Here is a 288358-nt window from a genome sequence, read left to right as displayed (position 1 = left end):
ACTGAGCTATCCTCCCAGAATAAAATTATCACTTCTCGTTCTTTAGCTACCTGTCCACATGACCAACTTATCACGAGGTTCTGACCAATGGCAAGGGCAAATGGCAGCATATATATTGATAGCAGATAAGGGTACTCGTGAGTATCTAGTTTGTCCTCTTCAGTCTACTTTCAGATGGCAGCACAACTGCAGATCCACCAATTAACGAATTAAAATGGGTCTATCGTTCTCCTCCATATCATGCAAACCCTACCTTTGATCCTACGTGTACCCTCTTTCCATGTTCTTCCAAGTGTACGTTTAAAACTCTGGCCGTCCATTGTGCCTATATTATTACGCCCTATTACTGAATCTCGGTGCAGTGCAGTGCTTTGTTGCTTACACCTATGTTTGCCCCACATAAAAACCATCACATATTATTATTTTATTATTTATTTATCATTCACTCTACTTAGGGCACCATTGCTCTTGGAGTCATTGCACAGTGATTTATGACAACCGAAAAGAGACATACATTTCTGGAGGCTCCTAGTACTCGGGAAGCAGCAGTAGTGATGGAAGTGCCCTGTGTAAGGAACTCATGGTGGCAACAGTAAAAAGAGACACAAGTGATCACAGTTCAAGGGTGTTTATTGAACAATGAATGCAGGGTGGAGAAACGCCTAACCTGGAGCTAAATCTAAGATGGGAGCAAGCGTCGACCATGAGATGAAAAATAAAGCAGTCCTAGCAGCTTTGAGTCAAATAAAATTGCCTATACTAAAAAAAAAAGAAAACTGTTTACAAATCCTCACAACTAATCACAAAAATAGTGTGGGATAGGGTTTCAATAGAGAAAGAAGAGTTTTCAAATAATGAGTCAGGATGGGATTGCCCGGGGGTCTCCCTTCCACACATTTTCAGAATGGGACAAGGTGGGACCTGGGAGAACAGCACATGCTAGAGCTTTCCCTGCATGAGCTGACAGTTCTGTATCAGCTGTGGGGTTCTTCGAGGGCCTAGTCTCTTTTAAATAGAGAGTCTCTTTCCTTTGAGGCCTGATATATCCAACAAACAAACAAATACAAAGTTCTGCTTGACGTATACCTTGGGTGATGTTTTCACCCCTGGGTCCCCCTATTCCGGTCATAGACCCTTCACAAATCATATTCAACAGTTCCGTTAAAATGCACCTTGGGTGAAACCTTTCCACCCCGGATCTCCCTTGCTGGGCTCAGACCCAAATGATAAGGGGGACACTTCACTTTCCCTGGTCTTCCAATACTTCCTGTATTCATGAATCTTAATGTCTTTTTAAACAATCCTCAGGCTTCGTGCCTGGGGTCTCTCTCTTCTGGGAGTAGACCTATCACAAATAGTGTTTAACAACTTAACTGAACAGTTTCATTTTTAATCAACTTTTGGGTGGTGACTTTCCACCCCTGGATCTCCCTCCTTCGGGCTTGGACCCCTTTCAGATGTCAGCCTCCCTCTTCTGGGATCACTATGGCTTTTCTTATTTTCACAAAACAGTTTATTCTGGAGAAACCACTGCCATATTCACGCCTGTCAACGCTCTGTTCATAGGGACTTCAGGCTTTGCTCCTTTTTATCAGCATCCCTCCGCTGGGTTCACTCTTCCCAACTTTTACAGCACACCGATCATATACTAATTTCACCATGCAAGATTCATCTCCCTCAGTTTTGCAATCATCTGTCTGTCAAAGACTTTCAACCGTACAGAGGATTTTACAAGACCCCTGTATGACCAGGGCTTCTGGTTACAGTAGTCCTTCTACCATTGGGTAATCACCCAGAGTAATCCCGCCTGAGCACCCACGTGGTGCCGGCGTTGTCAGTTGCTGGTTTTCCCCCACTTTAGCTTTTAAAAGTTCAAATTAGCCATTGGCTATTTATCGTTCAACACTGTTTGGTTTCTTATTGGTTTTTCCCTTGACTCACCGGCTGTGATGAACTGCTTAGCTTTCTTCTCCTTGGAGTAAAGGTTGGTACCAAAGAGACACATGTCTCTCCACAGCTTGGTTATCAGCAGGGGATAGTCTCATGTGCCGTAGACATCTGCTGCAACACATGCTGGCTATTGTTCGCAGGCTTAGGTTTCCATCTTTGGAGGTTTCAAGGGCCTTGAACACAAAGGACAAGGTCACATCTCTCCTTGTCACCCTCTCGGTATTCGCCATCTTTCGCCTCCTCTTGAACTGTCATGCTGAGTTAGCTCTCACGTTGTGCTGTCTGCCGTGCTTGTTCTGTGCTCTAGTGCTCCACCTTTTATCCTTGTGAGGAAGGGATAGGGCTGTCAGGTGTGTGTAATTCTGCTCAATTGCCTGACTTTGACTAGCCCTTATATTGGGGAATGTCAGGAAAACTGCTCAGGTGTTAGGCAATTGTTTTTCATGTTGTGCGAAAGTGTTTGTGTCAGAAAAGGGGCGGCAGTGTTTTGAAATATCCTATGTGGTAGGATGGGGAAAAGGTGTTAAAAGAAGGGAGATAGCGCTTCTCACCCATCAGTGTCCCACTCCCACTCCTCAAGGACCCCCATGCAGGTGATTCTCCCTCACTGGTCCACACCCAGGAACTGGATCCAATAGCGATGGCCGTGTCATGGCCACCTGGATGACAGATCCCTGGGGACTAGCTGGGGAGACACCTTCAGGTTTCTCACATATCCTTCCCCTATGCCAGGTGGATATACCTGTTTTTTGGTTAGATTTCTGGTTGTTAAAACTGGCCAAAGAACAGGGGTGAGAAATGTCCAGGCACTCTCTCATATTCCACTGATACGTTTTAATAGGTATAGGTGAAGTGATCTTATCCGACCCTCTATAATAACCTACAAATTGGGTTTCAAAGTATGTCTTGGGCTTCATGGGTTTTGAGTTTTCCCAATCCCATACTGGAGAGTTATGAGTGTTGTCATTTTCCTGCCAGGATCTCTGGGGTAGAAAGTCTCCAAAGGGAGGTGGAGATTTTTGTTGGAGAGTAGAATAGATGGGGAAGTCTTGCCCTAGAACACCTTCTTCAGGGAGCCCTGGGATTATGGCTGAGGGTATTTTACACGTCTTGCCCCGAATGTCTATGTGTACCGGTGTCTTAGCATAGATTCATTGTCCCCATGTACACAAGTTACTCGAACAAGGGTTGCATGGTTTAGGTCTTGTAGTGTAACTAAATCAGCATGTATAGCGGTCTGTTTACTACCTGAGTCGATTAAGGCCTTTACCTGTTCTCCATTTACCCAAGCCTTTTCATAGGTAAACTTGGTAGGGGTTTGACATAACAGATGCTAAAGGCCTCTAGCTCTTCCTCGGCTTCTTCCCCCTCTTCACCCTTCAAGCAGCCTATTTCCCAAGGTTCTTTCTCTACAGGAAAAACAAACCAGATGAGGTGGTTTGCTTCCTTTTGCTTCCTCCCTTCTGCTCTCATCTTTAGTTCTTGGACCCAGTTTCTTTATCTCAACTCTTTCTCAAGGCACCACTTCCTTGAGTCTATATGACCCCCCCCCTCCTTGTTTATCTATTCCCTGTGATGTGGGACAATGGATGAGTTTATGATCTTTTTGATCTTCCCTTTGATGGGCTGGCTGGAAGTATTTAACCGCATCCGCATTGTTTTGCACAGTCTCAATGGCCATAGCTAGGATAGGTTGATTTCATTGAAGAACAGATTTTTGCAAAAAAGGGGGTAAGGAAATTGTAAATTGTTCTAAGGTAATCACCTCAGTCAATTATCTAGAGTTTTATTATTAGTCCATAGTATTACTGTGTTTTTGATCCGTTCGCCCATCTCTAAAGTAGTTTCTCCCAGGTTCAACCCAATGGCTCATAATTTCTGCCGATATAGATTGCAGCTTTGCCCTACTCATTTCAACAAGCCTTCCTTGATGGATAAGGAGGAGGATCCTTGTGCAAGGTTGAGTAGTTGATAAGAAGTTTGGAGTTCCTCTTTTAGCATCTCTCCACCCAAGTTGTTCGGCCAGACGTTATACGTTTAGGAAAACATTTCCCAAATCCTCGCCTTCGCGACAGGTTGAAGTATGCCTTGTGGTAATAACAGCCTTGCTTGCAATTCAGTTAGTCTAGCTAGATTTTTCTGGAGTCTCTTTTTGGCTTGTATCTAATGGGCTGCCAACTGGGTGATGATATTGGTTAGATCGGCCATTTCGTCCAGCAGTATAAGTATTCCCCCTGTGGTGTCTGAATCAGAAAAATAACAACTCTCAACCCCTTCAGATAAGGTTTCAAAATCTTCAGAGTTGTCTTAATCTCTCAAGGAAGTGCACTGGGATAAATTAGGTTTTAACCCTGATGGTCCCGCCACCTATGGAGACTGAATACCATGAAGAAAAAGGCTCTGAGGGAGGATGATTTAGAGCATTAGGCCTGATGAAAGAAATGTCTGGTTGGATGTTTAGAATTATTCAGTCCCACGGTTGTATGTTATAATGAGAGAGTGGCAGGGTAGTATCTAGTCTTACAGAACAGATCCTGTTGACACGATGGAATATGTAACTGAGAGGATAATACCTCTTTTAAGGTGGATACACAATCAGAGTCTAGGAGATCAACTATTTTATTTTCCCCTTCCAGTGTTACCACAATTAATAGCATGGGTTTCAATTGTTATCTGTTGAATTAAATCCCACCCTGACACCATATGTTGGGAACGCATGGTGGCATAAGTAAAGGCAGACAAAAGTGATCACAGTTCAAGGTGGTTTAATGAACAATGATTGCAGGGTGGAAAAACGCCTAGCCTAAACCTAAATCGAAGATGGGAGCAAGCATCGACCATCGTATGAAAAATAAGGCAGTTCCAGTGGCGTCAGGTCAAATAAAATGGCATATACTAAAAAATTACTATTGCTAAATACTTACAACTAATCACAAAAAGAGTGTGGAATCGGATTTCAATAAAGAAAGATGTGTTTGCAAATAATAAGTCAGGATGTCATTTCCAGGGGGTCTCACTACCCCATGTTTTCAGTACGGGACAAGGTGGTACCTTGGTGCGCAGCAACACGCTCAAGCTTTCCCAGCCCGAGCCGACAGTTCCGCATCAGCTGTCGGGTTCTTTGAGGGCCAAGTCTATTTTAAATAAAAACTATCTTGCCTTTGAGGACTGATGTATCCAACAAACAAACACAAAAACACAAAGTTCTGCTTCTCATATGCCTCGGGTTATGGTTTCACCCCGTGGTCCCCATCTTCCAGGCATAGACCCTTCACAAAATCATATTCAACAGTTCCTTTTCAACAATGCACTTTGGGTGACAACTTTCCACCCCGGATCTCCCTCTGCTGGGCTCAGACCAAAATGACAAGGGGGACAGTTCACTTCCCCTGCTCTTCCAATACTTCTTGTATTCACAAATCTTAAGGTTTTTTAAATAATTCTTCAGGCTTCATTCCTGGGCTCTCCCTCTTCCAGGCCTAGACCTTTCACAAATCGTGTTCAACAACTTAACTGAACAGTTTCCTTTTTAATCAACTTTTGGGTGGTAACTTTCCACCGCTGGATCTGCCTCCTTCGGCTCGGACCCCTTTCACTGTCAGCCTCTCTCTTCCGGGTTCACTATGGTTTTTCTTACTTTCACAAAACAGTTTATTCTGGACAACCCACTGCCGGGTTTACTCCTTCAAACACTCTGTTCATAGGGACTAAAGGCTTTTCTCCTTTTTGTCAGTATCCCTCTGCTGGGTTCACTCTTGACAACTTTTACAACTCATTGTTCATATACCCGTTTCACCATGTGAGATTAATTTCCCACAGTTTTGCAATCATCTGTCGGTCAAAGACTTTCAACGGTACAGACAATTTTACAAGACCCCTGTATGACCACTTTGACTTCTTCTCGCCTCTTTCCAATGGCTTCTGGTTACAGTAGTCTTGAAAAGGGATTGTCGGAAGCGGCAACGTGAAACTCACAGAGAGCGGAGAGCAGAGCGGCTCACTGGTGCGGCTTGACAATCCTCTAAGGTTCTTTCCTCTATCAGGAAGTCAGCGCCGTACTGAGCAGAGCGGAGGTGAGGCGAGCTGCAGGAGCCGGTAGAGCTGAAGCGGCTGGGCATTGTGGCATGTGGTGTCGAGCCGGGTGTCGATCTGTGGGCTGGGCACTGTGAGCTGTGAGACCAGAGTTGTTGGGGAAAAACCTCAGTGCCCCAGTGCCCCAGTGCCCCAGTGCCCCAGTGCCCCAGTGCCCCAGTGCTCCAGTGCTCCATTGCCAGCAGCCCCTAAACAACGCCTGCCGGAGCCTCACACTGTTTTATGCTACGCCTGTGAGAGGAGAGGTGAGAGGTGAGAGACGAGAGGCGAGGCGAGGTGTGGCGAGGTGCGGGGGAGGGGTCCCGTGGTAAATTCGCACATAGAATTGTGGCGAATTGGGGCACAGGCGGGAAATCGTATTGCTGATTGCACTACAGAGTGTGCTGCTCAATTAAACCTCTAATTTTCATTTGAGCGTTCGGCATACGGCGCCTTCCTGCGACCTGTGCAGTGCCTGCGCGCACCCGTGGAAGCGCCTGAAAGTCCCGCTTTGCCGCGGTACGCTCTCCGGATCCTGTTGAACTTTTGGCTAATTTCGTCTATTTCAACTACATCCTCTATAAGGTGAACAAAAGACTTTAAGAAGGATAGAGACTGCTGATATCGTTACAAATAGATACTTACATCTTTGTTTTCTCTTGTTTAGGCATTGCAACCAACTTTAGTGGGCGTGCCTATTTAACCCTGTTCGCGCGCGCACCGCCCGTGCGCACCCGTGGAAGCCCCTGAAAGTCCCGCTTTGCCGCTTCGCCGCGGCATCGGGGCATACGGGGTGGGCTATTATAAATTAAATTAATTTTTTTCTCCCCTTTTCCTTAAAATTTTAGATTCACTTATGCTATGTTGTTCTATCCACGTTTTTTTTTTTTTAACCTGAGTGATTTAAGTGTTTTAATGTGTTAAATATCTCTGGTTTCCTTCTATGTACTAAAATTGTACTTGAACTAGGGGACAGCACACAAACAAGTTTATACTTTAATTCATTACTCATATAGCTCCTAACATAGTTCTGATTATGACTGATAAAAGGGGAAAAATTTACAACTTACGCACGGACATGCCATGTCCCTCACGACTACGTGCATTATGTGATTTATCGCATAAAGTTAGCCCTCTCTCAACTCCGAAATCAGTTCGCCCCACTAACAAAGGTCCTCAGTCGGATAAACGAGTTGGGAAGAAACGTACCCGCTCCAACACTCCGGCTGGTGACATTCGAGATTTCGGCTTTAGAGCATTGCATGTTAGTCGTTTGATGGCGAAAATGCCTGAAATAGCCAATTTAAGCGTCTCAAATGTTGAGGCTCAACCTCTACTTGCTAATCAAGAATGCTTAGCTAATAAACAACCTCTAATGAGCTCTCCTACAGCTTCAGACGCTAATGTCAGTAACAAAGGCTGTGAGCAACCATGCAATATTTCCTTATCAGATACTATGATATTGCAAAATCCCCGCACAGGCAATGCCCCAAACATATTGGATAAATCAAAAAGCATCATCAATGAAGTGGATGATGCTGTAATTGATCTTTACTCGTCGCACTCATGCTTCTCGGCCAAGGAAGACAGCCATGATCTTTCCAAATCTCCTGCCTTATTTCGGAATCAAAGTACTTCTGAAACTGAAACTTCCATCTCATTTATACCTCCGACCCCAAGAAGGCCGGATCGAGCTAACTCTGCTATGAACAGAGAGTCGCTCTCGAAAAAATCTCCAATAATAACTTTAGAAATGATGAATATTGCTATAACATCTCTTGCAAAACTATTCGAAGCTCTTGATACGAAAGTAAACTTGATTCTGGAAAACTTTAAAAACAATGCTATTTGGCAAAGATCGAGTGCTGACTCCTTGGCCCTGAGGCAAATGCTTGAGGAAAAAGCTGCTTTGCTAGCACTTAATCAAATACCTGAGCTTATATCATCACTCAAAAGAGTTACAGATCAATATGGTCCTCAAAACAGTCAATGTCTAACTGATAAATTTGCACCAACTCCAAAAACTGCTGTACCTTTTGTAGAGGGCATCATTCGAGAGATCCCACCGAGAGTACCGGCTGTAGTGCCCTCGCGGCTTACGAAATCCTACGAAGAATTACTTTTGACGCCCTCTCCTAAAGTACTTTCTATAGTTACATCTATTGATGAATCATGTATACCATCTTCTGCAAAGATAATTCCCACTGTTGGAAATGTACAAGTACAAAAAGAAACCTATATGATTTTCGACAGAAATGTAAAGAAACAAAAATCTGAACTTATTGTAAATGTGAAGAAAACAAAAAATCAGAAGTCTAAAAATATATCATCAAATGGTCAGACTAAACAGTTAATTAAGTCTCTCTCTAAATCAGCGAGTGGTCTAAGATTGGCCTCTAATGCTATATCTAAAAAATACACTAATTTAGCACAGGAGAAAAAAAGATCTATTAACGACAAAAGGAGGGACTCCCAGATAGATCTAAATCACTCACCATTAGACAAATTGGTTAAGGTGGTGGAAGGTTGTGATAATGAGTGTGCAGACTTACTTGCTGAGGGGCATTTAATAAAACCAAATAAGCCTGACATAGAAAATAATTCTGATCGCCAAGAATCTTTATTCACCGGTGCAGAAATCAGGAAAGCTGTGGATGATTACATGAGTCAACACCGACCAAGTACGGTTCTGTTACACCCGTTGTTGAAATCTAACCCTGTCCTGAATAATAGTCCAATTCTGTGCTCTGAAAATGCTGGTTGTTCACTTGCCTTGCCACTCTGTGATGATATAGTTGGTTTAGGTACAAAGACTCCCTCTGACATGCCAGCAGTTCCTGCACCACAGGCAAATGTGCAAACTGAGATTTTATCTTCGATTAGGGATTGCTTAGTGGCCCTAACTATCGAACAAAAGACTCTTAAATCTGCCATGAAAGTGTCAACCTGTGATTATAATTCTGATCTTTCATTAACTGCAGATCAGAAAGTCAATGTCAGAAATGTTTCATTTCAGCTACCAGCAGCAATTGAGAAAACAAACTCTATGCAAGAAACCCCTCGCACAAAGAAAATGGTCACAATGACTTTGGGTAATGGAAATAAAAAATCTCCTCATTTATACTCGATTTTTCTTAGTTGTCGGGGTGGTTCCTTTCCGAAATACACTATGAACAGAGGTAGCATCATGAAAATATTCTCTGATATCCCAATGCTGGAGAGTCTTGCCTCTGGAGACATTGATAGGATTGAATTCCCTGATGAAAATGATTTGACTGTCTCGTGTCTGTGGATTAGATCCCGAGCCATTTTTACCATCATATGGTCTGCGAGGCTGGCGCTCTTTGAATTAGGATTCAAATTAATCCCTACTGGTGAAAATCGCCCAACTGAAGACATGCAACCTACAGAAAGAATAAGAGCTGCGGGACCAAATCCTGCAACTCTGCCAAATGAAAGTACATCCTCTGCAATTCAAACGAATAGTTGCTGTTGTTGTAAAAATGCATAACTAGATTTTGATGAGTCATGCCCTCTCACACACAAAATTAGAATTTTGAGCTGGAACACCAGAGGGCATAAGCACTTATTTAACAACCCAAAATCCATATTACCAAACTTTGATTTAGTGCTTCTGCAAGAGACTTGGCTTACGATTTCCCCATCATGGGATAATCATCATATACATCTGACTCCTGCAATTAAAGGACTGAAAGGTAGACCAATGTCTGGTCTAACAATAATTTCTGATATCTCAACTGTAACTAATGTAACTGATTGTCCCTCTCCGAATTCCTATATGCAATGGTCTGTAATTCTAATTCAAGGTATAAAATGTGCAATCATTAACTTATATTGGAATCCTGTAGCTATTCTAACATCTAATTTTCTAAAGGATCTCAATGCCATCATGGAAAGCATTGCTGCTATTCCCAACATTATGCATATACTTTTGGCTGGAGATCTGAATATTCACCTTTTTATGACATCTAAAAAAGGAAATTCGGAACGGGTCTCTCAGTGGCTTTCTTTTGTAGAAACTTGGGATTTGTTATTGCTGAATGGTGCATCTAATACTGACATTCCACCTTCTTACACTTGGTCTAGCGGACAACACAAAGCAACTATCGATTATGTCTATGTAGACAGAGTATTATTTAATCAGATATCCAAATTTCTTGTTCTACCCTCCTTGGATAGTGATCATATGATGCTGACGATTGAATCCTCTGTCCATACTCAGAGTAATTTGCAGGTCCATCAACGACAACTAAAAAATTTGAAGATCAACACACAGCTAAATAGGCTAGACTGGACGAATCCTGACTTAGAAGCGTTGGGCGAAGATCTGATTAATGATTATCATCTCCTTTCAGAGAAAACATCTATTCCATTAGAATATTATGACAAAATGCACCTTTTTGCTTCCTTTAGCACAATTGCGCATAAAATGAACAATAACACTCGTTCCACCCATGTATATGATCAATCAATTAGAAATAGAAAATCTTTATTTCGTAAACAAAAAAGACAATCCTTGCTTCTACCGCAGAAATATCGCGGCTCAGCTCTACGTAAAATAAAAACTGACTATAAAAATTGGATAAGAGCACATAAAGCAAGCATGTTTCAAAAAGATGGTGAACAATGGCTTCGAGCAGCTGAGAAAAAAAATACATCTCAGATCTGGAGATTAATTAACTCTGGCACGACATGCTCACAACTTTCATCTCAAACTAATGGTGTATCGGAGGAATGCTGGGTTGAATATTTCACGAACATGTATGATATACCATCGAACAACAGCAAACAAGAGCTACCGAGATTTGAAGGTTCCCCTTTCTCTTTACAGTTTGATATAGATGACATTTTATTCTATATTAATAAGGCAAGTTCATCTAGAGCCCCGGGCCCTGACAGTCTGTCGAATTACACTCTAAAACAGAATCCGATTCTATGGGCTAAAGCTTTACATGCTGTTTTTCTTTCTATTCTGGTGAAACAAAGTATTCCTCCATCTTGGTGCAAAGCTGTGATAGTCCCCATTTATAAAAAGGGTGATCGCACAAGCCCAGCAAGCTATCGCCCAATAGCATTGCTAGACGCACCTGGGAACATTTTTTCCAGAATTATTCTGCGGGATCTTAACTTCCGGTTACATAATGAAAATAGACGCGACCCTTTTCAGACGGGCTTTGTTGCGGGGCTAGGTACTGCTATCAATATAACTATACTCAATGCCATTAAAGCAGCCCATGTAATGAAAAAACAAGCTCTGTACTTGGCATTTGTCGACTTTTGAGTCGCTTTCGATTCAGTTGATCGACAATTATTATTTGATAAAATGTCGAATTTTGGTTGCCCGTCAACACTTATTTCATTAATAAAACTGTTACATTCCGATACAACTATGCAAGTCAAATTGAACCTTGACGGGTTGTTATCTAAAACCATTCATACTAAACGCGGCCTAAAGCAAGGCTGTATTCTTGCCTCTACATTGTTTAATATGTTCATTTTTGACCTAGGCATAGATCTTTTGAAGGTAATTAATGATGCACCTAAACTTGGCAAGCAAACCATCGCATGGCTTCTTTATGCGGATGATTTGGTCCTTATCTCACAAACACCAAGTGGACTTCAGTCACTTCTTAATCAGCTAGAATGCTTTGTTGTTAAGAATAATCTTACAATTAATTTGGAAAAAACCCAAGTTATGGAATTAGGAAATAATCATCTGAAACCTCGGAAACATAATAATTGGGTCTTGTTTAAACAAAAACTAATGATAGTTGATGAATACAAATATCTTGGTGTAATGTTTAGTAACTCCATTGCAAATAAACCAGAACAAAGTAGTTTGAGTAGAAAATTATCATCTTTAATCTCGCAGGCCAAAATACGTTTAGCCATATTTGGCAAATTCTCTTGTTCTCATGTTCTCACATTTTACCTACAAAAGGTAATTCCCATTTTGACTTATGGGGCTGAAACTTGGACACCCCAAAAACGAGAATATTGGGACAGAATTGAAGGTCAATTTTGGAAAAAAACCCTTAATCTGCCGAGCTCGACACCAAATGCTCTTCTGCGATTTGAATTGGGCACTCTCTCGATGCACATTCAAGCAGTCTGGAAAAGATGTAATCTTTTACGGAAATGTATCTTGGGAATAACTACGAACAATGTGTTAGCAGCACTGGCAGACTATTTGTTATGCTCTCAACATCCATTTCCAAGGAATTGGAGAACCTCAGTGTTTCATGATTTGAGTGAAGCGAATATATCATTTGAAATGTTACTGCAGATTCCGAACAGGGCAAAATTGAAATTGTACACATTTGACTGGCAATACACTGAACAAAAATGTTTAGCATTGAAGGACTTTGATAGAGCACTATTCGGTCATAAGAAATTTCGAAAGGCGGCCGATTATCTATTGAAATGCCCCTCAGCAACACTGAGAAATCAGATTTTAAGGTTTCGATTAAATCTGTGGCCTACAAATCAAATACTGTTGAGAAGAGGTCTAATCAAAGCAGAAGTTGCACATTGCCGATTTTGTAAACTTGTTGAGATGGAAGAGACTCTTAAACACCTACTGATTGTATGTGCTGGTTTAAAAACACAAAGAGAAACGATTATCCATAAACTCACCCAATTACATTATTTATCTCGTTCTAATGATGAGTTATGGTATGAATTGTTTGCCACATCTAAAATCTCAATAAGAATAGCTACTATGCAGTTTCTAAAAGCAATACTGCACCCAGCTGAATCTATAATTATGTTCTAATGCTAAAACATCATGTTATAGTAATGCAAATTCAGCTAAAATTGAATTCTACGGTGTGTGGCTTCTGATTTATGAATTGATTAATTACTGCTACTGTGAATATGACTATTTGATGAGTATACTCTAGAATTTTCACGACTCTTATTTTTAACAATTGAAATTATTGCACATTTATGTATTTTAAGAATTTGTGATGAGAATGTATATTGTGGCCATTGTAAATGAAAACAATGTATTTTAATGTATTAATTTTCTAGAAAAGTTTTGTTTTGAAAGGTTAAATTAACTTGACCAACCAAAATAAATAAAAAAAAAAAACAAAAAAAAAACAGTAGTCTTTCTACCATTGGGTAATCGCCAGAGTAAACCTGCCTGAGCACCCACATGGTGCCAGTGTCGTCAGTTGCTGGTTTTCCCCCACTTTAGCTTTTAAAAGTTCAATTTAGCCATTGGCTATTTATCATTCAACACTGTTTGGTTTCTTATTGGTTTTTCCCTCGACTCACCGGCTGTGATGAACTGCTTGGCTTTCTTCTCCTTGGAGTAAAGGTTGGTACCAAAGAGACACATGTCTCTCCACAGCTTGGTTATCAGCAGGGGAGAGTCTCATGTGCCGTAGACATCTGCTGCAACACATGCTGGCTATTGTTCGTGGACTTATGTTGCTGTCTGCAGAGGTTTCAAAGACCTTGATCGAAAAGGGCAAAGTCACCTCTCTCCTCGTCACCCTCTCAGTATTCGCCGTCTTTCACCTCCTCTTGAACTGCAGTGCTGGGTTAGCTTTCAGGTTGTGAAGGCTGCCTTGCTTGTCCTGTACTCTCGTGCTCCACCTTTTATCCTTGTGGGGAAGGGAAAGGGCCAGCAGTTGTGTGTAATTCTGCTCAATTGCCTGACTTTGCCTGACCGTTGTATTGGGACATGTCAGGTAAACGGCTCTGGTGTTAGTCCATTGTCTTTTGTGTTGTGTAAAAGTGTTTGTGTCGGAAAAGGGGGGCAGTGTTTTGGAATATACTACATGGTAGGATGTGGAAAAGGTGTTGAAAGAAGGGGAATGCCGTGTCTCACCCGTCGGTGTCCCGCTCCCACTCCCTAAAGACACCCCATTCATATGATCCTCCCTCACTGGTCCACCCCCAGGAACTGGATCCAAAAGCAATGGCCGCTTCCTGGCCACCTGGATGACAGATCCCTGGGGACTAGCTAGGGAGACATCTTCAAGTTTCTCACAACTGTCTTTGAATGTTCTAGGTGGCTCGGTTGCACCTGGCCCTCTCCTGAGTAGAAGAATCTCCATTCCTCAGTGACCTCAGTGGAGGAGGACCAGATAAGGCTGTCCACTTGAGTGCGAGGAGCCACAAACACCAAAGACCTGCAAACACTGAGCAGAGCGTAATCAAGTGACTCACCCAGTGAGTTCACAGCTTGCAAGTGACTCCAGTGCGCTCCAATGCTGTCCGAGTGTTCACGGCAGGCAGCTTTACTTGCGTGTGAGTGAAAGCAGCAGTAACTGTATTTTTGAATGCTGAACTATACAAAACCCAGTTATACCTGTTGAATCACAATGACTGTGTAAATAAGCATATGAGATTGTGGAAAGCCCAAAAACCCTATGTGGTAGTTGTAGAAGGTCCATACACCTACAAATAATACCCAAGCCAAGAGAGTATTAACAACCAGCAATACCTATATAACCAACAGTGCTCAAGGCAAGAGGGGAATACTGAGATGCCTAATGGTTGTAAGAGGGGAATACTGAGATGCCTAATGGTTGTAAGACTTACTGCTTATGTGCTTTCTGCCCATAAAATGCTGTTCTGAATTATTGTGCATTTACATAGTGGATCCTTGGGTAGAGTATATTATCCACTCATCAGTAAATTATATTGTCATGTTTAGTTTACTCATCAAATCTCTCTGCAATATATTGACTGACATTTTATGGGATTATAAGGACGGCATAGCCATTTCGTGTTCTCCTATGGTTATGGGTAAGTTGTCTGTAAAAGGAAACATCGCCCCAGAAAACCCTTATGTGTCCATGGATATACCTGACATTGGGAGTTTTCCGTCTCTAACACATGATCGAGGGGCTCCCGTATCCACTAAAAAGGAAAATGGTTTTTCACCTATAGTCACTCCGACCCTTGGTTCCTCTTGTGGGACTGCTGTTTTTTATAGGATGGGACACATGAAGTATTTCTGTCGACTGTCCTATTGTGGTTACATATTCTGTCCCATACCGATAAAAGTATTTCCTCCCACTACTGTCACACCCCCTATTAAAAGTGTAGGTGCTTGCAGCAATATGTTTGTGTTCCATGGTGTCACTGCATTCTGCTGTGCTGGTGCCTCCTTGCTGAGCTTGGAATCCAAACCCTGTGCCTTTGGGTGTAAACCTTCGTTCCCAGGACTAATAGTTATAGTCTCCCTGTTCTTGCAAAGTTTCCGTTTGGCCCTGGTGCACTTGCTGTGCCTCCTGCATGGCATTGTTTTCTCCTGTGTTTGTTGACATAGCCCTTTCCGTTGTTAGCTTTGATAGTTTCTTTTGCACTAACTTTGCTTTTTGTATCTTTCTTTCCTCAACTTTCTTTCTGTCCTTAGTCGACAATGGTGAGCAATAGTCAATTGTATTTAAGGCCAGGGTTTTGCCTCTATTCCCAAAATCTTCTTTAATTGCCTCTGCTCCTCTTTGAGGAGTCCCTGACTCAAAATGTGATACAAATTTGTTATATTTTAGTTCCACAGTTCCCTAGTCTCTAGTCTACATTTTTCTGGAATGTCCTGTATATAAACAGCAGGGTCTTCATCCGGCCCCATTTTCTGTGTCATGATTGCACCTATATCTTATGCGTCTGGTCATTGTATTCAGAGTGGCCTCCAAACATCTGCTCTGCAAATATTAAAAGGTGCCCGTCATGTCTTGTGTTTGGGGCTGTCACTCTGGGATACCCTACCTGCTTCCAAATGTCTTCTAATTGTTCGCCAAATATGGCAGCGAACATACCTTTTATGTCACCCACTGCTAGCATCATCCCAGCTGTCATTCTTACCAACTCATAGATCCACTTCTCTGTCCCTGCTGTGAGTAATGGCAACTTATAAATCAAATTATTTTGATCTGTCTGTGGCCATTGTATATACTGCCCTCCCCGTTTATATAATAAGGGGAATTGTTTTATCCGTATGCCCCATCCAACTGCAGCAGCACCCTTTCTCTTTGTCAATGCGTCTGTCATGCTAACTCTCTTCTGTCCTAATAGATTTCTCAGCCTTTGCATATATGGCATTTTCTCTTCTAAACTGCTGAGCACACCTTCGGGCGCCCCAGATATTGAACAGGTTCTGGACATATTGTTGGTTCCTCTTTCTTTGTCCAATCTACCTCGTGCCCTATCTGGATACACGTGGATGGAGTTTTTGGTGCCTCCTCCTCGCTCTCCCTGTCTTCATCTTCAATTATTGTATCTTCGCTGTCTTTGTCCTCTCTATCCTCAAAATCTACTAATATCAGGGGATGTCTCCCATATGTCCCTGCCATCACCTCTTGCATTATGTCGCTGCCGTCCTCGACGTGTCTCTTCTCCAACCTCCTGTTATGCCAATGTAACCCCCTCTCTTCCTGTCTAGACAGTAAGCTCTCCTTCTGATAATACCTTCTTCCTCTATATCAGATACCTAATTTCTGCACATAATGTCATCAACTTCCTTGCAGTGTCTCTCCAAGCTCCTCTCCCTTTCTCTTTCCTTCCCTTGTCATTCCTCTCTTTCTTTCTCTACTTGTTTTCTTTCTCTTTCTCTGTCTGAGAGTGTATGCCCCTTAATAATGGCAATAATTATTTTTTTTGTTTAGCTCTCCCTACTTCTTTCCGCATCTTGATGTCTCGCCCTCTCTTCCTGCTTTTTCCTTTCTTCTTCTAGTCTCCTCTCCCTCTCTCTTCTTGTTTCTTTTCCCCCTCCCTTTCTTTTTCATTCCTATTTCAATCTCCCCCTCTTTCCTTCTTCAATCTATTTTTCTCTCCTCCTCCATTCTTTTCTCTTCTTATTTATCCGGCATTTCTCTAACTTCCTTTGCCTTCTCTTTCTCTTTAGAATCATCAATGCTCTTTCCATCCGACTTAAGCATGATTTCCCCCCCCACTTATTCATTGGGTACCATTGTTGTCTCACTCCTGCCGTCTTGCCAGCCACTCCCTCTCTGAACATCTTCCTCTGCTTCCGTTAACCTGGATAGAAATTCACGACACTCGTCATATTCTACATGTGTGGACGCTAGTCTTTGTCTATCTGTTTTCTCTCCACTTCTAATATTTTCAGTACCATATACAGGACGTGAATATGTGGGATTAGTATATCCTGATGCTGCTTTTAATACGAGTAATGGGTATACTCCCTGTGCGGTTGAGGACTACTCCTCGATTTGGGAAGGAGGAGAAGGAGCCATGAGTGTCATACACCCTTGTCATGCTGATTAAATATCCATTCTTTCATGTTTGGCTCTACTAGGTCTTCTCCCAACATTTCCATAGTCCCAGTATACATAGCCTGTTCTTTAACTGTTTTCCCTCATATGTGGCATGTAAATAGGTGCACATGTGTTGCAGTACTGTCTTTGACAGTTTTGCCCGGGCCTTCTTGTGGCCAGGGCAAAAACATTTTGCCCGCAGTGTCCCAAACCCACTGTGTGTGTTACTCAATAATGTTTCCCTTTTATTGGGGCAATGACTTACATAACTGAATGATGGGGGTGTCCCACATGGTAATAGTTCCAGAACTCAACTTAACAATTATCAGAACTGTACTTCTTCTTTTTATCTATTTGACGCACCCTTCCACAACAATGTTTTCCCTCAAACGAATACCTCTGCATTTCTCTCTCAGACCACACCTCCTGCATCACTGAACCCCTCTGAGCGGCACCATGAACACCAATCATGCTCCGAGCACGCCACCTTGCTTCTCCTACATCGGAGCAAACTCCTCTTTCCACACCACCACTTTACATCTTCCACAAATACACACAAAAACACTTCAGCAAGGCCTAAACTATCTTACAGCATAAGGCTGACACCAGCAATGATTACATCAATAAAACATAGCTAACAACAGATTTGTTATGATCCAAATAATACATGGGACAGCATACAAGCATTCAAGTCTTGTGTCTCTCGCCAAACAAATTAGACACAATTGGCTAAATACTACAAACTGGTCATCAATGATGAACAGCGATAGGTTAGTGGGTTTTAGTTACATATGGACAGTATTTGTGTTAAACATTTCATTGTTTTACAACTTTCTTCTGATGGCTCCATCTAGAACCAACTCTATAATGATAAAGGTATAAAGACATCATCTCACCAACAAGGCATTGGTTTGCATATCACTTCATGGGTGATGGCATGCCTTGTTGGCATAACACCAGGGATTCTGATAGGTTGGGTTTCTGATAACCAACCTTGGACCCATGACAAGTCGCCAAGATATGAGCCAGACATGTAGTGGAAGAAAGGTCCATGGACTGACCTTTGTTCATTTAAAGAACCATCCCTCATTCTCAGGCCATGAGACATGGAAATATCTTTGTATTTTACCTTGTGTGGCACTTCATCTCTATGTGTGCATGTTGTGAGTACTGCAGGTGCATTATCTATGTTGGCTTCTAATAAATAGTCAGTGTTCTCCAATTATGTCACATGCTACAAGACTGTGTATGAAACGGAATTACCTCCTTTATTGAGATATTAGCTCTTACTAACATGTGTGTCATGGATTCTGTCAGGGACACTGTTGAGCTATCCTTCATGGAGTCTTTTGGATTACTGTGTTCCTGCACCTGACTAACAAAGACTGATTTTATTCTTATAAAACTTTAATTCATCTGGGTGTATCCTTCTTGCTTCTTGGGAACTGCTATCTCGTGCCTTTGTATCCGCCATGCTTATCCTCCCTATTTCATTCTAACCTTTGCACTAATTGTAAGCTCCCGCTTTAGCTCTGCACAGATTTGTATTTCAGGGGATTCAGCATTTTGAGTTATCTCAAAGTGTTGAGGCCTTTGTTTATTTACAAGCATGCTGCAGCTTCCATTTTTAAGAAGATGGCTTCCTAATTACACTTTGTCTCTATGCTAGTGAGCTATACTTGCATATAGTTCATGTTGCATTTCAACATACATTGGCTATGTTAAAGTTCTTCATCTCTGTGGATGCTATGTTAATACTCTTCATGTATAAATGCATATATTCGCTATTGTACGTGCTCTTCATGTGGAGTGCATATGTGCTTCATGTCTAAAGCATCCGTGTGTTACTGCTACAAAGTTAGTTTGACTGCTTTTGCCATCTTCAGCTGAAATTGTGTCTATGTCCTGTTGCACCTTCCTGGCAAAAGGGTGCTATGGTTGCCTCAGTGAATAACGTTTCTCAACTGTGCAATATTGGGCCAGGTGAGGGGCAGAAGCCATAGATTATGTATTCATCTGCCTCGCAACACATCAATGCGATAGTTGATGTGAGTGTTAAGGTTAGGTTTGTAGTGTATAGGCAGGTTACATCAATACCATAGTTGAAGTAACTGTTAAGGTTGGACTCTAAGAAGTCACACTACCAGCTGCACCACCTCAGAGGTACTCATCCTTTCCTCTCCTGCCCTCTGCAACTCATCCAGAACAGGACTGCAAGACTTGTCCTTGGCCACAAGCCCAGGGATCATATCTCTCCAAGACTGAAATATCTGCACTGGCTCCCAGTGGCTGCGAGGATTAGGTTCAAAACCCTCTGCATTGTCCACAAGGCCTTCTTGGGCCTGGGGCCTCAATACCTTCAACTCTCTCTACCTAAATATCTTCCTTCTCAAGCTCTTCGCTCATCCGCCTCCAACTCCCTCAGGGTCAGTCACTTCTCCAAGCAATGAGTTGGTGGTAGATCACTTTCTTTGGCTGGGGCCTCCCTCTGGAACAGCTCCTTGCCCTCCTGAAACTTGAGGAAAACCATCTCCGGTTCCGGAAGCACCTCAAAACCTTTCCCTTTGCTTCTGCTTTTTCACCTCCTCTCCTCTGCTGATTTCCTGGCTGATACTGAAACTGCACTGGTTTACCTGGCCACCCTCTGATCTCGGGCCCAGGTCCCCTCCCACGGCATCGCACACCTGCACTGCCCTCCTGGCAACCCCCGCAGTTGGGGACTGTTTTCTGTATCCCTACAGTCCCACTCATAGCACTTGATACCTGATGCCTGCACTTACCCTTTACCCCCTTGCACTTGCCACCCGCTGGCCGTACTTTGCTATTGTTATTGATTCTATTATCCCAGGTCTGCACTGTCCCCTCCCCCTTTCCCTCCTCCCCTTTCTCCCTTCCCATGCACTTGTGTGATCTGAATGACACCTGGTCTAATAGGATTGTTGTCTGTCTTTCCTCTGTTCCCCCCTCCCTTGCCTTGTCGCGCCTTGAAACACTTGTGTATAGGCGCGCTATAAATGCCATATCATATCATATATCATATCATATCATTTGTATTATTATGGAGTGGGGGTTCATACTTCGAGTTTCATGATTGAATTTGTAGTGTTTTACACTGAGTGTTTGCTCCTTCATGTTTTTTATTCCCACTCGTTGTAGACTTTACTTTTTGTTAGATTAGCCCACACTCTTGATTTAAAAAAAAAAAAGTTTTCTATATAATGTTAATGTTATGTGTGGAGTATGGCATATAGTGTATGAGTGTATTTCAAATAAGTTTATGAAGTATGAGTTGTTGGCATATTAACGTCTCAGTGTATGATTGCATGTCATTTGAAGCAAAATGGTTTACATTTCATAAATGAACGCAGTTTACATCTTCTGTATCGCTTATAAACATGTCATAATTCATATCAAAGTTAGGGCTGACTTTGACGTGAGTTTTTAATACATATCGTAATATCCATGTACGTAATGTACATGCCATACTTGTAAAGGTCCAGATCATGTACAAGATGTCCATTCAGCGCATGTGTTCTAGCAGTTTTATGCTTAAGCAACTTGGTGGCATAGGTTTGTGGCATAAGTGTGTATGTCATAAGAGAATGTGTTGTAAAAGTGTATGGTGTAAGGCATATGAAGGTGTGGTGTGTAAGTGTTTGGCATGTGTTATATGGCATATAAGTAGCGTATGACTGTTTGGGGTGAAATCATATGAATTGCTGATGTATTATACACCTCCTCTATGAATGAAAACTCAAATAAAGGTTTGTATAGGTAGACAGTTTTTTATCTCCTATATGTTTAATATACATATAAAAAATAAGTTTTAATCAATCCTGACTTTGATGTGAGTTTTCATACGTACATTAGTGTATATGTATGAAATGTACATCTGCTATACTTATGCATGCAGTTTATACATAAACTATACATTAATTCTGATCATATCTTATACAACTCCTTTGGGTATAGAAGCTCACATTAAAATGAGGTGTAACGTTAATGTGAGTTTTCAATATGTATAAGAGGAGCTTTACATTTTGTTCATGTACGCAATTTACATCCCCTATAAGTCTTTCTGAAAACTGACATCAAAGTCAGTCCTGACTTTGATATGAGTATTGGTTCACACATTAGTGTACATGTACAACATTTGCATCCTCTACAGATAGGCGTTGAGTTCAACTAAAAGATGCACATTCATTCTGCGTGTTCATGATATAGAGATAAATCTTAAACCACGAAATTAGCAAACTCGGTTTTCAATATCTTTTTGTCTAGTGCATCAATATATTATAAGATCAATGTGAATGACCTAAATCTTAAAAAATGGTCAATTTTGAGAGGCTGTTTTTTCCCAATATGACAAAACCCCAGGTTAAAAGCTGACACAGCACAATCAAAAAAACATTTTGTATGAAGCCTTCATGTGGGGATGAGGTGGCTGCCTGGAATTATTTGATTTTGTGATGGAAGTTTTCAAGAGTTATTATGAAATAAATTAATTTGGAAGCTCTAAAGATAATCACACGTAACCTTAACTATGCCATGCGGTATATATATATTACACGGTCTGCGGTAGTGGGCGGGTAGTTATGGTTAAGTTGTTAAACCCATAGGAAGACCACTTTTTGGGAGCTTATAACTTTGCTCCCCATGGATGAATCTTCACCAAACGTTGCAAAAAATAATGATACGGCCCGCTCTGAATTTTGTTGCTAAGTTTGGTGAGGTTTCGTCAAGGGGGGGCAAAGTTATAGGGGGGTCCCAAAAAAATGTGTGCTCCATAGACTGAATGGAGAAAAACTTTGCTCACACCTACAGCCCAAACCACTGGACAGATTTTCACCAAATTTGCGGCAGGAGTGGCGGCTTGGTCCTGAAAGCGTGTTTTTATAAATTTGGTGAAAATCTGTCCAGTCATTTTTTTAAAAACAGGCCATATGTAGGTCCCAAAACATTAGTGATATCTGCTCCGCTCCACTGACCCATTTCCCCATTCGCTCCGCAGACCGGACTCCGATTGGTCCAGAGGCATGTGTCATGTACACAGACATATGACGTGCCCACTGATTGGCTGGACAAAACCGTGATGCGGGTCATAATCCTCAGAAACACCCACCATTTTGTATCTGTGATATCCACGGATAGCACGGCGGGGAGCAGGGCTCGGAAACATGTTTTGGGGCATCTGGTGGTGGGAAGAGGGGCTGGAAAGGGTGGGGGAGTGAAAGATGGGTCATATGATGTATTTGTTTAGGTGGAAGAAGACAATGTTGCATTTGCGGTGTCCATGGACACCACAGCAGTTCGCAGATAGGTCTTGAGGTGAGCAGCTTATCTGGTGACTGCAGGCAGGATTTGTTAGGGTAGGGGATTGGAATGTAGATGATATGAGGATGTTTGTATAGGCTGTATTATGCTGTGGTGTTTCTGGCCAGCTACTAGAGTCTTGGATGCATGGCCAGAGGCCATGCACCCAAGAGTCTCTCCACTGGTTGAAGTACTATAATAGTATATGTAGAGAAGTGTACAGGGCTGCAGGCGGCTGGCTTATTGGAGCCAAGAGTGTGCTGACTGGTTGTACGTACTGGGAGACTATGTGTACAGAAGTGGATAGGGCCTCAGGTGGCTGGCTTATGTGTGTGGGTTGTGGCAGTGTATAGATTGTTGGGTGCATGGCTGTATTATGCTGTGGTGATTGTGACCCGCTAGTAGGCTCTTGGGTGTATAGGTGGAAGCCATGTACCCAAGAGTCTGTCCACTGGCTGTAAGTAGTGTAATAGTATGTGTACATAAGTGGACACAGTGTGTGTGAGGTGTTTTGTTGGACTGTCTTAATATTCTTGGATGTTTGATACCGTATGTAGTGGGAGATAATTGTGGCCTGGTACACAAGTTTTGGGTTCATGGCCGAAGGTGTTGCACTCAAGAGTGCAAGAGTGTGCACACTGGTTGAACTACTGTAATGGTATGTGCATAAAAGTGGACAGGGACTCCAGTGGCTGGCTTATTGGATTCAAGAGTGTGCTGACTGGTTGCACGTACTGGAATACTATATGTATATAAGTGGACAGGGCCTCTGGTAGCTGGATTATGTGTGTGGGTTGTGGCCAGTGTACAGATTGTTGGGTGTATGGCTGTGTTATGCTGTGGTGATTGTGACCAGCTACTAGAGTCTTGGGTGCATGGCTGTAGGTGATGCACTCAAGAGTCCAGGAGTGTTCCCACTAGTTGAAGTACTGTAATGGTACGTGTAGAAAATTGGACAGGGCCTCAGGTGACTGGCTTATTGGACTCAAGAGTGTGCTGACTGGTTGCAGGTACTGGAATACTATGTGTACAGAAGTGGACAGGGCCTCAAGTGGATGCCTTATGTGTTTGTGTTGTGGCCACTAGGCAGATTCTTGAGTAGTTTACTGTATAATGATGTATTGGTTGTGGGCAGTTAGTAGAGTGTTGGGTGCAGAGGCCATGCATCCAAGAGTCTATCCATTGGCTGGAAGTAGTGTAATAGTATGTCAACTGAAGTGGATAGGGCCTCTGGTGGCTGTGTTATGTTTGTGGGTTGTGGTAAGTGGGCAGATGTTTGAATCCATGGCTTTAATATGCTGTGGTGGATGTGAGAAGGGCCTAGAGTCTTGGGTGCATGGCCGGTGTCCGTGGACCTAAGGCCATGCACCCAAGACTCTAGGCCCTGTCTACAACCACCGCAGAATAATATAGCTATGCATGCAAACATTTTGACAGTGGCATATGGATCACATAGGAGGCCATGTACCCAAGAGTCTGTCCACTTGTTGCAAGTAGTGTAATAGTATGTGTACAAAAGTAGACAGGGTGTGTGGCAGGTGGCTTGTCAGACTGTCTTGAGATTTCTGGGTGTATGAGAGGTAATTTTGGCCAGTTACTATAGCCTTGGGTGCATGAACCCAATAGTCCAAGAGCCGGCCCACTGGTTTAAGTACTGTAATAGTATATCTAGAAAAGTGGACAGAGCCTCAGGTGGCTTGCTTAATGAATGCCAGAGTGTGGTGACTGGTTGTATGTACTGACATACTATGTGTACAGAAGTGGACAGGGCCTCACGTGGTTGACGTTTGTGTGTTGGTTTTGGCAGTGTATAGATTGTTGGGTGCATGGTTGTATTATGTTGTGGTGATTGTGACCAGCTACTAGACTCTTGAGTTTATGGCTGGAGGCCGTAGGCAGTAGGCCATACAGACAAGAGTCTAGGGCCTGGCCACAACCACTGCACCATAATGCAGCCATGCACTCAAGATTATGATACTGGTCTATGGTTTGCACACATATGTTTACAGAATGAAATTTGCAGATTGCCAAGAAGTATGACACCAATAATTGTATAGTTATTGTTTGTATTGTTGCAGCCATATGCAGTTTTTTTGCATGGTATGTGAAAATGTAGGAGAAATCGCTGTTTCATTCTCTGTGATAAAAGAAAACATAACATGTTAGGGTAGGTACTTAGTAATGTGTTATTGTATTGCATTGCAGACATTTGTGTACTTTGTGGACCCTCATAATTAGTACTTCACAAGTACTATGCTTTAAACTAGTGTACTGTGCAATATGCTCAGTTCATGTTTTTGTTTGCATAATCGTTGGGTCTGTAGGAAAAAAATCCATACAAGATTAAAAAAACCTTTATATGTTTATTTGTGGTTATGTCGACAGTCTGTTTTAGTGACATGTGCACTAATTATAACAATGTTTAAGGTGCACTGTTTTAGTAGGAGGAATTGAAATGGTGTATGATTTTCGTTTGTTTTGGAAGTGGTGGTACTATGATTGTAGTTAGATACTAGTTGGTGTATTCTGATTATCAGTTTCCTCTTTTTAGCTGTATTTCTTTATGCGTTTGCTTGCTGTTGATGTTTTCTAAGTACTGTGGTATTGCACAGTAATATGGCAGAATTGTGCGGCCAGTTCAATACCTGTTGGCGTGTGTAAAGACCGGTGGGGGGTGTCTGTACTTCCGCTCTCTATATGGTAGAGGGGAGGCACAGAAGACCCCAGCCAAGATTCTCTATAGGGTAGCAATGGACGAGCAATCAAGGCCTAGCTTCTCAGGAGGTGATGCTGGCTGGTTCTTAAGTACAGTGTAGTTCCCAAACCCCCACTAGGAATGTCCACACACTGTATTACTGAAAACACAGTCTTTATATAATTAATATTCAAAGGTATGTACACGATCACAATAACGCACTTTGCACTTGGAAGTCAATAATGATAAATATATACATGTCTAGAGTGGTACCACTAATGTTATCAAATCTCATTAAAGTGCATCAACTGTACGGTTAAAATGTCACACACATCAATAACGAGTAAACCAGCAATAGAGATAGGAAGGAACGTAAGATGGTTAGAACAATAGGCAGAATGCTGACCCCTGCCACTAGGCACAGTTCTGTGTGGAGATCCCCCCACCTGGGCAACCTGTAAATAAAGATATATAGCACAAGCCCAGTCCATATATTGTCCGATAGTCTTACTTCTTCCTATTAAGGTTCTACCCCCCAATGTACCAGGTGGAGTAGAGTTCTCCAACGATGCACCGACCGATCCTTCTTGAGTGCCTCCCTTTCAAGCAGGAGCCACGGATTGTCGAGAGGTGTCGGGGAACTTGGCGTTCGGTGTCGGGGAATCGACGGCCCTTCTTGAGTGCCCTCCCTTTAAGGCAGGAGTCACGGGTCGTCGAACGTCCGACAGTGAACAGGGTGAACTATGGCAGGAAAGTGGCAGCTTCGTTCCTAGAGGTGCTCGTCGACGACAGAGCGTTGGCGTCCTACAAGGAAGAGGCGTGCGGGGCACCTCAGTGACAATAGTTCTGGACCGCAAAGAGATGATGAAGAACTGTGGCCCAGCAAGGGCGTTGAGTTGTCGGTGTCTCTGTGGTCTGTGGGTGGCGGGAAACCCACCGGTGGATGCTCCTCGGCGCGTCGACAGTCGGGCCTTCTCCAGCGGGAGACAAGCAGATGGCGATGCAGACTAGAGCGTCCGATGGTCAATGAAAGTTCTTAGGCAAACGGGAGCACGGCGGCTCCGGTCGGCGACGGCGTTCATCGACAGTGGCGGACAACAGTCCGGGTGCTTCTCCTTGGAGTTCCGCAGCAGTCCCCGTATCAGGTCGGCAGCCTGTCGAAGGTCTGTCTACCAGGGAGCGTTGGTAAAGATCAGCAGTGCACGATGGTCCCTCGTAGCTCGGGAAAAGGGCGCCTTATCAGGTCCTCTCTGGGTCAGTCCTTGGAGGCACAACAGCTTTCAGATTGTGAAGGAGAGCAACAGCAATTCTTCTCATCCAGCAGGGCTTCAAGGTCAAGCGTCAGTTAATTTAGTTACTCGTCGTAGTGGACTTCAACTTCTGAACACGATTCCTAGCAGTGAGAGGTTCCCAGATATACTGTTGATCTCCCATTCATTCCGCTGGGTCACACTCAAGCATCCAATCACGACTACGGGCATTCATGCAGGCAGGCAACCAATCAGGCACACGAGGTATTCAGGCCATTCACTTCTCTCCAGACACTCACAACAAGTTATGTGTAATGGGACAAGTACCGAGCCATTCAACACTCCAAGCTGCATTCATACCGGTTTCGGGCAGGGTTGTCTCAGTCATTGTGTCAACCACCAGATACTAGACACCCACAACACAGAATGCATATTCGTCACACATTCTATTCACCCAGGTCCCACCCACAGGAGGCACCCACAACATACATCACCGGGAAGGCTCCAGCTAGTCTGACTGGGCCTTCACAACAACACCATATATGGCACTTCCATCCAACAGCCATTCAGGGGGAAGGGACAGAGTCAGGGCTTCCCAGGACTTTGGTAAAACAAGGTAATGGGTAATAGAAAGCAAGAGGCCACCGGGGCCATCTTGTTTTCCATCAGGAATCGACTGATCCCAATGGCAGGGCCGGGGTATCCCAAAATGGAGGATACTCCGCGCACCTGTCAAATTCAGCATGGAGCTGCCACCAGCCCATACCCTGCTCTGTGGCCCACCCACAGGTGCCCAAAAACATACACTAGGGGCACAGGGTTGTACCCCTACCCATGGGTGCCATAAGGGTATCCCACGGGTCCGTTCACCAAACCAAAAGAAAGAGAGCTGCACCGCCAGGAGTCCCACATGAACTCCTGCACGGAAAACACGACAGAACACACGATGAAAAGCAGTAAAGGACAAGGATACGAAGGCGCTGTCCCTCCGATGCATTTCCAGCATCACAGTGTGTTCTAACTGTTGATAGTTTGGAAGTTGTTGAGGGTATGTTTGTAGCACTGTGATTGATTTTGGCAGTTTGTCTTTCACAGGGTGGAAAGTTGTTTTCGTTCTGCAATTACATATGTGATTGTTGGGTATTGGGCAGTAGCTTTTTCTACTTTTGTAGATCATTGAGTACATTTTGGTTTCACGAATATTAAGTAGGCATTTGCACGATTTTCTGGTAATCTCTGCTTCAGAGTAATGGAAGTATCATTGCATTCAAACAATCCACATTTCTTTTTAATGTATGCAGTATGGTGCCCGTGTGGTAGATTATGCCTACTGTTGTGAAGGTTTTTTTGCGAAGTGATACTTAGCCATGTGTGAATCTAGTAAGCTTGCAGTTGTTTTTGGTACCATCTGCATTGTATCGTAAAAGCATTACTATTACGTATTGGCTATGTGATTGTATCTGTAAGGTGGAGCGATTATCGGAATTGCAAGTAGTACATAATATGCCATGGTTTGCATTTTGTACGAGCTGCAGAAATGGAATGGATTCACTGTCAGGTATAGATACATATACAAAGCGCTCGTTAGAGACTTGATCCTGCATCACATGGCTGCAGAGAGTGCATGTATGTTTCCACATGTATGAAATCTGGAAGATTTCATTTATAGGTATGGTTTTGTTTTCCAGTACTTGTAGTAAGTACATTAGACATGCTTGTGGATCTTCTTCTGTGTTTATAATGAATCTCACCATTCCTGCACAGTAGTCCAATTCCTGTCTTATTCCAGAAACACTGTAATTGTTGTCAGGATTGTTTGTTGCATTTCTGTAAAGGAGTAACATTTGCAAACACAATTGGTCTGCTCCGTTTAAGTAAATGTTTTGAACAATTGGTGGCAATAGGTATAGAACATTGATTGCTGCATTTGCATAGCAATTTACGCCAGTTGTGGTGGAAAATCTGAATGGACCAGACAGTTCTGTGCCTGAGTTTTTTGATGGAAGTGCACATAGTTTCTTTGAAGAGGTAGATCTCTTTGTTTGTGCAGTTGGGTATGCATTTGTCTTTTCAGTACATTCTTCTTTGGTTTTGGTAATTGATGAAGTACCAGCTGCTTTCAATTTCTTTGTTGATACTGTTGTGAGATCATGTATAAATTGAGTTTGTCCTAATTTTCTCTTACAAAGTTTGCCTTTTTGAGGAACAGGGTACATTTTGAGATGGGGTGTGTACAGTTCACGTAGTCTGTTGTACTGTGCAATGCAAGAAATGTCAATGTTGACTGTACTTGCATCAAAATTGACTAGAAATAGTCCTTCAAGTGTACACAGGCGTGATAGTGCTAAGTAACTCATGCCTTCTTTAAAGACCATTCTGCCAATATCAATCAATGTTTGATCTAGGGTTAGACCGTGCGATTTATGAACAGTGTCTGCGTATGGTAGAGACAGAGAAAACTGTTCTCTGCGTACATACATGTCTTTGAAAAGAAGGAATAGGGCTGTTGAGCGTCCTATCTTTTTAACATCTGAAAATTTGTCTATGTGAATATTGACAAATTGAATGCTGTTGTCACGTGGGTATGTCTGTAAGCCAAAAACTGTACCTAGTGCTCCATTAACTAAACATTGCTCTACGTCAAGGTTACGCTTCAGCATTACTCTACAGTTTAAACACAATGTTAACATTTTCTCCAAACCAGCTGTGTTAGAGATAGAGTTTTCTAAGATATTTAGTCATGTTGTGGCTTGTTGACACATGGGTACTGTCATACCGTGCACGTCTAGTTTGTCTGTGGAGTAAATTTGCACTAGTGGTTGCATTTTCTTTTTCAACGATGTTTCAATGAATTGTGCACAGCTTGCTAGAGTTGGCATTAAGGACATACAGTTCACATTTTTGTCTGCTAATTGTTCCATGAAATCAGTAGTGCATGTGTTATGCCTGTACTAATGAATGCACCCATGCATATCAAAGGTAGAAAGTTAGATTGGATACTTTCCCTCAATGCTAGTCTAACCATCAACTCAATCTCAGATATTAATTGGTCGGATCGCCACCTTATCTGCTTCCACATCTGTACACAAGAATCAATAAATAGGGATACAACACCCCTCAACCCCTTTGAAATAAGAAACACTAGAAACCTCACAGTGGAAACCATCACCCCGGTCCTCTCCGAAGCACTCGCTGCGCAGACCATTATGGATACAGATTCCAGCAACCTTGCAGATGCCTATCACACCTGCCTCACTAGCACCATCAACTCTTTAGCACCAATCAAATCCAAAACTCCACGGCCAGCCAAACGTTCTAATTTTTGGTTTAACAACCAGTTAGTAGCATTAAGACGTAACAAAAGAGCGTTGGAACACATTCATGCAAAATCCGAAACTACAGAATCTGCAATTGCTTTCGCCAAAGCCAACTAAATCTACAAAACTATCTTAATAGAACAAAAAGATAATGCCCTCAACAAACGTATCATTAATGCACAGTCAAATTCTAAAGAACATTTTGCCATTTTGAAGGAACTGGAAAGTTCCATATCTATAACCTCTATTGTTAATACACGTAAGGCATGGTGTATCACCATTCAAAATGCACTTGCATCAAAAATTGACATGCTACAAAATAAAATATTAGCAAAAAAACCCTCCTTGGTCAGTAAAAAAACCCTCCTCATACCTCTAGACCCAGAACCTATGAATCCAACCACAGAATTTAAATTCACTCAGGATAGCCAAAAACAAATCCTTGACACAAACTCCAAACTAAAAATCTCTAATTGCAAAGGAGACTGCTTCCCAGCCAAACCTGTCAAACTATGCGCCTCTTCCCTAGCTCCCATCATCGCTAAATGTGTCAATGCCTCATTCACCACTATGGTGGTCCTTGCCAGTATCAAAGAATCCTGGGTCACCCCACTGCTTCACTGGACTCGGGAATGCCCACTAATTATCGCCCAATAACCACTGTCCCTTTATTACTTAAAACAATTGACAAAATAGCCTATTCCCAAATTCAAAACCACCCGGAAGAGAACCATCTACTAGATGCCAGACAATCTGGATTTCTACCTATCCATACTACCAAAACTGCACTCTTAGACTTAAAAATCCAAATGGATATTATTAGAGACACTGGAAACCTCTACATTCTACTATTACTAGACCTATCTGCTGCGTTCGACCTGGTGGGCCATGACAAACCTTTAAATACCCTGCGTACCAACTTTAACTTCTCCCAAGAAACCACACATTGGGTCAAATCATTTCTATCTGATCGCACCTCCAGAATAAGCATAGTAAAGGAAGCAGCTAACCCCATCAGAGTCCCGACTAGAGTCGCTCAAGGCTGGTGCCTATCTCCAACCTTCTATAATGCCTACACCGAGTTACTCTTTGCAGCACTAGATAAAATGGGAGTTATATATAAAAACTTTGCTGATCATACACAGATTCTCATTCCGATCACAGGTAACCATGAGCAAGACACGATTTCAGTTAAAATCTATGCTATCATCCAAAACTGGATGGCAAATAATAGTCTATGCCTAAATGATGAAAAAACTGAGATCCTCATCGTGGGCTCCAGCAAAAATCAAAACCCTCCACAGTGATTATAACTCTATAACCATTGATGGTACACCCATCCCCATCCTCCACCATGCCAAAACATTAGGGGTTCACCATGATACCAATATAACACTAACCAAACATGTCAATGCACTATCCTCTGCCACTCATACAACACAAAGCACATTGCATTGAGTCGGAAATTCCTAACCCCTCAAAACTGCAAAACCCTAGCTAGGGCTCTGATTTTGGCTAAGGTAAATTATTGTAATATCCTAATGCTAGGTTCTTCCAAATCCAATATTACCAAACTCCAACTCCTACAAAATAAAGCATTACGAGCAGCCTTCGGCATAAACAAATCTGATCATATCACAAAAATCGGAAATGAGGTCCATTGGCTCCCTATTAGAGCCAGAATCTCATTTAAAACACCCTGTATCATGCACAAGTGCCTCAATAACACAGTCCCCATTTATCTGAACAACTCCATCATCCATAAAAAGACCACCAGAGTCCTTAGGTCTGATAGCAACGCAGCCCTCTTTATCCCCCGCTTCCAAAGAACCAGGGCAGGGGGAACTAGTTTTTCTGTCCTGGCCCTAAACTTTGGAACACCCTTCGACTCATTATCAGATCCCAACCCTCCCACCAGGTATACAAAAAAATGTTTAAAACCTGGCTGTTCAACATGTATGACTGAAACTAAGCACCTACTTCGAGTAGGTTTTACTACAGCTCCACCATTGAGCGCGATTTGTAACAAGGGTTATATTTAATATTTGCATTTTTAATCCCTGCAACCATTTAAGTAATCATATTGTAATATTTCTATAATTTTGCACTGATCTTTTACGGTAACCAGAGAAGTAAGCATTCTGTAATTTACGCTTGATACCTCCGGGTCTGGGCGTTTAACAAATAAATAGAATAAAATAAATAAATAAAATATTTCATGAATGCGTCTGCTAGTTAACATAGACTGTGCTTCCTTAGAAAGTACACCAATCTGAATGCTTTTCAAAATGTTGGCATAGGTGAGGTCTGCAGACTGACACCTCTTTTCAGTTAGTTCTCTGTATTGGAAATGTTGTCAGAGATTTACATTTCCTATGCTTCCAAGTGTGTTACGGCACAGTTTGTGTCCTAAGGATTTAAATATAGGGTCACCTTTCAACAGTGTTAGTTGTAGAAGATCTCCGAAAACAATGATGTACTTTCCTCCAAAGAGTTCTTCGTAGTCTGTTTTAAGGACTTCTTGCAATCGGAGGTGAAATAAAGGCAACATTAGTTTGGAGACCATGCTCACATCTTCTATTAAGAGCATTTTCATTTGTTTCAAAACTCTACTTAGCTCTATAGCCGCTTATGCTGAAAGTTTGCATTAGTCTAATTTGTTTTGCTGTTCTACTGGAAGGAGTAGCAATCGGTGTAACGTAACACCACCTATGTTGTAGGCAGCTAAACCTGTGGGGGCAACTACAAAAGCTAAAAGTTTGTTGCTCGTCAAATGTTGGAGGAACTTGCTGATAATTTGTATCACAAATGTTTTGCCTGAACCAGCTTGACCACTTACATAACGGTGGAGAGGTTTATAGTTGACAGGTGCAAGTTTTAATTTCGTGATGCACACCATGTTCAATTTCTTTAGTTATTTCTAGGAAAATGCACACTGCTCATTGTTCCATTGTGATTTCAGTAGAGTAATGTTTTCTTCAGATTGCTCATACTCACACATGGTGTTTTCTACTTCAGTCATGGCTAATTCTGCTTCATTTGCTATGAGTGGCTGTCCAAGTGGTTGTTGGTTTCCTGTAAGAGAAGGTTGACTGCTCTCAGGAGTTTCTACATTTAGTGGTGCTTTAAGTTGTTCTTCTTGTTGGCGTTCATTGTCCAACATATTTTTGTACTTTGTAAAGTTGTTATATGTTATACGGCTTTCAGTTGCATTGAAAGCATCTTCATAGGAGATATGGGTGTCCAATAAATCTTCTCCTTTATTGCATGGTTTAAAGAGTTGTAGTAGGGACATGTAGTACAGTTCTTTATGTTGAGGAGTTGTTCATGATAGCTTCATATGATTAATCAGACTGTGTTTGGTAAGTTGAACCAGGCTGCCCTCCCAACTTTTGACAATGTATTTACGTTTTCTCTCATCTGGTTTAATATTATTTTTGTATGAGAAGTTTAGGGCTATGTGGTATAGGCACATGGTTCCCAAGGCAGTGCTCCTGTTTGGGTAGTATGTGTCCAATAAGTTATTTTTCATAATTTCTTGGCTGTTGTGATCCTTTTTGGCTATTGTTTCTATGTCTTGCTATGATTTGAGAACTCTTTTTCTGGATGCAGCAGGACCAAGGCTTACCCAAACTATGTTTTCAGATTTGCCATACAAGGTGGTGTCGGTTAAATGGTCTGTGGCTTTGTAGCAGCCACATTCTCTATGGGAGAGCATTTTTATGCCAACGCTATACAATATTTTTGTGACAGTGTTTTGTCAGATCGTATGTCATCCCAGAGGTCTTTCAGCTCTGTTTTATCTGCTTTGGTTAAGTAGGCTTTGACATACCGTGCAACTGCAGTGGAATTGTCGCCAATGTACTGCACATCTATGTTTGAATTCCATAGAAGGGCAATGATTGCATTGTAATCATTGATGTACTTTGATGCTTTGGTTATATTTATGTAGTATGTGTTCTTAGGCGATTTGTCTTTCACACAGTGTCTAACAGAAGACATGATGTTATTTAAGGGTCCTTTTTCCGAAACAGGTCTAGGGAAACCAAAGTGGCAATTAATGTAGTATTTGCCTTTCTTTTTATATTTGTGCTGACAATACTTACCACACTTGTGTCTTTGTAACTGCAACATTTTTGCATGTAGGTCACTATGTGTACTTTCTGAAGGGATTTCACAAGTGACATATTTATGAACGAACTGCAAAACAGTGGCATCACAGTCCTGACCAAATTTAGGAGTATTTTTAATCCACAAAAGAACGTGGATGTGTAGTGCTCCTCTGGCTTGATATTATTTTCTCCAAAAGAAGTGTTCCACTTCTCAGAGGGGGGAAATAGTTTTATTACAAATGAAGTGCAGCATGACAATAAAGCGATGATGGAAGTACTGTGACCCATTTACAGGGTCAAGAGAGCAGAGTTCTTGCAGTGTTTTTATGTCTATCCCTGCTTTGTTTTCGCTTGATATGCGTAGGAAATTCTGCAAGACTATCCATGCATACTCTGCAAAACTTAGTGACAAACCATGTGGGTGGGCCAAGGTTGCGTAGCATACAACGTACCTCTGTCTGATGTCAGAACCAGTATTCTTTTGTATCATGCATATTTGCCAAGAGATTTGTAATACTTGACTGTAAAACTTCATCATTCTCTTGCACCCTTTGAAGCAGCTGTGTAGCAGACATGTTTAGAAAGATGGAACCTATTTTCAATATGTGTGCAACTCCATAACATAGAGTTGCTAGTTCACATTCCAAGAGGAGGTGGAATATGTATTCCACATTTTGCCTGAATCTGTGGACTTCAGAATGCATTCGTGAACAGCAGTATTTTGATGTGGTTATTTGTGTGCATCTTTCATCGTACCTTCCACCTTTTCCTGTAGGAAACAGTAGAGGAAAGGCGCGTTCTTCTACACTTTTTTCCCATATGCTGATTGGAGATCATTTGGCTTGCTGCATTTGATATGTTTCTAGTGCATCGTCTATTGTGTCTTGGAGTGCAGTGGGTGAATTGTTTAGTGGTCTAGATCCTATTACACCCTTGAATATTTTAGAAGTTGACATTTTCCAGTTGATGAGGAATCCTGAATTATTTGGTGGTTTCTCTCAGGTTTTCTCCAATGTCTATTTCTCTGTATTATTGTTGTCTTTAAGATATTTCAGGGCTTCTCTAACTTTGTTTAAGTTTACTAGTTGCTGCCAAATTATTTTGTCTTTCGTAGGTACACTATTCACTAGGATAATCAAAGATTGATCTATTGGCTGTTGCACTCCAAGAGTGTCTACATTTCCTTTGATCTAATTGCAAATAAACTACTTTGTCACAAATGCCTTTCAGTAATTCAGAGGGAGGCAGTTTCGCTGTTTTCGGTTGAAGGGGTATTATCACTTGAAATGGGTGCACAGTTTGGATTATAATGCTCTCATACAAGTTAAATTGTTGGAGTGGTTTTGGCAGTGGAAATATTTCCAAGCTATTAGTGATAGCCCGTGAAGGCATTTGGTTATTGTCAAGTTTTTCAGTGCAGTATGTGCAAAGTATTGAGGGGTTAGTAATTTCATATTTGTTTTCTGCTATAAGATAGAGAGCTAATGGGAACCACTGGGATTGCTTATTGTCTTCTATTTTGTATGTTACATCTATAGTTTTTGTGCTCTTTGTATTCAAAGTTCTGCGGCAACACACACATACTTTGGTTTGGTACTTCAGCAGATGTGCTTTTAAACTTTGCTATTTCTTTTAATGTAATAGAAGATTGATATCTGCAAGATTGTTGGTACTCTTTTCTAAAGTTACTGCATTTTATAAGTGCTCTTCAGTTCCAAAATATTTGTTTTGGATGTGGTCTATTTCTTTGAGCAGTTCTTTGGCTGTACCATGCAGGAGTTTGTCATTTAAATTCTCCAGTGCTAAAGCAGGACTTTTTGCATAGTATAGACCCAGAACGATACGGTACAGTAGAATTGTGTGTTGCTAACATTTTGATGTGGTGGAAGGTGCTTTTGCAAGCAGTTCCAGAAATGCAGGCTAATGACTGTCCTTGTTGTCCTGTCTATTTGCGCAGAGGACAGGAGTCCATAGTTTGTAATATTTTAATTTTTAATTCGTCTTTGGCTTCCACATACTGATTGAGGAACTGCTGCAAAGAGTTAAAAGAATGTTTGCACACATTTGACATCGATGTGCTCAGCCATTTGTACACGGGACATATTGGTTTGGTGGAATGGAGAGTTGATTTTAAGTTTGTTGGGGATATTCTTGCAAGCAGCGTTTCTTCTTCCATAACAGTATTTTCTACCTTTTCATACCCTCGCCCACTGCTATGTATAGCAATTGGGTTTGTTTGCTTTTGTTTGAAAGCGTCTTCATTGAACTATGGCTCAGTGCGGGCGGTGTGAATCCACTCACTTGCATAGATTTGTTTTGTAAAATAATATTTTTGGAACGCTTACTTGTGGCTAATTTACTGTTGGTAGATGTAGTGTTTGTACTACTGGTAGTTATATTCTTGTTAATACGTTTAGTTTTAGCTTTAGATTTTGAAAGAAATCACACTTATTTTGCTGCTCCCTCTTCTGTTTTGCTTAGTGACTGTATTCGCTGTTTCGTTTGAACGTTTTATACAAAGTCTGCTAGAGGTGGATGGGCATTTTGCTTGGCTTGAGTTTTATGTACTCTTTTTCTGTGTTGTTTTCTACAGAGTTGGTTTTTGGTGTGCATTTGGCCTCATTATAACTTTGCCGGTCCGGGAACTACAGTACCAGTAAGCTTGCCGGTACCATAGTGCCTGGACCGGCAAACTGTAAGTTGTGCTCACAGCTACCTTTCTGCCTGCCAGGTCGGACCTGGCGGGCAGAACGGCACCTGCGAGCACAGCATGTCGGATGCACCGGCACCGTTATAAATGGTGCCCGTGCATCCAACCTCCCCATTCCCATTCAGCTGTAGGGGGCTGAATGCGAATGGGGATCATCATTTTTCTGGTGCCTGCGTTTGGGCAATTACCGGGTCTGGCAGGGCCGGTATGCCATTTTAATTGCCCATTCACGGGCGCTTGAAAATATTGAAAGTTTGGCAGCAGCCTGCCGGTTTTACCGGCAAGGCTACCACCAAAATTATAGAGGTCCATTGTCTTGTATCTGTTGGAGAAAAAAGTAAAGTGTGAGTTTGGAAGTTGTGCTATAGGTTTGTGTGTATTGTGGATTAGTGTTTGAGTATTAGTATAGGTATATATAGAGGAGTGTAATTGTGCATAGGCTTGTTAGTTTTGGCTGGGAAGGTTGTAGTGCTATGTGTGTGTGTTCTTGAGGGAAAGGTCTGGTTTAGTGTGCATGGTGTTTTGATGACAATAGAAACAGTGCACCTGGCAAGGAGTAATATGTAAGGGTGAAACGACTGCTGTGGGCTTACATATTATCGGGCCTCATTATAAGTTTGCCGGTACGGTAACAATGGTACCGGTAAGCTTGTAAGTGGGGTGTCTCTCTTTTTCCAGTTTTGGGCAATTGTTGTCCATGCCGCTATGAGCAGGCCTATGAAGCTTCTCCATTGTGGCTTTTTGTATTTCTTGGCTGTTTTGTCTCTTATTCCCCATAGCCATACCCCTTACCCCAGTTGCCCCACTTCCGGAAACATTTTCCCCATCTCCACCTTTACCTCCTCCCAGAATGGTTTGATCCCCTTGCAATCCCACCAAGTATGTCTCCATGTTCCCACCTCATCGCACCCTCTCCAGCATCGATTTGATGTTTGCGGGAACATTGTATGCAGCCTTTCTGGGGTATAATGCCATTGGGTTACTATTTTGATCCACATTTCCCGTGTTTGTGCTGAGCGGGTCATTTTGGGAATCTGTGTCCACAAGTCCAACCACTATTTTTCGTTGGCTCCTCCCCCAGGATTTTCCCCCATTTGATCATATATGTCCATTTTATTTCTTCGTCATGGGAGTTTATGAAGGATTATAGTGTCGAGACCCATTTCTTCGCCCCTGAGTTAGAGGTGATATACGTCTCAAACGGTGTGAGGTTTCTCGTAGCTGCCCTAGCTATTTCCGGGAATTTCAGCCAATGTATGAGTTGGTCATATTTATATTTGTCTCCCGCTGTGAGGCATAGAAGGGACTTGCAAGCCTCAAATGATCTGATTTCTTTGTCCATAGACATTTCCCCTATTTGCGTGAATCCCGCCTCCTCCCATTTCTCAAACGCCCCTCGATCCATTCCTGGGCGGAATTGGCGGTTCCGGCAGATGGGTGTGAAAGGGCTTACCGCCGTGGTCATTATACCCTTACGTGTTTGGATGTCCCATGCCTCCAGTGTGGTCTTCATAATTTTGCTTATGCTAAGGTTGGGTTGTCTGTGTTGTATCGGTTTCCAGAGCAGTTCCACCAGGGGGGTTCTAGCCATTGCCCTGTCTTGTTTTGCCCATATTGGCTGCGGGTCATCCCCCATCCATTCCCGAAGCACCCTTAGTTGCGCCGCATGATAGTATTTTTGAAAGTGGGGTAGGGCCACCCCCCATACCGGGTTGGTTCTGTGAGGATCGCCCTGGCTACCCTCAGGGTTTTTCTTTTCCGTATGAAGGATGATACTGCCTTGGATAATGCTTTAAAAATGATCTGGGAACCACCACAGGGAGCACCTGAAAGTAGTACAGTAGCTTCGGGAGGATGGTCATCTTGATCGATTGTATTCTGCCCCACCAAGATATCAGCAATGGATTCCATCTTTCCAAGTCTCTACTTATGTGTGTTAGAAGCTGGGGGTAGTTCTTTTCATACAGCTGCCCTACCTTGTGTGTCAGTGTTATTCCCAGGTACCTGATCCCATTTTCTGTTATCTTAAGGTCGAGTAATGTTGCTTCCCTTTCTATTGCTTCTCGATCTCCCGCCAGTATCAGAATTTCAGATTTTCTCCTATTGATTTTAAGACCGGAGATAGCCCCGTACATTTCTAGTTTCCCGACGATTGCCGCCAGTGTTCTCCCCGGGTCTTCAAGGGCTATTAGCATGTCATCCACGTAGGCAATTAACTTGTGCTGCATTCCCGCCATTTCGATCCCCTTAATATGGATGGACTCCCTTGTTTTCACTAGGGGAGGTTCTAGAAAAATAGTGTATAGAAGCGGAGAGAGCGGGCATCCCTGCTTGGTTCCCCTTGTGATATTTACCCTTCCTATGACTTCTCGATTGATAGCTATTCTGCTTGTCGGAGAGTTATAGTTGGCTCTGATCATTGCTATGAATTGCTCCCCGAATCCCATGCGTTTAAAGATCTTAAATAGCATTGACCACTCCACCCGGTCAAATGTTTTCTCGAAATCTACCGAAAGCAGTATCGCCGGAGTGTGCGTGATACTAATTTTTTCCACTAGGTGTGTGAGCCGCCTAATATTATCGTGTGTTTGTCTACCCGGTATAAAGCCCGATTGATCGAGGTTTATCAGGTTGGGGAGAAGCGGTGATAGTCTTGCTGCCAGGACCTTTGTTTAAATCTTTGCGTCTATGTTTATCAGGGATATTGGCCGATATGATGCGGGGGATGTCAGGTCTTTCCCTGCTTTGTGGAAGATTAACACCTTTGCCTCGTTCATTGTTGGGGTCACGTTGCCGCTCTCTTTGAAGGAGTTTAAGAGCCTAGTTAGAAAGGGGATAAGTATGTCTGCATACTTTTCATAGAAGGGGGCCGTGAAGCCATCGGGGCCAGGTGCTTTATTTAGCGGGAGATCTATTATTGCCTTTTTTACTTCCTCTTCCCTTAACGGGTTCTCCAGGGCTCATCTATTCTCCTCCAATATTTGTGGGATGGGTAGGTTCTGTAGGTAAGTGTTCTGCGAGTGCCCATCCGGGAAGTCCGTGGAATATAGTTTCTGGTAGAATTCCCTGAATGCCCCCCCCATGTCTTGTGTACGCGTCAGTAATTCCCCCTTCGTGTTTCGAATGTTTTCGATCATCATCTCCTTTTGTTTTGCACGGAGTTGTCTGGTTAACAATCTATCTGCTTTATTTGCCTTAATTTAATGGGCCTCATTCCAAGGTTGGTGGTAGTCATGGCGCTATTTGCACCATGACTGGCACCAATAACGGGTCCGGCACCGGTCTAGTTCAATGGGGATTTACCGGTGTAGTCCGACCTTTGCGGGACCTGTAAGTCCCCATTGAAAATGCCAATCCCCATTCCCATTTGAGCCCCCATAGGGCTCAATGGGAATGGGGAGGGTGCAAATAACGGGCTGGCATGTCAAGCCTGTTATTTGCGCCCTGGTCCCTTAATGGGTCCTGTCCATAATGCCAGGTCAGACCAGGCGTTAAAGGAGGGACCTGCTAAGGGACCTTGTAGTAGGGCGGTAAGGGATTACCGACACCAGTCTCCTTACCGGCGCCCGGTATCCCTTACCACCCAACTTGGAATGAGGCCCAATATCTTTGTTTGAGGTATAGCAGTGTTCTCTCTGCCCCTTTGGTGTGCAGCATTTCTAATTGGCCCTGTGTATGTCTTAACGATTTCTTTAATGCCCTTTTGGGTTGGATCAACATTTTCTCTTGGATGTCTGCTATCGTGGTTTCCAGCTCCCTTTCCCAATTGTGCCTCTGTTTCTCCTTTGTGACTTTCAATGCTATCAGCTTCCCTCGGATTACCACTTTAAACGCCTCCCATACCGTCCCCAGAGAGACATCCCCGTGTTGTTTTGCTCAAAGTATTTTTCTACCATCTCCCTAATTGGAGTAATGGGGTAGCCTCCAACTCCATAGCCCACTTGTTTTCCCAGGTAGATTCAACTCTAGCCACAGGGGAGCATGATCCAACAATGATATTGACCCCTTGTCCAGCCCCTGAATCTTTCCCATTAGTCCCACTGATGCCCAAAAGTAATCTATTCTCGACATGGAATTGTGAACATGCGAGAAGTATGTATATCCCCTCTGATTCCCCTTCAGTTCCCTCCACACATCACATAGGGCCATTTGTTCCATCTGTTGCTTGATGCGTTTCGAGGGTGCCCCTTGGCCATGGAGACTCCCTGAGCTTCTATCTAGTTGTGGGTGCCATGCCATATTGAGATCACCCCCCAGGATCACCTCACCCCTTGCGCAGTCTTCGAGTTTCCCCAGCATATCCCTTAGAAAGCCATCTTGTCCTACATTGGGAGCATATATTGATGCCAGGGTAATGCGGTGCCCCTCTATCACCGCGTTGGCAAATGCGTATCTCCCCTCTTTATCTGTGATTTTGTCTACAAGCCTGGCATATCCCCCCTCTTTTATCGCTATCAGCACACCCGCTTTTCTTTCAGTTGTGTTCGCCTGCGCCCATATCTTGTATCCCCTTATGCGTGGCTTCTGCTTGTCCCGGGCTCTGATATGCGTTTCTTGAAGTAGTAATATTTCTGCTTTTTTCCTCTTTAGCAGCTTCTAGACTTTTACCCTTTTCATTGGATAGTTCAGGCCCCTGAGATTATATGTTAGGATGTAGATTTTCCCTATGGTATCATGTCCAGGTGCATTGCCCTATGTTCCCCCCCTTACTGCATTAGCCTTCTTCCATGCCCCCCCTCCCCTGAACATTCCCCCCCAGCAAATAACAATGAACTAAACGACTTTCCCCTGAGTAGGGCGAGGGTTCCTAAGGATGCTAGGGCATTGCGCCTATCGCCCTCTGCCCTTCGTAACCTCAGGGTGTTCTTCGTGGGGGATCCTAAACCCCGCATTTCGGACTGTCCTTACCGGATTCCAAAGCCAGGGTTTCTCCCCGGGCCGCCATCTCTTGTGACTCTCGATGCCTCTGAGTTCCCCCCACCCGGACCCCCAGGCAGTGTCATTGCCTGGTCCCCACAAAGTGACTATACTCGCCGGCCATGTCCTCTTGATTCCGATTAGGTTGACATCCTGCGGCCTTCTTTCCCTGTGTTTTTCTTCCTTTGTTTGACCATCTCCCATCCTCTCGGCCTTCTCAGTTGCTCTCCCCTTGTTTTTGGATCCCCTTCCTCCTCTTCTTCTACCTGGAATCCCATTATGCTGAGGCCTTCTACCCACTTGGTCACTCTTCTCTGTCTTCCCTCCCATGTGAACAACAGCCCAAAGGGAAGGTCCATTCATAGCGGATCTGTCTCACCACTAATGCTTTAACCAGGGGGGGGCATCTCTCTTCTCTTTTGCAGTGTCACCAGGGCAAAATCTTGATATAATTGTATGTCTTTCCCGTTCATTCTTATGTGGTCCATTTTGCTTGCCCTCCTTAAGATTTGCTCTTTTTGCGGGTATGATGAGAGGGTTATGAGGACGTCCCGTGGTCTTTCCCCTGGCGCTCCAGATCTCTTCGGGCCCACCCTGTGCACTCTGTCCACCCCAATTTCTTCTGTGTCTTGAGCCTCCCGGACATCTCTAAACACCTATTTAACCGCTGTCTTGATGTCCTTGTCTAGAACGGACTCCACCATATTTTTTATGCGTATGTTGGACCATCTAGAGCGGTTCTCAAGGTCCTCACATTGGATTTCTAGATTGTGGGTGATTCTCACAAGGCATTCTTGTGCTTCGCTGACCTGTTGTGTTTCCTCTTTGATGCCTTGGACAGATCTTTCAAGTATATCCAATCTCTCCTCTAACTTGGCCACATCAACTTTCAGGTCTTGGACCACCTGCTTCATGTCATTCTTCATCGTTGCCAATTGTTCCTGTACCGTTGACATGAACTTTTCTTGTAGTTCCATAAACCATGTTTGCATGTCCTCTCTCGAGGGTAGCTGTTGGTGATGCATAGGGGCGTTACCTTCGCCTTGAGGGTCTTCCTGACCCTTTCCTCTAGTTTGTATTGTGGAGTCTGCCGACCACTTCTGCAGGATATTGGCGTCCTGCTTTGTGTTCAGAGGGGTCTGTTGTGCTGTGCTCCCTTTCCCCTTAGCCTTTGACGTGATATCTTCGTCTTCCTGGGGTGCCCCTGGGCACTCCTGAGATATCTGCCGAATATGTGCTCTCTGTTTGCCACACCACCACTATGTTCTCTTTGACCTGCGGGGGGGGATTGTCCAGGTTTAGTCCGTGGATTAAATGTTCAGGTCGGTATGTGCCCTCCACTGTGACCCACCTCCTTCTGTCTTTGGTTTTTGGGTCTACTCTTGATCTCCTTTCCTCGCTTCCACCTTCTTTTACTCCCAGAGGCGGTCTTCCCTCTTGTTCTCCTTTTCTCCTCCCCCCTTCCCTCTTTATGTGTCACTGTCAGAGGGGAAGCCTTGCCCACCTGTCTTTAAAAACAGATTCTGCTTAGGGCGGGGAATATGTGGCTTGCCAGGGCTATCTGTTCACCTGCTATGGTGTGGTGGCCGAGGGAGCTCTCCTTCTGTGTGCCCTTCCGTTCCACGGGCTTCTCTCTTCTCTGCCTGTGGCTTGCTCCTGCCTGCCCGCTGCTCCTTCTCCACGTCTCCTTTGGAGAGGGAACTGTGTTTCTGTACTCTGCTGTTTGGTGGCTTTGCATAGGCTGGGGGGGGTGAGGCTCCAACCCCCCCACCTCCGTTCATGCGGCTGTGTTACCTTTCTGCTGCCCCACTGAGTGCTGCCTGCTAGATGTGGCCTCTAATGCCAGCGCTTCCACCTAGTTTTCTCTCTCTCTCCTCTGCTGGTGTGTGGGGTAGGCGGGGAGGCCCCTCGCTGGCTGTTGGCACCTCACCTCACTGCTTGTGTCCAGTGGTGGTCTCCTCCTCTGGTGCTTCTCCTGCTGTCCCCGGTGGCGGAGGGGCCGCCTCACTCTCCCCGCTGTATCTGCTTCCCCGGGGCCTGAGTCCTTCTGCCTGTTTCACCGGGAGTGCTCGCCGACCCCCTGTGTCCTGCCTCCCGGCCTCCGCCTGCCTTGCGGGTCCTTCTCGCCAGTGTCTCCTATCTCCGCCAGCCGGCGGTCTTCTGATTCCCTCCCGATGGGGGAGGGGCGGTCTCGCTCCACTGCGTCTTTGTAAGGCGCCATTCGCGGGTCCAAAAACTGTTTTGGTGATGCCGGGGGTCACGGAGATGTGGGGGGGGGGTGCTCCGACCTCCCGACATCTAGTTCAGCTGCATATTCTGTTCATCTGCTGGTAGCCCGGGTGGAGAGTGTTTGATATGCGTCTCATCACCTCAGCGGCCATCTATGAAAAAAACTGGCTGCGTTTTTAAGTATGTGAGAGGTTTTTGCACTATTTGTTTGGGAAATTGAGTAGTGAAAGTTAAGTGAGAAAAAGGGCAGCAAGATGTAGAAATTGCAAAGGAGAATATTACCATATGTTGAAATTTGTTAAGTTTCTGACACATAGATGTTTTCTATATGAGTGCACCAATTTCTTTCAGTTGTTGCATTTATGTATGCAAATGTATAGATAGCAGTGTTTCCAATGTACATATGCATTTGTTTGCTTTCTTTCCAATGGTGCATTCAATTGTGCAATGCATGTGATTGGCATGCTATCCTAATATACATGCAGTTTTCCTTTTTTGTGTGCATTCTGTCCATTTGATATATGATCTGGCTCTTGCATGTGGTGTGGAATGTTGTCAATATGGTGTTCTATAAAAATATCACAGGCAGTGGTGGTGAAATTATAATATGTGGTTTGGAGCTGTTATGCTGGTGGGCAGCACAAGAAAACTGTGAAAGCAAACAGCGGTGTAAGTAACTGTCAGTTTATGTCCAAAGATAGTACACATGACAGTATGATTATTTGGATAGTTATGCAGGGCAAGAGGCAGGAACCCTGCTTAAATGCATGCAATATATGTACTAGCTATGCTTTGGTAACATACATGCAGTTTTCTTTTTCTATGTGCATGCCGGTCATTTTACAGCAGGTGTGTTAGTGGGAGAAGTGATTGTAAAAGTGACAGAAGAAAAGAAGAAAGTAACAGTTTGCACATTACAGTGGGTGACAGGGCAAAGCATGCATGTCGTGGTAATATATTGAAGTTCCACATATGATCTGGCACTTGAACGTGCTGTACAAATGTTCCTAATGTGTGTTTTTGTAAAAAAAAATCAGAGAGTGCTGCTAAAATTAAAATGTGTGGTTTGCAGCTGTTGTGCAAGTTGGCATAAAAAGAAAACTTTGAAAGCACACAGCATTGTAAGTAACTGCCACTTTATGTTAAGATATGGGACGAAGGAGAGTATGATTATTGATTAGGTTATGCATAGCAAGTGGCAGGTACCCTGTTCAAGTGCATGCTACCCCTGTTTTACCAGATCCAAGGACACTGTGGTAGTCCACGGATCACACGTGCTGCATCTGGGACTTGTCAGCATGCTTGGCATGGAGATGGGAGTGTACTATGGGGATTATCCAATCAGGTGTTAAGGGTGTGCTTGTTACGCTCACCTGGCTCCCACAGAGGCATCGATCTGAACTGGACAGCTGTGGTCTCCACCAATGTGACGCGTAGGGCCGAGATGACGGACTGGACTGGCCCACCTAGCTTCATTTGCTTGGCCCATAGGAATATTCTTCTGCAAATGGAGAGAGGGAATTAACCACCCGTGGAGTTGAGCGTAAATCCCCCCCACCCCCGCTGTTCTCCCCACTGATCACCTTTGATGTCCCCTCTTATAGTCTCACCTGATGGTTTGAAAAGATGAGCTCTCCATCCTGCATTGAGCGCAGGGGTGCGTTGATAACCAGTTGATTCACTGGCTCGAAGGAATTGGTGAGTTCAAGAACAATATTGACTCCGAAAAGTATGTAGTTCGTAAGAGTTCACATGTCTGACGTTCACTCTTGTCCGATTCCTTGCAGTTTGCAGCTTGACCCCAGCAAAGAGTTCCTCGTGGTAGCTGACGAAGTTCAGGTAAGGATTTGGCTTATCCTACACAGTTCAATAAAATAAGGCCAGAATGTAACCTGTTGCTTGCTCCCTTATTCAGGTGTGGAGAGAAAATATGAAGTTCGGGGAATAAGGTAAAATTAGGTAAGTCTATTGTGGTGAGAAGAGTTCCCCTTGTTTGTCCCTTTGTCTCACCTTGTTGTCATTTTGTTCCCCTTAGGGGCCGGGGTACGGTGAGGATGCAATGGAGACTGCGCCGACCCGTGAAGTGGAATAGTACCCCGGCGGTAATCAGGTAAGTCTATGGGGGTAGTTACTATTGCCTCTGTTTATTTCCTTGGCTCACCTTTGCTGTTCTTGTGTTCCACTTAGGTGCCGGAGTGTGGTGGGAACGTGCAGAAGAATGCGGTGGATCGTGAGGATGCTGCGAAGGCCGGTGAGTTCAGCGCGGCGCTGCAGCAGGCGAGGCGGCACGCATAAAATACTTCTTTCTTCCAGCTCGAAGGTGCGGTGGATCCAGAATTCAGGTAAGGATCGAAGGTTTTGCTCTTACTCTAACCTTTTCTCCTTCTGTTCCTCCCTTTTTCTAGGAGTTGCAGACTCGAGGTGGGCGTGGCAGAAGACTGGATACAGGCTTGCAGACACAGTGAGCGTCACGCTGCTGGATGCAGAATAACGTGAAGCGTGTGCTGCTCTTCGGGCGTGGTTTAAATAGCCTCCAAAGTAGTCCCAGGTAAGTATTCCTCCCCAGCCCCACCCGAGTAAAAAAATAGTCCCTAGGTAAAATAGTGCCTTCCAAGCCTCATTTGGCTTGGAGCTCTGCAGCATGGTCTGCATCAGGTAAGCTTGCAGCATGGTCTGCATCAGGTAAGTTCTACTCTATGAGCCTGGCGCCTATGGTGCCAGGACTGTCTCTCCATATGAGCCTGGCGCCACAGGCACCAGGACCGCACCGAAACAGCCCCTAGCAGGGTTTTTTGGGCTTGCTTAAAATAACTGATGCCTGCTTCCGGGGTTGCTGGACCTGGTCTGGTTCCCCGGGGGTAGGCATCATGACAGCGCTTTCCAGGAAGGGAGGGTTATACTTTCTTCCATTGCTGTGTTGCTTGTATGGTGAAGATGGCAGGATATTGTGTCTGGGTACTTGGTGATAGGTCTTTTGCTGATCTGGAGCGATATTTAAAATCAAGATGTGTTTCTGAAGATTTTGGGTTTCCAGGCATGGAGGTTTTGTGGTGTAGTGTGCCTGGACGCAATTTGGCGGAGCTGGTTTCTCTTTGTAGAAACTTGTCTACTTTTGTTAGTCCAGACATCTTGTTGGTGAACTGTGGAGGAGAATATTTGTGGTACATCAGTGCCCCAAGTTTGATTCCTGTTTTGAAGTCCTTCATGGAGAGAGCAATGCAAATCTTTCCATGTGCAAAGGTGGTGTTTTCAGACATATTACCAAGAGCACTATGGAATCAGTCAAATGTGTTGAATCCCCAGCAAAATCTTGGAAGGTTGCATGTCAGTAAAGGCATGGGCCCTACAATCTAAAGGGATTGCCTAAATATGAGGCTAACACATTATGCATGTTAAGATATAGATTGTGTACATGATAAAGTGTATTGTTCGTATTTTGATGCTCTATTTCTCTTCTGATATGCCGAAGAATGGTTTTTATCTCAGGCTCATGCACTATGCACTGTAAACCAGTGGTTATGTAGTGGATTTTATGCAATGGCTGCTATTTTTGCTGTCCACCTCTTTTTAAATGAAGCAATGTTCTTAATTTTCTGATTTCATTTACTGGACAATGTATACATAGTGTAAAATGTAATGGTCCATATTATCATGTAATGTGTTTTGTATTTGTATTTGTTTAATGGATTATGTGATCTGACTGACTGACTGAGATAGATTTGGGGATCAGGCTTTGACTGGAAGAGAGATTTTTCTGGGCCTTCAGTGAGAGGCTAGAAGCCTTTTGGGTGCTGTTCTGGCTTCATGGTAAGTTGAGAGAGACTTGAACTGGGCCCTGGATGCAACTAGAAAGCACACATTTTGCAACTCAAAGGATTTGTTGAGGGATTTGGTGATTAGGTGGCACTAATAGGTGTTTTGGGTGGCTGCTCTGCATTGACGTGGGATGGCATACTACTTGGACCTTGATTTGTTTCACTTAGTTCTGCTTCAGTATTTGTTGAGTGAATTCTGTCGTGATTTTGAAGTTTTATGCCTTGGTGGGATCACATTGCAGGTGCCATCATGCGGCCTCTGGCCCGTTGTCCTGACTGCATTCTAGGGGCTTTAGTAGAGTTTTCGGCATGGGATGCTGCAGTTGCGATTGGTGTCTTGGGGGATCATATCAGGGATATGGAGGTAATGATGCCTACATATTGCTGTTCGATCTAGAGAAAGTGGAGAGGTAACCTGGTCTAGGTTCCAAGACAGTTTTGGAGTCCTACATGTGTCTCTCCCTAGCTTGTCACAACCTCAGTGACTCTGCGGTCCCTAAGCCCTGTGTTAGGATCTCCATGTCCTTCAATGTACTAAAATGTTCTTTGTTTCCTGTGTCTATCCCTGTGTTCTATGGGCTTGTGAGAGTTATTCCCTGATCTGTACTATATGGGTCTCCCTGCTTCATTGGTGGTCGGATGGAAGGAAGAGGATCTGTGTATTCTCCTTTTACTACCCTCAGGCGGTCGTTGTGAGGTGGGCAGCATTCTATGATCCACAGAGCCTCCTTGTCCCTCTCACCTGACTCCCTTATCATGACTTTGTGAAGGGATGATCTTTAAGCTTTAAAAAATAAATGCATTACAGTAGCAAATATTGTCTTATCTTATTTCAGAAGAAATGTTAACGTCTGAAAAGACAATACAACAACTCCCATTTCAACAAATGGATGTTGGAGGCAGTGCATTATCTCTGGATCTATAGCACTCTTTTCTGATTCCTTTCTCCTTTCCTTCTTCTGTCTACCACACCCATCTCCCGTCCTGTATTTCAAATCTGAAACACAATAGAAAGACAATAGTCTCCTCCATATTCTCTTCAATGCTCAAAATTCCCTGCTACTATCTACCCCCTCCAATATGTTCTTAAATAACCATGCATTGTTTATTCGGACATCTTTCCACTTCTTCTCTCACCAACCCCAACATTGCAATTTTAATATATTAAAGAAATCCTCTTCTATTTTGTAAACTATGCTAAATCCAATGGAGTCATCACAGATTCCCTGGCAGTTAACTCCTATCATGTGGCCAGGGGAGAGCAGCCGCTAATTGATCCTGACACTGGGGGCAGCAATATGAGAAGGACAACATGGAATGAGACAATTACCAGGGAGATGTCATGACTTCATTTGATGAGCCATGGTATCCCCCATTTGCCCATGAAGAGGACCCCCTGGCACCCAATAACCTAATGGTATATTACCTTGCATCTTTTCTCCCTTCTAACGAAAACAGAGAAATATTTTCCCTACACCTTTTTGACCAAACTCCCCTCCATGGTCTACAAAGTAAAAGCTCCAAGAAAAACAATTCCCATTCATATAGAACTGGGTTTTCATTTGGAACCATTGAGACAGACGTTCCAAGTTCTGTGCATCAGTTGACATCAAGGGACTACAAATCTCACAACCACCAAGTACTGGAATGAGGAGGATGAAGGAAATGAACCTCAAGCCCAATGAGCATGCTAGTTGTTCTCAGAAAGCACCAGTGCATGTGACATTTAAAGATAGAAACTGAACTATTATAATAATAATAATAATAATTAGGCTTTTATATAGCGCTACGAACCCTCAGGTATCTGAGCGCTGCTTATTATTACCCACGGTGTGTGGTGCTCATTTATCGACCTCGGAAGGATGAAAGGCTGAGTTTGGCCCTGCCGGGATTCAAACCTGCATTAACAGGCTCTGCACGGATGTCAAAGCGAGCGCTCTACTCGCTGTGCCACTTGACCGGCTGTGCCACTTGACATCAGCTGTTCAGGAGAAGACGTTGCATCTCCCTCGGAAGCATGTGGCATCGGGATACACAAGTTGGTGTGGCAGAGCAGAAGGGCTCACCAGCATTTAGTGGACAGAATGATGCGTGAGCAGAGCGTGCGGGAAAGACACCAAGGACCATGAGAAGAGTCCTGCGCTTTTGGCAGCTGGAGAAAGCAGTGTTAGCCTCACTGAGACCTGAAGGAAGGCGGCGTGTAGGAGCAGAGCCACAAGAGAAGTCAGAGAGACATCAGAGCCGTGCAGAGTGGAAACAGGTGGCAAAGCTACACCACGTAAGCACAAATGCGTCCAAAGATGCCACACAAAGCCAATGAGTCAGCCCAAGCAGAGTGGGGGCCCCGGGCGTTTCGGCAACCGCGCCATACAGTTTCAACACTGTAAAGATGTAGAGACAGAAATAATAAGATTGTTTGTGAGTCAGAAGGGCAGAGTGCAAACACGACCCCCAACAATATATGAGTTTATTAACTGCAAATATTGTAGATGTTTAAGGCAAACATTGAAACTATTTGATATGCCAAATCAAAAAAGGCATGTGCAAGTTTAAATATAAAGAGAAACTGTTACATATGTATGAAAGTAAGTCCTGGCAGGTGAATAAACCAGGCAGCTATAATTACATAAGAAGTCCTGGCAAGAGAGTATAACATGCAGTTGGAAGTGCATGAAAAGTCCTGGCAGGAGAGTATACCAGTCATTTGGAGGTGCATAAGAAGTCCTGGCAGGGGAGTATACCTTGGCAACTGCAAAACTACCAACAATCCAAAGAAAGGGCAGTGTTTGTTGAACAAAGAAGGAACTTTGTAAAAGAAAGAAGAATTCTGAGGCTAAGCAACCTTTACCTAACAGGATTGTTGTGGGCCAAGAAAAGACACAAAGAACTGTTATACCAAGAGACATTCCAATGCCCTTGAAGAATCTATGGAAAGGTAACCACCCTCTGGAACCCAAGTTCTGTTACCTTAGAGAACTTTTATGATGTAGCTATTCTATTTTCATTTATGCGTACTTTTTGCAAACATCATGTTGAAGACATTTTCCTTTTCACTTTATTCTTTCGTTCATAGTGTAAGGGTCAGGATATAATGTTTGGACACAAGGACTGTTTTGATTTCTGACATCCTGACACACACAGATCGTTTGTTTATGCTTTTAGGTAGGGAAATTCCTTTTAGAGCAGGGTGAAAGAGGCATGATCCCAACCAGTTTATGTTATTAAAAGTCTTTAACCAAAACATTTCATTTTACCCCTCACATATGGTGTCAGAGTGGGATCGGGCGTATTGACATACATTGGGGAACCCTAAGATTTGAGAAACTCAGCAACTGAGCTTCCGATCCATCAGTTGCCACAGAACACTCTATCGGATTTGACTTGTGCAGTAGTAGGGAAGAATTGATCCCACCTGGGGACCGAGTTTTAATACCCAAAGCCTTAGTCCTCATTCCCTCACCTGAAACTTGCATTGGACCTGCCTTTAAGTGGGTTATAGCCTGGCGACATGTCCTGGATGTTTTGGCACTCCATATAGACCCTGACTATAGGGGGCGGACATAAAAATCTTGATGCAAAATAACAGAAAAGAGGCATATCAAGTGAAGGCAGGGTAGTGACTAGCCCAGGGTATTCTGGAAAAGGCTCTATTTCCTAAGCCCAAGGAAGTTAAGAGCTCTATCAAGACTGAAAGAGGAACTAAGGGTGTTGGGGAGGTAGACATAGAGTCTCACATTACATCTGAGGCAGTCCCACTTCAGATATCAGGAGAAGGGGCCAAACTTATTCCTGATCTAGCCTTTGCCCAAAGGAATGATCCTTTCCTGGCTGAACCTTTCCTTCAGGTCTTACCCAGATCCTTTGTTTTTGGTTTTAGGTAGAGGTATGCCTCTTAGAGAAGAGTCGGAGAGGCATTTTCCCAACCAGTTTAGGTTAATAAATGTCTTTAACCAAAAACATGAAAACTTTGGCCCTCATTACAACTCAGGCGTTAAGGGTTAACGCCACCGTTAACCCTTAACGCCTGATTCCCACCTTAACGCCTGCTTTTTGCAGGCGTTAAGTTCCATGGTGCTAAGGCACCTTGGTGCTAATTACGGCACCGTAATTTACGGTGCCGTAATTAGCGCCTTCCCCACTCCCATTATGCCCTATGGGGCAAAAATGGGAATGGGGAAGGGAAAATGGGAAATGGGGATTTACCGCCCCACTCACCTTGTAATGGGGCGGTAAATCCGCCATCCACCATGGTGTAAACGTAGTTTACACCATGGTGGTAAAGTTGGTGCACTTAGCACCTCAGTTGTAATGAGGGCCTTTGTGTCCGGCTTTTATCTCTGACCACTCACAATACCAAACCATTAATTTTCGGTCATCTTGCATTGGAGAAGTGCAGGGAGGCACTCATGATTGGGTGCAGTTAACACTTTAAAAATACACAGTGCCAATTGGCTCCCTGAAGGGCTGATGCTGTGATCCTTGTGATACAAAGCCCAATTAAACAAACAAATAAATTAAGAGAACCATTCATTAGAGAGTGCCTTTTCCCCACGTACTGTGCCACAGTGGAAATCTAAGTCTAGCTCTAGGTCTATGGCAAATAAATTCAGCACCCGGCATGGGGCTCTCACCAGAAGGTAGGCTACAGGGATGGCTGGTGTGTTTTTCCTACAAACATTAAATCTAAACCCATTGAAAACAAGATGGTAAGATAGAACTTCACCAGAGATAGAATGGCTTATTTCGTTGGCTCTGTTTAGCGACATCTATTTGGCCATTGCTCAGGATATCAGTTGTTTCAACTCATCTGAACTGCTTTGTAAAATGGGTGATGCCACCATTCAGACTGGTAGTACTTTTAAAAGTGGAAATACCATCATCATCGACTGATCTTATTAACTCACTAAGAGTTCCTTAAAGTAATCACTGAGTATTTTTCTTTTAAACTTTCTTTGTTAAGTGTTGTTAGTTGAGTACATACAACAATCCCTATAAAACTACAAATGAAAATTTCCAAAACCCTCCTACCCTCCCTTCAGACTCACAGCATTACAATTTGGCGTTCACCAGTTACATTTAGGAATGACATTGGCACATAGCAGGCAACATGAGGTGTTTTCCGATTCTTCATTTAGCTCTAAAGATGACATTACAGAGGCAGTTCAGGGGGTTGCAGAATCATGTCTTTCCAGACTCTCTGGGGTAGTTGCTGGTATCTGGGAAGCTGGGGTGATGTCAGTCTGGTATTGTCTAAATGGGGCCCAATATTCAAATGGGCGACTTGCGGTGGGGAGTGTAGAGGCGTATCTAGTTTCTCGCTGTTCCGACAGATTCATAACCTCCAACCACCTCTGGGAAGTGGGAGGATTGGACCGTCCCCATTTTCTAGCCACTAAGTATCTTGCCAGTGAGGAGGCCATACCCAAGAGTTTATTTTCCGTGCGGGTGCCCCCTTCGATCAGGGCCAACATCCAGAGTTTTGGGGAGTATACCCTAGGAGAGGGTACCATTTCCACCATTGGATCTTCTATGTCTGACCAGAATGAATGAAATTGGGGGCAGTCCAAGCTACATGGTAAAAGTATGCTGGTTGGGTTCCGCACCTTTTACAGCTTGGAGACCTATCGGGGAACAATCTACTTAGGGAGGCAGGAGATTAGTAGATCTGATGGAGAAATTTGTAGTGAATTAGCCTGTATCGTACGTTTAAGGATATGTAGCGGGTTTGCATGCAGACAATTTTCCATTGATCCTCGTTCAGTTGCTCTCCCAGGGCTTATTCCCAAGCAATTTTATACCTCTGGTACTGAACACCCTCTCCGTTTCTGACTTATCTGTAAATTGTGGAAACCAGTTTCCGGGGGGATAGAGGTTGTGTAATGTAAGTCTGGGCCGGTGAGGGGAGGGTGCTTGCAGGAAAGTTGTCCACTTACGTTTGAGGACGCCCCGTAGTCTGTAACAGTGGAACAGAGTCAAGGCGTTGTGACCGCTGTGTGATTGGCGTTCATCCCAAGTTGTGAAGTGATCGTCGAGTACCACATCACCAAGGGAACATACCCCTAGTGCTTGTAGGTGTTCCCTGAAGGATTTTTCATGTGTCAGTGGGATTCTGGCTATGTTGTAGATCGGGAATTCCGGTAGGTAATGGGGGAGGAGTCGAGCAAACGACATATCCCGTCCCAGGCTCTACAGGTTATTTCCAGTGGTTGGACCTCTCCGTGGGGGGTGCTTCCGCGGTTGTCCCCCGGCAGGCCCATCAGGATGTCGGGGGCAGAGAGTGCTGCTGCTAGTTAGGAATGGGGCAGCTTGGGGCTTGGGGTGCTCCAACCTGCAATGTATTGCATTTGGGCCGCCAGATAATAAAGATACATGTCTGGGTACTCCAGGCTACGCTTTTTGTATGAATGGGCTAAGGTGTCATAGGCTACTCTAGATTGTTTCCAGTCCAAACCAGTCTCGTCATTAATCTCTGAATCCGGGACCAGTAGTGTGCGCAAGGCCACAGGGGGATGTTATTAAAGATATACAGGAGTTTAGGAAGGATTACCATCTTTGCTAGTGCTATACGGGCCGCCTGGGATTTGCGGAGTAGGACCCATAATTCCACTCTCTGTTCCAAGGCTTCCGCTGTTTTCATGTAGTTATCTCTATATAGATCTTCTCGGGAGGTGGTAACTGTGATGCCCTGAGGGCTCCAACGGACCCATTTTCCACATCACTTCATTGCACACTGGGGGTAAGAGGAAGGACATCAGACTTGTTCCAGTTAATCCTGAGCGTGGACAGCTCACCGAATCTGATCACCTCATGTGTCAGTGGGCTAAGATTCTGTAGGGGGTGCTTAACATACAGAAAGATGTCATTGGCATATAGGGACAATATGTATAGGTGTGTGTGTAAGCGGAAACCCCTATGTGCGTGTAATTCCCAGATATGGCAGGCCAGAGGTTCCATAGGTAGGGCAAACAGAACGGGGGAGAAAGGACAACCATGTCGAGTACCTCGGCTAGGGTAGATGTGTTCCGATGTCATACTGTTGGTGTATATTGCTGCCCTGGGGGCCGTGTACAGGATTTTGAACCATCAGATATATGTCAACCCGAACCCGGATTGATGGAGCACCTCGAAGAGAAAGGGCTACTCGACAGAGTCAAAGGCCTTCTCCGCGTCCAAGGCATCTATTGCCATTGGCACCTCTGGGTTTATATTGTGCATGAGTGAAGAGGCGTCTGAGATTATGTTGGGTAGAGCGACCGGGAATAAATCCGGCTTGTTCGGGTAGCACCAGGGCTGGCATGTGTGGGAGTATGTGGGCACTGAGTATTTTGGCAAGGATTTTATTGTCGGTGTTAATAAGTGACAGGGGGTGGTATGATGACAGAAGTTGGGGTCCTTATCGGGCTTAAGGAGCACTGTTACAAGGGTGGACCCAGTGGATTCCGGGAGTAAACCTTTGGAAAACACAAATTCATACATAGCAAGGAGGTGGGGGAGGACCAAGTGCTCCTATGCCTTGCAAAATTCAGCTGTTATCCTATTTGGCCCGTGGGCCTTCCCATTGGGGAGTGATTTTATGGCCCTGCGAATTTCTTCTTCTGTGATGGGGATATTAAAGGAGCTACCCAGGTCTTGGTCCAAACAGCCCAGCTCAACCTCGTCCAAATATCTTGTGAGAGCATCGTGCCTGAGGTTGGAGCGTGAAGAGTACAGCCTGTTATAGTATTCTCGGAATTCATCGTTAATCCCCTGAGAATCTTTGATGGGGGTCCCATTGGGCCCTTCGATCTCAACTATGCTGGAGGATTGTTGCTCCTTTCTAATGTCCCACGCTAGGGTTTTGCTCAGGTGGTCCCCTTCGCCATCTTTTCTCACAAGGATTGGATCTCCTATGTACCTCTCCTCGCTGTTGGCCAGCTGGAGGAGTTCTGCCCTGTGGAATGCGGGATTGTCCGCATTTCCTTGACCATTCTTCTTTTCCCTGATTGTTCTCTCTAGCAGTCGCATAGACCTGTGGATGGATTTGAGAACCCCACCCTCCTTGGAGATATAGCATCCTCTTAGGTAGGATTTAAATGCTTCCCATATTATGCCTTGGTCCGGGACCGACTCAGCATTGGCCGAGAAATATGTCTGTATGTCTTGTCCTATCTGGAACCGGAATGCTATGTCTTCCAGAGCGGATGCTCTGAATCTCCCCCGGAGCTGGCCTGGAAGTTTCGCCATGGCTTCAAGACAAATAAATGGGGGAGTGATCGGGCAGTGTCTGAGGGAGGATGTGTGTCTCCGTTGTGATCCGGAGAATGGAGGGGGAAACCATTATGCAATCAATCCTGGACGAGCTGCCATGTACCCCTTAGAAAAAAGTGTATTCCCTTCCATCAGGATGCTGGGAATGCATGCGTCATGAAGGTCATGATATTGGGATATAGAGGACCAAGCTCTCACTACCACAGGGGGAGTTGTTTGAAAGTTAGTGGACCTATCCATCTCCGGTGTTAGGGCCATGGTCCAGTCCCCAACCCATGTGATCTCGTACCCCGGGAATCTGTGTATGTTTCTTTTCTTTCTTTCAAATTATTGAATGCGTGGGTGGACCCACGCAGGCGCTTCCCAATCCAAAAGGATGATGTGCACCTACCCTACCAATCTTACAAACACCCCTCACATTCTCATAACTCCTCCCACTGCCCCGTCTGCTCCACAAAATCTAGCAGCACACTGGTCCTCTCCCTGCCTCTCACCCAGTCTCCTCCCAGCAAAGCCTTCCCACTCATTTCAGCCACTCCCAGCGCAGACAACCGAACCCTCATCAACTCTCTCTCCTCAACATGCCTCTCACACGCAAGCAAAAAATGTCCCACAGTCTCAGGCACCCCACACACCACACAGTCCCTTGACTCACGCTTCCCCACTCGAAACAGACTGTCATTCAGCCCCACATGCCCTATCCTCAACCGGTTCAGCATCACCTCCTCCCTCCTCCTCCATTCCAGTTTCCCTGCATCCACCTTCACAGACACTTTCTCACAAACACCAAACATCCACCTGCCCTTCACCCCACTCTCCCACCACTCATCCATAACCCGCTTCACCACCACAGCCTTCACCTCATCCACACTCAAAGGTATCCTCACATCAACCGCTCCTCTCCTCATACCCACACCCGCCGCCAAATCCACCAACTCATTACCCAAAATGCCACTGTGACTGGGGACCCATGCCAACGCCAGATCCACCCCCCCATGCACACACCGATCAATCTTCCTCCTGATGTCCAAAATCACATCCTTCCTATCACCATCCCCTGCCACAATCGCCTGCAATCCACTCAATGAATCTGAAAACACCACCACCTTCTCAAACCCCAACTCACACACCCTATCAATCGCCAATGCAATCGCCACCAACTCAGCCGTACAAATTGACACGTCATTCATCAGTCGCCCCACTTTATACTCCCCAGTGCTTTCCAGATAATACGCCATACTCACTCTCCCAGACACCGGATCCTTCGAACCATCCGTGAACACCTTACACCTTTCTTCCCTGCCACATACGCCTGACCCAAAGCCTTGATCTCACCCCGCAAACCCTGCTTCTTCAATACCACACTCGCCAACTCCAAACACACCTTTGGAGACCCCATCATCCACATCAGCCATCTCACCAAATCAGTACCCGTCACAGCCAACAACTCGTCCACACCCCATGTGTATGTGTCTTGCGCATTGGTGGAAGAATTTCGGGGAATCTGCATTGGGTGCATATACATTTATAAGTAGAAGTTTAAAGCCATGTATTTCCCCAGCTAAGATTATGTACCTGTCCTCCTCATCAGTGATGTGCTCATGCAGTCTATATTGTTGAGAGCCATGAACGTAGATGGCTACGCCCCTCGAGTGTGATGTATAGGATGTGGCGTATCTGTGAATGCCCCAGCCCAGGAGTTTAGGTATGGGTGCCCCTTTTGCAAGGTGTGTTTCTTGTAGGCATAGTATGCTGATCCCATGATTTCTGCAGTGGTTTGCAATCAAACTTGTTTTTGTGGCATTAGTGAATCCCCTTATATTCCACGACAGTATGGATGTCAGCATCCCCCTCTTCCTGCCTATTGCTTGCATGGCCATTGAGCTAGCAGCACTGCAAAGTTGTCAATTGTGCTCTGTATATTGTAGGATCGTGTGGGCATATCAAACCCATATGTATCGAGTGAATCATCCAGAAACCATTGAACACCCAAGAAACCATGAGTATTTAACCAAACTAACCACACTTTCCGCCCCCCCCAGTTCCCACCCACACCAGAAACCATAATCTACTGGCACCCCTATCCCTTCCCCATCCCAACTATTCCTGTGAACAGAATAAAACAATCCTGCAGTGACTCAGGGTTATGGAGTGCTAAGGGCGTCAACATACTCCCGTTGACGGAGGCCACAGAGTGTTGTCTCTGGGGCTCCCCACTGGAAGGGATTAACATGAAGTGTTTATCCGGTTGATGTTGCGGTTGCCACCTCCTCGTGAAGTTTCGTTAGGGATGTTGTTGTCATGGTCATTACGTCAGGGGCACAGGCATGCAGGGGTCGCATGCACAGGAAACTTGGGTGGACACTGTCCTGGCGCCAGGCTCATGAACAAAAGTAAACAAGAACATCCATTTAACACCAAAAAGCTTTTATTATGGACCTAGCACTTCAGATGAATTAACCTTGAACATTCCGTCCATTAAGCAGGATGCATTAACCTTGAACATTCCATCCATTAAGCATCCCCAAGTGTATTCTTGGGTGTGGCTGCTAATGGATTGCCTTCGCACATGCTAACTCTCTAGGAGTGGCACGGTGTGGCTGGTAAGCCGGCCCTAATGGGTGTGCCCACAATCTCAGCTATATAAGCTGCCCCGATGCTCAAGACAGATGCTTTGCGTTATTCTGCACTTGCAAGCAGCGTAACGCTCACCGTTGCCTGAGGTCAGACTTACCTTTGAATATCCTGCTTTCTGGACATCCTGCTTCCTGCCAGCAAACTTACCAACTGGGGGAAGCTGTTCTTACCTGTACATCTCTTCGGCGAACCAAGTATTCATCTTTACACCACAAAATCTTCATCTTGGCACCGCAGCACGACACGCTCCATCGTTGACAGCAGCGCCTGCAAGGAAAAACAGAAGACAAGGTTAGACATCGAAAAAACAGTCCGTTTAAGGTTGGGCTTCGCCATACTTCATGCTTTTCCTTAAAAAATCACTTTCCTGCTGTTGAACATTGTGGTAGCATCCATCTTCCATCCGGCCGTGTCTCACAGCTGCATTGAGGCTGCATTTCCATCTAAGGGAAGAAAACAGAAGAGAGACATTATTAGGGGCATAAATAGGAGCAACATATAAAGACATTAAACAGAATGAACAGCATCACAGGAGCTCAAGAAAGACTTACCAATCATAAGGAGAAGCATAGTCGCAGCTGGACTGGACTAATCCTTACCAGGGATCAGTGAAGGAACTAGATCACATTCGACGCACCCCTGCCAGAAGTAGCATGATGGAGAGCTTATCTTCCATAATTCACAGGTGAGCTTTATGGGCCATCGTATGCTCACAGAAACTGTACTTTGGGGTGAAGGGTTCGAGAGGTACAACAATCACAGATTGTCACACTCACCACTCTTATCTCCACACAGGAGCAGTAACACCACGTACCACCGCTCACAGCTTTTCTACTGAGGGAGAGGCCTGAAGGGGGTGATTCAAGTTCAGGGAGGGCTGCAGCCATGCCCCAATGCCTCCGTAGAGACCAGGTGAGCGTAACAGTTGTGGAGAGCATCCTGAGGAACCGCCCGTATCTGGGAGGCTCGAGGCGAATCGCTCAGCAGAGTTTGGCAGGGTATAGCATAGCATATTTGATGCCCTTTCTCCTGAGGGTGTTCTTGACAGATTGAAATGTCTTTCGTTGGTCCTGGACCGCCGGGCTGAAGTCCGGAAACAGTCTGATAACAGAGGACCTCCATTGCAGGACTCCTTTTTCTGTGGCTGCACAGAGGATGATGTCATGGTAGCTGAAGATCTTAGCTATGATTGGGTGCTCTGTGGCTCCAGGGGAGGCCCTGCTGCTAGTGAGCGGTGCACTCTCTCCACCATAAACATAGGTGTTACTGGGGGACGGTGCAGGATCTCAGTTAAAAACATTTCTATGAACTTTTCCATGTGCTCAATAGCCGTAGACTCCGGGACACCAAGGATGCATATGTTGATCCACATGGAGTGTCCTTCTAGGTTGTTGTTTTTGGCTGTAACTTTTTTATGGCTTGCTGAAGGTCCGCCACCTAGCGCTGTAAAATGGATATCTTGTCCTCGCCCTCCCCTATACGTTGCTCAGCCTCGGTCAGGCAACTGCATAGTTTGTCGATCTGTATGACTAATATATCCACCTTGCATGTCAAAGCATCTATTTTTGCATCCACACTGTCAGTGCTGCTTTTCAGGGCTAGGCGTGTTTGGTTTAGGACAGCAGCATCGATCTGGGCTGGTGTTTGACTTGTAGAGGGGGATGGCAGTGATTGCAGCTGGTCCGATCGAGCATATTGATCCATCTTAGCTTTCTTTCTGGGGTTCCCCATGTTGTGGCTGGTCGCATAGGGGTGGTCCCCAGGGCCACCGCTGGCAAATGCGGGAAGGTGTCTCGCTCCGCTGAGCGGGGTTATGATTCAATTCCCTGACCGCGGTCCCCCGCTGCGCCTGCCGGTGCATCGTGCAGCCATCCACCTGTTGGTGTCTGCTGTGGGGCTATGGTTCGGTTAGATGCTAGTATTCGCGATGCAGGCCCCAGTCTGGTGTTTGTGGGGGAGCGAGGCAATGCTTAAAGCTTTTATTCACCTCTAATGGTGTCTAACACCAGGCTCTGTAGTGCTTCTGAAGGTGGAAGCCCGGTCCTCGTGAGCAGTATGGCAATCGTACGCTGGGGTAAGACAAAGAGTTCCGCTGGGGGGGGAGCCAGCAGAGGCTTTGGAGTATCGCTGCCCATCACTGAGTATTAACATGATCCAGCCTCAAGTTCCCCCAAAAATATTTCATGAAAAACAAGTTCATGCCATTATGGTGATGAAAAGCCTTTGCAGGACAAGGCTGCAGTGTTATGCGACGCAGGTACGCAGGAGACGCTGCCCAACAAACATGCAGCATGCAACACAATCTTCCATGCTTCAGAGCCTTTAAAAACCGAGGTTGAGACCCTATGTGGCAAAGCCCTCACAGGACAAGGCTGCAGTGTTGTGTGACACAGGTACGCAGGAGATGCTGCCTGATATCACGTAGCACACAGCGCAATCTTCCATTCTTCTGAGCCTTTAAGAACTGAGGATCGGACCCCCTGCGGCAAAGCCCTCGCAGGACAAAGCTGCAGTGTTGTGCGACCAGGTACACACGAGACACTGCCAGACGACACGTAGCACACAACACAATCTTCCACGCTTCTGAGCCTATAAGAACCGAGAATCAAGCCCTCAGCAGCAAAGCCCTCACAGGTCAAGGTCGCAGTGTTGTGCGAGGCAGGTACACAGGAGATGCTGTCTGATGACACATAGCATGCAACGCAATCTTTCACAATTCTGAGACTTTAAGAACCGAGGATCGTACCCTGTGCGGCAAAGCCCTTGCACCGATGCAGGTGTTTGGCGGTGAAGGGGTAGTGGTGGAGACTGCGGGTGCCGACAACACTCACTCCGTCCATCCACATCCACAAGGTAAGAAGGTGCAAGGAGGGAGAGTACTCCAGGCAACTCCCCACCCATGGGCATCCTTCCCCTCTCTTCCCGTTTCTACGTGCTCTTTACACCCGCAATTCAGGCTCTGTTTATCCCGGCCTTGAACGTCTTTCCACCCTCTTCCTGTCTGCACCTGCGCTTTCCATCCGCAACTCATGCACCAGTCTCCCGGCCCTGCACATCCTTCCCCTCTCTTCCCATCTACATGTGTGCTTTTCACCCGCAACAAAGACTCTGCTCTCCCGACCTTGTGCCTCCATCCCCTCTCGTCCCCTTTCAATTTGCGATTTCCACCCGTAGCTCAGGCTCAACTTCTCCTGCCTTGTGCGGCCTTCTCCTCTCTTCCTGTCTCCAACTGCACTTTCCCCACATTCTTGGGTCCTTTTCCCCACTCGTCCTCCCCCTTCAGGCCCCCTCTAATTGTTACTATTATTGTATACTTGCTGTATAGTGTGCATTTTCCTCTTCCCTGCTAGGTCCCCCAGGGTTTTAGTGTCTTGCATACATTGTACTGTATTTCCATTCCCCTCTCACTCTATATTGTTTTGTGACTATTGTATTGCATTGGTTTTTTTGTGGCATTGTGCATTTCTCTTCTTACGCCTCTAGGTCCCCCAGGGTCACTAGTGTTCTGCATATTCTGTACTGTATTGCATTTCCTGTCTTACTCGTGTTCCCCATAAGTGGTCTCCAGTGTTTTATCACATACTTTTGACATGTATCCTTCTCATCAGTTCATCCCCCTTTAACTGTGATCACTGTGGTTTGGTTCTCTGTGCCCAATGTACCTGTCCTCCTCTTGTACCTTACACCTTTGTGTGCCCCTGGTGTGTGACCCCCTCACCCTCTCCTGCTTGCGCTGCCTTCTCTTGCTCTCCGCTTTGCACTCCTCCATGGTGCTCTCTGTCTCCCCTATTTTCTTTAACGTCTACTCTATCTTCTAGCACATCTCTCTCACTAAGTTTGATAGGAAGAAGCTCAAAAGGGACATACTGGTCTCCAACCCAGGCCTCCCTATCACTGATACCTAAGCCAGTTCTTCCTCCAGACAGATCCTCATCGACATCATCTTTGTCTTTCCCTCTACAGGTCTTTTCAACTTCCTTTGTTCTCTTGCTACTTCTCCCTATTTCTCTCTGGCTTTTCCATGACCTTCCTCTTCAACTACCTCTCTGGCACCCTCCTCTGCTTCTCTGGCTGCTCTGCTTCCTGTTTCCTCCACCACCCCTCTGGCATCCTCTTCTTCCTCTCTGACTACTCTGCCATATCCTTCTTCCTCCTCGCCCACTTTCGGGCACCTCACCGCAGCAGGACATACCTCATGCCTGTTCCCCTCCACAGAAGTCTTTCAAATGTGGCAATCTGCTCCGCGCCGCTACCCTCAACTCTTGCTCTGTTGTCAAACACTCCTCTGACATCTGCCGATTGCTCGAAGAACTTGATCTGCATGTCCTTGTTCTCACCGAGACATGTTTCACAGCCATCTCTGTCATGAGTTTCAACACTATCCTCCATGATGGCTAAAAGATTGTCGCCAAACCCAGAACCAACCGTCCAGGAGGTGGAGTAGCCCTGATCTTCCTGGAGCGGATCCCTGCTTCTGGCATTCCCATGCAGGCATATTCCTCCTTTGAATGCCTGGTCTGCCGGCTGTCTATCTCTCCTGGCCTCTCTCTTACTGTGGCCACCATCTACAGGCCACTTGGCAAGGTGGCCCTCTTCCTCTTCAAGTGGGCCAACCTCTCCTCCTCCCTCCTTGCCTCTACCTCTCAACCTCTCCTCCACGGAGACTGCAACATCAACTTGGATGCCTCCAGCCCCTCCTCTGGGCTCTTTCACAATATCTGTGACTCTCTTTCTCTCTCTATTCTTAAGTCTGGCATGACACACTCTGCCGGTCACACCCTGTATGTTCTTATCTCGTCAGACACCCCCCTCTCCAACCCTCAAACCACTCCTCTCTCTTGGGTTGACCACTTTTTTCTCTCCTCTCACCTGTTGTTCTCTGTCCACCAGGCAAAGCTGACCCCAGCACTGCCACCCACCTACTCGGTAATCTGGCCCATGAAGCGTATATCAGTGGAGCCCTTTGCCTCTACTTTCTCTCTCCCTCCTTCACCTGCAGCTGACTAACACTCTGACACAGCCATCTCCAACCTGCATCTCTCAATCTCAATTGATGTCCTTGCCCCTGTTATGAGGATCCAGCTGAAGCCCACATCCAAGTGCAATTCTTGGTATGATTCTGACCTTGCCACCCTTAAATGAAAATATAGGGTGGCTGAGAGGATGTGGAGGGCATCAGACTCATCCTCCAACAAACTGGCCTGCCGCCTGCTCCAAGGGCAATATAGAATCTCTGTCCTGTCCAAGAAGTGAGCCTACATTCAATCCTGCATCTCTACGGCCTCTAACAACTCGGCTGAACTCTTCAAAATCCTGAAAGAGCTGGCCAATCCTGCTGTAGTCTCCTCCTCTCCTGTTCCCTCGCATGCCCTTTGCAAGGCACTGGCTTCTCACTTAACCACTAACACTCGGGACATCCTGTCCACTTTCTCTTTTTCCTCTCCCTCAACCACTCCCGGCCCCTCTCCAGCCATCTCTCTTCCTCCTTTGTCCTCCTTCCCCTTGTTCACTCCTGATGATGTTTCTAGACAAGTCCAATCTCTGAAAGTCTTGTCAAAGCAGGTGCTCCCCTGCTACTCCAGAACCATCAAGGACCACATTGACTCCCTCGCTTCAGCCTTGGCCGATTTCTGCAATCACTCTTTTGCCACCAGAACCTTGCCTTCCCTCTAAAGCACTCCCTTGTGCACCCCGTCCTCAAGAAGTCCTCTGCTGATCTCTCCTCCCCAGCAAACTACTGCCCGATCTCTATCACTCCTTTCCTGGGCAAACTCCCAAAAATGCTGCCCACCTCCCAGCTTACTTTCCATACTGAATCTGTTCGTTGTCTCCATGACCACCAGTCCGGCTTTAGAACAGCCTGAAGCACGGAAACTGCTCTCCTGAACACCTGTGAAGACCTGCTCTCAAATCTTGACTCTAAGCTTCCTTCTGTCGTTATACTTCTTGATCTATCCTCTGCTTTCAATACGGTCAACCAAGCTATCCTGATCAACTATTTCCATGACAACCTGGGCATCACAGGTCAGGCCCTATCATGGTTGACATCCTTTCTATCCGATCGACCCACCCAGTTCCTTTCTCACTTTTCTCTCTACATGTGGTGTTCCCGAAGGTACTAACCTCAAACCCTGGCTCCTCAACCTTTACTTGGCTCCACTGGCCCACCTCATCTCTACCTTCTTTTCTAACTTTCAGTGTTATGCGGATAGCACTCAGTTCTCCTTCAGGCTCCCCCCAGCCTCCTCTAATCACTCGCTCATTCCCGACTGTCTATTTGCGATTCAGGAATGTTGTGCCTCCAACGATCTCTACCTAAATGCTAGTAGTAAGACTGAGATCCTTTTGGGACCCCTGCTAGCGCTTTCCCACTTGCTCTCTGGCCACACACGCTGGGCCCTCCACCCTCACCGTCTTGTGAGGCAAAGAACGCCTGTGTCATCTTTGACTCCATCATCTCCTTCACTCCTCACATCTCTGATGTCTCTAAGAAGTCGCACTACCAGCTGCACCTCCTAAAATGTATTCTTCCTTTTCTCACTTTCCCCCAGGGGCTCACTGTCTCCAGAGCCCAGGTTCTCAGCAGCCTCTTTTCAACTAATCCAGAAGAGGACTGCAAGTCTTGTCCTCAAGGCCAGGGATCATGTCTCTCCAGCCCTCAGATCTCTCCACTGGTTCTCGGTGGCTGCAAGGATCAAGCTCAATACCCCTTGCATTATCCCCAAGGCTTTCTGGGGCCAGGGACCAGACTACATTCAACTCTCCCTTCCTAAGCATCTTCCTTCTCGAGGCCTGCGCTCATTCACCTCTGAAACTCTGATATTCAGACGTTACTCCAGGCAGAGAGTGGGGGGTAGATCTCTTCCATCTGGAACAGCATCCCTGCCTCTCTCAAGCTTGAAAAAGACCACCTAAGGTTCCAGAAGCAAGTCATTACCTTCCTTTTCACTTCTGCTTTCACTCTCTGTACCCTGCTGATGCTCCTGTCTGTTACTCTAACTGGTTACCTGGCCACCCACCAGACCTCATGGGCACCAGGCTCCTGCATGACCCTACGGTCCTCTGCCTTTCTGCACTTACTTGAGCCAGCCCCTGACCGCACTTACCGCTTCTTGCCATTGCACTCTCCCTCTCCTTCCCCCTTGGCACTTCTCCTCGTCCCTCCCACTCCCCCATGCGCGATGTGAATGACACAAGGCCTTGTAAGATCATTTGTTTTGTCCTCCCCCTGTCTATCATTCTTTGTTTTATCGCCCCTAGAAACACTTGTGTACAGGCATGGTATAAATGACTTATATCATATCTGAAAGATCATGCAATGTGACTTTATATAATGTCATGCATGGGGTTGCGGAGTTAAACCATCAGTCACCTGATGCTACTTGTCCTAGCACTCTGATTTTGTTTAATTGACAACCCAGTTTCAAGCATGAAGTTCGTGGGCTTCATTGTGAGTTTGCCGGTATCCTGTTGGTCATTCTGCCAGGATACGGGCAAATGGTGATACTGTTACCAGCACTCAGTCCAGCAGAATAACCGCCAGATTACGAGTGCCAGTAAGTGTTGTAAATCCCCATTCCAGTCCTATAGAACTCCATGGGGGGCTTTGCCGGTAATACCGGCACCAGTAATACCGTCTATTTTTGCCAGTACGGTGACAGAATTAACTTCATCTCTTAGCTGGAGGAAACTTTTCCACCCCATCGGCAAACTTAGCTGGTGCGAAAACATGCCGGTATGCGGTAATACTGGCACATTAATTCTGCATTGGCAAAGTTGTAGTAAGGATAGAACAAATGGTTTCCTAAATAAAGGATAGTTCCGGGACTTTTTTTTTATTGTCCCTACGGTTCGGCCATGTGTTTTTAAGCATAAATCGGTAGATCGTAGAAAACTTTCCTATGGACCTTACCCGACTTTTCGTCCATTAACGCACTCGAAATCAGCCGCCATTTTGTGATAATCCTATCATTTCCCCCCATCGACCTGGCTCACCTGCGTTTGCGGCACTAAATCATATCCCCCGCCCCTGAAACAGACTTTATCAAAACATTCATATTCTCCGCCTCTATCCGTGACGTGACTGTGCTGCGTAGGCAAACGCGCCCAGGCGTCTTCTACGCGACTCCACACAGAACCCGGAAGCCAACACAGATCAGCTCACAACAAACCGCGCCACAATTCGGAATATGAAACTGTACTTTTAAATCAAACCGCAAGATTGTAAATTTGGTAAAGTACATTTATTTGACATCAAATGTTTAGAGAATATTCAGCGATTTGCATTTTTATTTGCTCTCGATCCAAAATAGTTCGTCTTGAGGCAAGCAATGTTCGTGTGCAGTACACAGGGTGTTGGTTTACGATAAAATAAGCTCTTCGGTCGCACTGATAATCGCATGGCTGTTCCAACAACGAGGCACTAGGCCACCACAACGGTATGTATGTTGCATCTAGCCATTAGTACCGCGTAAGGGCATACTTGTACTTGGCGATCGTCCCATAAAATGGTCAGGGTGGTAACGTTGTTCACGCGGAGAAGCAACTGGCGGTTGTAAAAGCCATCCGCCGGTGTCTGGTACTCGTGACACAGACAATAATGAAGGATGTACCTGTTTTAAAAACATAAAAAATGAAATTAGTCTCACCATCAGATCTTTATTAAAATTATTCATTTTATATATTAGGTCGGGAAATTATTTCATAGCTAGGACAGTGCAACTGGGTATTATACGTCATTTCCAGTAACCCACCCCCTCTCCTCCGCCTTTTTCAGAGCCGCCTGAGCGCCAGTGGACCACTTCGTCACTGATATGATATAATATGGCATTTGCAACGCGCCTATATACAAGTGTTTCAAGGCGTGGCGAGGCAGGGAGGGGGGGGAACAAGGAGAAGACAGACAACGATCCTACTAGGCCAGGTGTCATTCAGATCGCGCAAGTGCAGGGGTAGGGGGAAGGTAAAAGTGCAAGGGGAAGGGGAGGGGGGAAGTGGAGTACAAGGTAAGTAGCATAAAATAATAAATACATAGGGCCAGCTGGTGGCGAGTGCAAGGTAAGTGCAGAACAAGTGCTGGGAAGGGGGGGCTGTAGGATACTGAGACAGTCCCCCAGTGCAGGGGTTGACAGGGAGGCAGTGCAGGTGGAGAGTGGAAGGGCCCAGGACCGTGGTCGCAGACAGTGGACCAGTTGTAGCAGGGGAGAGGGAGAGAGAAAGCAGAAGCAAAGAGGAAGGTTTTGAGGTGCTTCCGTAAAAGGAGATGGTTCTCCTCAAGATAGTGCGCGGTACAAAACAATATGCCACATAGAACGAACAAGTACAACTTAACCCGTCTTTAAAGCTACTGTATAGTAATTAAATTGCGGTATAAACTCATCTAAAGAGTTACTTACATTATATTTGCATTTTCCATTGTGTCTGTGCGTAGGGCAGCCCCGAAATACCACTCCTTCTATGCCGACGTTATTTCTTCTAATGAACGAACATTAAATGGCTATCGTTTCTGAAATTTTATTCATTATCGTTTCTTACGTTATTGCACCACACCCCCAAAAAGGTCTTTCGGGATGGTCCCGGCCTGTCAAGGTCAAATAACAATAGAACCTTATACTGAGTTGTGGGCCATTCCGGCACCCGAGCAAAAAATCAAAGCAGCTGACCTTCACTTTGAACGAGCACACATTCCTAGTTAGCTACATTCAGTGTAAGGCCATCTCACAGGACTTGAAATTTACACTCCATCTTTGCATTTTGTCTGCGTGCTTTGCAGCCCCAGAGAACCATAAATACGGAGACATTCTATATTTTTTGAAAAATGATTTATATTACTGTTTGGTTTAATTTAATGCACAAATGAACAAGGTTGGATAGACACATTGCATGTACACTGAGCAAACACTTTTACTTACACAATACATAGCTACACATATTCAATGGGCCTGCGACATGAGGAGACTCGAGAGCAAAGTCACAGGTGACACCCGGGTGGTTCGCACTACTGCACGGTGAAGGGAGGGGCAAGGGTGGAGAGACACATTGCATGTACACTGAGCAATCACTTTTATTTACACATTACATAGATACACATATTCAATGGGCCTGCAACATGAGGAGACTCGAGAGAACAGACAATCAAATTACAATCATTTAAACCGTGATGTGTATTTCTCAATGAGCTCTGCTTTAGGTGGACATGGAACAGAGGCAATGTTGGGTGGCAATGCAGTTGTCCCCTGCACAGGTTCGTTCACAACTCCATGTATGTGCCTATCTAGGACATCAACAATAAGTCTCTCAATAAACTCATATTGCATATCCTCAAACACTGGTTTGATCACCCATTGTTTACTTCTTTTAGTGAAGGCCTTATTGTAGCGAAGCGTCCCTAAAGTTCCGGTCGTCCTACTTTGTTGACGGCCAACATTATGGTTATGTGCCAAGACTGATAGAAGAGTCCGATTTATCATGCCCTCCATGCCAAAATGCAATCGTTTTGGCCTGTACTTTAGGCACATATTGTGGAACACCTCCAAATCTCCTGTGTGGCAGAATTCCGTGAGTCCCCTCAAATCTCTTGTTATAGTTTTATCAAATACAATCTTTTCTTTTGTGAGTGGGTGATGAAGGAATCAACCACTTCTTCTTCCGTGCCTCCTCTGTGGACAAATGGCCATGTTCACAATTGTGGAAATGTTGGTTTGTGGTCCAGCGGTGAACGTTGCTACAGTGTAGCATTACTGACCGCCATTTTTCCAGTAGAATTTCCAACGACCCTTCACATGTTTTTGAGCTCCACCAAAGATGGTTGCTGATTGATTTGGACCACTGTGAAATACCTTGCATATCTTTTTTTTTTACCTGCAGCCGACATTTTTTTATTGATTGTTTTTGCAAGATGCCATACGTCAAATTGGTGATTTATATTTTTGTACTCTTCTCTCATTGTCTTGGCAATTGAAACGTGTCTGTCCGTGGCTATCAGGTCGATCACCATTCCCCGCGATTGTAGTTCTTGCAATGATGCTACAAAGCCAACTTTCTCCATGGCCACTGAGGATGTACTTTGTGACACCTGCACGACCACCGAACTCACAATTTTCTTACTTTCCATGTCCTGAAAGTGGTAGGTGCAGTACTTGGCTGAAAATCCTGGGCTGTCGCACTGTCCATCACCGGCTAGCCTGAACCGTTTGCCCGCGAATGTACTTTCAATAGACATTTTTTCCATTCTCCAAGCTTCGCTAATGGCTGGAAATAGATAATCGGTTTGGTATTTGTAGAACTGAGTTTTCGCAATGAAATGGATTCCCACAAACTGAAAGAAAACTTGAACCACTAAAAAGTGCGGCTGCTGCACAAAGTAGATTGCCTGCTGGCAGTTGCCCCAGCATGGGTTGTGCAGACCATGAGAACGGATGATATTGTGTACAGGTGGCATGTATTTTAAGGTTAGTGCCTCGAATTGCACGAGTCACATTAATCAATGGCTCCCCACATACTTCCCCACCAACCGAATGCCCACATTTCATCTTAATAATAATATCAATCAAACAACTATCGAATAAAATGAATTTGGCCTCTTTCCTTATACTGACACTCTGCATCCCAGCTGGTTCGGCCTGTAACGTTGAGGACATGTCACTCACATTAAAGGTACAATCTCTGATATCGTCTTCCGCTATGTTCAGTGATATTGATGGTGTTTCATTGTCGTCCATTTCATTCTCTTCCATTGCAACATCTGTTCCTTCTCCGGCGATGGGAGAATAAAACAATTTCTTCAACTTTCTCGCGGTCTTAGTTTTTGTGGGTGTGGATTCTGTGAATTGATCTCCGACTGCATCCGAACTACTAGGAGGACATTCACTATCAATGGCTGGTGGTGGTATAGCTCCGTTGTCAATCACGTCATATTCTTCCCATTGGCACGATGCATCTCCAGTCTCAAGTCCCTGGCAAAAGGTTTGACAAGCAACATCTCTCGTTTGCTTCACTGTCTGTGTAGATCTAGTTCGTACACCCACTCGCAACTAGAGGATAGATTGGAAAAGGGATGTTCAGTTTAAACACAACTTACAGTATTGAACTATTAACAGTGAAAAACAACATAATATAGTGACCAGGACACTAACCTTATTTTGCTTTCTTTTCTTTGAAACTTTCTTGCCTTGAACTTCAACATCTGGACGCTGTTGCTCCGACTTGTGTGTGCATGTCTCCACTTCCTTTTGCGCTGCAACGACTATATTTTCATAAGCACATCCATCACGCACTGACGCTCCATCGACTCCCTGAAACATCGAACTTTCATTAGTATGTATAATAATATTGAAAACACAAAATGTACTTGGGGACCAATACCCACGTACATCTCAATAGCAAAACACGAATGAACGCATTGTGTAGAACATTCAAACGACAATTATTCACGCATTGTTGATCTAGTTAGATGGAACTGTCAAGATCCATACCTCGGGCTCCGCATAGACTTCCATTGATGATATTATTGAAGATGACGCTTCAGCAACTCCCTGAAACACAGTAATTGCATTAGTATGGTTTTCTATTTTGTTAAAAAGAACATAAACTTTGTGCAGGCGTCAACGGCTCATCTAAATAGACCTGCACAAATGATCAGTTGTCTAAAATAAATAATGGATATCTAAATATGATTCGATTTGCTCGATCGTTGGAAGTGTCACCACCCAGAGATCTGCATCAACTACTAGGGGTGATGTTCTTGTAGAAGAAGCTCCGTCATCTCCCTGAAACATAGTACTTGCGTTAATAAAGAAGGAAGTATAGCGGATGTAATCACGTCATATGATCTCGCTTGATCGAACTGTCAGTATCCATACCTCGAAATGCTTAAGAACATCAAGGGACGCTGTAACTGCGGTGCACACTTCTGCAAGCTGTTGCGCCGACCCGTAACTGCATGCTCCCCCTTCTTCTTGGACTAATGCTCCATCGACTCCCTGAAACATAGGACTTTCATTAGTAATGAACACAATATTGAAAAAAGAAGACACATAGGAGGGCGACGACAGAAGGACATTTCAATGGCTAAAAACGAAAGAAACATTGTGTGTAACAATCACGCTACAAGAATGCAAGATCTGATGATCTCCATCGATGGAACTGTCCGGAAACGTACCTCGAGCATCTGAGTGACATCAACGGTTGTCGTCAATGCGTTGGACTCCTCAGCATCTCCCTGAAAGACAGTACTTGCATTATTTTGGATAACAATAATTATAACTGAAAACAAAGACTAGAGGACGAGTTCTCGGGTGTACCATTAGGTAAAATAATTACACGATAAATTAAAACTATTGATTTACATGCCTAAAACAAGTCAGTGGCAGAATAGCTAAGTAAGATTACCCGATAGGCGCTTGAAGTGGCTGATGACTGCAATAATGACACGGATGGAGAATCTTCCGCCTTCATATTGAGTGGATACATAAATGGGGAAATTATTGTTAGCTAATGCTACACACTACCGCAAGGCCGAGAGCTAAATCCGTAAACTTGACTCACCAGTGGAGGGATGTGGACGAATAGAGTGGGAATAGCGGTTGAGAGCAATTTTCGCGTCGCTCGCGGTGTTTTCTTCTTTATTAGCAATGATGTGGAGTACATGTCTGAGCTAAAGTGCCTGCTGCAGATGCGGTATCGATCACCCCTCTTGTCCGCAAAGACTTCTAGGACTCTACTTTCAAGCTCAGACGGTGGATATCCGCAATATCTGACCCATTCTCTTATCTGATCTATTGTCTTAGGGAAAACATGCATTATAGTACCTTCAGATTTATTATGGGTCTTCGAAGGGCAACCGCCAATGGAACAGGCAGGCATTGTGGAAAATTCTGAAAAGTAAAGATCAACAATTCTCTATGAATACCAATGTGTTAAAAAATTAAATGACACATAAAAGGTTCAATGCAAGGTTCGTTTTGGTTCTTGGAACTATACACGTTATTCACATGCGGATAAGTATTTGAATAACTTTAAAAAAATAGAAAAATAATTTGACTAAACTCAGAACATGTGACTAGTTCCTTGCATGTACTGTCTTGAACGAAAAGAAAACATGGATGCAATTTGATGACTACTAGCAAATAGATATAAATTAAAAAATTGGACGCAAAATGATTATGGTACATGGCTTTACCTTGACGAACAAACAGTTAGATGCAGGGATCAGAGTAGTTTCTTGTTGTAGAATAGGGAGCAGTTCACAGGTTGCAAACTGACAAGTTTGCTCGAAGTGGTCACGGAAGTTCACAGAGACGAAGAGCAGATAACCAGCACCTTCACGGGTTGACTAGCAAAGTGCAAAGAAGTTCTCATTAGAAATATGAAGTGGGTTATAAAGAATTCGAAACAGGGGTGTGTTTGTGAATGAATGACGTGTATATGTCGTGGCATTATGCGGTTTGCAGGGGGGCGTCCAGCGTGAGGGGGGATGCTTGGCAGGAGACACGGGGTCTGGAGGTAGACATGGGAACAACAACCCATGCTCTATAGACCACTTTGAAGTGTACATGGTCTTTGGCACCTCTTGGCCTTTATCGCTCCCTGACAGCTCCACTTGCCAGCGCAAGTACCCCGGTGCGAACTGCCTTTGATAGGGCGGGGGGTGGATTGGGGCGGTGGTCGTGCAGACAAGACACAGGAAGACTCGTGAATGGAGACACACTTATGTGGATTGCAGGGGGGCGTCCAGCGTGAGGGGGGAGGCTTGGCAGGAGACACGGGGTCTGGAGGTAGACATGGGAACAACAACCCATGCTCTATAGACCACTTTGAAGTGCACATGGTCTTTGGCACCTCTTGGCCTTTATCGCTCCCTGACAGCTCCACTTGCCAGCGCAAGTACCCCGGTGCGAACTGCCTTTGATAGGGCGGAGGGTGAATTGGGGCGGTGGTCGTGCAGACAAGACACAGGAAGACTCGTGAATGGAGACACACTTATGTGGATTGCAGGGGGGCGGGGGCGTCCAGCGTGAGGGGGGAGGCTTGGCAGGAGACACAGGGTCTGGAGGTAGACATGGGAACAACAACCCATGCTCTATAGACCACTTTGAAGTGCACATGGTCTTTGGCACCTCTTGGCCTTTATCGCTCCCTGACAGCTCCACTTGCCAGCGCAAGTACCCCGGTGCGAACTGCCTTTGATAGGGCGGAGGGTGAATTGGGGCGGTGGTCGTGCAGACAAGACTCGTTTGCCGCAGGGCCTCACCAAGGAGAGGCCATCTAACTGCATGTAAGAGGCAGGCTGCAGGATCTAGTACATGGAAGGCAGGGGGGTGAGTTTATAAATACCTCACCCTCCCAGGAGAATATATGGGTGCAGTTCACCCTGGAGACCCTGGATGCCTAGGCAGTTAGTCAGCAGCAGGCTGCCCTGTGGTGGCAAGGCGGCACGGGCCAGAGGGGGTCATCTCTGTACCCGGTGCCCAAAAGGATGATTTATTATGATCAACCATATTGATTATTTACCTATAACCATGTTTTGTATCAATAAAATCCAACGGCCTTTTATTGCCAACCCTTGAACAAAGTGGTGTGGTAAATATTTTTGGGGGAGGAGGCAAGGCCGGGATGGAGACACACTAGATTCATTTAAAAAATCAAAACAACCATTGTTAAAATATGTGTTGGGTTTTATTTTAGATCTTAATTTCAATTGAACATAAATAATAAACATTACACATTGTAAAGTTCCGGTTGCAGCACATCCAGGGAAAATCCGCGGTATTGTCCACTGTCGCTGGGGAAATGTTGTCTAATGGCAAGTACTGCACAGGCAGGTATTACTCTCCGAACGCGGTGTCCGAGCCTCCCGTGAAGCCACCAAGTGAAGCAACGATAGGCCACCAGCCTGTACCACCTGTGAAAAAGAAAGATGCAAACTGTATTAAAATGACAAAACTTTCTTATCAATGTCGATTCAGGTAAAAAATGTCATTGTGCTTTGAAAAAAATTCTATCTAGAAAATGCACAATATGGAACCAATTTACATGCGTTCGAATGATATGTAGATGTAATTTTATATGTGGGAGACGACCATGAAATAGTAGTGGCATCACTGACATCACAACCAGAGTATACTTACTCGTTACTCGGATTACGCGGACGAACAGTGCCGCGAAGTTCGTGCATAAGCACCTATATCATCCTCAACACGGTCCGTGAGAGGCAGGCTTCCCTGAACTCTGGCAGCTCGGTGATGCATTGCGGACTTGGCTCGCCTTCCGAAATGTAGGCCAAGCACCCGGAATTTTCACGGCAGCAGCAGTTCTCCTCCTCAGTTGGCATTAGCTCGCACCGATTGCACGTGCACCAGGTGGAGACGCCGTCCATGCGACATGGTCCAGGCTCTTCATCCGTTGACTGGTCCTCCCAACTGCCGTCCGAATCCCCATCGTTTTCGCGTGCTTGCCTTTCCAGTAGTTCCTCCTCGGTGTACTCGGGCTCGTACATATGCGGCATTATTGTAGCCATTGTGTGGTAAAGAAAGTAAAATAATTTACAGAGATGGTACAGGTGTTCACAAGGCCTAGAAGCGGCGAAGGTAGCTGACCAGAGCACAGAAACGAGTCACAGAATACTCAAAGTAACACAGAGAGAGTAATGGAATCGAAAATCTGCTGCTGTGTGTTGTGAAACGGTGTGTTTATACTTATTGAGGAAAGAGGCGTCCTGCCATTTCCATGGCGACACTTCATTAGCTGAGGCGCAGCGATTGTTGACACGAAACGTGCTTTGGCGTTGGGAAATGGGCGGTACGCGTCTGCTGATGTCAGGCTCAGGGGCTGTATTGTGAGATGATCTAAGACCCTGTGTACAGCAAAGGAACATCGCGTGCCTCAAAACGAACTTTTTGGAACGTGAGCAAATAAAAATGCAAATCGCTGAATATTCTCTAAACATTTGATGTCAAATAAATGTACTTTACCAAATTTACAATCTTGCGGTTTGATTTAAAAGTACAGTTTCATATTCCGAATTCCGAATTGTGGCGCGCTGTGTTGTGAGCTGATCTGTGTTGGTTTCCGGGTTCTGTGTGGAGTCGCGTAGAAGACGCCTGGGCGCGTTTGCCTACGTAGCAGAGTCACATCACGGATAGAGGCGGGGAATATGAATGTTTTGATAAAGTCTGTTTCAGGGGCGGGGGATATGATTTAGTGCCGCAAACGCAGGTGAGCCAGGTCGATGGGGGGAAATGATTATCACAAAATGGCGGCTGATTTCGAGTGCGTTAATGGACGAAAAGTCGGGTAAGGTCCATAGGAAAGTTTTCTACGATCTACCGATTTATGCTTAAAAACACATGGCCGAACCGTAGGGACAATAAAAAAAAAAGTCCCGGAACTATCCTTTAATGAAACCCGCGTCCCCTGCACACTATCAACATGGGCCTAGGCCTGTATGTGATTTTAAGGTACTAAAATGTCCCTTATTTGATTTATAGGAGAGGTATTTGTAGTGATTCTATTCTCCATGCATTAGCAGGAGATTTTTTTCTTTTGAGATGCCCAAATTAATCTTTGACAATTCATCTGTTTATCAAAAAAACAGTTATTTATTGCAATTATAACAAAGGAACATTCAATATTTGATCTGGCCCAACGCGTTTCGAGTATTACTTTCACTCTTCATCAGGGGCAAAAATGTTCTGTATTCTTTATACAATAATTAATCTCTAGAGAGAAAATAGATTGATGATACAGTGTTAATAGTTAATTCCAATACTTAATATTCATGTGTGTATATAAGGCAAAACAAAACCTTTTTTAACTAAGGAAAAGCACATCATGTGTTCTTGCTGTATTAATCATTACTGCATTCTTTTAGCTCAATATCAGTAGTAATTATTTAACAAAGGGAAACATCATTATAGTTAATGGCTAATGCTAGGTGCCTCCATAGGTGAATGACAAACTTAACTTTTCGTGGATAGAACATGTAAAGCTAAGTAATCAAATAGTTATTATTGTTAGCAATTTCTCTAAGGTAGATATTAGGGTACTTACTTAACAAGCGAAAAGTGGTTTCCCAGTGTGGGCAATTACACTTCAAACTAATTGGTAGTGAGGTGAAGTTTTAATAAGGCCCATGCCTTTGGGTTGGTGCTCCAAAATAAGAGCTGTTGTTTTTGCATTTCCTGTCCACCTATTTAATACTGCTATGATTATGTATTTTTCATTTAGGCAGAGGAACAAAACTGAAGATTTGCATTACTGTGTTTCTGTTCCTTCAGATTGTGCTGCGCATTAAGCCTGATGTTTTGCTGCTGTTATGCTGGAGAGATTTGATTGTTATATTCACATTGGTAGCCCAACAGTAATAGGTTTCTGCCAGAAATCTTTATTTTAGGGTTGGTTACTAATTAGATACTGGATTAATGCGCTGCCTGATTGAATTGATGAAGCATGACATATTATCTGTCTTCCCATTGGGCCTGTTAAGACTGACATCCATATTTAGGACACTACACACTCAGGGCCTGATTTCGATTGTGCCACTGATGATCACAAGTCAGTTTGTGTCATTGTTTCCAATGACATATTAGTCAAATAGCACAGCACTTAAAGTTAATGAGGAAGTGGACTAAATGAGAGAATAATCCACAACTTTCTCTCTTCGTGAGTGGTAATTGGGTGTGTCACTTTACAACATATACATACAGTGGCATCTTCAGGAATTGTATTTGGTGGGAGTAAACAGGGATTAACAGCAAATGTCAGCGGGGCACCATTAACAGAAGATAACAAAGTCAATTTGTGCATGCAAAGTCTATGCACAATGGTTTCACCTTAACGCTAGGGCGGTGACCTATTGACCTTTATGTTATGCCTTTGGGCTAGCTCAAGGTATAGTTAAGGTTAAAACAAATTCTCTATGGAATTTCAGAAAATGACTTATTTATTTTATTTTATTTATTGGACATTTGTATGACACCTATACACAAGTGTGTCCAATGCGCCACAAGACAAGATGGGGGGCAGGGACAAGGGAATACCAGCAAAAAACAAAAGACGGTTATATTGGCCTTGTGACAATCCTACTGTGCAAACACTTGAAAAGGTGGTAAGTGTAGGGGGTTAGGGGATAGAGGGAGAAGAGCAGAAGTGGGGCCCCCAGGGAAGGGGGCAGGGAAGTGCTGGGGAGGCAAGAAGGCAAGTGCAAGGGGAAAAGTGGGAAAAGGTAGGATGAATGCAGTGGGCAAGGTGGATAAGTTGGACTAATCTGGGATATGGAGCCTGAGGGAAAGTGCTGGCAAAGGATGCAGGGGGGACTGGTGGGGGATGGTCTGCTCCCCAGTCATAGCAGCAGAGGGATAGTTAGCATGGGAGGGGGAGAGGGAAGGAAGAGGAGAAAAGGAAAGTCTTGAGAGGTTTCTGGAACTTTAGAAGATCCAGCTCAAGTCGGAGGGGGAACAGAGTGCCATTCCAGAGGGGGGAGCTAGTCGCAGAAAGGGTCTACCTCCCACTCTCTGCTTGGAAATGCATTTGACCTGTACAGAGTTGGAGCCATAGGACCCAAGGACTGGTCGGCGGTATTTAGAGATGGAAATCTGGATCTAGATCGGTCAGAGGCCCCAGAAGGCCTTGTGGATGATGCAGAGGGTCTTGAATTTGATCCTTGCGGTCACCAGGAGCCAGTGGAGAGATTTTAGTCCATGAGAGATGCGGTGCCTGAGATTTAGGCTAAGTATAAGTCTTGCTGTCCTATTCTGGATAAGTTGGAAGGGGCGAACTGAGGAAAGAATCAGATCGAGGAGAGGCTGTTACAGTAGTCAAGACTTGAGTGAACCAGGGCTCTGGAGATATTGAGCTTCTGGGGGAAAGTGAGGAAAGGTAGAATGCCCTGAGAAGGAGGAGTTGAAAGCTGAACTTCTTGGCAAGGTCCGTGATGTGTTTTGTGCCTCACAGGTAAGTGACTTTTCTAAATAACTTTCAAATGCTTGTGAATGGAAAATGTCAGATTTCTAAATTAACAGCTTCATAGTTTAAAAAATATTCACTTTGATCATGTTTTGAACAGCTTTTAACACAGGGTTTTTCCATAGGAAAAAACCCTTTTTGGCCAAATTATCTCAAATTTAGCCACTTCGATTTACCTAATTCTGAAGATTGACTTGGACAATTTGTAGATACTAGGGATTGAAAATGTGACACATGCACACTACCAACCAAGATTTCCAGTGAGAAAAAAATACAAAACAACTTTAAAAAATACATGAAAACCATGCTCTCACCAACCACACTACACATATGCACAGAAACTATAACCACACCAGCACACACAACAACCTACAGTGCATACACATGTTATGTTATGTTATGTTAAGTTTACTTATAGCACACACTGATGCCATTGCCAGGTGTCCAGGTGCTCACATGGCTCTGTAAGAAAGAGGGTGGGGTGTGTTAGTGAGGCATGAGGGATAGGATAGAGGTTGTGCTCTTCTGTTGATGCTTGTAGAACCAGGAGAAACTGGCATCTGTATGTGTTGTCTTTCTAAGTGAGTTCTGATTGTGCCCACTGGCTTGTTGTACCCTGAGGGATAAGGTCCAGCGTCTGGGATTGTTCGTTGTTTGCAAATGTTTGTTTAGTTGGATGTGTGTTTTGTGTTTCATGTGTAGTTTGGCTGGCCCAATGGGCGTGTGTGGTACTTAGGAGGTATGCGGCAGAGGAGCAGGGGCAGTTAGTTAATTGGCTACCCTCACTCAAAGTACTTCTAAGGGCAATACATTGGCTACCTGCACAATTCCTCCAGGTGCAATACATTGGACACTTTCACAATTCTTCTAAGTGCAATATATCGGCTACCCTCGAGAATTCCTCTAAGTGTAACACATATGCTACCTTTCGGAATTCTTCTATGTTCAATACATTGACTACTTTCACAATTCATTTACATAACAAACATACACTCAAGCAATTAAATTACATAATTAAAGCAATATGTAGCCGACATTGTCATGATCATACACAGCATACGCACCCACCCAAACTGCATTCACATCCCAATGTACACTCAAGCAAGAAAATAGAGAATTCACACAGAACATACGCTCACATCCAGACTGTGTGTACATTACAAGCTACACTGAAACAAGTAAATACAGAATTCGCACACAACACACACACACACAACATGCATACCCTCCCACCCACACTGTGTGCACAGTCCAACATAAACTCAAGCAGAAAATACTAAATTAACACACAACACACTCACACACAACATAGGCAACCACCCATACTGGGTAGATATTCCAACATACACTTAAGCAATGACATACCAAATTCACACACAGCACACACACACACACTCACAGCATACTTACTCTCCCACACTGCGTACACATTTCAATATACACTAAAGCAAGGAAAAACATACACTAAAGAAAGGAAATACAACCAATGTATTAACAAAAAATGAAGTATGCTGTTTCCAAAAACAACAGTAAAGCAGCCCAACCAAAGCACTCCAATCAAAAAATTATGCTTTATGCAAAACCAAATGTAAACCATACCCTTATTCTAAAACATTATGTAGCCTTTCAACAATATTCTCTGACAATAAACTGCTTTCCTCATTACTTAAATGAACTCCAGCCACCCTATAAATATTGTCTGTGTGACTTTTAATGGTCCTATGAAAAATAAAATGTAGGCCATGTGCAACTGAAAAGTTATATAAACATCTATTTACAGGGCAGCTCGCATGATTCATATTGTGATGGTTTGCACTTCCACGCATGCAAATCGGACGTGCTGCCAATGAGGACATTAGAATGTACGTTTCTGGAAACAATCCTACTATAATTAGCAAGGCATTTTTAATGTCACAACATAATTTGCTTCCTCTTTGGTAGCCCACATCATTGCTACTAGTGCCTGTTTTTTGCCACTTCCATGATACACGACAGGTTGCTCCACAATATATCTCCACTTGCCACTGCGATAGCCATGCCACATTTAAATTTGCTGGTGGTGAAACAGAGAGCGCTCACCTAATGTAATGTTCCAGCCAAAACACCCAGGAATCACCAATTAGTAAAACGTTTTTATCCCACAGTGAAGGAAACAATAAAGCATTTTCAATCACAACATCCATATGAAAAATTACGTATACAAATGCATGAATAGTTACAAATAAGTGTAGCATGTGAACCATAAACAACAACAACTTATGTAATCCAGCACATGCATAGTGACAAATATGTGCATTGAAAAATACATACAAGCATGAAAACCTAAACTACTATACACATAATCCAGTATGCAAACCTTATGTGCATGTACACTGTAATGACACTTTAGGTAAATGTCTAGTTACGTGACTGGAATGATGCTGCAAAACTACAAATAAGCAAGCATGTGTAATGCTAAACACACTTACATTGCGGATGTAGCTCAATATAGATCACAAAATTAAAATGTACACATAAAACATGCACACCACTTTTGCTTATACACATAGCTGGTTTTCTCTTTCAAAACAATTGAACTTTTCACTGCTCTTTGAAACAAAACTACTTCTTAAGTCATAAATGGCATGTGCAAATAATTTCAAACTGTGCATGCATATTGTACATCAACCAACCAACGACCAGAATGTACATTAAAACAAAGGTTTGTACTTTAGCCCACGCCCAAACGCAAAAAATACTCAACCATGCCTATCAACAATAACAATCACAAACATATCAATTGTAGACAGTGACCAGTGCAGAGGCAAAGTAAGCAACCTTGACAAACTTATTTTTATTTTTAATAACAATATTAAACTTGTCATTTTAAAATGTTATACTGTAAAATAAATAATATATAACTGTTTCATTGCATCAAATTTGAAAATGTCAACAACAACAACCACTCCTTTAGAGCCTTCAACAGAGGCATATTAGTAAACAATTTTTTTATAAAATTGCTTTTTAACGAGGAATGAAACAATTGTTTAAATGTGAACATTGTAAAGAATAACACCTACCCTTTCCTTGACTCATTTTATAATGCAATTTAACAAAACATGTATAAATACAATGTTAAACAGTAGCCTACTATTAACTTTTATACTAATCAATACGCTTCATCGGTTGAACAAGTGTGTACACAAAATGCTGTTATGTTTTTGTTGGTAAAGAAAAATTAATACAAATGTAGCCACTTGCATACTGTTCATAGCACCATATACAAAACGTCAATAGAAATGAAGGCACTAGAATACTATTAATAGTACTATATTCAAACTGTCAATAGGATCGTAGCTATTAGCATACTATTAATAGTACTACATAGAAAATGTTAATACAAGTGAAAGCAGTAGCATCTAATTTCCTTACGATTGTAATGTACAGATGTGCACAGTAATCAGTCAGACAAGTTAATACGCTTCATATGTGCATAGCTTCAACAACATTATTAAACTTTGACGACCATATAAAATATAATATGCAAGTAGCCACTAGCGTATTATCAATAGCACTATACCCAATATGTCCTCACAATTATAACATATGGGTGTATACAGTAAACAGTATACCATTTCATATTCTAACATGTCTTCTTTTCTATAGGTGAAACATCACCACCATTAAGAGAAGATGACAATGTAAATACAAATGTAAGCACAAACATACTCTAAATAGTACTACCCTAGCGTACTGTTCATAGCACTATATACAAAATATGAATACAAATATAGGCACTAGTGTATAATTAATATCACTATACACAAAAAGTTGATACGGATGTAGCCAGCAGTGTACTATAAATAGTACTAATTAGAACACGTATATACACATGTAAGCATTAGCATCTAATGTCCTTACTATTATAATATAGAGGTATTTACAGTAAACAGTTGAATGAGTCAGTACGCTTCCAATGCTGCATAGCTTCCACAAATGTGTACAACATTGAGAAATATTTGTAATGCTAAATAAATATTAATATGCATTAAGCCACTAGCATACTGTTAATAGAACAATATACCAAATGTCAATATGACTGTAGGCAGTAGCGTACCATACCTAGTACAATATACCCATTGCTAATACAAAAGTAAGCAGTAGCAACACATGTTTTTTTATAATTATACCTTATATGTGCATATAGCAAACAGCACAACATTTTATATTTTAACAAAATGTTTTCTTTTGTTTAGGTGAACCATTAAGAGAAGACGAGAAGAGGACAAAAAAGAACACAAACATCAACATGCATCTGGTAAGAATAATGTATTTAAAAAAACATAAATATTTACCAAATGTACGTTCTTCCCAAAACACACAACTGTATGTTAATCCTAAAAATGTAAAAAATCATTAAAAATACAATGGGCCTCATCATGAGTTTGACGGTAGCCCTTAAATGCGGCGGTAGCGCTGTTACTGCCGAATTTAAGGGTCCGCCAAATCACGGCTCTGGCTGATTTCCCCCCAGCTCTGAGCTGGGGGGAAATCCGCCAAGAATTTGCCGATTCTTGACGTGTTTACCGCCGACGGGAAATCTGCCGGCGGTAAAAGCGCGAAATTTCCCCATTAAACCCAATGGGGAATTGGGAATTCCTGTTCCGCCAAACCCGTTATCCGGCGCTAATAGCGCCGGTGGGTTTGGCAGTAGGGCTAATAACGCCAGCACTTTTAGCGCCGGCGTTACCGCTCAACTCGTGATGAGGCCCATTGTATTTGTTATTGCATTGCAGCAGGAAAACACAAGAATTGAAATAAAGTGATAAAATAAAAAAGAAAACAAAGAAAAACACCACAAGAGATACAAATACAACCTTCAGTGCTTATTAATGAAGGGCCATCACACCACAAAAAATGAAACATACCTCATCTAAGACTACACATATTATTATTCCAGAAGTTGAAAATTCACCAATCCAAAAGAGAACACCAATACAATCCCTTTTACTAATACTAGTACTATTACAAGTACTATTTCAACAGTGCAAAGTACCTTTATTGAGCCCAAGGAAATACATCCTACTACTTCTATTTGTAAAAATAAAATATCTGATATAACTAAATGTAAAACAAATAATGTCCAAATAGCAACTCCTATAACATCAGCAAAAAAGCAACTTGAAACTCCTTCACTTTTAAGTAATTGTATTTTACAAAGTAAAACTAGCGTGGCCTACTAAACAAAAACAAAAGGTTTAACAGTTAGTACTACTCCTTTAACTTCTACATTACAAAGTTCAACAACTGAACAAAATACAAAACTAAACGTGGGTAGTACTGACAGTAGTCAATGCGTGTTAAGAGCTAGTACTAGTAAAAACAAAAAGTAACATTCCAAAAATATACCTACCTTCCATTTGGCAAATTAGGATCTTGGAGTTAGGACAACTTCGAAAATCTTGTAAGTTGTAACCCCCAAAAATGTAATTTAGGAAATTCAGCCTAGTTAGCACATATGCAAAATAAAAGGGAACAGATATATTTTAGAAATGTTTATTAAAATCAAAAGAATGACCAGACCTCAATATAAAACCATTTCAAATGTAGTTAGTACAATTAGAAAACAAAATAATAAAAGAAAACATGTAAAAACTGTAACTGAGGAAAAAGGAAATTAACCTGTACCTTCTAAAGTTACTAAAACATCAAGTTTGTGATTTTGTGTCACTTCCAAATTTACCAATTATTAATCCAGAGTATGCTTATTCTCAATAACAAATGCAGCTACTCATCTGCAAACATTAAAACATCATCAGTTAAGACATTCTTTTGAAAGGTAAATATGTATTAAACATTTTTTTAAATAGTATACATATTACAATTATTAATTAACATTTTTATTTTGTATTTGACTGTTTTTATAAATATGGGATGTTGCTATTTAACCAATAAGCCCTGAGTAGGGGGTAGCATTAGCAATTCAGGTAATGCCCGCGGTCCATAGTTACAGGCCTTAATGTAAGCCCTATGACATTGCCTGAAGTGGACCCCCCGTGAGGGGGTTATTGCTATTAGTACCCCAGCCCGTAAGACCGGTGTAGTAAAAGCATTTTTATTCTGTTCCAAAACGCTCCAGTGTTTCGGAGGAGAAAAAATAAAGTTAACAAATTGCCCGCCTGTGGAAAGGAAAATGAAGTCTGTTTTCCCTTTCCATGGCAGCCATTGAAAACAGTAAAAAAGGTAAACACAGAAAATTGCCGCGATGAAAAGGGAGAAGGGGCTACATGTAGTGCATTCTCCCTTTCCATGATGACCATTCAAAAAAAGGAAAACATGTAAACAAAAAAATGGCTGCCATGGAAAGGAGAAGGGACTATGTGTAATCCCTTTTCCTTTCCATGGTGGTGTGTTGCAGATCGGGAGCGTACGGACTGGAGACAGAAGTGTTTCCAGTTCATCTGCTTCCGAAGAAGAGAAAAAACAGGTAAGTGGAGGGAAGGGGGGAGGGAATGGAAATCTGTAGATGAGTGGGGGAAAGAGGTAGAGCACTTACTCTATTCCACAGCAGCAGAAGACAGCAGACTCCAGCCATGAGGCAGCTCTGAGCGGGGGGATTACTGCTGGTAATTTCCCAATTGCAAGCCTCCGCTTTGGATGAGAGGCTGCTCCACCCCCACTGGGTACTTATTAATAAGAATCAATTTATCACACTAACATATGAGTATTAATAATACTAAATGGAGTACAACTAAATAATTTGTATATTTTCATATTTAAGTATAATTATATTTTTTTATATAATTATAAGTACCACCACAAAAAAAACACAAATTCATTTTATACCAATTTAAAATAATGAATCCATTAATTTTACAAAATGCAAGCAACACATAATATACATTTTAATTGTGTCATGCTGTACAAAATATATTAACACTATAAATATTTACTAATTACAAACATTTTAAAGTACCAATATAAATAAAATAAAATAAAAGTTAAACAAATACTTTTTAAATATTAGTTACATGTAAGTCTACATTTACACAATGTCTGCCGATTTTTGAGCCAGTGCAGTAAGTATTTTTATTATAACTTAAAAAATCGTTAATTGGTCTTTTTTTTTTTTAAAAAACACTTATTATACATAAATACAGTTAAATTGGAGTTATACAAATTTTAAATTTGCTATTTTCAATTAGGCTCTTTTTCAAAGGTTCTTTAAAATTGGAGATACGGGTGTGGCTGCATGGGGTGAGGTAGAAGCCGTCACAAAAACTATTTTCACAAATATAAATAATTTCAATTTGACACAAATATGACAACAAAACACAATTACAACAAAAACATATATTTCAATTAAATTCAATATAACATATAATGATTTTGAAAATAACATTTTATTTTAAAACATGTTACATACAACTTTACAAGAAATATTTTTTTATTAGTCATATCATCTAAGTGTACGTATACATACTTACTCAATTTCTGGTGATTTTCGTAATGATACACAGAAAGAATTGAACAAGTACATAAAATTATTCATATTATAACTTGGGGAACTTTTCATTGGCATTTTTCAAAAAACTATTATACATAAATAAAGTGTGATTGGAATGTTTATTATTTTAAGTGTGGTAGGCTTAATGCAACTCTTTTTCAAAGGTCACTATTAAAATTGGAGGTAAGGGACATCTTTAAGGGGCGATGTGGAGACCATCACATTTTTTTTACATTTCTGAAAATATAAATAGTTTCAATTTTACACAACTACATTCAAATAGCACAATTACAGCAAACATGTATATATTTCAATTCAATAAACATAATAATTTATAAAATTAAATAGTACTTTAAAACATTTTACAAACAATAAAACCTTAAAAAACACAAGAAATTATTTGAAATGTTTTTTTTTTACAAAAAGAGTTAAGGTTAAACCAACAAAAATCTACAAGCAAAAGAAATAACGTTAAAGTAACAACATAAACATATATTATCAATGCAGTTTAAACACTATTATATTCAAATCAAATATCATGGCAACTTTACCTCACCCATAAATATAAAAACATCAAATATTATTATATCACGAATACAATTATATGTATATAAATAAATCATCTTTTTTATAAAGTAAAAGTTTTAAAAACATAATACAATGTACAGTTAATAGATAATCAAACAATCTAGAACATATTTGTATAATACAAAAATATATCATATTACCCAAGGAAGATGGAAGTGCTAAAACCAACATATATACAAAATGAGTCACAATTTAAGAAGAGGTAACTTACACATATTTACAAAAGGGACTTACGACCAAACAACAGAAAGGCAGACGTCAAGAAAAAGGGCATACACTAAAGCTGCATATAAAAATCAATATCTCAGCCAAGCAATTAGTAGAAAATACACAACAGCCACAATCACCACTAAGCCACCAGAGAGGAGACTGCGCACACAAAACCCAACACACGTCCTCTAACACACCACAGAACACACAAAATATGCATACTGCCACATCATACGTGCAACCAATACAACCATCCTGAAAAAGAAAAAGGAACACCCCCATGCAAAACACACATACAACACCAGCAATCAAGACACATGTACTCCACACAGCTGCAGAACATCCCACGAGAACAAGAACAAATCAACCTCAACAGCGACAATGCACATTACCATGCACATCATGACGCCACATGTCCCTATCATAAGGTACATAGCGCACTCTACGCCCCTAACCCAGGAAATGTACCCATGCAATTTGGCGATAGTATTTTATGCACAGCAATGGCATGATGCTGCAGTCACAGCTGCTGCTTGACCCCAGCTGAAGAGGAGGAGACTTAGTGAGCCGGTCTCCAGCACAAGGATCACCCTCTTCAGCATGTCTGACGCAGAGGTATACAGAAGGTATCGCTTCCCTCTGCATGTCATCATGGACATGTTGCAGGAATGGTAGGGTCCTTTGCACCTCACCTTTGTATGATCGCAGGCTATTGGGGCACAGATGAAGTTCCTGGACGCACTGCACATCTTTGCCACTGGCTCCTTCCAGAGGACCAGTGGCATCACTGCACACATTTCTGAGGCAATGCAGTCATGCACCCGGCACCAGGTTGTGGCATGCATCACATCATGCAGCCGACACCATGTCCAGATGCCCTTGAACCATTATGAACAAAGACAGGTGGCTCACAGATTTTACGTGGAGCACCCATTCCCCCGAGTCATCAGAGCCATTGACTGCACATATGCTGCACTATGCCCCCCCCAGGGCTGAATGCAAATGTACCAGGACCGGAACCCAGACACTCCATCAACACCCAACTTGTCTGCAATGCCAGTGGGCTATTCATGGATGTGTATGCCGATTTCCCAGGCTCCATCCATGATATCCACATATTCCAGTTCTCCAGCATATGTGCGGAGTCAGAAGCTGGTCACTGCAGGGACACGTAGATGATAGGTAAGTACTGCAACCCCACCATCTTCCACACACACATGCATCTATGCATGCATCCACATGCAGGTGCACAGGCACATGACCATCACAACACATGCACAACAAGACTGGATCCACACAAAGTCAACTAGCATGAATCAAGCACAACACATGAAAGAATAGCCAAAGTGCACTAACACCATCATGCCCTTCCTCATGCAGGTGATGCCGGTTATTTATTGCAGCCCTATCTCGTGACAGCCTACATGTGGGCCGCCACCATGCAGCAGGAAAGGTACAATACAGCACACAGGGCCTCCAGGGGCACCATCGAGTGGTACATACATCTCCAGAAATCACGATTCAGATGCCTGGATCACACAGAGGGTGTTCTCCTGCACAGGCCACATGTTTGAGTGACATCATAAGTGCATGTTGCATCCTGATTAACATCGCAGTGTGCAAAGGTGTACATGAAGAATTAGTATCTGACCTCAGGCCAGAGCCGCAAGCCAGGCCACCAACCCGGGGGGGTCCCAGTGTGACAGCAGCATGAGTGAAAGAGCCGCTGGTCAACACCTTCTTCAAATGAGAATGCATGCTGCTACAAAAGAACATTGACCATGATGAAAGGATGACAAGTGCCAGGCATGGCCTGCACACATGCACCTAACTGAGTCACCCAAGGAAACAGACATCTGGCCATGCCAACACATAGAAGCATGCAAGCATCCACACACACATCCCTGAGCTTCATGAGAAAGCAAAGTACTGATCCATACAATCATTCTGCCAAGCCAGTACTGCACAACCCCAAAATTCAATAAAGGCATGAATATGGAGAAAGCGGGTATCAACAGCAACTCCATTGCACACAAATGCACTCAAACCACCATGTGCCCCTCAGCACCGCCAGATGCAGCATCAAAGTCCACACATACACCCACATCCCCACACATCCGCCCAACATGCATGGCACACATGATCAGTTGTCTTCATGCGCACCCACAACAATGACCAAGTGTGCACAACACAATGTACTCCCCAGTGCCGAAGCCAATGCATCTCACTGGAGGACCAACATGAACACATTGGCTGACCTGACCTGCCACGCCGTGCATAAAGCAGGGTATATACCATTCCCTGGGTGGAACATCCACCACCCAAAAGTGCACAACAGACGCCTGGAAAACCTGGACCTTGGGATGCAGACCCGACGGAGTGACACCGAGCACACAACTAGACACACCAGTCCCAACAAGTACAGAGTTGGGAGGCAGACACATTGTCCACGAAAGGGTGTTGGGGGAGGGAGTACACAGGTGAGATGAGTGTGGATCTCAGAATCATATCACCAAGGAGCAGCCAGGGGATGCACAGTTGAATGAGGCCCAGTTGCTGCAAGCCACAGCTGAACTACAGTGAATATCAACTCATGCCAAAACAGAGCATACACAACTCATGATGACACACATACTGCTCTCAAGGGCACTGACATTGGGGGCTGGTGGAGAACTGCAAATGTTGATGCACACAGCACACCTTTGCCTCCTGGCATGAGAGACCGTGGGGAGAGGGCCCCACCTGGAACAACCTTGACACAACAGAAAGGTCCAGCCACCATGGCAATGACTCCACCTCACCGACATGAGATTGTAACACAAACCCACTGACCCACCCACAGTAGCCTACACCTCTCCATAAGAATACACCTCCCATTCCTTCACCCAACAATGCAGCCCATGACCAAAACCTCAGTAGTGTGAACGTCAGTGCACCCACCTGAACAGTCATACTCAGATGACCTGTCGCATAGCTCCTTCACACATCAACCAATAGATTCCTACAGGAATCCTCATTGACCCCATGGAATGACACTTCTCCACACACACCCATGCATAGACACCCAGACGTGAGTGGAGCAGCAAGTAGCCACATGTATGCGAAAGAGCAGCAGCATTAGCAACACCCTCCATGCATGACATGCAGACATGTAGACATCGCCTTTACACCAGGCGCAATTGTACACTTTGTTGCAAATTTTGCACATCGCATCACAGAGGTGGTACAAGTGTGTCAGACAACATGCATAGCACAGCATGTGAACAAAACAGCCCGTTAATGTTGCTGTACATGATGACTAGGGAGAAAAACGGTAAGTCAATGGCTTCAAACTCTCAAAGGCAAAATACATCTTCGGGGACAAACATTCCTCAACGGTCACAGACAGCAACAATGTATCTGTGGACAAGGAGAGGAAATGCACAATCTGAGGCCAAAATGGGACACAAGACACATCCCATCCCAGAGTTAGCTGAAAGACACATGCAGAGAGCCATGCTAGCAAAGATGTGTGCTTAAATCAGAATCAGATGTCCTGTGAAGACATCCCTGCCCTGAGATTGGCACCAACACCTGCCCTGTAACACATAGAGGCATCTGTTTATGCAAGGGCTCACAGTGCACACAGTTGGACATTGTGGGACACACAGGTAAAACAATACATGCAACATACCCACTTGTAATCTGAATTTTACCGTAACAACCTGATTCCCATGGTACACACCTTCTAAACACTCCCTGTGCAAGAAATTGGCTGAATGGGACCAGTCACACATATGCCTAGGCATCCATTGAAGGACTCATGACCCCCAAACATTCTGAGGAGACATCAAATGCACTATTCCCCCTCGGTAGGCTGCACTGAATAGTGTGTCCTTCACTATTGCAGAAAAGCCTTTCAACCCACAAGTTTGACGGTAACAAGGGCCCATTCCCCTTATCGACATAGAAGGAAAGTACAAGGTTAGTGTGTTCCCCCAGGATGTAGGCAGCCCATTGCAGCTGTACACAGAAATGAATGGTGCATAACAACTTCATGCCCAAACACCACTCCCCCACCCTCCTGGAATACCATGCGCATGACCCATCCACTTGGGAACCCACTAAGCTGCATGTACTGTCTTGCACATGCATGGACACCACAGAAGGAGACATAGACTGTATGTACACACCCATCCATGGGCACGACAAGCCCATGCCTGCACGTGGCAATCCCAACTGCCTCATAGGCAGATTGGCACATCATTGATGGAGTGGACACACTTCCTCCGGCACAGGCCTACTCACCTGAGAGACGTGGATACCCATGTGCATCATGACACAGTCGCACAGACGAGCCGAGCAAAGGTGCACACATCACAGAATGGACATACCTGCCTCTCAGTGAATGTCTCACAACGCTATGCCAAAGGACACACCTGCCATGACCATATGCAACGTCAGGCTCCACCACGTCCCACACAGCACAACTGACATGGCGACATTGTACACACACTTCACACATGGAACACGAGTCGTGGCCTGTGTGTGTAAATGTAGTGTTGCTTGTGTGCCAGTTTGCATGGATTGTTCTTGAGCTGTGTGTATCTGGGACATGGATTTGGATATGTGCACAAGTGTTGTGCCTTAAGTATGTGCAGGGCTTTTCTTGTTCCTTGTATGCACCTTGATTGCTGCTTCTGGGGGTCATGTGTCATTGATGGTGTCACATGGGTAGTGAGGTCGCTGGGTGACAGTGGGTAATGGGAGAGAGTAAAGAAGTGAAAAAGTGATTGAGGGAAGTGGGGGGACCAAGGAAAGAGGAGTGGGGCACATTGTGAGTGCTGGTGAGGACTAGTGCTGGGTGAAATTGCAAGGGTTTCGATCAGCTTCAACCATCGCTGACATTCCATGGCTCGCCCAAAATATTCACACTCGTCTATCTGGTACATCCAATGCAAAATGTTCACTAATGAGTGTGTTGGCTTCCCTTATGCTTTACAGCGAACCCTGCTGAAATGAAGCACAAGCTTCATTTTGGCTGTTTCACCCGCACTAGTTTCTTATTATTTTTTTGTGTTTGATGTGTCGGTTCGCATTTGGTGTTCCACGCAACCTGTGCAATTCTCTTTCGTGCACACATACCATGATTGGCTATCTTGTTTGTGGCTCTGCCTCTAAAAATGCAGCCTTACCTCTGTAAGGAAGGAATGTTATCAAAGTAAGACAGACACGAGAGACCTCAGTTCAAGGGTGTTTATTCAACTTTGAAAGGGGTGTGATTAACGCCTATTTAAACCTAAATCTAAGATAGTAGCAAGCTACGACCATCAACTAATAAAGAATGCAGTCATAGTGGAGCCTTGTCAAAATAAAAGGGCCTATACCTTACAGAGACCTTTAAATGAGCACCCACATGGCTGGACCACTCTGTACCCAGTGGGCCTCATTACAACCTTGGTGCTAAGTGCACCAACTTTACCACCATGGTGTAAAATCCGTTTACACCATGGTGGATGGCGGATTTACTGCCCCATTCCAAGGTGAGTGGGGCGGTAAATCCCCATTTCCCATTTTCCCTTCCCCATTCCCATTTTTGCCCCATAGGGCATAATGGGAGTGGGGAAGGCGCTAATTACGCCGCCGTAAATTACGGCGGCGTAATTAGCACCATGGCAGGTTAGCGCCATGGATTTTAACGCCTGCTAAAAGCAGGCGTTAAAATCAGAATCAGGTGTTAAGGGTTAACGGTGGTGTTAACCCTTAACGCCTGAGTTGTAATGAGGCCCAGTATCTTAATTGGCTTTTTCAAAGTAAATGCACTAATTTAGTTTCCACTTATTCATGCCTCTCATCACATGCACTTCAAACACTGTTCTTTGTGGAGTACTTCATGCAATGTTGCCGCCTGAAACCTTGGTTCAAACACAAGCTGATTTAATATCGGTTTCTCTGACTTACCGGCTGTGCTACTTTTACTGGCGTGGCTTTCTTGCAGGAGCCAAGGATAGTAACACAGTGGCAATCGCTCCTCCCGGCCTGGGTTATCAACACAGGAGAAGCCCGGATACCTGTTAGGCACAGTGTCGGATAGAGCAGCGTCAGTTCCCGGTGTTAAGCTTCTCACTCTCCAAGGCTTGTGAAAGTAACGGTTTCTAGGGGTCAAGGGCACTTCCCTCCTTGCAACCCTCTTCTGTCTCGCTGCCTTTTTCCTTGTGTTAAATCACCATGTTGGAACTGCTGCTTCCTCATGTGCTTTTCCTCGCTCAGAGTGTGCTTTTGTGCTCCGTCTTTTAACCGTGTGGGGAAATGAGATGGGAGTCATGTGTGTGTAATGGTTAGTAATTGCCTGACCTTGCCTGACCTGGGTTTTGGGACATGCCAGGTATTCTGCTGTGGTGTTCATCTGTTGTTGCTCACAGTGAACTGTCAGTGAGAAAGTGTTTGTGTCGGAAAAGGGGAGGGGGTTGAGCTTCTAGATATCCTACCTGGTAGGATGAGGAAAAGATGTTACATGGAAGGTGAAGCTGCGTCTCACTCTTCGGTGTCCCACTTCCACTCCCAAAGACCCCTCATCTCGGTGATCCTCCTGCACTGGTCCACCCACAAGAAATGGATCCAATAGCGATGGTCATGTCCTTGCCATATGGATGACAGATCACCGGGGACTAGCGGGTGAGACACTGTATGTTATCTCACACCCCCAAGTCTCCAACACACATCTTCTGTTTGAAAGAGGTGCATCAGATCAGCAGAGCCACTACCACCACCACCCTTTTGCAGCACCAACAACCATCTAGCCAGGAGGGCTATGTCATGGTCATGAAGTCAGGGGCCCAGGCATGCAGTGATTGCATGCACAGGAGACGTGTTTGGACACTGTCCTGGTGCCTTTGGCGCCAGGCTCATGAACACAAGTAAACAAGAACATCCATTTAACACCAAAAAGCTTTTATAATGGACATAGCTCTTCAGATGCATTAACCTTGAACATTCCATCCATTAAGCAGGATGCATTAACCTTGAACATTCCATCAATTGAGCAGCCTCAAGTGTATTGTTGGGTGTGGCTGCTAATGGATTGCCTTCGCACATGCTCACTCCCTAGGAGTGGCAGGGTGTGACTGGTAAACCGGCCCAAATGGGTGTGCCCATGATCTCAGCTATATAAGCTGCCCCGATCCTCAAGACAGACACTTGCCGTTATTCTGCACTTGCAAGCAGCGTAACGCTCACTGTCACCTGAGGTCAGACTTACCTTTGAAGATCCTGCTTCCTGGACATCCTGCTTCCTGCCAGCATACTTACCAACTGGGGGAAGCTGTTCTTACCTGTACATCTCTTCGGCGAACCAAATATTCATCTTTACACTTTCCAGAATGCTGTATTCTTCATCTTGGCTCCATCGTCGACAGAAGCGCCTGCAAGGAAAAACAGAAGACAAGGTTAGACATCGAAAAAACTGTCCGTTTAAGGTTGCGCTTTGCCATACTTTGTGCTTTTCCTTAAAGCATCACTTACCTGCTGTCAAATATTGCAGTAGCATCCATCTTCCATCCGGCCGCGTCTCATGTCTCACAGCTGCATTGAGGACGCATTTCCATCTAAGGGAAGAAAACAGAAGAGAGACATTATTGCGGGCATAAATAGGAGCAACATATAAAGACATTAAACAGAACAAACAGCATCACACAAGCTCAAGAAAGACTTATCAATCATAGGGAGAAGCATAGTCACAGCTGGACTGGACTAATCCTTATCAGGTATCAGTGAAGGAACTAGATCCCATTCAACGCGCCCCTGTCAGAAGTAGCAGGACGGAGAGCTTATCTTCCATAATTCACAGGTGAGTTTTATGGGCCGGCATATGCTCACAGAAACCGTACTTTGGGGTGAAGGGTTTGAGAGGTACAACAAGATTGGCACACTCACACACTCTTATCTCCACACAGGAGCAGTATCACCACGTGCCACCGCTCACACCTTTTCTACTGAGGGAGAGGCCTGGAGGGGGCGATTCAGGTTCAGGGAGGGCTGAAACCGTGCCCCAACTCCAGGCTACAAATAGGACCACCAGCATCAGGACGAGCAGGAAGCAAGAGGAGCACGATCAACACACAGGCACCAGCTCATCATTATGGCATCAGGAGGCGATTCTCCACTGTTCACAATCAGCAGTGGCAGCAGCAGTGGCAGCAGCACACCACCACAGAAGGTGAAGGACCTGCTTCCTGGAAGAAGAGCAATGTTTCCAGCAGATGACAGTCTTGTCCTCTTACAGTCCAATGTCAGTTTTAGAGAGAGCATGGTGGGAAGACCAGGACTACTGTCTGCAGTCCTCCCCATTATTGCTGTGGAATCAGACTCCGAGGAAGCCACCATCATTGGACAGCAAGATGAAGCAGAAGAGGAGGGTGAGGAGGTGCAATTAAGGTGGACCTTTACTTCAACCTCCTACTTAGCATCCCTGGAATTTCTGTCAAAGTCTAGGGGACTGAAGAGGACTTGCATCAACCACCAACTGTACAGAAGCAGAAGAGGGACTCAGAGGAAGCCACCATCATCATCTTGTAGGATGATGAGGATGAATAGATAGGGCTTTACCTTCCTTCACCAGTCAAGGGACCTGTAAGCGAAGTCCTCTTGACTGACGGTGAGCAGGAAGAAGAGGAGAACTCAGTCTCAAAAGCAGCAGAGAAAGGCAACAACCACCACCATTCGTTCAGAAGCAGATGCCAGCACCACTGGATCAACATTTGCCTTACCAGGAGCCACCGACCGCACCACATGATCAGCAGTCACCAACCACACCACATGACCAGCAGCCACCAGACCCTCAGCTCCCACCACCACCACTACAGGACCATCAGCCACCATGACTGCTAGACCATCTGCCAACCCTAGTGCCAGACCAGCAGCCACGGCCACAGCTTCCTGACCAACATTCGTTAGACTAGCAGTCCTCAGCACCCTGGAGGCAAGTCATGGACCTGGAACCACTTTGCCCTTCCACCTGTAGGTGACTTGGTCATGGCTGCCGCAAGTGTCATATGGCTTTCCTGCAGCCAAGACGTTCAAAGAGGAGAATTTATGGCACATGTTTGCTTAGCACATTGCCCATGTCCCTACACCTGGAAAGGTGTCACAAGATCCCCAGAGGTTCCAAGGTCCCAGCACATTCAGCACCACTGATGACAACCACCACAAGAAATGCATCTACCACCACCACCGCAAGAGCAATGGCCATGATGACCACAATGGCCTCTACCTCAATGAAGGGGGCATCAGCAATGAGGGACATTGCTTCTCAAAGTGCCTCAGCAAGGAACCTACAACCTCCGGTGCTGACGACAAGCACGCCACTGAAACACGCTCATCAGGTCCTGGCTGCTCCTGCTCTATTGGGTTGTGGGATCCCAATACTGCTCACACAGGGCTGGAAGCCATTCCTTGTTGGCCTGATTCAATCACGCCAATGCTGTGGGTTGCTTCCGGGGTGTGGCGAGATGCTGTTTAAGAATCTGTTGGCTATTGCCCGTGAACACATTAAGAAGCACCACCCTGAGGATTACCAGGCTATGCAGAATGAGGAGCGATGCATCAGGCAGACAACAGGTTCCTCACCCCTCACCAAGACTCAGCATAAGAGAGTATAAGGACAGGACAAGTAGGAGCCAGATGCCTTGGTGCATTTCCCCAGTACTGAGAGCCCAGTGTGAGGGAGCAGCATTGGCAGGGCAACATGTGGTGATGGGGCCCCACCAGTCCATCCCATGCAGACTGGCAACCCAAGGAAAGAATGGATTCCTATTGTTTTTTTGTTTTTTTTTACCCTCTGTTGCTCTGTCATTTGCACACACACACACTCACAATTAGGGTTGCACAAAATTGTTAAACTCTGTTCTGCCAGCCATGAAGTGAAATCGAAACAATTTTGTTCCACTTAACCCCTATCCGCCATTCCACCACCCCATGTATCAATAAGTGTGGTGTGAAGTTTCTCATGCCGCTGCATGAAGTGAAAAGCGCTCTGCAAAGTTTCTTGTGCCACTGCGTGAATTGAAAATAGCCACCCGAAGTTTCTTCTGGCGTTACGAGAACCCTGCAAGAATCGAAAAGAGCTGCCAAAGTTTTACATGCCGCTGCGAGAACCTAGCGCCAAACGATGAGAGCGGCACAAAAACTCTTGTGCCGCTGTGAAAATCTAGCATGAATTGAAACGTTCAGCGCAGCTTTTCTCGTGCCGCTGGGAGAATCTAGTACAAATCGAAACTAAAACTGCACAAAGTTTCTCATGGCTCTGTGCAAAACCAGCATGGATCGGGGAAAACCATACAAAGGTTCTTGTGTCACTAAACAAAATTAGCATGTGTCAAAAAAAGAACTGCAAAGAGTTACTTGTCTCGCTGCACAAAACTAACACGGATCACAAAGATCTGCACAAAGTGTTTCATGTCACTGCGTGAACCTAGCACTAACTGAAACCCAGAGCAAAATTTCTCATGGCTGCACGAAAGTAGCACAGTTTGGATACCCTTAATAAAAGACCAGTGCAAAGTTTCTCATCTAGCTACACGCAACAAGCATGAAAACGAAACACCACCAACGATGCAAAACCGCACAAAAATGGGCACAATTTCAGTGGCAGCAGAACCATAATACTGATTTGCTGAATGACTAGAAGTGGAATACAGTGTGAATTCTGCAATTTTCCGTCCGCAGGTGAAAATTCCACCCACCACTACGCACAATTTCCCAACTTGCCACCACTTTGTCTTTTTTGTTTTTTGTCCCAGGACTGAGAGCTCAGTGTGAGGAAGCTGTGACACTGGTGTGGCAAGGAGTAGTGACAGGGCTCTGTCCCAAGAAAGGCCAATCCTGGCTGAGTGGCAACCCCAAGAAACTGTGGGTTCCTCGTGACTGTTTTTGCTCCTCTCTAGCTTTGTCCTCTACAAACAAACTCACAATTTTCCAGCTAACCACCACTTTGCCTTTTTCTTTTTTCCACAGGTTATTATAACATAGCACAAAAACACCAAATGGTGACAAAGAAAAGCATTTATTTCAATGTAAAAGCACAAATAAGAAACTACATATCCGTATTTATATTCCTCACCACTGAAACCCATCACCACCTTCACTGCTTGCATAACCATCTTGAAGCAAGGTTGGTGTCAGAAAAGGGGATTTTGGTATGTGTGCCTTGTTCATTTTTAAAAATGTCAATCGCTGAACACTATAGACAATCATATCCTCTTGTTTGTCACTAACCCCACAAAGGCACAGAAAACACGCAATGATTTTACACTTGCTGGGGGGACATTAAGGACTTCAGATGAGACTTGTGTCAATTTGGGCCAGACATCTTTTTTTTCCTTCCCAGTACATGAGGGGGTCACATCGGGGCATTGATTTAGCTTGCAGATATTCTGCAACAATATCTGCTCCCCTGGCATGAGGGCTGTCCTCCTCAACATGAGAAAGTCCCCAAAGAGCCCCATACTCGATAGGTGACAATGACATAACATATTGTTCCGTATACCCACACAGGCCGTGACCTTCAGTTGCCCTTGAAGGACCACTGCCTGTGTTGGGGAAGACTTCCTTTAGCTTGTCCTAAAGTGTTTTTGTATACCTGGCAAGAATGGTGGCAGGCAGCTCTTCAGGGAAACGAACAGACACATGCCCCCAGTACAACAGTTCCAAAAAAGTAGGAGTTATGTATAAGTCATTATTGTGAATAGCACACAGCTGTTTGTCGGCACGCAGGCGCATCAACATTGTCCTGCACTGCATCGTCAGTTCCTCACCCTCTGCATCCTCATGTCCTGTGCACACATGTCGCATGTTCTCCAGACTCCTTTCAAGAAGAACAATGGGTGGAAAGAGGTTGCACAGGCCTGCTTCCTTGCGATTCACCCTCACAGTTGCCTCTTGAAATGGCCAAAGTACCTTGCAGACCATGCTAATCAAGTGCCAAGGGCTTGCTGACAGAGCAGTGCCATCCACTGCCTCGGCTTGCCAGTGTGCCACACTGAAGTAATTTATGGCAAGTCCTTGGTCTAGGAGGCATAACAACATGTAAAGGGTGACATTCCACATAATGGCTACATCCAACTTGATTTGCTGGTGTGGCAGGTGATGTGTGTCCTGAAAGCAGGCCAATGCATTGCAGGTAATGTAGGAGTGGCAGATGTGTCCACATATCTTGTGCGCACAATGCAGTAACTAGGCATGGGTGGTGTTGCATGTCACCCCCTCTGGGGGACATGGTATCTACCAGCTGTTGTGTCATGGTCACATGGGGTAACCATGTGACCATGTAAATAAAAGGGACAAGCCGTTTCCGGCTCGTCAGTCGATTCCAAGCTGACTTCTGTATCTTCTTGCACCATGCTAGTGCGGCACAGTGTGCCTTGGGCCCACCACGTGGCCTGGCATGGAGACGGTGCCCTTGCTGGGCAACACACCGTGATTCATGCCCCGGCCTGGGTGCCCCCAGGACCGGGGCCGTTGGTCCTGCAGTTCCGGTGCCCTGGAGCTACGGAGGCTGCGGGGTGCCCCTCGCGGTCTGCCTGAGGCTGAATGGCGCATCCGGTGATCTGGATGCCAGATGGTGCCCCCTCTGGTCCGCCCTGGATGGACAGGTGGGGTCTTTTAGGAGCGATGTCACCACAAGGTTTATCAGATGCACAAATCGTGCAATATAATGTGATTCAGGCCAGATATAATATTGCTACCACTGTCTGCAGTATCACAGCCAACTTTAACAGAGCGTGAACAAAGCCATTCTGCAATAACCGTTACATGTTTTTTCTGGTGCCTTGTGTGGCCTCTAATTAAAGCTCTGCAAGCAGAGCATAGCATGTTGGCGTAGGTTGTTTGATGCAGTGCTTGTTATGCTTGGGGACTCATCTGCACTACGTGATTGTGGTTTACTAAAGGAACCCAGTGTGTTGTTATAGTCATTTAGTTAGTGCTCTGCGCTCTGGTCCACTTGTCCATGGTAATGTGAAACATCTCTGCCTCTGACACTCGCAGTGCCTTGTGCAGCTCTTTCACCACCTTTTTATACAGAGTTGGAACAGAAAGTCTGGATAAATAATGTCGACATGGAATCTTCAAACTTGGTACGCTGCATGCCATCAGTTCTTTGAACCCCTAGTTCTCTACAAAGGAGAAGCACAGCAGATCAACAGCAAGTATCTTTGATGTGCGAGCCTCGAGTTGCTGTCCAAATGGATGTTTGCCGTCATAAGGCATGTTTCTTGAGAGACCCTCTAAGCCTTGGCTGTGTGTTTTTGTTGTGGCACTGTGTGTTGGTTGTTCCTCTGGTTGGTGCCCATTGCCGGTACCGCTCCTTTTGTGACTGGCTTGGCTTCATACCGAAATTGTGGTGATTTTTCTTGTGGTCTATCTCGCCGATGTGCTGAGATGTGACCCTGCCTTTCCCCTGAAAACCTTTTTTCATAAGATGCCAACTGCAATGTTGCTCCTTGCTTTGTCAGCAGTGAAGTAAGATCACACTGCAGACTTTTTCTGGGATGTGGTACAGCTGCAATCCCTTTCTGGGTGTATGGTTGGTGCCAGTGATGTGGGTGTGTAGACATGCCAGCTATGCTGAATGATGGTGTCCGACTCTACACAAATGACTTCCTTCTATTCTTCAATCATTGAAAATTCTTCATCTGATGAGTCGTCAAAGTCCTCATCAGCTAGACACAGTGCATTTGTTGACTTCTTTTGGGGATTTTGTGCATGCTCTCTCCGCTGGCACTGCCCGCCCCGATGCCACAATGTGTTGTCGCTTTGCATTTCTCATGGAGAATGTCACTGATCGATGGTGCCACAGCCAGTCACTATGTTGACCCACACACATCCAGAGGAGCTTCAACATATTTGTCGGTTATATCAACCAAAGCTAGTGTGGAGGACAAATAGCGTGCAGAGATGTCTATGTTCTTTTATTTGCTTTGGTCCTGTGAAAAAGCAACATACAATGCATTATCGATAGTGAAAGTTGAATAATTTGGGGCATGACAAAGCATGAAGAGACACCACAACAGCTAAGCACAAGCCGCCTACAATGCATGAGCGATGCACAAGTTGACATCCCAGCTCACCATGCTACTCAGCACACGTCCCTAATGAAAGTGCTGGTATTTTGGGGCAAGTGGAAGCATGATGAGACACAACACCAGCCAAGTACAAGCCCTCGACAATGCATGGGTAATATACAGATTGTCCTCCCCCCACCACCCAGCACAATTCCTTTATGAAAGTGGGGATATTTTAGGGCATATGGAAGCATGATGAGACACAATGCCAGCCAAGTACAAGCCCCCCACAATGCATGACCATTACACGAGTTGACCTAATCCCGTCTCTCAGAACAAGTGCCAAATACAAGTGGGGGTATTTTGAGGGAAGTGGAAGCATGATGAGACACATCAGTCAAGCACAAACCCCTCACAGTGCATGAGTGATACACAAGTTGACCTCACCCCAACACCCATCACAAGTTCCCCAATGAAAGGGGGTATTTTGAGGCATGTGAAAGCGTGATGAGACACAACACCAGCCAAGTACAGCCCCACACAATATGCAGTTCAAAATAATATATAGCCTCCTCAGATTATATTTTGTTCTCATATGTCCATATATCCACCAGTGCCATACTGATGCATGTAATCGCTATATTCAATAGAGATAGAGGTCAATAAGAAACAGTCATCGAGCATTCCGTCCTTCATCGGTATCAGCACTTTTTGGACCTGGCAAATGCATGTGGCAAATTCTCTCTGTGCTCTTATTGTACATGGATAACAATACATTGGAGTTTAGGGCTACGTGGCTCCTGCCTGGAGCTTAGAAGAGCATGGTTTTCTTAACACACACCTGGAACTACTTTTGACTCCTAGGCAATGGATGCCAAATGTGTGTTATACCCTATCCACCAACCTCGTCTACCCCTCTCCACTCCCCCCCCTATGCTCCCATTCCAGAGAACCCATTTTAAATGGTGGAAAATTATTTTGGAAATCCTGGGAATCACATTGCGCATACTCATATCACCCTGTCGAGTAAGGTAAGCAAGTTGTAACATGTTCCAATACTCCCTTTTGTTTGAGTAGCTGTCATGAGCTTTCAAACGCTATATTCATGCTATATGAGCTTGATGTGAGCCACCACATGATATTTTTGACGTAATGGGTTTTGACACAATATTTGTACTTATGTTGGTATGCTATGATATGGCATGTATAACACACCTATATACAAGTGTATCAAGGCGCGAATGGTATGTACTTTTTGTCTTTTGATAGAGGCTGATTCTGTTTTGTGGTGTGGAGGCGTGGTTAACGAGTGATGTGGTAGTAGTTGCAGGATGCTTGGATCTTTGGGTTGTGCTTTTTGTCTGTTTGAGCCACTGACGTCAGTACAAGTTGTTTCATGAGCAGTGGGAACCTTCAAAGGTGTTGCACTTTTTTGAGTCAAACTTGTGCAGTGTTGCAGGACAGTTTTGAGACAATGTAGCACCGATGGTGCAAACAATGTAAGGCACCTCTAAACTCCAAACTCCACATTACAACATTACAAAATCATTCCAATAAAAACAAATCCTTACTGTATTAGCTTATAATACATGGCGACCTGCAATATCGATATAAACGCCTTGAAATAATGTTCTTATTGCAGGCTAGTTGCTACATCCCAACTGACCTGTAATAAGAAAATGGCATCACAACTGCTCTATAATCAATAATTACGCTTCAGTTGTGACTTCACAATGGCTGCTGCTTGAGCGAATAGAGAGCAGAATTTAAACAGTCACTGCAGCACTAAAAGCAGTGACACGCCTTTCAAAATCCTTGCGAGTAAAATAATGTTCTCTGACACTTTGCAACCATTAACAGACAATCAGCTACTTATGGCAGAATGTTTAATGTTTGCAGTGCTAGAGTGTAACACACTGAGATATAGATTCAGTAAAAAAAACTTTGTGAAAGGGATGTTATACTTCACAGTGAAACCAAAAAAACACTGCACATTCCCCCATTATGGTAAGCTAAGCACCCATAACTGCCCACACCACTGTGCACTGCTAACACTAACACCCAGGACAAGAAAGATGACATCACAAATGTCATTGATGACATCACTGATGACATCACATGTGCATTTAATTTTCAGACAAGGGGTTGAGGGGTTGATAATGTAAGTTTGGTAAAAGAGTATCAGGGATTATTGGGACATGTTTAATAAACTTCATACTTCAGAACACAATGTAGTGTTCTAAAGAAAATTCCATTGCAGTGTTCTTTCTAGTACACGAACCTACTCATACAAAAACGTAGGTATTGGCTGCAGCATACACCACAGAGGTGCTATATTTCTACTTTCCAAAGTTGTACTATAAAATGATGAATGCTTCTGTACCAGACTTTTCTGGTCTCTGAAACATGTACTCAGTTGTTAATAATGCATCACTCAATACATATTTGTAGCAATGCACACAAAGCATAAATACACTGCAATGCATACAAATATGGGGCTTATATATGGAGTGTAAAGTAAGCATACAAGAGGCAGTATCATTAGCAACTGTGTATAATGTACATGATTGTAGTTATGTACACAAATTATTGCTGTGCTTCAGGCCTGCTTCTTCCCCTATATATGTACATCATAAGATGCGATTACATTCTAAGAACATGTGAGAATAGCAATATCTATAAATGTAATACCTTTTCAAAGATAACTTTTTGACTGTCAGTAAATACACCTACCTGGCCTAGATATGACAGTGAACAAAAACGAAGGGGCTACACATGTGATGTCATCAGTGATGTCATCAACGACATTTGTGATGTCATCTTTCTTGTCCTGGGTGTTAGTGTTAGCAGTTCACAGTGGTGCGGGCAGTTATGGTTGCTTAGCTTACCATAATGGGGGAATGTGCAGTGTTTTTTGGTTTCACTGTGAAGTATAACATCCCTTTTAACAAAGTTTTTTTTACTGAATATACATGGTGTCTAGTCAAATGGTCGACAGACAAATGGTCGACACAATTTGGTCGACAGGACAAATGATAGAATTTTTTTTTTAGTTATATTTATTTTTTTAGGTTTTCGTTTAGGGGGAAAAAGGGGGTTTTTAGCCAAAAAAAGGGGTTTGGGGGTCCCCCCCAAAATAAAAAAATGTGAAAAAAAAAACATTCGATCATTTGACCTGTCGACCTTTTGGTGTCGACCATTTGTCCTGTCGACCATTTAGATTCGACCAGTTGACCTACAACCAATATACATTACATGGCCACGGTAGTGGCCATGTAGTTATGGTTAAGTTGCTGTTTCCATAGGAAGAGCACTTTTTGGGCGGCTTATAACTTCGCTCTCCCTGGACGGATCCTCACCAAACTTTGCAAAAAAAGTAGTTGGGTCACTCTGAATTTTTTTTGCAAAGTTTGGTGAGGATTCGTCCAGGGGGGGAAAGTTATAGGGGGGGGTCCCAAAACTTTTTTTTTTCCCATAGATTGAATGGGAAAAAACTTTGCGCATGGCTACAGCCCGAACCGCTGGACGGATTTACACCAAATTTGCGGCAGGAGCGGCGGCCTGGTCCCAAAAGCGTGCTTTTGTAAATTTGGTGTAAATCTGTCCAGTAGTTTTTTTAAAAATGACCAAAATGTAAGGCAAAAAAATTAGTGATATCTGCGTTTGCTTCGTGGACGGACTTCCCTGTTTGCTCGTCGGACAGCACCCCGATTGGCCCATGGGCTTGCGTCATGTCCGCGGACATGCAACATGTTCGCTGATTGGACGGTGAGGGGCGTGGAACGCGTCAGATTTTCTGTGGCGCCCGCCATCTTGTATTCGCAGTCGACCGCGTACAGCGCAGTGAAACGTGGATAAAAAATTGTATTTAGTGCCGTGTGTTGGTGTGTAAGAGTGTTTGGGGAGGGTGGGGGAGTATGAGATAGGTTCAATGTTTTGTTTTTTTATGTGCTAGACCTTTTTGTTGCGTTCGATTTGTCCGCGGAGAACACGGCTGTTCTGACATTTTGTAAATAAACTAAATGGTGGGGTGTTTAGAGGACGGAGTATGTGTCATTTTTGTTCGCAAGGAAGGTAAAAATGAGCTATGAACACTCGCGGTGTACTTTATTGTTCGTAAATACACAAACTGGGGGTATCCTCAGGACGCTGTCCGTATTGTAATCTGTCTAGTTGAATGTGTTCTAAGAACACCCGCATTGTCCCGAAATGGTTGCAATTACACAAAATGAGGATGTTCTGAGAACGTTGTTTGTATTGTTCGTTGTCAGGGTGAAAGTGTTTTAAGAGCACTCCTTTTGTTCGCTAATAGTACAATTTCCTAGGGGCGTCAACCGACTTTTTGTCCACTAAAGAAATGATAAATCCGGCTGGTGTGCGCCGACATTATGTGATAATCCTATGACTGGCGCTATTGACCTGGCTGACTTGCTTTTGCGACACTAAATCATATCTTCCGCCCCTAAGCCTGATATTATCAAAGCATTCATATTCCCCGCCTTTCTCCGTGACGTTACAGGGTGCGTAATGAAACGCGCCCAGTCGTCTCCAGTACTACGCGACTTTACACAGAACCCGGAAGACAACACACATTATGTCACAACACTGCGCGCCACAATTCGGAATATGAACCTGTGATTTAAAAGCAAAGAGCAAGATTGTAAATGTTGTAAAGTACATTTATTTGACATCAAATGTTTAGAGAATATTCAGCAATTTGCATTTGTCTTTGTTGTCGATCCGCAAAAGTTCATGTTGAGACACGCGATGTTTCTTTGCGGTACAGAGAGTGTTAGATCAGCTTACAACTCAGTGCGCCACAATTCGGAATATGAAACTGTGGTTTAAAAGTAAACAGCAGGATTGTACATTTGGTAAAGTACATTTTTTTCACATAAAATTTTTAGTGAATATTCAGCGATTTGCTATTGTCTCTGCTGTCGATCAGCAAAAGTTTATTTGGAGCCACGCGTTGTTCCTTTGCGGTAGATAGGCTGTTGGTTTATGATAAAAGCAGTAAATGGTTGCTCTGATAATCGGAAGGTTGCTCCAACAACGAGCCATTAGACCACCCTATTGGTTGGTATGTTGTTTGTAGCCGCTAGTACTGCGTAAGGGCATATTGGTCCTTGGCGATTGTCCCATAAAATGGTGAGGGTCATGAAGTTGCATATTTGGACTTGCACCTGGCAGTTGAAGACCCCATCCGCTGGAGTCTGTAAATCGTGACATAGACAAAATGGGGCCACGTACCTGTTTTAAAAAACAGAAATTAGTCTCACCAGCCGATCTTCATTAAAAATCATCATTTTATTTATTAGGGCGTGAAACTATTTGCTATCGAAGATAGTGCAACAGAGTATGTTAATAATAAAATAATAATATTTTCCCATTCATATAGCGCTAAGAACCGTGAGGTATGTAAGCGGTGCTTATTATTAACCACGGTGTGTGGTGCTCATTTATCGACCACGGAAGGATGAAAGGCTGATTTCGCCTTGCCGGGATTCAAACTTGCGTTAGCAAGCTGTGCACGGATGTCAAAGTGAGCGCTGTACTCGCTGTGCCACTTAACAGGCTACAGTGAAGTGGCACAGCGAGTAGAGCGCTTGACCGCCAATAGACCGGTTAAATTATTTCTATTAACCCACCCTGTGTCGTCTGCCTTTTTCAGAGCCCTCTAAACGACAGGGGATCAATTCGGCGGTGATAGTGCGCGGTAGAAAACATTGTGCCACTTTCAACGAACAAGTTCAACTTGAGCGGTCTTTAATGCTACGCTATTGTAATTATATTTGGTATAAAGTAATCTAAAGGGTTACTTACAGTACAATTGCAATTTCCATTGTCTACGAGTGGTGCAGTCCCAAAATACGACTCCGCGTGTGCCAACGATCTTTCGTATAGTGATATAATATGTAAAAGTGGTTTCGTTTCAGAAATGTCATCTTTATCTTCTCTTACGTTTTAGCAACACTCCTTCAAGAGAAGTCTTTCATCACAATCTCTGTCTGTCAACGTCAAAACACAATACAACCTTATAGTCCGCTTTGGGAGCCTCTCCGGGGCCCGAGAAAAAAATGGAAGCAGCTGACCTTCACTGTGAACGAGCATAAATTCTTACTTTGCAACATATTGTGTAAAGCCATCTGTAGAAGTTGTGGAAGCAGCTGACCTTCACTGTGAACGAGCATAAACTCTTACTTTGCAACATTCTGTGTAAAGCCATCTGTAGAAGTTGGTTTTTGCACGCCATGTTTGTATATTGTTTGCGTGATATTAAAAAAACTTTGTTAAAGGGACGTTATGGTTAAGTTGCGCTATTAAAAACCTATGAAATTCAGTGAAAAAACTTTGTTAAAGGGACGTTATGGCTCAAAGTAAAACCGAAAAACTCCTGAAATTCGCCAGTTATGGTAACATAAGCAACCATAACTTGCGCCACCGTGCACTGCTAACACTAACACCCAGGACATCAAAGATGACATCACAAATGTAATTGATGACATAACTGATGACATCACATGGCTGGCTCTCCCTTTTTATCCTTTACTGACATATCGAAGCCACATAGTTTTCTTCAGTAACAGTCAGGAAGTAAAAATTGAAAAGGTACTATATTTGTAGACTTAGGGTCCTGTCACACCATATGAAACATGTACATAGCGGAAGATACAGGCTTGAACGAGAGCAATCCTTTCTGTGCATGAAGATAATCATTATGGTTATCAGCACTTTCTCATAGTTTTATTTGTATTACTCTACCTTCCCTCTATATGCTCATATTTGTATACATTATACTCACTCTCCATAGAGTGAATGGGAAAAAAGTTTTGCTCGTGCATACAGCCCAAACCGCTGGACGGATTTCCACCAAATTTGGACCAGGAGCAGCGGCTTCGTCCCGAAAGCGTGCTTTTGCAAATTTGGTGAAAATCCGTCCAGTAGTTTTTTTAAAATGACCAAAAAGTAGGTAAAAAAAAATTAGTGATATCTGTGTTCGGTTTGCGGATACACTTCCCTGTTCGCTCCGCGGAAAGTGTCCTGATTGGCCAATCGTCTTGCGTGATGTTCGCGGACATGCAAAGTGTTCGCTGATTGGACGGCGTGGAGCGTGAAGCGCGTCAGATTTTTCGGTAGCGCCCGCCATATTGGATTCGCGGACGTCCCCGGACAGCGCGGTGAAACTTTGTTCAAAATGTGTATTTTGTAGAGTGTGTTGGTGTGTATGAGTGTTTGGGGAGGGTGGGAGTGTATGAGATAGGATGAAAGTTGTGTTTTTTATGTGTTAGACGTTCTTTTTGTGTTCGATTTGTTTGCAGCCATCACAGGTGTTCTGAAATGTTCTAAATAAACTGACTAGGGGGTGTTCTAAGGAGTCAATATGTGTCCGTTTTGTTCGCAAGCAAAGTGAAACTGTTCTAAGAATACTCGCGGTGTCCGGGGAGTGTTCGCAGGTGGTGTCCTGAGGACGCTGTCCGTATTGTTCTCTGTCAAGTTGAATGTGTTCTAAGAACACGCGCGGTGTCCTGAAATGTTCGCAAATAAACAAAATGGGGGTGTTCTGAAGACGCTTCTAAGAACACTCGCAGTGTCCGGGGAGTGTTCGTAGGGGGTGTCCTGAGGACGCTGTCCGTATTGTTCTCTGTCAAGTTGAATGTGTCCTAAGAACACTCGCGGTGTACTGAAATGTTCGCAAATAAACAAGATGGTGGTGTTCTGAAGACGCTTCTAAGAACACTCCCGGTGTCCTGGAATGTTCGTAGGGGATGTCCTTAGGACGCTGTCCGTATTGTTCGTTGTTAAGTTGAAAGTGTTTTAAGAACTATCGCGTTGTTCTGAAATGTTTGTAGGGGGTGTCCTGAAAACGGTGTCCGTATTGTTCGCTGGCAAGTTCAAAGTGTTCTAAGAACACTCACATTGTTCGCGGACATTAAAAGTTTCCCATAGATCATAGTTGAAATGTTTGACTCTATGGATGTGATGTGCTGCGGTGGTTGTTGCCAGGGCATAGAGTCTTGGGTGCATGGCCAACCACCGCAGCATATCACATTCATATTTGCTTATAACTTTGGGTGAAAAACAAATGTATAAGGAACAAAGGTATTAGATACTATGGATGTGATATGCTGCTATGGTTGTCCTTATTATTGTATACTTACTGTTTGGTCTAGTAATGGGAGTCCATGTTTTTCTTCTTCATTTCTGTGATAAAAGAAAATAGCATGTTAGTATTAGTATTTTGTAATGACTTATTACATTGTATAAGCAATATACTTTTTTTTTTTTTACCCTCATATTTAGTAGAGTACAAATCAGAGTACTGTGCAATTTGCTCAGTTTCTGTATTTGTTGCTAAAATCATTGGGTCTGTGGGAGAAAAAAAAATCCATGTTGGATTAAAAAAAAACACTTTGTCTGTTATGCTACAGTTTATTTTTCTGTTTGTTTTCAGTATTCACTTGTTGTTTCTGGCTAATGCTATATACTTTGCTTTGTTGTATTTTTTTTTGGAGCAGTAACAGATTCTTCATTTGTTTTGATATTATAAAATTTTGGGACAGTTAGATACCAATTGGCGTATTCTAACTGTGTATTTTTTGGCCTAATTTAGTGGTATTCATTTATCTGATTAGTTGTTGTCGATCCGCAAAAGTTCATGTTGAGACACGCGATGTTTCTTTGCGGTACAGAGAGTGTTAGATCAGCTTACAACTCAGTGCGCCACAATTCGGAATATGAAACTGTGGTTTAAAAGTAAACAGCAGGATTGTACATTTGGTAAAGTACATTTTTTTCACATGAAATGTTTAGTGAATATTCAGCGATTTGCTATTGTCTCTGCTGTCGATCAGCAAAAGTTTATTTGGAGCCACGCGTTGTTCCTTTGCGGTAGATAGGCTGTTGGTTTATGATAAAAGCAGTAAATGGTTGCTCTGATATTCGGAAGGTTGCTCCAACAACGAGCCATTAGACCACCCTATTGGTTGGTATGTTGTTTGTAGCCGCTAGTACTGCGTAAGGGCATATTGGTCCTTGGCGATTGTCCCATAAAATGGTGAGGGTCATGAAGTTGCATATTTGGACTTGCACCTGGCAGTTGAAGACCCCATCCGCTGGAGTCTTTAAATCGTGACATAGACAAAATGGGGCCACGTACCTGTTTTAAAAAACAGAAATTAGTCTCACCAGCCGATCTTCATTAAGAATCATCATTTTATTTATTAGGGCGTGAAACTATTTGCTATCGAAGATAGTGCAACAGAGTATGTTAATAATAAAATAATAATATTTTCCCATTCATATAGCGCTAAGAACCGTGAGGTATGTAAGCGGTGCTTATTATTAACCACGGTGTGTGGTGCTCATTTATCGACCACGGAAGGATGAAAGGCTGAGTTTCGCCTTGCCGGGATTCAAACTTGCGTTAGCAAGCTGTGCACGGATGTCAAAGTGAGCGCTGTACTCGCTGTGCCACTTGACAGGCTACAGTGAAGTGGCACAGCGAGTAGAGCGCTTGACCGCCAATAGACCGGTTAAATTATTTCTATTAACCCACCCTGTGTCTTCTGCCTTTTTCAGAGCCCTCTAAACGACAGGGGATCAATTCGGCGGTGATAGTGCGCGGTAGAAAACATTGTGCCACTTTCAACGAACAAGTTCAACTTGAGCGGTCTTTAATGCTACGCTATTGTAATTATATTTGGTATAAAGTAATCTAAAGGGTTACTTACAGTACAATTGCAATTTCCATTGTCTACGAGTGGTGCAGTCCCAAAATACGACTCCGCGTGTGCCAACGATCTTTCGTATAGTGATATAATATGTAAAAGTGGTTTCGTTTCAGAAATGTCATCTTTATCTTCTCTTACGTTTTAGCAACACTCCTTCAAGAGAAGTCTTTCATCACAATCTCTGTCTGTCAACGTCAAAATACAATACAACCTTATAGTCCGCTTTGTGAGCCTCTCCGGGGCCCGAGAAAAAAATGGAAGCAGCTGACCTTCACTGTGAACGAGCATAAATTCTTACTTTGCAACATATTGTGTAAAGCCATCTGTAGAAGTTGTGGAAGCAGCTGACCTTCACTGTGAACGAGCATAAACTCTTACTTTGCAACATTCTGTGTAAAGCCATCTGTAGAAGTTGGTTTTTGCACGCCATGTTTGTATATTGTTTGCGTGATATTAAAAAAACTTTGTTAAAGGGACGTTATGGTTAAGTTGCGCTATTAAAAACCTATGAAATTCAGTGAAAAAACTTTGTTAAAGGGACGTTATGGCTCAAAGTAAAACCGAAAAACTCCTGAAATTCGCCAGTTATGGTAACATAAGCAACCATAACTTGCGCCACCGTGCACTGCTAACACTAACACCCAGGACATCAAAGATGACATCACAAATGTAATTAATGACATAACTGATGACATCACATGGCTGGCTCTCCCTTTTTATCCTTTACTGACATATCGAAGCCACATAGTTTTCTTCAGTAACAGTCAGGAAGTAAAAATTGAAAAGGTACTATATTTGTAGACTTAGGGTCCTGTCACACCATATGAAACATGTACATAGCGGAAGATACAGGCTTGAACGAGAGCAATCCTTTCTGTGCATGAAGATAATCATTATGGTTATCAGCACTTTCTCATAGTTTTATTTGTATTACTCTACCTTCCCTCTATATGCTCATATTTGTATATATTATACTCACTCTCCATAGAGTGAATGGGAAAAAAGTTTTGCTCGTGCATACAGCCCAAACCGCTGGACGGATTTCCACCAAATTTGGACCAGGAGCAGCGGCTTCGTCCCGAAAGCGTGCTTTTGCAAATTTGGTGAAAATCCGTCCAGTAGTTTTTTTAAAATGACCAAAAAGTAGGTAAAAAAAAATTAGTGATATCTGTGTTCGGTTTGCGGATACACTTCCCTGTTCGCTCCGCGGAAAGTGTCCTGATTGGCCAATCGTCTTGCGTGATGTTCGCGGACATGCAAAGTGTTCGCTGATTGGACGGCGTGGAGCGTGAAGCGCGTCAGATTTTTCGGTAGCGCCCGCCATATTGGATTTGCGGACGTCCCCGGACAGCGGGTGAAACTTTGTTCAAAATGTGTATTTTGTAGAGTGTGTTGGTGTGTATGAGTGTTTGGGGAGGGTGGGAGTGTATGAGATAGGATGAAAGTTGTGTTTTTTATGTGTTAGACGTTCTTTTTGTGTTCGATTTGTTTGCAGCCATCACAGGTGTTCTGAAATGTTCTAAATAAACTGACTAGGGGGTGTTCTAAGGAGTCAATATGTGTCCGTTTTGTTCGCAAGCAAAGTGAAACTGTTCTAAGAATACTCGCGGTGTCCGGGGAGTGTTCGCAGGTGGTGTCCTGAGGACGCTGTCCGTATTGTTCTCTGTCAAGTTGAATGTGTTCTAAGAACACGCGCGGTGTCCTGAAATGTTCGCAAATAAACAAAATGGGGGTGTTCTGAAGACGCTTCTAAGAACACTCGCAGTGTCCGGGGAGTGTTCGTAGGGGGTGTCCTGAGGACGCTGTCCGTATTGTTCTCTGTCAAGTTGAATGTGTCCTAAGAACACTCGCGGTGTACTGAAATGTTCGCAAATAAACAAGATGGTGGTGTTCTGAAGACGCTTCTAAGAACACTCCCGGTGTCCTGGAATGTTCGTAGGGGATGTCCTTAGGACGCTGTCCGTATTGTTCGTTGTTAAGTTGAAAGTGTTTTAAGAACTATCGCGTTGTTCTGAAATGTTTGTAGGGGGTGTCCTGAAAACGGTGTCCGTATTGTTCGCTGGCAAGTTCAAAGTGTTCTAAGAACACTCACATTGTTCGCGGACATTAAAAGTTTCCCATAGATCATAGTTGAAATGTTTGACTCTATGGATGTGATGTGCTGCGGTGGTTGTTGCCAGGGCATAGAGTCTTGGGTGCATGGCCAACCACCGCAGCATATCACATTCATATTTGCTTATAACTTTGGGTGAAAAACAAATGTATAAGGAACAAAGGTATTAGATACTATGGATGTGATATGCTGCTATGGTTGTCCTTATTATTGTATACTTACTGTTTGGTCTAGTAATGGGAGTCCATGTTTTTCTTCTTCATTTCTGTGATAAAAGAAAATAGCATGTTAGTATTAGTATTTTGTAATGACTTATTACATTGTATAAGCAATATACTTTTTTTTTTTTTACCCTCATATTTAGTAGAGTACAAATCAGAGTACTGTGCAATTTGCTCAGTTTCTGTATTTGTTGCTAAAATCATTGGGTCTGTGGGAGAAAAAAAAATCCATGTTGGATTAAAAAAAAACACTTTGTCTGTTATGCTACAGTTTATTTTTCTGTTTGTTTTCAGTATTCACTTGTTGTTTCTGGCTAATGCTATATACTTTGCTTTGTTGTATTTTTTTTTGGAGCAGTAACAGATTCTTCATTTGTTTTGATATTATAAAATTTTGGAGCAGTTAGATACCAATTGGCGTATTCGAACTGTCTATTTTTTTAATATATTTTAGTGGTTTTGATTTATCTATTTGGATATTGTTAAATTTTGGGACAGTTAGATACCAATTGGCGTATTCTAACTGTGTATTTTTTGGCCTAATTTAGTGGTATTCATTTATCTGATTAGTTGTTGTAGAATCTTTGAGCTGTTAGATAGCTTTTGGAGTATTCTAACAGTTTATATTATTTTAACACAAATTTATAATTTTGGGACAGTTAGATACCAATTGGCGTATTCTAACTGTGTATTTTTTGGTCTAATTTAGTGGTATTCATTTTTCTGATTAGTTGTTGTAGAATCTTTGAGCAGTTAGATAGCTTTTGGAGTATTCTAACAGTTTATATTATTTTAACACAAATTTATAATTTTGGGACAGTTAGATACCAATTGGCGTATTCTAACTGTGTATTTTTTGGTCTAATATAGTGGTATTCATTTATCTGATTAGTTGTTGTAGAATCTTTGAGCAGTTAGATAGCTTTTGGAGTATTCTAACAGTTTATATTTTTGTAACACAAATTTACTTAAAGGTTTAAATACAGTTTATTTATCAAATTTTGGTTTTAAGAACATCAAATAAGCGTTTGTACGATTTGCTGGTAATCTCTGCTTTAGAGTAATGGTACTATCATTACATTCAAACCATCCATATTTCTTTTTTATATATGCAGTGTAGTGCCCTGAATTGGTTGTGGCTCCTGCGTGGTAGATTATACCTATTGTTGTGAAGGTTTTCTTACTAAGTGATATTTGACCATGTGTGAATCCAGTCAGCTTGCAGTTGTTTTTGGTACCATCTGCATTGTAACGTAGAAGCATTAGTATTACGTATTTACTATGTGTTTGTATTACTAACGTGGAGCGATTATCTGAATTGCAGGTAGAGCATAATCTACCATGGTTTGCATTTTGTACAAGTTGCTGAAATGGAATGGATTCACAATTTGGTATTGATATATATATGAAGCGTTCATTGGGGATTTCTTCTTGTGTCACATTGTTGCAGAGAGTGCATGTATGTTCCACATGTATGAAATCTGAAAGATTTCATTTATAGGTATGTTTTTGTTTTCCAGTACTTGTAGTAAGTACATTAGAAATTCTTGTGGATCTTCCTGTGAGTTTATAGTGAATTTCACCATTCCAGCACGGTAGTCCAATTGTCGTCTTATTCCAAAAACACTATATGTGTTGTCAGGATTGTTTGCTGCATTTCTGTGAAGTACTAACATTTGCAAACACAATGGGTCTGTACTGTGTAAGTAAATGTTGTCAACAATTGGTGGTAATTAAAATAGAATATTCATTGCTACATTTGCATAGCAACTTACACCAACTATATTTGAGAATTTAAATGGTCCAGGTAGTTCTGTATCTAACTGCTTTTTTTGGAGTTTGTCTTCCTTCTTTAAAGAAGTACCTGGTTTACTTTCTCTAATTGATTCTTTTTTGCTTGTGGTACTAGATGAAGTATTAGTTTCTTTTACTCTCTTTGGAGGATTTGCAGTGACGTCCTGTTGCATTTTTGTTTGATTTAGTTTTCTTTTACAACGTTTTAGTTTTTGTGGAACAGAATATGTGTTTAGATGGGGAGTGTATAGTGAGCGAAGTCTATTATATTCTAAAATGCAAGGAATATAAGCGTTTACTTTACTTGCATCAAAGTTGATTAGAAATAGACCGTCAAGTGTACGTAAGCGTGATAGTGCTACGTAGCTCATGCCTTCTTTAAAGACTGTGTTACCAATATCTATCATTGCTTTGTCTAGGGTAAGACCTTGTGATTTATGAATCGTGACTGCTTATGCAAGAGTTAGAGAAAATTGTTCTCTGCGTACATACATATCTTTGAAGAGAAGGAATCTAGCTGTTGAGCGTCCTATCCGTTTTACTTCTGAAAGTTTGTCAAAGAGTATATTGACAAACTGAATTTTGTTGTCACGTGGGTATGTTTGAAAGCCAACAACTGTACCCAGTGCTCCATTAACTAGTCCTTGGTCCACGTCAAGGTTACGTTTAAGCATTACTCTGCAATTTAAGGATAATTTTAACATCTTTTCTCAGCCTGCTGTGTTTGAGATTGATTTTTCTAAATTATTTAGTCTTGTTGTGGCTTGGTCACACATGGGTAGTGTCATACCATGTACATCTAGTTTGTCTGTGGCGCTAATTTCCATTATTGGTTGCATTTCTTTACTTAGCATGATTTCATTGAATTTGAAACAGCTTGCAAGAGTTGGCATTAAGGCCATACAATTGACATTTTTGTGGGCTAATTGTTCCATAACATCTGTAGCACATGCATGATCGCCATAAAGTGCATTAATGTGCCGGGTTTTCAATGTTGCTTCTGCTTCTTTAGAAAGTATACCAACTCTCAAACTTTTTAAAATGTTGGCATAAGTTAGATCTGCAGATTGGCGCATGTTTTCTGTTAATTCTCTGTATTGGAAATGTTGCCAAAGGTTGACATTTCCAATGCTGCCAACAGTTTTACGGCAGAGTTTGTGCCCTAATGTTTTAAAAATAGGTTCACCTTTTACTGGTGTTAATTGAAGCAGATCTCCAAAAACAATAATGTGTTTTCCTGCAAAGAGCTCTTCATAGTCTGTTTTGAGTACTTCTTGTAATCTGAGGTGAATCAAAGCTAACATCAGGTTGGAGACCATGCTCACTTCATCTATTAGTAGCATTTTCATTTGTTTCAATACTCTGTGTAATTCCATTGCAGCTTCTGCAGAAAGTTTGTAATAGTCTAATTTGTTCTGGTGTTCTACTGGTAATAGTAGTAATCGGTGTAATGTAACACCACCTATGTTGTAGGCAGCTAAACCTGTGGGGGCAGTGACAACAGCTGATAGTTTGTTGTTTGTCAATTGTTGAAGGAACTTACTAATGATTTTGATTAGGAATGTTTTGCCAGAACCAGCTTCACCACTGACGTACAGTAGTATAGGTTTATAATTATGGCAGGAACATTCTTTATTTTCATGTTTTACACCATGTGCAATTTGTTTTGTTACTTCTTGAAGAATGCTACTTTGCTAATTGTTAAGTTTTGATTGTAGTATAGTTAAGTCTTCCTTATCTTCATACTGACACATGGTGTTTTCTACTTCTATCATAGCTAATTCTGCCTCATTAGTTATTAGTGGTTCTCCCAGTGGTTCTTGGCTTCCTGTTACAGAAGGATGACTACTGTCAGGAGTATCCTTATCTTGTTGGGCTTGGAGTTCTTCTTCATGTTGCTGTTCATTGTGCAACATTGTTTTGTACTGTGTAAAGTTAACATCAGTTATAGTGCTTTCATTTGCTTTGAAAGCATCCTCATAGGAGTCATAGTTATCTAGTAATTGTTCTTCTTTTCTCCATGGTTTGAAGAGTTGTAGCAGGGACATGTAATATACTTCTTTATGTTGAGGAGTCTTCAATGACAATTTGATATGATTAATTAAATTTGGTTTAGTGAGTTTAACTAAGCTGCCTTCACAGTCTGTCACTCTATATTTACCTATTTTTTCATCAGGTTTCATATTATTTTTGTATGTGTAGTTTTGGGCTATTTGGTATAGACACATGTTTTCCAAAGTATTACTTCTGTTTGGGTAGTATGTGTCCAATAAATTGTTTTTTAAAATGTCTTGGCTGTTGGGATCATGTTTGGCTATTGTTTCTATATCTTCATATGATTTTAGAACTCTTTTTCTAGATTTAGCTAGACCAAGACTTAGCCATACTATATTTTCAGATTTACCATACAATGAAGTACCAGTTAAACGATCAGCTGCTTCATAAGATCCACATTCTCTATGGATGAGCATCTTTATGCCCAAGCTGTATAATTTCTGAGATACTGTTTTATCTGATGACAGGTCATTCCAGAGGTCTTGGAGCTCTGTCTTTTCTGCTTTAGTTAAGTATGCTGTGACATATCGTGCAACTGCAGTAGAATTGTCTGCAATGTACTGCACATCTATGTTTGCATTCCATAAGTGGGCAATGATTGCATTATAATCATTGATATATTTTTCTTCTTCTTTTCTTTTTATGTAATATGTATTTTTAGGTGACTTTCCTTTAACAGTATGTCTAACTGAAGACATGAGGTTGTTTACTTGACCTGTATTTGTAACTGGTCTAGGGAAACCAAATCGGCATTTGGTGTAGTATTTGCCTTTGTTTTTGTATTTGCGACGACAATATTGTCCACATTTGCGTTTTGAAATTGTAAAATTTGTGCACGAAGATCACTATTTGTGGCTTCTGATGGAATTTCACAAGTGACATATTTTTCAATAAACTGTAAAACAGTGGCATCACTGTCTTGACCAAATTTAGGAGCATCTTTAATCCATAAAAGCATGTGGATATGTGGTGCTCCTCTGGCTTGGTATTCTTTTCTCCAAAAGAAGTGTTGCACTTCTCCAAGGGGAGGAAAAGTTTTATTACAAATAAAATGTAGCATAGCAATGAAGCGATGGTGAAAATATCTTGAAACATTAACAGGATCCAAAGAACAAAGTTCTCCAGGTGTTAGAATATCTATGTTTGTTTTGTTTTTATTTGATATGCGTAGGAAATCATGTAAATCTTCCCATGCATATTCTGCACAACTTAATGTAACAAACCAAGTGGGTGGGCCAAGGTTTCTGATCATACAACGTACATCTCCATGACGTCGAAACCAGTACTCTTTAGTACCACGCATATTTGCTAATAGATTTGTAATATTTGATTGTAAAACCTCATCCTTTTGTTGCACTTTCTCTAAAAATTGTGTAGCTGTCATATTTTGAAAGTGTGATCCTGATTTTAATATGTGTGCAACTCCGTAACATAAAGTTGCTAGTTCACTTTCAAAGAGTAGGTGGATATGTATTCCCAGTGGATCTTCAGAATACATCCGTAATGAGCGGTATTCTGAAGCTGATATTTGAATAGGTCTATCATCATACCTTCCTCCTTTGCCAGTAGGAAAGAGTAGAGGAAAAGCACGTGCTTCTATACTTTTTTCCCATATACTGATTGGCGATCCTTTTGTTTGACGCATTTGGTAAGTTTCCAGTACATCTTGTACGGTGTCATTACAGTGCAAAGGATGAATTGTATAATGGTCTAAAGTATTTGATATTGTAGCAGGATCTAGTAGTTCAAATTGACCAGCTTCTTGTGTTTCTTGAATTATTTCAGTTGTATCTTTCAAGTTTTCTTCAATATTAATTTCTTTGTAATATTCATTATTCTCTTTAAGATATTGGAAGGCTTGTCTAACTTTATATAAATCTACCAGCTGTTGCCATATTTTTTTGTCTTTTGTAGGTACGCCATTTACTAATATAATTAAAGATTGCTGCATTGGACGTTGCACTCCTAGAGTATGCACATTTTCTTTTAGATTTAATGGTAAATAAACGAATTTTCCACGAATGCCTTTTACCAATTCAGAGGGAGGTAATTTAGCTGTTTTTGGTTGAAGGCGTATTATTGCTTGAAATGGGTGTACTGTTTGAATTATGATGCTCTCATATAAATTAAGTTGTTGTAGAGGTTTTGGTACTGGGTATAGTTCCAAATTATTTGTGATAGAACATGAAGGAGTTTGGTTGTTGTCAAGTTTTGTAGTGCAATAACTGCAAAGTATTAAGGGCTCAGTTATTTCATATTTGTTTTCTGCTAGAAGGTGGAGAGCTAATTCAAACCATTTAGAATCTTCATTGTCTTCTATTTTGTATGATAGGTCCACAGTTTTTGTGTTACTTTTATAAAAAATTCTACGGCAACATACACATACATGGTTTGGTACTTCAGCTGATGTACTTTTAAATTTTAGTATTTCTTTTTTGTATGCGTTTAGCAAAAGGTTGCCATGTGTAGAATTGTTGCTTAATTGGTTTAAAGCTATTTCATTCTGTAAATGGCTTTCACTTTCAAAATATTTTTTCTGGATATAGTGAATTTCTTCAAGTAGGTCTTTTGCTGTACCATGTAGAAGGATGTTATTTAATTTTGCTAGTGCTAAAGCAGGACTTTTAGCATAGTACAGTTTATAGACTAGATTTCTTATAGTTGAATGATGTGTTGATATCCTTTTGATATCATGGAAAGTGGTTTTACAAGTAGGTCCTGTAATGCAGGCCAATGAATGTCCTTGTAGTCCTGTGTACTTGCGCACTGGACAGGTATCTATATTTTGCAGTAATTTAATTCTGATTTTGTCTTTGCTTTCTACATATTTATTGAGGAATTGTTGTAAAGATTTGAAACATTGTTTGGGAATGTTACACATTGACGTGCATGGCCATTTGTACACTAGACGTTCTGATTCAGTTGAATGGAGGGGTAATTCTAAGTTTTCAGGGCATATTTTTGTAAGGAGTACTTCTTGTTCCATTATTGTATTATTCACTTTTTCATAACCTCGACCACTGCTATTTATGGCAATTGTATTTGTTTGCTTTTGTTTGTACGCTTCTTCATTAAAATATGGTTCTGTGCTCGTAGTGTGATTCCATTCACCTCCGCAGATACGTAAGAAGTTCTTTCTGTTGACATTTCGCTTATTGAGAAGTCTTTTTTGTAATTTAGTTAATAGTTTTGTTAGTGGTTTCATTTTGTTTAACAGTAAAATAAATACATTTCTTTTGAGAAGAATTGCACTGTCCATCAATGCTTCTAAGATTAATTTCCTACGATAGGTTTTAAGCTTTGAACCTGATTTCTCTCCTGTTTTTATAAGATTTTGAAGGACTTTGTGACGGTATATTTTGGCTAAAATACTTTTCTTGGTATGCTTACTTTGCACTATATTAAAATTTGAAGAAGTAGTTTTATCTGTACTGATAGCTGATTTTCTGTTCATTGTTTTTTGGTTTGTTTTACATTTTGATAGAGGAAGCGAAGTTGTTGTACTTGAAACTTCTTGTGTTTCACTAAATGATTGTATTAGCTGTTTTGTTTCAACTTTTTTTACAAATTCTGCTAGAGATGGATGCTTATGTTGGACACCTTTATTTTCATTTGCTCTACTTTTGCGTTGCTTTCTACGGACTTGACTTTTGGTAGGCATTCTTTAGGGTCTGTTGAAAAAAATAAAGAAGATATGGGTTGGGGTGTTCTGGAATGTATGTGTGCTGTGTGCATGAGTGTTTGAGTAAGATGATAAAGATGTATGTAATGGTGTGTGATTGTGCATTGGGAACTAAAACTAGTAGGGATAGGTATTCTTGAATTTATGTGTTACTAAACTGGGGTTCAGATGACAAAAAAAAAGTAAGCTAGTGGTGTGGAAAAGTACAAATAGTAAATCTATAATATACAATTAAAACAGTTGTTTGTTCTATAATATGAAAATTGTAGTGGTTCAGTTGGGTAATTTGTGTGTCCAAAAATAGAAATTTGTGGGCCATTCTGGCTGTAAATCGCTGTTTAAGACATGGACATTTTTGGACAAAATGGTACAAAATCTCTATTTTTAGAAACCAAAATAGCTCGTATTAACGTTATAGTATATTTTATTAATAATACAAATATTATGGTGATATTTTACTTACTTTTTTTTTTTAATTAACAGGTAACTTCTTAGTTTTTCTTTCTTCTTCGAATTCCGCTGCTTCTTTTCAGGAAACTGGTCTTCACTGCAGTTGTAAACGCTTCAAATTAGTAACTTTGTTTGTATATAGCACTGTTTTTATTGATTTTTTTAATTGAAATCCTCAGTGCCTTCTTCAAAACCATTAAACTAATTTATTTACATAAGATACATTGCATCAGTTCAGTACATATGATATGTCCTAATGAACAAATTGTATTGAATGACTAACTGTAGCAAAAAAAAATATCTTTACTATGTCTTGTGAAATTTATAATATATTAGTGAATACCCCTATTTCTGTAAGTAAACTGTTCTAGGTAATAGCGCCTCAATGTCATGTCTAATTTAAAGTAATTAAGTAAATAAATCAATAAAAACAAAAAATATGAAATTGTATTTTTATGAAGGTTTAAACATAGATTGTGTTGCATGCAATTTTGTTTGAATATATGTAGTCTATATATTTCATTTAAAAAATGTTAGTTTAACATGATTTGAGTGTGTGTGTATAAAGAAAGTTAATAGTATAAAGGTTTATAAGTGATAGTTGATTTTAGGAAATTGAAAAAAGTACAGTAAATTCATTTTACAGATTTTACAAGGTAAAAGTCTGTTTGAAAATGTGTTCATCTACTATACAGAAAATATGCATACCTGAAGTATGTGTTCATGCATATGGATATGCATGGAGCTGCAAGTACAAATCTTGAAGACTTGTACAGTATTTCTGGTAGATGCTGCTTGCCAATGATATGACACTTGTACTCAGAGAGATTCAGAGTACATTTGCAGTGCTGATCTATGATGATGCAGTTAGATGTAGAGGTCTTGAATGTGATTGGTGCATGGTCATGTGATTTCTGAGGTACATCCAATGAGGGAATGGCAGAGAGAGTGTAGTGGAAATGGTAGAAGGGCTGTTCATGTTACGATATGTCCGCGGACATGGCGGTAGTTCGCGGACATCGGGAGTTACATCCGGGGATTTTTGGGTTCAGCAGTCATGTAAATGAGAATAAGCACTGAAAGGGATTGGTCAGGAAAGTTTGATGGGTGTGTTGTGCCAGGAGGGATTTTCTCAGATACTCTTTTTGCTGAGAGAACAAAAGATAGCTATGGCTGTGTGTTTCAGAAAACAGATTGTTTGGATTTTAGGAGATTCGTGGATACATTGGTTGAAGGTGCATGCAGAAAGCTGTGGAGTAGCTGTAGATCTTGGATTCCCACATGTGGAAGTACACTGGCATGGAGTACGTGGAATGAAGTGGTTGGACTTGTTACCTCTCTGTGCTACTTTGGAGACAGAGCAACATCCAGACATAATTGTAATTCATTGTGGAGGGAACAGTTTAGGACATGTGACTGGAATTTTTTTGCAATTTGCTATGAAAGAAGGACTTAGGAAGGTTATGGGCATGTTTCCTAATTCTCAAGTGATATTTTCACGGATTGCGCAGAGACAAATGTGGCTTCGTTCTTCTTCATTTGGTCCACAAATGGAAAAAGCAAGGCGCAATGTTAATAAGGCTGTTTGTGCCTTTCTAAGAGATTTTGGCATGTCTTCTTTTCACAATGAAAATTTTATGTTTTGTAGTACATACATTTTTCGCAGAGATGGAGTCCATCTTACTTATGCTGGCAATCAGATTTTTCTGAGAAATGTACAAAATGCATTGCGACCTTTTTTGGAATTACAACAACGATTTTGAAGTAGATGTTAAGCATTTACAATTTTTGACTTACAAACACCACCCAAAGGCTCTTTTCAGAGCCACCACTTCTTTCCAGAGAAAATTACAATGTTTCTGATGGAGTAGCAACCCAATTTTTTTAATGTTCGCGAACTGTCCGTGGACTTCTAAAAAATACAAAGAGCCCTGCTTCATTTATTTTCACTTCTATTTTTTAACTGGGAAAGGCGTCTCTGAAAAGAGCCTTATTTTTTTTTGATTTTTGTAATTTTGTATTTTTTTTGGTTTTTCAGACACAACACACTAGGAGAGGAGGGTAAAGGAGGGTAAGGGGGGGACAACAACCACAGGGATAGGAAAGGGCGAGCTGAGAGAGGAAGATGTAGAGTGGGTTTTATTTGGGTAGTGAGCAGGTCTTCTCGTGCTCTGAGACGATAGTCTCAAAAGCACTCCGAAGTCGCTCCCCCCTGCAGAGTACTGTGTCACAGTACATACATACAACTGTGACCCTCGAAAGGTAAGGGTCATCAGCATTCTGTATGGCCTGTGAGGCAGCTTGAGGAAGACGCTGTCCCACAGAGGTGGTCCTTGTGGTGACAGGATCAGAAACAGAGGATGAAGTAGAGGAAATCAACCTGCTACGTTCTTTTTGCACTCATTGCAGGTAACACGGTTCGCACGAGCCTTAGGAACATTACCATGAATGGTAAATAACTGCCACACCCAAGACTCGCGCCTAGTGCGGGTAGTAGGGTTTTCCTCTACCTCATTCTCATCATCCTCTTCTTCCTCCTCCGCATCCTCACTCCTGTTCCCCGCTTCAGGCCCTTGGGGAGGTGGTGGTGGTGGAGGGGGTGGGGGTGGTGCTGAAGCAGGTGCAGCACCAAGTGGCAGTTCAGCAGCCAAGGATGCCATCTCGATGATGGTGTAGTCTGCAGGTGGCAGCAAAAATCACTGTGTTCTGAAGAATAGCCAGAAACACAATGGGAATAAGCTCTTGGGCGTGGTCTTCTATAGGGGTGCTTGTGCGCGGTTCGCGGACATGCGCACTGTCCGCGGACAGATCGAACACAAAAAAAGGATCGGAAAGCTTCAAAAGGTATATAGAAACCCAAGATTGCTATGTGGGACTTGTGCCATGGTGAGTTTTTATTGAAAAATATTATGGATTAACTGAAAATGTACTTTTAAATTGTTCGGGGACACGAACAGTGTCCGAATTTCAGGACACACGATGAGCGTGGGCGCGGTCATATGATCCGTTCGCGAACTAGTCCGCGAATGAAGCGCCTGTCCGCAGGACACCAAGTGCACGGAGATTGGTTAGCGCATGCGCATTGATGTCCTACGCACACTGTTCGGGTTCTGAAGTAATTAAAAGTGCGTCACATGTGAAACGAACATTTCAGGACACCGCATGTGTTCTTAGAACAGTTTCAATTGGGTAGCGAACACTACGAACAGGTATAGTGTTCTTCAGGACACCTTCATTTTCGTTTACGTACGAACATTTCAGGACACCAATAGTGTTCTTAGAACAGTTTGAACTTGCTAGCGAACAGTACCGGACAGGTATAGTGTTCTTTAGGACACTTTAATTTTTGTTTGTTTACGAACAATTCAGGACACCGCGTGTTTTCTTAGTACAGTTTCATGTTGCTAGCGAACACTGCGAACAGTTGTACTGTTGTTCAGGACACATCATTTTCATTTATTTACGAACATTTCAGGACACCAATTGTGTTCTTAGGACAGTTTTAAGTTGATAGCGAACATTACGGACAGATAGTGTTCTTTAGAACACTTTAATTTTTGTTTCTTTACCAACATTTCAGGACACCACGTGTGTTCTTAGAACAGTTTCAACTTGCTAGCGAACAGTACGAACAGGTGTGGTGTTCTTCAGGACACCTCCATTTTCATTTATGTACGAACATTTCAGAACACTCGCACTGTCCGCGGACACTTTTTATTGTTTTTAAAAAAAAAACGGAAACTATTCACAATACAATATAAAAATTAAACTTTATTTAACATATATTAATAATTTATGACAGAGAAGGTGAGGCAGAAACAGAAACAAAAACAGGAGAATTTGGGGTTTCAACATGATTGGTATTAGGTGAAGAAGGGATGGAAGTCTCATCAAAACGTTTTGGATTATGGAGAGGGTTTGGGGATAATTGACTGGGATATGGTGAGGAGGGACAAGTACATGTGGGGCAATGGTACAAGGTTTTTGGTTTGAAATGATTTTCTCCAAAAGTTTTTAAATTATTAAAATTAGCCAACAATACATCCATTTTTTCTTCTATATTGTGAAGACTGTTATCCATAACAGGGTTTTCTGAAGTTTTTTCTATTTTGGTATGCTCTGTACAAAAAATAATATATATGTTAAATGTATATAAAAAAATAAATAAAATAAATGGTTTATATTATAAAGAGTTTACCATTAGTTTCACTATCTTGTGACATTTCTTCATGTGGGAAATTGTCCTCTAGCCATTCCAGAGTACTAGACATTTCTGTGAGAAAAAAAAAAGATAATATATTTTTTAATCTAATACAGAAAGTTTATAAACATATGAGTAAAATGAAGTACACTTACTATTTCTGGTAAGATAAGTCCTATGTATTCAGTGGGTCTGGTCTTGTTCTCAGTTCTGTTGTGTCTGTGAGGTAATTATGTTGGAAGCCAATTTATCTTCTTGTGGTATATTCCATTTCAGAACATATTGTATTTAAATGAATGGTTAGTGTGTTACATATATGGGTTACATTTCTTATGTATTACTATATATAATGTGTTTGTGTGCTGCTTTTTGAATTTGTTAAATGTTCCTATATTATGATATAACAATCAAACATACCCCACCACCCCCCCACAGTTTTTAGGTAGTGGTACTGTTCTCCGAACATGTCCGCAAACATTAAATAAGTTTGCGGACATCAGGTTCATAAGAAGAGATCTAGTCAGTTCCATATGACATGTATATAAAGTCAAAGTCATTATTGTTAAGTTGTGCTACTAAAAAACTATGAAATTCAGTGAAAAAACTTTGTTAATTTGACGTTATGGTTAAGTTGCGCTACTAAAAACTTTGAAATTCAGTGAAAAAAACTTTGTTAAAGGGACGTTATGGTTAAGTTGCGCTACTAAAAACCTATGAAATTCAGTGAAAAAACTTTGTTAAAGGGACGTTATGGTTCCAAGTAAAACCGAAAAACCCTTGAAATTCGCCAGTTATGGTAAGCTAAGCAACCATAACTCGCGCCACCACCGTGCACTGCTAAGACTAACACCCAGGACATCAAAGATGACATCACAAATGTCATTGATGACATCACATGTGTATGTACTTCTCATGAAATGTGTATAAGGGATTCTTATTATGTTGCGAAAAAAGTGTCAAGAATCATTGCAAGAAATATACCCTAATAAGTGCATTGAACGATGCATTGATATAAATAGCATCCTATTATGGGGTTCTATCTAGTATACTAAGCTACTCCTACAGAAACATAACATTGTGTGCAGCGTCCAAGATGAAGGTATGATATTCGTAATGTTAATATGTTGAATAATGAAATGATAATTGTTTTCTTAATAGATTTTTGTGTACTGTGAAATATGTAATAAGTAGCTAATAAAACCCATGTATTACATAATTGCATTACTATAGACAAAACACAAAGGCCCTCATTACGACCCTGGCGGAAATCGCGGTGCAAAATGCACCATGGAGCACGGCGGAAAGCTGCCGATAGCGCCATGGGGGTTGGCGGATTTTCCGCCCCATTCCGACCTTGGCGGGGCGGTAAATCCCCAATCCCCATTTTACCCTTCCCCATTCCCATTTTTGCCCCATAGGGTATAATGGGAGTGGGGAAGGCGTTAATTACGCCACTGTAAAATACGGTGGCGTAATCAACAACAAGGTCCCGTAGCGCCATGGATTTCTCCGCCCGGAAAAACCAGGCGGAGAAAGGCTCCATGGCGCTACGGGAACTCGTAGTAGGGCGGACGGGTCCGCCGCGAATAACGCTGGCGTAAACCCACTCCGCCAGGGTCGTAATGAGGGCCAAAGACACAAGAACACATACCAATATGGGTATATACAGGGAAAGTGAAGTTAGCAAAAAAGCACAAGTAGTAGCAGAAACAATTCATAACTTAACTGATTAGTTTCATGCAAATAAATGATTGCTCTGTTTCAAAGCTGCTATTTACCCTATGTATATGTATCACTTGATGTGATTGGACCCTAAGGAAAGTAGTGTGAGTACAATGTATACAAATATGACCATATACAGGGAAAGTACAGCCATACAAAAAAAAAACTATCAGAAAGTGCTCATAAGTCTAGTGATTATCTTTATGCACAAAAAGGATTGCTGTCTTTCAAGCTTGTGTTTTCCCATATGTATATGTTTCATATGATGTGACTGTACTCTAAGGGAATTACTGTAAGAACCTACTAAAAGGATATGTCTACAAATGAAATAAAATTCTTAGTTTCTGACTGTTACTGAAGAAAACCATGTGGCCTAGATATGTCAGCAAAAGAATAAATAGTGAGCCAGACATGTGATGTCATCAGTGATGTCATCAATGACATTTGTGATGTCATCTTTGATGTCCTGGGTGTTAATCTTAGCAGTGCACGGTGGAGGAGCGAGTTATGGTTGCTTAGCTTACCATAACTGGCAAATTTTTCACTGAATATATATATATACTATATATATATATATATATATATATATATATATATATATATATATATATATATATATATATATATATATATATATATGGCAGGCAACGAAAACAAATAGGCTAAACATGCGATGTTGTCAGTGATGTCATCAGTGACATTTCAGAGGACAGCTTTCATGTTCTGTGTGTTAGTGTTAGCAGTGCACAGTGGCGATGGCAAGTAAGGGGGCTCAGTCTCACATAACTGGCAAATTTCTGGGGTTTTTCATTTTTATTTTGAACCTCAATGGGGAGGGCGAACATTTTTCTTTAGTGAAGTGCACAGGTCTTTCATAGGGCAACTTAACCATAACGTCCCCTCAACAACGTTTTTTTTTGTAGTGAATTTTACAGGTTTTTGGGAGGGCAACGTAACCATAACCTCCCTATAATAAACTTTTTTAAACTGAATGCCATAGGTTTTTTGTAGTATAAATGAATCATAACATTACTGTAAGAAAATGTTTCGACTACATTTATCAGGGTTCCAATAGTAACACGCAAGCAAATGACTGTAAAGGAACATTTGAAGTAACTGCCCACCTTTCAAAAAATTCCACATTATCAGAAAATACGAAAATACATTAGGTATTGTTGTAAGAACTTCTAACTGCAAAATTTCTGCCACAGAACTCCACAATGCAAGTGTGCAACACAATATAAGCAAAAATGCATACCAACGTTTCTGGATCATTCACCCCCATTCCTCCCCAAAGAGTGGGGGATGAATGCCAATGGCAATCGAGATTTTACAGCAGTAATTCATCGTACCAAGAAAGAGGATTTCTTGTCTTCAACCGGAACGCCTCCGGCGTTCCCGGCTGAAGAAAACAAATCCTTTTTCACGATGGCCACCATACAAAGGGAAGACGGGCATTGGATAGAAAGCCTTCTTCGCTTTCCATTGCAGGCTGCAGAAAGCAAAAAAGAAACCGTGTTACCGTTATGGCAGCACCACATTTGTGTTCCTTGATAAATATGTGGTTATGAGCAAGACTTTTACAAGAAAGGCATTCCCTGGTGGATATGGCGACCTCAATGCAATGTTCTCTCCCTTGCAGTAAAGGCCAGTAGCCATACCCCTGACATTGTGGGCACTACCCATACATAGAGGCTACCCCTCAGACACGGAAGCTGTACCGTTAAATATGAAAAGACTATCACATGCACAACACAAAGCTTTTCAGTCGTTTTCATTGACCTTTACATACATGTGTTGTACATGTACTAATTTTTTTCTGTAAAAATGTATGTAAAAACAGCAAAGGAGTACTGTACTTACGTTGACATAAAATACCAAACAAACTCTGTGATGCAAAGCGCAATGACGTCTGAAATACTGGTTGCAACACCATTACCACTCACCTTTCGACACAAAATTTTGTAAGTGACACAGGTGGAAAGTGTGAAGATATGTGTATTGGGAGGGTGTAACTATATATTATTGTACAACCATTGCTGTGCATAGGGCATCTGGGTGACAGAAATTGGGCTGACGGTGACAGAAATTGGCCTGACAGCACTAATGCATATGAGATGGGCCAGACCCTCCCGTAGTGAATGCAAGTGGTATGGAGTAGCTTTCTCCATAATGTTCCTTGCCAGCTTAAACAAACACGTCCATATGGACATACGTGCCGTGATGTAGCACCTACAAAAGAACACATTATGACCTGCAACGTATCATGCCACATTGTGCAAACAGAGAGTAAATTTGAAGAAAAGATTAACATTTAAAAATTTGCCCAGTAGTTTTATTTCACAATAAAGTGAGCGAAATCATCGCCTTATGCAAGTAGTAAAGTAGTTTTGTTTCACAATGAACTGTGCGAAAAGATTGCACTATTCATTTTTCCATAGAAGTATTAAGTTTGTCTCTTTGGTCGACATTGACAATGTTAAAGGTCACGTTGTTTTTTTCACACACAGAAAGTAAGCATTGCTGCTACAATAGTCGCTTTCCTCCCACATTGATGTGCAAGACGACGTCAACCGCTGTGATCTACAGCACCAGAAAGGATGGAATGCTACTTCTTATAGCGACAGCTGCGTAACGACACAAAGGGCCCACACGATCATCCCAGTGAATGATAATGCTGAGACAGCCGGTTATAAACAGTTGCATTTGACGGTTAAAAAACCCATCACTCGGCATCTGTAATCCGTGACAATCACAATAGGGAAGAAAGTATCTGAGGAGGAAATGGGAATTAGAAGATGTATGAATAAACAACCTTTGGATAAACCACAGTTGTACTACATAACATTTTCAGTAAAAAATGTATTCAATAGGAGGAAATGTAGTGGGACCCTAGGGACGATGACAATGTGCAATGTCCATAATTGGAAAAATAAATTGAACGGCACAGAAAGCTGGAACGTCGTTATTAATAATACAATTTTTCTTTGGAAGTAGCTGCGCGGTGGAAGGGGAAATAAAATGTGTATCACTGCACAACCTCTGCACAAAAAAAAAAATTGTAACACATACCTTTCTTATTGAATATTGGGGAAATGTAGTGGCACCCTACAAACGGCGACAATGTGCAATGTCCATAATAGGGAAAAAATTGCAATGCCACATAACACTTGTAAAACATTAAGGATTTTTTTTTTTCAAACTAAAACATAACGTCATTTCGGAATTTAGGTGGCAAAAATACACTTGCATGATGTGGAGCGCCTCCATTGCATTAACTGTAGTCAGACACTAGTGTATCTGGAAGTCTGCCTGTTCGGGAACTAATTTCTCATGGTCGGTGCAAACATTTTTTTTGCGTAACTTTATCAAACGATGTGTTTTTCAAACTGTTACTCCCTACATTCTTTCTACTCTTTCCCCGTACTTCAAGGTTAAAAAACAAGGGACCCTTATGGGTGTCGACAAATATGCGGGCGTACTGAGCTCGTGTTGAAAAGATAAAATGCAGTGGCCTTCACTCCGAATGCAAATACATTCCATTTTGCAACAACATATCAGCGTCTATTTATGAGAACCGCTACTGGCGTACACGTGCAGAAGGGCTGTGTGTACAAAATAGAGCAGGTGGCTGCCTCAGATTCCCGCCACTCTGCCCGAGGTAATGTTGTTTATGGATTGTAAAATGGACAAAGTAAGTTCATGTCGTACAATGAGTAGCAAGTCCCACTGTACCGTATGCCAGTGCTAACAAGAATACTTCAATGTTTGACTTTCTACAACCACGTCTCATTAACGCTCACCTTTCGAAACAGTGTTCCATAATGTTATAAGTGCATTGGTGCCTTCTTCATTTACATATGTTAGCGCCGATGTTCGCGTTGAACAGAAAACAAACTAAACATGGCAGACGTATCGAAAGATTACGACGCACCATTTCACGCTGTGCCACAACCAATCGGTGAAAGCGCAACATGGTTGCGGGCAGCATGCCATGGAATAGCCAATTGCAATGTTCTCCGCGGAGCGAACATGGAAGTGTGACCGCGGAGCGGACATAGATATCACATATTTTTAGAGATATACTTTTTTATCGTTTTTAAGGGAATTACTTCCGAGGGTTGAAAGTATGTCCTGATTCACAGAGATGACTTGCTGCGTAAAACGGACACAAATCACAGAACAAAGCAATCTGACACCATTTGAAGAGTTATAGAAATATGTTGAACACAAATAGTATGACTGCACATTTATTTTCTCCATCCTGCAGAAATTTGAAGACACAGAGCAAAAGAAAATGTATGCCACGATTCCCTCCATTTTCCACCACATGTTAACTTTTTTCATCCTCTCGACATTGTAATTGCCCAAAATGTGCCCTTTTAAAGGTACATCCCAATAATAATAGTCACCCCCAACTGTCCATTCAATTCTTTATCATTAGGACTGTTATGTTATTCAACGGTTTTAAATACTCTGCTGATAAGAAAGATACACCCCATTTCTTTCTTTGTTCTTGAAAAACATAGACTCACAGGGATGGAGAACTCCAAGCACTGACAGGGAACAGCGGACCCTACACTTTTAAATCAGTAAACAGGGATTTTGCCCAAGTAAATGAATTCGTTATAATTTACTTCGACAACATTACTTTGTGTAGAAGTACATTTTGAAATGTATTTTGAGGGTAAGAAGGTATAGGAGGGCATGGGGGCATGGGAGAAGCCGGGATGGAGTGGTGATCGGGTGCCCCCATTTCAACCCTCAAATCACCTGAACCACAGTAAATCGTTCGCTTCAATCCCTCCCCCTGAGAAATGGCCTAGTAAAGAGCTCTGCACACGTGTAAAATAGTAGAGAATGCAGCTATGACTTACCTCTGTCACAGACTTCGTTCTGGTGTAATACATTCTCATATACCCTTTAGATTCTGAACCAGAGCATGCTGAGGGCTGACGGGCCCATTGAACAGGTTGGGATTTTGCCCCAAGGGCAGCAGCATTAAGTTATTTGTGCTTGTCTCTTGCTGGTTTGGGGTTGGTCCACTGTGTGTGACCACTTCCCTCCCTGTTCCGTTTCAGGCCATCGGCTGCTGCAGCAGAAGCTGAAGAATTAATATCACACATTAGCACAGTCTGAGCACCTGGAAAACGTATGCAACAGACCTCATTGGCAGTCCTAGTTGTCGACGAGTGGCCGTGCTCGCTTGCAGGTTAGGAGACGGGCAGTGTTGTTCACTTGCTGTTGGGAGCTGTGCTCGCACTCAAGACAGCATATTCGAGCCTCACATGAGCGAAATCAATTATTCTTTCTGGAGTTCACAAAATGTGTACCGTTGAAGTGACTAATATTAACACAGGCTCTCTCAATTAAATGGTGGCAGTCATTTTGGTAGTGGCTGCAGAGGTCTTTTTGTCGTGCTCCTTATGGGAGGTGAGCTACTTGGTGTGTGGAGGGGAAACGTTAACACATTTTGAAGGCTGCTGCTGTCATCCCAGTCCACACATGGAGCTCACTTTAAGTCATGCTTGAATTAGTTTGAGCCATCTTTGAATCACTCTGAATTCAGGGGATTCATAACCTTTCAGTGATTCAACTAGAATCATTTAGAGCAGGAACTCCATAACGAGTGGCTGCCATCCCTCACAGAGCCCTACACTATGCATTACTGCCCTGTTTGGTCCTGTGAAGACCCACATCAATGTGGACATATTCTGACGCATCTGCTCATGCTAGAAATAGATATGTTAGTATGTTATTTCTAGCATGGTCTGCATAAGGAAGGAGGCAGATATCTGTCAAGCAAAACAGGATGCATAAGCCAACTAATGTCCATCGCCACCAAATTTTGTGTAACCATCCTCTATTTGCCGTTACATCAGTAATTCGTGCAAACGCCTCAGGTAGTTAAGATGCCATGGTGTAGCAATGTCTGTGGAAGTGGCCTGCGCAAGCTGCCATTGTTCTGTAATGTTAAGTCTCTGCTCCGTGGATTTGCAGATGTGCACACATTCGAATGATTTCTTGCAACACTTCCAAAAACATACCATAAAAAATAAGCAGGGAATACAATCAGCATTTTCATGTTCTTGATTTCTCAAAGAACAGCCTTTAAACAGGATCTACGTGATTTTTCCGTTGCAGAAATGTCTGCGACGGAAATGTTTGCATAGGAAATGTAAGCACTGCAAATGTTCGTACATTTCCCATGCGAACATCCAACAGAAAACCATCCATACATACACCCCACCCACACCCACGACGCACCCACAACACACTCCCACCCACACCCCAACATACCCCCACCACCCTACTTACCTTTCCTTCCTTCGCGCATTGTCCCTGCAGTGGCGGTTCCCTTTTACTTACGTGATCGGGAACCGGTTTCGCAGGGTCCTTTTCCTGAGCAGCGAGTTGCACCAAGCAAAGTTTCCATATCATTAAATGTCATCAGCTGAAAATCAGTAAAACTGCCTTTAGATGTTAGCTGTCCCTATAAGATGGTGATTTTAGTGGAGTCTGAAAGGCTCATTCTGATAGTTCCTAATTTGTCAAAACATTTATTGGATAGTTTCTCCGCTGGTGCCTGTGAAGGAGTTATAGAAGAAGACATGTTTGTGCACTACTGAGATGGTTAACTATCACAAAAAATGCCTTGGTTATGTTAGTCACCTGATATATTTTGTTGAAAAGGAATACCCTTGGCTTCTAATAACCAATTCGACTATCATACAGAAGCCTCTGGATGCCTCCTGCAACAGTAACGTGTGCACTTGTGGTTCAAAAACGTTGAGAGCTATCACAGTGGAGCATGACAAAATTAAGGAAGCAACCTACTATCTAAGGAGTGAGGTGACTAAGCTCACCCATATTGTAAACTCTTCTAAAACTCTGGTTTACTCGTGTTTGACACAATAAACCCAAACAGATGGCAAATTCTCCAACATGGAACCTTCCAGAGCACCTTGCAACCCGAGCAATGTTGGATACCCCACGACACATGTGATGAACTCAATGCACAAGGGGGCCGGCGGCGGCCTAAAGGAATTCTCATCTCTATCTATCATTGGCCAAGAGACTGTTTAAAAATGCAGGGTTGGCGAAAGGTGGGCAAAGTACTTTCTGGATAGAAAAAAGATATGTTCCCTATTATGGAACTCCCGTCCCCTGCACACTATCAAAGGTGGCAGCCAAACATTTTCAGGTAATTATTTTATACATTGTTAAAAAGTTATTTTGAAGGTTATTTTCGTAGCACTCATTTATGAAAAAGCGCATAAGTAGTACGAACAAGTTATCTGATTTAGTGCAGAATATATGTATTATTCACAAGAGGGTAATATGCCCAACGTGTTTCAAGATGTGCTCTCTTCCTCAGGGGCCAATACAATTTCTGATTTTTTCGATCTAATCAAAAAACAATCAAACATGTATGTGATTATAAATAAACTGATTTGAGTATACATTCAATAATGGCATAAATCAAGATATCTAGCAAAATGTCCCACAGGCATGTTGAATAGAAAATCATAAGTTTGGAGAAACAGTCCTTCATGGGATCATCATGATATAACAGATAATATCTTAAGAGGTTGTTGATTCATAAAGCTAAAGATGATTAAGGAATGCATATATTAGTTTTGCAAAAGGAAGGATAATGTCATTCTTACCCTGTTTATGTCTAAAGGAGACACATACTAAAGAGTGGCATGTGGATTCATCCACAATAGTAGCTGTTTGGATCTACAAAGGAAAGTTAAAGGATCCAGATCAGGGATGTTACAGTATTTTAGGTAAAGAACATATTTAGAAGTAAAGGAAAAAGAACCTACCAGCACAGGAGCATAGGTGCTTATCTGAAACATCTGTATTTGTGGACCCAAGATTTTGCTTCATGTAGGTTCACTAGCAATCACAATGGGATGCGTGGAAAGGTCAGACCAGCAGTCATGAGGACAGAAGATGGTCCTAGAAATCAGGTAAAATAGGTAGGTAAATATAAATTTAAGAAAAAAAGGGTGAGAGGTAGCAGAGGTGTGCTGCTATTCTACACAAGGTCGAGCCTAAGTAGCTTACTTGTGGTGACAATGAAACGTTACTGGGCGTCATAGCGTTCTTAGGAGTCCAGGAGGGCTGCCTCAGGCTCCAAGGTGAGTTGTTTTAGTTAAGGCAGCAATGCCATTTATATTTATTTGGTCGCGCCGCGAACCGGAAGTGACAAACTGGAAGTGACAAACCGGAAGTGCAGTCACCAATCGGATATTAGGCCTTATAAAGGATACAGACAAGGAAACATCAGGGGATGACAACCCTGATAGACTTATCTTCAAATTGGAAAAGCTAATTAGGAGAGAAATTTCACAAAAATTACATGAAACAACTTTGGCCCACTATTATAAGAGCAAAAAGATCCCTAGAGGACTTCGAGTTTATCTCAGACCCACTTTATGCAAGGACAATCAAACATTTGTAAAATGATGGGAGAAAATCCTAAATAAATCTTCCCTGGACTTCATTTTACTGACTATTGAGGAACTGGCTAAATCATTAGCATCCATCAGTCAAGAAATTGATAAACTAACGGAACAACTGTCAAAACTCAAATCAGCAGACGATCTGAAAACCATTCTTGAAGATACAAACAAAAAGCTGGAGTCATATAAAAAGGACATTAAGCAGCGCAAAATTAGGAGGTTCCAGCGAGATACTTTAGACTATGCATGTGACATAGTTTACACATGGCAAGACTACTATAATAATCCAAGATCGGCACCAACCAGACCCCCCCAGACCACCAGCATCTACTAACAACAGTGACAGCAGTGATGTCACCAGCGGTGAAAATGAGATTCCTGCACAGATTCCTGAAACACCACAGAGAATCCCACCCACACAGCCAGACAACAGCCATGAAGAAACTAACATCCCAAGTACAGCACCAACCACTTCAACCAAAGTCCCTTTTTTAGGAGGCGGAGGAAAACCCAAAGAGGGAAAAAGAAAACAACGCCAGAAACAAAAATAGGTGAATCTATGATTTTGAACATCTCATCTGAACAGTTGACTAAGTCACAAACTGATACCCTCAATTTAGGATTAACATTCATACCAACCAATAACACTACTAACTTTGAGAAAGAAGTAAATCTTTTCAAACTAATATGAAAAATGGAATTAAAGTCTTCTTTGACTCTCTTCCTGAATCAGTGGAAAAAATGCAAAAAATTAAAATATCTGGAATTGAAAAATAAGAGTACTTTTCACCCACAGGTCAATCATCCAATCATTAACTTATTCAAGTTGAAGGCTACCAAGGATTTGAGACGCCTTAAATATACTACCTCCAATAAAACAAACATCAGAAAGCACCAACTCAGGTTGATCAAAGAATTAGCTGACGACCCTTCCAAAACACTCAAACCAGCTGACAAGGGAGGAGCCCTGGTTAATGGATACGGGTCTTTACAACAAAGGATGCCATAACCTGCTGAATGATGAAAGGACTAACCTTATATTAGATTCAGATCCGATTACTACAATACAGAAAACAATCAAAGAAGTTGTGGAATAATAGCAGAAAGTATGGAATGAATAACTTAAAATACCAATTACTTTTTGATCAAAAAATCTCTGGTTACTCCGGTTTTTTATTCCCTTCCCAATATACACAAAAACATTAGAAATCCTTCATTCAGACCAATTGTTGCAGGAACTGAGAGTATCTTTCACCCCTGGGCCATCTATCTGGATCATGCCTTACAACCTTTGATACAACAAACCTCTGCCTATCTTAAAGATACGGGCCCACTTTCTCAGACTACTTAATGAAATACAAGAAACACAAATTATCGATTCAGACATTATCCTATTTACACTGGATGTAAAAAGCCTCTACACGTCGCTCCCTCACAACAAAGGGTTAGAAGCATTGGAATGGTTTCTCCTACAACACAGAGAAACCTACATCCAAAGAATTTTTGCCATAGAACTCATGAACCTAGTTCTCTATAGCAACTAGTTTCGGTTTTACGGAAAGTATTACTTACAGACTGCGGGTAGATCAATGGGATCAGCAGTAGCACCATCATACGCTAACATCTTCATGTTTTACTTTGAACAGACACACATACTCAATAAAGCTCCCTCGAGAAATAAGATAGCCTTTTGGAAAAGATTTATCGATGATATTTTTGGCATCTGGCTTGGGACCCCCAACGAATTACAACATTTCTTCCAATACCTTAATGGATGTGACGAAAGAATTACTTTCTCTTTGAAAATTGACAAACCGAATATCAATTTTTTGGATGTGAACATTGAAAAAATTGGCAAGAAACAGAACTGTGTATTACTACCCAATAGGCCCAAATGCACTCCTGATTGGGTACAGGACCCAATGTTGATTCATGAATGTTTGAATAAGGCTTTAGCCTATAAAGGCTTAAATTTGTATGTGTACATTCATTCAAATTCTTGCTGAATATAAGCTTTACTGAACAGTGTATCTCATTCAATAGAACCAGTCCCCAACACAAATGTTAGAGAATATCTTCCCTTTAATTCTCTAATTTTAAACAAAATTAATACAATAAACACCAGATAGCAGATATCAACATGATTCTTCTTTTTGTAACAAAATATCAAAACATCAAACAAGAAGTGAACATAGGAATACAATTGTCTCTTAGAGCGGATAACTCCCTCCAGGGAAACCCTTCAAGGTTGTAACAAGTAACCAACGCGTTTCGGATCAAAGATCCATCTTCAGGGTATGGGCTTCTCTGTTCCTATACATGGTGAGCTATGAAAAGTAGCAATTTCCTTAATTCTGATCCTGTGGGAAATTCAAACGAACATTCATTGTAATAAGTGTTTAAATAGAGAGAGGCTAAAAGTAGGGTGAGGGGAGGCTAATGGTACTAACCTATCTCAGCAGGCTGGTAAGGTCCAGAAAATGACCTATAAATGGAATAAGAGAGGAAAAAATAGCCAAGGTAAGCATTTTTAGTAATGTAAAAAACTACTCACTCAGAAGTAGCAAATTGTAATGGGAGGCGACATCCCTGCACTCACCCAGTCTTCTGGTGAAGATCACTGGAGACTGGGATGCGGCCACGCACAGTACGGCAGAAACCCTAAAGTAAATATGTGATACTCATATTTAGGGAGATGAGGCAACCTCATGAAGAATCACAAAACATTAAACATTAATCTCCATTCAATCTAATGCATTTAAAATTGGGCGGCGGACAGTAGTCCATAGAATGCTCGATCGTGAAATCTAGAGCCTCACAAGCCACGTATATCTCTCATAAGGGTGGCGCACATGGAGAAAGCGCATGCACAGCCCCATCGGTCTTGATTCCCAAAGGGGACTGAACAAGGACTCACCGAGTTGTGGAGTTTCTCCTCCCACGCCGACTACTAGACTGAAAGCAGCACAGCTACGGGTAGCATCCTAAGTTGACCTGGCAACTCCGCGCATGCGCACTAGGGCAGCCGGGCGGAAGCCATCTTGGTGTGGGCCTACGGCCGTAACATAGTTTGTCATGGGGATTAAGAATGCGTGGGAACATCCAATCTGTTAACAAACTCGATGAGCTCAACTAGTGGGGATAATGACCTAGTATACTGTGTGTATATTAATAGAAGGAATGGAAAGTAACAGATGTGCGTGGGGGCACCGCCACAGTTCAAGGGAATCCGCAGGGTGCCCCCATGACGCATCAATTATGTGTTCACTCATAAGGGCTTCCGGAGGGTTGCGCACAGGCCATATCACAAAGATGTGCAGTGCTGGTATATTGGTTGCATGTGTCACTTCTTTGGTATACAATCAATTACAGATCACAAGGTACATACATGACGAATTATTTTACCCTGCCTTGATTCCACCTGGCTAGTGACCTGGCGTCTTGCCAAGTAACATAACTAGACAAGGCCATATCTTAAGCACAGTGTAACATTAATCAGGCATTGAGCAGGTCAAGTCGAAATTCAAACCCTCAGATTCTCAAATTCACAGAGCAATAGTTCAAACGGTTATGATTAACATTGGTGCAGTCAGAAGCATAATTTGAATCATGTGGTATATATTCCAAAGTCACACAAAACACATTAGGTCAAACTCAGTGTTCATGCCTCGAGGGCTTAATGAGTCCAAAAGTTCGATCCATAGGATCTCCCACTGTGACAATTTACGTTGTACATCGCCTCCTCTGCTTCCTGCCGTTACCTGCTCTAAGATGACACATTTTAGCTATGCAACGGTGTGCCGTGCTTCTACAAAGTGGACTGCAACCAGTGATTTCTGATTTTTTGTCCGAATATTGGACTTGTGCTCAGTCCATCTCATTTTCGCCTTCCTAGTTGTCATGCCAACATAGTAAAGTCCACATGGGCATTTCAAAGCGTATATTACATTCTGGGCGTCACAGGTACAGGAGTGTTTTAGTAGTACAGGTTTCCCTGAATGGGGATGCGAGATGAAGTTGCCCCTAATGATATTACTGCAATGTTGGCAGTTGTGGCAAAGGAGCGTGCCTTTCAATTGAGTTGATGTCACTGGGGATGGAATCTCGGCCTTCACTAGGCTCTTACGTAAAGATTTGCTGTTTCTGTATGCAAACGTCAGAAGATCAGGGAACAAGTGTTGTAATTGTGGGTCCAACTGTAGCATTGGCCAATGTTTTTTTATTGCCCTCTTTATTCTCATACTTTGTACTGAGTATGTGGTAACATACACTAGTTGTTCCCCAGACTTCGGTGGTTTAGGTACAAGCAGGGTCTCTCGATTTATGTTTCTGACTTTTCCTGCTACGTTGGTAATCAAGGTTGGATCATAACCCCTTGCTGCAAATTTAGTCTCCAATAGGGACGACTGGCGTTCATATTCAGTGCTCTCTGAGATGTTTCTTCTGTACCTTAGAAATTGACTGAGTGGTACACTATCGACTGTTCGTTTTGGGTGGAAGCTCGTTGCTAATAGCAGGCTATTTCTATCTGTCTGTTTGGTATAGATCCTAGTTTCAAGTTTAGCCTCAGCTGCATAAACTTCCACATCCAAGAAGTGGATTATCGTACTACTTGTCTCAGTAGTGAATTTGATTCTGGGACTCATCTCATTCATCATCCGAAAGAAGTTCTCTAGTTCGTTGTGTGGGCCTGTCCAAATGCAAAAAATGTCATCTATATATCTGACGTATAGTGACAGGTGTTTCGTCCATCTTGGTAAGGTAAGCACATGTTCATGCTCTAAATAGTACATAAATGCATTTGCATAGCAGGGGGCCATGACCGCCCCCATACTTGTGACAGAGATTTGGACAAAAAAATGGTCCTGAAATTTGAAGAAGTTGTTTCTCAGTACGACCTTCAATAAAGTGAGGAGAAAGAGTCTGTCTCCTTGGCATTTGTTTGATCTCAATATGAGCCATTCTATTGCTTCCAAGCCGGCTTCGTGGGCTATGTTCGTATATAGCGACGTGACATCCATAGTGAACAGTAGATCTCTTTCTTGTACAAACTGCACGCTGTTTAATTTCTGCAGGAAATGCATCATGTCTTTCACGTAAGTGGGTGTTTCTTGGATCAGAGGTTGAAGAATTTTGTCCAGATATTGAGAAGTGGTTCGAGGAGACTGTCTGTTGCCGCTATAATCAGACGTCCAGGAGGTTTAAGTAATCTCTTGTGGATCTTTGGTAATATGTATATCACCGGCATGATGGGATGTTTGTTCTCAAGGAACCATCGTGTTTTTTCTGAGATAAGCTCATTCTCTTCGGCCTCATCCAGGACTCCTTTAATCAGAGCACGTACTGTTTCGGTAGGGTTCATTGGAACTTCAAGGTATATTTCTTCATCCGTCAGTTGCCGTTCTATTTCTTCAAGGTAATCTTGCTTGTTCATCAGTACGAGGGCACCTCCCTTATCAGCCGGTTTGAAGATAACTTCCTGGATATCCAAAAGGTTCTTGAGTGTCTGTCGCTCCCTTTTGGAAAAATTACCTTGAGAGTGAGTTTTGAATTGTATCCTTTTGAAGTCCTGCAGAACCGTCTTCTCGAATGTGGATAAGATATGGTTCTGCACCGAAGGATAAAACGTGCTTTTGGGACTAAGTTCCAGGAATTTGTGTGGTTCCTTTCCTGAATCGTCCTCATCGAAGGAGTCAAAAAATACTTTGAGTTTCAGCTACCGCATCAGCTTAAAGAAGTCTATCTTTTCTCAAAGTAATGTACTGTTGTTCTTGGGAACGAAGGATAAGCCTTTCTTCAGGACTTGTATTTCCATCTTCGAAAGATGGTATGATGAAATGTTGACAATCAAGTTTTCTTCGTCCCCTTTTTCCTCTGAGGATTTCTTCTTTTTTCCACTTCAGATTGGCTTTTCTCTAAAAAAGCCACAGCACCATTAGTTCCTTGTTCTCTCTCGGATGGTCCTGGGATTGCCTCTGCATTCTGACTTGATGCGGCTTCCAATTCCATACTTGAAGCGTCGGATGAGCTATTCTCATTGGCTGGTTGTCCCAGTTTCCGTGGGTTATCAGGATTGGGTTTGTTTTGAAAATGGCGTAATAGGCCTGCCAACTGTAGACTATATCTAACTTATAGTCTTGTGTGTCGCGTCTAAATTTCCTGATTTTTTTTATCTCAAGCTCTTGTTTGTAGCTTGCCAACTTTTGATTTGTCTCCAAGAATTTGTTTCGGTTGATCTGCCGTGAATCCTTTGCTCAATGTGGTTTTCAGTCCCTCAATGTCCTCATTCAGTGTAGTTAAGGAGTGTGCCAATTCCTCAATGGTTAAAAGTATTAGGTCGAGCGAGCACTTATTGAGTATTAAGTGCCATCTCTTTACAAATGCAGGATTTTCTTTGCAAAGTGCCGGTTCTAAATTAACAATTAATCCCCTTGGTATCCTCTTCGTCGTGTAGTATTGGGAGAGTGTGGATGCATGCAGCTTGAGATTAATCTCTCTTTGGATTTTCTATTCGAGTTGTCGGATCAATGCTTCTGTTTTGTCGGTTGTAGTGAGTTCAGCTCGTGCTTTTTTGATTAGCCCCAATATTCTTTCTGCCTCCTCTTCACTAAAGGCGAGTGTCTCGGCTCTATTGTTTGTGGTCTGGTCTATTTTCGAAAAGGACATATTCAGATTATAGAGAAGGTGATGCTCCAACTATTTTCAATTCTAGACATCAAATGGGTGCGTGCAACCCCTTTCGTGTGGCCAGGACAAGGAACAAAACTAAGATGGGCTGCAGGGGTGCACAGCCAGTTATTAATTTATCTTTAATATATAACAAATTTCCAGATATCAGTCTCTTGAAATTAAATGAATCTCTAGTTGTTGTTTCAGGTGCAGGCGGGCTGAAGTCACGAGGCCACTTGTGATGAGAAATTGTCAAGAAACAGAACTGTGTATTACTACCCAGTAGGCCCAAATTCACTCCTGATTGGGTGCAGGACCCAATGTTGATTCGTGAATGTTTGAATAAGGCTTTAGCCTATAGATGAAAAAATTGGGTCAGTTCTAGTGACCAGCATCTACAGAAAACCAGCTGATACCAATAGTACATTGCACTTCAGACGTTTTCACCCTTCTGACCTGAAGGAGAATGTACCATTCAGTCAAATGCTACGGCTCAAAAGAATGACTTCCAACATAACATGACTACTAGATGAGTACGACAAGATGAAACAAAGATTCAAGAGAAGAGGTTTCCCTCAAGTAACTTTGGACAAAGCCATTAGACGCACAGAACCGTATACTCGCACTAAACTATTAGAAGTTCAGCCAAAAAATGAAACAACAAGATTGATCCACACTCTCAAATTTTCAAGTCAAAACTATCGGATCGAAAAAATAGTCACGAAAAATTGGGCCCTAATAAAATCTGATCCCGGCTTACATAAACTATTTCCATAACCACCAATGCTTGCATACAAGATGGGTAGGAACTTCAAGGACAGTTTAATAAGAGCAGAAAAAGCAACAAAAAAAAAACATTCAACCAATTTTCAAGAAACAAAATTATGGCACACACCCTTGCCTAAGCTGCCAATACTGTGTCAATATTATCAAAGGAGACCAAATCTGCCACCCTAATAGTGGCAAAATGATTCCCCTGAAGGATTTTACAACTTGCGAAAGTAAGAATGTGGTATGTGCACTGAGATGCCCATGTGACAAATACTAAGTCGGAAAAAACATTCATAAGGCCAAAGAGCATTGGACAGAACACAAGTCCAACATTAGAACAGCCAATCTCAAATCCCTAGTGTACAGGCATTTCAAAGCAAATGGACATAACATCACTCAACTCAGATGGGTCATCTTGGAAATGATCCACCCCCTGCCATGGGGAGGGGACCTGGCCAAATGATTGGGCCAGAGATAATTTTACTGGATACATAGACTGGATGCACTAACACCACATGGTTAAAATGAAGATTACTACTTAGGACCTTTCCTCTAACTTCATTTATTTCAAATCACCTGAACCAAATATCCCCATATTCACTACAATCCATATGTGGAGGCAATAAGGTTTCTACAACTCATGCATTAATTTACATCAAGGAAAAAACACCACGTACAGGGTCTGGGTCTAAATAGATTGTGAGCTCAAAATATGAGTCTGATACTCTTTACCTGAAACTACCCTAATTGAGAGAACTGCATGACCTATTCAATATGTTTATATAACATGTTTATATAAAGTATACTGGTGTACGTTCTAAAAATCATACTAAAACTATTTCCAAAAATACTGTACAAAGTGTGTGAAGACTGTGAACTCAAGTGAGTCAGACAAATGAATTTCCTTGATCAGAATGTATATCCAAACAATGTGACCTCATCAATCCTTCTGCTTTTTTCCACCTCAAAGCAAGCAAAGTTACATATTGGATAACCTTCATTGCAGGCATTACCTGTTTTGATCCTGCTTCTTAGAGACAAGTTCCTTTACAGAAACCAGTACTGTAGAAACCAGTACTGCAGACATTTCAGTTATTTTAATTAGATTGCGTATCTTTCATCTGACTCGATCAGAAACTTCCTGGTGACTCTACATCTAGTAAAAAGTATTACGTTCCGTTTATAGAGACCATTACTGCAGACGCTTCTTGTCTGACAGCTGAGTTTATACCATTGCCATCAGATCACGTACATTATCCATCAGATAGCTCATGGATAAGCTGTGCCTCTCCATGGATAACCGTGTGATTACTTACACAAAAATCAACACTGCAGACACCACTGCATTAAAGCAGCCAGGGCAGTTTTTGCTATACTTTATCACGTGTCCTATTTACTTTTACTTACTAAGACATTCTATTTATCATCTTGTTACTATTCCATTTAATTTTACCTTTTTAAAAAAAAAAGCCAGCTTCAAAAATGGAACACCATTGAAGTACGTGCTCCACACGTCACGTAAAGGTTTGCTTACAAATATGATGCCATCCGCATCATCAACGTGGTGACGTCACTTCCGGGTTGTCACTTCCAGTTTGTCACTTCCGGTTTGTCACTTCCGGTGCAAAGTGAGACCAAACGAATATAAATGGCAGTGCTGCCATAACTAAAACAACTCACCTTGGAGCCTGAGGCAGCCCTCCTGGACGCCTAAGAACGCTCTGACGCCCAGGAACGCTTCATTTTCACCAGAAGTAAGTTACTTAGGCTAGACCTTGTATAGAATAGCAGCACACCTCTGCTACCTCTCACCCTTTTTTTCTTAAATTTATATTTACCTACCTATCTTAACTGATTTCTAGGACCATTTTATGTCCTCATGACTGCTGGTCTGACCTTTCCACTGAATCCCCTTGTGATTGCTAGTGAACCTACATAAAGCAAAATCTTGGGTCCACAAATATAGATTTTTCTGATAAGCACCTATGCTCCTGTGCTGGTAGGTTCTTTTTCCTTTAATTATAAATATGTTCTTTACCTAAAGTACTGTAACATCCCTGATCTGGATCCTTTAACTTTCATTTATAGATCCAAGCCGCCACTATTGTGGATGAATACACATGCCACTCTTTACTATGTGTATCCTTTAGACACAAACAGGGTAAGAATGACATGATCCTTCCTTTTACAAAACTAATATATGTATTCCTTAATCACCTTTAGCTTTATGAATCAACAAACTCTTAAGATATTATCTGTGATATCATGATGATCCCATGAATGACCGTTTCTCCAAACTTGTGATTGTCTATTCAACATGCATGTGGGAAATGTTGCTAAATATCTTGATTTATGCCATTATTGAATGTTGATATGTATACTCTTTAAATCAGTTGATTTCTAATCACATACATGTTTGATTGTTTTTTTATTAGATTGAAAAAATCTGATATTGTAATGGCCCCTGAAGAAGAGAGCACATCTCGAAACACGTTGGCCATATTACCCTCTTGTGAATAATAAATATATTCTGCACTAAATCAGATAAGTTGACTACTTATGTGCTTTTTCATAAATGAGTGCTACAAAAATAACCTTCAAAAGAACTTTTTACAATGTATAAAATCATTGCCTGAAAATGTTTGGCTGCCTTAGCCTTTGATAGTGTGCATGGGACGGGAGTTCCCTAATAGGGAACTTATCTTTTTTCTATTCATTATACAGCCCATATGCCAGGGTTGCACTTCTTCTCCCCTGCACCTTAAAATCTCTAAGTAATTTTTTCAACCTATTCTATATAACAAATAACACTCAAGCTACAAATGGTGTGCAAGTAATAGAGATTTCTCTTTCTTTCTCCAAAGTACTTTCTGGCCACAGTTGCATCGACCTGGGATAGCTAGAGAACAAATCCAACTGGGAAAGTCCCGTACTCTAACTGAAACTATTGATAGGTTCTCCCGTGCAAATACACCGGTGAGGCCCTTGAAAAGTGCACATTGGGGGTTTTGGAATTAACCCGCGGCCTTTCTAACCCGTTTCCATCTCAGCATTTGTGGACTCCAAAGACTGGGGGTTCACAGGGTCCAAATAACATTGTCTATATGGTGAATGCACCAATGCTAATGGCTGGAACCTATGAGAGCGAGGAAGTCCTTGTGAATAAGGCCATCCATTGGCTCCAACATGTGAGGTTCTGTCAATCTATTATTCAGGATGGCATACGGGGGTGCGAAAGAATGCCGATGCCAAAAGACTTAAATATTGCTCTGCGGTTGCACCCACCATTCAGTAGTACCCCGGTCCTGAACTAATTCCATCAGGAGCAGTAGTATTGATGCAAAACATGGGATACAACCTAAGAATAGACAATGGGTTGGAAGAAGTCGATTGACCAGTCTTGGCAGAACTGGGATGCACCCCCCTACTGAGACTATTGATTTGATGCCAGTAACAATTGGGGCTACACAAAGCTATAAAATACTCTTGGAATGTGGGAGGGATACACAGGCATTTGGAAGATCCTGAGTGGATGAATTTTGTGCAGGGGTTTGATGTGGTTTGTATGCAGGAAACGTGGGTTATGACCACTGTGCTTTTCCAGGGTTTTGCCTCTTATGTGAAACCAGCAACAAAGAGCTTGCAGGGGAGACCAAAGGGGGGCCTGGTGACTCTGGTGGGTCCCTCCGTGGGCCTCAATTTTGAGGAAAGATCCTCTGATTCAGACAGTGTTTGGAATCAGCCAAAGGGGAGGGCAGATAGGTGATCTTATTCAACAGAATCTCTGGACACCTCTATGGAGAGTTTAAAAAAATGGTGTAAAACTATTACTGATATTGAATTACTAGAGCGAATAAGTCCTCTAGTGTTGACCATAGGGGACTTAAATATGCAAATAAAGCCAATCGATGAACTGGTGGGTCTGTGGGATGAGTTTGATGCTGCGCTGGGCATTCCCCCTGTAGTTTGCGAGAACCTTAGCAGAGTTCATCGAGTGGCCATTGAAGCAGCTCGTTTGATATGTAGTGTCTACCTATGAGCCTGCAATGGCCGGTTTGGCACAAACCAGCCTGCTAACATTATCTTTGAGAGCCCGATGTGTAGCTCCAGGATTGATTATATATTTGTCAGTGCTATGGATTCGGAGACAATTGTTGGTCTAAGCATCCTTAAGCGCAGTGAGAGCGACCATAGCCAAGTTTGTAGTGAAATTAGGGGCTTGTGCTACAGGGGGAATGCTGGCCAGTCAGGCATAGAACGTTCATTGATTACCATCACTGGCCGTGCCAGGCAATGCATTAAATGGTCCCCAGGTGACTATAGTAAAATCAAATCTAGTCTCTATGTTCCCACTGAACCTCATCTCCTTCGAATCTGTGGGGATGGAACTCCCCCTGTGAGTGATTTGGATGCTTATGACAACTTGGCTCGTACCATTTACCCCTTTTTCAACAAACCTGCTAAGAAAGTTCTCCAAGAAGCTCTAAAGTCTAAGGGCTAGTTCGACACAGATTGCAGGACTGCGAAGGCGAGCCTATTGAACTATTTGAACTTGTCAAACCCAGTAGACAAGCATCATCTGCGATCCTTGAGGGCAAGTTATAAAGCAATAACACAGAGCAAGAAGTCTGCATATAATCAGGACCTCTGGGATGATTTGAACTTAGCTCGTAGATCGGGTGACACTGTTGGTTTCTGGAGGATAATCAATGAGAAGGGCCCAAATTCATTGGAACCAATAAGGTGTCAGATTACTTCTGACTCCTGGCACAAACATGTTAGGGCCTTCTATTGCAGTGACCTGCCTGTAAAGGAGAAGGGTGAGTCCACACTAGGCCTTCCATTTAGGGTTGAAGATGCTGTGCCAATAACACCTGAGGAGGTGGAGAGGGCCTGTGTAGGCAGAGTTTGACCATCTTGATGTGACGCGGAAAGTGTGCCTATCTACAAGAAGGGCGATAGGCATGTCCCTGGGAAATATAGGCCTATTTCTCTCCTCGACGTGGCAGGAAAGATCTACGTGAAGGTGCTTTTGGGACACCTACAAGTATGGCCAGACAAAGAAGAAGCAATAAGCCATCTACAGGCAGGCATTCGCCAGGGTGTTAGTATGATAGAGAAGGGCTCAGATTGGGTCTGAACTTGTCAAAATACGTCATGCTCAAGAGGGTTTGAATCTATGCAATTTTTGTTGGCCTTCGCACAGCTTTCAATTGTGTCCCACACAAGCTGGTTTGGGAGTCCCTAACACCTCATGAATAACATTTGTGCCCTGCATGCATGTAACACAGTGTCAGTGAAATGGGGCTGGAGGGTGACATAATGACAGTTCAAAAAATGCAAGGACATAGGCTACCTCCTTGCATTTTTTGAACTGTCATATACCCTCATGACATAGGCCCCCCTCATTAAAAAAGAGGGCTCTCACCCTAATATTTTAGTAAAGGGGGACTTAATGAGCCATTACCAGTTGAGAAGGGCGTACGGCAGGGATGTGTGTTAGCCCCCTTACTTGTCAGCATGTATATCAATGAGATTATAATGAAACTTGTGAATCATTCCTTTGATCCTCCTAGGTTTGGTGATCACAGGCTACCAGTGTTTTTCTTCGCGGATAACGTGGTTATACTGTCAACCTCACCTATGTGCCTAAAGTGTAATTTTGACATATTCACCAAGAAATGTAAAAGCTTAAAATTGATGATTTAATACAGAAAAAACAAAGGCAATGGTATTCAGGCACAATACTACAAGGATGAATACAATAAGAATTGAAAGTGAGGCGCAGATTTGGGAACAAGTTGCAACATATAACTATTTAGGTATTCGGTTCTCCGAAAACCTACTCTGGATGAGTCATTCATGCACGGCAACATCGATAATTGAAAAATATTGTGGGGGAATCCGGAAGTTCTTTAATGCTCATGGCAGGAGAGCAGTCTCCTGCGCACTGGAACTCTATAGATCCCATGCTCTGCCTGTGGCTACACATGGAGCTGGGCTCTAGGGCCATCAAAAGGTGTCCTCACTCAGAGTTGCAGAGAATGACATCCTACGGGCACTATTAATGCAGCCAAAGGGGGCTCCAATAGCTAGTATTCGATGGGAGTGCTACCTGCCCACAATTGCTGGTGTTCTATCCACGAGACCTCTGCTTTATTGGTTTAGGATATGGTCTAATGAGCACTTAGCTCCTTATCGTTCGACGCTAACCAATTTCCTGAAATTAAATGGGGCCCACTCACTTCCGTGGCTTAGGGTTGTATGTGCAGCACTCACTAGACTTGATTTGCCTCTACTCTGGGAGAGCACACACAGTATAATCCCAAGCTCAAAGTTGAGTGTTAAGATGGCTTCCGGCAAAGCACTAATCGATCAAATGAAGCAGGATTGTATGGTATAGAGCACTGATCACCTTTACATTACCTGTAAACTATTGAATGGATTTGAGCAATACCTCGATAATGTAAGGCCTGGGTACGCACACTCATTATATGTGTAGCTGCGTTCCAACACGTTGAAAGTAGCATCCTAGACTGCAAAATGGAAGTTCACTAATAGCCCTGTTTGTGTAGCTTGTGGTGCCACTGATGAATATGTCATGCATTTTTTGTTATTTTGCGATATATAGAATGAACTCAGATTATGATACTTGCTACCACTATTCAAACTAAGGAACGTGAGGTCAGTGCAAGCTGTCCTTGAGCGCTGCACAAATGCCAAGGACCCGGCTAAAGTATTTTATGTTTCAAAATGTTTGCACCAGGCTTGGCTAAGCAGATTCAACATCTAGCGAGTCTCCATACTCCTCCTCTTGGTGCTGTCTAATTATTTTTTTAAGTTTTTCAAATTTGCTGAAACTTTATGTTGCTGCGATCCGCCAACTTTTATAACCTGTTCTTAAAAAGTCATTGATGAATTTTAAAGAAGTGATGATTAGTTGTAATGTCGTTATCCATTAAGTATGTGTAGATGTGTTTTTGTGGTTTAAATAGGAATTGATCTTTGTATTTTATGGTTCTAACTGCCGTTAAAGTTGTGTTTCCTCAATAACCAAATATTTTTAAAGATCCATTTCCCCCTTATAAAGCGGGTTATCCATCGGGGAGCCTAGCAGTTTTAATTTTCTTTCTGGGTGTCTGGATAACTGCTTAGAGTTATGGATTTCCTAAGTGAAAATTCCCTATGTGGATTTTCTTCTCTTTAATAAGAATGATTTCAAAGGCACAGAACCATTTACCATATTGATTAAAACAATCCATTAATTCTGCAAACATAAGCCATTTGAAAAAGGGCAGGTGGACAACAATCACCAATGTAGGCTTCTGGCGTCTTTGCCTAAATTAAAAAAGAGTTTTGGGAATATTAGAATGAGCGCTTTTTTTATATTAGAGAAACATGTCTGATAGCGATTCAAGTATGCAATCCTTCTGAGCATGTAATGCACACAGTAGTTGCTCATTTCATTATTCACACCATTAACCCTAAAAAACAAAGGGGGTAATTCATAGAATCCAGCGCACAAGTGGCGCACGCGGCTTGCGCACAGTGTGCACGTGCAGCAGCCTGCGCCAGCCCCGTGCACCAAAATCCATTTCTGTGCACAGCGTATTCATGGATTTTAACATCCATAACCAGCCGTGGGGCAGAGTGGCGCAGCGACCTTGCAGCAGCGCCAGTTATGCCCCCAACCCCTCCCCGTGCGCCATGAACAGCGCACAAATCCCGTACATGGCGCACAGGCCAGCGGACCAGCATACTGCCCCCCAACCACGAAAACGTCTGTAAAACTGCCAGCGCACCCCTCCGAGTACATGTACCCCACTGCGCGGGAAGAATCACAAGCGATAGGCTTTGTGCGAGCTGGGTACGTGTATTTCGGGGGTGCATGGGGAGAATCACATGCGATAGGCCCTGTGCGAGCGGGCTACGTGTATTTCGGGGGTGCGCTTGGAGAATCACATGCGATAGGCCCTCTACGAGCGGGATATGTGTATTTCAGGGGTGCCTTAACACGCGATAGGCCCTGTGCAAGTGGGGTACGTGTATTCTAGGGGTGCGCGGGAAGTTTTAGATGCAATTGGCCTTGTGCGAGTGGGGTATGTGTATTTCGTGGGTGCGCAGGAAATTTTACACGCGATTGGCCCTGTGCGAGCGGGGTACGTGTATTTCGGGGGTGCGCGGGAAGTTTTACATGCGATTGGACTAGTGCGAATGGGGTACGTGTATTTCGGGGGTGCGCGGGAAGTTTTACATGCGATTGGTTTTGTGCGACCGGGGTACGTGTATTTCGGGGGTGCGCGTGAAGTCTTACACGCGATTGGTTTCGTGCGACCGGGGTACGTGTAATTCGGGGGTGCACTGGGAGAATCACATGCAATAGGCATTGTGCGAGTTGGGTACGTGTATTTCAGGGGTGCGCAGGGAGAATCAAACGTGATAGGCCCTGTGCGAGCAGGGAACTTGTATTTCAGGGGTGGCTTAACACGCAATAGGCCCTGTGTGTGTGGGGTACGTGTATTCTGGGGTGCGCGGCAAGTTTTACACACGATAGGCCTTGTGCAAGCGGGGTACGTGTATTTCGGGGGTGCATGGGGAGAATCACATGCGATAGGCCCTCTACGAGCGGGGTATGTGTATTTCAGGGGTGCCTTAACACGCGATAGGCCCTGTGCAAGCGGGGTACGTGTATTCTAGGGGTGCGCGGGAAGTTTTAGATGCAATTGGCCTTGTGCGAGTGGGGTATGTGTATTTCGTGGGTGCGCAGGAAATTTTACACGCGATTGGCCCTGTGCGAGCGGGGTACGTGTATTTCGGGGGTGCGCGGGAAGTTTTACATGCGATTGGACTAGTGCGAATGGGGTACGTGTATTTCGGGGGTGCGCGGGAAGTTTTACATGCGATTGGTTTTGTGCGAGCTGGGTACGTGTATTTCGGGGGTGCATGGGGAGAATCACATGCGATAGGCCCTGTGCGAGCGGGCTACGTGTATTTCGGGGGTGCGCTTGGAGAATCACATGCGATAGGCCCTCTACGAGCGGGATATGTGTATTTCAGGGGTGCCTTAACACGCGATAGGCCCTGTGCAAGTGGGGTACGTGTATTCTAGGGGTGCGCGGGAAGTTTTAGATGCAATTGGCCTTGTGCGAGTGGGGTATGTGTATTTCGTGGGTGCGCAGGAAATTTTACACGCGATTGGCCCTGTGCGAGCGGGGTACGTGTATTTCGGGGGTGCGCGGGAAGTTTTACATGCGATTGGACTAGTGCGAATGGGGTACGTGTATTTCGGGGGTGCGCGGGAAGTTTTACATGCGATTGGTTTTGTGCGACCGGGGTACGTGTATTTCGGGGGTGCGCGTGAAGTCTTACACGCGATTGGTTTCGTGCGACCGGGGTACGTGTAATTCGGGGGTGCACTGGGAGAATCACATGCAATAGGCATTGTGCGAGTTGGGTACGTGTATTTCAGGGGTGCGCAGGGAGAATCAAACGTGATAGGCCCTGTGCGAGCAGGGAACTTGTATTTCAGGGGTGGCTTAACACGCAATAGGCCCTGTGTGTGTGGGGTACGTGTATTCTGGGGTGCGCGGCAAGTTTTACACACGATAGGCCTTGTGCAAGCGGGGTACGTGTATTTCGGGGGTGCATGGGGAGAATCACATGCGATAGGCCCTCTACGAGCGGGGTATGTGTATTTCAGGGGTGCCTTAACACGCGATAGGCCCTGTGCAAGCGGGGTACGTGTATTCTAGGGGTGCGCGGGAAGTTTTAGATGCAATTGGCCTTGTGCGAGTGGGGTATGTGTATTTCGTGGGTGCGCAGGAAATTTTACACGCGATTGGCCCTGTGCGAGCGGGGTACGTGTATTTCGGGGGTGCGCGGGAAGTTTTACATGCGATTGGACTAGTGCGAATGGGGTACGTGTATTTCGGGGGTGCGCGGGAAGTTTTACATGCGATTGGTTTTGTGCGACCGGGGTACGTGTATTTCGGGGGTGCGCGTGAAGTCTTACACGCGATTTTTTTTGTGCTACCGGGGTACGTGTAATTCGGGGGTGCACTGGGAGAATCACATGCAATAGGCATTGTGCGAGTTGGGTACGTGTATTTCAGGGGTGCGCAGGGAGAATCAAACGCGATAGGCCCTGTGCGAGCAGGGAACTTGTATTTCAGGGGTGGCTTAACACGCAATAGGCCCTGTGTGAGTGGGGTACGTGTATTCTGGGGTGCGCGGCAAGTTTTACACACGATAGGCCTTGTGCAAGCGGGGTACGTGTATTACGGGTTGCGCGGGAAGTCTTACACGCGATTAGCCTTGTACGAGCATGGTACGTGTATTTTGGGGGTGCGTGGGAAATTTTACACGCGATTGGCCTTCTGCGAGCAGGGTACATGTATTTCGGGGGTGCGCGGGAAGGCCTTTGGCCTTGTGCGAGCGGGGCATATGTATTTCGGGGGTTGCGCGGGAAATTTTACACACGATTGGCCTTGTGCGAGCGGGGCACGTGTATTTCGGGGGTGTGCGGGAAGTTTTACACGCGATTGGCCCTGTGCGAGCGGGGTACGTGTATTTCGGGGGTGCGCATGGAGAATCACACGCGATAGGCCTTGTGCGAGCGGGATACATGTATTTCTGGGGTGTGCGGGTAATTTCACACGTGATTTGGTAGTGTAGGTCCTCCCAGGTGTGCCCTGTACCCCCTCCCCAGCCCCGGCAGCCAGCCCACACCACAGGGGACTACCCTGCACCCCTGGTCATGTCCTGTAGGCAGCCCATCCACCCTGGCCATGCCCCCAGCAAGCCCACATGTCACCATGCACCAGTGAGAACCGACTAATGTCCCCCTGCACACCCAATCCCCCAGCATTGACGGGCACCTGCCAGCAGGCCCTGACTCATGTCCCTCTGCACCCCCACCCCCCAGCATTAACAGGCACCTGCCAGCAGGCCCTGACTCATGTCCCCCAGCACCCCCACCCCCCAGCATTGACGGTCAGCCCCTGACTCATGTTCCCCTGCACCCCCACCCCCCCAGCATTGACGTGCACCTGCCAGCAGGCCCCGACTAGTGTCCCCCAGCACCCCCACCCCCCATCATTGACGGTCAGGCCCCGACTCATGTTCCCCTGCACCCTAACTCCCCCAGCATTGACCGGCACCTGCCAGCAGGCCCCGACTCACGTCCCGCAGCACCCCCACCCCCCAGCATTGACGGTCAGGTGCCGACCAATGTCCCCCAGCACCCCCACCCCCCCAGCATTAACGGTCAGGCCCTGACTCATGTCCCCCTGCACCCCCACCCCCGCAGAATTGACGGGCACCTGCCAGCAGGCCCCGACTCATGTCCCCCAGCACCCCCACCCCCCCAGCATTGACGGTCAGGCCCCGACCCATGTCCCCCAGCACCCCCACCCCCCCAGCATTAACGGTCAGGCCCCGACCCATGTCCCCCAGCACCCCCACCCCCCCAGCATTAACGGTCAGGCCCCGACTCATTTCCCCCAGCACCCCCCAACCCACCAGCATTGACAGTCAGGCCCCGACTCATGTCCCCCTGCACCCCCACATCCCCTGCATTGATGGTCAGGCCCCGACTCATGTCCCCCTGCACCCCCACCCCCCCAGCATTGACGGGCACCTGCAAGCAGGCCCAGACTCATGTCCCCCAGCACTCCCCACACCCCCATCATTGATGGTCAGGCCCCAACTCATGCCCCCCTGCACCCCCACCCCCCCAGCATTGACAGGCACCTGCCAGCATGCCCCGACTCATTTCCCCCAGCACCCCCACCCCCCAGCTTTGACGGTCAGGCCCCGTCGCATGTCCCACTGCACCGCCACCCCCCAGCATTGACGGGCACCTGCCAGCAGGCCCCGACTCATGTCCCCACCCAACATGTCATCAAGATGCACAATCATGGGCCTCATGTCCACCAAAATCCCACAGCATGCCACCCCAGTCTTGAGACACAATCAAGTTTACCATCCACCACACACAGAAAGGCCTATTTCTCATCACACACCATAAATCAACTATGCACATCAACACATGTCCGTCACACGTACACACTGGGTGCCAGTGATTGTGTAAACCCACATTGTGACATGCAGTAAACCAATGAGTAAATGCCACACATGGAAGTAAGAAATCAAAATGTATTGTGGACAAAATTAACCGAATGGAAACAAATCATGAAAATAATTTCAAACAAGAAAAAAATGCATGTCCAAAAAAGAAAAAAGAAATAATGATGTCACAATCCAAAGTAATCCAAAATAAAGTTAGTCAAAACTCCTCCACCAAAGCAAATCCAAAGGAAACCAACATTAAATAATCTATTGATGTTCAAAAATGTTTTCGTCCAAGAACCAGATTCCAACTATGTACACAGATTGAAACCAGGGTTCATGAGCCCAACAAATGAACTGAAACCTCTTGTCAAGATCCGAGTCCACCTCCCCTTTCTCCTCACCTGACTCCTCCGAGGTAAGTTCCCAAGGGTCTGTCTCAATCTTGCCGGGCTTCTCCTTAGCCCTTGGCCCCTTGCCTTTCGGTGTTCTGGTCTTCTTTTCGTGAAGGTAAGGTCTGGCCCCTCCGGAGGCCACCTTGACAGAGGAGTGGACCTGTCATCGGGGAACCCCAGGGGGCCAGCCTCAACTCTAGGGAAAAAGCCCAAAGGCAGAAAAAACCCTAGTCCGTAGATGGGTTCAGAAGACAGGTCCTTTAGATTGTACAGATCTTTAGGTTGCAGTTCCAAGATACCAGGTATGATGACGTACTCAGTGTAGCTGAAGGCAGGAATCCAAGAAGCAAATGCCAAGATACGGAGTGGAAGGGTATCAGACCCTGGGAGAAAGGTAGGTAAGGGAAGGTATAGTAAAGAAAAGATACACAGGAGTTAGATACAACAGGAAGGGACTACTGTGCCAAGTCAGGGAGAGGAAAGCAGGAATGCCCCAAGTAGTCAGAAGCAGCGCTGAACCACCACGGCGGAGCGGAAAGGAACAACCCGCTGGAAGGCAGCACATCAAAAAGGCAGGAAGGTAGGATTAGCAACAGGTGCTCAAGGGAACGCAGAAGCGGCAAAGCGCAGCGCCTCCGCGCCCGTTAAAAAAGAAAACACCAGACAGAAGGGCTGAGAGAACAGCCGATAGCGAGACCAGCTGGGAAGCTCCTGTTCACGGACGCGGAGCACAGTGCGAAGAAGCACCCTCGCGGCCGGAGTAAGAATGTAGACCAGGCAGCAGTGGTGTTAAGAAAAAAGGTAGATTGAAAGTTAGAGCGAGGGAAGAACAGGGAAGCGGAGAGGCACCGTACCAGAATTAGCGGCAGCAACCTCAAACAAAAAGTAGAAAGTTAGCGAGCACAAAGACAACAGTAAAGGTAGAGGAAAAGAGATACAGGGAGGGAACAAGGGGAATAACGACTAGAAGAGTAATACACGGGATGGCGATAATCCAAAATTCAGAGCGTTGAGAGAGTGAAACAACAGGTACAACGCGCCGAGAAGTGGGCGGAGCCAGATTATATAAGCTCTGGCACCATGTTGGGTGAGGACTCGACCTCTCACCGCCGGAACCGCCAGTGATTCCAATGTTTCCAATCTTGGATCCTGACACCTCTAAATAAAACCCTGCCTAATTAAAAACTATATATAAAAACGTGGGGCATTGTCCAAGCGTCTCAAAAGAAAAAAAAAGAAAGGAAACCTAACCCTATCTAACTATATTCAATGGCGGCGGGCAAGTCCTGCGGCTCACTCTGTGATGTTGTGGGCCAAGGCATCATCGAACTCCATGTTGATGTCCCGGAGGCGGGCCTCTGCCCTGGCCCCAAGGTCTCGCAGGGATGCACTCATGGCCTGTTCCAACTCCCTGCGAGTTGCCTCGAGGCACTCAGCCAGCCTCAACGCCTGACTCATGGAGAACTCTGCCCTGACCATGGTGAGCAGTGTCTCTTCCGCCCGCCGCCACTCCGCACCTGTCCACTGGCCCAACCGCAGCCACACGGAAGACACTCCCATTCAAGGGTCCTCCTGCCCTCTGGCCGATGCCTGCCCCTCTGATGTTGATGGCCCCGAGCCATCATCGCTCCCACCTAGAGCCTGCTGCTGCTGCTGTCCATGTGCCCTGTCCGATGATGTCTCCACATCCTCCATCTGCTGGTCTCCAGTTGTTGGGGTGTCCACCCCTGCTGGACCGCTGACTCCCGACTGTGGCAGGGATGGGATCTCCACCAAGCTGGCTGTGTTGGTCAGGCCAGGTCCACAGGGGGCCCTGGTGGAATCTGGGCCAGAAGACGACAGGGAGAACGACTGGTGCATAGTCTCCACGGAGGAGGAGAGGTCCGCCAGAGTGCGCGACACATGTAGGAACCCACCGACCATGGCCTCTCCCAACTGTGCCATGCAGCTCTTCGTGATGGCGTGCATGGACCCCAGGAAGCACGCACGTCATCATGAATGACACACGTGCGCAACGCAACACAAATCAGGACAGAGCCCATACGGTCATTGGACTCCTCGTCCACAGGTAGTGGAGAGGAAGATGACGTGGGCCTCACCCTTACCTGCGGATGGGCCTGGGATGGGGCATCCCTGCTGGTGCATGGTGGTGCAGTCACAGGGTCAGGGACAGCGACATGCACAGGCCCCTCCACGACCACCTGTGCTTCCTCCTGACCCTGGCCCTTTACTGCACCACTTGCACCAGTGGTACTACCCCCACCAGGCCCCATGTGCGGCTCAGTAGCAGGCTCCTCCTCCCCTGTGGAGACCGCCAACCTGGATGTCTCAACACCGTCTTCTGCCATTGCAAGCCCCTGTGGGGGCTCACCCGGCCCTTCTGCTACAGCCGTAGTGGCAGACGCGGCACCAGTCCCCTCGCTCCCGGATAATGGCAATTCCTTGGAGGGTGGCTGGGCCTTGTGTCGCCGCCCGGTGGAGGCATCCCCGCCGCTTAGCTCCACAGTGCCGTCTCTGCCCTCTTCTTCACTCGACGCTGCGTAGAGGGAGACAGAGAACACAAGCATCAGGGTACTGTACAATAGTCCCCTAGACAGGAAGCAATACCACATGAGTGGCACTGTCAAACGTCACTTCCATCCTGTCCCTCCACAACACATGGATCAATGCAGGCAACACACATGCAGAAACAGGCATGGCGCATGCAATCAACATCAGCATCCATGTAAAAGGGCCTCTATTAACAAAAATGTTGCCTTAAAACTCACATGCATCATGGCTCATACTGATCCCATGCACACACATCACCGGAGGGTCATGCATCATGGCTCGTACACCACAGACACAGTGGATACAACAGTGACCACACTGCATAAGTGAATCTACACATGGTCACGGACATGTGTCATGCATCCATCACGTTTCAAAGTCACACACACGCTTCTCAGACACACAGACATGCACACCATACATGTACATGAGAGCAGCACTTATCCCTCACCCCCCATCCATGTCCAAGAACAGGGACTGGCATGCATTCATGTGTGCATTTCCCATGCAGCTCGCCATGTCTCATTGGAACACATGCACCATCCATGTGGTTCACACATTAATGGTCTCACATGCATTACCATGATGTACCGGAACACACACATCCATACATGGCCTATGTTACACATACAGGCAAGTAGCTGACTACCAGCACACTGCAACATGCCCTGTTACACACAGCAATGCATGGCCACTTACTGCTCGACTCCAGACGGGTCTTCCTCCGAAGGATCTGGGCGTGGAGCGCTGGGCTTATGCATTTCAGGACCCTCATCTGGATGTTGCTCAGGTCGACCCGGCACCCCTCTGCATCCTCTGCCTCCACGAGGCGGCGGGCCTTCTTGAGGGTCCTGGACCTGAAATCCTCCCAGCGCTTCCGGACGTGCTTGATGTCACGGTTTGCCACCCCCTCTGTGTGGATGGCAACCACGACGTCCTCCCAGATCCTCTCCCGTCCTTCCATGTTGGCGCACGATGGTGTGAAGAGGGCATCATAATGCCCCAGGACATGCTCCACCAGGACACCAACTTCCTTCTCACTGAAGCTTGTGGCCCTCTGCCTCTCTTGCTGGGGGTCGCCAGTGGTCTCAGATGGTGTTTGCCCCGACATGGTGACCCCCGAGGCAGGTGTGGGTGGGCAACTGGGTCCTGGGGCTGGGCTTTGGAGCGACGGTATTCCAGTCAGGAGTCTTCTGTTCCAGCAGGGGTGGACACAGAAACTGGACCCCTGCAGATGGCTGACGTGCAGGCACCAAATAGCAGGGCACACGGGCAGCAGGCAGGCAGCAGCAGATGGCAGGTGGGAGCATGCTCGGGGCTCTAAGGGGCAGGAAAATGGTCTTTTGGGCAGGAGCGTGGTCTTCCATGTGTTTTCGCGTGGCCAGCTTGATACAGAGTGATTTGGCACGTGAAAAAAGTGCCCGTCAGCGCGTAATTTGAGGAAAGTAACTTAGCGCGTAAGCGTGTCTGTGACGCATCACGCACGGGCCTTTCCCTCAACGTGGGTGCATAGTGGATCAGCATGTGAAAAAACCACACGTCCGTGTGGGAATGCGTGTAATTCGAGGAAAGGGCCTAAGCACGTAAGTGACGTGACACGCGCGGGCGTTTCCCTCAGCACGGGTTTAAGGTGAACGGGGCCAGCAGTTCGTTGTACCTGCCTTTCATGGAGACCGACGTGTGTGTTGCTAGTTCGTGTTGTATCGCGCACCATCACTACTTCACGTACTGCGGGAGGTTAATTCCACGCACGTAGGCTGCAGGGGTTTCGTGCATGGTTTTACAGCAGTTTTGCGGTGCCTGAGCGTTGTGTGACCCGTCACTTCATCACCGGGGTCACATACAGCCTTGCAGGTGCAGGGGTGCTGTTAACATCTTGCATCCCACCGCCTTCACCCCAATTGCCCAGGACAATTGCCGTGTACAACTCCCATTGGCACTTCTCCATCTGTGCCGGCACTACTCCATCTGTGCCATGGTTGGGAGGCAACCAAAGGTGAGGGGTGCCTCATCTGGGTGTACTCCTCGTGGCGGGGGTGGTCAGGGACATGGCCGGGGTGACCAGGGAGTAGGGGGACTCCAGGGTGTCCAGGGTTGCTGCAGATGGGGAAGAGGCAGGGGTGCGCCAGCTCGAGACGATGTTGTGCCACATGTTGGTGCAGTCATGCCACCACCTCGTGCGGCTCCACGAGATGCAGTTCTCGCATCTGGCACTGGCGCCCGTGTGACCCAGCAGTCCGTTTCATCGACTGCCACGGGCCCAAGGGTAGTGGTAGCTGCAGGTGCAGCTGTGGACACCACCACCCAGGCTCTGGATCTGCCAGCGCAGGCTGCGTTGGAACTTGAGGAGTCCATGGAAGATTTCCAGGTGTTCAGGAGGCACACCGTAGGTGAATGCAGGGCTGCCCAGACCGAGGCACGTGTCCCTGGGGCAGTAATTCCATCTGCTGGCCTGACCAGCCGGGTGTCGGCAACTGCAGGGGCAGATGCAGCCGACACAACCCCGGTTGTGAGTCTACCAACCTGGACAGTCCCGGTCAATGACCCTGGCCCAGCGGATGTTGCTTTGCAGGATCCATTACAGGGAACCCAGCAGCCACTGATGCAAGTCAGGGCCTCACTCCTTGTTCCACCTGCCACTCCCTCGGCTCATTCCACCAGTGCCACTGCCCATACTGATCAGGGCGGCATTTGCCAGCCAGGGTACAGACCAGCGTCCAAGAGGAGGAAGGTTGCACCTGCAGTACAGGCTGGGACCCCAGACACAGCTACAGCCTCCTGCATGTCGAGGAAGAAGCCTTTCTGCAATCAGGAACTGGACTGCCTTGTGGACTACGTGCGGGACCACAACCCTGACATGCTAGTGGGGCAGAATTGTCAGACTACGGCTGCCCATCGTGATACCCACTGGAAGCAAGTTGCGGAAGATGTGAGTGCATTCGGCCATGAGGTGCGCACAGCCCAAGACTGCAAAAGGCATTGGAATGACCTCAAACGCAGCACTAAGGCGAAGCGTGCCTCAAATTACAACATGAATTTGGTGACTGGCAGTGGGCCAGCACCTGAGGAGGTAGACCTTACTCCGCACGAGTCACTCGTTGCTGAGTTCATACCAGCACAATTGGTCGAAGGAGTGGAAGAGATGCAGTACTTTGATGCCCAATCCAGTGAGTGTTGCTGCGGGTTTGTTGAGGCCATGGTTGTTTTACTCGTGTCATGTGTTGGACATGACTGCCACTACATGTCATGTGTACATGGTTCTCATGGGTGTCCTGTGGAAAAATCAACACCAAAAGGATTGAATGATGCAAGGGTCTAGGTAATTGGACCTAAGACAAAAGGGTCAAATTTGTCATACATCATATATATATATATATGGTTAATGCTTTTCGTATAGTTAAAAATAGAAGTGGTTTTTGCTACAGTAACTGGGGCTGTGGGGGGAAACCACAAACTATTGGGCCAAAAAAATGGACCCTTTGGTCATTCAATCCTTTGCATTTGAACATTGGCCCTAGAACTGTTTTCATGTGCAAGTCATGCAATACTTCACTGATGCGTGCCTGCTTTGCAGGCTGGTGGACATGTTGAGCCGACAGGGACAGTCCTCATCACCATACTCACATGCTAGTCACCCGGATGCTCCTCCTGTCCATGTTCTAGCTCACTGGCCCTTCTGCATGTAGCCTGTATTGTCCTTCCTCTCAGCATTGGACTATGTCATTGCATGAGTGACGTGCATGTGGCCCCTGCCTGCATGCGACTACTCCACGTAGACATGCTCCCTTGGCCCTCCACCCCCCTGTTCCCCAATTTCACCATTGCACTGTTGTGCATCATTTTGCGGTACTGCACTGGCCTGTTCAAGCCTCCTGTGCACACCAGCCAACCTGCCAGACACATGCAGTGGGGTACATCCTCTGTCCTTCATGCAGGGTGTCTCACTTGGACTGTGCAGATGGCAGATGCTCTGCAGGGACCTGATTGCCCATTCATGCTCCATGTGCATTCCATGTGCCCCCCTATTTGTCCTTGACTGGATGATCATTGTAGTACGTGTCCAGGGTGACCTACATTTCATGGCATTCCACCATCCATCCCAGGGCCACTTTGTCCCAGTCCTGCATCACACACATGTTTAGGGTGTCACAGTCTGTGTGGGGCACAGTCCTCCCCCAGTTTCAGGCCCACTGACTCTGTCCAACTGGTGTAGTGGGTTTTGCACACATGGGTGTACTACTGAGGGTTCGTCATGAGTCCTGCTTACTGTCCCATCATCATCTGCTGTGTTGTCAGTTGACTCAGATGATGTCATTGATGCTAGTCAAAACTGGCTGCCAATACACAGGTCTCTGGTCACCCTTTTGCTACCATGCAAGGCATCCCTGGATTTTCACTCAGGGGGGGTTTGCTTGTAGCCATGCAACCCATTGCATGCACATTGCACGTGATGCCTGAACTTGCCCATGCACTGCCTTCACGTGTTTTGATATACATCATGAAGTACTTGTTCATGTAGCTAGTGAGTAACGTACACATGTTCTGCACTGCATAAACCCACTTCTGAGCCATGTAACACTGTTCTACATGCGTACTCACTGATGCAATGTCAAATTGACCAGGCATGCATGGCAGGTTCTTTTGTGTGTGACATGTCTGCTTCATGTGTTGTGTGTCTGTGTGATGTCCATGTGTGACTGTGTTATGTGCTTCTAACATGTGTACTAATGTTTTTTTCTCTCCACTCTTCAGATGATGATGCAATGGAGGCATAGAATGGTGATGTCATGCCAGGCACAGGATTGTTATCACAACCGCAACCCGGCACAAGTGGGGGTCGTGGGGTGGTAGACCACAAGCACCCACGTGTGCTACAGTCCATCTTGTCTTTGGCTGGCAATGAGTCCAGCCCAGATGACCACTCTGACAACCATGACGAGTTGGATGTGCATCAGGTCCATACGTCAGGGGTGAGTGATTCTGAGATGAACACTCTTCTTACTGCAACACCTGCACTGAGGGCCAGACAGTGGTGGGACCTCCGCCTGTGGTGGATCGGGACGCAGGGTCACCCTCCACACCAGTCGCTGATGTGCCTGGGGCATCACGTAGATGGGGGCATGTAGTCGTGCAGCCGCGGGCGGTGCCAACCCAGCGACGATGCCCGGTCCTTGGGTCCCGCAGGTGTCAAGCCCAGCAACGCAGTGGCCGCGCGCCACTGAGATATACTGAGTGGGAGCAAGACATGACTGCCAATTCAGAACATCAGGGGGCAGCACTTGATAACATCGCTGTGAGCATGGAACGTGTGGCCCAATCCGTGCTCCCCCCCTGCTAGGCAGGTGCTTCTCCAGCGGCAGGCGGCGCAGTCCACGGCCCACTCGCTCAGGCTGGGCATGGCTGCCTCTGTCAGGGCACGCCAAGCTGAAATGTTGTCTCTGCATCAAGCAATTACTGCTCACGCAGAGGCACACATGGAGGTCCTGAGGGCTGAGTGTCAGTCCCTCAGATTAACTCTGGGTGCTCTCTTGACGTCCCAGAGGGTGCGGTCGGAGGAGAGGTATGAGCAGCTTGAGCATACCACTCGGCTGAGCTACGTGCTTGCCGGGAGGTGCATCAGTTGTCCAGCCAGGCCACGCAGGAAGAACGCTCAGAACCAGGCTCACCCATCTGGCAGACTTGCTGCCAATCAGGGGCAAGCTGTGGCTAGGTGTGGTCGGGCTCCTGGCCCACATCCTCCTATTCTGGATGAGGCAGACTCGGGCGACAAAATATCTCCCACACTAGTCACGCTGTGCAGGCGTTGAGCCCATGGAGGTTTTTTTTTTGCCTCAACATCATCGCATGTGGGTGTTTAGGTGCACCCTGTACCTCCCCCCTCCTGTGAGCCCCTCCCCCCCGGGTCGTATGTGGCCATTTTTGATTTTAGTTTAGTTAGTTAATATCAACTATTTGATAGTAATTTTAATTAGGTTATGTAGGTTGTCAATTGGTAGTTTAATTCGTTAATATAGTTTAATATTGTTTGTCTATTGCGCTTTCCTGTGACAGTGTGGTGCTTTGTGGCTTTTGAAAGCACCCACTGTCTGTTCCAGCTGGGCCCTTCAAGCTTGTCTTGTGTATGTGTTTGCAGCTTGGGGTCCTGACTCACATAGGCCACTCCTGCTTCCCTTATTCATGGGCTCGCTAGGATAGTTCGATGTAACAAAAATATTACACACAGGCTTTGGACTTGCCTCATAACTGTGGCCTGTCTGCTGCTGTACTACTTGTGTTAACACCCCTAGTGGGGATTGGTTGCATTTCATCCACCCAATGTCTGTAATGAATTTGGGTGAGTATGTGATTGTTTTATCCATTAATTGATGTGGATTGTGATGCTTGTCATATTCTTGCCTGTATATGTGCTTGATGCACCGCATGCTGTAGACAGTAGCCTGCACCATTGGCCTGTCAAAGTGACACTGATTGTGGGAGGAGTTTGGATGTAGCTCTGTAACCTGGCCCTGTGACAGCCAGCATGTAGACACACACATAGGGAAGTTTCCAGCCTTATTGCCTTGTTTAATGCCCTTTCTGCAGGAAGATGAGCCTCCAGACTACCTTTGGCAGCAGACACAGGGACCAGTAATCCAGGAAACCAGCCACGTTCGTTGGTGCAGACGTGTGGATGTGTGCGCAAGCAGATGCACAGGGCTTGTGCTCAGATGTCTGACAGAAGCAGACGTGTTTCCAGGAGCTCCTAGCAAGGTGAGCAACACAAGGGCCCACGCCACAGACTACCTTCCACCAGGCCACTTGCACATGGATGCTGGGTAGCACCTGTGCTGGGGAGCTTTGCCAGGCATTGTTGGAGAAGCACATAGTACAGCTGACATGCGTTGAGGGCTACATGGCAAGTGCCTTTGCAAGTTGTCAGGGGCATACGCAGGGGCCATCAAACATATCCTCAAGTACCCCTTGCTCCATTGAAGCAGAGTAATTAGGGTAGTAGCGTTCCTAGCCAGGAACTGATACAGTGCACAGGGATGACCAGCGAGGCTCAGACTCGTGGTGAGTGCATGTCATTTGCATGTGCAAATTGCCATGTGCACTACCTATTTGGATCAGCGGCGGCCAGAACATAACCTGTACTGAAGTTGCACCTTGCTATACGCGTCTACCAGCTCACCAAGCTACCTTGGTTGTTCTATCATTGTGCTTGTACATGTGTTTTGACATTTCCTGCTACTTCAAGTCATCTACTGGAGACTCTTACAGGGTTTTTTGGTGCTTACAGCCTTTTTCCCTGCTTTTTGAGTTTGCCTACTTGGAGTTCTCTGCAATTTGGTATTTTTACCACTCAGGGTGGGCTCTGAGGGGGCTGGACCCTATTTACATGCAAGCTGGAACATGGAGACCAAGGGGTAGGGTGATCCTGTAGCCAGGTACACTTGAAGAAAGAAGGCTACATACCCCAGAGACAGTTGTTCAGAAGGTCACAGTGATGTGTAAGGGAGGGCCTTTTGATGTTGGACAGTTGGCTTGGCCTACAGTGTTTTGGGCACTCTGACATTGTAATTGTGGGGTACTATGTACATGATGTGTTGTGCTGCTCAATGCCTGTTCCTGTGTTGTCTTTACTTTTCAGGTGTCAGGGAATTGGTGTGGTTTGACATGCTGGGGTGTTCACGTGGGCAATGTTCACATGTGATGTGTACGGGGCACTGAGGTTCACTTGATTTCACATGCATATATTGAGTGCATGTCCCTAATGACACACACAGGTGCATGATGACCCACCACACATACATCCACCCTTCCATGGCCACAGGTGCACACAGATTGCATTCTCAGGCCTGCGGTGTCCATGCAGCACATGATCTATTTCCACTTGGGTACCCTGTGCATGCGTCATTTGGTTGTAGATTTCATTGGTCTTTTTCATGTGATGCTTAAGGTGTATTTGTAACACTATGGCTGATCAAAGTGCTGTGTGCTGAGCAGTGTGTTGCAGGAGACACACACAGCACACCGGTTCGGGAGTCGGGATTTTGTCACGCCCAATGTGCATGTGAACGGGCATTCAGTGTTGTGTTCATGCTACGACTGTTGGAAAGCATTTGTCTCTGACTTTGTATGTGTGGGAGGTTGTTGGTCAGTCATTTCATCTGATTCCATGTCCGACATCATTGTCTCATGCCATTTTTCATGTATGACACGTCACTTTGTATGTTATTGGTCATGGTTTGGCCTTTTGCTATTGCATGCAATGTCATGGTGTAGCAGACAAGGGTGGTGTGGTTTGGGAGGGTTTGGGTGACATACCAGGGATTGTGATGGATTGTTTTGCAGGGATGTGTGATACACACCTTGCATGTGTTCCTTTTGATCACACAGGATTGGTTATGTTTATGTAGCTAGGGATGCACACAGTAGCACTTCCGTGGCAACATTCTCAGGGTGTTAAGGTTGTGACAGTTGACTGTCTCTTTGTCATCATCGATTGTCACCTGGTATGTGCCAGGACTATGTGCACTCTGCAGGGGTGAGAGTTTAGGTGAAGAATGTGGCCACAAGCTGGGTCCGGGCTGCCTCGCCACATTCCCTGTCCCCTCCCATGGGCAGCGCCTGTGCCTGTGGTTGTGGATGGGGGGCACCACCATGTCCACCGGTGCCTCCATCCATGTTGCAACATTGTGCAGGACACATGCTGCCACAATGATCCTGCACACTACTGGGGGTGCATATAGTAGCTGCCCACCAGAGCGATCAAGGGAGCGGAAGAGTAACTTGAGCACTCCGAATGTGCGCTCCACTATGCCCCTGGTTGCAATATGGACATCGTTGTATCTTACCTGGGGTGGTGTGGTGGGGTTCCGGATTGGCGTCATCATGTGGTTGCTCTGAGGGTAGGCACTGTCCCCTGGGGAGGTGATGATAGTTGAGATTATTAGGGTTTGGGTATTTGTCTGTGTGTGACTTGCATGCATGTGCACAGGCATTTGTACTCACCTAGGTGCCATGTGTCGCCATGCTGCCCAGCTTCCAGGGCCCAGCTCAGGGCGGACATTCTGTATATGAAACTTTCATGGGTGGAGCCAGGGTAGTTTGCATAGACAGAGGTGATGATACCTTTAGCATCGCATACAACCTGCACGTTGATGGAATGCCAGTGCTTGCAGTTTCGATAGATGTGCTCAGTGGCCCTAGGTGGACGTAGGGCCACATGGGTGCAATCTATGGCACTGAGCACTTTGGGGAAGTGTGCCACCCTGTAAAAGTCCTGGACCACGGCCTGCCTTTCTGCGGGTGTTCTGGGCATGTATATGTGCCTGCAGACTGAGGGGCGTGTAGTGATGTTTGCCAACACGTGGTGTAGGCAGCGTGACTGCGTGGCCTGTGAGACCCAACCCACTATGGCAGTAGTCCACTGAAATGACCCAGTGGCCAAAGAATGCAGGACATTGAGCACCTTCTCCAAGGGGCTCAATGCTTGGGAGCACAGGGTGGGGGATGTAAGGTCATCTTCCCACTCCCTGACGAGGTCTAGGATGATACGAGGTGGAAACCTATACCTCCCATAGACGTGGTCATCAGGCATCCCAAAAAGGCTGGTCTGGGGAAAAAAATGTGGGCCCTGGCTATTCTCTTCCTCCTGCGGTGTCCCACGATCAGCGCTGCGACAAATAGGACATTCATCGTAGCTGTATGTACGTGTTTATTGTTTACGCGCACTTTTATACTGTGCGCGGGGACGTTTCCGCCTGCCTTCATATGGCGGACGCATTGACGCCTATGCGCGTCTTTTGCAGTGCGTGGGTTTCCCGTATTCGAATCCATGAATACGGGTTGTTTGCATGCGTGTGGGCGTTCTGTGTATTTCCCTGCAGTACTTCCCCAGTTACGCCTTCTTTTTCACGCGTTGTTCCGTATTCCGCGTGTTACGCCCTGTGTCCCGCCCCCTTTTTGGTGTCCGACGTTCGGGATGTGGCAATGACGTGTGCGCCCATGTGCGCCACGCACGGGTTTGGTGCACATCCCGAGAAAAACATGCGCAGGGACTTCCATGAATCGCAGGCGTGCGCGTGTGCTTCCTTTTTCACGCTTGCGCCTGCTTGCGTCACCTGCGCCACTTTTTTCGGAGCACGTTTGTTCCATGAAACTGCCCCAAAATGCCTGCAAACTAAGAGTGTCATATACCTATTTGTAAAGCATCAACTTTTGGGTGTGATGCTCAGGCTGCCTGGCTTGAGTAGAGGAAGACTTCTCATTTTCCTGTAAGCAATCCTAAAACAGCTTGTTTTCCATATTTCAAACTCCTAACATATGCATTGGTGAACAAACACCAAAATAATATCGTAGCTTATTAGTAGGGGACTGAAGGAGGCCTGACTGAAAGGCCAGTTTTGGAGGCCGCCAAGACAATGCCCTGGTAAGCCCTGCCCCGCCTAAGATCCTCCTCTCACTTTTTCAAACACACCCCACCTGGGTGAAATTCCAGGTACTCCCCATCCTTTGACTACCCCATCAAGGAAGGTTCACCAGGCATAACCCCTAGGAGACCCCCTCTCTCCCTATGTTGAGATCACCTTACTTTTTCCAGATTCCATTCTTAAAGCGATGTTCTGACCGTCACTATTCTTGCCTGTGAATGAGTTACAAAAGAAGATAGTGTGATTGTTGATTGCCTGGACGTTTGTGGGATGTATTGACCCACTCCGCTATGCTATGCGGCATCACCCTGCAAGTTCTGGGGATAGAAACAGCAAATATGGCAGCAAAACCCTTGTGCGCACCAAAAACCTACAAAAACCTACAAAAAACCTACAAAAACCGTGTGCCTCAGCACACAAATAGGGGGATGCACAACCTATCACCCATGGTGCATGTGCAGTGGAATAGAGCACATCCTGCTGAAATGTGCCAGTGGGTCCCATGACCAGCAAACAGAGTGTACAGAGAAAAGCAGCACTTTGCAAACGAAACCCAAAAATGTGCCTACAATTGTCATTTTCTTTGTTGCCAAAAACTCCAAAATACTCATAACACAACACTTTTCAGCATTCACAATCTTGCCTGGTGCTAAATGTCATGTATCTAATGAGGAATGGTAATCATACAAAGTCCTAATATGAAGAGCAAAACATTCATCAGAAAACTGGATTGTCTGAAAACTGACAGCCATGCCAAAATCTGGGTGCAGTACCCTGGGCCGCCTGAATGACAGCTTTCAGGGGAGACTGAGAAACACCACTTTAAAAAGAAACAAGAAACATGAGAAACAGGCTTTAAAATAACCTATGACTAAAAAAGAAAATGCTGAATTAGCAAACCTAAACAGGATTTTTGCCAAAAAGGAATACAGATTGTAGTTGTGTTTTGATTCCACATATTTTAAGGCCAAGAAAGAAATGTATTTGTATGTGATGCAACAATTGTGGGTTTTGCTAAATTTAAAAGTTAATTAGTTTGGCTGAAGCTGCAAAACTGGAATAGCAGGTTTTTCTCACAGAAGGAAGGCCTTCCCTCAGCAGAAACTCACGGGGAGGTGTTAATTGCGGGGTTTGAACAGAATATGATCCAAAGGGCAAAGGGACAATGACCATCCTCCACCCAGGACATTGAAAGTGTGAAAGGCTGTAAAACGGCTGCAGCACAGGAAACTCCTGGCTGACAGAAGCAAATTACAAAGGAGGGGGCCACCACATGCTTCAAGGAGTGACAAAGACTGACCATTTGGTGTTAACAGGTTATGTAATGGACATTTTTAGAAGGTGTATAACTTATTATCAAAAGGGGTGCAAAATCTGAAAATGGCAGATTAATTAACCTACATTTTAGCACTACCTTTGAAAACTTAGTACAACCGTGTAGCTTATTCTGAACAGGAATGGCGATAAATGTGGGTTTATGGGGTCTGTATTTCCACTAGAATTGTGAAACCTTATACAAGTATTCCCATGTTAAACACACACAGTTGTGGAAACTTGCATAACAATTGAAAAGTGTGTTCACAGCGAAAAGGGCAAAATTCCGTAGAAAGGGGAAATATGATCCCACAGGTACGGGGTGTTGAGGAATAGCTGCTATGTAAAATATGCAATCTCTGTATGTGATTTTTATAGAGGTTGCACATGTGTAAATATGTATTTTGCCAAAATGAGACTTTGTGTTCCAGTGGCTAGGGGTGGATTCTCAGCATCATAAAATTACACCATCAAGCTGAGACTCTGTTTCTCTCCTCCTATCAAGGCAGAGAGTAGACTCTGACCCAATCACCTTTCACAGGGGTAAGTTTAAAGAAGCCAGCCCATACACCCTTTTGTGATGTCATTGTTAAGGCATAAATAGAGACAGCAGAGAGCAGATAGGGACTCACTGATCCAGCCACCTTCCTGATTCTGGCGAAGCACTCTGATCCAGCTTTCCAGATCCAGCTTTAAATATTCTTCCAGATCCAGATGCCAAATCTCTTGCCAGCAATAGAGACTATTGATTTCCAGCAAGGCCCCAAATCCTCAAATTATTCTACCCACTCAGTAAAGCGCTGTGTGGTGTGAGAAGGCCATTTTGAACCAGTATCCAGAAATTCTCTGGCTTGTCACCACAAGGCTTTCCTGAAGAACTTGCCATCCAGCTGTTCCAGATACCTACAGACTAGGAGAGCAGATCCTGTGCCAATCTGGCGAGCGGCCTAGATGATCCAGTCCCGTGCCTGATGTGCTGTTTTCTTAGACCAGACCCAATCCATGACCATAACTGATGGTCCCATTTAAAAACTTATCCTGTGAGTATAAATAGGAAGAACTGTGTCCCATAGCAGATGTACTTTGCATAGTCCTGTCCCTATGTCCAACCCATCCTATCTTTCAATCAGAATCAGTATTGTTAGGAGTATCTTTGCCTTGTCTTATCCTAAACCCATCCCATCTTTCCGTCAGAACATGTATCGTTAGAACTATCTTTGCGCTGCCCATTTTCTCATCTGAAGAAGTTGGGTTTCCTTATCAGGTGGTCACCCTGATCCAGTGAATGCAATCCCTGTGTGGTATTTGCTTCTTCATTGTCATCCCCTAGTGTAAGCAAACTCATTTGTCATTTTTAAAAGTGCATTTCTGTTGTTCATTCTCGCGCCTATTTTAAAAAACGACCTAAATTAAAACCTCCATAGCTATCCATAGCATCCAGAACCGCATTGCAAATCCATATGATTCTCCCATTATTGCGAATATTGCGCACGGAAAAGTTTGCCGCAAACTTTAATTTTGAGAAATGTTTACACGTGTAAAATAGCTTTTAACTGCTTCCGACTTCGGCCTTAAGATTTCAATTGTTTTCTGTTGACCACATCATTGCTTGTGCTTGTGTGCAACTATCCAAAGCAGCTCCCATATGAATGTAAAACAATTTCAGCAATTTTGACCATATTTGGTGTTTTTGCCCAGTCCATTCTAAAGTCAATCCTGAAAGCCAGTCTGACAGCTGAAAAGTCAATTCCGTTTTTCTCTTGTGTTTGCTGGGGGAAAGTGGGACTGATATTCTGTTTGATTTGTGCTATTTGAGAATACCTGCTCTCTCCTATCTCCTTGCATTGCCTATTGCGGTGTTGAGGAGGTTGCAGAGGGAACTGCTAACCACAGTGCTATCTGATCTGAACCAACACAAAAGTATTCTTTTCTGTGCTCAATTGTTTTGCGTATTACCTATTCCTAGTGTACTAAAGATATTATTCAGTGTTCTGTCACCCCATTGGTGATTGTTGTATAGCTATTAAAACATATTGTGATTACATTTTAAATGCATAAATACATTTTTACCTTTGCAAACCAGCCTGATTCCTGGTTTAGTGTGACGAGGGTTCCAGGAGAAGGGTGTGATATGAGTGGTATATCATTCAGAATAATGAACTTTTAGACAAAAATAAATAAGGATTTCAGTTGTGCACTACACGCCGGGCTTTGACTTGGGGGTGTGCCGGATTGAAATTACTTACTCGTTGCGAGATCCTGAATTAAACATACCACTTGTGACAGTCTAATACCACTTGTTACAGTCTAACACAGCGTGCTAGCTGATGGGGTACACACACCTTGTTGGGTTACCATACTGTGCTACACTGTAAAAACACAGTTCAAAAGTACTACTCAAAGGAGTTGGGCCTGTTTGCAAAAGTAAAGTAACCCTGAGATAAGTCAGAAGGAAATTCCGGAAAGGCAACCCCAGTGGAAATCAATATTGCAAGGGAACACCTACTGCACCAATTGTTTGTCAGGGGTGAATGGGCAGAACAGGACTAACAGGTATGGCTGCAGGGAATAAAACAAGAAGTCATTGAAACCAACCTTAATATCTGGCAGGATAAGGGGCCATTACATCAAGCACTCAGTGAGCTGTACATGACCCCTAAAATAAAAGAGGAGCAATGCAAAATTGCCAAAATAGCGGCCTACCTGTACCTCCACATAGGAGTTATACAGGAAAAGTATGCAGACCATGTAGACTTCACAAAGAGCCAAGGGGAAGCAATGCAGAAAATCCAGACTAATCTGGACTCTGCAGAGCAAAGACTCCAGAGTAGCTAAGAAGCTGAAACAGAAGCTAGGCAGTATGCAAGAAGAACTGAGGCTCTTACTGCAAAAGAATGCAGAGCAAGATGCCCAGGTTGTCAGGAGTAGGGTTGGCCTAAGGCCAAGTACTATTGGAGTTGTGGGGCCAGGGACCATGAAGAAACCCATATCCAGAAGGGTATTGTACTTTAGAGGGCTGTTATGCCCTTTCTGCAGACAAAATGCAGCTACAAACTACAAATCCCAGCGTTTGGCTCGCCAGGACTACAATCCCCAGCATGCTTCGCGGGCTCGGGAGCCAATGGGAAGCCGCGCTGGGTGTGGCTCACGAATGCCCATGCGCAAGCCCCGAGGCACGGGGCTTGTGCTCGAGACACTGAAGAGAGAGGACGTTAGCCAAGCAGCTCCCCGGAATCCATACGCGAGGGGCCCAGAGCCACTGGAACAACGATCCGGCCCCTCGCTGATACAAGATAAGTGCCGCTCAGCCCAAGCAGAGTCTGGGATCCTTAGGGGAAGCGCAGGGGGCACTGCCTGATCCCCCCCCCCCAGAGCCCCTGCGCATCACGTAAAAGCTAAGTGGGCGGGTTCACGGGAAAGTCACATTTGCGAAAGTGAAGGAAGGAAGTGTGCATGGTTTCACATGCATTTGTCTCGTGGGGAAAACGCCAGAAGGGCGCATGAGATGGAGGAGCACTAGTTTGGGGCACCCGGTCTGAGGAAAGACCGCGTTTTGGCACCCGGTCTGAGGGAAGACCGTGTCTTTAGGCAAACTGTAAAACTTGGGGCTTGATAAGCCACGTGCGGCAGCGCACCCTAAGATTCGTGGAATATATATATATAAAAAACGCTGAATGTGTGTTGAGTGTGTTTGTGAGAGAGTGAGAGACCAACAGAACGTAAGACATACGCTAATACTTGTCCTTTGTTTTCTTTTAGTTTGAACCTGATTTGAACCTGAATCTCGGACCGCAAGGACGTGGCACAGGACTTGACAGCCTTTGCAGGACAGGACTTCCAAAGATGGAAGCAAAAGCTAAGTGTGCTAGTGCATGTGACTGTGTTCATGAAAAAACGTAAAACGGCTCATGTCAACAATTGTTTGTTGCTAATCCTAGTATGCTTACTGTAGTGCTCAAAGGAGCACCTACATGTTTGTTCTAAGGGTAAGGTGAAGGAAAAACACCTTTACAAGTAAAGGTGTTACGGCAGTTCCATCAGCCAGTTTGAGGAAAGTGTGCAGACATCGTTTACCCTAAAATCCCCAGTCCCATCCATAACCTCTCCCCAACCCTCAACCCGGTTATCCTAAAATCCCTCTACCTATCCACTCATCGAGATCCTAACCCTCCTTCCCCGCTCTGGTTGAGGAGGTCTGTGTAAGCTCTGACTTACAGGCACTGAAACCATTGAGGGGGTGGTTGGTACTGCGTCGCTCCTGCGCCTAGGACCTGAGCATCCTGACAGAAGCACAAGCCCACGTAATACTCAGGCGCCTGAGTGGTGTAGTGGTGTAGCCAACCCTCATCACCATTATGGAAGAGATCGCCAAGGTCCTACAAAGCGAACTAGCGGCGTCCAGACAGGACTATGCCACGCTGTCAGCGCAGGTACATAGTTTGGCCGCACAAAGAGCACCTTTGCCGGGTCACGCACTAGTACAGGTGCAAGTCACCCCAGAGCCCGTGATTCCTCTGGCACCACCTGAGCGGTATGCAGGAGACCCGCAGAAATTCTCTACCTTTATTACGCAATGCCGTCTCCATTTCCTTACGAAGCCGGCAGCATTCCGGTCCAATCAGTCTAGGACTGCATTCGTTGTCTCCTATCTCACAGGAGATGCTGCAGCATGGGCAAACCCCTTAGTCCAAAAGGACAATACTATCCTATATGATTGGGACGAGTTTCTCAGTGATTTTGAGAAAATATTCAATTGTAGGGCTGCCACCTTGTGTAAGGATCGGGAATTGCTGACATTGAGGCAGGGAAATAAGGAACTAGTGACGTATGTCACTCAGTTCAACCGATTGGTAGCCGAAGCCGAATGGCCACGCGACAAATGTATGTCCCTATTTTATCAGGGATTGAGGGATGATTTGAAAGATCTTATCGCCCAAGTTGACCCCCAACCCCGAGAATGCTCGGATATGATTGATCTGGCCATGCGGTTGGATCATCGTCAGGCGGAGCGACGGGGGGATAGAAAGAAAGGGGAGTCACGTCCAGCGGCAAGGTTTGACCAATTTAAAGGGACACAAGGGTCAATGGACAAGTCCGATGGAGACGAGCCGATGCAAATTGGGTCGGTTCGAGGTCCCCTATCAAAAGAAGAAAAGAACGAAGGAGAAAAGATGGTGTCTGCATGTACTGTGGGAAGTCCGGACACTTTGTTCGTGAATGCCCCACAAAGCCCAAGACTCAGGGAAACGCCTCGGCTCGTCGGTAGTGGGGGTCACCCGGTCGAGCCTGACTATTTGCAGGGCCCCAATTGAAGGTTGTCCCAATTTTGCCCCACACATTTCGGTAAGGGGGTGTCTTGGTTTTCAGGGTATATCAAAAGAGGTCACCATGTTGATTGACTCGGGGGCAACGGGTAACTTTATAGATATCCAGTTTGCGGCCAGGTTGGGTATCCCTATCCAGCAAAAGGCAAAACCTGAGCCTGTACGCGCTGTTGATGGTACACCTTTATGCTCGGGACCCATTACACATAACACTCATTAAGTGACCCTGAGTTGTGGTATTGGGCATTGGGAATACATTGCCTTTTCTTAATTGCTGCCCCGCAGTTCGGCCTTATCTTAGGGTTACCTTGGTTGAGAAAACATGATCCTCAGGTTTGTTGGACCTCCGGCTTGGTAAAATTTAGCTCTCCTTATTGTCGGGAGCATTGTGAACAGCCGGTGGCCGTGGCCTCTCAAGTCGCAGGCATTACCGTTGTTCAACCCGAAGCGCGCTCAGAAGAACTACCCACAGAGTACTCAGACTTTGTAAACGTCTTCAATAAGAAAGCCGCTGAAACTCTGCCCCCACATCGGCCATTCGATTGCCGGATAGATTTAAAGCCAGGGGCAACGTTACCATGCAGCCGTATATACGCCTTGACCGAGGCTGAAAACGAACACCTTTGGGAGTATATAACAGCCAACTTACAAAATGGCTTTATTAGACACTCTAATTCGCTGGTATCTTCTCCCTTGTTCTTCGTACCGAAGAAGTCCGGGGAACTCCGGACTTGCATAGATTACCGCGGGGTGAATCGGATAACCATCAAAAACCGTTACCCACTTCCACTCATCCCCGTCCTTCTAGATCAGGTTAGGGACGCGGTCATCTATACTAAGCTGGATCTTCGTGGGGCTTACCATCTTGTGCGGGTGCGCGAAGGTGACGAGTGGAAAACCGCCTTCCGAACCAAATTCGGATTGTATGAATATCAGGTTATGTCATTTGGTCTTTGTAACGCACCTGCTGCCTTCCAGCATTTCTTAGATGAGGTTCTTCGGGAATATTTGGACATATGTGCCGTTGTGTACATTGATGACATCCTCATTTATTCTCACAGCCTAGAAGATCACGTCCAGCATGTATGCGCTGTCCTACAAAAGTTAAGAGAGTACCATCTATATGCCAAACTTGAGAAATGTGAATTCCACCGTACTACCGTGGAATTCTTGGGGTACTACCTTACTCCGACAGGCGTACAAATGGATAAAAAAAAGGTAAGGGCCATTCTTGATTGGCCCCCGCCAGCCAATGTAAAAGACGTACAATCCTTTCTGGGATTTGCGAATTTCTACAGACGGTTTGTCAAGAATTTCTCTGAGCTGGTCACTCCGATCACGAGACTTCTGCGCAAAGGCTGCCCGTTCATTTGGGATGCCTTGGCTGAGCAGGGATTTCAACGGCTCAAGAAGGCCTTTACCAATGCGCCGGTATTGAAACATCCGGACTTGTCCCAACCATTTGTGGTGGAAACGGACGCTTCCAGCTATGCGCTGGGAGCCGTTCTGTCCCAACGAGATCCTCAGACGGGCCTCTTACACCCAGTAGCCTACTATTCGAGGAAACTGCTTCCAGCAGAAGTGAACTACATCATAGCAGATAGGGAACTATTGGCCATAAAGGCAGCCTTTGGCGAGTGGCGGCACTATTTGATGGGGGCACGTCACACAGTGACGGTTATTACCGACCATCGCAACCTTCAGTTTATTAGGACTGCCAAGACCTTGAGTCCGCGTCAACTGCGTTGGGCCCAATATTTCGCAGAGTTTGATTTTATTATCACATACAGACCCGGAACGAACAATCGGAAAGCTGACATTTTGTCCCGCTATCCAGACAAGGTCTCTGAGGAAATAGAAACTGTGCCTCGGCCAATAGTCTCTCCAGCACAGATAGTGGGTTTAACCACCAACATTTTTGAGAGCATCCAAAAGGAGCTTTCCATGCACGACCTTCATCAATGGTGCAAACAGGATCCCCAGCACACCATTAAGGATGGGCTCCCGTATCATGGGCATTCTTTAGTATTTGCCCACTATACCTCTACGGGAAAAAGCGATGTCGTGGTGCCATGACTCCTCCCTAGCGGGTCATCCCGGTAGGGCAAAGACTTTAGAATTGGTAGCAAGACATTTTTGGTGGCCAAGGTGGCGGCTTGATGTTCAGCAATACGTACAACAGTGTGCAATATGTGCCCGGAATAAAGCCGACCACCAGAAACCAGCGGGCCTCCTACGTCCCCTGCCAACGCCTACTACACCATGGCATACAGTCACTATGGACCTCATAGTCGAGTTCCCACAAGTGCAAGGCTACACCTCCATACTGGTGGTGGTAGATGCCTTTTCAAAAATGGCTCATTTCATCCCCTGTGAAGGGGTTCCAACAGCCAAGGAAATTGCAGATTTGTCTTTGCAAAATGTGGTTTGCCTTCATGGCCTTCCATGCCGTATAATCACTGACAGGGGTCCACAGTTCACTTCCAGGTTCTGGCGCGAGTTTTGCAACATCATTGGAATGGAAGTTCGATTATCCTCGGGTGATCACCCTGAGACGGACAGCCAAACCGAACGCGTGAACCAAGGACTTGAACAGTTCCTGCGTTGCTTGGCCGCGGGACGAGAGACGACGTGGGTTCAACACACTTGGCTAGCAGAACTGGCATACAACAATGCTGTTCACTCTTCCACAAAACGATCCCCGTTCTTCTGCTTGTATGGAAGACATCCACGGATTTTACCTTTATCTGTCCCAGCAGCAGAAGCGGTATTGCCTACATTGACAGGACAACGGATCGGAATAGGGCAGGTTTGGAAGGAGGTGCAGGATAATCTTGTAAAAGCCAAACATACATACAAAAAATATGCCGATAAACATCAACGTGCCAGCCCTGTGTATCATAAAAACGATCTGGTATGGTTGTCCACCCGAAACTTGCGGTTAGAAGGGCCCAAAAAATTACAACCTCGCTATCTAGGCCCATTCAGCATAGAAAAAATAATCAACCCAGTAGCGGTTCGGCTAGCCCTGCCACCCCAGATGAAAATCCACCCTACTTTCCACACGTCACTGTTGAAACCAGCTCCGCCTGGCGCGAGCACCCAAAAAACACCCCCAGTACTCTTCATACCCGAGTATGAAGTTCGAGCTATTCTGAATTCCAAAAAATTAAGGAATGGCCAAATCTATTATTTAATTGACTGGGTGGGGTACGGGCCTGAAGACCGCTCCTGGGAACCCTCGCACCATGTGCATGCCCCACGGTTGCTGCGCACTTTCCACAAAAACCACCCTGATAAACCAGGAGGGCCTGCCTTCTGTGGGAGGGGGAGTGCTGTCAGGAGTAGGGTTGGCCTAAGGCCAAGTACTATTGGAGTTGTGGGGCCATGGACCATGAAGAAACCCATATCCAGAAGGATATTGTACTTTAGAGGGCTGTTATGCCCTTTCTGCAGACAAAATGCGGCTACAAACTACAAATCCCAGCGTTTGGCTCGCCAGGACTACAATCCCCAGCATGCTTCGCGGGCTCGGGAGCCAATGGGAAGCCGTGCTGGGTGTGGCTCACGAATGCCCATGCGCAAGCCCCGAGGCACGGGGCTTGTGCTCGAGACACCGAAGAGAGAGGACGTAAGCCCAGCAGCTCCCCGGAATCCATACGCGAGGGGCCCAGAGCCACTGGAACAACGATCCGGCCCCTCGCTGATACAAGATAAGTGCCGCTCAGCCCAAGCAGAGTCTGGGATCCTTAGGGGAAGCGCAGGGGGCACTGCCTGATCCCCCCCCAGAGCCCCTGCGCATCACGTAAAAGCTAAGTGGGCGGGTTCACGGGAAAGTCACATTTGCGAAAGTGAAGGAAGGAAGTGTGCATGGTTTCACATGCATTTGTCTCGTGGGGAAAACGCCGGAAGGGCGCATGAGATGGAGGAGCACTAGTTTGGGGCACCCGGTCTGAGGAAAGACCGCGTTTTGGCACCCGGTCTGAGGGAAGACCGTGTCTTTGGGCAAACTGTAAAACTTGGGGCTTGATAAGTCACGTGCGGCAGCGCACCCTAAGATTCGTGGAATATATATATATAAAAAACGCTGAATCCGTGTTGAGTGTGTTTGTGAGAGAGTGAGAGACCAACAGAACTTAAGACATACGCTAATGCTTGTCCTTTGTTTTCTTTTAGTTTGAACCTGATTTGAACCTGAATCTCGGACCGCAAGGACGTGGCACAGGACTTGACAGCCTTTGCAGGACAGGACTTCCAAAGACTGAAGCAAAAGCTAAGTGTGCTAGTGCATGTGACTGTGTTCATGAAAAAACGTAAAAGGGCTCATGTCAACAATTGTTTGTTGCTAATCCTGGTATGCTTACTGTAGTGCTCAAAGGATCACCTACATGTTTGTTCTAAGGGTAAGGTGAAGGAAAAACACCTTTACATGTAAAGGTGTTACGGCAGTTCCATCAGCCAGTTTGAGGAAAGTGTGCAGACATTGTTTACCCTAAAATCCCCAGTCCCATCCATAACCTCTCCCCAACCCTCAACCCGGTTATCCTAAAATCCCTCTACCTATCCACTCATCGAGATCCTAACCCTCCTTCCCCGCTCTGGTTAAGGAGGTCTGTGTAAGCTCTGACTTACAGGCACTGAAACCATTGAGGGGGTGGTTGGTACTGCGTCGCTCCTGCGCCTAGGACCTGAGCATCCTGACACAGGTACTGAAACTGCAAAAAGAGTGTCAAGAAAGGTTGGACTCTTTAAAACAGAGCCAACAAAAGCTGGCACAACAGTTAAATTTTAATAGAGCCTGCGCAGAGCAGGTAGTCACATTACAGAACCACCTAGAATCCTTGAAAGAGGAAAATAATAAATTAATTATTAAGGACCTAGAATCCCAAGCAGAGTTTGAGGAGGAGCGCCAGAAAGCTGGTGCATTCAAACAACAAAGGGACAACCTGGCTGCACAGAGGGGCCCTCCAACTCAGGAAAGGGATGCCTTAAGCCAGGAAGTCAGTCATTTAACAACTAAGTTAGAAGAAAACCCTGGCCCATCAGGAACTTGGTGAAGTGAAAATGGATTATGAAAAGTTGTTAGAGCACGCCAGGCGGGTGGAGGAGGCTCTGGCAAAAAATAATTAGGCCAGTAAGGAACAAACTCAGGAGGTGAGTCACCTGCAGCAAAAATTGGCCCAATACTCCCAATTCAGACAGGAAGCACAGAGAGACAATGAGGCTCTCTGTGAAAAGAATGACAGGCTCCATAGACAGATAGCCATGCACGAACAACTCATAGAGGCCAGTAGGGCCTTAATAAAGGAGCAAATCGGTCAGATTCCGGCATGTCATCAGGGAGTAGGGGCTGAAAGGGATGAGGTAAGATGGGAGAGAGAAACCCCTGAGCATAACCTCAGGAACCCTGGCATCAGGGACTTGAATCCCTTAAATTCCATGGACTCTGCCACCCCCATGTCCACTGGCTCATATGAACCAAGGGCTACGGGATGGTAGACTTCATCACAATGGGAAATATGGGGCTAATAGATCAGCGCCTCCCAGAAATGGATGGGCGGGGATCTATGTATGGGTTCCCAAGTGCTAGGGCCATCTTCTCCAATCAGGGAGGCTCCAGTGAGGGGCGAATCAGAGAACAGGATTCTCATAGATATAACCTACCAAGAGATCAGGCAGTAACATTTGGTAGGGCATTCCATGAGACTAGGCCCACTAAGAGCATTTTAAAAACCTCTTCCCAGCTAGGATCGTGGGGGATACTCAGCCAATCCTGGGAGCAAGGGAGAGTCAGAAGACACTTCTGAGCACCACAGGTCCCAAGAGACTAGGCCCCCACATTCTGCCAGCCATTCCCAAGCTTGCAGAATCTGGGAGAGCCTAGAAGATCAGACAGCCACCTCTGGTAGCAGTGCCTCTGAGTCAGAGGATGAGTGGACCAGGGTGTCCAGAACTAAAAAGGCGAGCAAAGTTAAGAGAGCTTTACTCAAAGATCCCCTGAAGCAAATAAAAGCTATTAGGAGCGTCATCACGCCCTACCACAAAAATGCCAAATATTCAGTTTGGGAGCACCTTGAATTGTTTGAGCAAATGATGGAGACTTTCCACCTGAAGGACAGCCAAAGATGTATTCAGTATGTAAAGTGGACATTTTCACCTGAGTACTCCAGCTTCTTTGCAGGGCTGGAGAATCAGAACCATTCAAGATGGTCCACCTATAGGGCGGCCATCCTAAAGCATTTTTCTATTAATAGAAACCCTCAAGAGGCCCTCAAGGCAGCCTACAACCTGCAATGTGGGGAAGACCAGGCCCCACAAGAATTTGTCCAAGAACTTAAACCTGCCTTTGCGCAGACCACCAGGAGGGTGCGCAATGACAGTAGGGAATTTGTCAATACCTTCTTTCATGCCCTCCCTCAATACATTATGACCCAGCTAGTGAGGGACTTTCATGAGAAAAGATCACTGGACTGGGTCATTGAACAAGCAAATCACATCTACGAAGTGCAGAAGCCACTAGAGAGTAAAAAGAATAGCAAAAGCCCAAAACCAACCAACACCCCTGCTGCTGCTAAGGTGGCAGAGGTGTAGGGTGCCCCCATTTTAGATCTGGAGATGGGGGGAGCTAAAAACCTTCCCGTGCAGAATCCTACCAACCCCAGACCCAGAAGGCCCTCGGGCCAATCCCAGACAGGGAATCAGGGAGGTAACCCCACCAATGTGACCCCTAACTCCCCTGACTACATCAGCCCATGATATAAGGGCAACATGCCCATCCTGGGCTATCTGTGGACTCCTCCAGCCCAAGGGGGGAGATCCAACCAGGCAGCGGCCAATGCAGGGAACTTCCCTCCTAACTTTCCCCAGGAGGGCAGCAATCCCCCAAATGCCAGGCCCAGTTTCTTTCCCCGTTTCCCGCCAAACCTCAACCCCCAAAACAACCCTCTTTCTTTCCCCACTTTCCTGAGCCCAGACAGCCCAATCCGAGAGAGGGGAGGCCAAGGGCGGAGGGGTACCAAAACTATCCTAACCAGGGGTATTATGCGAGGGTAGACCAGAGAACCCCGTACCAGCCAGAGAAGGTGTCCCAACTGGAGCGCCAGGTCCAGAACATGGCACAGGATGTGGGGCGCATGCTGAGGGCTCAACAGAACCATCAGATGAGCATTGCAACTCAGAACTCCTCAAATCAAGGGTCTGGTGCTCCAGAACAATGACGGGGAAGAACCCCGACAACCCACTGGTTCCCAGGGAGGAGGCACAAGGGGAAGAGGAGTGTAAAGCCTTAGAGGAAGCTTCCTTCCCCACTTGTGAAAAGCCCCTGGAAACCCAGGAACTGGAACCAGAATCTCCTGCCCCCGAAAAATCTGCAACCTAGGGAACAGAGGGTGGGTAGGAGAAATAAAGAGCCTAAAAAGGCCCATTTTGTGGAGGAGGTACAAATCTTCCAATTTGAAGGAGAGGGGTCCTCAGAGGATTCTGGGAAAATGATCGTCTCCTTCATGGGTGGGGGAACTCCTCCCAAAGAAAATGGGTCCCAAGAGATCCTGATCAAGACTGGGTAGACGTGGGGACCGAGTTAGAACAGCCCATTATCAAACCCCAGAATGACCAGCAAGAAAATCACCTTGTCCAAAACAATTCTGGTGACTGCCTCCAAAAAGGGGGGGGGGGAGCCCACAATCAGAACCAGGGGAGCCCAAAACTTCCCCCATATCCAATTGCCACCTTTTCTTCCAGGTTCCCCCGAAGCCAAACAAAATCCAGCCCAAATCACCCCTCTGTCAGAGTCCAAAGCAAAGAAATTAACCCACCAATTGGCCAAAATTGTGCATTATCTGTGACCCCTTGAGGAAAAGGAGGGAAGATTTTATGCCCCGGTCCAAATACAGGGGCAATGTACAATTTTGTCACAGGTGGACACTGGATCCCAAGCCACCCTTCTGTCAAAAAGGGCCTTTGATCAGCTGAATTCGGGAAGGGGGAGAAATACCAAATCCCCCTCACCCCTATTCCTGGACAACTTCAGAACTCCGATGGGAAGTAAATTCCTGTTGAGTGGACTGCGGATTTAGACATTAAAATTGGGTGACACAGGTGAAGCACCGGGTCATAGTCATGACTCCAGAGGGCACAACATGTTTACTAGGGAATGACATCCTGCGTAGATTGTCTCCACTCATAGATTGTGTAAACAAGGTCCTCTGGACCCAAACTAACAAACCATTAAAATTGAAACAGAGTGTCAACCATGTTAATTTAAATGGCACATGCCACGTGGTTGAACAAAAAACCTGACCAAATTGAATTCCACTTCCAGAATAACCAAATCCCAGACGTCACAGAAATTGCAGTAGGACAACAAACTGGTGATGGGGAGTCCTCTCTCTTTCTGAAAATCAACCTTCCTTCCAGTGTAAGGTGGCATTCCACAATGGAAGGGAACACTCTGAAATTCTATACAAATTCACAATCAGAAAATCCTATTCCTATAGTCCAAAATGAAGAGAAATCAACCCAAAGCTTGGCTGATATTCAGAAAAGTGCAGAGCAGTTTTTCATCCCTATTCAGTTAAATGAAGGGAAGGACTCTGTTCTCACCCGAGTGTGTGTGAACAATGGTAAGAGCTTCATGAGTGAGGCCATGTTCCGCAAACTCCCAAAAGATCCAGCCATTCCCACATTTAAACTGTTAGACAAATGGGAAATGGACCTGGAAACACCCAATTCTAAACATCTCGTGCCTAGGAGAGTATGCTCAAAGTTTCCATAGGCAACAAGAGAATAGTCCATAATTGTTGGGTCGTGTGAGATGTCCCAGCTGCATTTATTTAGGTAGTGACATTCTCAATCTAATTGCCATTAGTTTGGACCTAATAACCTTCAAAGCCTGGTCCCAATTAGCGGGTAATTCCATGGACTTTGATGACCCAGAGAAAGCATTTCAGTCAGCTCAACTGCTGCCACATGCAGTTGAAATTCAGATTGGAGAGGAAGTCACCATCCCAGAATGGCCCCGACAATTCTCCCTTGAAGTAAAAATTAAAAGAGAACCGAAACTGAGAAATCCTGACGCCTATGTTCATCTTAATGCTCATTTCCAATAGCAAGGGTTGGGCGTTAACACAGCACCACTAGTCAACATAAAACACAACACCATTCCAATAGAGGTGGATAACAGCAACCTAAAGAGTATCACTCTGGGCGCAGGCACCATTATTGGAATGGCGGTTGATGACTGACATTTTTCCATAGATTTAGGTAACAAACTGTTAGACCAATCCCTAAGGACGGTTTTGACAGTGACAGCAACTATGACACAACACCAGACAGGTTCTTCACCCGGCATGGGGGGACTTTTCTGGTGTACTCTTCCTGCCCTTATGGTAAGGAAGATGTGACCTGTGACTTCAGGAGGGATGAGGTGATCTTTCAAGTCCACAAGGACTGCCTTCCCTACCTGAAGCCTTCAGTCCAAATCAGTACTTTGACCAGGGACTTCTCCAACCAGCTGGAGGAGGCTGCTGAGATAGCCAAACCAGAAGTCTTTCCGGGCTTCCGGCAGATGGTTGAAGAGAGAGTCAACCTAGCTGATGCCTGTGAGACTCAGGAGCAAAAGCAAAAATTGAAACAATTTTCTTAGATTTTCAAGATCTCTTTGCGGTGGACTCATATGACTGTGGTCGCACCGGCATCCACACAACAAGAATTCCCACGGACCTTGGCATGACTCCAGTGTTTGTGAAGCAATATCGATTGCCTCTCGCATCAATGGAGTCCCTTTCTGAAATAATTAAGAACCTTGAGTCCCGTGGGATAATTCATCCAGTCCACAACACCTTCAATAATCCGGTGCTGGGAATTTTGAAACCAAACGGCCAGTGGAGACTCAGTGCTGACCTAAGGGAGCTCAACAAATGGGTCCATACTTCCCGATGGCCTCTTCCCTACATTGACCAAGCGCTGGCCCAGATCTAGGGGTCAAAGGTATTCACTGCCATTGACCTGACAAATGGGTACTGGACTGTACCTGTCAGTAGGGAGGACCAATGCAAGCCGGCCTTTACCTTTGGGGGCAGCAGTGCACTTGGACCCGGACTCACTTCGGATACATCAACTCCAGCAATGAATTTAACATATTTCTGAATAAGACCATGCCCGACTTGGGCGAGAAGGTTAGCCTGGCCTACGTACATGATATTCTAGTCAAAAGCTCAACTGTGGAGGAACACATAGCGGAGATCCGTTATGTTCTGACACAGTTGAGGGCTGCCGGGCAAAGCTCTTTCCAAAAGGCACAGTGTTGTAGAACCCGTGTCAATTTCTTGGGGCATGAGATGACTCCTGAAGGTCTCTGTCCCCAGGAAAAGAAAGTAGAAGCACTCCAGAAAATAAAAGACCCCACAACTCTGTGGGAACTAAGGAGCCTCCTTGGACTAACTAATTACAGCATAAAGTTCATTGAGGATTACGCAGAGATCACAAGACCCCTAATCCATCTGTTGAAGGGGGGGGTCAAGTGGGAGTGGGATGCAGAACAAGTCGAGGCAGTAAGAAAACGTAAAAGAAGCCTCTCACAAGCGCCTTGCCTAGCTTACCCTGTCAAAAACAAGGGGTTCTTCTTGGAGACAGGGTTCTCAAATACATGCTTGACTGCAGTATTATATCAAAAGCATGACAAGGTCAATAAAGTAATCTCCTATGCGAGTAAGACTTTATCCTCTGTGGAGGAAAAATTCAACGATTGGGAGAAGACATCCTGGCAACGGTGTGGGCATTAAAGAATTACCACCCGTTTATCCAGGGGGGACACATCATAGTGGAGACTCCACACCAACCTTTGCAATATCTTCAAAGTGACAGAATCCGGGCCAGAAATGTGACTAATTTTCCGAATTACTTCCTGGATTCTGTCAATGCAAGGCTTTCCTGTGTAGGTCAGATATGGCCAAAACAAGAAGAGTCCCCTCATGCAAGGTCTGGCTGACTTGCATGATTGTGCCAGAGAAAACTGTTTAGAGGACGAAGGTCTTAAAATCAAGGACAACATGGAGGCATACCTTAATTCCCCACACAAAGTCTTTGAAGAAGACAAGTGTGAGGGAATGTGCACTGTCTATGTGGATGGGTGCTCCTACCATGTTGACAACAACGGGGAAAAGGAACCTGTGGCCGGCGTAGGGAATGCATGGGTGAATGATGCCCCAGAACACTCTGCTGGGTACAAAATTGGTCCCCGAAGTAGTCAAGTGGCAGAGGTGAAGGCTGTGCATCAAGCCATCCTCACTGCTGTCCAACACCAACTCCACGAACTGGTCATAATCACTGATTCAGATTATGTACAGAACGTGTTCGTGGAGCACCTGGTTAAATGGAAGACCAGAGGCATGCTATGTGCTAATAATAAACCTTTAAAGCATTGAAAATTAATACAAAGTATTGATGATCTGGTCAACTTGAATGGGATGACCATCTACTGGAAAAACATCAAGGGTCATTCTAAAGTAGAGTGACCAGAAAAAAATGGAAATTACCTAGCTTATTAGCTGGCCAAAACCAGAGCCATCTATGGGGATCTACTTGATCTACTTTCCCAGGGATCTACTTGATCTACTTTCCCTGTTGGGGGAAATCCAGGTCACTGCTATCACTAGGTCCCAGACAAATGCTCACAATGAACTCTCAACTGCACAATGGAGTAAGGAGACCCCAGATGCTGATTTGATTACGGCTGAATTATCAACACATTGGAGACCCTGAGAATTTTACCCTGACGGATACCGATTACATTGGGAAAGAGGACCTCAGAGTGTTGATGAAATGCCCAAAAATGTTCCGAATTCAAGACGGTTGGCTGGTGAGGAGATCCATATCTGGCCATGACCAGAGGGCGTCCACACCTCATTCCGAAAGCCTGATGCTAAGCCACGTACATGATGCGGCAACAACCGGTCATCGGGGGTTTCATACGACATTAGAAATCTTGCAAGAGGTTGCATACTGGCCACACATGGGGCAGGACCTCAAGCAATACTTGAAGGGGTGTCTTGTGTGTGCACAATTTCAGCCAACATCACTCACACATCGTGCTCCCCTCGAAAAGAGGGGGATGACACTGCCTTGGTCAGATTTGCAAGTCGATTTTGTCGGGCTCGTGATTAGCTCTTCTAATAGGAACAAGTACATGTTGACCGTAACATGCTTGTTCACTAAATGGGTGGAATGTCTTCCGGCCCCAAATTGCAAGGCAGAAACAGTAGCTGCCCTGATGATCAATCACATCTTCTCGCGTTTTGGACTACCCAAAAGGATTGACTCAGACCGATGTAGCCACTTCACTAGCGAAGTAAGATGTGGGAGATACTTGTGGTCAAAAGTAAACTACACATTGCCTACCAGCCATCCTCTAGTGGTGGAGTTTAGAGGTAAAACAAAACTATTGTGAGCATATTAAAAAAAATTGTGGCAGATTCTGGGCCAAGTTGGGATATTCGATTACCCTTTGTCCAGATGGCCATCGGATCTACCCCTTCTTCTGCAACAAAAATGTCTCCATTTGAGCTGATGACTGGATGAACGATGGTGCTATCCCGGCATCTGCTCTACAGAACCCAAGAGCATACCTTGATAAATGCCTCCACAACTCATGAGTATTTTGAGAATCTGAGAAAACACCTTCAACATGCTTTTGCCTATGCTCCGCAGAATCTAGAAAGATCTGCGGACAGTATGAAGACCTACTATGATCTCAAGACAACTAAAAAGGAATACCAAGTAGGAGATCGGGTCTACTTGTACAATTTCCAAAGGAACCAAGCCAAACAGCACAAATTATTCCCATCTTGGCAGGGTCCTTTTGAAATTGTGGATAGAATCTCACCAGTCGCCTACAGAATCCGCATCCCCAAGGGCAGTTTGGCAGGAGGGGAAGACAAGTGTGTCCACATAAACCAGCTGAAGAGTTGCCATCCCAGGCATACTTTGCGGCAAATAGAGGAGCCAACCGGAGACCCAGAGGGGGAAAATCTGGAAACCTAGAAGAATCCACCTGTTAAAACCATTAGTAAATATAGGCAGAGAATATTGTAAATTGTATTCAATGCATGCATCTGCCCCACTAGACCCTCGGGGAGTAGTAGTGGGGCAATTTCCATAACCATGCTATGTTCTGTTTTCTAGCATTTGAACTAAGAATCATCTAATCACCAAGGAGGACCACTCGGGGACCGCGTGGAAAGACCCAGGGAGCCCAGAGTGCCGCTCCATACTCCCAACCAGAACCAGCAATACTCCTGACCAGAACTGGCGAGCGTGTCGCTTCTTCACTGACGGGAGAAGCAGCTGAATTTCTCCACATGGACAAAAGAAAAGAACATCTCAATCTCCCGACATCCCTTTTTGACGGGCGGTCAAAATCAAGCCAGGAGGGGTGGCTCTGTGGGATGTATTGACCCACTCTGCTATGCTATGCGGCATCACCCTGCCAGTTATGGGGATAGAAACTGGTGGTAAAACCCTTGTGTGCACCAAAAACCTGGGCCGAAAAGTAAATGTGGGTGGAGCGGTAGGCGCGGTGGCAGGAGGCTTTTTCAACCCCCAATTTTTATTAAACACATGGAAAAAGAATACATTTTTGAGGTGTAATGATTTTTATTTGTATTTCAAACTTATATTTTGTACTACACATTTTCCATTGTTATTTATTTCGATTTAATTATGACATATCGTCTGTTTAATTAAATTATATATATTTTATTGACACTTGATTGGACATTCCATTATTTTGGACTGCTATACTTTGCTGTTTGGATTGCCAAGAGGAGTATGGCCTTCATTGAGTCAGGTTTCCACAAAAAGCAAAGGATGTACATCTCCTAACTGTGCCTGTTTTAGCTTTATTTTTGGGTTCACTCTTGGAGTGCGACACTATGCCCCATAGCCCCCACCCCTCAACCAAACACTATGCCCCATGGCTCCCAGCCCTCAACCAAACACTATACCCCATGACACCCACCCCTCATGCAAACACTATGCCCCATGGCCCCACCCCTCATGCAAACACTATGCCCCAAGACACCCACCCCTCATGCAAACACAATGCCCCAAGACACCCACCCCTCAAGCAAACACTATGCCCCGAGACACCCACCCTGTAACTAAAAACTATGCCCCAAGACACCCACCCCTCATGCAAACATTATGCCCCAAGACGCCCACCCCTCAAGCAAACACTATGCCCCATGGCCCCCACCCCTCAACCAAACACTATGCCCCATGACACCCACCCCTCATGCAAACAAAATGCCCCAAGACACCCACCCCTCAAGCAAACACTATGCCCCAAGACACCCACCCCTCAAGCAAACCCTATGCCCCAAGACACCCACCCCTCAAGCAAACACTATGCCTCTAGACACCCACCCTTCAAGCAAACACTATGCCCCAAGACATCCACCCCTCAAGCTAACACTATGCCCCATGGCCCCCACCCCTGATCCAAACACTATGCCCCATGACACCCACCCCTCATGCAAACACTATGCCCAAGACACCTACCCCTCATGAAAACACTATGCCCCAAGACACTGACCCCTCAACCAAACACTATGCCCCATGATACCCACCCCCCATGCAAACACTATGCCCCAAGACACCCACACCTCATGAAAACACTATGCCCCATGACACCCACCCTCCTGCAAACACTATCCCCCAAGACACCCACCCCTCATGCAAACACAATGCCCCAAGACACCCACCCCTCAAGCAAACATGATGCCCCAAGACACCCACCCTCAAGCAAACACTATGCCCCAAGAAACCCACCCCTCAAGCAAACCCATCCCTCAAGCAAACACTATGCCCCAAGACACCCACCCCTTAAGCAAACACTATGCCCCATGGCCCCCACGCCCCAACCAAACACTATGCCCCATGCCACGAAGCATGCACCATGCATACATACTCATACAGACCCCAACCCCCCACCGCCAACTCAGCACACAAACTCACAAGCATACACCATGCACCCATACAAACTCGAGCCCCCCAACTCAGCACACAAACCAAAAAGCATACACCATGCACCCATACAGACCCGAACTCCCCACCCCTTACTCAGCACGCAAACCCACAAGCATACACCATGCACACATACAGACCTGAACCCCCCACCCTCAACTCAGCACACAAACACACAAGCATACACCATGCACCCATACAGACCCGAACCCCCCACCCCCAACTCAGCACACAAACCCACAAGCATACACCATGCACCCATACACCCCCGAACCCTCCACCCCCAACTCAGCACACAAACTCACAAGCATACACCATGCACCCATACAGACCCAAACCCCCCACCACCAACTCAGCACACAAACCCACAAGCACACACCATGCACCCATACAGACCCGAACACCCCACCCCCAACTCAGCACACAAACACACATGCATACACCAATACACCCTTACAGACCCGAACCCTCAACTCAGCACACAAACTCACACGCATACACCATGCACCCATACAGACCTACACCCCCAACTCACCATACAAACTCACAAGCATACACCTTGCATCCATACAGACCTGAACCCCCCACCCCCCAACTCACCAAACAAACTCACAAGCATGCACACATACAGACCCAGACCCTCCACCCCCACATCTCAACATACAATGAACGTGCACACAACAACAACAAACATTCAGGCAGACCCGACCCCCCTGCAATCCACAGCATCTCAACATACACTGCACTTGCACACAAACACATTCAGGCAGACCCGACACTCACCCACCCCCGCATCTCAACATAAACTGAACTTGCACAAAAAACAAACATTCAGGCAGAGCCGACACACATCCCACACCTGCATCTCAACATGCACTTTCACACAACAACAAACATTCAGGCAGACCCAACACCCCCTCCCCCCAGCATCTCAAAATACACTGCACTTGCACACATACACATTCAGGCAGACCCGACACACACCCCACCCCTGCATCTCAACATACACTGACCTTGCACACAAACACATTCAGGCAGACCAGACACACACCCCACCCCTGCATCTCAACATGCACTAAACCTGCACACAAACACATTCAGGCAGACCCGACACACACTCCACCCCAGCATCTCAACATACACTGCACTTGCACACAAACACATTCAGGCACACCCGACACACACCCCACCCCCGCATCTCAACACACACTGCACTTGAACACAAACACAGTCAAGCAGACCCGACACACACCCCACCCCCGCATCTCAACATGCACTAAATCTGCACACAAACACATTCAGGCAGACCCGACACACACCCCACCCCTGCATCTCAACATACACTGAACTTGCACACAAACACATTCAGGCAGACCTGACACAAACCCCACCCCCGCATCTCAACATACACTGCACTTGCACTCAAACACATTCAGGCAGACCCGACACACACCCCACCCCCGCATACCAACATACACTGAACTTGCACACAAACACATTCAGGCAGACCCGACACACACCCCACCCCTGCATCTCAACATACACTGAACTTGCACACAAACACATTCAGGCAGACCCGACACACACCCCACCCCTGCATCTAAACATACACTGAACTTGCACACAAACACATTCAAGCAGACCCGACACACACCCCACACTTAGATCTCAACACAGACTGCACTTGCACACAAACACATTCAGGCAGACCGGACACACACCCCACCCCCGCATCTCAACATACACTGCACTTGCACACAAACACATTCAGGCAGACCCGACACACACCCCACCCCCGCATCTCAACACACACTGCACTTGCACACAAACACAGTCAAGCAGACCCGACACACACCCCACCCCTGCATCTCAACATGCACTAAACCTGGACACAAACACATTCAGGCAGACCCGACACACACCCCACCCCTGCATCTCAACATACACTGAACTTCCCCCCACCCCTGCATCTCAACATACACTGAACTTGCACACAAACACATTCAAGCAGACCCGACACACACCCCACCATTGGATCTCAACACACACTGCACTTGCACACAAACACATTCAGGCAGACCAGACACACACCCCACCCCCGCACCTCAACATACACTGCACTTGCATACAAACACATTCAGGCAGACCCGACACACACCCCACCCCCGCATCTCAACACACACTGCACTTTCACACAAACACATTCAGGCAGACCCGACACATACTCCACCACCGCATCTCAACATGCACTAAACGTGCACACAAACACATTCAAGCAGACCCGACACACACCCCACCCTTGGATCTGAACACACACTGCACTTAAACACAAACACATTCAGGCAGTCCCGACACACACAGCCCCTACGAATCTCAACACACACTGCACTTGCACACAACCACATTCAAGCAGACCCGACACACACCCCATCCCCGCATCTCAACACACACTGAACTTGCACACAAACACATTCAGGAAGACCAGACACACACCCCACCCCCGCATCTCAACATGCACTAAACCTGCACACAAACATATTCAGGCAGACCCGACACACACCCCACCCCCGCATCTCAACATACACTGTAATTGCACACACACACATTCAGGCAGACCCGACACACACCCCACCCCCACATCTCAACACACACTGCATTTGCACACAAACACAGTCAAGCAGACCCGACACACACCCCACCCCCGCATCTCAACATACACTGAACTTGCACACAAACACATTCAGGCAGACCTGACACACACCCCACCCCCGCATCTCAACATACACTGAACTTGCACATAAACCCATTCAAGCAGACCCGACACACACCCTACCCTTGCATCTCAACACACACTGCACTTGCTCAACAACACATTCAGGCAGACCCGACACACACCCCACCCCCGCATCTCAACACACTGCACTTGCACACAAACACAGTCAAGCAGACCCGACACACACTCCACCCCCGCATCTCAACATACACTGAACTTGCACACAAACACATTCAGGCAGACCTGACACATACAGTCCCTACGAATCTCAACACACACTGCACTTGCACACAAACACATTCAAGCAGACCCGACACACACCCCATCCCTGCATCTCAACACACACTGCACTTGCCCACAAACACATTCAGGCAGACCCGACTCACACCCCACACCCGCATCTCAACATGCACTTTCACACAACAACAAACATTCAGGCAGACCCGACACCCCTCTGCCCCAGCATCTCAACATACACTGCACTTGCACACAAACACATTCAGGCATACCCGGCACACACCCCACCCCCGCATCTCAACAGACACTGAACTTGCACACAACCACAATCAGGCAGACCCTACACACACCCCACCCCTGCATCTCAACATGCACTTTCACACAACAACAAGCATTCAGGCAGGCCCGACACTCCCCTCCCCCAGCATCTCAACATACACTGAACTTGCACAAAAACACATTCAGGCAGACTCGACTCACACCCCACACCCGCATCTCAACATGCACTTTCACACAACAACAAACATTCAGGCAGACCCGACACCCCTCCCCCAGCATCTCAACATACACTGAACTTGCACACAAACACATTCAGGCAGACCTGACACACACCCCATCCCACATCTCAACACACACTGCACTGGCACACAAACACATTCAGGCAGACCCGACACACACCCCACACCCTCATCTCAAAATGCACTTTCACACAACAACAAACATTCAGCCAGATCCGACAGCCCCCTCCCCAACAGCATCTCAACATACACTGCACTTGCACACAAACACATTCAGGCAGACCCGACACACACCCCACCCCCGCATCTCAACATACACTGAACTTGCACACAAACACATTCAGGCAGACCCGACACACACCCCACCCCCGCATCTCAACATGCACTTTCATACAACAACAAACATTCAGCCAGATCCGATATCCCCCTCCCCCCCAGCATCTCAACATACACTCCACTTGCACAAAAACACATTCACAGAGACCCGACACACACCCCACCCCCGCATCTCAACATACACTGAACTTGCACACAAACACATTCAGGCAGACCCGACACACACCCCACCCCCGCATCTCAACACACACTGCACTTGCACACAAACACAGTCAAGCAGACCCGACACACACTCCACCCCCGCATCTCAACATACACTGAACTTGCACACAAACACATTCAGGCAGACCCGACACACACAGCCCCTACGAATCTCAACACACACTGCACTTGCACACAAACACATTCAAGCAGACCCGACACACACCCCATCCCTGCATCTCAACATACACTGCACTTGCACACAAACACATTCAGGCAGACCCGACTCACACCCCACACCCGCATCTCAACATGCACTTTCACACAACAACAAACATTCAGGCAGACCTGACACCCCTCTCCCCCAGCATCTCAACATACACTGCACTTGCACACAAACACATTCAGGCATACCCGGCACACACCCACCCCTCAAGCAAACACTATGCCCCGAGACACCCACCCTGTAACTAAACACTATGCCCCAAGACACCCACCCCTCATGCAAACATTATGCCCCAAGACGCCCACCCCTCAAGCAAACACTATGCCCCATGGCCCCCACCCCTCAACCAAACACTATGCCCCATGACACCCACCCCTCATGCAAACAAAATGCCCCAAGACACCCACCCCTCAAGCAAACACTATGCCCCAAGACACCCACCCCTCAAGCAAACCCTATGCCCCAAGACACCCACCCCTCAAGCAAACACTATGCCTCTAGACACCCACCCTTCAAGCAAACACTATGCCCCAAGACATCCACCCCTCAAGCTAACACTATGCCCCATGGCCCCCACCCCTGATCCAAACACTATGCCCCATGACACCCACCCCTCATGCAAACACTATGCTCAAGACACCTACCCCTCATGAAAACACTATGCCCCAAGACACTGACCCCTCAACCAAACACTATGCCCCATGATACCCACCCCTCATGCAAACACTATGCCCCAAGACACCCACACCTCATGAAAACACTATGCCCCATGACACCCACCCTCCTGCAAACACTATGCCCCAAGACACCCACCCCTCATGCAAACACAATGCCCCAAGACACCCACCCCTCAAGCAAACATGATGCCCCAAGACACCCACCCTCAAGCAAACACTATGCCCCAAGAAACCCACCCCTCAAGCAAACCCATCCCTCAAGCAAACACTATGCCCCAAGACACCCACCCCTTAAGCAAACACTATGCCCCATGGCCCCCACGCCCCAACCAAACACTATGCCCCATGCCATGAAGCATGCACCATGCATACATACTCATACAGACCCCAACCCCCCACCGCCAACTCAGCACACAAACTCACAAGCATACACCATGCACCCATACAAACTCGAGCCCCCCAACTCAGCACACAAACCAAAAAGCATACACCATGCACCCATACAGACCCGAACTCCCCACCCCTTACTCAGCACGCAAACCCACAAGCATAAACCATGCACACATACAGACCTGAACCCCCCACCCTCAACTCGGCACACAAACACACAAGCATACACCATGCACCCATACAGACCCGAACCCCCCATCCCCAACTCAGCACACAAACCCACAAGCATACACCATGCACCCATACACCCCCGAACCCTCCACCCCAACTCAGCACACAAACTCACAAGCATACACCATGCACCCATACAGACCCAAACCCCCACCACCAACTCAGCACACAAACCCACAAACATACACCATGCACCCATACAGACCCGAACACCCCACCCCCAACTCAGCACACAAACACACATGCATACACCAATACACCCTTACAGACCCGAACCCTCAACTCAGCACACAAACTCACAAGCATACACCATGCACCCATACAGACCTACACCCCCAACTCACCATACAAACTCACAAGCATACACCTTGCATACATACAGACCTGAACCCCCCACCCCCCAACTCACCAAACAAACTCACAAGCATGCACACATACAGACCCAGACCCCCCACCCCCACATCTCAACATACAATGAACGTGCACACAACAACAACAAACATTCAGGCAGACCCGACCCCCCTGCAATCCACAGCATCTCAACATACACTGCACTTGCACACAAACACATTCAGGCAGACCCGACACTCACCCACCCCCGCATCTCAACATAAACTGAACTTGCACAAAAAACAAACATTCAGGCAGACCCGACACACACCCCACACCTGCATCTCAACATGCACTTTCACACAACAACAAACATTCAGGCAGACCCAACACCCCCTCCCCCCAGCATCTCAACATACACTGCACTTGCACACATACACATTCAGGCAGATCCAACACACACCCCACCCCCGCATCTCAACATACACTGAACTTGCACACAAATACATTCAGGCAGACCCGACACACACCCCACCCCTGCATCTCAACATACACTGACCTTGCACACAAACACATTCAGGCAGACCAGACACACACCCCACCCCTGCATCTCAACATGCACTAAACCTGCACACAAACACATTCAGGCAGACCCGACACACACTCCACCCCAGCATCTCAACATACACTGCACTTGCACACAAACACATTCAGGCACCCCCGACACACACCCCACCCCCGCATCTCAACACACACTGCACTTGCACACAAACACAGTCAAGCAGACCCGACACACACCCCATCCCCGCATCTCAACATGCACTAAACCTGCACACAAACACATTCAGGCAGACCCGACACACACCCCACCCCTGCATCTCAACATACACTGAACTTGCACACAAACACATTCAGGCAAACCCGACACACACCCCACCCCTGCATCTCAACATACACTGAACTTGCACACAAACACATTCAGGCAGACCCGACACACACCCCACCCCTGCATCTCAACATACACTGAACTTGCACACAAACACATTCAGGCAGACCCGACACACACCCCACCCCCGCATCTCAACACACACTGCACTTGCACACAAACACAGTCAAGCAGACCCGACACACACCCCACCCCTGCATCTCAACATGCACTAAACCTGCACACAAACACATTCAGGCACCCCCGACACACACCCCACCCCTGCATCTCAACATACACTGAACTTCCCCCCACCCCTGCATCTCAACATACACTGAACTTGCACACAAACACATTCAAGCAGACCCGACACACACCCCACCATTGGATCTCAACACACACTGCACTTGCACACAAACACATTCAGGCAGACCAGACACACACCCCACCCCCGCATCTCAACATACACTGCACTTGCACACAAACACATTCAGGCAGACCCGACACACACCCCACCCCCGCATCTCAACACACACTGCACTTTCACACAAACACATTCAGGCAGACCCGACACACACTCCACCACCGCATCTCAACATGCACTAAACGTGCACACAAACACATTCAAGCAGATCCGACACACACCCCACCCTTGGATCTGAACACACACTGCACTTGCACACAAACACATTCAGGCAGTCCCGACACACACAGCCCCTACGAATCTCAACACACACTGCACTTGCACACAACCACATTCAAGCAGACCCGACACACACCCCATCCCCGCATCTCAACACACACTGAACTTGCACACAAACACATTCAGGAAGACCAGACACACACCCCACCCCCGCATCTCAACATGCACTAAACCTGCACACAAACATATTCAGGCAGACCCGACACACACCCCACCCCCGCATCTCAACATACACTGTAATTGCACACACACACATTCAGGCAGACCGGACACACACCCCACCCCCACTTCTCAACACACACTGCATTTGCACACAAACACAGTCAAGCAGACCCGACACACACCCCACCCCCACATCTCAACATACACTGAACTTGCACACAAACACATTCAGGCAGACCTGACACACACCCCACCCCCGCATCTCAACATACACTGAACTTGCACACAAACCCATTCAAGCAGACCCGACACACACCCTACCCTTGCATCTCAACACACACTGCACTTGCTCAACAACACATTCAGGCAGACCCGACACACACCCCACCCCCGCATCTCAACACACACTGCACTTGCACACAAACACAGTCAAGCAGACCCGACACACACTCCACCCCCGCATCTCAACATACACTGAACTTGCACACAAACACATTCAGGCAGACCTGACACATACAGTCCCTACGAATCTCAGCACACACTGCACATGCACACAAACACATTCAAGCAGACCCGACACACACCCCATCCCTGCATCTCAACACACACTGCACTTGCACACAAACACATTCAGGCAGACCCGACTCACACCCCACACCCGCATCTCAACATGCACTTTCACACAACAACAAACATTCAGGCAGACCGGACACCCCTCTGCCCCAGCATCTCAACATACACTGCACTTGCACACAAACACATTCAGGCATACCCGGCACACACCCCACCCCCGCATCTCAACAGACACTGAACTTGCACACAAACACAATCAGGCAGACCCTACACACACCCCACCCCTGCATCTCAACATGCACTTTCACACAACAATAAACATTCAGGCAGGCCCGACACTCCCCTGCCCCAGCATCTCAACATACACTGAACTTGCACAAAAACACATTCAGGCAGACTCGACTCACACCCCACACCCTCATCTCAAAATGCACTTTCACACAACAACAAACATTCAGCCAGATCCGACAGCCCCCTCCCCAACAGCATCTCAACATACACTGCACTTGCACACAAACACATTCAGGCAGACCCGACACACACCCCACCCCCGCATCTCAACATACACTGAATTTGCACACAAACACATTCAGGCAGACCCGACACACACCCCACACCCGCATCTCAACATGCACTTTCATACAACAACAAACATTCAGCCAGATCCGACATCCCCCTCCCCCCCAGCATCTCAACATACACTCAACTTGCACACAAACACATTCTGGGAGACCCGACACACACCCCACCCCCGCATCTCAACATACACTGAACTTGCACAGAAACACATTCAGGCAGACCCGACACATACCCCACCCCCGCATCTCAACACACACTGCACTTGCACACAAACACATTCAAGCAGACCCGACACACACCCCATCCCTGCATCTCAACATACACTGCACTTGCACACAAACACATTCAGGCAGACCCGACTCACACCCCACACCCGCATCTCAACATGCACTTTCACACAACAACAAACATTCAGGCAGACCTGACACCCCTCTCCCCAGCATCTCAACATACACTGCACTTGCACACAAACACATTCAGGCATACCCGGCACACACCCCATCCCCGCATCTCAACAGACACTGAACTTGCACACAAACACATTCAGGCAGACCCTACACACACCCCACCCCCGCATCTCAACGTGCACTTTCACACAACAACAAACATTCAGGCAGACCCGACACTCCCCTCCCCCAGCATCTCAACACACACTGAACTTGAACACAAACACATTCAGGACGACCCGACACACACCCCACACCTGCATCTCAACATGCACTTTCACACAACAACAAACATTCAGGCAGACCCAACACCCCCTCCCCCAGCATCTCAACATACACTGCACTTGCACACATACACATTCAGGCAGATCCAACACACACCCCACCCCCGCATCTTAACATACACTGAACTTGCACACAAACACATTCAGGCAGACCCGACACACACCCCACCCCTGCATCTCAACATACACTGACCTTGCACACAAACACATTCAGGCAGACCCGACACACACTCCACCCCAGCATCTCAACATACACTGCACTTGCACACAAACACATTCAGGCACCCCCGACACACACCCCACCCCCGCATCTCAACACACACTGCACTTGCACACAAACACAGTCAAGCAGACCCGACACACACCCCACCCCCGCATCTCAACATGCACTAAACCTGCACACAAACACATTCAGGCAGACCCGACCACAAACCCCACCCCTGCATCTCAACATACACTGAACTTGCACACAAACACATTCAGGCAGACCCGACACAAACCCCACCCCCACATCTCAACATACACTGCACTTGCACACAAACACATTCAGGCAGACCCGACACACACCCCACCCCCGCATCTCAACATACACTGAACTTGCACACAAACACATTCAGGCAGACCTGACACACACCCCACCCCTGCATCTCAACATACACTGAACTTGCACACAAACACATTCAGGCAGACCCGACACACACCCCACCCCTGCATCTCAACATACACTGACCTTGCACACAAACACATTCAGGCAGACCAGACACACACCCCACCCCTGCATCTCAACATGCACTAAACCTGCACACAAACACATTCAGGCAGACCCGACACACACTCCACCCCAGCATCTCAACATACACTGCACTTGCACACAAACACATTCAGGCACCCCCGACACACACCCCACCCCCGCATCTCAACACACACTGCACTTGCACACAAACACAGTCAAGCAGACCCGACACACACCCCACCCCCGCATCTCAACATGCACTAAACCTGCACACAAACACATTCAGGCAGACCCGACACACACCCCACCCCTGCATCTCAACATACACTGCACTTGCACACAAACACATTCAGGCAGACCCGACACACACCCCACCCCCGCATCTCAACATACACTGAACTTGCAAACAAACACATTCAGGCAGACCCGACACACACCCCACCCCTGCATCTCAACATACACTGAACTTGCACACAAACACATTCAGGCAGACCCGACACACACCCCACCCCTGCATCTCAACATACACTGAACTTGCACACAAACACATTCAAGCAGACCCGACACACACCCCACCCTTAGATCTCAACACAGACTGCACTTGCACACAAACACATTCAGGCAGACCCGACACACACCCCACCCCCGCATCTCAACATACACTGCACTTGCACACAAACACATTCAGGCAGACCCGACACACACCCCACCCCCGCATCTCAACACACACTGCACTTGCACACAGTCAAGCAGACCCGACACACACCCCACCCCTGCATCTCAACATGCACTAAACCTGCACACAAACACATTCAGGCAGACCCGACACACACCCCACCCCTGCATCTCAACATACACTGAACTTCCCCCCACCCCTGCATCTCAACATACACTGAACTTGCACACAAACACATTCAAGCAGACCCAACACACACCCCACCATTGGATCTCAACACACACTGCACTTGCACACAAACACATTCAGGCAAACCAGACACACACCCCACCCCCGCATCTCAACATACACTGCACTTGCACACAAACACATTCAGGCAGACCCGACACACACTCCACCCCCGCATCTCAACATACACTGCACTTGCACACAAACACATTCAGGCAGACCCGACACACACTCCACCACCGCATCTCAACATGCACTAAAGGTGCACACAAACACATTCAAGCAGACCCGACACACACCCCACCCTTGGATCTGAACACACACTGCACTTGCACACAAACACATTCAGGCAGACCCGACACACACCCCACCCCCGCATCTCAACATACATTGAACTTACACACAAACACATTCAGGCAGTCCCGACACACACAGCCCCTACGAATCTCAACACACACTGCACTTGCACACAACCACATTCAAGCAGACCCGACACACACCCCATCCCCGCATCTCAACATACACTGCACTTGCAAACAAACACATTCAGGCAGACCCGACTCACACCCCACCCCCGCATCTCAACATGCACTAAACCTGCACACAAACATATTCAGGCAGACCCGACACATATCCCACCCCCGCATCTCAACATACACTGTAATTGCACACACACACACATTCAGGCAGACCCGACACACACCCCACCCCCACATCTCAACACACACTGCATTTGCACACAAACACAGTCAAGCAGACCCGACACACACCCCACCCCCGCATCTCAACATACACTGAACTTGCACACAAACACATTCAGGCAGACCTGACACACACCCCACCCCTGCATCTCAACATACACTGAACTTGCACACAAACCCATTCAAGCAGACCCGACACACACCCTACCCTTGCATCTCAACACACACTGCACTTGCTCAACAACACATTCAGGCAGACCCGACACACACCCCACCCCCGCATCTCAACACACACTGCACTTGCACACAAACACATTCAGGCAGACCTGACACATACAGTTCCTACGAACCTCAACACACACTGCACTTGCACACAAACACATTCAGGCAGACCCGACTCACACCCCACACCCGCATCTCAATATGCACTTTCACACAACAACAAACATTCAGTCAGACCCGACACCCCTCTGCCCCAGCATCTCAACATACACTGCACTTGCACACAAACACATTCAGGCATACCCGGCACACACCCCACCCCCGCATCTCAACAGACACCGAACTTGCACACAAACACAATCAGGCAGACCCTACACACACCCCACCCCTGCATCTCAACATGCACTTTCACACAACAACAAACATTCAGGCAGGCCCGACACTCCCCTCCCCCAGCATCTCAACATACACTGAACTTGCACAAAAACACATTCAGGCAGACTCGACTCACACCCCACACCCGCATCTCAACATGCACTTTCACACAACAACAAACATTCAGGCAGACCCGACACCCCCCTCCCCCAGCATCTCAACATACACTGAACTTGCACACAAACACATTCAGGCAGACCTGACACACACCCCATCCCGCATCTCAACACACACTGCACTGGCACACAAACACATTCAGGCATACCCGACAGACACCCCACACCCGCATCTCAACATGCACTTTCACACAACAACAAACATTCAGCCAGATCCGACATCCCCCCCCCCCAGCATCTCAACATACACTCCACTTGCACACAAACACATTCAGGGAGACCCGACACACACCCCACCCCCGCATCTCAACATACACTGAACTTGCACACAAACACATTCAGGCAGGCCCGACACACACCCCACCCCCGCATCTCAACACACACTGCACTTGCACACAAACGCAGTCAAGCAGACCCGACACACACTCCACCCCCGCAACTCAACATACACTGAATTTGCACACAAACACATTCAGGCAGACCCGACACACACAGCCCCTACGAATCTCAACACACACTGCACTTGCACACAAACACATTCAAGCAGACCCGACAAACACCCCATCCCTGCATCTCAACATACACTGCACTTGCAAACAAACACATTCAGGCAGACCCGACTCACACCCCACACCCGCATCTCAACATGCACTTTCACACAACAACAAACATTCAGGCAGACCTGACACCGCTCTCCCCCAGCATCTCAACATACACTGCACTTGCACACAAACACATTCAGGCATACCCGGCACACACCCCACCCCCGCATCTCAACAGACACTGAACTTGCACACAAACACATTCAGGCAGACCCTACACACACCCCACCCCCGCATCTCAATGTGCACTTTCACACAACAACAAACATTCAGGCAGACCCGACACTCCCCTCCCCCAGCATCTCAACACACACTGAACTTGCACACAAACACATTCAGGAAGACCAGACACACAACCCACCCCCGCATTTCAACATGCACTAAACCTGCACACAAACATATTCAGGCAGACCCGACACACACCCCACCCCCGCATCTCAACATACACTGTAATTGCACACACACACATTCAGGCAGACCCGACACACACCCCACCCCCACATCTCAACACACACTGCATTTGCACACAAACACAGTCAAGCAGACCCGACACACACCCCACCACCGCATCTCAACATACACTGAACTTGCACACAAACACATTCAGGCAGACCTGACACCCACCCCACCCCCGCATCTCAACATACACTGAACTTGCACACAAACCCATTCAAGCAGACCCGACACACACCCTACCCTTGCATCTCAACACACACTGCACTTGCTCAACAACACATTCAGGCAGACCCGACACACACCCCACCCCCGCATCTCAACTCACACTGCACTTGCACACAAACACAGTCAAGCAGACCCGACACACACTCCACCCCCGCATCTCAACATACACTGAACTTGCACACAAACACATTCAGGCAGACCTGACACACACAGTCCCTACGAATCTCAACACACACTGCACTTGCACACAAACACATTCAAGCAGACCCGACACACACCCCATCCCTGCATCTCAACACACACTGCACTTTCACACAAACACATTCAGGCAGACCCGACTCACACCCCACACCCGCATCTCAACATGCACTTTCACACAACAACAAACATTCAGGCAGACCCGATACCCCTCTGCCCCAGCATCTCAACATACACTGCACTTGCAAACAAACACATTCAGGCATACCCGGCACACACCCCACCCCCGCATCTCAACAGACACTGAACTTGCACACAAACACATTCAGGCAGACCCTACACACACCCCACCCCTGCATCTCAACATGCACTTTCACACAACAACAAACATTCAGGCAGACCCGACACTCCCCTCCCCCAGCATCTCAACCTACTCTGAACTTGCACAAAAACACATTCAGGCAGACTCGACTCACACCCCACACCCGCATCTCAACATGCACTTTCACACAACAACAAACATTCAGGCAGACCCGACACCCCCCACCCCCAGCATCTCAACATACACTGAACTTGCACCCAAACACATTCAGGCACACCTGACACACACCCCATCCCGCATCTCAACACACACTGCACTGGCACACAAACAAATTCAGGCAGACCCGACACACACCCCACACCCTCATCTCAAAATGCACTTTCACACAACAACAAACATTCAGCCAGATCCGACAGCCCCCTCCCCAACAGCATCTCAACATACACTGCACTTGCACACAAACACATTCAGGCAGACCCGACACACACCCCACACCCGCATCTCAACATACACTCCACTTGCACACAAACACATTCAGGGAGACCCCACACGCACCCCACCCCCGCATCTCAACATACACTGAACTTGCACACAAACACATTCAGGCAGACCCGAAACACACACCACCCCCGTATCTCAACACACACTGCACTTGCACACAAACACAGTCAAGCAGACCCGACACACACTCTACCCCCGCATCTCAACATACACTGAACTTGCACACAAACACATTCAGGCAGACCCGACACACACAGCCCCTACGAATCTCAACACACACTGTACTTGCACACAAACACATTCAAGCAGACCCGACACACACCCCATCCCTGCATCTCAACATACACTGCCCTTGCACACGAACACATTCAGGCAGACCCGACTCACACCCCACACCCGCATCTCAACATGCACTTTCACACAACAACAAACATTCAGGCAGACCTGACACCCCTCTCCCCCAGCATCTCAACATACACTGCACTTGCACACAAACACATTCAGGCATACCCGGCACACACCCCACCCCCGCATCTCAACAGACACTGAATTTGCACACAAACACATTCAGGCAGACCCTACATAAACCCCACCCCCGCATCTCAACGTGCACTTTCACACAACAACAAACATTCAGGCAGACCCGACACTCCCCTCCCCCAGCATCTCAACATACACTGAACTTGCACAGAAACACATTCAGGCAGACCCGACTCACACCCCACACCCGCATCTCAACATGCACTTTCACACAACAACAAACATTCAGGCAGACCCGACACCCCCCTGCCCCAGCATCTCAACATACACTGAACTTGCACACAAACACATTCAGGCAGACCTGACACACACCCCATCCCGCATCTCAACACACACTGAACTTGCACACAAACACATTCAAGCAGACCCGACACACACCCCACACCCTCATCTCAAAATGCACTTTCACACACCAACAAACATTCAGCCAGATCCGACAGCCCCCTCCCCAACAGCATCTCAACATACACTGCACTTGCACACAAACACATTCAGGCAGACCCGACACACACCCCACCCCCGCATCTCAACATACACTGAACTTGCACACAAACACATTCAGACAGACCCGACACACACCCCACACCCGCATCTCAACATGCACTTTCACACAACAACAAACATTCAGCCAGATCCGACATCCCCCTCCCCCCCAGCATCTCAACATACACTCCACTTGCACAAAAACACATTCAGGGAGACCCGACACACACCCCACCCCCGCATCTCAACATACACTGAACTTGCACACAAACACATTCAGGCAGGCCCGACACACACCCCACCCCCGCATCTCAACACACACTGCACTTGCACACAAACACAGTCAAGCAGACCCGACACACACTCCACCCCCGCATCTCAACATACACTGAACTTGCACACAAACACATTCAGGCAGACCCGACACACACAGCCCCTACGAATCTCAACACACACTGCACTTGCAAACAAACACATTCAGGCAGACCCGACTCACACCCCACACCCGCATCTCAACATGCACTTTCACACAACAACAAACATTCAGGCAGACCTGACACCCCTCTCCCCCAGCATCTCAACATACACTGCACTTGCACACAAAAACATTCAGGCATACCCGGCACACACCCCACCCCCGCATCTCAACAGACACTGAACTTGCACACAAACACATTCAGGCAGACCCTACACACACCCCACCCCTGCATCTCAACGTGCACTTTCACACAACAACAAACATTCAGGCAGACCCGACACTCCCCTCCCCCAGCATCTCAACACACACTGAACTTGCACACAAACACATTCAGGAAGACCAGACACACAACCCACCCCTGCATCTCAACATGCACTAAACCTGCACACAAACATATTCAGGCAGACCCGACACACACCCCACCCCCGCATCTCAACATACACTGTAATTGCACACACACACATTCAGGCAGACCCGACACACACCCCACCCCCACATCTCAACACACACTGCATTTGCACACAAACACAGTCAAGCAGACCCGACACACACCCCACCCCCGCATCTCAACATACACTGAACTTGCACACAAACACATTCAGGCAGACCTGACACACACCCCACCCCCGCATCTCAACATACACTGAACTTGCACACAAACCCATTCAAGCAGACCCGACACACACCCTACCCTTGCATCTCAACACACACTGCACTTGCTCAACAACACATTCAGGCAGACCCAACACACACCCCACCCCCGCATCTCAACACACACTGCACTTGCACACAAACACAGTCAAGCAGACCCGACACACACTCCACCCCCGCATCTCAACATACACTGAACTTGCACACAAACACATTCAGGCAGACCTGACACACACAGTCCCTACGAATCTCAACACACACTGCACTTGCACACAAACACATTCAAGCAGACCCGACACACACCCCATCCCTGCATCTCAACACACACTGCACTTTCACACAAACACATTCAGGCAGACCCGACTCACACCCCACACCCGCATCTCAACATGCACTTTCACACAACAACAAACTTTCAGGCAGACCCGATACCCCTCTGCCCCAGCATCTCAACATACACTGCACTTGCACACAAACACATTCAGGCAGACCCGACACTCCCCTCCCCCAGCATCTCAACCTACACTGAACTTGCACAAAAACACATTCAGGCAGACTCGAATCACACCCCACACCCGCATCTCAACATGCACTTTCACACAACAACAAACATTCAGGCAGACCCGACACCCCCCTCCCCCAGCATCTCAACATACACTGAACTTGCACACAAACACATTCAGGCAGACCTGACACACACCCCATCCCACATCTCAACACACACTGCACTGGCACCCAAACACATTCAGGCAGACCCGACACACACCCCACACCCTCATCTCAAAATGCACTTTCACACAACAACAAACATTCAGCCAGATCCGACAGCCCCCTCCCCAACAGCATCTCAACATACACTGCACTTGCACACAAACACATTCAGGCAGACCCGACACACACCCCACCCCAGCATCTCAACATACACTGAACTTGCACACAAACACATTCAGGCAGACCCGACACACACCCCACACCCGCATCTCAACATGCACTTTTATACAACAACAAACATTCAGCCAGATCCGACATCCCCCCCCCCCCAGCATCTCAACATACACTCCACTTGCACACAAACTTATTCAGGGAGACCCGACACACACCCCACCCCCGCATCTCAACATACACTGAACTTGCACACAAACACATTCAGGCAGACCCGACACTCACCCCACCCCCGCATCTCAACACACACTGCACTTGCACACAAACACAGTCAAGCAGACCCGACACACACTCCACCCCCGCATCTCAACATACACTGAACTTGCAAACAAACACATTCAGGCAGACCCGACATACACAGCCCCTACGAATCTCAACACACACTGCACTTGCACACAAACACATTCAAGCAGACCCGACACACACCCCATCCCTGCATCTCAACATACACTGCACTTGCACACAAACACATTCAGGCAGACCCGACTCACACCCCACACCCGCATCTCAACATGCACTTTCACACAACAACAAACATTCAGGCAGACCTGACACCCCTCTCCCCCAGCATCTCAACATACACTGCACTTGCACACAAACACATTCAGGCATACCCGGCACACACCCCACCCCCGCATCTCAACGTGCACTTTCACACAACAACAAACATTCAGGCAGACCCGACACTCCCCTCCCCCAGCATCTCAACACACACTGAACTTGCACACAAACACATTCAGGAAGACCCTACACACACCCCACCCCCGCATCTCAACGTGCACTTTCACACAACAACAAACATTCAGGCAGACCCGACACTCCCCTCCCCCAGCATCTCAACACACACTGAACTTGCACACAAACACATTCAGGAAGACCCGACACACACCCCACACCTGCATCTCAACATGCACTTTCACACAACAACAAACATTCAGGCAGACCCAACACCCCCTCCCCCCAGCATCTCAACATACACTGCACTTGCACACATACACATTCAGGCAGATCCAACACACACCCCACCCCCGCATCTTAACATACACTGAACTTGCACACAAACACATTCAGGCAGACCCGACACACACCCCACCCCTGCATCTCAACATACACAGACCTTGCACACAAACACATTCAGGCAGACCAGACACACACCCCACCCCTGCATCTCAACATGCACTAAACCTGCACACAAACACATTCAGGCAGACCCGACACACACTCCACCCCAGCATCTCAACATACACTGCACTTGCACACAAACACATTCAGGCACCCCCGACATACACCCCACCCCCGCATCTCAACACACACTGCACTTGCACACAAACACAGTCAAGCAGACCCGACACACACCCCACCCCCGCATCTCAACATGCACTAAACCTGCACACAAACACATTCAGGCAGACCCGACACACACCCCACCCCTGCATCTCAACATACACTGAACTTGCACACAAACACATTCAGGCAGACCCGACACACACCCCACCCCCGCATCTCAACATACACTGAACTTGCACACAAACACATTCAGGCAGACCTGACACACACCCCACCCCTGCATCTCAACATACACTGAACTTGCACACAAACACATTCAGGCAGACCCGACGCACACCCCACCCCTGCATCTCAACATACACTGACCTTGCACACAAACACATTCAGGCAGACCAGACACACACCCCACCCCTGCATCTCAACATGCACTAAACCTGCACACAAACACATTCAGGCAGACCCGACACACACTCCACCCCAGCATCTCAACATACACTGCACTTGCACACAAACACATTCAGGCACCCCCGACACACACCCCACCCCCGCATCTCAACACACACTGCACTTGCACACAAACACAGTCAAGCAGACCCGACACACACCCCACCCCCGCATCTCAACATACACTGAACTTGCACACAAACACATTCAGGCAGACCCGACACACACCCCACCCCTGCATCTCAACATACACTGCACTTGCACACAAACACATTCAGGCACCCCCGACACACACCCCACCCCCGCATCTCAACATACACTGCACTTGCACACAAACACATTCAGGCAGACCCGACACACACCCCACCCCCGCATCTCAACATACACTGAACTTGCACACAAACACATTCAGGCAGACCCGACACACACCCCACACCTGCATCTCAACATACACTGAACTTGCACACAAACACATTCAGGCAGACCCGACACACACCCCACCCCTGCATCTCAATATACACTGAACTTGCACACAAACACATTCAAGCAGACCCGACACACACCCCACCCTTAGATCTCAACACAGACTGCACTTGCACACAAACACATTCAGGCAGACCCGACACACACCCCACCCCCGCATCTCAACATACACTGCACTTGCACACAAACACATTCAGGCAGACCCGACACACACCCCACCCCCGCATCTCAACACACACTGCACTTGCACACAAACACAGTCAAGCAGACCCGACACACACCCCACCACTGCATCTCAACATGCACTAAACCTGCACACAAACACATTCAGGCAGACCCGACACACACCCCACCCCTGCATCTCAACATACACTGAACTTCCCCCCACCCCTGCATCTCAACATACACTGAACTTGCACACAAACACATTCAGGCAGACCCAACACACACCCCACCATTGGATCTCAACACACACTGCACTTGCACACAAACACATTCAGGCAGACCAGACACACACCCCACCCCCGCATCTCAACATACACTGCACTTGCACACAAACACATTCAGGCAGACCCGACACACACTCCACCCCCGCATCTCAACATACACTGCACTTGCACACAAACACATTCAGGCAGACCCGACACACACCCCACCCTTGGATCTGAACACACACTGCACTTGCACACAAACACATTCAGGCAGACCCGACACACACCCCACCCCCGCATCTCAACATACATTGAACTTACACACAAACACATTCAGGCAGTCCCGACACACACAGCCCCTACGAATCTCAACACACACTGCACTTGCACACAACCACATTCAAGCAGACCCGACACACACCCCATCCCCGCATCTCAACACACACTGAACTTGCACACAAACACATTCAGGAAGACCAGACACACACCCCACCCCCGCATCTCAACATGCACTAAACCTGCACACAAACATATTCAGGCAGACCCGACACACATCCCACCCCCGCATCTCAACATACACTGTAATTGCACACACACACATTCAGGCAGACCCGACACGCACCCCACCCCCACATCTCAACACACACTGCATTTGCACACAAACACAGTCAGGCAGACCCGACACACACCCCACCCCCGCATCTCAACATACACTGAACTTGCACACAAACACATTCAGGCAGACCTGACACACACCCCACCCCTGCATCTCAACATACACTGAACTTGCACACAAACCCATTCAAGCAGACCCGACACACACCCTACCCTTGAATCTCAACACACACTGCACTTGCTCAACAACACATTCAGGCAGACCCGACACACACCCCACCCCCGCATCTCAACACACACTGCACTTGCACACAAACACAGTCAAGCAGACCCGACTCACACCCCACACCCGCATCTCAACATGCACTTTCACACAACAACAAACATTCAGTCAGACCCGACACCCCTCTGCCCCAGCATCTCAACATACACTGCACTTGCACACAAACACATTCAGGCATACCCGGCACACACCCCACCGCCGCATCTTAACAGACACTGAACTTGCACACAAACACAATCAGGCAGACCCTACACACACCCCACCCCTGCATCTCAACATGCACTTTCACACAACAACAAACATTCAGGCAGGCCCGACACTCCCCTCCCCCAGCATCTCAACATACACTAAACTTGCACAAAAACACATTCAGGCAGACTCGACTCACACCCCACACCCGCATCTCAACATGCACTTTCACACAACAACAAACATTCAGGCAGACCCGACACCCCCCTCCCCCAGCATCTCAACATACACTGAACTTGCACACAAACACATTCAGGCAGACCTGACACACACCCCATCCCGCATCTCAACACACACTGCACTGGCACACAAACACATTCAGGCATACCCGACACACACCCCACACCCTCATCTCAAAATGCACTTTCACACAACAACAAACATTCAGCCAGATCCGACAGCCCCCTCCCCAACAGCATCTCAACATACACTGCACTTGCACACAAACACATTCAGGCAGACCCGACACACACCCCACCCCCGCATCTCAACATACACTGAACTTGCACACAAACACATTCAGGCAGACCCGACACACACCCCACACCCGCATCTCAACATGCACTTTCACACAACAACAAACATTCAGCCAGATCCGACATCCCCCTCCCCCGCCCAGCATCTCAACATACACTCCACTTGCACACAAACACATTCAGGGAGACCCGACACACACCCCACCCCCGCATCTCAACATACACTGAACTTGCACACAAACACATTCAGGCAGGCCCGACACACACCCCACCCCCGCATCTCAACACACACTGCACTTGCACACAAACACAGTCAAGCAGACCCGACACACACTCCACCCCCGCATCTCAACATACACTGAACTTGCACATAAACACATTCAGGCAGACCCGACACACACAGCCCCTACGAATCTCAACACACTGGACTTGCAAACAAACACATTCAGGCAGACCCGACTCACACCCCACACCCGCATCTCAACATGCACTTTCACACAACAACAAACATTCAGGCAGACCTGACACCCCTCTCCCCCAGCATCTCAACATACACTGCACTTGCACACAAACACATTCAGGCATACCCGGCACACACCCCATCCCCGCATCTCAACAGACACTGAACTTGCACACAAACACATTCAGGCAGACCCTACACACACACCCCACCCCCGCATCTCAACATGCACTTTCACACAACAACAAACATTCAGCCAGATCCGACATCCCCCTCTCCCCCAGCATCTCAACATACACTCCACTTGCACACAAACACATTCAGGAAGACCCGACACACACCCCACCACAACATCTCAACACACACTGAACTTGCACACAAACACATTCAAGCAGACCCGACACACACCCCACCCTTGGATCTCAACACAGACTGCACTTGCACACAAACACATTCAAGCAGACCCAACACACACCCTACCCTTGCATCTCAACACACACTGCACTTGCTCAACAACACATTCAGGCAGACCCGACACACACCCCACCCCCGCATCTCAACACACACTGCACTTGCACACAAACACAGTCAAGCAGACCCGACACACACCCCACCCCCGCATCTCAACATACAATGTAATTGCACACACACACATTCAGGCAGACCCGACACACACCCCACCCCCACATCTCAACATACACTGTAATTGCACACACACACATTCAGGCAGACCCGACACACACCCAACCCCCACATCTCAACACACACTGCATTTGCACACAAACACAGTCAAGCAGACCCGACACACACCCCACCCCCGCATCTCAACATACACTGAACTTGCACACAAACCCATTCAAGCAGACCCGACACACACCCTACCCTTGCATCTCAACACACACTGCACTTGCTCAACAACACATTCAGGCAGACCCGACACACACCCCACCCCCGCATCTCAACACACACTGCACTTGCACACAAACACAGTCAAGCAGACCCGACACACACTCCACCCCCGCATCTCAACATACACTGAACTTGCACACAAACACATTCAGGCAGACCTGACACATACAGTCCCTACGAATCTCAACACACACTGCACTTGTACACAAACACATTCAAGCAGACCCGACACACACCCCATCCCTGCATCTCAACACACACTGCACTTGCACACAAACACATTCAGGCAGACCCGACTCACACCCCACACCCGCATCTCAACATGCACTTTCACACAACAACAAACATTCAGGCAGACCCGACTCACACCCCACACCCGCATCTCAACATGCACTTTCACACAACAACAAACATTCAGGCAGACCCGACATCCCCCCCCATCATCTCAACATACACTGCACTTGCACACAAACACATTCAGGCAGACCCGACACACACCCCACCCCCACATCTCAACACACACTGCATTTGCACACAAACACAGTCAAGCAGACCCGACACACACCCCACCCCCGCATCTCAACATACACTGAACTTGCACACAAACACATTCAGGAAGACCAGACACACACCCCACCCCCGCATCTCAACATGCACTAAACCTGCACACAAACATATTCAGGCAGACCCGACACACACCCCACCCCCGCATCTCAACATACACTGTAATTGCACACACACACATTCAGGCAGACCCGACACACACCCAACCCCCACATCTCAACACACACTGCATTTGCACACAAACACAGTCAAGCAGACCCGACACACACCCCACCCCCGCATCTCAACATACACTGTAATTGCACACACACACATTCAGGCAGACCCGACACACACCCAACCCCCACATCTCAACACACACTGCATTTGCACACAAACACAGTCAAGCAGACCCGACACACACCCCACCCCCGCATCTCAACATACACTGAACTTGCACACAAACCCATTCAAGCAGACCCGACACACACCCTACCCTTGCATCTCAACACACACTGCACTTGCTCAACAACACATTCAGGCAGACCCGACACACACCCCACCCCCGCATCTCAACACACACTGCACTTGCACACAAACACAGTCAAGCAGACCCGACACACACTCCACCCCCGCATCTCAACATACACTGAACTTGCACACAAACACATTCAGGCAGACCTGACACATACAGTCCCTACGAATCTCAACACACACTGCACTTGTACACAAACACATTCAAGCAGACCCGACACACACCCCATCCCTGCATCTCAACACACACTGCACTTGCACACAAACACATTCAGGCAGACCCGACTCACACCCCACACCCGCATCTCAACATGCACTTTCACACAACAACAAACATTCAGGCAGACCCGACACCCCTCTGCCCCAGCATCTCAACATACACTGCACTTGCACACAAACACATTCAGGCATACCCGGCACACACCCCACCCCCGCATCTCAACAGACACTGAACTTGCACACAAACACAATCAGGCAGACCCTACACACTCCCCACCCCTGCATCTCAACATGCACTTTCACACAACAACAAACATTCAGGCAGGCCCGACACTCCCCTCCCCCAGCCTCTCAACATACACTGAACTTGCACAAAAACACATTCGGGCAGACTCGACTCACACCCCACACCCGCATCTCAACATGCACTTTCACACAACAACAAACATTCAGGCAGACCCGACACACACCCCACACCCTCATCTCAAAATGCACTTTCATACAACAACAAACATTCAGCCCGATCCGACAGCCTCCTCCCCAACAGCATCTCAACATACACTGCACTTGCACACCCACACATTCAGGCAGACCCGACACACACCCCACCCCCGCATCTCAACATACACTGAACTTGCACACAAACACATTCAGGCAGACCCGACACACACCCCACACCCGCATCTCAACATGCACTTTCATACAACAACAAACATTCAGCCAGATCCGACATCCCCCTCCCCCCCCAGCATCTCAACATACACTCCACTTGCACACAAACACATTCAGGGAGACCCGACACACACCCCACCCCCGCATCTCAACATACACTGAACTTGCACACAAACACATTCAGGCAGACCCGACACACACCCCACCCCCGCATCTCAACACACACTGCACTTGCACACAAACACAGTCAAGCAGACCCGACACACACTCCACCCCCGCATCTCAACATACACTGAACTTGCACACAAACACATTCAGGCAGACCCGACACACACAGCCCCTACGAATCTCAACACACACTGCACTTGCACACAAACACATTCAAGCAGACCCGACACACACCCCATCCCTGCATCTCAACATACACTGCACTTGCACACAAACACATTCAGGCAGACCCGACTCACACCCCACACCCGCATCTCAACATGCACTTTCACACAACAACAAACATTCAGGCAGACCTGACACCCCTCTCCCCCAGCATCTCAACCTACACTGCACTTGCACACAAACACATTCAGGCATACCCGGCACACACCCCACCCCCGCATCTCAACAGACACTGAACTTGCACACAAACACATTCAGGCAGACCCTACACACACCCCACCCCCGCATCTCAACGTGCACTTTCACACAACAACAAACATTCAGGCAGACCCGACACTCCCCTCCCCCAGCATCTCAACACACACTGAACTTGCACACAAACACATTCAGGAAGACCCGACACACACCCCACACCTGCATCTCAACATGCACTTTCACACAACAACAAACATTCAGGCAGACCTGACACCCCTCTCCCCCAGCATCTCAACATACACTGCACTTGCACACAAACACATTCAGGCAGACCCGACACACACCCCACCCCCGCATCTCAACATACACTGAACTTGCACACAAACACATTCAGGCAGACCCGACACACACCCCACCCTTGCATCTCAACATACACTGAACTTGCACACAAACACATTCAGGCAGACCCGACACACATCCCACCCCTGCATCTCAACATACACTGACCTTGCACACAAACACATTCAGGCAGACCAGACACACACCCCACCCCTGCATCTCAACATGCACTAAACCTGCACACAAACACATTCAGGCAGACCCGACACACACTCCACCCCAGCATCTCAACATACACTGCACTTGCACACAAACACATTCAGGCACCCCCGACACACACCCCACCCCGGCATCTCAACATACACTGAACTTGCACACAAACACATTCAAGCACACCCGACACACACCCCACCCTTAGATCTCAACACAGACTGTACTTGCACACAAACACATGCAGGCAGACCCGACACACACCCCACCCCCGCATCTCAACATACACTGCACTTGCACACAAACACATTCAGGTAGACCCGACACACACCCCACCCCCGCATCTCAACACACACTGCACTTGCACACAAACACAGTCAAGCAGACCCGACACACACCCCACCCCTGCATCTCAACATGCACTAAACCTGCACACAAACACATTCAGGCAGACCCGACACACACCCCACCCCTGCATCTCAACATGCACTAAACCTGCACACAAACACAGTCAAGCAGACCCGACACACACCCCACCCCTGCATCTCAACATGCACTAAACCTGCACACAAACACATGCAGGCAGACCCGACACACACCCCACCCCCGCATCTCAACATACACTGCACTTGCACACAAACACATTCAGGCAGACCCGACACACACTCCACCCCCGCATCTCAACATACACTGCACTTGCACACAAACACATTCAGGCAGACCCGACACACACTCCACCACCGCATCTCAACATGCACTAAACGTGCACACAAACACATTCAAGCAGACTTGACACACACCCCACCCTTGGATCTGAACACACACTGCACTTGCACACAAACACATTCAGGCAGACCAGACACACACCCCACCCCCGCATCTCAACATACATTGAACTTACACACAAACACATTCAGGCAGTCCCGACACACACAGCCCCTACGAATCTCAACACACACTGCACTTGCACACAACCACATTCAAGCAGACCCGACACACACCCCATCCCCGCATCTCAACACACACTGAACTTGCAAACAAACACATTCAGGAAGACCAGACACACACCCCACCCCCGCATCTCAACATGCACTAAACCTGCACACAAACATATTCAGGCAGACCCGACACACACCCCACCCCCGCATCTCAACATACACTGTAATTGCACACACACACATTCAGGCAGACCCGACACACACCCCACCCCCACATCTCAACACACACTGCATTTGCACACAAACACAGTCAAGCAGACCCGACACACACCCCACCCCCGCATCTCAACATACACTGAACTTGCACACAAACCCATTCAGGCAGACCTGACACACACCCTACCCTTGCATCTCAACACACACTGCACTTGCTCAACAACACATTCAGGCAGACCCGACACACACCCCACCCCCGCATCTCAACACACACTGCACTTGCACACAAACACAGTCAAGCAGACCCGACACACACTCCACCCCCGCATCTCAACATACACTGAACTTGCACACAAACACATTCAGGCAGACCCGACTCACACCCCACACCCGCATCTCAACATGCACTTTCACACAACAACAAACATTCAGGCAGACCCGACACCCCTCTGCCCCAGCATCTCAACATACACTGCACTTGCACACAAACACATTCAGGCATACCCGGCACACACCCCAGCCCCGCATCTCAACATACACTGAACTTGCACACAAACACAATCAGGCAGACCCTACACACACCCCACCCCTGCATCTCAACATGCACTTTCACACAACAACAAACATTCAGGCAGGCCCGACACTCCCCTCCCCCAGCATCTCAACATACACTGAACTTGCACAAAAACACATTCAGGCAGACTCGACTCACGTCCCACCCCCGCATCTCAAAATGCACTTTCACACAACAACAAACATTCAGCCAGATCCAACAGCCCCCTCCCCAACAGCATCTCAACATACACTGCACTTGCACACAAACACATTCAGGCAGACCCGACACACACCCCACCCCCGCATCTCAACATACACTGAACTTGCACACAAACACATTCAGGCAGACCCGACACACACCCCACACCCGCATCTCAACATGCACTTTCACACAACAACAAACATTCAGCCAGACCCGACACACATCCCACCCCCCCACAGCATCTCAACATACACTCCACTTGCACACAAACACATTCAGGGGGACCCGACACACACCCCACCCCCGCATCTCAACATACACTGAACTTGCACACAAACACAGTCAGGCAGACCCGACACACACCCCACCCCCGCATCTCAACATACACTGAACTTGCACACAAACACATTCAGGCAGACCTGACACACACCCCACCCCTGCATCTCAACATACACTGAACTTGCACACAAACCCATTCAAGCAGACCCGACACACACCCTACCCTTGAATCTCAACACACACTGCACTTGCTCAACAACACATTCAGGCAGACCCGACACACACCCCACCCCCGCATCTCAACTCACACTGCACTTGCACACAAACACAGTCAAGCAGACCCGACACACACTCCACCCCCGCATCTCAACATACACTGAACTTGCACACAAACACATTCAGGCAGACCTGACACACACAGTCCCTACGAATCTCAACACACACTGCACTTGCACACAAACACATTCAAGCAGACCCGACACACACCCCATCCCTGCATCTCAACACACACTGCACTTTCACACAAACACATTCAGGCAGACTCGACTCACACCCCACACCCGCATCTCAACATGCACTTTCACACAACAACAAACATTCAGGCAGACCCGACACCCCCCACCCCCAGCATCTCAACATACACTGAACTTGCACCCAAACACATTCAGGCACACCTGACACACACCCCATCCCGCATCTCAACACACACTGCACTGGCACACAAACAAATTCAGGCAGACCCGACACACACCCCACACCCTCATCTCAAAATGCACTTTCACACAACAACAAACATTCAGCCAGATCCGACAGCCCCCTCCCCAACAGCATCTCAACATACACTGCACTTGCACACAAACACATTCAGGCAGACCCGACACACACCCCACACCCGCATCTCAACATACACTCCACTTGCACACAAACACATTCAGGGAGACCCCACACGCACCCCACCCCCGCATCTCAACATACACTGAACTTGCACACAAACACATTCAGGCAGACCCAAAACACACACCACCCCCGTATCTCAACACACACTGCACTTGCACACAAACACAGTCAAGCAGACCCGACACACACTCTACCCCCGCATCTCAACATACACTGAACTTGCACACAAACACATTCAGGCAGACCCGACACACACAGCCCCTACGAATCTCAACACACACTGTACTTGCACACAAACACATTCAAGCAGACCCGACACACACCCCATCCCTGCATCTCAACATACACTGCCCTTGCACACGAACACATTCAGGCAGACCCGACTCACACCCCACACCCGCATCTCAACATGCACTTTCACACAACAACAAACATTCAGGCAGACCTGACACCCCTCTCCCCCAGCATCTCAACATACACTGCACTTGCACACAAACACATTCAGGCATACCCGGCACACACCCCACCCCCGCATCTCAACAGACACTGAATTTGCACACGAACACATTCAGGCAGACCCTACATAAACCCCACCCCCGCATCTCAACGTGCACTTTCACACAACAACAAACATTCAGGCAGACCCGACACCCCCCTGCCCCAGCATCTCAACATACACTGAACTTGCACACAAACACATTCAGGCAGACCTGACACACACCCCATCCCGCATCTCAACACACACTGAACTTGCACACAAACACATTCAGGCAGACCCGACACACACCCCACACCCTCATCTCAAAATGCACTTTCACACACCAACAAACATTCAGCCAGATCCGACAGCCCCCTCCCCAACAGCATCTCAACATACACTGCACTTGCACACAAACACATTCAGGCAGACCCGACACACACCCCACCCCCGCATCTCAACATACACTGAACTTGCACACAAACACATTCAGACAGACCCGACACACACCCCACACCCGCATCTCAACATGCACTTTCACACAACAACAAACATTCAGCCAGATCCGACATCCCCCTCCCCCCCAGCATCTCAACATACACTCCACTTGCACAAAAACACATTCAGGGAGACCCGACACACACCCCACCCCCGCATCTCAACATACACTGAACTTGCACACAAACACATTCAGGCAGGCCCGACACACACCCCACCCCCGCATCTCAACACACACTGCACTTGCACACAAACACAGTCAAGCAGACCCGACACACACTCCACCCCCGCATCTCAACATACACTGAACTTGCACACAAACACATTCAGGCAGACCCGACACACACAGCCCCTACGAATCTCAACACACACTGCACTTGCAAACAAACACATTCAGGCAGACCCGACTCACACCCCACACCCGCATCTCAACATGCACTTTCACACAACAACAAACATTCAGGCAGACCTGACACCCCTCTCCCCCAGCATCTCAACATACACTGCACTTGCACACAAAAACATTCAGGCATACCCGGCACACACCCCACCCCCGCATCTCAACAGACACTGAACTTGCACACAAACACATTCAGGCAGACCCTACACACACCCCACCCCCGCATCTCAACGTGCACTTTCACACAACAACAAACATTCAGGCAGACCCGACACTCCCCTCCCCCAGCATCTCAACACACACTGAACTTGCACACAAACACATTCAGGAAGACCAGACACACAACCCACCCCTGCATCTCAACATGCACTAAACCTGCACACAAACATATTCAGGCAGACCCGACACACACCCCACCCCCGCATCTCAACATACACTGTAATTGCACACACACACATTCAGGCAGACCCGACACACACCCCACCCCCACATCTCAACACACACTGCATTTGCACACAAACACAGTCAAGCAGACCCGACACACACCCCACCCCCGCATCTCAACATACACTGAACTTGCACACAAACACATTCAGGCAGACCTGACACACACCCCACCCCCGCATCTCAACATACACTGAACTTGCACACAAACCCATTCAAGCAGACCCGACACACACCCTACCCTTGCATCTCAACACACACTGCACTTGCTCAACAACACATTCAGGCAGACCCAACACACACCCCACCCCCGCATCTCAACACACACTGCACTTGCACACAAACACAGTCAAGCAGACCCGACACACACTCCACCCCCGCATCTCAACATACACTGAACTTGCACACAAACACATTCAGGCAGACCTGACACACACAGTCCCTACGAATCTCAACACACACTGCACTTGCACACAAACACATTCAAGCAGACCCGACACACACCCCATCCCTGCATCTCAACACACACTGCACTTTCACACAAACACATTCAGGCAGACCCGACTCACACCCCACACCCGCATCTCAACATGCACTTTCACACAACAACAAACTTTCAGGCAGACCCGATACCCCTCTGCCCCAGCATCTCAACATACACTGCACTTGCACACAAACACATTCAGGCAGACCCGACACTCCCCTCCCCCAGCATCTCAACCTACACTGAACTTGCACAAAAACACATTCAGGCAGACTTGAATCACACCCCACACCCGCATCTCAACATGCACTTTCACACAACAACAAACATTCAGGCAGACCCGACACCCCCCTCCCCCAGCATCTCAACATACACTGAACTTGCACACAAACACATTCAGGCAGACCTGACACACACCCCATCCCACATCTCAACACACACTGCACTGGCACCCAAACACATTCAGGCAGACCCGACACACACCCCACACCCTCATCTCAAAATGCACTTTCACACAACAACAAACATTCAGCCAGATCCGACAGCCCCCTCCCCAACAGCATCTCAACATACACTGCACTTGCACACAAACACATTCAGGCAGACCCGACACACACCCCACCCCAGCATCTCAACATACACTGAACTTGCACACAAACACATTCAGGCAGACCCGACACACACCCCACACCCGCATCTCAACATGCACTTTTATACAACAACAAACATTCAGCCAGATCCGACATCCCCCCCCCCCCCCCCAGCATCTCAACATACACTCCACTTGCACACAAACTTATTCAGGGAGACCCGACACACACCCCACCCCCGCATCTCAACATACACTGAACTTGCACACAAACACATTCAGGCAGACCCGACACTCACCCCACCCCCGCATCTCAACACACACTGCACTTGCACACAAACACATTCAGGCAGACCCGACTCACACCCCACACCCGCATCTCAACATGCACTTTCACACAACAACAAACATTCAGGCAGACCTGACACCCCTCTCCCCCAGCATCTCAACATACACTGCACTTGCACACAAACACATTCAGGCATACCCGGCACACACCCCACCCCCGCATCTCAACGTGCACTTTCACACAACAACAAACATTCAGGCAGACCCGACACTCCCCTCCCCCAGCATCTCAACACACACTGAACTTGCACACAAACACATTCAGGAAGACCCTACACACACCCCACCCCCGCATCTCAACGTGCACTTTCACACAACAACAAACATTCAGGCAGACCCGACACTCCCCTCCCCCAGCATCTCAACACACACTGAACTTGCACACAAACACATTCAGGAAGACCCGACACACACCCCACACCTGCATCTCAACATGCACTTTCACACAACAACAAACATTCAGGCAGACCCAACACCCCCTCCCCCCAGCATCTCAACATACACTGCACTTGCACACATACACATTCAGGCAGATCCAACACACACCCCACCCCCGCATCTTAACATACACTGAACTTGCACACAAACACACTCAGGCAGACCCGACACACACCCCACCCCTGCATCTCAACATACACAGACCTTGCACACAAACACATTCAGGCAGACCAGACACACACCCCACCCCTGCATCTCAACATGCACTAAACCTGCACACAAACACATTCAGGCAGACCCGACACACACTCCACCCCAGCATCTCAACATACACTGCACTTGCACACAAACACATTCAGGCACCCCCGACATACACCCCACCCCCGCATCTCAACACACACTGCACTTGCACACAAACACAGTCAAGCAGACCCGACACACACCCCACCCCCGCATCTCAACATGCACTAAACCTGCACACAAACACATTCAGGCAGACCCGACACACACCCCACCCCTGCATCTCAACATACACTGAACTTGCACACAAACACATTCAGGCAGACCCGACACACACCCCACCCCCGCATCTCAACATACACTGAACTTGCACACAAACACATTCAGGCAGACCTGACACACACCCCACCCCTGCATCTCAACATACACTGAACTTGCACACAAACACATTCAGGCAGACCAGACACACACCCCACCCCTGCATCTCAACATGCACTAAACCTGCACACAAACACATTCAGGCAGACCCGACACACACTCCACCCCAGCATCTCAACATACACTGCACTTGCACACAAACACATTCAGACACCCCCGACACACACCCCACCCCCGCATCTCAACACACACTGCACTTGCACACAAACACAGTCAAGCAGACCCGACACACACCCCACCCCCGCATCTCAACATACACTGAACTTGCACACAAACACATTCAGGCAGACCCGACACACACCCCACCCCTGCATCTCAACATACACTGCACTTGCACACAAACACATTCAGGCACCCCCGACACACACCCCACCCCCGCATCTCAACATACACTGCACTTGCACACAAACACATTCAGGCAGACCCGACACACACCCCACCCCCGCATCTCAACATACACTGAACTTGCACACAAACACATTCAGGCAGACCCGACACACACCCCACACCTGCATCTCAACATACACTGAACTTGCACACAAACACATTCAGGCAGACCCGACACACACCCCACCCCTGCATCTCAATATACACTGAACTTGCACACAAACACATTCAAGCAGACCCGACACACACCCCACCCTTAGATCTCAACACAGACTGCACTTGCACACAAACACATTCAGGCAGACCCGACACACACCCCACCCCCGCATCTCAACATACACTGCACTTGCACACAAACACATTCAGGCAGACCCGACACACACCCCACCCCCGCATCTCAACACACACTGCACTTGCACACAAACACAGTCAAGCAGACCCGACACACACCCCACCACTGCATCTCAACATGCACTAAACCTGCACACAAACACATTCAGGCAGACCCGACACACACCCCACCCCTGCATCTCAACATACACTGAACTTCCCCCCACCCCTGCATCTCAACATACACTGAACTTGCACACAAACACATTCAAGCAGACCCAACACACACCCCACCATTGGATCTCAACACACACTGCACTTGCACACAAACACATTCAGGCAGACCAGACACACACCCCACCCCCGCATCTCAACATACACTGCACTTGCACACAAACACATTCAGGCAGACCCGACACACACTCCACCCCCGCATCTCAACATACACTGCACTTGCACACAAACACATTCAGGCAGACCCGACACACACTCCACCACCGCATCTCAACATGCACTAAACGTGCACACAAACACATTCAAGCAGACCCGACACACACCCCACCCTTGGATCTGAACACACACTGCACTTGCACACAAACACATTCAGGCAGACCCGACACACACCCCACCCCCGCATCTCAACATACATTGAACTTACACACAAACACATTCAGGCAGTCCCGACACACACAGCCCCTACGAATCTCAACACACACTGCACTTGCACACAACCACATTCAAGCAGACCCGACACACACCCCATCCCCGCATCTCAACACACACTGAACTTGCACACAAACACATTCAGGAAGACCAGACACACACCCCACCCCCGCATCTCAACATGCACTAAACCTGCACACAAACATATTCAGGCAGACCCGACACACATCCCACCCCCGCATCTCAACATACACTGTAATTGCACACACACACATTCAGGCAGACCCGACACACACCCCACCCCCACATCTCAACACACACTGCATTTGCACACAAACACAGTCAGGCAGACCCGACACACACCCCACCCCCGCATCTCAACATACACTGAACTTGCACACAAACACATTCAGGCAGACCTGACACACACCCCACCCCTGCATCTCAACATACACTGAACTTGCACACAAACCCATTCAAGCAGACCCGACACACACCCTACCCTTGAATCTCAACACACACTGCACTTGCTCAACAACACATTCAGGCAGACCCGACACACACCCCACCCCCGCATCTCAACACACACTGCACTTGCACACAAACACAGTCAAGCAGACCCGACACACACTCCACACCCGCATCTCAACATACACTGAACTTGCACACAAACACATTCAGGCAGACCTGACACATACAGTCCCTACGAACCTCAACACACACTGCACTTGCACACAAACACATTCAGGCAGACCCGACTCACACCCCACACCCGCATCTCAACATGCACTTTCACACAACAACAAACATTCAGTCAGACCCGACACCCCTCTGCCCCAGCATCTCAACATACACTGCACTTGCACACAAACACATTCAGGCATACCCGGCACACACCCCACCCCCGCATCTCAACAGACACTGAACTTGCACACAAACACAATCAGGCAGACCCTACACACACCCCACCCCTGCATCTCAACATGCACTTTCACACAACAACAAACATTCAGGCAGGCCCGACACTCCCCTCCCCCAGCATCTCAACATACACTAAACTTGCACAAAAACACATTCAGGCAGACTCGACTCACACCCCACACCCGCATCTCAACATGCACTTTCACACAACAACAAACATTCAGGCAGACCCGACACCCCCCTCCCCCAGCATCTCAACATACACTGAACTTGCACACAAACACATTCAGGCAGACCTGACACACACCCCATCCCGCATCTCAACACACACTGCACTGGCACACAAACACATTCAGGCATACCCGACACACACCCCACACCCTCATCTCAAAATGCACTTTCACACAACAACAAACATTCAGCCAGATCCGACAGCCCCCTCCCCAACAGCATCTCAACATACACTGCACTTGCACACAAACACATTCAGGCAGACCCGACACACACCCCACCCCCGCATCTCAACATACACTGAACTTGCACACAAACACATTCAGGCAGACCCGACACACACCCCACACCCGCATCTCAACATGCACTTTCACACAACAACAAACATTCAGCCAGATCCGACATCCCCCTCCCCCGCCCAGCATCTCAACATACACTCCACTTGCACACAAACACATTCAGGGAGACCCGACACACACCCCACCCCCGCATCTCAACATACACTGAACTTGCACACAAACACATTCAGGCAGGCCCGACACACACCCCACCCCCGCATCTCAACACACACTGCACTTGCACACAAACACAGTCAAGCAGACCCGACACACACTCCACCCCCGCATCTCAACATACACTGAACTTGCACATAAACACATTCAGGCAGACCCGACACACACAGCCCCTACGAATCTCAACACACTGGACTTGCAAACAAACACATTCAGGCAGACCCGACTCACACCCCACACCCGCATCTCAACATGCACTTTCACACAACAACAAACATTCAGGCAGACCTGACACCCCTCTCCCCCAGCATCTCAACATACACTGCACTTGCACACAAACACATTCAGGCATACCCGGCACACACCCCACCCCCGCATCTCAACATACACTGAACTTGCACACAAACACAATCAGGAAGACCCGACACACACCCCACCACAACATCTCAACACACACTGAACTTGCACACAAACACATTCAAGCAGACCCGACACACACCCCACCCTTGGATCTCAACACAGACTGCACTTGCACACAAACACATTCAAGCAGACCCAACACACACCCTACCCTTGCATCTCAACACACACTGCACTTGCTCAACAACACATTCAGGCAGACCCGACACACACCCCACCCCCGCATCTCAACACACACTGCACTTGCACACAAACACAGTCAAGCAGACCCGACACACACCCCACCCCCGCATCTCAACATACAATGTAATTGCACACACACACATTCAGGCAGACCCGACACACACCCCACCCCCACATCTCAACATACACTGTAATTGCACACACACACATTCAGGCAGACCCGACACACACCCAACCCCCACATCTCAACACACACTGCATTTGCACACAAACACAGTCAAGCAGACCCGACACACACCCCACCCCCGCATCTCAACATACACTGAACTTGCACACAAACCCATTCAAGCAGACCCGACACACACCCTACCCTTGCATCTCAACACACACTGCACTTGCTCAACAACACATTCAGGCAGACCCGACACACACCCCACCCCCGCATCTCAACACACACTGCACTTGCACACAAACACAGTCAAGCAGACCCGACACACACTCCACCCCCGCATCTCAACATACACTGAACTTGCACACAAACACATTCAGGCAGACCTGACACATACAGTCCCTACGAATCTCAACACACACTGCACTTGTACACAAACACATTCAAGCAGACCCGACACACACCCCATCCCTGCATCTCAACACACACTGCACTTGCACACAAACACATTCAGGCAGACCCAACTCACACCCCACACCCGCATCTCAACATGCACTTTCACACAACAACAAACATTCAGGCAGACCCGACTCACACCCCACACCCGCATCTCAACATGCACTTTCACACAACAACAAACATTCAGGCAGACCCGACATCCCCCCCCCCATCATCTCAACATACACTGCACTTGCACACAAACACATTCAGGCAGACCCGACACACACCCCACCCCCACATCTCAACACACACTGCATTTGCACACAAACACAGTCAAGCAGACCCGACACACACCCCACCCCCGCATCTCAACATACACTGAACTTGCACACAAACATATTCAGGCAGACCCGACACACACCCCACCCCCGCATCTCAACATACACTGTAATTGCACACACACACATTCAGGCAGACCCGACACACACCCAACCCCCACATCTCAACACACACTGCATTTGCACACAAACACAGTCAAGCAGACCCGACACACACCCCACCCCCGCATCTCAACATACACTGTAATTGCACACACACACATTCAGGCAGACCCGACACACACCCAACCCCCACATCTCAACACACACTGCATTTGCACACAAACACAGTCAAGCAGACCCGACACACACCCCACCCCCGCATCTCAACATACACTGAACTTGCACACAAACCCATTCAAGCAGACCCGACACACACCCTACCCTTGCATCTCAACACACACTGCACTTGCTCAACAACACATTCAGGCAGACCCGACACACACCCCACCCCCGCATCTCAACACACACTGCACTTGCACACAAACACAGTCAAGCAGACCCGACACACACTCCACCCCCGCATCTCAACATACACTGAACTTGCACACAAACACATTCAGGCAGACCTGACACATACAGTCCCTACGAATCTCAACACACACTGCACATGTACACAAACACATTCAAGCAGACCCGACACACACCCCATCCCTGCATCTCAACACACACTGCACTTGCACACAAACACATTCAGGCAGACCCGACTCACACCCCACACCCGCATCTCAACATGCACTTTCACACAACAACAAACATTCAGGCAGACCCGACACACACCCCACACCCTCATCTCAAAATGCACTTTCATACAACAACAAACATTCAGCCCGATCCGACAGCCTCCTCCCCAACAGCATCTCAACATACACTGCACTTGCACACCCACACATTCAGGCAGACCCGACACACACCCCACCCCCGCATCTCAACATACACTGAACTTGCACACAAACACATTCAGGCAGACCCGACACACACCCCACACCCGCATCTCAACATGCACTTTCATACAACAACAAACATTCAGCCAGATCCGACATCCCCCTCCCCCCCCAGCATCTCAACATACACTCCACTTGCACACAAACACATTCAGGGAGACCCGACACACACCCCACCCCCGCATCTCAACATACACTGAACTTGCACACAAACACATTCAGGCAGACCCGACACACACCCCACCCCCGCATCTCAACACACACTGCACTTGCACACAAACACAGTCAAGCAGACCCGACACACACTCCACCCCCGCATCTCAACATACACTGAACTTGCACACAAACACATTCAGGCAGACCCGACACACACAGCCCCTACGAATCTCAACACACACTGCACTTGCACACAAACACATTCAAGCAGACCCGACACACACCCCATCCCTGCATCTCAACATACACTGCACTTGCACACAAACACATTCAGGCAGACCCGACTCACACCCCACACCCGCATCTCAACATGCACTTTCACACAACAACAAACATTCAGGCAGACCTGACACCCCTCTCCCCCAGCATCTCAACCTACACTGCACTTGCACACAAACACATTCAGGCATACCCGGCACACACCCCACCCCCGCATCTCAACAGACACTGAACTTGCACACAAACACATTCAGGCAGACCCTACACACACCCCACCCCCGCATCTCAACGTGCACTTTCACACAACAACAAACATTCAGGCAGACCCGACACTCCCCTCCCCCAGCATCTCAACACACACTGAACTTGCACACAAACACATTCAGGAAGACCCGACACACACCCCACACCTGCATCTCAACATGCACTTTCACACAACAACAAACATTCAGGCAGACCTGACACCCCTCTCCCCCAGCATCTCAACATACACTGCACTTGCACACAAACACATTCAGGCAGACCCGACACACACCCCACCCCCGCATCTCAACATACACTGAACTTGCACACAAACACATTCAGGCAGACCCGACACACACCCCACCCTTGCATCTCAACATACACTGAACTTGCACACAAACACATTCAGGCAGACCCGACACACATCCCACCCCTGCATCTCAACATACACTGACCTTGCACACAAACACATTCAGGCAGACCAGACACACACCCCACCCCTGCATCTCAACATGCACTAAACCTGCACACAAACACATTCAGGCAGACCCGACACACACTCCACCCCAGCATCTCAACATACACTGCACTTGCACACAAACACATTCAGGCACCCCCGACACACACCCCACCCCGGCATCTCAACATACACTGAACTTGCACACAAACACATTCAAGCACACCCGACACACACCCCACCCTTAGATCTCAACACAGACTGTACTTGCACACAAACACATTCAGGCAGACCCGACACACACCCCACCCCCGCATCTCAACATACACTGCACTTGCACACAAACACATTCAGGTAGACCCGACACACACCCCACCCCCGCATCTCAACACACACTGCACTTGCACACAAACACAGTCAAGCAGACCCGACACACACCCCACCCCTGCATCTCAACATGCACTAAACCTGCACACAAACACATTCAGGCAGACCCGACACACACCCCACCCCTGCATCTCAACATACACTGAACTTCCCCCCACCCCTGCATCTCAACATACACTGAACCTGCACACAAACACATTCAAGCAGACCCGACACACACCCCACCATTGGATCTCAACACACACTGCACTTGCACACAAACACATTCAGGCAGACCAGACACACACCCCACCCCTGCATCTCAACATACACTGCACTTGCACACAAACACATTCAGGCAGACCCGACACACACTCCACCCCCGCATCTCAACATACACTGCACTTGCACACAAACACATTCAGGCAGACCCGACACACACTCCACCACCGCATCTCAACATGCACTAAACGTGCACACAAACACATTCAAGCAGACTTGACACACACCCCACCCTTGGATCTGAACACACACTGCACTTGCACACAAACACATTCAGGCAGACCAGACACACACCCCACCCCCGCATCTCAACATACATTGAACTTACACACAACCACATTCAAGCAGACCCGACACACACCCCATCCCCGCATCTCAACACACACTGAACTTGCAAACAAACACATTCAGGAAGACCAGACACACACCCCACCCCCGCATCTCAACATGCACTAAACCTGCACACAAACATATTCAGGCAGACCCGACACACACCCCACCCCCGCATCTCAACATACACTGTAATTGCACACACACACATTCAGGCAGACCCGACACACACCCCACCCCCACATCTCAACACACACTGCATTTGCACACAAACACAGTCAAGCAGACCCGACACACACCCCACCCCCGCATCTCAACATACACTGAACTTGCACACAAACCCATTCAGGCAGACCTGACACACACCCTACCCTTGCATCTCAACACACACTGCACTTGCTCAACAACACATTCAGGCAGACCCGACACACACCCCACCCCCGCATCTCAACACACACTGCACTTGCACACAAACACAGTCAAGCAGACCCGACACACACTCCACCCCCGCATCTCAACATACACTGAACTTGCACAAAAACACATTCAGGCAGACCCGACTCACACCCCACACCCGCATCTCAACATGCACTTTCACACAACAACAAACATTCAGGCAGACCCGACACCCCTCTGCCCCAGCATCTCAACATACACTGCACTTGCACACAAACACATTCAGGCATACCCGGCACACACCCCACCCCCGCATCTCAACATACACTGAACTTGCACACAAACACAATCAGGCAGACCCTACACACACCCCACCCCTGCATCTCAACATGCACTTTCACACAACAACAAACATTCAGGCAGGCCCGACACTCCCCTCCCCCAGCATCTCAACATACACTGAACTTGCACAAAAACACATTCAGGCAGACTCGACTCACGTCCCACCCCCGCATCTCAAAATGCACTTTCACACAACAACAAACATTCAGCCAGATCCAACAGCCCCCTCCCCAACAGCATCTCAACATACACTGCACTTGCACACAAACACATTCAGGCAGACCCGACACACACCCCACCCCCGCATCTCAACATACACTGAACTTGCACACAAACACATTCAGGCAGACCCGACACACACCCCACACCCGCATCTCAACATGCACTTTCACACAACAACAAACATTCAGCCAGACCCGACACACATCCCACCCCCCCACAGCATCTCAACATACACTCCACTTGCACACAAACACATTCAGGGGGACCCGACACACACCCCACCCCCGCATCTCAACATACACTGAACTTGCACACAAACACAGTCAGGCAGACCCGACACACACCCCACCCCCGCATCTCAACATACACTGAACTTGCACACAAACACATTCAGGCAGACCTGACACACACCCCACCCCTGCATCTCAACATACACTGAACTTGCACACAAACCCATTCAAGCAGACCCGACACACACCCTACCCTTGAATCTCAACACACACTGCACTTGCTCAACAACACATTCAGGCAGACCCGACACACACCCCACCCCCGCATCTCAACACACACTGCACTTGCACACAAACACAGTCAAGCAGACCCGACACACACTCCACACCCGCATCTCAACATACACTGAACTTGCACACAAACACATTCAGGCAGACCTGACACATACAGTCCCTACGAACCTCAACACACACTGCACTTGCACACAAACACATTCAGGCAGACCCGACTCACACCCCACACCCGCATCTCAACATGCACTTTCACACAACAACAAACATTCAGTCAGACCCGACACCCCTCTGCCCCAGCATCTCAACATACACTGCACTTGCACACAAACACATTCAGGCATACCCGGCACACACCCCACCCCCGCATCTCAACAGACACTGAACTTGCACACAAACACAATCAGGCAGACCCTACACACACCCCACCCCTGCATCTCAACATGCACTTTCACACAACAACAAACATTCAGGCAGGCCCGACACTCCCCTCCCCCAGCATCTCAACATACACTAAACTTGCACAAAAACACATTCAGGCAGACTCGACTCACACCCCACACCCGCATCTCAACATGCACTTTCACACAACAACAAACATTCAGGCAGACCCGACACCCCCCTCCCCCAGCATCTCAACATACACTGAACTTGCACACAAACACATTCAGGCAGACCTGACACACACCCCATCCCGCATCTCAACACACACTGCACTGGCACACAAACACATTCAGGCATACCCGACACACACCCCACACCCTCATCTCAAAATGCACTTTCACACAACAACAAACATTCAGCCAGATCCGACAGCCCCCTCCCCAACAGCATCTCAACATACACTGCACTTGCACACAAACACATTCAGGCAGACCCGACACACACCCCACCCCCGCATCTCAACATACACTGAACTTGCACACAAACACATTCAGGCAGACCCGACACACACCCCACACCCGCATCTCAACATGCACTTTCACACAACAACAAACATTCAGCCAGATCCGACATCCCCCTCCCCCGCCCAGCATCTCAACATACACTCCACTTGCACACAAACACATTCAGGGAGACCCGACACACACCCCACCCCCGCATCTCAACATACACTGAACTTGCACACAAACACATTCAGGCAGGCCCGACACACACCCCACCCCCGCATCTCAACACACACTGCACTTGCACACAAACACAGTCAAGCAGACCCGACACACACTCCACCCCCGCATCTCAACATACACTGAACTTGCACATAAACACATTCAGGCAGACCCGACACACACAGCCCCTACGAATCTCAACACACTGGACTTGCAAACAAACACATTCAGGCAGACCCGACTCACACCCCACACCCGCATCTCAACATGCACTTTCACACAACAACAAACATTCAGGCAGACCTGACACCCCTCTCCCCCAGCATCTCAACATACACTGCACTTGCACACAAACACATTCAGGCATACCCGGCACACACCCCACCCCCGCATCTCAACAGACACTGAACTTGCACACAAACACATTCAGGCAGACCCTACACACACCCCACCCCCGCATCTCAACATGCACTTTCACACAACAACAAACATTCAGCCAGATCCGACATCCCCCTCTCCCCCAGCATCTCAACATACACTCCACTTGCACACAAACACATTCAGGAAGACCCGACACACACCCCACCACAACATCTCAACACACACTGAACTTGCACACAAACACATTCAAGCAGACCCGACACACACCCCACCCTTGGATCTCAACACAGACTGCACTTGCACACAAACACATTCAAGCAGACCCAACACACACCCTACCCTTGCATCTCAACACACACTGCACTTGCTCAACAACACATTCAGGCAGACCCGACACACACCCCACCCCCGCATCTCAACACACACTGCACTTGCACACAAACACAGTCAAGCAGACCCGACACACACCCCACCCCCGCATCTCAACATACAATGTAATTGCACACACACACATTCAGGCAGACCCGACACACACCCCACCCCCACATCTCAACATACACTGTAATTGCACACACACACATTCAGGCAGACCCGACACACACCCAACCCCCACATCTCAACACACACTGCATTTGCACACAAACACAGTCAAGCAGACCCGACACACACCCCACCCCCGCATCTCAACATACACTGAACTTGCACACAAACCCATTCAAGCAGACCCGACACACACCCTACCCTTGCATCTCAACACACACTGCACTTGCTCAACAACACATTCAGGCAGACCCGACACACACCCCACCCCCGCATCTCAACACACACTGCACTTGCACACAAACACAGTCAAGCAGACCCGACACACACTCCACCCCCGCATCTCAACATACACTGAACTTGCACACAAACACATTCAGGCAGACCTGACACATACAGTCCCTACGAATCTCAACACACACTGCACTTGTACACAAACACATTCAAGCAGACCCGACACACACCCCATCCCTGCATCTCAACACACACTGCACTTGCACACAAACACATTCAGGCAGACCCGACTCACACCCCACACCCGCATCTCAACATGCACTTTCACACAACAACAAACATTCAGGCAGACCCGACTCACACCCCACACCCGCATCTCAACATGCACTTTCACACAACAACAAACATTCAGGCAGACCCGACATCCCCCCCCCATCATCTCAACATACACTGCACTTGCACACAAACACATTCAGGCAGACCCGACACACACCCCACCCCCACATCTCAACACACACTGCATTTGCACACAAACACAGTCAAGCAGACCCGACACACACCCCACCCCCGCATCTCAACATACACTGAACTTGCACACAAACACATTCAGGAAGACCAGACACACACCCCACCCCCGCATCTCAACATGCACTAAACCTGCACACAAACATATTCAGGCAGACCCGACACACACCCCACCCCCGCATCTCAACATACACTGTAATTGCACACACACACATTCAGGCAGACCCGACACACACCCAACCCCCACATCTCAACACACACTGCATTTGCACACAAACACAGTCAAGCAGACCCGACACACACCCCACCCCCGCATCTCAACATACACTGTAATTGCACACACACACATTCAGGCAGACCCGACACACACCCAACCCCCACATCTCAACACACACTGCATTTGCACACAAACACAGTCAAGCAGACCCGACACACACCCCACCCCCGCATCTCAACATACACTGAACTTGCACACAAACCCATTCAAGCAGACCCGACACACACCCTACCCTTGCATCTCAACACACACTGCACTTGCTCAACAACACATTCAGGCAGACCCGACACACACCCCTCCCCCGCATCTCAACACACACTGCACTTGCACACAAACACAGTCAAGCAGACCCGACACACACCCCACCCCCGCATCTCAACATGCACTAAACCTGCACACAAACACATTCAGGCAGACCCGACACACACCCCACCCCTGCATCTCAACATACACTGAACTTGCACACAAACACATTCAGGCAGACCCGACACACACCCCACCCCCGCATCTCAACATACACTGAACTTGCACACAAACACATTCAGGCAGACCTGACACACACCCCACCCCTGCATCTCAACATACACTGAACTTGCACACAAACACATTCAGGCAGACCCGACACACACCCCACCCCTGCATCTCAACATACACTGACCTTGCACACAAACACATTCAGGCAGACCAGACACACACCCCACCCCTGCATCTCAACATGCACTAAACCTGCACACAAACACATTCAGGCAGACCCGACACACACTCCACCCCAGCATCTCAACATACACTGCACTTGCACACAAACACATTCAGGCACCCCCGACACACACCCCACCCCCGCATCTCAACACACACTGCACTTGCACACAAACACAGTCAAGCAGACCCGACACACACCCCACCCCCGCATCTCAACATACACTGAACTTGCACACAAACACATTCAGGCAGACCCGACACACACCCCACCCCTGCATCTCAACATACACTGCACTTGCACACAAACACATTCAGGCACCCCCGACACACACCCCACCCCCGCATCTCAACATACACTGCACTTGCACACAAACACATTCAGGCAGACCCGACACACACCCCACCCCCGCATCTCAACATACACTGAACTTGCACACAAACCCATTCAGGCAGACCCGACACACACCCCACACCTGCATCTCAACATACACTGAACTTGCACACAAACACATTCAGGCAGACCCGACACACACCCCACCCCTGCATCTCAATATACACTGAACTTGCACACAAACACATTCAAGCAGACCCGACACACACCCCACCCTTAGATCTCAACACAGACTGCACTTGCACACAAACACATTCAGGCAGACCCGACACACACCCCACCCCCGCATCTCAACATACACTGCACTTGCACACAAACACATTCAGGCAGACCCGACACACACCCCACCCCCGCATCTCAACACACACTGCACTTGCACACAAACACAGTCAAGCAGACCCGACACACACCCCACCACTGCATCTCAACATGCACTAAACCTGCACACAAACACATTCAGGCAGACCCGACACACACCCCACCCCTGCATCTCAACATACACTGAACTTCCCCCCACCCCTGCATCTCAACATACACTGAACTTGCACACAAACACATTCAAGCAGACCCAACACACACCCCACCATTGGATCTCAACACACACTGCACTTGCACACAAACACATTCAGGCAGACCAGACACACACCCCACCCCCGCATCTCAACATACACTGCACTTGCACACAAACACATTCAGGCAGACCCGACACACACTCCACCCCCGCATCTCAACATACACTGCACTTGCACACAAACACATTCAGGCAGACCCGACACACACTCCACCACCGCATCTCAACATGCACTAAACGTGCACACAAACACATTCAAGCAGACCCGACACACACCCCACCCTTGGATCTGAACACACACTGCACTTGCACACAAACACATTCAGGCAGACCCGACACACACCCCACCCCCGCATCTCAACATACATTGAACTTACACACAAACACATTCAGGCAGTCCCGACACACACAGCCCCTACGAATCTCAACACACACTGCACTTGCACACAACCACATTCAAGCAGACCCGACACACACCCCATCCCCGCATCTCAACACACACTGAACTTGCACACAAACACATTCAGGAAGACCAGACACACACCCCACCCCCGCATCTCAACATGCACTAAACCTGCACACAAACATATTCAGGCAGACCCGACACACATCCCACCCCCGCATCTCAACATACACTGTAATTGCACACACACACATTCAGGCAGACCCGACACACACCCCACCCCCACATCTCAACACACACTGCATTTGCACACAAACACAGTCAGGCAGACCCGACACACACCCCACCCCCGCATCTCAACATACACTGAACTTGCACACAAACACATTCAGGCAGACCTGACACACACCCCACCCCTGCATCTCAACATACACTGAACTTGCACACAAACCCATTCAAGCAGACCCGACACACACCCTACCCTTGAATCTCAACACACACTGCACTTGCTCAACAACACATTCAGGCAGACCCGACACACACCCCACCCCCGCATCTCAACACACACTGCACTTGCACACAAACACAGTCAAGCAGACCCGACACACACTCCACACCCGCATCTCAACATACACTGAACTTGCACACAAACACATTCAGGCAGACCTGACACATACAGTCCCTACGAACCTCAACACACACTGCACTTGCACACAAACACATTCAGGCAGACCCGACTCACACCCCACACCCGCATCTCAACATGCACTTTCACACAACAACAAACATTCAGTCAGACCCGACACCCCTCTGCCCCAGCATCTCAACATACACTGCACTTGCACACAAACACATTCAGGCATACCCGGCACACACCCCACCCCCGCATCTCAACAGACACTGAACTTGCACACAAACACAATCAGGCAGACCCTACACACACCCCACCCCTGCATCTCAACATGCACTTTCACACAACAACAAACATTCAGGCAGGCCCGACACTCCCCTCCCCCAGCATCTCAACATACACTAAACTTGCACAAAAACACATTCAGGCAGACTCGACTCACACCCCACACCCGCATCTCAACATGCACTTTCACACAACAACAAACATTCAGGCAGACCCGACACCCCCCTCCCCCAGCATCTCAACATACACTGAACTTGCACACAAACACATTCAGGCAGACCTGACACACACCCCATCCCGCATCTCAACACACACTGCACTGGCACACAAACACATTCAGGCATACCCGACACACACCCCACACCCTCATCTCAAAATGCACTTTCACACAACAACAAACATTCAGCCAGATCCGACAGCCCCCTCCCCAACAGCATCTCAACATACACTGCACTTGCACACAAACACATTCAGGCAGACCCGACACACACCCCACCCCCGCATCTCAACATACACTGAACTTGCACACAAACACATTCAGGCAGACCCGACACACACCCCACACCCGCATCTCAACATGCACTTTCACACAACAACAAACATTCAGCCAGATCCGACATCCCCCTCCCCCGCCCAGCATCTCAACATACACTCCACTTGCACACAAACACATTCAGGGAGACCCGACACACACCCCACCCCCGCATCTCAACATACACTGAACTTGCACACAAACACATTCAGGCAGGCCCGACACACACCCCACCCCCGCATCTCAACACACACTGCACTTGCACACAAACACAGTCAAGCAGACCCGACACACACTCCACCCCCGCATCTCAACATACACTGAACTTGCACATAAACACATTCAGGCAGACCCGACACACACAGCCCCTACGAATCTCAACACACTGGACTTGCAAACAAACACATTCAGGCAGACCCGACTCACACCCCACACCCGCATCTCAACATGCACTTTCACACAACAACAAACATTCAGGCAGACCTGACACCCCTCTCCCCCAGCATCTCAACATACACTGCACTTGCACACAAACACATTCAGGCATACCCGGCACACACCCCACCCCCGCATCTCAACAGACACTGAACTTGCACACAAACACATTCAGGCAGACCCTACACACACCCCACCCCCGCATCTCAACATGCACTTTCACACAACAACAAACATTCAGCCAGATCCGACATCCCCCTCTCCCCCAGCATCTCAACATACACTCCACTTGCACACAAACACATTCAGGAAGACCCGACACACACCCCACCACAACATCTCAACACACACTGAACTTGCACACAAACACATTCAAGCAGACCCGACACACACCCCACCCTTGGATCTCAACACAGACTGCACTTGCACACAAACACATTCAAGCAGACCCAACACACACCCTACCCTTGCATCTCAACACACACTGCACTTGCTCAACAACACATTCAGGCAGACCCGACACACACCCCACCCCCGCATCTCAACACACACTGCACTTGCACACAAACACAGTCAAGCAGACCCGACACACACCCCACCCCCGCATCTCAACATACAATGTAATTGCACACACACACATTCAGGCAGACCCGACACACACCCAACCCCCACATCTCAACACACACTGCATTTGCACACAAACACAGTCAAGCAGACCCGACACACACCCCACCCCCGCATCTCAACATACACTGAACTTGCACACAAACCCATTCAAGCAGACCCGACACACACCCTACCCTTGCATCTCAACACACACTGCACTTGCTCAACAACACATTCAGGCAGACCCGACACACACCCCACCCCCGCATCTCAACACACACTGCACTTGCACACAAACACAGTCAAGCAGACCCGACACACACTCCACCCCCGCATCTCAACATACACTGAACTTGCACACAAACACATTCAGGCAGACCTGACACATACAGTCCCTACGAATCTCAACACACACTGCACTTGTACACAAACACATTCAAGCAGACCCGACACACACCCCATCCCTGCATCTCAACACACACTGCACTTGCACACAAACACATTCAGGCAGACCCGACTCACACCCCACACCCGCATCTCAACATGCACTTTCACACAACAACAAACATTCAGGCAGACCCGACTCACACCCCACACCCGCATCTCAACATGCACTTTCACACAACAACAAACATTCAGGCAGACCCGACATCCCCCCCCCCATCATCTCAACATACACTGCACTTGCACACAAACACATTCAGGCAGACCCGACACACACCCCACCCCCACATCTCAACACACACTGCATTTGCACACAAACACAGTCAAGCAGACCCGACACACACCCCACCCCCGCATCTCAACATACACTGAACTTGCACACAAACACATTCAGGAAGACCAGACACACACCCCACCCCCGCATCTCAACATGCACTAAACCTGCACACAAACATATTCAGGCAGACCCGACACACACCCCACCCCCGCATCTCAACATACACTGTAATTGCACACACACACATTCAGGCAGACCCGACACACACCCAACCCCCACATCTCAACACACACTGCATTTGCACACAAACACAGTCAAGCAGACCCGACACACACCCCACCCCCGCATCTCAACATACACTGTAATTGCACACACACACATTCAGGCAGACCCGACACACACCCAACCCCCACATCTCAACACACACTGCATTTGCACACAAACACAGTCAAGCAGACCCGACACACACCCCACCCCCGCATCTCAACATACACTGAACTTGCACACAAACCCATTCAAGCAGACCCGACACACACCCTACCCTTGCATCTCAACACACACTGCACTTGCTCAACAACACATTCAGGCAGACCCGACACACACCCCACCCCCGCATCTCAACACACACTGCACTTGCACACAAACACAGTCAAGCAGACCCGACACACACTCCACCCCCGCATCTCAACATACACTGAACTTGCACACAAACACATTCAGGCAGACCTGACACATACAGTCCCTACGAATCTCAACACACACTGCACTTGTACACAAACACATTCAAGCAGACCCGACACACACCCCATCCCTGCATCTCAACACACACTGCACTTGCACACAAACACATTCAGGCAGACCCGACTCACACCCCACACCCGCATCTCAACATGCACTTTCACACAACAACAAACATTCAGGCAGACCCGACACCCCTCTGCCCCAGCATCTCAACATACACTGCACTTGCACACAAACACATTCAGGCATACCCGGCACACACCCCACCCCCGCATCTCAACAGACACTGAACTTGCACACAAACACAATCAGGCAGACCCTACACACTCCCCACCCCTGCATCTCAACATGCACTTTCACACAACAACAAACATTCAGGCAGGCCCGACACTCCCCTCCCCCAGCCTCTCAACATACACTGAACTTGCACAAAAACACATTCGGGCAGACTCGACTCACACCCCACACCCGCATCTCAACATGCACTTTCACACAACAACAAACATTCAGGCAGACCCGACACACACCCCACACCCTCATCTCAAAATGCACTTTCATACAACAACAAACATTCAGCCCGATCCGACAGCCTCCTCCCCAACAGCATCTCAACATACACTGCACTTGCACACCCACACATTCAGGCAGACCCGACACACACCCCACCCCCGCATCTCAACATACACTGAACTTGCACACAAACACATTCAGGGAGACCCGACACACACCCCACCCCCGCATCTCAACATACACTGAACTTGCACACAAACACATTCAGGCAGACCCGACACACACCCCACCCCCGCATCTCAACACACACTGCACTTGCACACAAACACAGTCAAGCAGACCCGACACACACTCCACCCCCGCATCTCAACATACACTGAACTTGCACACAAACACATTCAGGCAGACCCGACACACACAGCCCCTACGAATCTCAACACACACTGCACTTGCACACAAACACATTCAAGCAGACCCGACACACACCCCATCCCTGCATCTCAACATACACTGCACTTGCACACAAACACATTCAGGCAGACCCGACTCACACCCCACACCCGCATCTCAACATGCACTTTCACACAACAACAAACATTCAGGCAGACCTGACACCCCTCTCCCCCAGCATCTCAACCTACACTGCACTTGCACACAAACACATTCAGGCATACCCGGCACACACCCCACCCCCGCATCTCAACAGACACTGAACTTGCACACAAACACATTCAGGCAGACCCTACACACACCCCACCCCCGCATCTCAACGTGCACTTTCACACAACAACAAACATTCAGGCAGACCCGACACTCCCCTCCCCCAGCATCTCAACACACACTGAACTTGCACACAAACACATTCAGGAAGACCCGACACACACCCCACACCTGCATCTCAACATGCACTTTCACACAACAACAAACATTCAGGCAGACCTGACACCCCTCTCCCCCAGCATCTCAACATACACTGCACTTGCACACAAACACATTCAGGCAGACCCGACACACACCCCACCCCCGCATCTCAACATACACTGAACTTGCACACAAACACATTCAGGCAGACCCGACACACACCCCACCCTTGCATCTCAACATACACTGAACTTGCACACAAACACATTCAGGCAGACCCGACACACATCCCACCCCTGCATCTCAACATACACTGACCTTGCACACAAACACATTCAGGCAGACCAGACACACACCCCACCCCTGCATCTCAACATGCACTAAACCTGCACACAAACACATTCAGGCAGACCCGACACACACCCCACCCCTGCATCTCAACATACACTGAACTTCCCCCCACCCCTGCATCTCAACATACACTGAACCTGCACACAAACACATTCAAGCAGACCCGACACACACCCCACCATTGGATCTCAACACACACTGCACTTGCACACAAACACATTCAGGCAGACCAGACACACACCCCACCCCTGCATCTCAACATACACTGCACTTGCACACAAACACATTCAGGCAGACCCGACACACACTCCACCCCCGCATCTCAACATACACTGCACTTGCACACAAACACATTCAGGCAGACCCGACACACACTCCACCACCGCATCTCAACATGCACTAAACGTGCACACAAACACATTCAAGCAGACTTGACACACACCCCACCCTTGGATCTGAACACACACTGCACTTGCACACAAACACATTCAGGCAGACCAGACACACACCCCACCCCCGCATCTCAACATACATTGAACTTACACACAAACACATTCAGGCAGTCCCGACACACACAGCCCCTACGAATCTCAACACACACTGCACTTGCACACAACCACATTCAAGCAGACCCGACACACACCCCATCCCCGCATCTCAACACACACTGAACTTGCAAACAAACACATTCAGGAAGACCAGACACACACCCCACCCCCGCATCTCAACATGCACTAAACCTGCACACAAACATATTCAGGCAGACCCGACACACACCCCACCCCCGCATCTCAACATACACTGTAATTGCACACACACACATTCAGGCAGACCCGACACACACCCCACCCCCGCATCTCAACACACACTGCACTTGCACACAAACACAGTCAAGCAGACCCGACACACACTCCACCCCCGCATCTCAACATACACTGAACTTGCACACAAACACATTCAGGCAGACCCGACTCACACCCCACACCCGCATCTCAACATGCACTTTCACACAACAACAAACATTCAGGCAGACCCGACACCCCTCTGCCCCAGCATCTCAACATACACTGCACTTGCACACAAACACATTCAGGCATACCCGGCACACACCCCACCCCCGCATCTCAACATACACTGAACTTGCACACAAACACAATCAGGCAGACCCTACACACACCCCACCCCTGCATCTCAACATGCACTTTCACACAACAACAAACATTCAGGCAGGCCCGACACTCCCCTCCCCCAGCATCTCAACATACACTGAACTTGCACAAAAACACATTCAGGCAGACTCGACTCACGTCCCACCCCCGCATCTCAAAATGCACTTTCACACAACAACAAACATTCAGCCAGATCCAACAGCCCCCTCCCCAACAGCATCTCAACATACACTGCACTTGCACACAAACACATTCAGGCAGACCCGACACACACCCCACCCCCGCATCTCAACATACACTGAACTTGCACACAAACACATTCAGGCAGACCCGACACACACCCCACACCCGCATCTCAACATGCACTTTCACACAACAACAAACATTCAGCCAGACCCGACACACATCCCACCCCCCCACAGCATCTCAACATACACTCCACTTGCACACAAACACATTCAGGGGGACCCGACACACACCCCACCCCCGCATCTCAACATACACTGAACTTGCACACAAACACAGTCAGGCAGACCCGACACACACCCCACCCCCGCATCTCAACATACACTGAACTTGCACACAAACACATTCAGGCAGACCTGACACACACCCCACCCCTGCATCTCAACATACACTGAACTTGCACACAAACCCATTCAAGCAGACCCGACACACACCCTACCCTTGAATCTCAACACACACTGCACTTGCTCAACAACACATTCAGGCAGACCCGACACACACCCCACCCCCGCATCTCAACACACACTGCACTTGCACACAAACACAGTCAAGCAGACCCGACACACACTCCACACCCGCATCTCAACATACACTGAACTTGCACACAAACACATTCAGGCAGACCTGACACATACAGTCCCTACGAACCTCAACACACACTGCACTTGCACACAAACACATTCAGGCAGACCCGACTCACACCCCACACCCGCATCTCAACATGCACTTTCACACAACAACAAACATTCAGTCAGACCCGACACCCCTCTGCCCCAGCATCTCAACATACACTGCACTTGCACACAAACACATTCAGGCATACCCGGCACACACCCCACCCCCGCATCTCAACAGACACTGAACTTGCACACAAACACAATCAGGCAGACCCTACACACACCCCACCCCTGCATCTCAACATGCACTTTCACACAACAACAAACATTCAGGCAGGCCCGACACTCCCCTCCCCCAGCATCTCAACATACACTAAACTTGCACAAAAACACATTCAGGCAGACTCGACTCACACCCCACACCCGCATCTCAACATGCACTTTCACACAACAACAAACATTCAGGCAGACCCGACACCCCCCTCCCCCAGCATCTCAACATACACTGAACTTGCACACAAACACATTCAGGCAGACCTGACACACACCCCATCCCGCATCTCAACACACACTGCACTGGCACACAAACACATTCAGGCATACCCGACACACACCCCACACCCTCATCTCAAAATGCACTTTCACACACCAACAAACATTCAGCCAGATCCGACAGCCCCCTCCCCAACAGCATCTCAACATACACTGCACTTGCACACAAACACATTCAGGCAGACCCGACACACACCCCACCCCCGCATCTCAACATACACTGAACTTGCACACAAACACATTCAGGCAGGCCCGACACACACCCCACCCCCGCATCTCAACACACACTGCACTTGCACACAAACACAGTCAAGCAGACCCGACACACACTCCACCCCCGCATCTCAACATACACTGAACTTGCACATAAACACATTCAGGCAGACCCGACACACACAGCCCCTACGAATCTCAACACACTGGACTTGCAAACAAACACATTCAGGCAGACCCGACTCACACCCCACACCCGCATCTCAACATGCACTTTCACACAACAACAAACATTCAGGCAGACCCGACACCCCCCTCCCCCAGCATCTCAACATACACTGAACTTGCACACAAACACATTCAGGCAGACCTGACACACACCCCATCCCGCATCTCAACACACACTGCACTGGCACACAAACACATTCAGGCATACCCGACACACACCCCACACCCTCATCTCAAAATGCACTTTCACACAACAACAAACATTCAGCCAGATCCGACAGCCCCCTCCCCAACAGCATCTCAACATACACTGCACTTGCACACAAACACATTCAGGGAGACCCGACACACACCCCACCCCCGCATCTCAACATACACTGAACTTGCACACAAACACATTCAGGCAGGCCCGACACACACCCCACCCCCGCATCTCAACACACACTGCACTTGCACACAAACACAGTCAAGCAGACCCGACACACACTCCACCCCCGCATCTCAACATACACTGAACTTGCACATAAACACATTCAGGCAGACCCGACACACACAGCCCCTACGAATCTCAACACACTGGACTTGCAAACAAACACATTCAGGCAGACCCGACTCACACCCCACACCCGCATCTCAACATGCACTTTCACACAACAACAAACATTCAGGCAGACCTGACACCCCTCTCCCCCAGCATCTCAACATACACTGCACTTGCACACAAACACATTCAGGCATACCCGGCACACACCCCACCCCCGCATCTCAACAGACACTGAACTTGCACACAAACACATTCAGGCAGACCCTACACACACCCCACCCCCGCATCTCAACATGCACTTTCACACAACAACAAACATTCAGCCAGATCCGACATCCCCCTCTCCCCCAGCATCTCAACATACACTCCACTTGCACACAAACACATTCAGGAAGACCCGACACACACCCCACCACAACATCTCAACACACACTGAACTTGCACACAAACACATTCAAGCAGACCCGACACACACCCCACCCTTGGATCTCAACACAGACTGCACTAGCACACAAACACATTCAAGCAGACCCAACACACACCCTACCCTTGCATCTCAACACACACTGCACTTGCTCAACAACACATTCAGGCAGACCCGACACACACCCCACCCCCGCATCTCAACACACACTGCACTTGCACACAAACACAGTCAAGCAGACCCGACACACACCCCACCCCCGCATCTCAACATACAATGTAATTGCACACACACACATTCAGGCAGACCCGACACACACCCCACCCCCACATCTCAACATACACTGTAATTGCACACACACACATTCAGGCAGACCCGACACACACCCAACCCCCACATCTCAACACACACTGCATTTGCACACAAACACAGTCAAGCAGACCCGACACACACCCCACCCCCGCATCTCAACATACACTGAACTTGCACACAAACCCATTCAAGCAGACCCGACACACACCCTACCCTTGCATCTCAACACACACTGCACTTGCTCAACAACACATTCAGGCAGACCCGACACACACCCCACCCCCGCATCTCAACACACACTGCACTTGCACACAAACACAGTCAAGCAGACCCGACACACACTCCACCCCCGCATCTCAACATACACTGAACTTGCACACAAACACATTCAGGCAGACCTGACACATACAGTCCCTACGAATCTCAACACACACTGCACTTGTACACAAACACATTCAAGCAGACCCGACACACACCCCATCCCTGCATCTCAACACACACTGCACTTGCACACAAACACATTCAGGCAGACCCGACTCACACCCCACACCCGCATCTCAACATGCACTTTCACACAACAACAAACATTCAGGCAGACCCGACTCACACCCCACACCCGCATCTCAACATGCACTTTCACACAACAACAAACATTCAGGCAGACCCGACATCCCCCCCCCCATCATCTCAACATACACTGCACTTGCACACAAACACATTCAGGCAGACCCGACACACACCCCACTCCCACATCTCAACACACACTGCATTTGCACACAAACACAGTCAAGCAGACCCGACACACACCCCACCCCCGCATCTCAACATACACTGAACTTGCACACAAACACATTCAGGAAGACCAGACACACACCCCACCCCCGCATCTCAACATGCACTAAACCTGCACACAAACATATTCAGGCAGACCCGACACACACCCCACCCCCGCATCTCAACATACACTGTAATTGCACACACACACATTCAGGCAGACCCGACACACACCCAACCCCCACATCTCAACACACACTGCATTTGCACACAAACACAGTCAAGCAGACCCGACACACACCCCACCCCCGCATCTCAACATACACTGTAATTGCACACACACACATTCAGGCAGACCCGACACACACCCAACCCCCACATCTCAACACACACTGCATTTGCACACAAACACAGTCAAGCAGACCCGACACACACCCCACCCCCGCATCTCAACATACACTGAACTTGCACACAAACCCATTCAAGCAGACCCGACACACACCCTACCCTTGCATCTCAACACACACTGCACTTGCTCAACAACACATTCAGGCAGACCCGACACACACCCCACCCCCGCATCTCAACACACACTGCACTTGCACACAAACACAGTCAAGCAGACCCGACACACACTCCACCCCCGCATCTCAACATACACTGAACTTGCACACAAACACATTCAGGCAGACCTGACACATACAGTCCCTACGAATCTCAACACACACTGCACTTGTACACAAACACATTCAAGCAGACCCGACACACACCCCATCCCTGCATCTCAACACACACTGCACTTGCACACAAACACATTCAGGCAGACCCGACTCACACCCCACACCCGCATCTCAACATGCACTTTCACACAACAACAAACATTCAGGCAGACCCGACACCCCTCTGCCCCAGCATCTCAACATACACTGCACTTGCACACAAACACATTCAGGCATACCCGGCACACACCCCACCCCCGCATCTCAACAGACACTGAACTTGCACACAAACACAATCAGGCAGACCCTACACACTCCCCACCCCTGCATCTCAACATGCACTTTCACACAACAACAAACATTCAGGCAGGCCCGACACTCCCCTCCCCCAGCCTCTCAACATACACTGAACTTGCACAAAAACACATTCGGGCAGACTCGACTCACACCCCACACCCGCATCTCAACATGCACTTTCACACAACAACAAACATTCAGGCAGACCCGACACACACCCCACACCCTCATCTCAAAATGCACTTTTATACAACAACAAACATTCAGCCCGATCCGACAGCCTCCTCCCCAACAGCATCTCAACATACACTGCACTTGCACACCCACACATTCAGGCAGACCCGACACACACCCCACCCCCGCATCTCAACATACACTGAACTTGCACACAAACACATTCAGGCAGACCCGACACACACCCCACACCCGCATCTCAACATGCACTTTCATACAACAACAAACATTCAGCCAGATCCGACATCCCCCTCCCCCCCCAGCATCTCAACATACACTCCACTTGCACACAAACACATTCAGGGAGACCCGACACACACCCCACCCCCGCATCTCAACATACACTGAACTTGCACACAAACACATTCAGGCAGACCCGACACACACCCCACCCCCGCATCTCAACACACACTGCACTTGCACACAAACACAGTCAAGCAGACCCGACACACACTCCACCCCCGCATCTCAACATACACTGAACTTGCACACAAACACATTCAGGCAGACCCGACACACACAGCCCCTACGAATCTCAACACACACTGCACTTGCACACAAACACATTCAAGCAGACCCGACACACACCCCATCCCTGCATCTCAACATACACTGCACTTGCACACAAACACATTCAGGCAGACCCGACTCACACCCCACACCCGCATCTCAACATGCACTTTCACACAACAACAAACATTCAGGCAGACCTGACACCCCTCTCCCCCAGCATCTCAACCTACACTGCACTTGCACACAAACACATTCAGGCATACCCGGCACACACCCCACCCCCGCATCTCAACAGACACTGAACTTGCACACAAACACATTCAGGCAGACCCTACACACACCCCACCCCCGCATCTCAACGTGCACTTTCACACAACAACAAACATTCAGGCAGACCCGACACTCCCCTCCCCCAGCATCTCAACACACACTGAACTTGCACACAAACACATTCAGGAAGACCCGACACACACCCCACACCTGCATCTCAACATGCACTTTCACACAACAACAAACATTCAGGCAGACCTGACACCCCTCTCCCCCAGCATCTCAACATACACTGCACTTGCACACAAACACATTCAGGCAGACCCGACACACACCCCACCCCCGCATCTCAACATACACTGAACTTGCACACAAACACATTCAGGCAGACCCGACACACACCCCACCCTTGCATCTCAACATACACTGAACTTGCACACAAACACATTCAGGCAGACCCGACACACATCCCACCCCTGCATCTCAACATACACTGACCTTGCACACAAACACATTCAGGCAGACCAGACACACACCCCACCCCTGCATCTCAACATGCACTAAACCTGCACACAAACACATTCAGGCAGACCCGACACACACTCCACCCCAGCATCTCAACATACACTGCACTTGCACACAAACACATTCAGGCACCCCCGACACACACCCCACCCCGGCATCTCAACATACACTGAACTTGCACACAAACACATTCAAGCACACCCGACACACACCCCACCCTTAGATCTCAACACAGACTGCACTTGCACACAAACACATTCAGGCAGACCCGACACACACACCCCACCCCCGCATCTCAACATACACTGCACTTGCACACAAACACATTCAGGTAGACCCGACACACACCCCACCCCCGCATCTCAACACACACTGCACTTGCACACAAACACAGTCAAGCAGACCCGACACACACCCCACCCCTGCATCTCAACATGCACTAAACCTGCACACAAACACATTCAGGCAGACCCGACACACACCCCACCCCTGCATCTCAACATACACTGAACTTCCCCCCACCCCTGCATCTCAACATACACTGAACCTGCACACAAACACATTCAAGCAGACCCGACACACACCCCACCATTGGATCTCAACACACACTGCACTTGCACACAAACACATTCAGGCAGACCAGACACACACCCCACCCCTGCATCTCAACATACACTGCACTTGCACACAAACACATTCAGGCAGACCCGACACACACTCCACCCCCGCATCTCAACATACACTGCACTTGCACACAAACACATTCAGGCAGACCCGACACACACTCCACCACCGCATCTCAACATGCACTAAACGTGCACACAAACACATTCAAGCAGACTTGACACACACCCCACCCTTGGATCTGAACACACACTGCACTTGCACACAAACACATTCAGGCAGACCAGACACACACCCCACCCCCGCATCTCAACATACATTGAACTTACACACAAACACATTCAGGCAGTCCCGACACACACAGCCCCTACGAATCTCAACACACACTGCACTTGCACACAACCACATTCAAGCAGACCCGACACACACCCCATCCCCGCATCTCAACACACACTGAACTTGCAAACAAACACATTCAGGAAGACCAGACACACACCCCACCCCCGCATCTCAACATGCACTAAACCTGCACACAAACATATTCAGGCAGACCCGACACACACCCCACCCCCGCATCTCAACATACACTGTAATTGCACACACACACATTCAGGCAGACCCGACACACACCCCACCCCCACATCTCAACACACACTGCATTTGCACACAAACACAGTCAAGCAGACCCGACACACACCCCACCCCCGCATCTCAACATACACTGAACTTGCACACAAACCCATTCAGGCAGACCTGACACACACCCTACCCTTGCATCTCAACACACACTGCACTTGCTCAACAACACATTCAGGCAGACCCGACACACACCCCACCCCCGCATCTCAACACACACTGCACTTGCACACAAACACAGTCAAGCAGACCCGACACACACTCCACCCCCGCATCTCAACATACACTGAACTTGCACACAAACACATTCAGGCAGACCCGACTCACACCCCACACCCGCATCTCAACATGCACTTTCACACAACAACAAACATTCAGGCAGACCCGACACCCCTCTGCCCCAGCATCTCAACATACACTGCACTTGCACACAAACACATTCAGGCATACCCGGCACACACCCCACCCCCGCATCTCAACATACACTGAACTTGCACACAAACACAATCAGGCAGACCCTACACACACCCCACCCCTGCATCTCAACATGCACTTTCACACAACAACAAACATTCAGGCAGGCCCGACACTCCCCTCCCCCAGCATCTCAACATACACTGAACTTGCACAAAAACACATTCAGGCAGACTCGACTCACGTCCCACCCCCGCATCTCAAAATGCACTTTCACACAACAACAAACATTCAGCCAGATCCAACAGCCCCCTCCCCAACAGCATCTCAACATACACTGCACTTGCACACAAACACATTCAGGCAGACCCGACACACACCCCACCCCCGCATCTCAACATACACTGAACTTGCACACAAACACATTCAGGCAGACCCGACACACACCCCACACCCGCATCTCAACATGCACTTTCACACAACAACAAACATTCAGCCAGATCCGACATCCCTCCCCCCCACAGCATCTCAACATACACTCCACTTGCACACAAACACATTCAGGGGGACCCGACACACACCCCACCCCCGCATCTCAACATACACTGAACTTGCACACAAACACATTCAGGCAGGCCCGACACACACCCCACCCCCGCATCTCAACACACACTGCACTTGCACACAAACACAGTCAAGCAGACCCGACACACACTCCACCCCCGCATCTCAACATACACTGAACTTGCACACAAACACATTCAGGCAGACCCGACACACACAGCCCCTACGAATCTCAACATAGACTGCACTTGCACACAAACACATTCAAGCAGACCCGACACACACCCCATCCCTGCATCTCAACATACACTGCACTTGCAAACAAACACATTCAGGCAGACCCGACTCACACCCCACACCCGCATCTCAACATGCACTTTCACACAACAACAAACATTCAGGCAGACCTGACACCCCTCTCCCCCAGCATCTCAACATACACTGCACTTGCACACAAACACATTCAGGCATACCCGGCACACACCCCACCCCCGCATCTCAACAGACACTGAACTTGCACACAAACACATTCAGGCCGACCCTACACACACCCCACCCCCGCATCTCAACGTGCACTTTCACACAACAACAAACATTCAGGCAGACCCGACACTCCCCTCCCCCAGCATCTCAACACACACTGAACTTGCACACAAACACATTCAGGAAGACCAGACACACAACCCACCCCCGCATCTCAACATGCACTAAACCTGCACACAAACATATTCAGGCAGACCCGACACACACTCCACCCCCGCATCTCAACATACACTGTAATTGCACACACACACATTCAGGCAGACCCGACACACACCCCACCCCCACATCTCAACACACACTGCATTTGCACACAAACACAGTCAAGCAGACCCGACACACACCCCACCCCCGCATCTCAACATACACTGAACTTGCACACAAACAAATTCAGGCAGACCTGACACACACCCCACCCCCGCATCTCAACATACACTGAACTTGCACACAAACCCATTCAAGCAGACCCGACACACACCCTACCCTTGCATCTCAACACACACTGCACTTGCTCAACAACACATTCAGGCAGACCCGACACACACCCCACCCCCGCATCTCAACACACACTGCACTTGCACACAAACACAGTCAAGCAGACCCGACACACACTCCACCCCCACATCTCAACATACACTGAACTTGCACACAAACACATTCAGGCAGACCTGACACACAATCCCTACGAATCTCAACACACACTGCACTTGCACACAAACACATTCAAGCAGACCCGACACACACCCCATCCCTGCATCTCAACACACACTGCACTTTCACACAAACACATTCAGGCAGACCCGACTCACACCCCACACCCGCATCTCAACATGCACTTTCACACAACAACAAACATTCAGGCAGACCCGATACCCCTCTGCCCCAGCATCTCAACATACACTGCACTTGCACACAAACACATTCAGGCATACCCGGCACACACCCCACCCCCGCATCTCAACAGACACTGAACTTGCACACAAACACATTCAGGCAGACCCTACACACACCCCACCCCTGCATCTCAACATGCACTTTCACACAACAACAAACATTCAGGCAGACCCGACACTCCCCTCCCCCAGCATCTCAACCTACACTGAACTTGCACCCAAACACATTCAGGCAGACTCGACTCACACCCCACACCCGCATCTCAACATGCACTTTCACACAACAACAAACATTCAGGCAGACCCGACACCCCCCTCCCCCAGCATCTCAACATACACTGAACTTGCACCCAAACACATTCAGGCAGACCTGACACACACCCCATCCCGCATCTCAACACACACTGCACTGGCACACAAACAAATTCAGGCAGACCCGACACACACCCCACACCCTCATCTCAAAATGCACTTTCACACAACAACAAACATTCAGCCAGATCCGACAGCCCCCTCCCCAACAGCATCTCAACATACACTGCACTTGCACACAAACACATTCAGGCAGACCCGACACACACCCCACCCCCGCATCTCAACATACACTGAACTTGCACACAAACACATTCAGGCAGACCCGACACACACCCCACACCCGCATCTCAACATGCACTTTCACACAACAACAAACATTCAGCCATATCCGACATCCCCCTCCCCCCCCAGCATCTCAACATACACTCCACTTGCACACAAACACATTCAGGGAGACCCCACACGCACCCCACCCCCGCATCTCAACATACACTGAACTTGCACACAAACACATTCAGGCAGACCCGACACACACCCCACCCCCGCATCTCAACACACACTGCACTTGCACACAAACACAGTCAAGCAGACCCGACACACACTCTACCCCCGCATCTCAACATACACTGAACTTGCACACAAACACATTCAGGCAGACCCGACACACACAGCCCCTACGAATCTCAACACACACTGCACTTGCACACAAACACATTCAAGCAGACCCGACACACACCCCATCCCTGCATCTCAACATACACTGCACTTGCACACAAACACATTCAGGCAGACCCGACTCACACCCCACACCCGCATCTCAACATGCACTTTCACACAACAACAAACATTCAGGCAGACCTGACACCCCTCTCCCCCAGCATCTCAACATACACTGCACTTGCACACAAACACATTCAGGCATACCCGGCACACACCCCACCCCCGCATCTCAACAGACACTGAACTTGCACACAAACACATTCAGGCAGACCCTACATAAACCCCACCCCCGCATCTCAACGTGCACTTTCACACAACAACAAACATTCAGGCAGACCCGACACTCCCCTCCCCCAGCATCTCAACATACACTGAACTTGCACACAAACACATTCAGGCAGACCCGACTCACACCCCACACCCGCATCTCAACATGCACTTTCACACAACAACAAACATTCAGGCAGACCCGACACCCCCCTCCCCCAGCATCTCAACATACACTGAACTTGCACACAAACACATTCAGGCAGACCTGACACACACCCCATCCCGCATCTCAACACACACTGCACTTGCACACAAACACATTCAGGCAGACCCGACACACGCCCCACACCCTCATCTCAAAATGCACTTTCACACAACAACAAACATTCAGCCAGATCCGACAGCCCCCTCCCCAACAGCATCTCAACATACACTGCACTTGCACACAAACACATTCAGGCAGACCCGACACACACCCCACCCCCGCATCTCAACATACACTGAACTTGCACACAAACACATTCAGGCAGACCCGACACACACCCCACACCCGCATATCAACATGCACTTTCACACAACAACAAACATTCAGCCAGATCCGACATTCCCCTCTCCCCCAGCATCTCAACATAAACTCCACTTGCACACAAACACATTCAGGCAGACCCGACACACACCCCACCCCCGCATCTCAACATACACTGAACTTGCACACAAACACATTCAAGCAGACCCGACACACACCCCACCCTTGGATCTCAACACAGACTGCACTTGCACACAAACACATTCAAGCAGACCCGACACACACCCTACCCTTGCATCTCAACACACACTGCACTTGCTCAACAACACATTCAGGCAGACCCGACACACACCCCACCCCCGCATCTCAACACACACTGCACTTGCACACAAACACAGTCAAGCAGACCCGACACACACCCCACCCCCGCATCTCAACATACACTGTAATTGCACACACACACATTCAGGCAGACCCGACACACACCCCACCCCCACATCTCAACACACACTGCATTTGCACACAAACACAGTCAAGCAGACCCGACACACACCCCACCCCCGCATCTCAACATACACTGAACTTGCACACAAACACATTCAGGCAGACCCGACACACACCCCACCCCCGCATCTCAACATACACTGAACTTGCACACAAACCCATTCAAGCAGACCCGACACACACCCTACCCTTGCATCTCAACACACACTGCACTTGCTCAACAACACATTCAGGCAGACCCGACACACACCCCACCCCCGCATCTCAACACACACTGCACTTGCACACAAACAGTCAAGCAGACCGGACACACACTCCACCCCCGCATCTCAACATACACTGAACTTGCACACAAACACATTCAGGCAGACCTGACACACACAGTCCCTACGAATCTCAACACACACTGCACTTGCACACAAACACATTCAAGCAGCCCCGACACACACCCCATCCGTGCATCTCAACACACACTGCACTTGCACACAAACACATTCAGGCAGACCCGACTCACACCCCACACCCGCATCTCAACATGCACTTTCACACAACAACAAACATTCAGGCAGACCTGACACCCCTCTGCCCCAGCATCTCAACATACACTGAACTTGCACACAAACAAATTCAGGCAGACCCGACACACACCCCACCCCTGCATCTCAACATGCACTTAAACACAACAACAAACATTCAGGCAGACCCGACACCCCCCTCCCCCAGCATCTCAACATACACTGAACTTGCACACAAACAAATTCAGGCAGACCCGACACACACCCCACCCCCGCATCTCAACATACACTGAACGTGCAAACAAACACATTCAGGCAGGCCCGACACACACCCCACCCCCTCATCTCAACATGCACTTTCACACAACAAACATTCAGCCAGATCCGACATCCCCCGTCCCCCCACAACTCAACATACACTGCACTTGCCCACAAATACATTCAGGCAGACCTGACACACACCCCACCCCCGCATCTCAACACACACTGAACTTGCACACAAACACATTCAGGCAGTCCCGACACACACTCCACCCCCGCATCTCAACATACACTGAACTTGCACACAAACACATTCAGGCAGACCCGACACACACCCCACCCCTGCATCTCAACATACACTGAACTTGCACACAAACACATTAAGGCAGACCCGACACACACCCCATCCCTGCATCTCAACAAACACTGCACTTGCACACAAACACATTCAGGATGACCCGACTCACACCCCACACCCGCATCTCAACATGCACTTTCACACAACAATAAACATTTAGGCAGACCCGACACCCCCCTCGCCCCCAGCATCTCAACATACACTGCACTTGCACACAAACACATTCAGGCAGACCCGACACACACCCCAACCCCGCATCTCAACATACACTGAACTTGCACACAAACACACTCAGGCAGACCCAATACACACCCCATCCCCGCATCTCAACATGCACTAAACCTGCACACAAACACATTCAGGCAGATCAGACACACACCCCACCCCTGCCTCTCAACATACACTGAACCTGCACACAAACACATTCAAGCAGACCTGACACACACCCCACCCCTGCATCTCAACACACACTGCACTTGCTCACAAACACATTCAGGCAGACCCGACACACACTCCACCCCCGCATCTCAACATACACTGAACTTGCACACAAACACATTCAGGCAGACCTGACACACACAGCCCCTACGAATCTCAACACACACTGCACTTGCACACAAACACATTCAAGCAGACCCGACACACACCCCATCCCTGCATCTCAACATACACTGCACTTGCACACAAACACATTCAGGCAGACCCGACTCACACCCCACACCCGCATCTCAACATGCACTTTCACACAACAACAAACATTCAGGCAGACCTGACACCCCTCTCCCCCAGCATCTCAACATACACTGGACTTGCACACAAACACATTCAGGCAGACCCGACACACACCCCACCCCCGCATCTCAACATACACTGAACTTGCACACAAACACATTCAGGCAGACCCGACACACACCCCAAACCCGCATCTCAACATGCACTTTCACACAACAACAAACATTCTGCCAGATCCGACATCCCCCTCCCCCCCAGCATCTCAACATACACTCCACTTACACACAAACACATTTAGGCAGACCCGACAGACACCCCACCCCCGCATCTCAACATACACTGAACTTGCACACAAACACATTCAAGCAGACCCGACACACACCCCACCCTTGGATCTCAACACAGACTGCACTTGCACACAAACACATTCAAGCAGACCCGACACACACCCTACCCTTGCATCTCAACACACACTGCACTTGCTCAACAACACATTCATGCAGACCCGACACACACCCCACCCCCGCATCTCAACACACACTGCACTTGCACACAAACACAGTCAAGCAGACCCGACACACACCCCACCCCCGCATCTCAACATACACTGTAATTGCACACACACACATTCAGGCAGACCCGACACACACCCCACCCCCACATCTCAACACACACTGCATTTGCACACAAACACAGTCAAGCAGACACGACACACACCCCACCCCCGCATCTCAACATACACTGAACTTGCACACAAACACATTCAGGCAGACCTGACACACACCCCACCCCCGCATCTCAACATACACTGAACTTGCACACAAACCCATTCAAGCAGACCCGACACACACCCTACCCTTGCATCTCAACACACACTGCACATGCTCAACAACACATTCAGGCAGACCCGACACACACCCCACCCCTGCATCTCAACACACACTGCACTTGCACACAAACACAGTCAAGCAGACCCGACACACACTCGACCCCCGCATGTCAACATACAATGAACTTGCACACAAACACATTCAGGCAGACCTGACACACACAGTCCCTACGAATCTAAACACACACTGCACTTGCACACAAACACATTCAAGCAGACCCGACACACACCCCATCCCTGCATCTCAACACACACTGCACTTGCACACAAACACATTCAGGCAGACCCGACTCACACCCCACACCCGCATCTCAACATGCACTTTCACACAACAACAAACATTCAGGCAGACCCGACACCCCTCTGCCCCAGCATCTCAACATACACTGCACTTGCACACAAACACATTCAGGCATACCCGGCACACACCCGACCCCTGCATCTCAACAGACACTGAACTTGCACACAAACACATTCAGGCAGACCCTACACACACCCCACCCCTGCATCCCAACATGCACTTTCAAACAACAACAAACATTCAGGCAGACCCGACACTCCCCTCCCCCAGCATCTCAACATACACTGAACTTGCACAAAAACACATTCAGGCAGACTCGACTCACACCCCACACCCGCATCTCAACATGCACTTTCACACAACAACAAACATTCAGGCAGACCCGACACTCCCCTCCCCCAGCATCTCAACATACACTGAACTTGCACACAAACACATTCAGGCAGACCTGACACACACCCCATCCTGCATCTCAACACACACTGCACTGGCACACAAACACATTCAGGCAGACCCGACACACACCCCACACCCTCATCTCAAAATGCACTTTCACACAACAACAAACATTCAGCCAGATCCGACAGCCCCCTCCCCAACAGCATCTCAACATACACTGCACTTGCACACAAACACATTCAGGCAGACCCGACACACACCCCACCCCCGCATCTCAACATACACTGAACTTGCACACAAACACATTCAGGCAGACCCGACACACACCCCACACCCGCATCTCAATATGCACTTTCACACAACAACAAACATTCAGGCAGACCCGACACTCCCCTCCCCCAGCATCTCAACATACACTGAACTTGCACACAAACGCATTCAGGCAGACCTGACACACACCCCATCCCGCATCTCAACACACACTGCACTTGCACACGAACACATTCAGGCAGACCCGACACACACCCACCCCTGCATCTCAACACACACTGAACTTGCACACAAACACATTCAGGCATACCCAATACACACCCCATCCCCACATCTCAACATACACTTTCACACCACAACAAACATTCAGCCAGATCCTACATCCCCCTCCCCCCCAGCATCTCAACATACACTGCACTTGCACACAAACACATTCAGGCAGACCCGACACACACCCACACCCGCATCTCAACATGCACTTTCACACAACAACAAACATTCAGGCAGACCAGACACCCCCCTCCCCAACAGCATCTCAACATACACTGCACTTGCACACAAACACATTCAGGCAGACCCGACTCCCTCCCCACCCCTGCATCTCAACATGCACTTTCACACAACAACAAACATTCAGGCAGACCTGAAACCCCTCTCCCCCAGCATCTCAACATACACTGCACTTGCACACAAACACATTCAGGCATACCCGCCACACACCCCACCCCCGCATTTCAACAGACACTGAACTTGCACACAAACACATTCAGGCAGACCCTACACACACCCCACCCCCGCATCTCAACGTGCACTTTCACACAACAACAAACATTCAGGCAGACCCGACACTCCCCTCCCCCAGCATCTCAACATACACTGAACTTGCACACAAACACATTCAGGCAGACCCGACTCACACCCCACACCCGCATCTCAACATGCACTTTCACACAACAACAAACATTCAGGCAGACCCGACACCCGCCTCCCCCAGCATCTCAACATACACTGCACTTGCACACAAACACATTCAGGCAGACCCGACACACACCCCACCCCCGCATCTCAACATACACTGAACTTGCACACAAACACATTCAGGCAGACCCGACACACACCCCACACCCGCATCTCAACATGCACTTTCACACAACAACAAACATTCAGCCAGATCCGACATCCCCCTCCCCCCCCAGCATCTCAACATACACTCCACTTACACACAAACACATTTAGGCAGACCCGACACACACCCCAGCCCCGCATCTCAACATACACTGAACTTGCACACAAACACATTCAAGCAGACCCGACACACACCCCACCCTTGGATCTCAACACAGACTGCACTTGCACACAAACACATTCAAGCAGACCCGACACACACCCTACCCTTGCATCTCAACACACACTGCACTTGCTCAACAACACATTCATGCAGACCCGACACACACCCCACCCCCGCATCTCAACACACACTGCACTTGCACACAAACACAGTCAAGCAGACCCGACACACACCCCACCCCCGCATCTCAACATACACTGTAATTGCACACACACACATTCAGGCAGACCCGACACACACCCCACCCCCACATCTCAACACACACTGCATTTGCACACAAACACAGTCAAGCAGACACGACACACACCCCACCCCCGCATCTCAACATACACTGAACTTGCACACAAACACATTCAGGCAGACCTGACACACACCCCACCCCCGCATCTCAACATACACTGAACTTGCACACAAACCCATTCAAGCAGACCCGACACACACCCTACCCTTGCATCTCAACACACACTGCACATGCTCAACAACACATTCAGGCAGACCCGACACACACCCCACCCCCGCATCTCAACACACACTGCACTTGCACACAAACACAGTCAAGCAGACCCGACACACACTCTACCCCCGCATCTCAACATACACTGAACTTGCACACAAACACATTCAGGCAGACCCGACACACACAGCCCCTACGAATCTCAACACACACTGCACTTGCACACAAACACATTCAAGCAGACCCGACACACACCCCATCCCTGCATCTCAACATACACTGCACTTGCACACAAACACATTCAGGCAGACCCGACTCACACCCCACACCCGCATCTCAACATGCACTTTCACACAACAACAAACATTCAGGCAGACCTGACACCCCTCTCCCCCAGCATCTCAACATACACTGCACTTGCACACAAACACATTCAGGCATACCCGGCACACACCCCACCCCCGCATCTCAACAGACACTGAACTTGCACACAAACACATTCAGGCAGACCCTACATAAACCCCACCCCCGCATCTCAACGTGCACTTTCACACAACAACAAACATTCAGGCAGACCCGACACTCCCCTCCCCCAGCATCTCAACATACACTGAACTTGCACACAAACACATTCAGGCAGACCCGACTCACACCCCACACCCGCATCTCAACATGCACTTTCACACAATAACAAACATTCAGGCAGACCCGACACCCCCCTCCCCCAGCATCTCAACATACACTGAACTTGCACACAAACACATTCAGGCAGACCTGACACACACCCCATCCCGCATCTCAACACACACTGCACTTGCACACAAACACATTCAGGCAGACCCGACACACGCCCCACACCCTCATCTCAAAATGCACTTTCACACAACAACAAACATTCAGCCAGATCCGACAGCCCCCTCCCCAACAGCATCTCAACATACACTGCACTTGCACACAAACACATTCAGGCAGACCCGACACACACCCCACCCCCGCATCTCAACATACACTGAACTTGCACACAAACACATTCAGGCAGACCCGACACACACCCCACACCCGCATATCAACATGCACTTTCACACAACAACAAACATTCAGCCAGATCCGACATCCCCCTCTCCCCCAGCATCTCAACATAAACTCCACTTGCACACAAACACATTCAGGCAGACCCGACACACACCCCACCCCCGCATCTCAACATACACTGAACTTGCACACAAACACATTCAAGCAGACCCGACACACACCCCACCCTTGGATCTCAACACAGACTGCACTTGCACACAAACACATTCAAGCAGACCCGACACACACCCTACCCTTGCATCTCAACACACACTGCACTTGCTCAACAACACATTCAGGCAGACCCGACACACACCCCACCCCCGCATCTCAACACACACTGCACTTGCACACAAACACAGTCAAGCAGACCCGACACACACCCCACCCCCGCATCTCAACATACACTGTAATTGCACACACACACATTCAGGCAGACCCGACACACACCCCACCCCCACATCTCAACACACACTGCATTTGCACACAAACACAGTCAAGCAGACCCGACACACACCCCACCCCCACATCTCAACATACACTGAACTTGCACACAAACACATTCAGGCAGACCTGACACACACCCCACCCCCGCATCTCAACATACACTGAACTTGCACACAAACCCATTCAAGCAGACCCGACACACACCCTACCCTTGCATCTCAACACACACTGCACTTGCTCAACAACACATTCAGGCAGACCCGACACACACCCCACCCCCGCATCTCAACACACACTGCACTTGCACACAAACAGTCAAGCAGACCGGACACACACTCCACCCCCGCATCTCAACATACACTGAACTTGCACACAAACACATTCAGGCAGACCTGACACCCCTCTGCCCCAGCATCTCAACATACACTGAACTTGCACACAAACAAATTCAGGCAGACCCGACACACACCCCACCCCTGCATCTCAACATGCACTTAAACACAACAACAAACATTCAGGCAGACCCGACACCCCCCTCCCCCAGCATCTCAACATACACTGAACTTGCACACAAACAAATTCAGGCAGACCCGACACACACCCCACCCCCGCATCTCAACATACACTGAACGTGCAAACAAACACATTCAGGCAGGCCCGACACACACCCCACCCCCTCATCTCAACATGCACTTTCACACAACAAACATTCAGCCAGATCCGACATCCCCCGTCCCCCCACAACTCAACATACACTGCACTTGCCCACAAATACATTCAGGCAGACCTGACACACACCCCACCCCCGCATCTCAACATACACTGAACTTGCACACAAACACATTCAGGCAGTCCCGACACACACTCCACCCCCGCATCTCAACATACACTGAACTTGCACACAAACACATTCAGGCAGACCCGACACACACCCCACCCCTGCATCTCAACATACACTGAACTTGCACACAAACACATTCAGGCAGACCCGACACACACCCCATCCCTGCATCTCAACAAACACTGCACTTGCACACAAACACATTCAGGATGACCCGACTCACACCCCACACCCGCATCTCAACATGCACTTTCACACAACAATAAACATTTAGGCAGACCCGACACCCCCCTCGCCCCCAGCATCTCAACATACACTGCACTTGCACACAAACACATTCAGGCAGACCCGACACACACCCCAACCCCGCATCTCAACATACACTGAACTTGCACACAAACACACTCAGGCAGACCCAATACACACCCCATCCCCGCATCTCAACATGCACTAAACCTGCACACAAACACATTCAGGCAGATCAGACACACACCCCACCCCTGCCTCTCAACATACACTGAACCTGCACACAAACACATTCAAGCAGACCTGACACACACCCCACCCCTGCATCTCAACACACACTGCACTTGCTCACAAACACATTCAGGCAGACCCGACACACACTCCACCCCCGCATCTCAACATACACTGAACTTGCACACAAACACATTCAGGCAGACCTGACACACACAGCCCCTACGAATCTCAACACACACTGCACTTGCACACAAACACATTCAAGCAGACCCGACACACACCCCATCCCTGCATCTCAACATACACTGCACTTGCGCACAAACACATTCAGGCAGACCCGACTCACACCCCACACCCGCATCTCAACATGCACTTTCACACAACAACAAACATTCAGGCAGACCTGACACCCCTCTCCCCCAGCATCTCAACATACACTGGACTTGCACACAAACACATTCAGGCAGACCCGACACACACCCCACCCCCGCATCTCAACATACACTGAACTTGCACACAAACACATTCAGGCAGACCCGACACACACCCCAAACCCGCATCTCAACATGCACTTTCACACAACAACAAACATTCTGCCAGATCCGACATCCCCCTCCCCCCCAGCATCTCAACATACACTCCACTTACACACAAACACATTTAGGCAGACCCGACAGACACCCCACCCCCGCATCTCAACATACACTGAACTTGCACACAAACACATTCAAGCAGACCCGACACACACCCCACCCTTGGATCTCAACACAGACTGCACTTGCACACAAACACATTCAAGCAGACCCGACACACACCCTACCCTTGCATCTCAACACACACTGCACTTGCTCAACAACACATTCATGCAGACCCGACACACACCCCACCCCCGCATCTCAACACACACTGCACTTGCACACAAACACAGTCAAGCAGACCCGACACACACCCCACCCCCGCATCTCAACATACACTGTAATTGCACACACACACATTCAGGCAGACCCGACACACACCCCACCCCCACATCTCAACACACACTGCATTTGCACACAAACACAGTCAAGCAGACACGACACACACCCCACCCCCGCATCTCAACATACACTGAACTTGCACACAAACACATTCAGGCAGACCTGACACACACCCCACCCCCGCATCTCAACATACACTGAACTTGCACACAAACCCATTCAAGCAGACCCGACACACACCCTACCCTTGCATCTCAACACACACTGCACATGCTCAACAACACATTCAGGCAGACCCGACACACACCCCACCCCTGCATCTCAACACACACTGCACTTGCACACAAACACAGTCAAGCAGACCCGACACACACTCGACCCCCGCATGTCAACATACAATGAACTTGCACACAAACACATTCAGGTAGACCTGACACACACAGTCCCTACGAATCTAAACACACACTGCACTTGCACACAAACACATTCAAGCAGACCCGACACACACCCCATCCCTGCATCTCAACACACACTGCACTTGCACACAAACACATTCAGGCAGACCCGACTCACACCCCACACCCGCATCTCAACATGCACTTTCACACAACAACAAACATTCAGGCAGACCCGACACCCCTCTGCCCCAGCATCTCAACATACACTGAACTTGCACACAAACACATTCAGGCAGACCTGACACACACCCCACCCCCGCATCTCAACATACACTGAACTTGCACACAAACCCATTCAAGCAGACCCGACACACACCCTACCCTTGCATCTCAACACACACTGCACATGCTCAACAACACATTCAGGCAGACCCGACACACACCCCACCCCTGCATCTCAACACACACTGCACTTGCACACAAACACAGTCAAGCAGACCCGACACACACTCGACCCCCGCATGTCAACATACAATGAACTTGCACACAAACACATTCAGGCAGACCTGACACACACAGTCCCTACGAATCTCAACACACACTGCATTTGCACACAAACACAGTCAAGCAGACCCGACACACACCCCACCCCCGCATCTCAACATACACTGAACTTGCACACAAACACATTCAGGCAGACCTGACACACACCCCACCCCCGCATCTCAACATACACTGAACTTGCACACAAACCCATTCAAGCAGACCCGACACACACCCTACCCTTGCATCTCAACACACACTGCACTTGCTCAACAACACATTCAGGCAGACCCGACACACACCCCACCCCCGCATCTCAACACACACTGCACTTGCACACAAACAGTCAAGCAGACCGGACACACACTCCACCCCCGCATCTCAACATACACTGAACTTGCACACAAACACATTCAGGCAGACCTGACACCCCTCTGCCCCAGCATCTCAACATACACTGAACTTGCACACAAACAAATTCAGGCAGACCCGACACACACCCCACCCCTGCATCTCAACATGCACTTAAACACAACAACAAACATTCAGGCAGACCCGACACCCCCCTCCCCCAGCATCTCAACATACACTGAACTTGCACACAAACAAATTCAGGCAGACCCGACACACACCCCACCCCCGCATCTCAACATACACTGAACGTGCAAACAAACACATTCAGGCAGGCCCGACACACACCCCACCCCCTCATCTCAACATGCACTTTCACACAACAAACATTCAGCCAGATCCGACATCCCCCGTCCCCCCACAACTCAACATACACTGCACTTGCCCACAAATACATTCAGGCAGACCTGACACACACCCCACCCCCGCATCTCAACATACACTGAACTTGCACACAAACACATTCAGGCAGTCCCGACACACACTCCACCCCCGCATCTCAACATACACTGAACTTGCACACAAACACATTCAGGCAGACCCGACACACACCCCATCCCTGCATCTCAACAAACACTGCACTTGCACACAAACACATTCAGGATGACCCGACTCACACCCCACACCCGCATCTCAACATGCACTTTCACACAACAATAAACATTTAGGCAGACCCGACACCCCCCTCGCCCCCAGCATCTCAACATACACTGCACTTGCACACAAACACATTCAGGCAGACCCGACACACACCCCAACCCCGCATCTCAACATACACTGAACTTGCACACAAACACACTCAGGCAGACCCAATACACACCCCATCCCCGCATCTCAACATGCACTAAACCTGCACACAAACACATTCAGGCAGATCAGACACACACCCCACCCCTGCCTCTCAACATACACTGAACCTGCACACAAACACATTCAAGCAGACCTGACACACACCCCACCCCTGCATCTCAACACACACTGCACTTGCTCACAAACACATTCAGGCAGACCCGACACACACTCCACCCCCGCATCTCAACATACACTGAACTTGCACACAAACACATTCAGGCAGACCTGACACACACAGCCCCTACGAATCTCAACACACACTGCACTTGCACACAAACACATTCAAGCAGACCCGACACACACCCCATCCCTGCATCTCAACATACACTGCACTTGCACACAAACACATTCAGGCAGACCCGACTCACACCCCACACCCGCATCTCAACATGCACTTTCACACAACAACAAACATTCAGGCAGACCTGACACCCCTCTCCCCCAGCATCTCAACATACACTGGACTTGCACACAAACACATTCAGGCAGACCCGACACACACCCCACCCCCGCATCTCAACATACACTGAACTTGCACACAAACACATTCAGGCAGACCCGACACACACCCCAAACCCGCATCTCAACATGCACTTTCACACAACAACAAACATTCTGCCAGATCCGACATCCCCCTCCCCCCCAGCATCTCAACATACACTCCACTTACACACAAACACATTTAGGCAGACCCGACAGACACCCCACCCCCGCATCTCAACATACACTGAACTTGCACACAAACACATTCAAGCAGACCCGACACACACCCCACCCTTGGATCTCAACACAGACTGCACTTGCACACAAACACATTCAAGCAGACCCGACACACACCCTACCCTTGCATCTCAACACACACTGCACTTGCTCAACAACACATTCATGCAGACCCGACACACACCCCACCCCCGCATCTCAACACACACTGCACTTGCACACAAACACAGTCAAGCAGACCCGACACACACCCCACCCCCGCATCTCAACATACACTGTAATTGCACACACACACATTCAGGCAGACCCGACACACACCCCACCCCCACATCTCAACACACACTGCATTTGCACACAAACACAGTCAAGCAGACACGACACACACCCCACCCCCGCATCTCAACATACACTGAACTTGCACACAAACACATTCAGGCAGACCTGACACACACCCCACCCCCGCATCTCAACATACACTGAACTTGCACACAAACCCATTCAAGCAGACCCGACACACACCCTACCCTTGCATCTCAACACACACTGCACATGCTCAACAACACATTCAGGCAGACCCGACACACACCCCACCCCTGCATCTCAACACACACTGCACTTGCACACAAACACAGTCAAGCAGACCCGACACACACTCGACCCCCGCATGTCAACATACAATGAACTTGCACACAAACACATTCAGGCAGACCTGACACACACAGTCCCTACGAATCTAAACACACACTGCACTTGCACACAAACACATTCAAGCAGACCCGACACACACCCCATCCCTGCATCTCAACACACACTGCACTTGCACACAAACACATTCAGGCAGACCCGACTCACACCCCACACCCGCATCTCAACATGCACTTTCACACAACAACAAACATTCAGGCAGACCCGACACCCCTCTGCCCCAGCATCTCAACATACACTGCACTTGCACACAAACACATTCAGGCATACCCGGCACACACCCGACCCCTGCATCTCAACAGACACTGAACTTGCACACAAACACATTCAGGCAGACCCTACACACACCCCACCCCTGCATCCCAACATGCACTTTCAAACAACAACAAACATTCAGGCAGACCCGACACTCCCCTCCCCCAGCATCTCAACATACACTGAACTTGCACAAAAACACATTCAGGCAGACTCGACTCACACCCCACACCCGCATCTCAACATGCACTTTCACACAACAACAAACATTCAGGCAGACCCGACACTCCCCTCCCCCAGCATCTCAACATACACTGAACTTGCACACAAACACATTCAGGCAGACCTGACGCACACCCCATCCTGCATCTCAACACACACTGCACTGGCACACAAACACATTCAGGCAGACCCGACACACACCCCACACCCTCATCTCAAAATGCACTTTCACACAACAACAAACATTCAGCCAGATCCGACAGCCCCCTCCCCAACAGCATCTCAACATACACTGCACTTGCACACAAACACATTCAGGCAGACCCGACACACACCCCACCCCCGCATCTCAACATACACTGAACTTGCACACAAACACATTCAGGCAGACCCGACACACACCCCACACCCGCATCTCAACATGCACTTTCACACAACAACAAACATTCAGGCAGACCCGACACTCCCCTCCCCCAGCATCTCAACATACACTGAACTTGCACACAAACGCATTCAGGCAGACCTGACACACACCCCATCCCGCATCTCAACACACACTGCACTTGCACACGAACACATTCAGGCAGACCCGACACACACCCACCCCTGCATCTCAACACACACTGAACTTGCACACAAACACATTCAGGCATACCCAATACACACCCCATCCCCACATCTCAACATACACTTTCACACCACAACAAACATTCAGCCAGATCCTACATCCCCCTCCCCCCCAGCATCTCAACATACACTGCACTTGCACACAAACACATTCAGGCAGACCCGACACACACCCACACCCGCATCTCAACATGCACTTTCACACAACAACAAACATTCAGGCAGACCAGACACCCCCCTCCCCAACAGCATCTCAACATACACTGCACTTGCACACAAACACATTCAGGCAGACCCGACTCCCTCCCCACCCCTGCATCTCAACATACACTGCACTTGCACACAAACACATTCAGGCAGACCCGACTCATACCCCACACCTGCATCTCAACATGCACTTTCACACAACAACAAACATTCAGGCAGACCTGAAACCCCTCTCCCCCAGCATCTCAACATACACTGCACTTGCACACAAACACATTCAGGCATACCCGCCACACACCCCACCCCCGCATTTCAACAGACACTGAACTTGCACACAAACACATTCAGGCAGACCCTACACACACCCCACCCCCGCATCTCAACGTGCACTTTCACACAACAACAAACATTCAGGCAGACCCGACACTCCCCTCCCCCAGCATCTCAACATACACTGAACTTGCACACAAACACATTCAGGCAGACCCGACTCACACCCCACACCCGCATCTCAACATGCACTTTCACACAACAACAAACATTCAGGCAGACCCGACACCCGCCTCCCCCAGCATCTCAACATACACTGCACTTGCACACAAACACATTCAGGCAGACCCGACACACACCCCACCCCCGCATCTCAACATACACTGAACTTGCACACAAACACATTCAGGCAGACCCGACACACACCCCACACCCGCATCTCAACATGCACTTTCACACAACAACAAACATTCAGCCAGATCCGACATCCCCCTCCCCCCCCAGCATCTCAACATACACTCCACTTACACACAAACACATTTAGGCAGACCCGACACACACCCCAGCCCCGCATCTCAACATACACTGAACTTGCACACAAACACATTCAAGCAGACCCGACACACACCCCACCCTTGGATCTCAACACAGACTGCACTTGCACACAAACACATTCAAGCAGACCCGACACACACCCTACCCTTGCATCTCAACACACACTGCACTTGCTCAACAACACATTCATGCAGACCCGACACACACCCCACCCCCGCATCTCAACACACACTGCACTTGCACACAAACACAGTCAAGCAGACCCGACACACACCCCACCCCCGCATCTCAACATACACTGTAATTGCACACACACACATTCAGGCAGACCCGACACACACCCCACCCCCACATCTCAACACACACTGCATTTGCACACAAACACAGTCAAGCAGACACGACACACACCCCACCCCCGCATCTCAACATACACTGAACTTGCACACAAACACATTCAGGCAGACCTGACACACACCCCACCCCCGCATCTCAACATACACTGAACTTGCACACAAACCCATTCAAGCAGACCCGACACACACCCTACCCTTGCATCTCAACACACACTGCACATGCTCAACAACACATTCAGGCAGACCCGACACACACCCCACCCCTGCATCTCAACACACACTGCACTTGCACACAAACACAGTCAAGCAGACCCGACACACACTCCACCCCCGCATGTCAACATACAATGAACTTGCACACAAACACATTCAGGCAGACCTAACACACACAGTCCCTACGAATCTCAACACACACTGCACTTGCACACAAACACATTCAAGCAGACCCGACACACACCCCATCCCTGCATCTCAACACACACTGCACTTGCACACAAACACATTCAGGCAGACCCGACTCACACCCCACACCCGCATCTCAACATGCACTTTCACACAACAACAAACATTCAGGCAGACCCGACACCCCTCTGCCCCAGCATCTCAACATACACTGCACTTGCACACAAACACATTCAGGCATACCCGGCACACACCCGACCCCTGCATCTCAACAGACACTGAACTTGCACACAAACACATTCAGGCAGACCCTACACACACCCCACCCCTGCATCCCAACATGCACTTTCACACAACAACAAACATTCAGGCAGACCCGACACTCCCCTCCCCCAGCATCTCAACATACACTGAACTTGCACAAAAACACATTCAGGCAGACTCGACTCACACCCCACACCCGCATCTCAACATGCACTTTCACACAACAACAAACATTCAGGCAGACCCGACACTCCCCTCCCCCAGCATCTCAACATACACTGAACTTGCACACAAACACATTCAGGCAGACCTGACACACACCCCATCCCGCATCTCAACACACACTGCACTGGCACACAAACACATTCAGGCAGACCCGACACACACCCCACACCCTCATCTCAAAATGCACTTTCACACAACAACAAACATTCAGCCAGATCCGACAGCCCCCTCCCCAACAGCATCTCAACATACACTGCACTTGCACACAAACACATTCAGGCAGACTCGACACACACCCCACCCCTGCATCTCAACATACACTGAACTTGCACACAAACACATTCAGGCAGACCCGACACACACCCCACACCCGCATCTCAACATGCACTTTCACACAACAACAAACATTCAGGCAGACCCGACACTCCCCTCCCCCAGCATCTCAACATACACTGAACTTGCACACAAACATATTCAGGCAGACCTGACACACACCCCATCCCGCATCTCAACACACACTGCACTTGCACACAAACACATTCAGGCAGACCCGACACACACCCCACCCCTGCATCTCAACACACTGAAATTGCACACAAACACATTCAGGCATACCCAATACACACCCCACCCCCACATCTCAACATACACTTTCACACCACAACAAACATTCAGCCAGATCCTACATCCCCCTCCCCCCCAGCATCTCAACATACACTGCACTTGCACACAAACACATTCAGGCAGACCCGACACACACCCACACCCGCATCTCAACATGCACTTTCACACAACAACAAACATTCAGGCAGACCAGACACCCCCCTCCCCAACAGCATCTCAACATACACTGCACTTGCACACAAACACATTCAGGCAGACCCGACTCCCTCCCCACCCCTGCATCTCAACATACACTGAACTTGCACACAAACACATTCAGGCAGACCCGACACACGCCCCACACCCGCATCTCAACATGCACTTTCACACAACAACAAACAATCAGCCAGATCCGACATCCCCCTCCCCCCAGCATCTCAACATACACTGCACTTGCACACAAACACATTCAGGCAGACCCGACACACACACCCCACCCCAGCATCTCAACATACACTGAACTTGCACACAAACAAATTCAGGCAGACCCGACACACACCCCACCCCCGCATCTCAACATACACTGAACGTGCACACAAACACATTCAGGCAGGCCCGACACACACCCCACCCCCTCATCTCAACATGCACTTTCACACAACAACAAACATTCAGCCAGATCTGACATCCCCTGTCCCCCCACAACTCAACATACACTGCACTTGCCCACAAACACATTCAGGCAGACCTGACGCACACCCCACCCCCGCATCTCAACATACACTGAACTTGCACACAAACACATTCAAGCAGACCCGACACACACCCCACCCTTGGATCTCAACACAGACTGGACTTGCACACAAACAAATTCAGGCAGACCCGACACACACCCCACCCCCGCATCTCAACATACACTGAACGTGCAAACAAACACATTCAGGCAGGCCCGACACACACCCCACCCCCTCATCTCAACATGCACTTTCACACAACAAACATTCAGCCAGATCCGACATCCCCCGTCCCCCCACAACTCAACATACACTGCACTTGCCCACAAATACATTCAGGCAGACCTGACACACACCCCACCCCAGCATCTCAACATACACTGCACTTGCACACAAACACATTCAGGCATACCCGGCACACACCCCACCCCCGCATCTCAACAGACACTGAACTTGCACACAAACACAATCAGGCAGACCCTACACACACCCCACCCCTGCATCTCAACATGCACTTTCACACAACAACAAACATTCAGGCAGGCCCGACACTCCCCTCCCCCAGCATCTCAACATACACTAAACTTGCACAAAAACACATTCAGGCAGACTCGACTCACACCCCACACCCGCATCTCAACATGCACTTTCACACAACAACAAACATTCAGGCAGACCCGACACCCCCCTCCCCCAGCATCTCAACATACACTGAACTTGCACACAAACACATTCAGGCATACCCGACACACACCCCACACCCTCATCTCAAAATGCACTTTCACACAACAACAAACATTCAGCCAGATCCGACAGCCCCCTCCCCAACAGCATCTCAACATACACTGCACTTGCACACAAACACATTCAGGCAGACCCGACACACACCCCACCCCCGCATCTCAACATACACTGAACTTGCACACAAACACATTCAGGCAGACCCGACACACACCCGCATCTCAACATGCACTTTCACACAACAACAAACATTCAGCCAGATCCGACATCCCCCTCCCCCGCCCAGCATCTCAACATACACTCCACTTGCACACAAACACATTCAGGGAGACCCGACACACACCCCACCCCCGCATCTCAACATACACTGAACTTGCACACAAACACATTCAGGCAGGCCCGACACACACCCCACCCCCGCATCTCAACACACACTGCACTTGCACACAAACACAGTCAAGCAGACCCGACACACACTCCACACCCGCATCTCAACATACACTGAACTTGCACACAAACACATTCAAGCAGACCCGACACACACCCCACCCTTGGATCTCAACACAGACTGCACTTGCACACAAACACATTCAAGCAGACCCAACACACACCCTACCCTTGCATCTCAACACACACTGCACTTGCTCAACAACACATTCAGGCAGACCCGACACACACCCCACCCCCGCATCTCAACACACACTGCACTTGCACACAAACACAGTCAAGCAGACCCGACACACACCCCACCCCCGCATCTCAACATACAATGTAATTGCACACACACACATTCAGGCAGACCCGACACACACCCCACCCCCACATCTCAACACACACTGCATTTGCACACAAACACAGTCAAGCAGACCCGACACACACCCCACCCCGCATCTCAACATACACTGAACTTGCACACAAACACATTCAGGAAGACCAGACACACACCCCACCCCGCATCTCAACATGCACTAAACCTGCACACAAACATATTCAGGCAGACCCGACACACACCCCACCCCCGCATCTCAACATACACTGTAATTGCACACACACACATTCAGGCAGACCCGACACACACCCAACCCCCACATCTCAACACACACTGCATTTGCACACAAACACAGTCAAGCAGACCCGACACACACCCCACCCCCGCATCTCAACATACACTGAACTTGCACACAAACCCATTCAAGCAGACCCGACACACACCCTACCCTTGCATCTCAACACACACTGCACTTGCTCAACAACACATTCAGGCAGACCCGACACACACCCCACCCCCGCATCTCAACACACACTGCACTTGCACACAAACACAGTCAAGCAGACCCGACACACACTCCACCCCCGCATCTCAACATACACTGAACTTGTACACAAACACATTCAAGCAGACCCGACACACACCCCATCCCTGCATCTCAACACACACTGCACTTGCACACAAACACATTCAGGCAGACCCGACTCACACCCCACACCCGCATCTCAACATGCACTTTCACACAACAACAAACATTCAGGCAGACCCGACTCACACCCCACACCCGCATCTCAACATGCACTTTCACACAACAACAAACATTCAGGCAGACCCGACATCCCCCCCCCATCATCTCAACATACACTGCACTTGCACACAAACACATTCAGGCAGACCCGACACACACCCCACCCCCACATCTCAACACACACTGCATTTGTACACAAACACAGTCAAGCAGACCCGACACACACCCCACCCCCGCATCTCAACATACACTGAACTTGCACACAAACGCATTCAGGAAGACCAGACACACACCCCACCCCCGCATCTCAACATGCACTAAACCTGCACACAAACATATTCAGGCAGACCCGACACACACCCCACCCCCGCATCTCAACATACACTGTAATTGCACACACACACATTCAGGCAGACCCGACACACACCCAACCCCCACATCTCAACACACACTGCATTTGCACACAAACACAGTCAAGCAGACCCGACACACACCCCACCCCCGCATCTCAACATACACTGTAATTGCACACACACACATTCAGGCAGACCCGACACACACCCAACCCCCACATCTCAACACACACTGCATTTGCACACAAACACAGTCAAGCAGACCCGACACACACCCCACCCCCGCATCTCAACATACACTGAACTTGCACACAAACCCATTCAAGCAGACCCGACACACACCCTACCCTTGCATCTCAACACACACTGCACTTGCTCAACAACACATTCAGGCAGACCCGACACACACCCCACCCCCGCATCTCAACACACACTGCACTTGCACACAAACACAGTCAAGCAGACCCGACACACACTCCACCCCCGCATCTCAACATACACTGAACTTGCACACAAACACATTCAGGCAGACCTGACACATACAGTCCCTACGAATCTCAACACACACTGCACTTGTACACAAACACATTCAAGCAGACCCGACACACACCCCATCCCTGCATCTCAACACACACTGCACTTGCACACAAACACATTCAGGCAGACCCGACTCACACCCCACACCCGCATCTCAACATGCACTTTCACACAACAACAAACATTCAGGCAGACCCGACACCCCTCTGCCCCAGCATCTCAACATACACTGCACTTGCACACAAACACATTCAGGCATACCCGGCACACACCCCACCCCCGCATCTCAACAGACACTGAACTTGCACACAAACACAATCAGGCAGACCCTACACACTCCCCACCCCTGCATCTCAACATGCACTTTCACACAACAACAAACATTCAGGCAGGCCCGACACTCCCCTCCCCCAGCCTCTCAACATACACTGAACTTGCACAAAAACACATTCGGGCAGACTCGACTCACACCCCACACCCGCATCTCAACATGCACTTTCACACAACAACAAACATTCAGGCAGACCCGACACACACCCCACACCCTCATCTCAAAATGCACTTTCATACAACAACAAACATTCAGCCCGATCCGACAGCCTCTTCCCCAACAGCATCTCAACATACACTGCACTTGCACACCCACACATTCAGGCAGACCCGACACACACCCCACCCCCGCATCTCAACATACACTGAACTTGCACTCAAACACATTCAGGCAGACCCGACACACACCCCACACCCGCATCTCAACATGCACTTTCATACAACAACAAACATTCAGCCAGATCCGACATCCCCCTCCCCCCCCAGCATCTCAACATACACTCCACTTGCACACAAACACATTCAGGGAGACCCGACACACACCCCACCCCCGCATCTCAACATACACTGAACTTGCACACAAACACATTCAGGCAGACCCGACACACACCCCACCCCCGCATCTCAACACACACTGCACTTGCACACAAACAAAGTCAAGCAGACCCGACACACACTCCACCCCCGCATCTCAACATACACTGAACTTGCACACAAACACATTCAGGCAGACCCGACACACACAGCCCCTACGAATCTCAACACACACTGCACTTGCACACAAACACATTCAAGCAGACCCGACACACACCCCATCCCTGCATCTCAACATACACTGCACTTGCACACAAACACATTCAGGCAGACCCGACTCACACCCCACACCCGCATCTCAACATGCACTTTCACACAACAACAAACATTCAGGCAGACCTGACACCCCTCTCCCCCAGCATCTCAACATACACTGCACTTGCACACAAACACATTCAGGCATACCCGGCACACACCCCACCCCCGCATCTCAACAGACACTGAACTTGCACACAAACACATTCAGGCAGACCCTACACACACCCCACCCCCGCATCTCAACGTGCACTTTCACACAACAACAAACATTCAGGCAGACCCGACACTCCCCTCCCCCAGCATCTCAACACACACTGAACTTGCACACAAACACATTCAGGAAGACCCGACACACACCCCACACCTGCATCTCAACATGCACTTTCACACAACAACAAACATTCAGGCAGACCTGACACCCCTCTCCCCCAGCATCTCAACATACACTGCACTTGCACACAAACACATTCAGGCAGACCCGACACACACCCCACCCCCGCATCTCAACATACACTGAACTTGCACACAAACACATTCAGGCAGACCCGACACACACCCCACCCTTGCATCTCAACATACACTGAACTTGCACACAAACACATTCAGGCAGACCCGACACACACCCCACCCCTGCATCTCAACATACACTGACCTTGCACACAAACACATTCAGGCAGACCAGACACACACCCCACCCCTGCATCTCAACATGCACTAAACCTGCACACAAACACATTCAGGCAGACCCGACACACACTCCACCCCAGCATCTCAACATACACTGCACTTGCACACAAACACATTCAGGCACCCCCGACACACACCCCACCCCGGCATCTCAACATACACTGAACTTGCACACAAACACATTCAAGCAGACCCGACACACACCCCACCCTTAGATCTCAACACAGACTGCACTTGCACACAAACACATTCAGGCAGACCCGACACACACCCCACCCCCGCATCTCAACATACACTGCACTTGCACACAAACACATTCAGGTAGACCCGACAAACACCCCACCCCCGCATCTCAACACACACTGCACTTGCACACAAACACAGTCAAGCAGACCCGACACACACACCACCCCTGCATCTCAACATGCACTAAACCTGCACACAAACACATTCAGGCAGACCCGACACACACCCCACCCCTGCATCTCAACATACACTGAACTTCCCCCCACCCCTGCATCTCAACATACACTGAACCTGCACACAAACACATTCAAGCAGACCCGACACACACCCCACCATTGGATCTCAACACACACTGCACTTGCACACAAACACATTCAGGCAGACCAGACACACACCCCACCCCTGCATCTCAACATACACTGCACTTGCACACAAACACATTCAGGCAGACCCGACACACACTCCACCCCCGCATCTCAACATACACTGCACTTGCACACAAACACATTCAGGCAGACCCGACACACACTCCACCACCGCATCTCAACATGCACTAAACGTGCACACAAACACATTCAAGCAGACTTGACACACACCCCACCCTTGGATCTGAACACACACTGCACTTGCACACAAACACATTCAGGCAGACCAGACACACACCCCACCCCCGCATCTCAACATACATTGAACTTACACACAAACACATTCAGGCAGTCCCGACACACACAGCCCCTACGAATCTCAACACACACTGCACTTGCACACAACCACATTCAAGCAGACCCGACACACACCCCATCCCCGCATCTCAACACACACTGAACTTGCAAACAAACACATTCAGGAAGACCAGACACACACCCCACCCCCGCATCTCAACATGCACTAAACCTGCACACAAACATATTCAGGCAGACCCGACACACACCCCACCCCCGCATCTCAACATACACTGTAATTGCACACACACACATTCAGGCAGACCCGACACACACCCCACCCCCACATCTCAACACACACTGCATTTGCACACAAACACAGTCAAGCAGACCCGACACACACCCCACCCCCGCATCTCAACATACACTGAACTTGCACACAAACCCATTCAGGCAGACCTGACACACACCCTACCCTTGCATCTCAACACACACTGCACTTGCTCAACAACACATTCAGGCAGACCCGACACACACCCCACCCCCGCATCTCAACACACACTGCACTTGCACACAAACACAGTCAAGCAGACCCGACACACACTCCACCCCCGCATCTCAACATACACTGAACTTGCACACAAACACATTCAGGCAGACCCGACTCACACCCCACACCCGCATCTCAACATGCACTTTCACACAACAACAAACATTCAGGCAGACCCGACACCCCTCTGCCCCAGCATCTCAACATACACTGCACTTGCACACAAACACATTCAGGCATACCCGGCACACACCCCACCCCCGCATCTCAACATACACTGAACTTGCACACAAACACAATCAGGCAGACCCTACACACACCCCACCCCTGCATCTCAACATGCACTTTCACACAACAACAAACATTCAGGCAGGCCCGACACTCCCCTCCCCCAGCATCTCAACATACACTGAACTTGCACAAAAACACATTCAGGCAGACTCGACTCACGTCCCACCCCCGCATCTCAAAATGCACTTTCACACAACAACAAACATTCAGCCAGATCCAACAGCCCCCTCCCCAACAGCATCTCAACATACACTGCACTTGCACACAAACACATTCAGGCAGACCCGACACACACCCCACCCCCGCATCTCAACATACACTGAACTTGCACACAAACACATTCAGGCAGACCCGACACACACCCCACACCCGCATCTCAACATGCACTTTCACACAACAACAAACATTCAGCCAGATCCGACATCCCTCCCCCCCACAGCATCTCAACATACACTCCACTTGCACACAAACACATTCAGGGGGACCCGACACACACCCCACCCCCGCATCTCAACATACACTGAACTTGCACACAAACACATTCAGGCAGGCCCGACACACACCCCACCCCCGCATCTCAACACACACTGCACTTGCACACAAACACAATCAAGCAGATCCGACACACACTCCACCCCCGCATCTCAACATACACTGAACTTGCACACAAACACATTCAGGCAGACCCGACACACACAGCCCCTACGAATCTCAACATAGACTGCACTTGCACACAAACACATTCAAGCAGACCCGACACACACCCCATCCCTGCATCTCAACATACACTGCACTTGCAAACAAACACATTCAGGCAGACCCGACTCACACCCCACACCCGCATCTCAACATGCACTTTCACACAACAACAAACATTCAGGCAGACCTGACACCCCTCTCCCCCAGCATCTCAACATACACTGCACTTGCACACAAACACATTCAGGCATACCCGGCACACACCCCACCCCCGCATCTCAACAGACACTGAACTTGCACACAAACACATTCAGGCCGACCCTACACACACCCCACCCCCGCATCTCAACGTGCACTTTCACACAACAACAAACATTCAGGCAGACCCGACACTCCCCTCCCCCAGCATCTCAACACACACTGAACTTGCACACAAACACATTCAGGAAGACCAGACACACAACCCACCCCCGCATCTCAACATACACTGTAATTGCACACACACACATTCAGGCAGACCCGACACACACCCCACCCCCACATCTCAACACACACTGCATTTGCACACAAACACAGTCAAGCAGACCCGACACACACCCCACCCCCGCATCTCAACATACACTGAACTTGCACACAAACCCATTCAAGCAGACCCGACACACACCCTACCCTTGCATCTCAACACACACTGCACTTGCTCAACAACACATTCAGGCAGACCCGACACACACCCCACCCCCGCATCTCAACACACACTGCACTTGCACACAAACACAGTCAAGCAGACCCGACACACACTCCACCCCCACATCTCAACATACACTGAACTTGCACACAAACACATTCAGGCAGACCTGACACACACAATCCCTACGAATCTCAACACACACTGCACTTGCACACAAACACATTCAAGCAGACCCGACACACACCCCATCCCTGCATCTCAACACACACTGCACTTTCACACAAACACATTCAGGCAGACCCGACTCACACCCCACACCCGCATCTCAACATGCACTTTCACACAACAACAAACATTCAGGCAGACCCGATACCCCTCTGCCCCAGCATCTCAACATACACTGCACTTGCACACAAACACATTCAGGCATACCCGGCACACACCCCACCCCCGCATCTCAACAGACACTGAACTTGCACACAAACACATTCAGGCAGACCCTACACACACCCCACCCCTGCATCTCAACATGCACTTTCACACAACAACAAACATTCAGGCAGACCCGACACTCCCCTCCCCCAGCATCTCAACCTACACTGAACTTGCACCCAAACACATTCAGGCAGACTCGACTCACACCCCACACCCGCATCTCAACATGCACTTTCACACAACAACAAACATTCAGGCAGACCCGACACCCCCCTCCCCCAGCATCTCAACATACACTGAACTTGCACCCAAACACATTCAGGCAGACCTGACACACACCCCATCCCGCATCTCAACACACACTGCACTGGCACACAAACAAATTCAGGCAGACCCGACACACACCCCACACCCTCATCTCAAAATGCACTTTCACACAACAACAAACATTCAGCCAGATCCGACAGCCCCCTCCCCAACAGCATCTCAACATACACTGCACTTGCACACAAACACATTCAGGCAGACCCGACACACACCCCACCCCCGCATCTCAACATACACTGAACTTGCACACAAACACATTCAGGCAGACCCGACACACACCCCACACCCGCATCTCAACATGCACTTTCACACAACAACAAACATTCAGCCATATCCGACATCCCCCTCCCCCCCCAGCATCTCAACATACACTCCACTTGCACACAAACACATTCAGGGAGACCCCACACGCACCCCACCCCCGCATCTCAACATACACTGAACTTGCACACAAACACATTCAGGCAGACCCGACACACACCCCACCCCCGCATCTCAACATACACTGAACTTGCACACAAACACATTCAGGCAGACCCGACACACACAGCCCCTACGAATCTCAACACACACTGCACTTGCACACAAACACATTCAAGCAGACCCGACACACACCCCATCCCTGCATCTCAACATACACTGCACTTGCACACAAACACATTCAGGCAGACCCGACTCACACCCCACACCCGCATCTCAACATGCACTTTCACAAAACAACAAACATTCAGGCAGACCTGACACCCCTCTCCCCCAGCATCTCAACATACACTGCACTTGCACACAAACACATTCAGGCATACCCGGCACACACCCCACCCCCGCATCTCAACAGACACTGAACTTGCACACAAACACATTCAGGCAGACCCTACATAAACCCCACCCCCGCATCTCAACGTGCACTTTCACACAACAACAAACATTCAGGCAGACCCGACACTCCCCTCCCCCAGCATCTCAACATACACTGAACTTGCACACAAACACATTCAGGCAGACCCGACTCACACCCCACACCCGCATCTCAACATGCACTTTCACACAACAACAAACATTCAGGCAGACCCGACACCCCCCTCCCCCAGCATCTCAACATACACTGAACTTGCACACAAACACATTCAGGCAGACCTGACACACACCCCATCCCGCATCTCAACACACACTGCACTTGCACACAAACACATTCAGGCAGACCCGACACACGCCCCACACCCTCATCTCAAAATGCACTTTCACACAACAACAAACATTCAGCCAGATCCGACAGCCCCCTCCCCAACAGCATCTCAACATACACTGCACTTGCACACAAACACATTCAGGCAGACCCGACACACACCCCACCCCCGCATCTCAACATACACTGAACTTGCACACAAACACATTCAGGCAGACCCGACACACACCCCACACCCGCATATCAACATGCACTTTCACACAACAACAAACATTCAGCCAGATCCGACATCCCCCTCTCCCCCAGCATCTCAACATAAACTCCACTTGCACACAAACACATTCAGGCAGACCCGACACACACCCCACCCCCGCATCTCAACATACACTGAACTTGCACACAAACACATTCAAGCAGACCCGACACACACCCCACCCTTGGATCTCAACACAGACTGCACTTGCACACAAACACATTCAAGCAGACCCGACACACACCCTACCCTTGCATCTCAACACACACTGCACTTGCTCAACAACACATTCAGGCAGACCCGACACACACCCCACCCCCGCATCTCAACACACACTGCACTTGCACACAAACACAGTCAAGCAGACCCGACACACACCCCACCCCCGCATCTCAACATACACTGTAATTGCACACACACACATTCAGGCAGACCCGACACACACCTCACCCCCACATCTCAACACACACTGCATTTGCACACAAACACAGTCAAGCAGACCCGACACACACCCCACCCCCGCATCTCAACATACACTGAACTTGCACACAAACACATTCAGGCAGACCTGACACACACCCCACCCCCGCATCTCAACATACACTGAACTTGCACACAAACCCATTCAAGCAGACCCGACACACACCCTACCCTTGCATCTCAACACACACTGCACTTGCTCAACAACACATTCAGGCAGACCCGACACACACCCCACCCCCGCATCTCAACACACACTGCACTTGTACACAAACAGTCAAGCAGACCGGACACACACTCCACCCCCGCATCTCAACATACACTGAACTTGCACACAAACACATTCAGGCAGACCTGACACACACAGTCCCTACGAATCTCAACACACACTGCACTTGCACACAAACACATTCAAGCAGCCCCGACACACACCCCATCCGTGCATCTCAACACACACTGCACTTGCACACAAACACATTCAGGCAGACCCGACTCACACCCCACACCCGCATCTCAACATGCACTTTCACACAACAACAAACATTCAGGCAGACCTGACACCCCTCTGCCCCAGCATCTCAACATACACTGAACTTGCACACAAACAAATTCAGGCAGACCCGACACACACCCCACCCCTGCATCTCAACATGCACTTAAACACAACAACAAACATTCAGGCAGACCCGACACCCCCCTCCCCCAGCATCTCAACATACACTGAACTTGCACACAAACAAATTCAGGCAGACCCGACACACACCCCACCCCCGCATCTCAACATACACTGAACGTGCAAACAAACACATTCAGGCAGGCCCGACACACACCCCACCCCCTCATCTCAACATGCACTTTCACACAACAAACATTCAGCCAGATCCGACATCCCCCGTCCCCCCACAACTCAACATACACTGCACTTGCCCACAAATACATTCAGGCAGACCTGACACACACCCCACCCCCGCATCTCAACATACACTGAACTTGCACACAAACACATTCAGGCAGTCCCGACACACACTCCACCCCCGCATCTCAACATACACTGAACTTGCACACAAACACATTCAGGCAGACCCGACACACACCCCACCCCTGCATCTCAACATACACTGAACTTGCAGACAAACACATTCAGGCAGACCCGACACACACCCCATCCCTGCATCTCAACAAACACTGCACTTGCACACAAACACATTCAGGATGACCCGACTCACACCCCACACCCGCATCTCAACATGCACTTTCACACAACAATAAACATTTAGGCAGACCCGACACCCCCCTCGCCCCCAGCATCTCAACATACACTGCACTTGCACACAAACACATTCAGGCAGACCCGACACACACCCCAACCCCGCATCTCAACATACACTGAACTTGCACACAAACACATTCAGGCAGACCCGACACACACCCCACCCCTGCATCTCAACATGCACTAAACCTGCACACAAACACATTCAGGCAGATCAGACACACACCCCACCCCTGCCTCTCAACATACACTGAACCTGCACACAAACACATTCAAGCAGACCTGACACACACCCCACCCCTGCATCTCAACACACACTGCACTTGCTCACAAACACATTCAGGCAGACCCGACACACACTCCACCCCCGCATCTCAACATACACTGAACTTGCACACAAACACATTCAGGCAGACCTGACACACACAGCCCCTACGAATCAACACACACTGCACTTGCACACAAACACATTCAAGCAGACCCGACACACACCCCATCCCTGCATCTCAACATACACTGCACTTGCACACAAACACATTCAGGCAGACCCGACTCACACCCCACACCCGCATCTCAACATGCACTTTCACACAACAACAAACATTCAGGCAGACCTGACACCCCTCTCCCCCAGCATCTCAACATACACTGGACTTGCACACAAACACATTCAGGCAGACCCGACACACACCCCACCCCCGCATCTCAACATACACTGAACTTGCACACAAACACATTCAGGCAGACCCGACACACACCCCAAACCCGCATCTCAACATGCACTTTCACACAACAACAAACATTCTGCCAGATCCGACATCCCCCTCCCCCCCAGCATCTCAACATACACTCCACTTACACACAAACACATTTAGGCAGACCCGACA

This window comes from Ambystoma mexicanum, chromosome 12 (assembly GCF_040938575.1).
Source record: "Ambystoma mexicanum isolate Mex_15411 chromosome 12, UKY_AmexF1_1, whole genome shotgun sequence".
Taxonomy (NCBI): Eukaryota; Metazoa; Chordata; class Amphibia; order Caudata; family Ambystomatidae; genus Ambystoma; species Ambystoma mexicanum.
Note: the sequence above shows the minus strand (reverse complement) of the source record.